This window comes from Musa acuminata, chromosome BXJ3-5, assembly GCF_036884655.1.
Source record: "Musa acuminata AAA Group cultivar baxijiao chromosome BXJ3-5, Cavendish_Baxijiao_AAA, whole genome shotgun sequence".
NCBI classification, from domain to species: Eukaryota; Viridiplantae; Streptophyta; class Magnoliopsida; order Zingiberales; family Musaceae; genus Musa; species Musa acuminata.
This window is the reverse complement of record NC_088353.1, coordinates 41328923-41580080: the sequence shown is the minus strand read 5'-3', so window position 1 is coordinate 41580080 and position 251158 is coordinate 41328923. Positions and strand designations below refer to the sequence as shown.

General features: G+C 37.1%; 36 protein-coding genes, 1 long non-coding RNA gene and 1 other non-coding gene across 52 annotated transcripts; 17 read left to right on the top strand and 21 right to left on the bottom strand.

The window, feature by feature from the left end:
- Window positions 1–5790: 5790 nt before the first annotated feature.
- Window positions 5791–18105, top strand: LOC135637875 (uncharacterized). Its single transcript, XM_065150730.1, has 14 exons — window positions 5791–5974; window positions 6060–6105; window positions 6210–6410; window positions 6506–6642; window positions 6719–6868; window positions 8858–8959; window positions 12246–12410; window positions 12597–12707; window positions 14389–14486; window positions 14937–15060; window positions 15802–15891; window positions 16430–16474; window positions 17339–17659; window positions 17755–18105. The coding sequence occupies exons 1-14, from the start codon at window positions 5918–5920 to the stop codon at window positions 17782–17784; spliced, it is 1677 nt and encodes a 558-aa protein (XP_065006802.1). The 5' UTR covers window positions 5791–5917; the 3' UTR covers window positions 17785–18105.
- A 1245-nt stretch (window positions 18106–19350) lies between these two features.
- TRNAR-UCU (transfer RNA arginine (anticodon UCU)) lies at window positions 19351–19423 on the bottom strand. Its single transcript has one exon. It is a non-coding gene; the product is annotated as a tRNA-Arg (tRNA).
- Window positions 19424–19571: 148 nt separating this feature from the next.
- Window positions 19572–20479, top strand: LOC103985358 (uncharacterized). The gene has a single exon (XM_009403023.3). It carries the CDS (start codon window positions 19761–19763, stop codon window positions 20199–20201), a length of 441 nt encoding a protein of 146 aa, XP_009401298.2. The 5' UTR covers window positions 19572–19760; the 3' UTR covers window positions 20202–20479.
- A 3193-nt stretch (window positions 20480–23672) lies between these two features.
- LOC103985865 (fasciclin-like arabinogalactan protein 14) lies at window positions 23673–24598 on the bottom strand. Its single transcript, XM_009403725.3, has one exon. It carries the CDS (start codon window positions 24486–24488, stop codon window positions 23673–23675), a length of 816 nt encoding a protein of 271 aa, XP_009402000.2. The 5' UTR covers window positions 24489–24598.
- A 902-nt stretch (window positions 24599–25500) lies between these two features.
- LOC108952798 (uncharacterized) lies at window positions 25501–29396 on the top strand. Of its 2 annotated transcripts, XM_065152266.1 has the most exons (4): window positions 25501–25711; window positions 27328–28470; window positions 29045–29101; window positions 29195–29396. In XM_065152266.1, the coding sequence occupies exons 2-3, from the start codon at window positions 27335–27337 to the stop codon at window positions 29076–29078; spliced, it is 1170 nt and encodes a 389-aa protein (XP_065008338.1). In that variant the 5' UTR covers window positions 25501–25711; window positions 27328–27334; the 3' UTR covers window positions 29079–29101; window positions 29195–29396. The 2 variants fall into 2 exon arrangements, with proteins under 2 accessions (XP_065008338.1, XP_065008339.1); XM_065152267.1 differs by lacking the exon at window positions 29045–29101.
- Window positions 29397–29786: 390 nt separating this feature from the next.
- LOC135638818 (probable receptor-like serine/threonine-protein kinase At5g57670) lies at window positions 29787–32509 on the bottom strand. Its single transcript, XM_065152265.1, has 7 exons — window positions 31771–32509; window positions 31420–31674; window positions 31187–31344; window positions 31038–31117; window positions 30827–30962; window positions 30606–30755; window positions 29787–30521 (listed from the first exon to the last, which is right to left on the bottom strand). Exons 1-7 carry the CDS (start codon window positions 32078–32080, stop codon window positions 30363–30365), a joined length of 1248 nt encoding a protein of 415 aa, XP_065008337.1. The 5' UTR covers window positions 32081–32509; the 3' UTR covers window positions 29787–30362.
- Window positions 32510–32728: 219 nt separating this feature from the next.
- Window positions 32729–38130, top strand: LOC135638817 (uncharacterized protein At2g39910-like). 2 transcript variants are annotated; one of them, XM_065152263.1, is made up of 8 exons: window positions 32729–32884; window positions 32966–33419; window positions 33513–33599; window positions 34306–34496; window positions 36212–36407; window positions 37036–37100; window positions 37494–37595; window positions 37716–38130. In XM_065152263.1, the coding sequence occupies exons 1-8, from the start codon at window positions 32823–32825 to the stop codon at window positions 37831–37833; spliced, it is 1275 nt and encodes a 424-aa protein (XP_065008335.1). In that variant the 5' UTR covers window positions 32729–32822; the 3' UTR covers window positions 37834–38130. The 2 variants fall into 2 exon arrangements, with proteins under 2 accessions (XP_065008335.1, XP_065008336.1); XM_065152264.1 differs by having other exon boundaries at window positions 37036–37106; window positions 37494–38130.
- Window positions 38131–38339: 209 nt separating this feature from the next.
- LOC135638819 (WAT1-related protein At4g08290-like) lies at window positions 38340–40105 on the bottom strand. The gene is made up of 6 exons (XM_065152268.1): window positions 39802–40105; window positions 39670–39732; window positions 39268–39598; window positions 38955–39119; window positions 38729–38880; window positions 38340–38661 (listed from the first exon to the last, which is right to left on the bottom strand). Exons 1-6 carry the CDS (start codon window positions 40020–40022, stop codon window positions 38532–38534), a joined length of 1062 nt encoding a protein of 353 aa, XP_065008340.1. The 5' UTR covers window positions 40023–40105; the 3' UTR covers window positions 38340–38531.
- Window positions 40106–42286: 2181 nt separating this feature from the next.
- Window positions 42287–50858, bottom strand: LOC135585174 (glycosyltransferase BC10-like). 4 transcript variants are annotated; one of them, XM_065150594.1, is made up of 11 exons: window positions 50753–50858; window positions 49551–50067; window positions 49260–49358; window positions 47251–47351; window positions 47091–47162; window positions 46855–46945; window positions 45277–45357; window positions 44012–44071; window positions 43793–43915; window positions 43625–43663; window positions 42287–42838 (listed from the first exon to the last, which is right to left on the bottom strand). In XM_065150594.1, exons 2-11 carry the CDS (start codon window positions 49926–49928, stop codon window positions 42710–42712), a joined length of 1173 nt encoding a protein of 390 aa, XP_065006666.1. In that variant the 5' UTR covers window positions 49929–50067; window positions 50753–50858; the 3' UTR covers window positions 42287–42709. The 4 variants fall into 4 exon arrangements, with proteins under 4 accessions (XP_065006666.1, XP_065006667.1, XP_065006668.1 ...); XM_065150595.1 differs by having other exon boundaries at window positions 49551–50009; window positions 50753–50853; XM_065150596.1 differs by having other exon boundaries at window positions 49551–49992; window positions 50753–50849.
- A 3389-nt stretch (window positions 50859–54247) lies between these two features.
- On the top strand, window positions 54248–54755 carry LOC103985869 (auxin-induced protein 15A-like). Its single transcript, XM_018826211.2, has one exon. It carries the CDS (start codon window positions 54250–54252, stop codon window positions 54610–54612), a length of 363 nt encoding a protein of 120 aa, XP_018681756.2. The 5' UTR covers window positions 54248–54249; the 3' UTR covers window positions 54613–54755.
- A 200-nt stretch (window positions 54756–54955) lies between these two features.
- Window positions 54956–55758, bottom strand: LOC103985870 (protein SMALL AUXIN UP-REGULATED RNA 51-like). Its single transcript, XM_009403731.3, has one exon. The coding sequence runs from the start codon at window positions 55477–55479 to the stop codon at window positions 55021–55023; it is 459 nt and encodes a 152-aa protein (XP_009402006.3). The 5' UTR covers window positions 55480–55758; the 3' UTR covers window positions 54956–55020.
- Window positions 55759–59271: 3513 nt separating this feature from the next.
- Window positions 59272–80887, bottom strand: LOC135638974 (protein SEMI-ROLLED LEAF 2-like). 3 transcript variants are annotated; one of them, XM_065152612.1, is made up of 20 exons: window positions 80620–80885; window positions 80028–80170; window positions 78473–78547; window positions 77621–77736; window positions 77188–77302; window positions 76933–77061; window positions 73675–73722; window positions 71023–71225; window positions 70738–70934; window positions 70263–70555; window positions 69988–70137; window positions 69484–69909; window positions 69222–69371; window positions 65969–66041; window positions 64522–64649; window positions 62097–62297; window positions 61861–61995; window positions 61669–61791; window positions 60313–60540; window positions 59272–59858 (listed from the first exon to the last, which is right to left on the bottom strand). In XM_065152612.1, the coding sequence occupies exons 2-20, from the start codon at window positions 80160–80162 to the stop codon at window positions 59697–59699; spliced, it is 3087 nt and encodes a 1028-aa protein (XP_065008684.1). In that variant the 5' UTR covers window positions 80163–80170; window positions 80620–80885; the 3' UTR covers window positions 59272–59696. The 3 variants fall into 3 exon arrangements, 2 of the variants coding, with proteins under 2 accessions (XP_065008684.1, XP_065008685.1); XR_010496822.1 differs by lacking the exon at window positions 59272–59858 and having other exon boundaries at window positions 60401–60540; window positions 61669–61748; window positions 80620–80887; XM_065152613.1 differs by lacking the exons at window positions 77188–77302; window positions 78473–78547; window positions 80028–80170; window positions 80620–80885 and having other exon boundaries at window positions 77621–77734.
- A 4386-nt stretch (window positions 80888–85273) lies between these two features.
- LOC103985363 (proteasome subunit beta type-6) lies at window positions 85274–89823 on the top strand. The gene is made up of 8 exons (XM_009403033.3): window positions 85274–85433; window positions 85539–85615; window positions 86449–86504; window positions 86736–86808; window positions 87285–87396; window positions 88368–88441; window positions 89174–89248; window positions 89496–89823. Exons 1-8 carry the CDS (start codon window positions 85331–85333, stop codon window positions 89625–89627), a joined length of 702 nt encoding a protein of 233 aa, XP_009401308.1. The 5' UTR covers window positions 85274–85330; the 3' UTR covers window positions 89628–89823.
- Window positions 89824–90430: 607 nt separating this feature from the next.
- On the bottom strand, window positions 90431–93126 carry LOC135638987 (E3 ubiquitin-protein ligase Os03g0188200-like). 2 transcript variants are annotated; one of them, XM_065152635.1, is made up of 3 exons: window positions 93004–93112; window positions 92849–92904; window positions 90431–91587 (listed from the first exon to the last, which is right to left on the bottom strand). In XM_065152635.1, the coding sequence occupies exon 3, from the start codon at window positions 91147–91149 to the stop codon at window positions 90586–90588; it is 564 nt and encodes a 187-aa protein (XP_065008707.1). In that variant the 5' UTR covers window positions 91150–91587; window positions 92849–92904; window positions 93004–93112; the 3' UTR covers window positions 90431–90585. The 2 variants fall into 2 exon arrangements, with proteins under 2 accessions (XP_065008707.1, XP_065008706.1); XM_065152634.1 differs by having other exon boundaries at window positions 92849–93126.
- Window positions 93127–95203: 2077 nt separating this feature from the next.
- LOC103985365 (protein FATTY ACID EXPORT 2, chloroplastic) lies at window positions 95204–98820 on the bottom strand. Its single transcript, XM_009403035.3, has 3 exons — window positions 98285–98820; window positions 95643–95777; window positions 95204–95528 (listed from the first exon to the last, which is right to left on the bottom strand). The coding sequence occupies exons 1-3, from the start codon at window positions 98730–98732 to the stop codon at window positions 95386–95388; spliced, it is 726 nt and encodes a 241-aa protein (XP_009401310.2). The 5' UTR covers window positions 98733–98820; the 3' UTR covers window positions 95204–95385.
- A 517-nt stretch (window positions 98821–99337) lies between these two features.
- Window positions 99338–100632, top strand: LOC103985366 (E3 ubiquitin-protein ligase EL5-like). The gene has a single exon (XM_065150907.1). It carries the CDS (start codon window positions 99659–99661, stop codon window positions 100463–100465), a length of 807 nt encoding a protein of 268 aa, XP_065006979.1. The 5' UTR covers window positions 99338–99658; the 3' UTR covers window positions 100466–100632.
- A 1736-nt stretch (window positions 100633–102368) lies between these two features.
- Window positions 102369–104653, bottom strand: LOC135638606 (pectinesterase/pectinesterase inhibitor PPE8B-like). Its single transcript, XM_065151803.1, has 2 exons — window positions 103693–104653; window positions 102369–103193 (listed from the first exon to the last, which is right to left on the bottom strand). Exons 1-2 carry the CDS (start codon window positions 104594–104596, stop codon window positions 102496–102498), a joined length of 1602 nt encoding a protein of 533 aa, XP_065007875.1. The 5' UTR covers window positions 104597–104653; the 3' UTR covers window positions 102369–102495.
- A 1586-nt stretch (window positions 104654–106239) lies between these two features.
- LOC135637595 (ethylene-responsive transcription factor 1-like) lies at window positions 106240–109866 on the top strand. The gene is made up of 3 exons (XM_065150220.1): window positions 106240–106592; window positions 108574–109499; window positions 109592–109866. Exons 1-2 carry the CDS (start codon window positions 106328–106330, stop codon window positions 109458–109460), a joined length of 1152 nt encoding a protein of 383 aa, XP_065006292.1. The 5' UTR covers window positions 106240–106327; the 3' UTR covers window positions 109461–109499; window positions 109592–109866.
- A 142-nt stretch (window positions 109867–110008) lies between these two features.
- On the top strand, window positions 110009–113640 carry LOC103985369 (kinetochore protein SPC24 homolog). The gene is made up of 6 exons (XM_018826418.2): window positions 110009–110599; window positions 110710–110907; window positions 111350–111492; window positions 111596–111696; window positions 113169–113242; window positions 113393–113640. The coding sequence occupies exons 2-6, from the start codon at window positions 110730–110732 to the stop codon at window positions 113488–113490; spliced, it is 594 nt and encodes a 197-aa protein (XP_018681963.2). The 5' UTR covers window positions 110009–110599; window positions 110710–110729; the 3' UTR covers window positions 113491–113640.
- A 14132-nt stretch (window positions 113641–127772) lies between these two features.
- Window positions 127773–134369, top strand: LOC135637693 (probable ethanolamine kinase). The gene is made up of 11 exons (XM_065150410.1): window positions 127773–128004; window positions 129338–129429; window positions 129732–129838; window positions 131485–131590; window positions 132193–132315; window positions 132475–132566; window positions 132789–132873; window positions 133001–133106; window positions 133208–133274; window positions 133757–133849; window positions 133940–134369. The coding sequence occupies exons 1-11, from the start codon at window positions 127823–127825 to the stop codon at window positions 134066–134068; spliced, it is 1182 nt and encodes a 393-aa protein (XP_065006482.1). The 5' UTR covers window positions 127773–127822; the 3' UTR covers window positions 134069–134369.
- A 695-nt stretch (window positions 134370–135064) lies between these two features.
- Window positions 135065–138446, bottom strand: LOC103985371 (uncharacterized). Of its 3 annotated transcripts, none has more exons than XM_018825960.2 (4): window positions 137918–138446; window positions 136663–137791; window positions 135523–135606; window positions 135065–135402 (listed from the first exon to the last, which is right to left on the bottom strand). In XM_018825960.2, the coding sequence occupies exons 1-4, from the start codon at window positions 138305–138307 to the stop codon at window positions 135338–135340; spliced, it is 1668 nt and encodes a 555-aa protein (XP_018681505.2). In that variant the 5' UTR covers window positions 138308–138446; the 3' UTR covers window positions 135065–135337. The 3 variants fall into 3 exon arrangements, with proteins under 3 accessions (XP_018681505.2, XP_009401316.2, XP_009401317.2); XM_009403041.3 differs by having other exon boundaries at window positions 136663–137725; XM_009403042.3 differs by having other exon boundaries at window positions 136663–137722.
- A 382-nt stretch (window positions 138447–138828) lies between these two features.
- On the top strand, window positions 138829–141205 carry LOC103985372 (cation/calcium exchanger 4-like). The gene has a single exon (XM_009403043.3). The coding sequence runs from the start codon at window positions 138844–138846 to the stop codon at window positions 141013–141015; it is 2172 nt and encodes a 723-aa protein (XP_009401318.3). The 5' UTR covers window positions 138829–138843; the 3' UTR covers window positions 141016–141205.
- A 4162-nt stretch (window positions 141206–145367) lies between these two features.
- On the top strand, window positions 145368–147331 carry LOC135638964 (trimethyltridecatetraene synthase-like). The gene is made up of 2 exons (XM_065152600.1): window positions 145368–146352; window positions 146435–147331. Exons 1-2 carry the CDS (start codon window positions 145453–145455, stop codon window positions 147062–147064), a joined length of 1530 nt encoding a protein of 509 aa, XP_065008672.1. The 5' UTR covers window positions 145368–145452; the 3' UTR covers window positions 147065–147331.
- A 5629-nt stretch (window positions 147332–152960) lies between these two features.
- LOC135637939 (uncharacterized) lies at window positions 152961–153713 on the bottom strand. The gene is made up of 3 exons (XM_065150831.1): window positions 153347–153713; window positions 153183–153256; window positions 152961–153087 (listed from the first exon to the last, which is right to left on the bottom strand). Exons 1-3 carry the CDS (start codon window positions 153711–153713, stop codon window positions 152983–152985), a joined length of 546 nt encoding a protein of 181 aa, XP_065006903.1. The 3' UTR covers window positions 152961–152982.
- Window positions 153714–159147: 5434 nt separating this feature from the next.
- Window positions 159148–178100, bottom strand: LOC135638437 (kinesin-like protein KIN-4C). Its single transcript, XM_065151549.1, has 29 exons — window positions 177998–178100; window positions 177105–177503; window positions 176700–176812; window positions 174351–174494; window positions 174094–174246; window positions 173610–173860; window positions 172419–172603; window positions 172226–172350; window positions 171796–171832; window positions 171606–171697; window positions 171411–171524; window positions 171229–171342; window positions 170828–170914; window positions 170587–170746; window positions 169715–169815; window positions 169126–169224; window positions 168945–169058; window positions 168751–168867; window positions 168597–168677; window positions 165340–165411; window positions 165163–165253; window positions 165049–165080; window positions 164828–164913; window positions 163578–163649; window positions 163260–163487; window positions 163007–163148; window positions 162107–162202; window positions 160887–161510; window positions 159148–159940 (listed from the first exon to the last, which is right to left on the bottom strand). The coding sequence occupies exons 1-29, from the start codon at window positions 178098–178100 to the stop codon at window positions 159620–159622; spliced, it is 4353 nt and encodes a 1450-aa protein (XP_065007621.1). The 3' UTR covers window positions 159148–159619.
- LOC103985377 (uncharacterized) lies at window positions 177952–183480 on the bottom strand. The gene is made up of 7 exons (XM_009403050.3): window positions 183353–183480; window positions 183051–183199; window positions 182808–182941; window positions 181687–181873; window positions 180186–180797; window positions 179467–179640; window positions 177952–179261 (listed from the first exon to the last, which is right to left on the bottom strand). The coding sequence occupies exons 1-7, from the start codon at window positions 183399–183401 to the stop codon at window positions 179085–179087; spliced, it is 1482 nt and encodes a 493-aa protein (XP_009401325.2). The 5' UTR covers window positions 183402–183480; the 3' UTR covers window positions 177952–179084.
- Window positions 183481–184022: 542 nt separating this feature from the next.
- On the bottom strand, window positions 184023–193898 carry LOC135637628 (ASC1-like protein 1). Its single transcript, XM_065150287.1, has 6 exons — window positions 193662–193898; window positions 191510–191736; window positions 191250–191405; window positions 186471–186656; window positions 184714–184898; window positions 184023–184469 (listed from the first exon to the last, which is right to left on the bottom strand). The coding sequence occupies exons 1-6, from the start codon at window positions 193797–193799 to the stop codon at window positions 184438–184440; spliced, it is 924 nt and encodes a 307-aa protein (XP_065006359.1). The 5' UTR covers window positions 193800–193898; the 3' UTR covers window positions 184023–184437.
- A 5839-nt stretch (window positions 193899–199737) lies between these two features.
- LOC135638322 (dof zinc finger protein 4-like) lies at window positions 199738–200916 on the top strand. Its single transcript, XM_065151412.1, has one exon. It carries the CDS (start codon window positions 200019–200021, stop codon window positions 200853–200855), a length of 837 nt encoding a protein of 278 aa, XP_065007484.1. The 5' UTR covers window positions 199738–200018; the 3' UTR covers window positions 200856–200916.
- Window positions 200917–201629: 713 nt separating this feature from the next.
- Window positions 201630–205891, bottom strand: LOC135638323 (uncharacterized). The gene is made up of 6 exons (XM_065151413.1): window positions 205484–205891; window positions 205253–205401; window positions 203840–204001; window positions 202738–202853; window positions 202031–202101; window positions 201630–201873 (listed from the first exon to the last, which is right to left on the bottom strand). Exons 1-5 carry the CDS (start codon window positions 205653–205655, stop codon window positions 202083–202085), a joined length of 618 nt encoding a protein of 205 aa, XP_065007485.1. The 5' UTR covers window positions 205656–205891; the 3' UTR covers window positions 201630–201873; window positions 202031–202082.
- A 172-nt stretch (window positions 205892–206063) lies between these two features.
- LOC135638324 (uncharacterized) lies at window positions 206064–209438 on the top strand. The gene is made up of 2 exons (XR_010496584.1): window positions 206064–206200; window positions 208304–209438. It is a non-coding gene; the product is annotated as an uncharacterized LOC135638324 (long non-coding RNA).
- Window positions 206670–209405, bottom strand: LOC103985381 (probable amino acid permease 7). The gene is made up of 7 exons (XM_009403054.3): window positions 209171–209405; window positions 208842–209075; window positions 208684–208777; window positions 208372–208586; window positions 207573–207706; window positions 207232–207459; window positions 206670–207152 (listed from the first exon to the last, which is right to left on the bottom strand). Exons 1-7 carry the CDS (start codon window positions 209388–209390, stop codon window positions 206751–206753), a joined length of 1527 nt encoding a protein of 508 aa, XP_009401329.2. The 5' UTR covers window positions 209391–209405; the 3' UTR covers window positions 206670–206750.
- Window positions 209439–216058: 6620 nt separating the features above from the next.
- On the bottom strand, window positions 216059–221027 carry LOC135637605 (probable WRKY transcription factor 2). Its single transcript, XM_065150243.1, has 6 exons — window positions 220313–221027; window positions 219740–220229; window positions 219430–219615; window positions 217396–218234; window positions 217117–217275; window positions 216059–216939 (listed from the first exon to the last, which is right to left on the bottom strand). The coding sequence occupies exons 2-6, from the start codon at window positions 220181–220183 to the stop codon at window positions 216366–216368; spliced, it is 2202 nt and encodes a 733-aa protein (XP_065006315.1). The 5' UTR covers window positions 220184–220229; window positions 220313–221027; the 3' UTR covers window positions 216059–216365.
- Window positions 221028–221846: 819 nt separating this feature from the next.
- LOC135637606 (pentatricopeptide repeat-containing protein At3g62890-like) lies at window positions 221847–224052 on the top strand. Its single transcript, XM_065150244.1, has one exon. It carries the CDS (start codon window positions 221849–221851, stop codon window positions 224000–224002), a length of 2154 nt encoding a protein of 717 aa, XP_065006316.1. The 5' UTR covers window positions 221847–221848; the 3' UTR covers window positions 224003–224052.
- Window positions 224053–224413: 361 nt separating this feature from the next.
- Window positions 224414–224842, top strand: LOC135637608 (arabinogalactan protein 23-like). Its single transcript, XM_065150249.1, has one exon. It carries the CDS (start codon window positions 224499–224501, stop codon window positions 224679–224681), a length of 183 nt encoding a protein of 60 aa, XP_065006321.1. The 5' UTR covers window positions 224414–224498; the 3' UTR covers window positions 224682–224842.
- Window positions 224843–225040: 198 nt separating this feature from the next.
- On the top strand, window positions 225041–229933 carry LOC135637607 (OVARIAN TUMOR DOMAIN-containing deubiquitinating enzyme 4-like). 4 transcript variants are annotated; one of them, XM_065150248.1, is made up of 10 exons: window positions 225041–225098; window positions 225436–225500; window positions 225636–226062; window positions 227125–227610; window positions 227695–227841; window positions 227969–228090; window positions 228248–228288; window positions 228521–228619; window positions 229050–229255; window positions 229700–229933. In XM_065150248.1, exons 4-9 carry the CDS (start codon window positions 227343–227345, stop codon window positions 229219–229221), a joined length of 849 nt encoding a protein of 282 aa, XP_065006320.1. In that variant the 5' UTR covers window positions 225041–225098; window positions 225436–225500; window positions 225636–226062; window positions 227125–227342; the 3' UTR covers window positions 229222–229255; window positions 229700–229933. The 4 variants fall into 4 exon arrangements, with proteins under 4 accessions (XP_065006320.1, XP_065006319.1, XP_065006317.1 ...); XM_065150247.1 differs by having other exon boundaries at window positions 225636–225916; window positions 227125–227841; XM_065150245.1 differs by having other exon boundaries at window positions 227125–227841.
- Window positions 229934–235757: 5824 nt separating this feature from the next.
- LOC103985388 (plant intracellular Ras-group-related LRR protein 4) lies at window positions 235758–239608 on the bottom strand. 2 transcript variants are annotated; one of them, XM_009403061.3, is made up of 4 exons: window positions 237765–239608; window positions 236460–237373; window positions 236221–236376; window positions 235758–236111 (listed from the first exon to the last, which is right to left on the bottom strand). In XM_009403061.3, exons 1-3 carry the CDS (start codon window positions 238366–238368, stop codon window positions 236239–236241), a joined length of 1656 nt encoding a protein of 551 aa, XP_009401336.2. In that variant the 5' UTR covers window positions 238369–239608; the 3' UTR covers window positions 235758–236111; window positions 236221–236238. The 2 variants fall into 2 exon arrangements, with proteins under 2 accessions (XP_009401336.2, XP_009401337.2); XM_009403062.3 differs by having other exon boundaries at window positions 235758–236090.
- Window positions 239609–240097: 489 nt separating this feature from the next.
- On the bottom strand, window positions 240098–242711 carry LOC135638895 (uncharacterized). The gene is made up of 2 exons (XM_065152437.1): window positions 242303–242711; window positions 240098–240407 (listed from the first exon to the last, which is right to left on the bottom strand). The coding sequence occupies exons 1-2, from the start codon at window positions 242480–242482 to the stop codon at window positions 240234–240236; spliced, it is 354 nt and encodes a 117-aa protein (XP_065008509.1). The 5' UTR covers window positions 242483–242711; the 3' UTR covers window positions 240098–240233.
- Window positions 242712–244200: 1489 nt separating this feature from the next.
- On the bottom strand, window positions 244201–249805 carry LOC135638761 (AT-hook motif nuclear-localized protein 10-like). Its single transcript, XM_065152108.1, has 5 exons — window positions 248605–249805; window positions 247939–247991; window positions 245963–246094; window positions 245269–245430; window positions 244201–244655 (listed from the first exon to the last, which is right to left on the bottom strand). Exons 1-5 carry the CDS (start codon window positions 249095–249097, stop codon window positions 244425–244427), a joined length of 1071 nt encoding a protein of 356 aa, XP_065008180.1. The 5' UTR covers window positions 249098–249805; the 3' UTR covers window positions 244201–244424.
- Window positions 249806–251158: the final 1353 nt, after the last annotated feature.

The following is a 251158-nucleotide window of genomic DNA, read 5'->3' as shown; positions in this document are numbered from 1 at the left end:
CTTGCGGGACCAAAGATTAGCCAATGATAGGCATGGTGAATTATAAATGGCAGGAAAAGTTATGCTTCTGATGTACGATACCCATTTCGCGTCAGCTCTGACTCATGAGATAAAGAGCAAAAAGAGAACGACGCTTCGACACGCTCATTAACCCACCCGTTTTCGTACTCGCCTCGTTAATGGCCTTTCAGCGACGTTCACATTGTGGGTCCCAATTCTGCTTCGTGATAGACCGACGGGTACGGAGATCAATGGTAGACGGTTTAGAAGGTTCCGGCAGCCGCTTCAGATGACCAAGGGGAAAAGGGAAACGCGAATTCCGAGGTGAACGCGTTTCCCAGGTGTAATGATTATCCATAATCTTCGTATGCATTGTACATTGAAAGCATGAAGAAAGGAGATTAGCAAACAAATAGTGAGATTATGACTTTAATCATCGAGATAATTGGGTCAAACATTCGCGGGTTTCTGAGATCCATGAATTGCCGCTTTGATTCACGGCCTCTAATTCGGCCACATCACGGGCGATTGGATCCGCACGAAATCGACCGCTTTCCTCGGGAATCGGATCGAATTATTTTTGGCTCCCTGGCCGGATTCTGGTGGCAGTCGTGCTCCGCGAACGTACATACTCCTGCAGTGGTCCACGGGAGTCCACGTGGCACCAAACGCCCTGCGTCCACAGACCAATAGATGGGCGTGGGTCCCACGGATTCGTGGGCTGTGATTGGTGTAGTTTGGTGGACTGCGCTTTGACTTTGACATGCCATGGTGGATTTGATGCGTCAGATTAGGATTCATGTGTAATCTCCTAACGTGTTTCTGATGTTGAAGCATAGTACAGCGTTCAGTTAATTACTTTCTTATTCTAAATGTATTAATTAGGCACAATTGTATATTTATGTCCATAAAAAATTAGTGAATTTTATATTTTACCTCTTTTAAGTTTATGTTTAACAAAAGTATATCTTATGTAGTATCTATCTAAGCCCATAATAACTTGAAACTTAGAATGATATAATAATATTGTGTATAAAGAAGATGTGTTAGTCAAGTTCCATGCATCAAATATATTTTTTTAATTATAGATCAATAGATCAGTTAAAAAATAAAAAAAAGATATTTTGATAACATCAGAATGCTTACGATATTCTTTTTCTTACACCAGTGTATCTTACGTAAATAAATATTTTATTCATGTCGGATGCTTTCGAATATTTTTATCTAAGACAAATATATCATATGGAAATGAATGATTTGATCATATTGAATATTTATTTTATTTATCAGATTGATTATGAAAATGAATGATTAATTATGGGTGGATATATCGGTTTAAAAAAAGAGGAGATATTTTGATAACATTGGAATGCATAGGATATTTTTTTTCTTACACCACTGTATCTTACGTAAATAAATATTTTATTCACGTTGGATGCTTTGGAATATTTTTTTTCTAAGATAAATATATTACATAAAAATGAATGATTTGATCATATTAGACGTTTATGTTATTTATCTTAGACAGATTGATTGTGTTGGATGCTTCAAATCTAAAATTTATAAATAAACTTTAAAATTGTCTAATAAATCAATTCCTTCTAAGATACAATGAGATTACAATGCAGAGCACTGAAGAGAAAGAACAAAAATAAAAGAAAGACTGAAATAGATAGAAAAGGATGGAAATTGAATGATTTAATGTTTTTTTAGATTTATTGATCCATAAACTAAACTAAACCAATATACTTGTCATCCAAAAGTATCTTTGTTATATTTGATTATTAATTAATATATTTTTTTGTAATTTTATAAGGACATGAATCTAATCTTTAAACTTTCAAATTATTTCATATGGAGAAGAATGTTTAGGCCACACACAAATTCACATTGTACTTATTAGTGTTAAAGTTTATCATCAATCTATGTCATGAAATTGAGTTAATCTGGCCTACTTCCTAAAAATTTTCATATATTGAGAACTCATCCTTCAAAATAATTCTCTTTAGGTAAGTCTGTCACTTGCAAAGTTAGCATTGAGGCCTACAAAGTTAGCATTGAGGATATACTTATGCAATCACTTCGAAACTCAAGTTAATTTGAGATCTTAATCGAGGTTTGAAATAAAATTTTAAATCTAGAATTATACCTAAATAAAGACACCTATATATATATATATATATATATATATATATATATATAAAGTGATAAATATAATATTTATAAAATAAAAAAAATTCTAAAGAATAAATATGTTTCACCATAGTGGCTCACTTAGCCATTAAAACAAGAAACAACTAAGGAAAAGAATATTAACATTCTTAGACCATATGATATGGATTGTTGTGATGAATAAGACCCGATCCTACTATATCTACGTAAGTTATAGTCAACATTAGGATCCATTTTGGACTCATCTAAATGATATTATAATCAAATATTCATAATCTTTTATTAGTCTAATTTATGCCTCAAACATGAGCTTGATTCAGTCTAACATGGTGGGTGAGAAGATGATGCTACGTCAACATATTTTATGGACCTTTGAACTCGTTAGATTCGAGATTGGTGATATTAAAATTGAACATCTTGATAAGTCTCACGCACCTACTTCATCAATGTAATTGATCATATACATATAAGTCTTATTTTATTATATACTTTTGTTGTTTTATTTTAAGATATAATTCAAATTTATTCAATGATCAACTTTTTTTTGTCGGAACTCATCTAAATATTTTAAAAAATTATTGAAGGTAGAAATTATTTAAATTATCAATGAATTAATTCAATCAAAATTATACGATGTCAAAAACCATAATTATAGGTTCCCAATAGCATGATGATCTTTGTTCATAGGTTTAATTATGGCTATAGTTATAAATCACAAGGATATATAAGTAAAAAATAATATGTAAAAATACCTTTTTATTGTAGTGACTTATTTTTTTACGCAATCTAAATTTATTGTTAGCATTCTAAATATACCTTTGGTCAACTAGTTATCCAAAAATATTTTTATTGTTCTTCGACTTAGAAAGAATCTTGATTTATGATTTAATTTAGTATGTATGGTAATAAAAAATTCTTACATAAATTGATTCAATAAACAAAATTTTAATGGTTGAAGCAAATTCTGCATTATTTCTTTAAAGCTTTATACTAAGTGTTAAAGTGAGGGCGAATAACTATACAATGATAAGCTTACTCCTTCATGTCTATGAGGATCATATTAAGGTTAAAAGAATATATTTTTATTTATAATAATAAAATTATATATTGATCATCTTCAAATCCTATATTGATAGGATCCCGATGCATTAGGTTTGCTATTTTCTTTTCAATTAAATGGCAAGTAAAATTTGATTTCTTTTCGATTAGATGATTTATCAATTGATACATCATAATCAATTTACACAAGAATTGCTGGAGTTTTCCAAGCCATGAAAAAAAACCCTAAAGTGAAATGTTTGTCTTTAATTAGTTTCAGTTACATTGTGTATATTGGAGGCCATAATAGGAATATATATATTATAGCATCAACATCACATTGATCCCAAGCATCTTCTTTCAAGTTGTCAAAAGGACATTCCAAAAGATCATTGGTGATAAAGCCTATTTACTCTATATGATTCCTTGCAATTGTCACCCTACTCTCTCTATGCCTTGGATACTTTGTCATTAGGCATAGGCAAAGAAAAAATGGCAAGTGGTCCTCTTGTTGATTTGCTTTCCCTACAAAAACATAAGAGGAAGATGATGTCCTCCTAATCTTATATCTTTTATTCATCATGATTGACATATTGTTTTGGGAACATGTGAGATGAGAATTGGATCCATTTGAATGCATCTAAAGGAGTGATGTGGATGTCCACCAGCTATCCATAATTAGAGAGAGTTGAATTTTATTTTTGTCTTCATTTTATGTCTTTGCTTGAACTTTTATCAGCTATCCATAATTAGATTTTGGATGTGTGTGTGCTCTTTCAAGTTTAAGCTTTTTAGATTGATGATAATATAATTAATAGTTTATCAACTCATCTCAACTTCTCAAATTCACGCCATAGACTTATCGAACATGATAATAGAGAGAGAGAGAGAGAGAGAGAGAGAGAGAGAAATAAGAAGGTGCAACAACATTAAAGAGGAAATGGAAGCTTGCACCAACAATGAGTCATCTCTCTCATCATGTATGTATATGTACTTGTTTTTGTTGTTTCAACCTCTATCACCTTTTTCCTCTTAATTAATAGATTTTTTTTTAATATTTACTTCTGTAATATATTTGGATCTATGAATAAGGTTAAAACTTAGTCAGAAAAATAGACAAAGCAAAAAGTATATATATATATATATATATATATATATATATATATATATATATATATATGGGTGTGTGTTGACATCTTTTCCACGTGTCATCATCCTATGTTGACAGTAATTATATATGAATGTCTTAATTGTAACATATGAAAAAGTGAGACTAATTATTAGTTAGACGCTTTTTAATATTTTATTTTTTAGATTTAAAAGATTTATATTAAAATTGATACGATCGATTTTATCGATAGAAGATATAATATGTGAAAACACATATATGAAATATATAAAAATAATTAATAAAAATATAATTTCAATGATGGTGGCAGATTTACACCGTGGATAGCTCTTGTCATGATGGTTGATGACAACAATGCAGTGATCGACTTTCCCGATGTTTATCCGAACATTAATGACAAAAAGGAAAAAAAGACAATGATAAGACACTTGCCTTCTCTTACTCCTTTAGTATTGACACAGATCCTGCCTCACTTGCCTTCTCTAGCACTCTACCTCACTTGTCTCCTCTCTTCTCATCATCGATGATGCTGATGTCTCATTTATCTCCTCTTTCTCCTCTCATAGTGATGCAAATGTAAAGCAACACATAGGAGAAAAAAAAGATAGAGTGGTGCAACATCGACGCAGATGTATCACTTCTCTTCCTCCGACATCGACATAGATGGATTACTGTTTTATCTCCTCTTTCTTCTCATCGTTGATGTTCAGACGATAAAATCAATCATCGTGTCGTTATTGCTGACCACAACAATCATTTACGATGTCATCATTCAACACAATTATTAATATTATATTTTTATCTATTATTTTTAATATTATTTATACACATATTATATTTTCATCAGTTAAGTTGACAGTGATTTCAAACCTTAATGATTCAGTATCTAATCATTACAACCCAATTAAGTCGAACCTTAATGATTCAGTATCTAATCGAAGTCAAATACATGACAACTCAGCATATACAAAGAACTGCCACTACTCGTCTCACCATTGTTCGAACTCATGTGGGTCCCACTGCTGATCCAATCACTATGTGGGTGCCATGCTGGGTAGCTTAAACAACTAATAATTTGGGGAAGCATCGCTCTACAATATAATAGGATGGATTCAATAAATTGTGGAAAAAATATATATAATAATAATAACAAAGAAAAAAACATATTTGCCTTCTGATTATTTTTTAATTATTATTTTAACACTTCATGCAGCGAAATGCGACACGACATTTTAATTGTGATATGTTTTTTCCAATGAGCATAAATTGATCGTGACAGTTTCGCGTAGCTCACGCGCAGTCTTTACGAACTAAGTTCACGCGCCGAGGCGGAGTGACAACTATTATCTCAACAGTATTCTTGGCGTAATCTGAAGGCGTATGAATTGCTGGTACGGGTACGCAGCCGAAGACAGCCCGTTCAGCCCACAGACTCGCGACCATAGTCGTGGTGATGACCGACCCCGGAACTCCTCCCGCTCTTGCGCTCCTCACGGTTTCCTCTTCTCTCGTCTCCGCCGCAAGCTATCGAGCTACCTCGTCCCGACCTAATTGTTTCCTCGGTCTCCATCGGGGTTAATGGCGGCTAGGCGAAGAGCCCTACTCTCCTTCTTGTCCTCCGGCGACCGAATCATGGTGACGAGCTCATGGACCGTCATTTTCTTCTTGTCCAGTCTTTATTCCGGGCTCATTCTGTCCTTCCTCTCGTCTTGTCTTGCAGGAGTCGGTCCTCTCAATCAGTTCTTGTCGCCCGGGATGGCATGCAGGTTAGTGTTCCGATCTTGTTCCGCCTGTTTTGCCTCCTCGATTGGTCCTGCTGGTCCGGCTGGAAGGGGGTTCCTTGGATTAATCGTAGGGTTTTTGTTGTTAGGGTTTAAGGTCGGAGGATCTGTGCGGAGGTTTGGTAGCTCGATGGCTCTGGATGTGGAAGCCGACCATCATAAATGTTCACTCGACATGATCAAATTCGAGGATGAAATCGAGAAGATCCAGCATGAGTATGAGGCAGCAAAGCGGAGCTTTCTTAACATTCCCGTCGCGCTCAAGGAAATGCCTAAGATGAACCCGGAAGGTATGCATGCCTCTCTGTGTGTCTATCTATCAAGATTTTTGGTTTGGAAAATGAAATCTTTGGGACTTATCTCGCGTTCATTCTTTGGATTGCAGGTATCTACGTGAATAGGAACGTTAGGTTGGATGATATACAAGTCTATGGTTTTGATTATGACTACACATTGGCTCATTACTCGGAACACTTGCAAAGTTTGATCTATGACCTTGCAAAAAAGCATCTTGTTAATGAGGTTAGTTGTCAATGGAGTTTTGTATCTGCGGTAGTTGGGTGAGCTGACCTTAGATTTTATTGGATGTGGGTCTCAGCTTCGGTATCCTGAAAGTTGCTTGCAATTTGAGTACGATCCAACCTTTCCTATCAGGGGCCTGTGCTATGACAGACTCAGAGGATGTCTTCTGAAGCTTGATTTCTTTGGGTCCATTGAGCCAGATGGATGCTTTTTTGGACGCCACAAGGTGACCTCTTTGCCATTTATCTGTATATAAGCCTTATTCTGCAGAGTTTGGGATATTCATTTTGGCTTTATTCATGCCAGATGATCTACACAATCTTGCGGTTATTATACCCCTTGAATGATGCATGAATACTTTCTAAATTGGTTACTTATTTCTGAAGCTTTATGGTATTGCAAACACATGAAGATAAGGTTTAAGAAAATAATTGTTGCCTCCAGGCAAATTGGATATGATTAACTTGGTATAATACACATTAGGTAGCAGCTTGTAATCAGGATGACCTTTTGTTTTATATTCTGTCGAATTATGTTGATCCACTACTTGTATGTCTATGGACCAATAATGTCCAGTTGTTTGCTGAAATACGGACAGATCTCACTGTGATTTTGTTTTAATGAATTTGGCAGTACTGTTAGCCTATGATGACATCTGATTGTCCTGATTTCAAGATTATTTTATGCAATATTTCCAGGAAATTATATAATATTAATGAGAGACATCAGTCTTGCTAGATTCTTAGTAATAAACAATTAAGCATACTCTGATTGGTATAATATGTTCTTTAGTTGACAGATATGGCAATGACAAGCGAGGAAAAGATTACGATTTTACTTTTGTTTGCTATAATGCTAACTTTTCTAAGAGGAAGAAGTGAAGAACCAATTTCAATTATTAGGTTACGGGTGCTTGTTTAGCAGAACTAAAACCTCAGTCTATGGTTTTCCTTCAGACAAGAAATTAAGTAATAAGAAAGAACATGGATCTGGGTTGATTTGTCAAAATGCTGAACCAAGTTATTTTATAGTGTTAAGTGAGCTACTAAGACATTCTTGTATGAAGAGAATGATGTAGGTATTAGCATTTGCATCTAAAATTTTAAGCATTTTCTTTTGGCAAAGATGAAGACAGGGAAAATATTTAATAGAGTGCTATGCTAAACCATTATATCTTTTGATTTGTTAGCATACACCTCTTCTTAGATCAGCCGCTGCTACTCAGAAATTTATGAAAACTATGGACTGAATTAGAGTTTTGATCTTTCTTCTTAATTATACAACATCAAATAGAAAATAATAGCACAAAAATATTGCTAAGCTTGTTAATATAATTTTTGAAATTCAATTAGGATAAGTTAAAGATATGGAGATAACAGCTATAAGAGAAGTGCAGGAAACTTTTGGCCAAAAAGACTGAAAAGTGCATTTGATTTAAATTAGGATTTAGGAGAAACTTAGACTACAGTTTTTAACTTCTGAAGATGTATGCATTTGATCATTTATAAATTCACTAGTGATTTAAGGTGCATCAGAGCTTGATGATAATAATTACATAAATAATCAGACCATGCTGGACAAGGTGGTGGAAGTTTTCCTGTCAGGAAATCAAATTTGTCCTGACTTATAGGTATATACTAGAGAAAGATACAGAGAGATCCATGCATGCAAAATTCAATCACTCAAAAGACTTTAGCTACCTAGATACTTGCATTATCTGTGTTCATTATGTATTATCCTTTTAGGTTAAAGACAACTTGGTGTTCACAATTCACAATGTTCAAAAGGGAAATATATAATGAAAGGGGTGCAAGTGACCCTCTCATATAGGTGATTGTGGAAAACTGAAGAAACAAAAGTAGGGAGAGATACAGGTTGCTAACCAAGAATAAAGGGGACCCTAAATGTCCCACAGTTGCTGTGTTGTTCGGTAAGTGCATGTATGAACATGGTTGTGTTTGTATGTCTAATAATTATATGTATCATATCTGTTGATAAATATGTATATCATAAAAAGAAAAATAGCCTTCATGTTGATACATTGTCACAACTCATAATATGAAGTGTTGTGATGCTATGCTTAATATTTTCCTTTACATGGCAGTAAGCTTTTTCTACTATTTGAAAAATCCAATGTGTTACTTGTTTCACCTTAATTGCAATAAGATTACTTGCCACTTGCAATGTCAGCCTATTTCTTATGGTTGTTCATCAGCTTAGCTTGGAGAAGATAAAGGACATGTATGGCACTCGTCATATTGGTCGAGCTCAAGCACGTGTGCTTGTTGGTCTGATGGATTTTTTCTGTTTTAGTGAGGTAAATTGAGTTTCATGTGGCATTCCTATCTCATATTAGTGCAGACTTCTGTTTGCTGTATGACATGGTCTTACATGCCTGTTAGGTTCTGGTGTTTATTTTCCTCAAATCTTCTTCCCCTTTCTTTCTTCTATCTGAATCTTTTGTCTTTGTAAGCTTTTGTACTCAAGTGAGTTATTACACACAGGAAGAAACACCTCTATATGGTTTCATTCTTCCGTTTCCAGAAAAAAATACAATTAATAAGTGGTGCCAATTGTAACTTATTCATATTATTTTCCAGTTTGGTTTCATTTCTGTTGATTCATACTGAAGTGTGTCAACAAGGTCAATTGCAATAATTTAATGTTGATATACTGTAACTTGGTACTGAGGTGTTAATGATCATACACGTCATGTAGGAGGAAAAAAAAGAACTATTCTTTATAATGTTTTAGTAACATTTAACATGTTATTTGATGTTCATAATAAGGATCATGCTGCCTTGCATTGTGCATCTTTTTCCAAATTATGGTTTCACAAAATTATTGTAAGCTCAACTTATATAAATAATTATGAATTTATATTTCTTTTATGCTAAGGAGACCTATCCTATGGATGTTGTAATTAGAAGATGTGAGACAAGTAGTATTAGTGTTGTGAAGAAGGGTAGGCCTAAAGAGGATGTTACTAGAATAAATAAAAATTATTTAAATGTTCTTTGTTAACTAGGAATATTGCTTTCTATAAAATTCCATGGTAGTAAAAGATCCATGTAGCTAACCCCAAATAGTTGGGAGTTGGGACATTATAGTTTGTTGTTGTTTTTCTTTCCTTCCAATAAGCATCTTTGGACATGCATTTCTGCAGAATCTCCAGTACACATATTACTTGTATTATCTCCTATCTTCAAACTCCTATAGTTCTTTTTGTCATTCCATTGTGTGATGCTGTCCTGAATAATTTAAAGATATATGATATACTTTTTTCTATACTTTCCATTGTGTGATACTGTTTAAAGATATATCAGAATATCAGATATACTTCCGTATATTGTTGGCTTGAGTAATTTGATCCAAAATTGTAGTTTTAGCAGAACACTCCATATCAATCTTATGGTATGTGTCATCAACATTGTTTGGAAATACACCATGATGTCACAAATATTCCGATGGACAAAAGGGAGATAAAAGGGTAAAGGTTGTAAGGAAATAAAAATGTCAAAGAGAATTGATCTCTTTAGCTGTCAGTGGAGAGTGGATGACTGGAAGCTAGAAGACTTGCAGTTGGCTGAAGTGCCAAATTGTGGATCACACCTATGGGTTCCTCTGCAAACTACCCCTCTTTCTTCATGGCATGTGATATTAAGTATCGATTATGTCATCAGACTATGGAAATTTAATATAGCTGGGATGAATCGACCGGTTTAGTGATTGGACTGGTTCATCATAACAAAATTGGTTATAATTCAATATATGTGTACACACACACACATATATATGTATATATGTATATGTATGTGTGTGTGTATGTGTATGTGTATGTGTATGTGTATGTGTATGTGTATGTATATGTATATGTACATGTATATATATATATGTATACACACACACACATATTAAGTATTGATTATGTCATCAGACTATCAAAATTTAATATAGCTGGGATGAATTGGCCAGTTTAGTGATTGGACTGGTTCATCGTAACAAAATTGGTCATAATTTAATCTGAACACTATGTTTTAACTTGAACTTGATGGGAGTTATTCTCAGTAACCCTGAGGGCAGCATAATCAACTTAAGCAACTATTTCTTCTGGTTGTGCATATTAATGAACGTCAACGAATGATTAAGCTAGCTGACCATAGGATCTCATGAAACTCAATTTAACACATGCACTTATGAGAGTATGTTTTTAGTGATTTATTTGGTCATTGTTTTCAGAAAATCAGGATCGGCCAATGTGGGCCAAAATCAGCTCCATTGATCAGAGAATTGGCTGGAAATAAGCCAGAATGCTCTGGCACTCCAAACCTATTCTGGTCAATTTGTCCATGAATTTTGCTTCTGGCATCATCTGTATGTCAGAAAATGAAAAACTATGGAAGCTTGAAGAGGAGGAAGAAATACTAAGTGGGTGGAAATTGGAGGAGGATGGGAAATAGCAGAAGAGGAAGGGTTAGAGTGACGGAGTGGCAGGAGCAAGAGGGAGAGGGGGAAGAGTGGAATAGGAAGCTGATTTCTAACCTTTATTGGATCATCGCTACCTGATGGCTGTCTGATAATACCTCGAGCTGCTAGACTGCATTTGGTGCTGCTCAATAGCATGTTGCACCACCTGATCATGCTGCTCGGCACGCCACCTGACTACCGCTTGACCCACTACGGACACTTTGTTAGGTTCAGGTTAAAATTTAAGAGGGGATCACAAGAATATGTCATAAGTTGACAATTAAGTCAAATTATAAAAGTGATAACACTTAGAGTGACATATTCTGAAGTATGTTTTAGATTTGGATGGATATTTAATAACCTATGTCAAGATTCAGCAACTTAATTTATTCTAAGAAACTGCAAGGACATCCTTTTACGGTTAAGATGTTATGTACATTGTCCTCTAAACATTAACTTATTTTCCCGAGGATAACCTGAGTCATGTCTTCTTTTCTCTGAGTTTAGCATCTATGTGCAAGCCTGCATCTTCTCGGGTTTGACTGTATAAATATGCCATCAACTTTCCATAATTCTGAGGCATGTCCTTACAAGAGATCTCCCTAGTTCAATTTTCAGTTAATAATTAACCAAAGAAAATATAACTATTTCTTCAGTCTTCTGGTTCTGCGTTCACTATCTTCCAATAAGAGCAACAGCTTCTTTTAGCATGCAGAATATTATGATATTATGACCCCTTCATTGATGAAGAGCATATCTGAGATCATGCTTCTCCAAGTCTCCTTTTGGTTCAGTTAGAAAATAAATGAGCACTACATTCTTTGATTCATGCCAAACTACTTATTAGTTTAAATTGTTTGTCTTGATGTCGAATGGTCATTACATGTCTTTGTGCCACTTGTCAGATTCTTTCATTCTGTTTCTTATTTTTTAAGTTGATAATTGTTTTCTTGATGCATAGGTGTCTATCTTGTATGAATTTATCTTTTTTAATGATTGTAGGCATGCCTAGTTTCAGATATCATACAGCATTGTAGACGCCAAGTTTCTGTTTCTATTTTTTGAAGATTAAAATTGTTCTTTTGACATGTAGGTGTCTACCATGTATGATATTTGCTTCTCTTCTACTGTTGCAGGTATGCCTAATTGCAGATATCATACAGCATTTTGTAGATGCCAAGTTAGAATTTGATGCTTCCAATGTCTATGAAGACATAAGCCAAGCAATTCAGCATGTACATAGAAGTGGCTTGCTTCACAAAGGGATTCTTTCTGATCCTACAAAGTACCTACTAAAAAATGTAAGCAGAACAGTCCATCGGTCTTTATAGTTTTTCTAGTTAATATTTGCTTATTTGGCCTTAAATGAGAAGTTTCTGAATATCATGTTATAGCATAAGTACTTAGACTGAACCCAGTATCAAAATTTGCTCGATATGTTTCTGATACAAGTTAACAACATAAAATCACATGCTTGTTTTCTACAGAGTCAAGTGTTAGGCCTTCTAAAGAAGCTGAAAGCAAAGGGAAAGAAACTTTTTCTACTAACCAATTCTCCATACTATTTTGTGGATGGGGGCATGCGTTTCATGCTAGAGGTGATATTTCCAAAATTTAGTTATTTCTATGTCTTGTGTTCAATAGTAAAGAGATATTCATGCTTAACTAGGTGTCAATCACACAATGTATGTTTAAATTGTGATGGATTAACACTTTAACATGTGTATTTCCTTCACTCAGCTTTACTCTTCTTTCTTACTATGCTGTGAATCTCTTTCTACTATGTCCACACATTTTACAGTCTTTAAGAATAAATAACTGATTTCCTTTCATCAAAAGTAGTGATTCATGTTCTGATCTTATGGTAAATAGCATTTAGAAGAAGAGTCTACAATGTTTCTCATAGTTCAGTAGTACATTCATCATTTGATGTTGCTTAAGCTCATGCAAACAGAAATCAATTACTGAAATATTATTTGGACATATGATATAGTACATAATTGGTTACTGTGAGCTAACTTGATTTCTATTTTCAAGTAAGAAATATGTCCCGCAAAATCCACAGCTTGCAATTTTTCTCACGATAGGATTATTGGCTGTTTTTCACCACTAAAACATGTGATGTTGTGTGTGTGTGTGTGTGTGTGTATTTTAATTATGTGGAATATCAGAACAATGTCAGATCCCAATTATTGGTTGTTTTTCACCACTAAAACATGTGATGTTGTGTGTGTGTGTGTGTGGAATATCAGAACAATGTCAGGTCCCAATTAACTGGTGTTGGTTTCATGCATCTTTTCCACATTGAGCTTTGTTTAGGGCAATATTTCTTGTCAAATTAAGAGCCAATATTTCTTGTCAAATTAAGAGCCATTTTTCTTTTTGCTTTTATAATAAAGCTTGTTTTGTACCTCCTCCCACATAAGTAATACAAATTTATCCACTCATCAAACTGGTTCATCTGTATCCCCACTATGGATGTGTTTGTACAACCTTAATCAATCTTTGTTAAATTTTCTTTCATTGGAATTGCCACTATCATTTGAGAATATAAATCATGACACGACACATCTGCAGATACTTGTCTCGGTGACGCCTACATCAAGGTTATCATATTATTTTAGGATCTTCATGATGTTATTGTTAACTCACAATTTTGTTGAGGTAAGGCTGTGTACATCTGTAGTGTAGGATGTATACAACCTTGCTTGCAGTAATGGTATACATGTTTGAACCATGGAGACAACCACATTCATGGACATTTTGTGTGTCAATTCTTATTCATATGCCTTCCTGTGGATAATTGTAAAGGACAAGGGGAAACAGTACCAGAACTAAAAAAACTATTAAAATTTTACAGCTTGATTCATTGTCTTAAATTTTTACTATAAACGTAAATAATTTTGTTATTTTACCAAAACAATATTATCTTTTTTGTAAATAAATATGAAGCATTTTTAAGTTTACATGTTTAATATTTTGAAAAAAATAATCCCTAGTTATTCTGTTTGTTTTAATTTTCTCTCGAAATTTATCTTTTGGCTGATCGTCATCCCTTTGATCCCATCTGCCCAATCTAGGTGATCGCACTTCCTGACATTAGTTCAATATTTATCTTGTGGGATCGTGATCTACGCTCAGTGCATCCTAATATTCCTAGTTCTATTGTTGTTAATTTATTGTTTCACAAATATTTTCATGTATTTAACCAACTTCCCTTATGTTCAGTGGGAAGTTCTGTTTCTTGTTCTTATTTAATTTTGCTACCTTATTTAATAGGACAATAGTGGTGAGAGAAATTCTTGGAGGGAACTTTTTGATGTTGTGATTGCTCAGGCTAATAAGCCACACTTCTACACATCTGAGCATCCGTTCCGGTAAATTCCTATTACGCTTTTATCATTTAATTAAATATAAGCTTTGTGTCATCATTTATGGTTTTTTCTATCATTTATGTTACAAGAAATATTAGTTAAGAAATTGGCTTAATTAATTCTAATTAGTATTGAGGGACCTTAATTAATGTTTCACTTTATAAAGTGAAAATATTCCTGGAGGCTTTTGTTAATGCTTCACTTGATGAAGAAAAAATTTGTTTGCATTTTGAAATTTTTGGGGACTCTATGCATCTTCTTTCAGCTACTTCAGATTGCTGATTGCTTTCTGTCCAACTATGTTATTTGTTGCTTCTGTTGTATGTGCAAGTTGAATATGTTCAATTCTAGCATCATAACCACAAGCAACCATTTTCAAGATTTAGAATAAAAACATAAATTACTACTGTTGTTTTGTGTTCCATTTGTTTCTAATTACTTGTGTTCATATAGATGCTATGATATAGAGAAGGATACTCTGGCTTTTACAGCTGTGGGAAAATTTCTCCCTAGCCAAGTCTATTATCATGGTTGCCTCAAATCATTTCTACAAATTACAAAGTGGAAAGGACCTGAGGTATATAATCTTTTTTTTTTCTTTTATTGAATTTTTCTTAAATAAGTATTTTTTTTCATTGTCCTGATAAAACCAGAATGGAGTCAACATTATTTTGTGTTTGTATTATTGTTCTCTCTGTGATGTGCATACTTGAAATATTTGCATGTTGATATAGTCAATTTGTTTGTTTCAATCTTGTGCTTTTACATATGTCAATGTAAAAATTGTTTGGTCATCATTTGCCTGTGGTTCTGTACATGTCAATGTATACGAGTTCATCACTAGTTTAAATAATTGACCTATGTTCCAGGTGTGTGACAATTGAAGCCAAGTGAAGCATGTTCTGAAACACTATAAGCCAAAAATCTCCATCAGCATTTAGTATTGCACAGATCAGCTGTAAATTTGAATTTGTTATATTGTTTGTTAATGTTCATTGGACATGGAACATGACTAATCAGAAAAAAAGGCATGTAGCACCAGCACTAGGAAGTTTTATAACGTTCTGCCTCATTTTTCATTTTTGGTTTTAAAAACTTTTAGGATTTTACAAATTCAAAATGAATGGCTTGGTAGCTAGAATTTTAAAGTGCACTCCAAAGTCAGTGATGAATCACTTGACAAACTCCTGTTCAAATTATCACAAGGAAACATCTGCCCGGTGTGCCTTAAGCATGGTTCTTTATATCTCGGTGACATTCTTGTTTGTTGATTTTATATGTTTTTTCACCTTATAAGATTCTTATGTTTTATATTTAGGTAATATATTTTGGTGATCACTTGTTTAGTGACTTGAGGGGGCCTTCACAAGCTGGTTGGCGAACTGCTGCAATCATTCATGAACTCGAGGTAGCATTTTGATACACTATTATCTAATAGTTCTGGGAATCATTTAATTCGCTCGGTGCAGAAAAAAGTTAACATTATGTAGATAATTATAATTATGTTGTATTTATTTTACTTATTTGATATTTATGTATTACCTGCATTATTCATGATTGTTATAAAACATCTTTTGTAACATTAATCAAGATATTTAGTCATCGGTAATCAAGGTTTTAAGATATGGGTCCTGTATCAGCTTTGGTGATCTACCAGATTAGTACAGTACCAGTGTAGTAGGTGGTATACCAACCGTTGCATCCGGTACCAACCAAGACAAAATATAATAAACAAATACAGAATGGTACCAGATATGGTCCACACATTGTTGGTTATTGGTTCTGATCAACTAAATGATAAGTGATGATACTGATCATAATTAGAATCTGTGTTGATATCTGTAGACTGGTTTTGATAGTAAACTACAATTTTAGTTTCCAACTTCAGTTCTTGGTGTTTCATATCTAAATTGAGTTGTTTTATGAAGTTGATTTCATCCTTGCAGAGTGAGATAAAGATCCTAAATGATGAGAGCTACCGGTTTCAACAGGTGAAAAGATTCTACTAAATCTCATATTCACTCATCAATTTGTGTGTTTGTTGATAGTTTAATGAACTTAATTTTTAGTGCTTCTTGATGTTGCTCTACACGGCACAACTTTATAGATAATGAACACAATTTAGTACTTTTACCTGCCAACTGGTGAGAGTGATCGATGGCGCCTCAATCACGGAACAGGAGCTTCAATATGCTCGTCACTTTAGATGTTTACTTGAGAATTACAGAATGTTCTCAAGCTTTACCTCAAACAGAGGCGGTCTTTGTTGATAGCACTTTAGATGTTTACAGGAGGATTACAGAATGTTCTCAATTTTTACCTCATCAAACAGAGACAATCTTTGTTGGTAACAATTTGGCTTTTCATACACCTTCTAAGGTGGCCTTGCATGATTATTCTCCAAATTATGCTACAAACTTGATTCTTTTGTAGAATTATATTGTTATGCATCCAAGTGGCTTTCCAAGGTCGGTAATTAGATGCATCAATAATGCTGGAATCACATGCATCAATAATGCATCAATATATATATATATATATATATATATATATATATGAAAAGAAAGACCATCTAAAATAATTTGCTATATTTAAAAAAAAATCAATATTTGTGGGCCTCTTGCTTCGCTTGGGCGAGTGCCTAACGTCTTGGGCGTTTTGGCATATTAGCGTTATTTAACTTCCAGCGTCTTTTGGCTATATTATATGTATCTGAATGAACGATTTTGTTTCTGGATATTTTTGATAACGTAATTTTGTAATAGCAAATCTACTGTAAGTACAATGAGTATTGTCTTCTACTTGAGCCACCAAAACATATACTTTTCATAATCCAACTATGTTATCTCATTCAGGCAAAATTCCACATTATTGAGGAGTTACTCAGCAAACTTTATGCCACAGTGGTTAGCACAGAGAGAGGACCAGCTTACCGCAAACTGGCAGATGAACTTAATGTGGAAAGGCGACATTGTCGATCTACAATGCGGAGTATGTTCAATAGTTTCTTCGGTGCAACATTCCTCACTGACACTGGTCATGAGTCAGCATTTTCCTACCACATCCATCAATATGCAGATGTATATACAAGTAAGCCTGAGAATTTCCTATCGCATTCTCTCGACGAATGGCTTCATGTGCCGTATGATATAAAGATCATGCCGCATCATGTGAAGGTAACGAACAGTGTCACACTTCACTGAGCTTTCCTTTGTAGGTGAAGTTCTTCTCAATTGGTTGTACAACTAATGGTGTTTTTGATGTCTTGCAGGTGCCATCAAGTTTATGCAAAATGCAGTAGCAATTGGTGTCTCATCGTACAAGGAAACCTGTAGTGCGCATCGGAGAGAATCGTCGTACTCAAATCTCCACTGTAACATGTGTTGCTAGCACAGGTGTTGAAAACTCATCTGCTAAAATTGCAGCTGGGAGTAAGTCATTCCTCAGCCAGTAGGGTCTCCTTTCTTTAGAACTTGCAGAGCTTTTTTCCCATGCTACAAGCTAGTTAAGAAATCTGCATGTTCAATAATTGTTACTTTCTGGATGTGAACTATCATCGCATCGGACTCCGACGTTATTTCTAATAAAAACACAAAGCTGTGACTCTCAGCACTTTGATGTAGCAGCGGAGTGGTTATGACATCGCTGAAGGTTGGTGCCAAATAATGATGTGTTCATCATGGTGGAATGAGGCTATTAGAGTCAAACCACTATAGTGGATAGTGGACTGTATGATCATCTGTAACCATTTTCCAGTTGATCATAGCACATTAATTACAAGCTTTAGGAAATGTTTGCTACGGTCCTTTGCTGACATTACTTTTTATCCATGGCTTTCATAATTTTTCGGTTGATTTTGTATCGTGATAAAATTTGCATCATTTAACTGCATGACCGAAGTACAAGTACGGTAGTCATATGTTTTTATGATTTAAGTTAATTTTAAATGATTTCCAAGTCCAACTTAAGTATATATGAGCATATGTGGTTTCAACTTGAACCGGTGGTTCCAAGCCCTGATTCTGGCAGAACCGGTGGTTCCGAGTTTGTCAAATTTGGAACCGGATCATGTGGTTTCAACTTAGATTCATATTTCAATTTTGAATCAAAACAATCTATTTTAATTTTTTAAAATAGTTATTTATTAGTTATGGGAAGAAATGGATTCATCATTTAGAGAGGCATTTGATGGTTTAATTTTTCTTTACGGTCAGTTTAGAATCAAATTGAAACTGTGGGGTTTTTGGAAAAATATTGTTGATGATTTTGTTAGCACGATATGATCCTAAAGATCAAAGCAGGGATAAACTTTTTTGAGTTGGTCGGTTAAATTAATATTGAAATCTTTTTTTTTTTTTCTATCTATGAGTTCTTTATATCTCGTGTGTTTTTATATATGACCTCGAGGAGATAAAATATCTAATATAGATTTCGGAAGAGGTAGTTTGTAATATGGACTCTCAGGAATATTCATATAAGGGAGGTAGTTCATAATCGTTCCAAGCTATCCCTCGGAACTCTTAGGAGTATTTCTATTAACATCTAATCACACTAGCAAATTATTATAACTTAATTTTGGTTTGATTTAAAACTATGAAACCATTGATCAGATTTGATCTCTGTTTTTAACTGGTTTGATTTTAATTCTTAATCGGTCTGAATTGATCTTTGATTTACTAATCGGTGAACTCAACAAAAGAAGAAGCAGAAGCCAAATTATGCACTCATAAATCTATTTATTTTAATAAAAATAAATTTATATTAACAATTAGTAAAACTGTTATTTAAAAATCAATCATAAATAATTTAGGGATTTACTTTAACAATAACTAAAATGTTATTTAAAACAAAATCAACCGTAAACAATCACGCCTGGTGGGACTCGAACCCACAATCGTTTGATTAGAAGTCAAACGCCTTATCCATTAGGCCACAGGCGCCACTTGTTTCGTTGTCGTGCATAAACTTATATATAATATCATAGAGAATATTCGACATGACTTCTAAGTTCAATGACTCGTACCGTGCAACAACAACAACTGATCCAAACCATCATACGGTGTCACAAATGCAGAGGATTGAACTCTCATGTACCTTTGAGAACTTTGTGTGCATGCTGAATACCTCAGTGATGCTTATCGTTTTGTTGCGGTGGAAGCTTCCATCTTACTTCCATAATGGATTCATTGAATGACTTGACATGCAAATTGTTGTTGCCATCCTTCATGCATTCCTTAATGATATGAAGACACCTGGTAGTTGCCACCAACCACAATCATGGCGGCCAAGAAGACGACTCCACTTCTGAGCCGCCTCAGAGGGGCGATTCACAAGGTACGCTTCCTGCTCTCCTTCGACGCCACCAAATGGATCGCTATCTCCTCCTTCAAGAGATCGTCGCCGGTGCCTCTTCGCCCGCTGACCTTCACCGCCCGGCCCAGCTTGCTCGGCTGCACCGACGACTACTACGACGCCCGCTCCTCGTTCGCGCTCTCGAGGACGATGAGCCCGTGCTCTCCTGCGTTGACGACGCCTAGCCCGGTCCCGGAGATCTCGAGATCGACCAGTGATGCGTCTTCCGGGGATGACATCGACCAGAGGGCGGAGCGGTTCATAGAGAACTTCTACCGCCAGCTGCGCATGGAGCGGCAGGTCTCTCTTGAGCTGAGCTACCGCAGAGAGAAGAGCTTGGAGAGGTCGCCTGGAACAGTACAGTAAGCTGTGCTTGATTGATTACTGCATTGAAGCTAAAAAGAGGTTCTTTACGATAGAAATAAGATTTCCCTAGCTATACTAGGAAATCTGGAAAATCCTCTTCAATAAAGCTTCTACGATAATTATTTTTATCTTCTATTATTTTCTTAATTTTCATCCTTTCGATTTGTTCTCCATAATTCTCCCACGAAACTTTTGATGCATTACATTACAATTCAGACACAAAGAATACAACAATCTTAATTTTCTGGTTTTAATTCCAGATGAGATTTTGTGGTTCTTATGGTGTTTCATGAGAATTTGGAGAATATTAGTACATAATTACCAAACTCTTCTTGTTCTTCTGCATGAAACAAACTACAATTATCCATGAAACCCAGTCATCAATAAAACTTAGGTGGTTGTCCAGTGGTTTTCAGCCGACCTTATGGACCAAATTGTTTCCTCCCATAGTACCTACTCAAAAAATGGTTTTCAACAGGTGCTTCTTTTCTTGGATAAGGATCAAGAAGACATCTGAGGTTGTGTTCTTTGGCTAAATGTGAGGTAATCACTGTTGTCTTTCTTGGTTACATGAAATAATTTAGATACACAAATAAGATTGTTTGACAAGCCATTTCAGGAATCAAATACTCAAAAAAAATATTTCATAAAACTCAACTTGGAACAGATTTGCATTGAGATAAGAGAATTAAGCAAGGCAAGTTTCTTGTAGTTTTATCTCTTCTGAAAAGCCAGCATTGACACCTTAAAGTGTATGACAATTCATTGGATTCTGAAGCATGAAATTAGTCAACATGGTGGGTGAGGTTTGCAACCTTAAGCTGGCCTGTGAATGAGATTGGCATCACTGACAGTATGTGGGCTACATGGATGCCTGAGCATGATTACTATCCATACACTACCATGGAGAAGACTTCTCCTCTTGTTTTTTTCTTCTCAGTTGATTATTCTTGCTTTTGACACAGCAATAATGACCATTTCCATGAAAAGGACTTCCCTTTTTGTTGTCTTCTCAGTTGATAATCCTTGTTTTTGACACACCAATGCATGGTTTATCATCTGCTGAAAAAAGTCTAGCAATATTACTAGTTCTTTCCATGAGATGAACTTTGGTTGTCTTTTATGAGGCTTATTTCTTTTACCTGTTTCAAATGGTTTGTCTGAGTATCAGAATCACTACTGCGTTGAAGACTAATCCACAGAATCAATGAACAGAGAGCGAGAGAGAGAGAGTGGTTTGGTTGCCACCATATATAAAAAGTTGATCTTTCTTTTCTTATGGACAGATGTAGATAGATACTAAGGTAGCTTTAGAGAGTGAAGGCATTAAAGTCTTTGAGTTGAAAGTGCACATATCCTGTCAACTATGATTGATGTTAATACTTAAAAAGAGAATCCATCTCTATTGGTGGGTTTTAATGTTTTAATTATATTATCTTTAATAAAATTATAAAAAGATGATTATTATCCTTTCACTTGATTTTTTAGAATTGAACAATTTTTTAATGAGCTAACTATTCATTTTGATTTAATTGGCTCATAAATTATTCTTGATTTTCTTAAATTACTTTTTATTTTCTTCATCTCTATTCCCTCTCCTCCTCCTATTTTATCTTTGTCGCCTCCTCTCTCTCTCTCTCTCTTAGCTTCCTCTTTCTCCACCTTCGTCTTCTCTCTCTTGTTAAAAGATGAGTCGTTTGACTCAACCTGTTAACGAGAATATTCATAGCTAAAGCATATGTTTTAGTTTGATGAAAAAAAATTCTATTTTGATTTTTTAATGAGAAAAAAACCTATTACCTCTTTTTCTATTCTTTTATGTTCTTTGTATTTTAGCCGTCAACACTATTTGTAAGGACATGTTGTAGCTTACCCGAGTCCAATCTCACCCGGTTCACGTCTTAGTCGAGTCTAACCACATCTGGGTTTGGTTCGGCACTCGACCCATGAGTCTTCGACCCATCGATATTTTCGTCATCCAATGAAATATAAGATTTTCTAATCAGACGGTCGAAGATCAAAATAGTCTCCTCTCGTGGATCGCCACCCCATCCGACGATTACATAATGCTATTACTCTTCTATAAATATAGTCTAAATGCCTCTAATTCTCCCTCGGTTCGCTTGAGAGGTAGAGGGCGATGGCGTGAAGCACATCTCGGGGTTGATCTATGAGGAGACTCGTGACGTGCTCAAGATCTTCCTCGAGAACGTCATCTGGGATGCTTTCACCTACGTTGAACACGCTAGTCATAAGACCATCACCGCTATGGACGTCGTTTATGCCCTCTAGAATCAGGGTCGCACCCTCTATAGCTTTGGTGGTTAATCCTAACCTTTTCGCCCAATTGTCATAAACTTAGTTAGAATTGCCTAGGCTGTGATGCACCCTTATGGCAAGGATACGAACTTAGCTTGAGTTGCTTAAGTCGCAAAGCGCTTTTGCGCCAACTTCTTGAACTTAATTGGGATTGCTTAAGTCATGATGCACCCTTGCGATATGCGTCCACAAAGAGTTAACCAATTTGCAACCTCACTCAGGTCCCGAAGGATCTATAAAAGATAAAGTTGATTAGTTAAAAAAACGAGCGGTAGACAACTCCCGATGTCTCGCGGAAAGGAAAGTTTTACAAGCAATTCAGCAAGCACCTTGTGTGCATAAGAGAAAAGAGGGGAAAGGAGGAAAACAAGGATTTTAGAATGTAGAACAAATAGTTGCAAGTCCACAAACAATTGCTCACCGGGTGCCAGGCGCGAAAGCATGTTCCCGTCAAGTTAACGTGTGAACTTGTGAAGATTGTTCAATGCTCGACAATATACCGAAACCCCATCCAACCTTGTGCTACCTGGGGGGTTTTAGGGTGCTAAGATGACTGACATTTTCCGTGTAGTTGTGGCTTATAGAAAATAAGTCGTAGCACGTAAAAACAGAGCAATTTTAGGGCAGTTCGACCCGGCACGGTGAGCGATCGCACTGTAGCGCTGCAACCTATTCGAACATGCATTTTTACAAGTAAAAACACATAAAATCAAGTCAAGACAGACAACCATATCCTTGTATAAGCATGCAAAAGTGATGAACGATTGGTTGATCGAAATTATTGTGGATACACTACGACTGTTCATGACGACTCATCGGAGATGTTAATTGCTCATCTTCTTGTTCTTTGTAAATAGAGTTTATGGTTTATGGTTGTTCCAAGTTGGTACTTCTTACCTCTTGATCATACCTATAATCGGCTAAATTCTCATTAGGGCTTTCGATTTGAAATTGCTCTGCATCTTCATCTTGATATAGTTGGCGCGCTTCTCCATCCAATGGTTGCAAAGATCTTTTCTTCCATTTAATATATTTGTGTGGAGTGCATAAGAACATTTAATTATCAGGCAATGCATTTTATTGATAGCCGAACCCAATTTGGAGAGATTTGAAGCCCACGTTACATTTACGAGGACATCTCCTGTAATGCATTCAAAGAGTAGCCCAGGCAACAGCGCCCATTGCAATCCCAATGGTCGCGCTCACAACTGCTCTAGCAGAGTCGGAGCCCACCGGTGCCTCCGCTGATTCCGCAGGCGACGCTGCGTCTGCGTTCTTGCTGTGTGCCGCCGGCGCCGCTGCGCTTCCCGCCGGAGCCTCGATGGGAGACGCAGGGCTGGACTCTGGAGCCGCAGGGCTCGACTTTGGAGCTGCTGCTGGAGCCGAAGGACTTGTCTTCTTCCCTGGTGCCGTTGCCGGCGCCTGAGCGGGCGCGCTCGCGATGCCGGGTGGCATGATGGCGGTGCTGACTTGGAGCACCGAGACGTTGTATGGCCGCGCCGCGACCACCTTCTGGAGGTTGGAGTTGAGCGGGGCGCCGGGGGCGGCCGAGCCGAACATCATCTGCTCGCCAGGCAGCTCGGTGTAGTTCAAGAACCCCATGTTGTTGGTGGCGAGGCCGGAGGCCTGGAAGAGGGTGGTGAGGAGGGCGGTCTTCTTGGGGACCTTGTCGAGCTTGTAGGGGTCGTAGTAGTCGAGGATGACATGGACGGAGATGACGTTCTTGAGGGTATCGGCGGAGAGAGATGAGAGGGCGGAGATGGCTGAGTTGTCGACGGCGAGGACGGTGATGGTCTGGCGGCGGTTGATCTCGTCGGCCACCTTCGTCTGGGTTAGGTACTTGGTGAAGGTGGAGAACTCGTCGAAGGGTTGGAGGATCCCGACGATGTCGAGGGCGGCAACGGCCGAGGAGGAGATCAAGAGAAGGTATGGGAGGAAGACAAGGAAGCCATGGGCTTTAGGGGCCATTATGGCTAGGGTTTGGTTTTGCCCGAATCCCCACTACAGGAGGTGAGGAAGACGGTGATGTGAATGCACGAAGATGAGGGTGGCGGGACGAAGGATATATAGGAGCAGGAAGGTTTGTCTCCCGCCAAATTTAGAGGTGAACAGTTATCCATGGCTTTGAGCCATTCATTCATATGCGGAGTGGTGCTGAGTTGGAAGCTTGTTTGACTTGGTCTTTTCTTGAGTTTGAAATTGTCATGGGTTATTTTCTATTTTCTTAAAAAATATTATCGATAAGTTTAAATCACTGATCAAGGATGCATATTATATATACATATATATATATATATATACATATATATATATACATACATACCTACATACATATAAATATATATATATATATATATATATATATACATATATATATACATATATACATACATATATACATATATATATATACATATACATATATATATATATATATACATATATATATATATACATATATATATATATATATATACATATACATATATATATATATATACATATACATATATATATAATGCTAACAAAAACATATGATTTGGTATTGATGCACATTTTTTAATAAATATAGTAGAATAATAAAAATAAGGAAAATATGAAATTTAGAATAGCAATTTAATTATATAATTCATCATATGGGTTCAGTAATTATTTTTATGTGAAGATGTTGATTAGTTTAATTAATTTTGTTTTCATCTTTGAAGTTAAAAAATATTAATTTTTTTTCAATTTTAATGTGATATGTATATATAGTTTTATTTTTTAATACATGCAATAATTGATTTGATGGTGTGGAGTTAATACATACTCAATTTGTTGGGATGTTTTACTATCCTAATCATGATAAGACGACTTCCCTCCATGTGTTCTCACGTGCATGACACGTGATTGACACGGGGTCAGCCGTCGCTTTCGTTTCTGGTAAAAGTCAACTCTAATTTGCGTTTTATATACAGAGAATAAAGATACGAATTCTGGTTTTGCTTATCTCCATCAACGCCATTGTGGGCGGCACTTCTTCCGTAGTCGATTTAATCCGGAATACAAGGATAAAAATCGGAGCTTTTTGATCCTTTGTGCGACTCACTCTCTTGCCTTCTCTCTCTCGCTGATTTCTCCCCACGTCATATAGAGATCCGGGGTTAGGGTTTTTCACTTCTCTATTGCTTCTTCGAGCGATCTTTAACAAGGTTGGTCGACGCCTCCTTCCATCGTTGTCGTTCTATCGGCTCTTCCATTATTGTATTGAATATTCTCTGAGTTTAATGGTAATCTTTGTTTTTCTTGATTCGATTTGTCCATTGGAGTGCGCCATTTTCGATTTGGAAGCAACGTTTTGGTCTTGAGACGGGCCAATTAGTGAGTTGTTTATGTTGTTTCTCCGTGATTTAGCAGTAAAAATTTGATCTTCAACTGATCCGATGATTTGACAAATCGACTCTTTGCTTTCCATGTTCCCAGAATTGTCGGATTGTTCACCTAAATTATTTGGATTTTTTTCGTAATTCGTCATGAACATGTCTTTTCGCTGAATTGGCTTGTTGGTGCAACTTCTTTTTGTTACCATTTCCATGGTTGGATGACAGCCAGTGCTTGGTGAGTAGTCGGGTAATCCAAATCTGTGGCGGTGGTGAGCAATGTTGAACTGATACCTCACAAGCACAAGCTTAAATGTGTTTGTATTGCAATAATGCAAACGATATGTACTTTTATAACGAAGAGAATTATGACAAAGCAGTGGACTGATAGTAAAGTGGATGAAATATAGGAGAAAATTAATTTGACCATATTGGACATTCTTTTTATGAACGTGATAGATCTAAGCACCAAACTTTGAGTAATACTCGAAATCCTCTGTTTAGTCTAGATTACAGATCCTGTTGTTTGTGATGTAAACTCCATATATAGGGATGCATGCAATTGTGCATCGGAGCACCACCATGAGCATCCATTAGTATTCGATGTTCTTGATACTATGTTAGTTTGGCATTATATTCCTTGGTTTTTCTAGATAATTATGGATTGGTTGATCCATCATTCAGTCATCTACTTGTCGGTGCACTCCACCGGAGTAGTGCAAGATTTTTATTCTTACTTTTACAGTAGACAAGTTGGTTTGGTAATCACTCATAAACAACAAGAAAGATAACTGCTATTTGCAATTCAGTCACAAATAAGCAAGAAAGTCACAACTACTAACTATAATCGAGAAAAACAAAGTGATGTATTTAGATGTTATTGAGTTCTACAATCTTGTTGTATTTATATGGCACAAAGATATACCAGATTTTGCAAAAATACAATAGTATCAGCATCAGATACCCTTTTGCATGGCAACTTACCCAACTAAAGTATTTTTGGAAGTTTGACCAGATCTGTTTGAAATCGTTTTAGGTGTTAGAGGAAATCACACGGGTCGAATTATCAAGACTGAATGTATGAGGAGTGCAAAACAAGGAGAAAATTACCTTCACTTCTATGAGAAATAGCTTGATGAAAGCTAATGATGATGCTCTTGAGGTGTCTTATAATTGTCGATGAAGTATGTTAATATATGGTTCTATTTTTATCATTCTGGTGCATTGCCATCCTTATCATGTCATAGATTCTTGTACTGTTCACCTTTGCAACAATTATATTGTTATTTTTTCCTTATTCCTCTTTCAACAAAGGTTCTACAGGAGCCAACTTCTTAAAGAAGCTAATTTCTTGGGATTTTCTAATTTGTGCTGTTTGATGATTAGCAAATCTTTTAAGTGAATTTTGATCCAATTTAATAAATAGTGATGATGTTTACGTAGCACAGATCTGAGATGGCCTTATGTACATCTGACAAAAAAGCATTGAAGCGGAGCACCTGTGGATTGGACTTGGTGAACATCAAACTGGATTTTGATTGGGAAGATGTTAAATGCTCGATCTGTTTGGAATTTCCTCACAATGGGGTACTACTTTGGTGCTCTTCGCATGACAAGGGATGTCGGCCTTTCATGTGTGATACTGGTCAAAACCACTCAAATTGTTTGGAGCGGTTCAAAAGTGCATATGGAGTGCCTGCTGTTTTAGAAGTCCCATCTGGTCCAAATGGTGTATCTGTGACGTTCATTCAAGGCACCTCTTCAAGCTCCAGCGGCCTTCCAACCTGTCCATTGTGCAGGGGAGATGTAACTGGTTGGCTTATTATTGATGATGCCCGTTTTTACTTGAACATGAAGAAACGATGTTGTGAAGAGAAACATTGTACATATGTTGGCAACTTTTATAAGCTCCAGAAACATGCTCAACGGAAACACCCCCATTCACGTCCTTCTGAAATTGATCCTGCACAAAAACTAAAGTGGGAAAAGTTCCAGCAGTCATCAGAGATGATAGATGTCTTGAGCATCATAAATTCAGAAGTACCCCATGCCGTGGTATTGGGGGACTATGTCATTGAGTATGAGGACTCAGAAATTGGTGATGAGTATGAAGATTTTCGTAGGAGGAGGGGAAAATGGTGGACCTCTCTTTTATGTTGTAAACTGTTTCTGAGCTTTAGGGGTTTGAGGAATCGGCGGAGATCCAGAAGACGTGTACGAAGCAATCATTGGTCAAACTATGATGGTTTCTATGTAGGTGAAGATTCTTCAAGGTCTGTACATATAAGAGATTACAGATTTCCTGCAACTGATGTTCAATTTGAAAGAACCGCTGTTGGTGGTGCCACAAGATCTGTAGACACAAGAGATTACAGATTTGCTGAAACCAATGATGAACTTGCAAGAACTGCCATTGGTGCTGCCACAGGGTCTGTAGATACAAGAGATTACAGATTTACTGAAACCAATGATGAACTTGCAAGAGCTGCTGCCATAAGACCTGTAGAGTTAAGAGATTACAGATTCGCTGAAACCAACGATGAACTTGTAAGAACTGCTGCCACATCACTGGTGATCCCCAATCAATACAGGTGGGTTTAAATTGTTTCTTGTTTCTTATAACATACTGGCCCTTGGATTATGTTTACACCATGGTGTCATTTGGTTGGAGAACAAGTGAGGGAAGGAACAATCCATGACATCCTGCCAAACAATCATAATTGATAGGATGTGAAGGGGTTATATTTATCTGATCAAATAATGTATCCATTAGATTAGTTAATCCTAACAATATGATAGAATTAGATATTTACTTGAAGGGGGAAATTTTGACCATTATTCTTTATTTCTTATTCTTAAGCCAAACAAGAATGACATAGTGATTACTCCACTCATGGAGTGAGTTCATTTATTATCTTGGTATCTGTTCTTAAAGTAAAATACTACTCTGTATGAACAAGACTTGGAAATCTCTTTGACACATCCTTATGAGAAGGTAGATTTTTTACCATTGCATTTCAAGCAGTTAAGGGAATATATAAACAATAACACTTTTTTTTTTACCTTTCTATCATAAGACCATGTACTTTGAATTATGAGATATCATAGTCAAACTGTGTACTTTGAATTATAAACAATAACACTTTTTTTTTACCTTTCTATCAGAAGACCATGTACTTTGAATTATGAGATATCGTAGTCAGACTGCTCGCCATAAGATTGGTAAGACGATATCTTAGATAGCTGGTACTTGACTTGTCTGATTCATCTTCCCCTTGGTTGCTTCTGATATGCTATCCTTTTTCATGTGGACAGGTATGGAATGTACGATTACCATTTCTATTATTGATGGCCACACGAATGTGCAGCAGTCGGTTGGTCCTCTTGGGACATGCTTTTCATTTTGTTAGGTTTGAATTCTTTCTCGTTGTTATAGGTTTTTCCTGTTGACAGTACTCTGTGAATATATAATCATCAACCAAATCTTCAGGAAACATCAATGTGGGCTTTTCTTGTTTCTATAGCTTATCTTATGAGTCGTTTACTACTACAGGTTTTCTTGTTATAATGCATGATGAGCAGATTTAAATTAGTCAACCCCAAGTGGATCCTTACTGTGCGTCACAAAAGAAGATGAGATCTTCTGATCTCAGCCTTCCATTGGTAGTAAAACTTTGTAGAACTCATCTTAGCGATGATATAGGGATTGCAATTTAAAGCTTCTTTTATGTTCTTAGTCCCACCAATCATTGAGTTTCCAGTTTGGCCACCATGAGAGTTATGATCTTGCAACTTTGACTGAGATCAAGTAGTAGGCACAGATTGGTATGACACTGGAACATAGTTTCTCTTTTGAACAAAGCTGGCCATCAGCATCATCCTTCATAAAATAGACAACTTCTAAATATTCATTACAAAGTTTATCTGATCAGTTGCATTGCAAAAGAGAGGAGTACATGAAGTTTTTCCAAAAACTTGCAAGCCTGTGAGCAATCTGATTAGACTCCTGTAGATAAATAACAAAACTATACAACAGATAATCCATCTTCTGCTTCTCTAACTTGCTGAGTTTTCTTGATGAGTTTGGAGAGCAGTGTTGTGCACAGTATAGTCCAAAAAGGAGATGAATCCAAAAGCCTTTGAGCTGTCTTGAATGTGGTGTTTCTTGTTACTGTGCAATTTGGTAGAATATTCATGGCCTCTTTCTATCAACTTTCAACCACCATTCCTCTGCAACCCAACATGATTTCTAATCTTACCTCAACTAATCATTTAGGTTTCTACCTTGTCTGTGTTGAAGCTGGACAAAGAACCAGAACTGCTGCACTTGCCTTTCCATAGTAGTGATGGTAGAAGACAGTCAGGTGATGCCATTCTGTTCATGTGCTTGCTTCCCAAATATGTAGTTTGGTTTGGAAGGCCTTTACCTACTAGATTAAGTACATAAACATCACACTATCTAAATGCTACTGTATCGTCATGGTTAAGAACTGCCTGTTGAAGGTGTTGAGGGAGTATCACAGTCGCCGTCGTCCTCGTCGTCAAGATCATCAAAGCCCCAAAACTCTTCTTCCACCTCTTCCTCCTCAAGCATCTTCCATCGATCTTGTGAAATCTCACCACCCTCCAATAGCTCCAGTATCTACATTTAGAACAAAACCATGCTATCAGATGTGTTGCTTGTCATATACACTCAAAACAAATAATTCTAACAGCAATCAGTAACCTCAGTCATGGAAGGCCGCAATGATGCTGTTGCTCTGATGCAGAGAGAGGCTGCAAAGCTGAGCCTTTTCAGCTGCTCCATGTCATAATCATCACCTAATCTTGGATCAACCAGCATCTGTAAGCTGCCATCATCTAGAAAAGGTCTAGCCTGCAGTGACACAAGTCAGGCAAAAGATCGAACACCTGATATGATCCATAAGAACATTGGCTGACATTTACCCAGCTGAGCAAGCTCCTGTGAGATCCATCCACCGGTTTCCGACCTGATATGATCTCTAACAGGAAGACACCAAACGCAAACACATCGGTCTTCTCGTCCACGATGCCGTGCATGAAATATTCCGGCGCCAGGCATCTGTGGATATCATGAGCTCCTCCATTACGTGCATCGGAGTGAGTAGCTTGAATCCAAGAGTTGAGAAGTATGTACCCAAATGTGCCTTCGATCGGCGAGATGGCGCGGTGAGTCCACTCTGACGGAAGCCATTTCGCAAGGCCGAAGTCTGAGATCTGAGACGTGAAGATGTTGGCTTGGCATCAGATGTGCTCTTAGAAGCGGCAGGCGGCAGCGGGCCGTACCTGAGGTTGGAAATTTGCAGTAAGGAGGACGTTGGAGGCCTTGATGTCTCTGTGGATGATCCTTCGCGGGCACTCCTTGTGCAGGTAATGAAGCCCATGGGCGGTGCCCACCGCGATGCCGTGCCGCAGCTTCCAAGCCATTGGTGGTGAACTCGCATCTGCAAGCAACACAGGCAAAGGCCGCAGCTGAATCCACCTTCCTCATACCTTCGCAGAGTTCTCGTTGGCTTTACCGTGGAGATTGGAGGAGACGGAGCCGCGCGAAGAGAACTCGAAGACCAAATGGAGGCCGCGGTCGATGCAGCAACCCAGGAGAGCGGAGACGTTGGGATGCCGCACATGGCCGACGGTACCGAGCTCCGTCAAGAAGTCCTTCTCCCTCTGCTCGTCCGTGGAGGCTCCCACCATCGTCTTCACGGCTATCGCCTGCCCGTCTGCCATCACTCCCCTGTACACCACCGCGTACCCTCCCCTGCCCACCAAGTTATCTACCCAACCCAGGATCGACCACAACGAGCAAAAGATGAGATTTTGACGAGCAAATCTCGTTGCAGCGCGGCTTAAATACTAAAGAATCGACAGACCTTTGTGGAAACCGTCGGTCGCTGCGTGGATTTCTTCATAGGAGAAGCATCTCCAGGTTGATTTCACAGGGGCGGCAATCTCTTCTGTGCTCTCTTCTTCTTTGCTCCTCCTTCCGATGGCGACAGACATCAGGCGCTTGAGGCTTCTGCTCTTGCTGTACAACTGCCTCATTCTTCTGCTCTGCAATCCAGCAAGCCGACGAAGAGAAGCCTCAAAGCAAAGGGGAAGTGGAGGAAGATGCAGAAGCATTAATTGGAGGAGTAAAGTAAGAAAAGCTGTGTGCAAAACAGAGGAGATGATGCTTTGCATTCCAAGGGATACAAGGAAGCATTTTTTTTTGGGTACGATGGTTAGATACAACAAGCAAGAGAAGAAGGGGAATTTTGTAGATGGAAGTAGGTCACTTTCTCTGCCACTGTCTTCCCTGTGACATATGTGCTTTGGTTGTGTGGAAGGTGGTCCTTGGAACTCAAATGCTTGTTGTTACTTGGTGCTGATAGTTCTTTCTGCATTTGAGCTTTAGATGGCACTCAAAATGGAAGAACAATTGAGCAATAGGTGGAACAATCAGCAGCAGTAGGTCACTGTCTCTGCCATTTGTCTTCCTTGTAGCATATATGGGCTTTGGTTCTCACATAGATAATAGCTCTTGAGCAGTTGAGCCATGGCTGGAATCTCAAGTAAGAATAATTGAGATATAGATAGAACAAAGCAGCAACAGCAACTGAGACTGGACTTTTTATCTTCCCCAAAAAAAAGAGCAATCATCAATGGGGATTAGGTCAATTCCTTTGCCACTGTCTTGTGACATATGTGTTTTAGTTGTGCAGAAGGTGGTCTTTGGAACTCAAGAATTTGGTGTTACTTGTTGTCCTTTTGGAATTTAGATCTATAATATATATATATAAGGGTGTGTATATATATATATATATATATATGTATATATATATATATACATATGTATATATATATATATATAATTACACATATATATAAGGGTGTATATATATATATATATATGTAAAACTGCACTTACTCTTTCTCCATCGCAATGGCGGCGTCAACCGCCGAAGGGCCCGAGTGTTACTCTTTCTCCCGCTGCCTTCTTCTCCGGTATCGCTCTCTCTTCCCCTCCTTTCTCTCCGCTCACCTCCTTTTCTTATTCTCTCTCTCTGCATCGCTCCAATTGAGCAGGTTATCTGAGTCGATTCGAGAAACCCTGTCGCGAACCCCATATGCCCCTCCGGAAGGTGCCTCCGTCTCCATCAAATCCCTCGTCGAATCCCTTCTCCCGAGCGGAGACCGGGAAGCACAGGAGGGGTTCCGGAAGGAGGTTAGAGATTTCTTCCTCTGCTGCGCAGCCCTGGCCGCGGCTGAGGGGGACGAATCCCCCACTCTCTTCTGGGTCACGAAAGATCTCATCTTTGCGTCGAAATCGGCTTTACGAGAGCTATCTAGAGCTGCTTCCTTCGAGTCGGAGCAGCAGATGGTCATTGGGCTGTTGCCAGACGTGTTGCCGGCTCTGAAAGGGGTGATAAAGGAGAGCTGTGTGGATACAGAGGAGGAGGAGGTCATCGCGGCCTCGGCGAAGGCGCCGGTGGGGTATGCTATCGTGGCGGCTCATCAGTTTAGGTGGCTAGTTTCCCAGGTTTGTCTCCTCGTAGTAGGTTTTCTCTACCTCGTTGTTGCATTGAAGAATGGGGTGCCATTTGTCATGATGACTAGTTTGATGGTTGTCTAGGTTGCTTATCCTGATTTGGGTAAGTTGTTATGGTTGGTCATCCCGTGCGCACTAACGTCTTTGGATCACTGGTCAGCGGAAGTGAAGGTGCGATATCTTCTTCTTCCCATCCTTTAGCTACTTTTACAAACCTTTTTCTTGCATAACTTAAATTTGAGAAGCGTCATAGTTTATGCCCTTCTTCATTTTCTGTTATTGATGTTCTACCTAAAATCAGGAGTTTCCTGGTGTTGTTTCTCATGGTTTTGTGTCACATGATGGGGACTAATGTTCTGTACTATAAATTTGTTTTGGTTACTCCAAAGCATCTCCCCGATACAATACATCCTTCATCCATTTTAGCGTTATGGCTGTAGGTTTATCGTCATCACTCGTGTTGTCTAATTAATGTTTCAGCACATCATATCCATCTCACTACCACCTGTAATGTATTATTGACAGTTGATGGTTCAGTTTGGCTTTTTTCCTCTTTTTTTTATTTTTTCTGAAACATGATCCTGTTTTATTTTTTGAAACATGATCACTGGAAAGGAATGTGATGAAGTTAGTCGTGCTTGCTTGAACCTCTCAAATTGTAGTTGACTTGAAAATCTGTTCATAAAGACCCTATGTTATTTGTGTGCTGTTACAAGTACTCTAGTTATGTTATTTTGTATTTACAGATACCATCCATTGTTTTTCTAGGATTGTAAATCTACTTTAGAAACTCTATATGATTGTAATGTTTTTTTATTGAGAGATTATTCTTTGGCTTTAAAAGGAAGGGAATAACAATCTTTTTATTTAATTCCAGGAGCAGGGTATTGTTAGCTTTATACACATAGTGAAAAATGTGAATTCAGCTGAGTTAGGTTGGTACGAGGAGGCAGTCCTTGATGTATGCTGCCGAAACATTCTTGCAGCAGATGAGCTGTGGGATCGTATTGTTGAGGTGTCTGTGCTTTTATTGACCTCTACGCAGCAAACAAATCCTCGTAGCCCTTGGTATGTATTCTTATTATACTTATGCTTACTTTTTGTTACCTATCAATGTGGAATAAAACTTGTAGCACAATTATAGCTTTCACGAAATTACTTCTATATTTCAGACTTAGCAAATTTTATTAACAATATATGTGAAAAGGAAATATTAGAGGGCCCAAAAAGGCAAAATATGTCAATGTATGTGTCTATATAGCATGTCTTTGAATACAAAGAAGAAATTAATTGTAATAATAACATTCTGTTCATCATCTTCTGCGTACATGATGCTAGAAATGAGGATTTATGATGTCAAATTTGCTATTTCAAGTCATGTTTCCCAGTCGTTGGACTTATAGATTAGTTAGTTGCATCTGTATAACCTTTTTATGGTCAATCTTGACGGTCACGTCCTACTCTATCCTCTTACTAATCTGGATATGCATATGCTAGAGTAATCCCCTCAGGTAAACTGTATGAACTTTGTTTTCTGTGTGCTTATTTGATCCCTGCAACAGCAGATTGAGTGTGTGTGTGGGAAATTGGTCATTCTTATAAAATGCACCAAAAGTTAGAAAACTTGACTGAATGACTCTTCACTCAAGGCAGAGTATGCTAGGTGTCTAGGTGTCTGGCTCTTGGTATGTCTGATGTAAAGGGAAGCAATCCAAACATGATAGGCAAGTTTGTTCTTTACAGAGGCAGATTATAGGGTCTAGGTTTATGAGTTTTGGAAGTTCTGGAGAATGTTGATTCTGCCATCTAGCTTTATTGCCCAAAAGCTTCTTAATTCTTGAGATTTGACAGTAATTCTGTTGAAGGTTGGCAGCAAGAGTTACAACCAAACTTTATTCATGAACACATAATATGAGATGTTTCATGACCCATCATCTCAGCTCGAAAAGTTTAATGTCTAAGCCGCTTTGGATTTTTATGCTGATTGCTAGAAGCAAACTTCCACACAAAGCTGTACATACCAAAATCAAATTTTGTTTAGCAAATTTGTAATTTACAACAAAGGTTTTTTATATTGATTATCGAAATGACAAGTTGAAATTTTGCTAATGCACTTATCAATTTGAACTTCCATATGTTCTGGTAACGAACAAGGTTTATGTCTTTTCCTTTTCCAAGTTAACAAGATTTTATTGCATGATTATATTCTGCATCATCTTATATATTTGTTTGTAGATACCTAAGCTAAACCGAATATGCATATTTCTTTTGGCATTAGTATGTGCCTTCTCGATCTATCAGCATAAATGAGAAGAGGCTCAAAGCTTTACATTGGCAAAAATAAACTCTTGAGGCCATTAATAGTATAGGAACAATTCCTTCATGCCATCTTAAAATCATTGCTACATAGAACACCATCTTATGATGTTGTAAGTCAAGAAAGTTCTATATTTCAACACTGGATTTGGAAAATTGTAACATGAAAATAACAAAGATTTCATATTTTTTTAATATTCATAGCTGATAATGAAGTTTAATGTAACTGTGATTTTGGCCTTTTTATCTGGATGAAGAACATTTATTGTGAAATAAAAAGCAAAAAGAGGGCAACATCTTTGTAAAGAAAAAAAGTGCATTTCAGTACTACTGGTACTTAATCACATTTGTATCTAGTCTTTAACTTTCACAAATATTGACTATTACATTTCATGTGAATATCAAGTTTTTTTCCTAGCCATTCTAGTGAGCAAACACCCACTGATATACCAACTATTTTTGGTTAGGTTTGAAAGAATGCTAAATGAGATGCTAGGCCACTTGGAACGCCAGCCTTTCAAAAAGGAGCGTCGTATTGCATGGCTTGCTCAAATTGAGCCAGTTTTTGATGTTATGGGTCTGTTTATATTGGCACACTTCCGTCGCATTTTTAATCTTTTCTTTCAGTGGATGCATGCTGATGATGAAGAGACCATTCTCCTGGTAAGGAGTAAAGGCAACGCTGTCATTGTTTTTATTACAATTCTGGAACTGTTGTGACAGTTACGTAGCTTTTTTTCCCCCCCCAATGTATTGTCATGGAATTTTCAAGTTGATCTGTTTTCTGCATATTAACTACCTTTTGATCCTTTGACTAATGTAAGCTAGAAAAAAATTAACTATCAAGAAGGATTTGACATAATTCTTATTGTGCCGCTTACGGTTCTATTTACTTTACATTTACATTTCAACCAGGCTAGTATGTAATACTAGGATGATTGGATGGTTTGAAGTGAAAATAGTCCAGATTTCACCTCAAATATCTCTTCAGTAAATTTGCTAGCAATGTAATAATCAAAATAATTTGATGGTGTGCAACTCATATATGATCCTGAAGTGACATTTGGAGGATCAACATGCACATTCTGGTTTTTACTGAACTCAATCTTCATAATCCAGCCACTTTTACTTAGGAAACTAAATCTCAACAGCTTGCAGATCTGGATTGGATTATGCTTCTTGACATTTCTTTGAACATAATATATGAATCTACCATTGGGATAATCATGGAAGATTAATCCATTTGAGTACAAATACTTCTTCAGTTTGAACTATGTCCATATCTTAACAGGTTCTAGAGCGGCTGAAGACTATCATAAAGCTAACATGGATACGGAAGTCACCCTACTTCGAAAGGTAAAGGTGACTGCTCATGTCACTCACTCCTATTTTATTCTTGTATCTGCTTGAACCCTCATATTTGCTGTTAATCATCAATGTATCTTCAGTTTTATCTTGAGCATTGATGAATTTAACATTTTCTTTTATGTCCACTTCTAGGAGTAAAATCTTCAAATTTATTGTCAATTTTCATTTGACTGAATTTCCTGAATGTTTTTAGGTAACATAGTTTGTTGTTTAAAGTCATGATAATTCAAGTTTCGTTTTCGTACAAAAAAACATGATCCCTTCTCAAACCCTGTTTCTAGTGTTGGTAGATTTTGCAGATTAAATTACTTGACTTATTCCTCTTTTTTCTCATAGAATCATTCAAATTAAGTGCTGACTCCTATTATATTCTGTCCTTAGGTTGGTAGATGAACTAACTCTTCTGTACAAGGAAACAGCAGTCCGAAAAAATCGAGAACCTCTTCGCATCCAAATTCTACAGTTGTTGGTGTTGCTTCAGCAGTGAGGAACTACTGCATCATTTATATCTAACTCCATATTTTCTATGGTCCCATAATCTCATTTTACTTCCTGATCCTCTTAGTTTCCCTTTTCCCATCTAATTTTTCTTCTCCTAATTAGATGCAAAGGTTCACAGTTCGAAAAAGCTTGGGAAAAGCACATGAATGATCCAGACTTGACAATGATGATATCCTCCTTTAATAATCTGCTGAACGAGACTCTGCAACAAGTTCCTTGAGCAATGGAGGTCACTCACAAGATCTACACTGACCTTTTTTGAACAGGAGAACACAGTCCTAAGAAGCAGTAAATAGAGTAGAAATCAATGGAAATCCCAATGGTTAGATGACCGACGCCACTGATTTATATTTTTGTTTTCTGGTACATGTCAATGGTCAGTATATTAAACCGGTACTAATCATGCCTTTGTAAACCTAGTTTGTAATCAAGATAATCGGTGGGTTACAAGACTCTAATTTGTTTCTCCATTTGAAGTTAAAATTTAGTGGATATAGATTTTGTACTGGTATCCTCATTATAGTTCTTCCCTTGTTCTTGTAATTACAATTCCAAATGGTTAGCAATAATGCTGACAATTTTTGTAGATCTTTTGATTTTTTCATTTGACAAAGTCAGTATATTTCTTGTAAAGCCACATTTACAGGGTTTGCTTGCTTCATATTTATCAAACCTTTGATTTCTTTCTTAGATTTGAGCATCAAATTTCAAGAGAAAAAGTAATGATCCTAATAACCTTGTAAAATCATTTTTCTTCCTATTTCTTCGGATGAAGTTTGATTATATTATATAATAACAATGGCAATAACAAATCAAAGATAAGGATGATGTCTGATTACATTATTCGACAACAAAAATAATTATAAGTTGTCATAATGCCCGATTCTTCCTTTATATTTGTACCCCACAGGATATCCTTCACAGCAGCGGTTCTTCATTAGACCCTTCGACTTGCTGGTTCTCATCTCCGTCCTCCATCTTTTGATCCGTAGACTTCGCCCACAAAAGAAGATACAGGCCCGCTGCGACCAGCACTGCCGCAAGAATACTGGAGACAGCGGAGGCATTGAGCACGGTGAAGTGAGATCAAACGGGGAGGAGGGATTCGACCGAACCTTCCAAGGTGGGTGGCGCCTCCCAAGACGAGCGCGTGGAGGAGGAACGAGAAGACCACCAGCAGCGGGGAGAATGCCGTCGCGAAGACGGGGCCTTTCCGGTGTATGCACCAGATTCTTCCAAGGTATGACAGCCCCGTAACAAGGATTCCCTGCAAACATGATCCCTTGGCGTATACAAGAAGAAGAAGAAGAAGAAGACCAAATACGCAGGGAGTGTTCTCACCCCATATAGGATGGCGACGAGCTGCAAGCTTCCTTTCCGATGGATCTTCCATGCCGAAGCGTCCCTCTCCATGAAGGCTGCTACTGTAAAGGTCTGAATGGTACCACATACGGCAATCATGGCCGACAAGCTTAGATCCGCAGGATACCTGAAAGCGATGCTTTCCTGCACGTCAATTGCAGAGTTGAAGTCAACGGAGTGGAACAAAGCAAAGCAACAGTGAGTCGTACATTTTTCCTCTGATAACATGAATTAAATATGCAGCAATCGTCATAGGTGTATTTATCGACACAGAATGCGATTGATTTCTTACCACGGAAAGATCGGCAATGGCACTTGCCGCAACACCAAGTCCGACCATCGTCGTCCCCAGCAGCCAGTCCGCGTGGGATGACGACCCGATCGATGCCGACGACTCTGTAGAGTCACGGTCCGATATGACCATCGCAAACGCACCGGCGGCGGAGACGACCACCCCCCAGAGCTTCGCCTGTCCACCGACGCTCCAGAACCGGAACCGCTCTCGCCGGCATAGCACGGCCAGCACGAACACCAGCGATGGGATCGTGTTGAGCGCCACGCTCTGGAATGTCGTCGTGATGTAACGGAGGCTCGACAAGAGCATCAGCCCCCCTACTGGGATTCTACCAACAACAAAACCATCATACAAACGACATAGAATTCACACAGGAAGCGGGAAATGGATTGGCTCAACTGCAGGAAGCCGACGAAGAACGCCGAGCAGAGGATACGGAAGGTGAGTTTGGGTCTTCTGCCGCTGCAAGAAAAGATGAAGGAGATTGGTTACAGGAGGTAGAAGACCACATATCTGCGTGTGTTGGGACACCTTTCGAAGAGGAGGGCGAGGACGGAGAGGAGGAGGGAGCCAAGGAGCTGGTAATAGGCGAAGAAGGTGGTGGCGCTGACTCCGGTGGAAGGGCGGAGGACGGACCGTAGGATGGCCAAGAAACCAGACAAACAGAGGTTAGTCAACGGCATCACGAGGTAGGGAAGCGCCGCCGCACTGGCCAGAGATGCACCCGGCCGGCCGCCGATCTCCGTTGCCATTCGAGCAATCCTCTCCTCCCTCTGGTGGTGGATGTGATGAGAAAAACGAGTGAATATTACTGACGCCTTAAATAATACAGTAAATAAAACGAAAAATTGGAAGAAAGTTGCATCATATCAATTGGTCTTCGAGAAATTGTTAGGTGAATTGGAACATGAAATATATTATTAATGTGATAATATACTAATCAATTCGAATATATTCATTTTGATTCGAAAGTACATATAGCGATTATTTTACGGCAAACATGCATGACTCGTTGATGGATAGGCCGCAAACATGAAGTCTACCACATGCAGGTCTGGTCCACTCCAACGTGAGTTGTCGGTGTCCTTTCAATGAGTGTTGCCTCCTTTAAAGTTGATGGAAAATAGAAAATTTTTGTTTACCTATTTTTGGCTTCTCTAAGTTTGATATTTTTTTAGATAACACCATAAGTTTAAAAATTCTTATAAACCATCTATGGTCGCATAAAAAGATTATTTTATACTCTTAGTAAATTTAAAAAATTATTTTTTTTAAACCCACTATCGTGATCGCCTCCGTCCGACAGCATCACACACATCTATTACGGCAACGCTCGAAACCTATCGTCGTTGCCTATAGCCCTCATACGAGGGAGGGCTACCATCGCCCGTAACCATGGCTACCTCTCTCTACTCATAACCCTTGCATGATGATCAGTTGTTGTCACATGCAACCCTGGCCTCTCCCCTCCATCCCACGGTTGGGCGTCACCCATAATGCTCGAGTAAGGGTTTGTTACTGTTGTTGCACATTTGTTATTAGCTGTAGAGGGGCTACGTAGCCTCCTCTCACTCCTTTCTCGTTAGCATGTCTCCTTGTGCCCTCTCTCATCAATAATTCTAGGCGAAAAGAGGTGGATCGCCCTCACCCATAGCCTCCGTTACTAGCCACGGAGCCTATACCTCTATCATAACTCCAATGAGGGTCACTGTACTTTCGTCATAAGATAGGTCTATCGGAGGGGGACACTCAATGGGGCAGAAGGAAGATGGTGGCTAATAGAGTAGAATAGTTATTTTTTAAAAAAAATATACTTTGCGAGAATTTTTCAAATATGAGGCAGAAATTCTCAAACTTTAATTTTTTTTCTAAAAATCCATATATATATATATATATATATATATATATATATATATACATACATATATATGTATATATATACATATACATATATATATATATATATGTATATATATATATATATATATATGTATATATATATATATGTATATATATATATATGTATATATATATATATATATATGTATATATATATATATATGTATATATATATATATACATATACATATATATATGAGAGAGAGATTAATATTGGCTGTGTATGGCCTTCGAATGTATGAGAGAGAGACGCTGCTATGTAAAGCATTTGAACTCTTTGATGGAAACAGATATAATATTATTATTCATCATATTAACAGACGTAATATTATCTGCATAAGTGATTGAGCATTACTACGTATATTAACCATATCTTTCGGGAGTTTCATGGATATCTTATTTTGATTGAAGAGCCATCTGATCCTTCCGATATCAAATTTAAAGAAGAGAAACATCAAACTAAAACCCATTTGATGTGTTTCTTCTTTTCTATGTCCTGTGCCATCTCCTATGAAACAACAGAATCTAACATGCATACGAGGAACAAGATGAAATAGATGGAGCAAACTGTTTCATATTAGATGGTTCTCTCTTCCGGTATCAAACATCAAGAAGAAGAGCTACAATATATACGGCCTATGACCAGAAGACATGGATTGATCCTTTTGTACATCAAATAAAAGAAGTTTCTTATCCACATCCTGTTTCCTATCATTGATCAAAGAGGAAACAAACAAACAACAAAATCTAGCTTTCTTGCACCCAATCGTACGCATGTGTTGGCTTGGAAGCTTCTAAGTCCACATTAATTTGATGAAATCCAAAGTGTTATTTGTCTCTTGCTTGTGCTGTTCTTGATTGGCTTCCTTGGTGATATCAATTAGATATCAATTGAAATCCACATCCTAGTCACATCTCTGTGGGCACCCAAGGCATCATCTCGATCAGCTTCTGATGGTAATAAAACTGGAGTTGTTTGAGAACACCAGATTTCAGTCACAATTCTGCATGACCAAAATGTTGGAATTCCTGCAAATCTTGCCATCACTCTCTACAATGCATGAAAAGTGCCACACTCTCCAAATGATGTTAAGCACAGCAAATTGTTCATTTGGCCTTGACAAACAAGTCCAGTGCTTAATTTTCCATTCATGAGCAAGCTAGAAGACAACACTACCTTCGGGTGATCTCTTAGCTATTACGTTTGTTCTAAAACTTCAATAAATTCGCACATATTAAATAGACTTACAATTTCAGTTCGAATGGAAGAATTGCCAAGAAATTAATAACATGAAAATAATTTGAAAAACTATTGGCAAGTTGGAAGACCGTGGAGGCATCTTGTCGAGGAGAATGCAGCATTTAAATTAGTTAGCTGCGATCTCCAGTCTCGAACTCCTTGATGATCCAACAATCTTCTGCTTCATAAATCAGATTCCATGGTTCTGAATCCTCGGCTTGCTTTAAACCTGGGACTGAATGGTGAGAATGGCAATCGAAGGCTTCTACTTGGCCGAACAATGACAACTCTGTGAGCCATTTAAATGATCGTGAAGTTGGAGAGCAGATGCATCAAACTATTGAGAGCTTCAGGATAAAATTTTCTGGCAAATAAATAGCATGGCCTCTTCATCCCATTCCACAAACATGGTCTCCGTTGAACAACTTTCTGCAAAATGATACAAACAAAAGAATAATCATTAAATTGTCTTATAATCAGTGAGTTCAAAGAGCAAGTCAATCATAGATTGCAAATATCATATTAAAAATTTTCTAATATCACGTTAGCGTACATCAAATATGAATCTGAAAATCAAGAGCAAATCAGCCAAACCTCTACAAGAGAACTAAGTAAAGATCCTGAGGAATAAGTTCCCACCCCTAGAATTCAATCTTTTTCTCATATGAAAACTTTGTTGATCAAACAACTATGCTCTACTTGCCAGTTTGAATGTAGTTTGATTGCCTTCCCCATAATTCGAAATGTTTTATTTTATTTAGCTCAAGGCAGAAAATCACTAGGGATTATAAAATAAAAATAAGACCTTCATGATTTGTCTCTAAGTGCAGCATACATTTACCTGCCCTAACTCAGGATGTAAATGTATATTTTTTCGTACCCCCAGTGCATCTGATCTAAATTAATGCTCCTTATCACATATATTTTTTCGTCTTTCCTATGTTTTAATCTCTACCTTTCCAAGTTACACCAGATATTGATCCCAATATCCCCACAACTGCTACAGTAACTTGGATGTTGTCCATTAAACATCCAATATTCTCTATTTATAACCAACTGATACAAGCAACTGACTAAATTTAAATACTAAAATATAGAAAATATGAACATAAACATAAACGCCTTATATTTTAAGTGTGCAAGGAAGAACATCATAATATATTTCCATAGACTGGAAGTAAAGAACAACACTGGAAGCTGATTCACTAAGCTTACCTTTGAATCGCTTGTTACATGAATGCTCTCATCAATAGACTGCAGATAATAACATCATAAGAATTGATGACTGAATGATTATACGTGAAATATTAAATCTAATGTAAAAACCTTATAAAATGACAATTAGATTGTTTTCTTAGCAATTTACAAGAAAGATGAACATACGATAATATTCTTCAAAAGATCAAAGGTTACATCCCGAGCCCTATAAGCCTTTGGATGCCATTTTCCTTCAGACCAATCTACATGGGTAACTGACCAATTTGCAATTCCACCAGGATCAACCATCTGAAAATTAATAAAAAAAGTGAGGTCGTTGGGTAAAAAATTCAATCACAGATGATTACATATAGAGTCATGGACAGAAGTGACTGATATGCTGACATGGAAAAGAGTTGGCAGATAATGTTCATCAGAATAGCAATTGCGTCCTTCCATTCGTGGCTGTGACAGTCAAAACACAAGTTAGAACCGAAGCATTTTATATAGTTACAAGTTTAGTCAAGGTTTGTGGTAAAATATACTAGTATAGTGATCCTATAGGCAGCATCTAAAACTTCCATAAATCCATTCTTGACTATCCAAAGGCATGTCTACATGATGTATAAATTACAAACTATGATGCTTGAAGAAGCAGAAGTTATATGTGAGGGTAGTGGCTTCCAGCAAATCTGAAATGCTAGATTATGAACTTAAAAGACCACATGATTTACTGGTAAGTGGCCCCCAAATTCTTTCATTAATAATGCATTAATGGTTCAAATTCCAAGAATTAGATAATCCTCTATGCTGAATAGATTCATCTCCTTTAGAACATTTCTCTGCAGTTTAGGCCTGGAAAATCATTCTACTACTTTTACAATTAACTATAGGAGAATTGGTTATGGTTTTAATTAGAAGGTGGTGTAGAGCAAAGAGATATGTTTCTATAAAATAATGACTTTAAAAGTTGATTAGCTTAATGCTGTGTAAGTCATAGAGACATCATAAGTAGGTTAAAAACCTTATAGAATAATCAATAATGAGACAACCTTGAACTGATTTATTAGGTTCTACAAGAGGTATATATCTTTGGATAGATCTATATTCTATAAGCCATGTTAAACAGATTAATTTTCTTTTCAGGCAGATTATTTTTCTCACTTGTTCTTATAATTTTCAATTCTATGTCAAGTAACTAAACCATAAGGCTCAGATATTGCATTACATGCTATTTTCTCAAAGTTTGTCAGGTTGAAAGAGCCCATAATTTCATGACTTCAAATACTGTTATGACTACTTACTGAAGAAAATCTCTTCAATGAATCTGTTCCTTGTCAAACAAAGAAAGTCTTATAAAGTAACAGTCAGAAGCAACAAATAGTTGTGTTGACCAAGAGAATATCTTGATCAGCTACCCGTTGCTAATGACATTTGGAATATGAACAGCCAGTTGACACATTAATTGTTAGTATGATGTTTATAGAAAATTCACATTATACAATAACAAAGAATCTCATTATTTAGTGACATAATGAGAGATATTCCATGGTCTATCAACTGAATATGACAATTTAGTGATGCAAAATGACATCCATTTCAAAGTTTCTATAGAGCAACTGTTTTGTGGTACATGCAAGCAGTAACTTGTATCCTTTATGATAACTTACCCTGCAGTAAAGCTTGAATTTTGTATAGTAAACACTGTCAGCTAGAATTAGCACAGCGTGCTGCCGCTTGATTGAGAACCACTGTTACATGGACAACACTTAGATAAATAAAATAAAAACAATACTATGTAAATAATTAATCACTTAACAAGAACAGTTGGTTTTCCCCTAGCAAGCAAGTGTTGTAAGTGCATATAGCAATTTCAATAATTTAGTACAGCTCCTTTTGGTAGCTTTAAAACTTAATGCCATGCTCTCTCAAGTTCCAGTAAGAGACAAAACATCTTCATCATGGTCTGATTTTTTGGTTTTGGTTCAGTTTCATACAATGATCACAGAAAATGTTTCTGCTGTCTTGGCAGTCTTGGATAAAGTTTAGGCTATTAGGTTCTCTAATTCAATAAGAAAATGAAAAAAAAATTAAGTACTATAAAAATAAGACAAACAAGGAAAATGTTTCTAACACATTATGACTAATGGGAAATAGTATTAGATGCAAAGTTACATGTTTATGATTAAAAAGAAAATAAAAAAAAACAACACACTGTATCCATTAAACCAGTTTAACCCATGCATTGGAGTCTTGATAATTGAGGCCTCTTTGTTAGATGGTGATGATGGCCTATGTATGTGTGTTTGTGTGTGTGTGTGTGTGTGTGTGTGTATTACATACACAGACACATATATGTGCATATGTATAAGTATAATTACATATAAATATACATTACATATACATATATGTAAATGTTAGAAATCCATTAATGATGAGTACGAATTACTGATGCAATAAGTGTTCTTATAGTATCCAGGTGAGCAATTAGTACAAAAGTTTAATCATAGTCAACTCCAAACTATTGTGAGTAGCCTCTTGCCACCAATCTTACCTTGTTTCTTTGTAATCTTGTAATGACTAGTCCAAGTCAAACTGGTCAGATTTGACATAAATCAGGTCTGATACCAATTCAACCCTAAAGCTTAAACTTTTGGGTTGAATTAGTGCCTAACCTGCTATGTGTTGACCCTGACCAGTTTGACTCGACTCATCATTACAGGTAATGCATATATATACATATATACACAAACATATACACACACACATAGACACATATATGTGCATATGTATATGTATTTATAATATGACAAAAACCAAATTATCCTTGCTAATAATTGAATTCAACTAAAGGGTACGGTGGTCACTGACTCATCCCATCATTACCAATGCAATAAATTCACTGGAAGAAAATTCGTACCCAATGACCTGCCTACCCTTGATTTGGATTGGCATTCCATCCTTAAAGGACCAAAGGCAACTTAGACCTTTTCCTAATAGGTGCATCTTATAAGTTGCTCCATTAGGGGTTGTAAAACTTTACCATACACACATTTACACACACATACTTAGATGTATGTATAAGAGTGAAAATTTTGATGAAGTTATGACTCTTGAAACCCTTGAGTGTTGTTTATAGTTTGACAAATCAATCTCTGTTGCAACCAAGTCATCTTGGCACAATATTGTTGTACTCTGATTGTGTCAATTTCATTATGATGAAGCAAAGTAGCATTAGTATAGCTTACCTGTGCACCTTTCCTGAAATCTTCCTTTTCAATCTCAGGCAACATATGTTCAGAATATCTGCCTGCTCCATGAGGGCCAGGATCTTTAAAACTGAAAATACAGAAAAGCTTCTGCTAACTCTGAGAGTTCAATTGATCAATTTGGCTATATTATAAAAATATAAAAAATAAGAAAGTAAAGAAGATTCATCAAGGTAAACTATGCAGATTTATTATAAATTTTGCAATAGTTTTACCCGTCGATAAAACTGACATTTATACCCAACAAATAGTTGTATATATAATCAAATTTGTGGAGTGGCACGCAACTGCAAAACAATAAACAAACAGTCAAAATTCAGCATAAAAAAATCAACAAATTAAAAAAGAAGAAAGCAGCTTTTTCATAAGAATCACCTGTCCGAGAGTAAAACAAAATGCTGATTATCAATATCTTGGAGTGCATTTGCCAACAACCTCTTTTCTGCATCAACCATAGAAATTTTTCCCCAGGCCACCTGCATGCACATTGGATATGTTAGAAAAGCCTTTTTGTTTTGTAAGCATCGATTCATGATTCCAGAAGTATAACTACAACTCTTTCCAAACTGATATGGAAGGCATTTGTTCATTTGATAAAAAAATATCAGTAATTGCTGTAACTTGCTATTTTCATTCACAATTGAATTTTTGTGTTACAAAACTAACTAAAAATCATACTTGTAAGTTACAATACAAGTTGTAACTTTTCTTGCTGAATGCTTGTACATTTAACTTTTCTGCTAAAATGTATTTTCTTTACTGAAAAAGGGAAATTGCAATATGAGATACAGTGTTTCCCAAGGTTAGATCCATTTAGTTCACTCACTAGTTTAAGGTCATTAACAACAGCAATTAAGATATGACCCCTGTTTTAAATTGAACATCATCAAATGGATGCAAAATATATGCTTTGTCATCCTTGTTTTAAGGGCTGCAAATTTTTTGGCTTTGTCTCCATCAGAGAAAATATTATAAGAATATTTTATATACTATTCCAGTGCAATATACTTGAGGGCAAGCCTTTGATGTCGTGCTAGGCTGCTTCTTTATGACCTAGGTATCAAGGGTTCGAATGATGAAACCTCTGGGTCGTTTTCTTTGCCAATACCATACACTTGGATAAATTTCTTGACTCATTCTTCAACCTAGAGAAAGGATATCTAACTTGTTAAAACCAAAAAGACACAAACTTAGCATTATAAACATTTTCATAGGTTCACACATCTATGAAGAAGTTTTTAGAGATGTAGATAAAATTTTCAAGTCTAAAATACAGTATATTTATCTTTTTTTATGAAAAGATATATTTGTTATCCATAAGATATAAGATTATTGTGTATTTATGCTATAATTATTTAATTTGATTCATCAAGGAGGGAAAGTCTCTCTCTTAGTTGACTTTTTCTACTCATAGTGATGGAGGCAAAAAAAATATGTGCAGATAACCTTGCTTCAGTCAAAAGAGCTAACAACTTCATTCTTAAGTTAAGACGAACAGAAATTGACCTTTTGGGATGACAGACGCATAAGTAAACAACTATTACATCAGAAGCACCCTTAGTATTTTATACGAAAAATTGTGCATGTCTCAAAACCACAAAGTGGGACCACCCTTTTAAATTTCTGCATTTCAATTTGATAAAGTCTTTCTGCACCTTCCATTTTTGTCAGTTTCACCCTTCTCAATTCAGTTGTAAATATATCTCCAAGAGAAAGAAGGAAGAAATGGATATGCAGAAACAAGAACTATCATCAAGTGACGAGCTCCAACATGGATAACTATACAAATAATCATAACAGATGATACCATAACAAACCTTGTGAGATACATGAGTAGGATGAAAGAATTCAAGGTTGCATAAATAATAAACTACAGCTTATCAGAACTTCAAGCAGAATAGTATCACATCTTAGATATTAGTGGGTAAGCAAGTATCCTCCCAGACCACACATAAGAACATTCTCTGACAGTGAATAGCAAGTAATATCAAATATTCAAGTCCAAAAGACAAATCATGCCAACCCTGAAAAACTATATGATAATAATAATCTTAAGCTGGATTGCATCCGAAAAACCAAGCCTATAGTATCTGAGACATGATATGGAGGTTTTGGCTGTAACAGAAGGTCTTACAAAGGCAATTATCTTGTATATTGAAGCTCATGCCAACTTTACTCATCAGCTGCTTATATATCATTTCGAAAAAGCATTTAGCATGAAGCCTTCTTTGGCGATCAGATGTAAAATTATTTTTCTCCCACATAGATTGGGTAGTTACCAACACTTTTAGAAGGATTAACAGATGTTATAGCAACCAATGCACCTTTTCTGTTATAACAAATGCAGAATTGCTATGGATAATGAGAACTGGTAGAAAAATTACCTTTTCACTGCGAATTTCCTTTCCAACAAATAATGAACTAATGTGTAGTGGTTTTTCCCTTGACGCATGAACATAAATAGAAAATTTGTCTCCATGGCCCTACACACATAGGTTAAGGGCATACAAGTCAATAAGTCAGAGAAATCATGCATAATTATCAATTATTGACCCATTATATGAATTTGCTCTCACTAATTTGTATTGAATTTGAAACAAGAAAAACAATAACCAAGACTACAAGCATAGTAGAAAATGATTAAATAATATAAATACCCAAGCTAAGAGTTGTACCAGGAAGAACTTCTCCCAGAGCTTTTCAAAGGGCAGTGAACCTGGTGTCAGGAACATGAACGCAATCTTAGGATTCTTTGACTCAACAGCTGGCATCAATAGAATGTCTCTGATCACAACACGAGCAGCAAGCTCATCATCATTATAAACCCTAGTGTGCACAGGCGGAAGCCACTCTTTGAGGCTACAGACACTGGAAGAGAAGAAGTAGCATGCCGAGTAATGCTGGAGTGGATGGACGTATAGTGCAACCAGTGCCATGCATACCAACAATATCGGAGCAAGGATCCATAAAGGCCTTCTTGAGGGGGCTCTGTGGCGTGAGGCAGGCATGATTTTTGGGTCATTAGTGCCTGGCAACCATGCCTGCGCTATCATGATTATTGAGCTTCATTAATCAGCCAATGACTCTTCAAATGGTAGATGAGCTCCCCCCAGGTTCCTAGAAGCAACAACCAACTGAATAAAAGACAGGGTTCACCAGCACAGATGTCTTAGTTGTTTATGTACTATGAACCTGAAAGAACACAAGAAAATCACACATATCATATTCATTTGCAATGTGAAACGACAAAAAGAAACAAGGAACAATGACTCCAAATCAGCAAAAGAATAAGAATAAGAACAGCAAGATCATTCACAGAATTAACTGAGCAAAGAAGTTATGAAGTAGAAGCTATTCAGATGGACAAGAATGTCAACTTTGCTGGACATAGCTGAAAACCCTCCTCGAATCTTTAATATATTCAACTAGCTTAACCCACTGGAAATGGAAGAGCAAAATGCTCCAAAAAGAGAATCTTTTTTGTCTCAACCAAACCTAGCTCTCCTCCAGTGTTACAGCTTTCCAGGTTCTTCGATTCTCCGTCACAAGTTAGACGACGCCGTACAGCATTCTCTCGTCACTTTCCAATATCAAGATCACAAAGAAAACTGCAAGAACTTTCGTAAGGACAATCAAGGAAACATTACGATCCCCTGCAAGCTTGTTCATAGCCAACCTAAGTTACGGAAACGAATTCCACTAGAACCAAGCACGCAGCCGTGAGGATCGTACAAGATTCCACCTTTTTCCAAAGCCACAAGCACCCAACTCAGGCCATAAAGCAGCACAGCTCGACCTAACAACTCCACCGAAACGAAACCTCTGGAGTTCAAAAGAACTCGAAAAAGCCGACCAGAACTACAGAGTGGTGGCGCACCTCCGATCGACGGGAAGATGGATCTTTGGAGCTCAATGGAGATTCTACGGGGCTCGAGGAGGCGGAAGGGCGAGCGAGCGAGGGGGAGTGGGGTGGGGATGGTCTCAAAAATAGCGTTTCGTTATTATACTGCTTCTTAACGCTGCGGTTTCCCATTTCGTGGCGGGTTCAGTCCCCGTACAAGTATTCCACGACCATCACTCCGATCGCGCCGTTCAAACACTCACAATAAGATGGGGCCCACTAAATCCAACCATCAAGATGTAAGAAATAGACGTCCCTCTGAAGGGATGATTGGATAGGATCCTCATTGTTGCGGCGCACTCTGTTATGGCGTTTCTTTCGTGATGGGTTCGGGATCCCGTACAGATATTTTACCTGGCTAACTTCGATCAGGCCGTTCAAATCATGTAATAAGACGGGACCCATTAATCGAACCATTCACATGCAATCAGAAAACGTACCTCTGTAGGCATGCTTGGAGAAGATCCTTATTCTTGCGGCGCCCCTTTATTCTTGCGTTCTTATTTGAGGAACAATTTAATTCTACCATTCTTTCGTTACCCGATCTTCTACCGGAGTCAGGATTGCGAAGAAACCAGCTTCCGTAGGACCCATCTGTTGGGCCCGCATGATTCATCCTGTAATCATGCGAGTAACAGTATATATTCTACATTTTGGAGTGTCGTTTGTGCTCCAATCAGAGCTTTGTTTGCGCCAACGAGAATTCTTTTACTCAATTAAAGTTGCTTTTTATTTAGATAGGAATCAAAGAGAAAAATAATTTTTAAAAATATAATATTATTTTTAGAAAAATAAAAATTTGAGATACATTATTTCTTATAATTTTTAAGGTTTTTTATGGGATTGGTTCATCTAAGATTACATTAAACCAACAAATTCAAGTAGAATTTTGTTATTGCTTTTTTTTTATGAGTCAAGCCAAAACAAAGCACAATTAAATCATGTTCGACATGATATAATTATAAACAATATCATGTACACTTCATGATCTAAATAAAATGTTACGTGTAGGACTATTCGACACGAAAAGATTTATATTGCTAGATATTAGATACATGAGGGCAAGTAAAGCATTAAGGATCATGATGCCCATTAGAAGCATAAATCGAGATGACATTAAGCCAATTAGTTGTTGATATCAACTATATATTTGGAGATTGTGATGTGAATTGTAGGTTAGATTATGGAGCATGTTAAGAGTGTTACATATGGTAAATGCTCTCATGTAAGCTTGTCCCTTGTATGATTAAATTTATCTAAGGTCTCTTTGGATAAAGTAAGTACTAATGTTTGTAATTTCATATTGTTGACTGTATTTTTTTTATATTTAAAAAAATAACTCATATTTTAGGTATTTTCCAAAAGGTACCCTTCTTTTATTTTTTTTTTCAAATAATAATCCTAATTTTAAAAAATTCAAAATATCCCTCAATTTTTTTGCTAAAAATTTTTATTATATTTTTAATGGCACTTATTAAGTATTTTATTAAGGTACTAAAAATATTATATACACTATTGAAAAGTACCATAAGTGACATCATATTATGCCTCTTTAGTGATTAGTACTTGCAGACCATTATGAAATCATATTTTTATGTTTGTAGTTGGTTTGAATGAAGTTAGGAGTCTATTTAGAACATTTACAATGTTTCTCAGTAGATTTTATAATATCTTTATTGTGATAATCAAAATATTACAATAAACTAAGTTTTTATTTTTATTTGGGTGATATTATTTCTAAACTATTATAAATAACCATTTAAATTATAGTATGATATTAGATGTTTCTCATGTGTTTTGATTTTATTTAGCTCATCTACAACATCTTTAAGTATATTCCATGTTTTTTATAGTGGTAGTCAAAACATTATAATAGTAAAAAATATTGTAACGAAAAAAAATTTAAGGAATCATTTGGGTATTTTTTAAATTAATGATACTATTTTAAAAAAATAAAATTATGGATACCAATTGATAAAAATCCAAAATGTAGGTATTTTCTAAGAAAATCATTTTTTTTTTGCTTTATAAGAAATGATATTTTTCCTCTATCATTGGAGTTAGTTTGCTATTTTACCAATTATGTTTTTTTTTTTTTGAATAAGAACTTATATGATAGCCATTGCTTATTCTTCTTAGAACTAATTAATAACTTGGCATGACTCATTAGATGGTAAGACATTATGTAATAGGTGGGAGAAGTACAATTAGTTAATTGAAACACATTCCAACGATAGATATGTATTATACCAATAATATATCAGTCATCATAGTGATATGTATTAGTATATCGAATGTTTATACATCAACAATTATCAAGCTTAAAAAGATAAAAAAAAATGATAACATGAGACATATACCATCCTATACTAGACATATCGAAACCATATATATCGTCTAATTTATGTTGATCACATATTCAAAATTTATTTGACCATATCTATCGTCGATAATATGATCGGCACATTCGCACTTTATAACGAAGACCTAGTCAATTGATTAATTATTTCTTAAAGTCATATCATGATTAATAATATCAAAATTGATCTAGTATTAAATATGATGAGACGAACTATATCTTAGTTTTGATGACATCAAACCTTAAGTAAGGGAAATTATAATATATTAAGTTTAGTTATATGTGAGACCAATTGAATTGGTTTACCATCTTAGAAAGATTCCATACTAAGTCAAATATTAAATGCTAGAGTTGAAAAGTACATGCTGTAATTGCAATGTTATGCAACTAAAATAATGAGGATTGAGAAGAAGGTGCTGAAGAAAAGCAACAGCACCGCAGTTGTTGAATACAATTCCCAATCAGTTCAAATTAGTCAGTCAGCAACAACACAAAGTCCATTTTGATGCGCAGTAGAATTAAAGCTTTAGAGATGAAGTCTGCATCTGAAAAATCAACTTGTAGGCTTCTCTATGGCTTAGACAAAATTAGAGTCTTGAAGGTATCCTAAGACCAAAGATTTGGTACCATTTATACAACTTGTTTCACCATCCTGCTGATGAAAGTCATCAGAATCAAATCAACTCACTGTCTATCTAATATAATAATACATGTGGTGATATTGAGATAGGAGAAACAAATTCCAAGATCAATTTTATCTACTAATATGCTTGAGAGTTTGTGTTCCATAGTTTTGCATAAATATCAATGTCATTGAGATTAAATTGACAAACTATAAGATCATGATTTTGGTGAATATTAGTCCAAACTTGATATACATCCCTTTGCTTGAGACAAGAACAAAATTTTGACAAAAGAGATGATGGACTTTGGAGTCAGAGTAGTGTGCAGTAATTTGTTGAAATTGACTCTTCTAGAATTCAGGTAACTTAAAAGAACAAATGTTCAGAACAAGGAATAAATTCTGAAGATTAATTAGTAACTAAATGCTTCCCAGCTTCTATATAAATATCATTTGCCACCAGAGCCATTTCAGAAGCATCTGATGGATGACATGAAGGCAAATTCCAAGTTAGCAGTGCCAGTGATGCTGCAACAGGTGCTGAAGAGGTGGAAGAAGCTTGCCATTGCACCCGGAAACAGCAGCAAGAAGTTTCTGCACAAGACACATGGTGTTCCCAAGGGATTCCTCGCCGTGCGCGTCGGGGAGGAGATGAAGAGGTTTGTGATCCCGACGACTTACTTGCACCACCACGCCTTCCGAGTTCTTCTCGGGGAGGCGGAGGAGGAGTTCGGGTTCCAGCAGGAAGGTGCGCTGAGGATGCCCTGCGAGGTTGCCGCGTTCGAGAGGACACTGGAGGTGGTGCAGCAGCAGAAGAAGCAACGCTTCTGCTGGGGTTCCCCCTCTGGATGTTGATCGAGGGTGTCTCCCTCAGAAGATGATGTTGCAGATGAACATTAGTCTTCATAAGATAGAATAAGACTAGCTTTGAGATGTAGTTAATAATCCGGAGAGTGTCGGAGAATTTTTGACAGTTGATTTCTAGTTAACCTTTTTTGCTTGTTGGGTGTCACGAGAGATCGGCATGATCAAGAAGAAACATGACCAAACCACAAGACAACATAGAAATGTAGAAGATCAAATCTATCGACAATACTTGCACAAGCTTTATGATGGATGATAATTCCCACCATAAACTCTTCATACAATGTAGACATTGCATAAACATTTCATGGATCCTACCATCCGTTAAGTCTGTCTAATATGATTGCCTTACGATTAGTCTATGCACGCAAGTCTGTCATAGGTGCTTCCAGCCATGACTCATGCCATCTTCACTAAGCTCTTGAGGGCCTTCTTCTTCTTCTTCGGCTTGGCCGGCGTGGAGTCCGCCAAGGCGTCGAGCAGCTCCTGGAAGTCCTCCTCTTCGCACGGGATCCGAAGACCGCCGGCCTGGTCGAAGCCGAACTCCTCCTCCACCTTCTCCATCAGCTGGCGGAAGGCCGGCAGGCGGAGGTAGCTCGTCGGGATCACGAAGCGCCTCATGCCGTCGCCCACGTACACCGCCATGCATCCCTTGGGCACCGCCGTGTTCGTCGGCTCGTCCACCAACAACGACTGTCTGAAGCTGTCTCTCCCTGCGTTCTTCTTTGTTCTCAGGGGGAACAGCGCTGCGGGGATCTTTGGATTCCGGATGGAGTAACCCATCGCAGTGCAATCAATGGAGTGATCAAAGCCAAAAGCCAAGGAGGAGGAGGAGAAGAAGAGGAGATTGAAGAACATAGGCTCGAAACATGGGTTCAGAATGAGAACATATGAATGAAGAGATCAAAAGTGTTGGGGTGATGGCCGCAAGAGTTTGGAGGGGATGGAGGGAGGATTTGGTGTTGCAGAAATGGTCCGACCCCCTCCCTCCTACTGCTGCGGAGGAGAAGGGACACAGGGCGGCCTTCTTGTTGCCTGGCTGGAGGTGGTTGTCTTCTTTGGCATCAGGCAATTCCTATATTAGGTTCTTGTGGGTATTCTTAGAACATTCGAACCATCATCTGTCTTTGACAGCGAATCATGAATTAGAACAAGATTTATTCTCTAATCGTCTGTGTTGATGGATTAATTTGTGATGCTTAATCTGATTGTTAGTACCTCAATACATAACATCATGTTGTGTGTGATATTTTTACGTCCGTTATCATTGATCGAAGTTTAAGTATAGAACATGCCAAACTAATTTATTAGAGATTATAGGGGCTGGAGGAAATCTCATCTCATAAATTTTATACGTGAGATATTAACATAGTGAAAGAGTTTTAGATAGTGTTTGGGAATACATTTATATTTTTTTTTCTCTTTATTTATAGAATGAGTGAAAGTGCAATTATGGAATGTTTAAGCGTTTGGTAAATAAAATAAATACATGAAATATTTCATCAAAAGTTTAAAACCCTAGCTAAGATTTGCCTCTTCCACCTTATTTTATAATTTTTATTTTTTAGTCTCTTGGTAACAAAGACTAATTATAAATTACCTCGTGTGATTAGCTATCTTTTGTATTTTAGTCTATGTGCTTTTAAAAGTTATATTAGATTTCTATACTTATGAAAGTAAAATATTTAACCAAGGTTTTTAATTGTATACTATATTGTTCGGTATAGGTGATATTAGGTTTTTGGCCCTGGGTGATATGAAGCTATATCGAGTGATACTAATCGATTTTGACCATTTTCGATTTGTACCTGATAATAACTAACCATTACCAAATGATAATGATTTTTCAACTATCAAATTGACCATTAGAGACATATAAAAGGGTTTTAAAACTCTTTCCTCTCTCCTCTTTCGATTTATTTTACTCTCGTACTCTTTTAAATTATCTATCTCAAACTCTTTTTTTTTCATAATCTCTCTCTTATTCTTATATTTTTATTCTCTTAAATTAATAAAATAATTATTTATGGATTAAATCAAATTATGAGATTAATTTGGGAGGATTAAGAGGAAGAACTTTTTAATCAAAAGGTATATATTATATTTCTAGATTTTTATTGATTTATGAGATGACTAAGCCTATTCTATACTATATATGACTTAATGTCTAATATGTTGTTTGATATAATTTTGATGGTAAAATTATATTAATTAGGGAGTAATTAAGGTCTTTAATGTTTTGATTAATGTGTTTAATATTGATTTACTTGAAATTAAACACTTAATAGGTTAAATATTTATATTTCATGTATATTAAATATTGGATCATATGTTTGTGATAGTAAAATATGTTTAATTAAGTTTCAATAAATTTATTTAATATCATGATTAGTTCAATGTCTTTAATATCTATTACGGTGTTTGACATGTTTATAGTGTCGAAAGAGAAATAATTGGTGATGATTTCATCATAATTAAAATTATGTATTTAATATTTCTTTTATATGTTCAACATATTTATGATGGTAAAATAGGTATAATTAGATTTTTATAAAATTATTTAATGATGTGATTAGTGATTTTAATAATTATTTAATCAAAATTTATTCGATGTTAGATCAATTTAATGTCTTTAATACTGATTAGGGTGCTTTGCATGTTTATACCTTATTTGATTTAAATTTGATTGGAACATGACACAAAAAGAATAGTCATATGATAATGCCTAGGCTCATGTCCGAAAGATGAATGTGAACCATCATCATTGACAATGTATTTATTGTGACTATATTGGTAAGAGTGGAGGAATCACTTGGGTGAATATGCATTTGGTTAATGAATATCTTGATGTTGCAAATGCGAGAAGGTTCCGACGGAGGTTTGTAAATCATTTCAAAATAAATTACAATAAGCAAGAGAAAAATATTGTAGGGCTACGTAGGAACCAGTTTATAATGACTATGAGGGTTACGACGATGAAATCAACCTGAATCTCACAGTTGCTAATTATGCATCACTAGAACATTAGTACATATATGATGAAGCAATGAGATATTGATGACTTGACTCATAATGAGATTATGATGGTTGTAGTAAAATCTAGAAGTCGACTAATATAAGGTAGCTAACTACCCCTCCTAAATTAAGTTGAACTAGTAGCATGAGGCACGGTGGCCTTTGTGTTTTATGAGAGGTCTTAGAAGGAGATCTATTGATCCATAAGTGTGTCCTCCGTAAATAGTGAAATAGACAATGATTGACTATACATATAAAAAAAAAAAAGAAGTTGGATGTTGGGAAGATAATTTCAAAATTCTTCAACTTCCATAGGATTCTAGCAAACACAAACTAAGGTCTATATTACCAGAGCATGGTCTCTTCTATTCAAAAGTCTAATATGGAGATCTAACCTGTAACATCGAGGGAGATTTATGACGTATATTTGATGATGAGGTAGTAGAACTGAAGAATTAGATCAAATCCTCGAGAGACAATGAGACGAATATGGGGTGATATTGATATGTGAGTGTTAGACAAGACTAACAAGCAAGGTCCGTCATATCGTACCGTACCAACGTTTCGACCCGGGTTCGGTACCGGTACGGTACGGTGTACCGAGCGGTACACTCAGGTGTATCGAGCGGTACACCTAGGTGTACCGAGACTGTAGCAATGCTACAGTGCTACAGTGCACTGCTATAGTGCGAACCGGTACCGAGCGATCCGCGTACCGCTGACCTGTCGGACCGGTACGTACCGCCCGTACCGGACGGTACGATCCGGTACGACAGACCTTGCACAAGGTCCGTCGTATCGTACCGTACCGACGTTTCGACCCGGGCTCGATACCGGCACGGTACGATGTACCGAGCGGTATACTCCGGTGTACCGAGCACCGTAGCACTGCTACAATGCTACAGTGCACTGCTACGGTGCAAACCGATACCGAGCGATCCGCATACCGTTGACCTATCGGACCGATACGTACCGCCCGTACCGGGCGGTACGATCCGGTACGACAGACCTTGCTTTAAAAATTATTAAGGATATTAATATGTTAATGCACAATTTAAAGAATGAAAAAAAAAAGATAAAATAGATCCATATTAATGAGAGTAATTATTCCACTGTCATGGATAATTAGAGGATTTCATGAGTCTAACATACTCTCATTTATATTCAATAAAAAACATGAATAATCTAGTTATCAAAAGCACAAGGCTCAACCATCAAAAATGGAAGAGAACAACATATAACATTGATTCAGAAAAAAGGATTTAAATCTCAATCACCAAACTGATACAGTATCAGTATACCTGACATTATACCCCAAAAAAATTAAGTACAAAATAATATCGATCGGTACCATGCTTTATGGTCTAATACTGACCTGATATCACACCAATCGATACATGACCGATATTTGAATTAATGGGTTTGGATCACACGCAAAAGAACAATTTTGAAGATCTATCCAATGTCCTTACAATCAATCTAAAAGTAAAAAAATGCACACAAAAAATTACAACGAATAATAATGCATGGATGTAGTGTTTGTGCAGTGATCAAGATGCAAGTTTTCAGCCCTTCCTCAAATGCATTGTTCTTTAGGAAATTGAGCGAACAGCAAGCATCCAGGAGAGAAGTATATGAAGGTGGAGGTAAAAAGTTCCTTGCAATAGAAAAGATCAAGCAAGAGAATTGCTTGTAGTCCAGAAGCCAAAATTTACTAATAAGCTCCACTACAATCCAACATGAAGAATGTTCACAAGTGTCCCATGCAACAAATATGGATTCAACAAATTGAGCTGCCCCCTCAGGCTTCATAACAAACCAAAAGAAAAGAAAAGGGAAAACTTTCTTTTCTTTTCTTTTCTTTGGATTTCCCGACAGAATAAGGTACAAGAAAGAATGAATGGAATTTCACATCTCCGTGACCACCATTACAAGATAGAACTCTACACAACATGAAGCGTGGGAACCATCATCCTGAACGAGGAAGTTTTAAGCTTGAAATCCTTAAGAAAATTTACACTAGCAACATCTATCAAGGGGTCGAGTTTTCTGGCCATCCTCTAGCAGCCTGCGGCCTTCAGGAAGTTGTCATATGGGCTTGAGGCTGGGAGCCTGAGGCACTGAGGCTGATGATGTAACTCAGCATTTAATATCATATTGTTGCCACAAAACTGTCTTTGCAGGTCCGCACACAATTTCTCGTCAAGGAAAGGATTACCACTCTGCACCCACATGCTAATCTTTTAACTTGACAGGCTGAAGTATATGCATTTAATTTCTCAACTAACAAAATAAGAGCTATAAAAACATGTGTGAACAACAAATCCATAGAAAAAGTGAATAGGGTTGAAATTATAGATTAAGCTAAACAAATCTGGAAAATTATCTAAGATATCCATGAACAGGTATTATTTTAGTGAAACAGCAGAATAGTTACTTGTCTCAAAACAAGAGGCACAAGTTTAAAAATCCTAAAGAAATGAAGCAAGTTTCGAAGGTTTTAAAACAAAATTCCAATTTAAATATAGAAACTTTAGAGTTGCAGAAATAGCATCTCATAGCCGACCAGAAAGTGTATGTTGCATGGCATCACCATGCTATAAAATAAAGATGAAGAAGGGCATAATAAGATAAACCATTTAACATCATGATTTTCCCAGAGATCTGCGGTGATACCTTTTCGGATTGGTTAGTATTGGAGAATGATGACTTTTTCTCTTCATATAGTTCTTCTAAGGGACCACCAAATAAGATATCATGATTTTGTTGAGCACTTGTGAAGACAGACATTTTTTGTTGCTTTCCCATTGTAAGAGCCTCACAGTGACCAGCCATCTCTTTGAATGGCACATCAGAGGTGGATGACACAGAAAATCTTCCAACAGGCCATGCTGTCTCCAAGACCTGAAACAGAAATTTTTACATAAGAAAGAAACAACACCATATTACTTGCATTCAGTATTTTTCAATACAAACATTTGCTCCTTCCTCTAGCATTGTTGACAATGCGAGATGGAAAGCGCAAAATATTTTAATTACAGGGTAAGTAAGAGGTATGAAAAGTGAGAACCAATGGGCAATAGCTGCAGTACAAAAGTGGAAAAGAGTGAGATACCACTACAGATCATACCAGAAAATGTCCTACGACATGGTGTTCAGTTAGAAATGCTACTTCAGAAGATTCAATGACAATATCAAATTTACTGGGCTTTTCTCAGCCATCAGAATGATCGTAGTCCGTGGCAGGGAACAAGTTCTGAGAGGCCTTAAGAATCCACCACAACAATTCTATAAAAGTTTGTCTGTGGTGCACAAATAAGCTCATCAAAAGGGTAGACTCAGACTCATGCGCTTAAAATGAATTCTAAACATGATTATAAACCACAACACATTTTTAATGCATATGGCATAAATGCACAAATGAATCACTTATTGCATCCAGAAGACAATATTGTCAATCTGAGTTATTGAGAATTTGAGATACAAATTGATGCATAAAGAATTTAATTTTTTTGCGAACGCCATTTCAATAGTTACCTTTAGAGCTAAAATTTTCTGCAATATTATTGGCAAATGACTTTTGAACATGCTCCATACAGATATGATGAACCACAAGGGCAGTGTCATCTGATTCAACTCAACCATAAAATCTTATGATTAATGTTTTACAGAGGATGAGTCAGAAGCTGATTCATATACCAGATTTAACATGTAAGGTCAAGTTCTATTATGTAAACATGCCTCAGGAGTTCAAGCTTTATAATTCTCAATTTCTCAATAATATTTTCCTCACATAAGTAATATCACATCCTTCCAAGTTTCTTGTGATTTTTCAAGTGGTAAAGTCTCATGATTAAGTATAAAAAAAACCAGTGAGCAACATGTAAAGTGATCAATGTAGTAAAGAAACTGAAAGAGAGGTGACTACTAGTGTTTAAATTTTACATAGATTTTTCCATAGAAAGATTACTCATTTTCAATATTCTTGTGCAGTGTAAAAGAGTATAAAAAGTATATAAATGGAAACCATACTGTTTCTAAAAGCTGATCAACGCTGAGAAGATCGAATGTGCCATTAGCCAATTGTGAATGGTCTGTTACTGTTTCAAATCCTTCAGGAAAGTTATCAAAATCAATCAGATTTCGAGGTGTAACCTGTAAAATAAAATTCAGTTGTTTAAATGAGAAAACTTTTAAAGACCAGTTAAACTACAAAATCATCACCTCTAGGGCGTTCTCCTTTTGAGACTCAAATGGCAAAATCTGTCCAGATGTTTCCACAAACTGAACCCTAAGTGGTCCAATGTCGTCTGGCAAGAAGTCACTCAGCAGTTGTGTTTTTATAGTAGATATTTCTGACTGCAGGAATGTGCAAAAGTAATAAGAAACTGAAAATTGAATAAGAAGTCCTACATATATGAGATTTAACCATGAAACTAAGTTTTTTTTTTAAGGATTACATCTGATAAATCGCTTAAACTATTCATGATCAGAGAAACAATGGATTCTTTGGACTGGCTTTCTGTCAGTTCTACAGCTTGAAGAGATTCTAAGGCATTGTTATCATCCTCTTGTGACCCATAAGCTATTGAGAAATTGTTGGATGCAGTGTTCACAGCTTGAAGTTTACCGTCTTCAACCAACCGGAGAAATGGATCAACCTGGACAAGGACAACCGTTTGTGATGATTAATAGGTTTGTACCAAAAGGTGAACTTATTTTCATGGCAAGTAACACATGAGATGTACACTAGATATATCTCTGAGAAATTAAAAAAAACAAGATAATGTGCTGTCAACTTTACAACTCTAAAAATAATTAGTTCAGAGTTGTAAAACAAGGACCACACAGGCCGGTCAGACCAGAAAAACCAAGAACCAAAGCCTCGATTAGTTCAGTTCACCAATTAAATTTTCTGAACATTGAAAAAACTAGAATATCCCCCGTTATGTATTTATTATCAAATATATTATTGAAGGGTATTTTATTTTTTTTTCATTATAAGGATGAAAGAAAATAATATCTATTCTCTTAAGCCCCTTAACGTGTCTGTCACTCCCCTTTCATCCCCTTTTCATTATATTAAAATTATTTTTATAGCATTACCCATATATTTTATATTTTTAACATAACATATAATTATTCTTATAATTTTATTAAGCCTACAGTTCGATCAATTGACTCATTGATTCAATCAATTATCCAATGGCCCAATGATGTAGGAGCAATTTAATTTATATATTATCATAATAAATTTTATTAGCTTAGAGATATTTTACATATGTCATAAGTTGTCACAAGACATCTCAAGACGAAGAAGAAAAAATAATGCAGAAAAGAGTGAAAGAAATTAAGTTTGTTATTGACTAAAGATCTCAAAGATTCATTTCTATAAAAAATGAATTATCAATCAATAATATTACCAAGAAAAGAAATATTATCCTTCAAATCAAGTCAAGAATATTATCTTCTTCAAATGAAGGAACATATAATATATTTGATTTGATATGATAGTAATTTTTCTTATTTTTGGTCTTTTACATATCTCAATGGCAGCAAAAGATCTATGTAGCCGACAATAAATAATTAAGACTTACAACTTTGTTGTTGTTATTATAATTTTTTTATTCCTATAATTTCCTTTTTATTCTTGTAGTTGATCCAATAAAAAAGGGGCTAGAACATTGTAATACATCAACCATAAATGAATCGATGAATTGAGTTCTTCCCACCATGTGTGTCAGTGGTGTGAGAGCACATTTATATTTCCAATGAAATGATTCCATCATCCACATGCGGACATGAGGAGATGCGAGATCTTCATCCTGAAAGTTCGTTTCTTGAGACAAGAGTGAGTCTTGTAGTTATCCCCAATGATCGCTGTTTCACTCGGACCGATATAAAATGGACGATATGTACCAGTCCGAACGCTAACCGATACGTGGACCAACCTCGGTCTGATTTGCTGCATAAAGGAGAAGTGGAAAACCCTAAATCCCACTTCCGCACCGTCTCCGCTTCTCATGTGATCAATGTTTGTGAGCCTACAACGTCTTACCATCATGACCTTCGCTTGCCGCAATTGATGATGCACACTGCCATACGATCAATGCTGCGATTGATGCTTCTCACGCAAGTGACTACCGATGACCTCCGTTTGCTGTGACCTCACTGCACACGACCACATCTCAGGTTTGTCTCTTCTCCTCTTCCTCTTCTTCTTTCGCCGCTTCCTCTTCTTCCCTCTTTCTTCCTCCTCCACCATCCCTTCCTCTTCTCCTTTTTTCTTCCTCTTTGAAACATCAGTACATATCAATGTATCATGTGTTGGTACACCGGTATAGACCAGTATGTATCGGCCTGACAAATCTCTAAGACAAGTCCAATACCCGAAATGGTCAACCTTGGTTATCCCTTTGTTTTTCTATTGTTTTTCAGTTAAAAATATTTGTAATCAAAGTGGTTCTAATCCTCTCTTTCTGGTTCCTCTATTACCAAAAGAAATTCACTGCTTCTTTACCTACATCACCCAAGACTTGACCAGGTCAATGTCTAGCCAAGTTCTGATAACTATGCATTAACTAAAAATATTTGTTCATACAGGATAAAGCAGAAGGAAGTCAAAGGTTGCAAGTATTCCGATAATCTCACATAACCCATACATGGAAAGATAATGGCATAATAGTAATCAAAGTGTAACAAAACTGAAGATAAATTGCAAAATTCTTTACAAATGACTACAGTTAAGATGCTTGTTTAAAGGGTCTCCAAGCTTTTGCAATTCTTTTGAAATATCTAGAAGCTATTCATGCCAATAAGTATGCTCTTAGTACATATGAGGAAGGTAAGAAAGGTATAATAGAAGTAAGATGCTAATATACATACCGTTCTCTCATTAAGAGATGACTTAACAATTGGAATAAGAGGCCCTATATTGAATGCTTTTGAAGAAAAAATAAACATAGCTGTTGTGAGAGTATATAGGGAACGACGGCGTGATGGTGGAAGAGAACCTTCAAAAGAGTTAGGCAAAAAGTCAACAACTGGGTTTGTTAACATAACACCATTAAGAAAGACTACAGAATGAAAAACTAACATACCTAATCTAAATTATCTACAATTCTAAATTGATCGAGTGACCAAAATACTATATCTGACAGATTCTCTCATGTCTCATACTCCATGCACAAGAAATATATTCCTACTCAAAGGACAACCATTATTTAAAATGAAGTATAGTTGGCATATAAACGTCCTTAACAACTTAACATTACCAAATTTCTATTTCAAGCGAGCAAAGGGCAATTGTTTTCGGATGGTCGTGGATCATAATTACAATCAAACATGCATCTTCTCGATACGGTAGAAAACAATCAAAGGCCAATTAAAAGTGGAGCAATCAAGTCTAAGTTATAAACTGAAGAACAATAATTTAAAAAATAATCTGAGCACCCATCAAAAAGACATCCAGACAGAAAAAGTCTGGAGATTAATTATGTTTCTACCACAGGAATTACTTGGATTGGATGGACATGAAATAACCACTTAATAGTTTAGGTGAAGACTAATCGGCCAATTTAGGTAGGAAGTTCAAAAAAAGCAAATCAAACTAGCTTTGGTTAATGATCTTAGCAGGGAACTTCGTTTCACCCGGACCATTGTGTACCAACTACAAACCAGTATTTAGCAGTCCAGCATGAACTGGTACACTGTCCACCCAATTTCGAATGGTCCAATCTGGTGTAATAAAAAAATATACTTTAAAAGTTTGGAAATAAGGGCTCGCAATTGTGAGCCTTCTCTGTAAACCCCTCTTCATGCCTTGGTTGAGTGTATAACTTATTAACATGTCAAAACATTCTTTTGTTGATCCTTTTTAATTAGACTAGCATAAAAAAGCATGAAGGAATTTCTAGAAATTTGAACAAAAAAGTCAAAATTTGTGATCTCCTTAAAAATTCAAAGGGAAAGCATGACACTTTATGTTACATACATTCCATAGTATATATCAATGCAGGAAAAAGTATGGTACTGCAAACCTAATTTGATTTTAGTTGATGGACATTTCAAATTAAAATTGTACTCCACTTTGTGAGTTAGAAATATTACTAATACTTCATCATTGAAGACAAGAAACAGACTACAGGTTTCAGGCATATGTTAGAGCCTAAAACATAATCTGACAAGACAAATTGTACACACTATTTTAAGAATTAAGAGAACTTGGATTAAACAATGTTTTCTACATGACACTTCATGTGGTCCAAAGATGGATTACATTCAATTCGATTCAATAACTCATTGCACATAACTGCAGAATAAAAAATCTTACCCCCTCCAAGTGAAATGCTTCTTAGAGAGAAGGTAAGCTGAAAACTCTGACAAAGACATTCATGGATTGAGGTCTGTAAAAGTTGAAACAGAAACAAACTGAGGATAGTTACACAAAAAGAATCCATTTACATCACAGTTGAGTTGTTTGAAGCTAAATTGTAAACCTATTTAACCATCAAGAGACAACATCATTTTTTTAGCTGGTATCTAATAAACTCCACAATTCATAAAAGAAAAAGAGAACCTAAAAACTTGGCTGAAACTTCTAGAGAAAAGTGAAAACAAATAGCTTCCTCTGCTTTAAATATATATGTTCATATGGAAGCAAAAGGCCATCAAATGACTATTTGATAGAAATTTTAGTTATATTTATTATTTATTTGTCTAACTTTTTCTGAATCATTTAGTTTTCACAAATGTTTTTGAGATATCACAGTTCTTTATATAGTTCAATAATACAAAACTATGCCATTTACTAATTGAACTTTGTAGAGGTTTCTAAATATTGATGGAAGGCATTCTAACGGTTGAAATGGAGAGCTCAAGAAACAAAAGTTGTGAAAGAATGTACTTGTATAAGTCATTTTCTGCAAGAAGCACAGAAGAAGTTTAATCATATTTGCAAAACTGGGTACTTTGTCAACTCATAACAAACTACAGCAATAATGAATAGTCCATAACTTAGATGTCCAACCCAAAGAAACATTTTTTTGCACTTTGCATGGTGGCTAAATAACAGAGAACAAGATAATACTCTACCATAGAACTGCATCTTACAAGAAAAGGTAGAACAAACATAATTGCTGACAAACAACATGCAGTGTCAAAGCAAGTATGTAAAGAACAGATGAAATGATTAAAATATTTTGATTAATGGCAAGTTTTCCATTTTGATAATACTTGGAGGTCTATTGAAAGGTAAAAAGATTATAACTATGATAATGAGTGAACAGTTCTTTGACACACATTATGAAGGATAATGAATGAAACATGCAGAGGTGCAAGATCTTCATACCAATGAGTTACTTAAGCCAGATTGAATCTAAAGCAAGGTCTGCCATACCGATGTGTACCGCCCGGTACGGGCGGTACGTACCGGTCCGAGAGGCGACCGGTACGCGAACCGCCCTCTACCGGGCGGTACACCAAAAAAAGCCTGTATCGGGCGGTAACGGTCGAAATTTCGACCGTTACCGCCCGGTACCATTCGGTAACGGTCGATTTCGACCGTTACCGCCCGATACCACTCGGTAACAGTCGAAATCGACCGTTACCACACTGTAGCAGTGCTCGAGGAACTACCGATACCCAACGGTCACACTCGTCCGCCCAACGTGCAAAGGCAAAGGGGAAGGCAGTAGCATCAGTTGCATCGTTGGAAAGAATCGAGTCGGGCGACGAGACACCTTCACAATCACATTCTCTTTCTCGTTCGGTCCAGAGACATGACAGCAACACGGACAGCAGTGCCTCAACAGATGATGGCGGTGATATCGGGGAGTTGTTGGTCTCGTCTGCACAACTTGAGGGTGGTGAATGGACTGAGGAGCAATATTTTACACATACCACTCAAGATTCAGATCATGGAACTCGACAAGGTACTGGTCAAGTTTATGCGCGGAAGGGGAAGGAGAAGGGGAAGGGGAAGGCAGTGGATGAATATGAACAAATGCGACAGAGCATACATAATATAGACACAGAAAGAGACTCATCGTATTCACAGCCATCGTATTATGAAGAATCATATGGGCAACAACAGTATGGTGATAGTTGGTCATCCTTCTCTGAGCAACAGCATGATACAGAACAACACCAATATATGCCTCAAGAGCTGCCTCGGACAAATATGATTTATGACGATCAATCTACGATCAGTATCACATTGATGCATCAATGGCATACGGTGTATCAATATACTATGTCATGGGATCAATTTCATGATTGGGTCCAACAAACGTATCATATTGATATGTATCGGATCGAGGACCCCGATCCACCACCCGTGGAGGTCCGTCGTTTGTTTTGGTGGTAGAATTAACAATCAGGTATATCTAGATATATGATTATTTAATTCATTTGAATTTTAGAGTTTATATTGTAACAAAATAGTCTAACAATTCAACCGATTTTTCTATAGATATTTCAATCTATAACGAGCTGAAATACGAACCTCGAACAAGACTACCTCAAAGGCCGAAAAAGATATGTGATGCTATTTTTACCTAATTTACATTGATTTTGCTAAACTTATACTATTACTATATTTATTTGTAACTTGAAAACTCTATCCTAACTTTTTTTTTAATTTTCATGTATTTTCGGAGGGATAAATCGGTGAAATCAGGTGTACCGAGCGGTACACCTCGGTATACCGCTCAGTACGCCGTACCGTACCGTACCGAGCTAGCGTCGAAACGCCGGTACGGTACGGTTCGGCGAACCTTGATCTAAAGTACTTTTTTTTTATTTTCATTCACAATTATTATCTTTCCCTTTGTCTCTCTTCTCTTTCATATATTCTTAAAAAAAAGAATGCTTTCTCTGTTCATCATGAACTTCTGATACATCAGAGAAACATGTTTTTCCAAAAATATAAGGACATAAAAGTTAATAATATTTACTGGTCCCAAATTTTCAATTTATCCACTTAGCCTTTGCAAAATCGTGAGTTGCTTGTACACCCGTGTAAATGTGGAAAGCCTAATAATTGACTCTCTCATCATGCCCCATTATCCAATCACATCAAGTGCCATCGTTAAAACCCTGGTTTAGTAACCAACCCTAACCCCTAAATAATCAAACTGCACGAGTGTGATTAATTGTTTGACCATTATTTCAGAAGCAATTGGGATTGACATTACAAGTAGAAAAGTGGGAAAAAGAGCAAAAGGGAGAGAGAGAAGCATGTGAAGAAAGGGAGGATCACATAAAAGTGCAACCTTTCTCAAATAGTAATGACAAATTACTGCTAGTTCAAGATCTAAAATCATAAAAGAAAAAAAGCCAAGGTGAAAATAAAAAACTACCATAAAAGAAGAAAAAACCAAAGTAGAAATAAAAAACTTCTATAGTACTTCTCAAAGTAGAAAATGTAATTCGTTACTACTATTTTCCCACATCATTGTAAAGGGGATCCTCAAATGCATAGAATCTATCTCAGAACATGAGTTCATATCAAAGAAAAAAAGGAAAACTTATATGGGATCTACCACTAGTTGCAGATAATGTAGCACTTTTATGGTCTTAATTACCTTTGCTCGAGAGAACAACAATGTCAAACTATAAGAATGAGCAATTGCTTCATAGTTATCTGGCATATTTTCAGGGGACAGGGCCTGAGCCCAAATGGATGAAAGCAGAAGCGTTATTTGACGGTTGTTCAATCGTAAAAGAACTGAATCCTATAAGCATGAAGAAAACCAATTTGTTGTCAGTATGCTAACCTTCCAAGAGCTAATTAAAGCAAGATGGAATAGCAGACTAGATAATAATTGATTCAGTTAAGACATCAACCTTGTTTGACTTGTTCATTGTAACATTGTCTGCAGTCACAGGTGGAGTGACTTTTATGCTACGAGCGCGGCTTCGAGATGACTGAAGCTTATAAAGTTGTGCCTCATTACTGCTATTCTCTCGTCCATCATAACTATATGGAACTATGTTAACATTTTGTTGGTATGGTTTCTCTGTCAAAGAGCCCTTTTCCCGTCTGAGTTTCTCAAACAGAGCAGCTGAAGATGAAAACACAGAAACTGTTCTTGAGAGTGTTCTCTGAAGATCAGAGTTCTTGGGTGATTCTGGAGTCACTGAGCAAGGCTGAGGACATACAGAAGATGGAACAAGAACAACAGAGAATATACGGTGAGCACCCACACGTGTTTCATGATCAGGGTGAACCATTGCTAAGAGCAGTTGATGAAATAGAGATTCAGGAAAAGCCTGCAGTGTATGACCATAGAATTTAATTTAAGATGTCAGCTGACTAAATAAGACAAGCAATACAAATGGTTGACAGACCTTATTCTGATATGACAAATTTGGTATTGATGCAATTATCTGAGCTGTACGATACACAGCAGAGATAGTTGACCTAGCCATTGATACATTGGTCGATATATTTTCCAGCATGACAGACATCATATCAAGAACAGGCCCAGCATCTCCAATCTATTCAACAACCGAAAAAAACATATGTATGGTCATATGGACTTTTAGTATAGGAAAATTCACACAAAATCTTGATATAATAGATTCTTATTCATAACATCTGACAACTCATACATGCAACATACCTTTTTAGATAACTGAATGATGCACTCATCTACAGCTGTTTGAAAATTATTGTTCCATTTGACAATGTCGTCACCCAAATTTTCACTACCAAGTGCACAGTGCATGGATTTTCGCAAATGTTTCACCAGGTCAGTTATTGCACCTATAATTGCTACTGATGCCTGAGCTTTTGACTGCTCAGCGAGACTAGCAGTAACTTCAACTATATTTAATTGAATGTCAGGCTGTTTTAGGACAGCCTTGTGCTCAAGATGCTTGACCAATATTGATATTAACAGATGTGTGTTTTGACCTGTAAAGTGAGAATCAAATTAACCCATTTATAGAAGACTGAAAAATATACCTATGGAAGAAAATATATTGACCTTTCTTAGTCTCTACAATGGTGGAAGCCTCATATACTGGACTATCTTTTTTATCTCAAAGAACAATACAAACAAAAACACATAGAAACAAAAAGCAGAAAAATCTTACCAGCCTTTTCCATCAATAACTGCATATCCAATAAGACATACCGAGCAAGACTATTTTCCACAGACCATGAACTATTGTTGTCAAAATATCGAAATAAAGACTCCAAAACACGTCGTACAGTAGTGGCTTCCTTGGCTAGCTTTGCCATGTTATGCACACAAACTCTGGACCATAAGTTGGGGTTTTTTGTTTCATCCCTGTTAAGTGTATTTAGGTATAAGTAATCAGATAAACAGAAAGCATATAAATGATGAAATGAATAGAGATTATGACTCAAACTCTTACGTAGTCAAATTAAGTTCCCCTCTATCATTTACTATGCTTTTCCAGGAAGGAACCCTTGTTATTACAAAGGGAGAAGGAGTTACATGACCCTCAGTCTTAAGGACTTCCTCTACCCACCGGCTCTGTGTGACCTGTTCACTTTGTTGGCCATCCTCTGATTTCTTTTTGGGGACCCCATAGTTCTCCAAGACAGCAGAAACAATCTATAGCAACAAAGGAAAAATTTTCAAATAACAAAATGAGGTTTTGTCATTTTCTAGTACATATTATATATAGCCAATTAGGTGACTTGCAGAAGAACTTGATGACTTGAGTGTTGACTACTTTCAAGTATTTAGTGATTCAAATTTGTCAACGAAATAAACTCAATAGTTAAGTTCAAGTCCGGATCCATGACATTTTCAAACAAAGATTAAAACCTTCAGTTAGGCTTCAGCCATTACTGACAGTTTCTACAAACAAACTTAGTTGAGCTTGTTTTGACACAAAATACATCTTATTCTCAGCAAATGTGAGTTTAAAATCATCTCTGAATCCCATGTTTTGTTCAATTTATTCATTATAATTGCCATATGGATATATATTTAGAACTTTAAAATTCTAGTAGAAGAGCCTCAATTACATTTCTATAACCCTGATGTTTTTTTTCATATTGTACACTACCATCATATTTCTAAATTTTTGATACCTTCATTAGGAAACAGAATAGTCACAAATTCAGAACATAGATATCTAACTAATAATAAAGGAAAAATCTTTTGAAAACTATAGGTCTTTGGAGTTTACTTTTACCTAAGGAAATCAAACTAAGTGATTAAGAGAATGAATATCTTAAGGATCAGTTCAGAACATATCTAGGAACAATCATAACCTTGATGCCCTCTTCGAAGAAATATTAAATCAACAGTAGATTAACTAATTTTTATATTTTCTTAAAATTTATATATGGTTTTCTTAGTTGGATTCTGAGTCGAATTTAAGCAAAACTGTGTCTATTGGTCCTACTTTTGGTATACTTAATTAAGAATTTTTTTAAATCTGTAAGAAACTTAAGATAGTTATTGATATTCCAAATTTTTGGAAATTTTATTATTTGGGAACTCTTGAAGGCTTGTGTAAAGGGTCTATTTTAGGTTCTCCTTTGATATAGAATCTAGAAAAACTGGTCTGAGAGCAACAATAAAACTCAAAAAAAATATCCTTGACTTGTGACTGATGCATGAGATTGTGTCGTGACACTAATAGCCATAAGGTGGCCCCTAGACACTGGAGTCTAGATGGTATATGTATTCCCTTCCCTCAAGTCCTTTCAGTTACTTTCTTTCAAACTACAATCCATTTGTCAGTTTTTTGAATTTTTGGGCAGATTGAGAGAAATTAAGAGCTCCATGCTTCTTACGATAATTTCCCAAGATAGAATGTTTTTCAATTTCCAAATAAATTGAATTGCAATCTGGAGATACTACATCCTTCTCTTTTTTTTGTTTTCCTTCAAAAAAATCCACAACTTTGATAATGTTTTATTTGCACAAATTTACACCTAAACCTTGGCAACCAGACTGAAATTGATCAACCATAGGAGCATGAACCTTCTTATCATCATTTTCTTGTTAATTACAATAACTATGACTGTGAACTGAGCCAAAGTGTAATCTAACTATAGCCTGACAAATGTTGTCTTACAAAATCGAAGCTTCCTAGTGGCCTATTTTCTGCAAGAACCCATAAGATCGATATATTTGAAAAATAAACTGGAAGTGGAGCTTCTGATTTTAGCTAATCTGTCACTATGGTACAGATCAGAAACTTGTGGACTCCTCTTGATAACTACTAATTGAAACTATGCAATTTACACAAATGGTTAAGACATGAAAACATTTCATATGTGGATGCTTTCCCTCAAGAATTGTTCAATTAATACAAGTTTTCTACATGCATGACATTCCTACATTAAAACAAGGCACAACATTAAAAGTAAGTGGCAATAATTTTCAAAAAAGATGCATCATCCAATATCAAAGTGAATTACCTACCATAAGCGAATAGCTAGTGATGACTTCTCATATTCTTGTCTTACACATAGTAGTCCAGACCTGATTTGTGCTTTGCATTATACACTAGTTATAAGTAACATCATGGTAAATCTTAGATATTAATGACTCAAGGTTAAATTTGGAGGAGTTTCCCATAGAGAAGACATGGCAGGTTAAACCATGACATTTTGCTTGTACTGTTTAAGATGGATCTAAGAAGTTATAAAAGCATGTAGTATGTACAAATTTTATGTAATTAATCATTTGACAGGCATGTTCAAGAATCATGCTATTGTATTTACTACAGTTTATGACAGACTAAGGCTTCATTTGTTTACAATGAGTCTATGAACAAATATCTTCCCACTTGAGTAGGCAACTTGAGTATTTCATGGGCTTTGTTTGAGACCACCAATGACTGAAATTTAAGGTCAAATACCTCAGAATGCAGATATTATATACAGCTAAGTGGCACTTGAACATATTTTTTTATAAAAATATCATTAATTTTCATTTAACCTATGGTTAAATAGTTTGCAAGATATGCAAGGTTTAAGTCTATAGGATGTAATGATAAACAGTTTAAACGAAAATAGAAAAATGTATAAAATATGCTTACACTGTCAAACTCTGAAGAGATATGAGAAAATTCGCCCATAAACCAAATCTACATGTGATAACAAAGTGAAGGAACATAAGTACTCAGACATCAAACCTCAAAATTAGTCAACAAAATAAAAAAGAGCTGATAAAAGAAACAGAGATTAATATGTGAACACAAAATGCTCCCCATCTTTCTTTTACCCATTTCATAAACATTCTATCTATATTCATGATGGTGAATTCTAGCATAATGCGCCTGATCTTTTCTACAAGTTAAAACCAAGCTTCCGGTCCTCTTGATCTGACTCAGAACCTGATACCATTTTGGTATCACCTATGTTCTTATCAGGTATGGTCAGACATTCCATGATGATGATCTTTGCCATCATCTTTGAATTTTTCTAGCTACATGACCACTATACATCATCCTCTAACCAATATGGGCTTTCTAGGCCTCCTCTTTTACAGATACATCTCTACATATGTAAGATGCCTCTGTTGCCATGTCTGATATGTTTGCCATCAGCATGTCTCATCCCAATCCATGATTAGCCAAGCTGAATTCACAGAAAACAATAAATCCATCTATTGTTTTTTCCAGTGTGATGTGGTTTCTCCAAACTAATTTCATTCACCTTCACTAGTACCACCTGAACTCATGAACAGATGTTGAAGGTGACGTTTATCCTTGGATGATTAGCCATCTGCCATATCAGCTAGGCTTCCTGTTTGTGAAGTTGGAATTGCTTGTCTAATAGTTCTTAAATCAAGGTCTGTCATAACGAAGCGTACTGCCCATACCGGGCGGACTATACTGTAGCATTGCTACAGTATAAAATTATTCGGTACACCAGGGTATACCGTTCAGTATGCCCTGATGTACCGCCCGGTACACCGGTACCATACCGTACCGAGCCCGGGTCGAAACACCAGTATGGTACGGTATAGCGAACCTTATTGTCAGCATGATATTTGATTTAAATTTTGTGTGCCAATGTCATTCCAGTTGGAGGACCAGCACATGCCAACACAAGTGAGCCAGCAGGGGCAGCCAACCATTCTTGCTGCTATCTTCTCAAGTCTTAATTATCCTTTCACCATCACCACTGCTGTTTGAGAAAGAGCAAAGGGGCATAGGCTACTGCTTCAAACCCTTCGACAGGTTCAAAACCTTAAAAAGATGCAAAAGAAAGAAGGAAACAGAAAACAGTTTTCAGACCATTTCATTTATCAAAATGGTCAGATGCAAAAAAAGAGCTTTATTCCACTTTCCATAAGTTTTGTATCAGAATTCCCTTGTCCATGATACAGTCTAGTAGTAATGTATCAGTATATCATGGGTATGCACTGTATGTATCATGTTTTAATTCATATAATAATATCAACCTTATGTTACAAAGTTATACCTCAACGCACTCCATGATTCTTGTTGAGTACATCTTACTGTATTTCCCTAGAATCAGCATATAATGTGACATTGTTATCAACTATTCACTTTCTTCAATTGCATGCCTTTTCCAAAAAGGATGGATTCCTTTCTCATTCCTTCTTTTAAGGTGCGGAAGAAAATTACATAGTTCACAGCCGACACTTCAAGGTTCAGCTTAAAACTAAATTACTTGATATTTTGATATAAGGTACAATTTGGTAACATGGTAAGTGGATGAGCAATGAGAATGGGAGTCCTTGTATCTTATTGTTGATGTTTGGACTTTGGACAAGGGTAATCCCATTCTCGTTCCAGAATAGTGAAAAATCTGATTACCCCTGAAAACCATCTGATTCCCAATGCCCCTTAGTGATTGATTATGATTCTCAAAGACATTATAATTTTACCCTATTTCTAACATACAATATTATATGCTTAAACTAATATAAAACTGAAATAGTATAATCACAAAAATATTTAATAAAAATATATAGAAGCAATAAAACCTAAGAACTAGAAAAGTATAATATAATAAATATATAAAATAATATAATATCAACCATAGTTATGGATAGGACATTGAACTAGTCAAATCTCAAATCATTGGACCATTATCAACTTGTTGGACCATAGATTTAATCAAAATATATATGTTAGTTTTTTTAAAATAAAACATATGGATAGAATTATAAAAATATTTTTATAATATAGTGAAAAAAGGATGATCCTTATTAAAAAAATCTAAATGTCATACCTTTGATAAGAATTAAAGATTTGAATATATTTCATTCTTTTTATGGCTCAAATGGTTTTATTAGTGAATCGAACTGATTGAGGGTCCAAATACTGATTGTTCTGGTCCCACCATTGGATCTAGTTTAGGTTTTATAACTATTATATTATCAGCTATATATAGAAAATATAAATATAGAACATAAAAAATTAACTAATAAAATATTCAGCAATCTAAGTATAAAAAATATAAATAGTAAATGATAATATATACAAATATAATATAAAGGTAATAAAATAATATAAGTACTTAATAATATAAAAGATAGCATGTCAAATTATAGTAAAGAACAAATAAAAGAGAATAAGAGTACAACATAATAGCGATGTAAACTAATATTAAATAAAAAATAGAAAAGAAAAAATCATAAAAAAATGCCAAAGCAAAATAACATATAATAGACAATATAAATGTATAAATAAAGATTAATGTTACTGGCATGAGGATAATATAAAAAAAATAAAATATTATAAAATAAAATAAAGATTAACATATAATAGAATAATATAAAAGTTTGAATATGTGAAATGATTAATGTTAGTGGTATGAGAAAATGTAGAGAAAGATCTAAAAAGACTTTAATAGAAACTATAAATAAAGATTTTAATATTCTAAGCTTAACTAAATGTATGATTTTTTTCATATCACACGGTAAAAGATCTATGTAGCCGACTCCAGATAGTTGGAACTTACGGTTTTGTTGTTGTTATTGTTGTAATAAAACAATATAAAAGTATAATTGAGCAAGAAAATAAATTTTATAAGTTATTAAGACCAAATTTAATCTCGATTCTGTCCAATTTTTTATAAACCAAATATACAAAAGGATATAAACATTCCAGTTTCAATCTTATAAGTGCATGAACCAAACATACCAAAGATTTAGTCATTCCAATTCTAATTCCCTTCCAATTTGGGCAACAAACCAAATAACACCTTAAGGAAGGTTATTGAAAAATTACATTGCAAAAATTTGATGAAATCAAGAATTCAGCACGTTATCAGTTTAAGGCATATATAAATTACTAAAGCAAAGATAATCAGACATATACCAAAGAAGATAAAGCTTGCAAGCCTGCTGCACGTAAAGAGCCTGCATTTTCATCCTCTCCCACTTCTTGAGCTAGACTGCACAATCGTGGAACCATGCTTTCTAAATTGAACTGGTATGTACCATCCACCTATAAGAGAAGGCAACATCATGACCTCAGTTCTTTTAAAAATAGGTAAATGTAGATTAAAAGAATACATAAACATAACTAAAGAAAATGAAAATGTGATTCCTGTCACCAAAGAAAATAACTTACCTGGCTATTAACAAAGTCAAAAAGTGTATAGCATCCTATAATTTGCATTTCATCATGTCTTGTTTGATCAAAAAGAGTGTGTATGATGCTCAGTAAGCTACTTGCAAACAGTGGCCTACAAAACATCGCCTTTAGCTTGTCAAAATATTTTCCATATGTACTTCAAGCTAATTATTAATGTCATTTAGTTTGTCAAAGTAAGAATTTCACTATTGCAGACACTAAAATGTGTCTAGGCAAACCCATAATTATAAAGCACAGCACTTTTCCGTGTGCGCATCCCTGTGCTGGGTGTTACTAGTTTCCATTGGCTGGCAATGCAACCAATGGGAAATATCACAAGAACTTTTGGAGCTTCCCTTTCTATAGATTGGCTTAAGATAAATAGCAAATAGAAGAGAGGTAGTAAATAGTACTAGTAAGTAAATCTCACATTTGCTCCCTACAAGCAATCAATAATTTACGGTAAATACACATCACAACTTTAACAGAGCCAAAGCGTTCGTTTCTCATCTCCTTGTAACATCTCTGCTCCAAATAAGTTGTTATCTGTCAAGAAAGTCATGAATAAGTAAACAGGGTAACTAGAATAAACATGAATCATATAACAAATTCCACCAAATAACTACAGACAGCAACAGATGGAATAAGGAATTAAAATCACAAGCAGCTCAGATATAACTGTATTGCCTCATTCAGCCAGATCCATTATAGGAGGATCATGCACATGATCATAAAAACTATAAGAAAATAAAACCTCCCGTAAGAATCTGAAAAGTGAAACCAGTCTTAAGTTCCATTAATTGCACTAGTTATTTATTGTTTTATACCATGAAAAATGAGCATGACTGTCTGTGAACACCAACATGAATGACTTTGCATCTCTTAGAACTCTTTGACCGTGAAGTCTTAAGTTCCATTAATTTCAGAGTTTTTTTCATAACTTTATATGCAAATCGGGGTGGTGCACTGGCTGTTAATAGCTCTAATCTGATTTTAGGTTCTCTCTATATGCAGGAAGCAAAACCAAAATAATTTAAAGTTAAAGTTAGAACTTAGAAGATCAAAAGAATTAAATGATTGAGTGTTAAACAAAAGATCAGATGCATAATAGAGAAGAAAAACATAAGCCAGGAGGAAGAAAACACAAAACAGAGAAACTTAAATTCCACTAAATGAGTTTCTCATACCACTAGAAAAATAAAAATTATACTTCCTGATATATTAACACATGTATGAAAAGGATCGAGTAAGAAATTCATACCAAAAAACAAAGAAGATGTACCTTCGGAATGCGAAGTGGATTTCTCGAAGCATATTCACATAACTTGCCAATTTTTCGATCATTTGGTTCTTCATCCTGCAAGCCAGTATATGTTCTTAGGGTTTCTGGATGCATTTGCTTAAATCCTCTCTAGAATAATTTAGCAGAAAAAATAAAGAAAGAAAGGTTTGATGTAATTAAATTTTCATGTATATAATTGCTCAGTCAAAATTGTATCTGAAAATTATTTTTGTAAAGCTTTCAGATATTGCATTATGATACTTTTTTTATATGACACAAGCATAATATCATGGCATATGTAGAATATATACATATAAAGGTGAAAGATCACACAAGAGTAGTCAACTAATGTGAAAAGAAGTCCACTTCTGTCACTACATGAGATATCTGTTAAGCACGTCTGTCAGTCAACTTAACATGCTTTATTGTATCCATCAGATGATTAATTGAAAAGGTATATGACTAGAAACAGGTGTCTTGTGAAGACATAAAGTGATTTTAAGATGTGGATTTTATATGGACTAGGCGGACACCTTGAAACAAGCAGTTTAATTGCCTATTACAGTTATTAAAAGTCAAAGAGGAAGAAGAATGAAAAGAAAGAACATGATATATTAGAATATTTCTGAAACATCATCATGCCCCCATGAACAAAATACAACCTATTTAATTCTAGAAACCAAAGAAAAGAACAGGTAGCAATTTAAATCTGAGAGAGTTTTTATTTATACAAAATGTCACAAAAAACCCCAGTAGCTAATGTATATTCAATATTAATTCTTAAATATATGGAGAAAGCACTGAAGCATCAGACACTCCTAAAAACAAGGTTCCAAACATTGGCCGGTAGGGTGCATATCAACATTTAGCGGTCAGACAAAGACCGGAATTGGACCATGTAGTCCGATACTGAGAGGGCATTTTATTTTATTTTTATTACTACTACTACTACACAGAAAGTATGATGTGGTTAGTCTGTAATATTCAAACTTAGCCAATCCAGATCATAGTAGCTGAGTTGATCGATATCAACTGAGACAGATTTTGATTTATCCTGAGACATCAGGTATCTAGTGTCTGTTGGATGATTTCCAAATCAAGACCTTGCCATTTCAATCAGTGGTTAAAAGAAGAGAATGAGGAAAGAGGAGAGAAACAGAGAACAGGGTGGGGGTCTAGGGAAAATTGGGGAGGAGATATGAGAGAAGAAAGGTTGAAACAATAAGGAGGGAGAGGAGGGCTTGCTTAATTTAAGCTTAATTATAATATGATAATTGCACGTGGTTGCTTTTCCCTTGAAATTTCATTGGACTAATACAGAACTCTTTCTTCTGCTGCATAATGTATTCTAGAAACACTTGAGAAAGTAGAATGTCAATGTTTCATAGGACAGTAAACATCAAAACGGACAAATATGTTGCAGCAGCAGTACCAGCTTTCCAGGATCAAAAACATAACTCAACTATTAAACAAAAAAATATCCAAGTGTGATACTTCCCAGGATCAGATTTCAAAATTCCAAATTAAAAAAAAATGCAAATACTACAAATATAACCTGAGAACGAGGAAAAATGTCAGCTAACAGCTTCTTGTACCGCTTTACTGGTTGCCTAGATCTTTCTCTCAATGAAGGGCAGAGAAAGCACAGCGCCCCGCATGCAGGCACAACCTTCCTTGACATAACCCCCATCTTGTGTCCTATAAGCAAGAGAGCATTCTTTTAAAGATAGATAAATGTAAAGTTCGTTCTTCTGCTAAGCTCATACTTTCTATCCATCTCAAATCATAAGTTCTGATTTTTCAACTCGACGGTATTGTTCAACCACATTACTTACCTACAAGTCAAATCCAGATTTCGACCAACACAACGAAAATGAAGAAAGATCATCATTAAATGACCAATGCATGCATTTCTCGTCGGTAACCAGCAGATCCCAGCGGAGCCAATAAAAAAAAAGGATAACGATAATGCAGCAAGCGATATTGCTATCCGCAAGCAAATATGGAATTTGTTTACTCGATCTAAAAGAACTATCCTATATAAGCAAGAATTTTTTTCCTTTTTTTCTTCGCGGTCTAGAAGGATCATTCTATATAAGCAAAAATTTCATAATTTCCTACGGAGGAGGAGCATATCGGAACTATACCCAGAAAGGTGAGAGAGATCAGGGGTAATCAACAGAGTATTGACCGGGTTGGGAGGGGAAAGACGGAGGGAGACAGCGGAAACCCTGGCAAGGATCTGATCAGTAAGGCGCCGGATCTCCGTTTCCTCTTCCGATTGCTCGAAAGACGAAAAAGACGAATCCTCTCTCGCCTTCCCTCTTTATCTCGGTCTCGTTCTATCGTCGCATTCCTTCTCGTCTCGGTCTCTCCTCTACTCGCGAAGAACGCTTGCACCCAGTAATAATAAAGACAACAATGAGATAAAGCCGGGGACTCCGTCCGCAACCAACGCTCCTGCAGCGGCAACCCAACCTGTCCGGCCGCCTTCCGTGGGCCCGACTTCTCCACACGAATTATTATTATTATTATTATTATTATTATTATTATTATTTATGAGTTTATGTACCGATAGGGATATGAGGATGGAAAATAAAAGAGGAATGAGGAAGTAAGGATGGATGAACATAATATAGCACACTCCCCATCTCTATATAATATAATTTTATTAATAATAATATAGATAAACTTAAAGGATGAGTATATTTGATTATGTTTATATTTGGATATATTTATATTAGAATATTTTTATGATGTATAAATTTTATAAAATATTATTATTATTTATAAATTTTGATATTGTTAATTAGTTTTGATAATAGTTTTATTTTTAGATAATTTATAAAAAAAACCACTAATATTTGATTTTTTTTAAATTATTATCGAGCAATGCTTTTTTTTAATTAAAATTTTAATTATGTATTTGAACAATTTATTTCAAGTCATAAATCATAAGTCGATTCAGTCCAATCAAGATGTTTTGGTCCGGGTTAGGTCGATTTGGGTTGGGTCACTTCGAATCAGATCGGATTGGGTTTCATTAGCAATAGGTCAAGTCAGATTTGCTCGAGCAGAAATCAAAGGTTTTGCAAGACTGATTAATAAGCCTTTGTCAACAAATGAGGCTAATTACCACTACGAGGATGTTGACATCGACTACGATAAGGCTAGGGCTCTACAAGGCACCATTGGGCTTAGGACAATGCATATTGATCATTTATGGGTTCATAAGGTTTCGTCAATAAACAAGGTTGATCATCGTTCTGAGGACATTAGTGACGACGATAAGAGGGGACATTAGCGATGGTGAGGCTAGGGCTTTGTAATGTATCATTGAGATTAGGGATATATATAATGATTAGTGAGGCTCCATAAAACTTCATTGACAAACGAGGTTTATCACCACTATAAGAACGATGATGTTGGTGACGACGAGGCTAGGGCTCTACAATACACCATTATGGGTAGAGTGACACATGCCGATCATTAAGGCTTTGTAATGCTTCATCTACGAACGAAGCTAATAATCGCTACAGGAAAGAGGACATTAGTGACAACGACGAGCGAAAAGTTTCCTATTTCATTCCTCGATCAATTGGGTAGTACATGATAATTTAGAAGAAATCAAGAGATAATCTAGAGTTCAATTGAACCAAATTAGGTAGCTAAGATTCAGTTGAATCCATCTAGTTTGATTCAGAAAACTATTTTAGCTCTAAAAAATCGAGTTAAAGGATAATCGTTATCATTTTATTATTTCAATTAGAGTTTAATCAAAGTTTAGAAAATAATCAAAGTTTAGAAAATGGATGCTCTCGGTAAAAATCAATTATCATAATACTAGAGAGTATTTTCTAGTAAAATGCCCTTTATTTTTTTTTTAATTGAGTAGATTAATAAGAAAAATATGAGAACTTACTCGTCCTAAGTGGAGATTCTCTATCTCCACTCGTGTCTCGTTTAAATAGAAGTGAGATGGAAATAAAGGACGAGGGATGAGACGTGAACGAGGACGAGAGAAGCACTACTTATCTTCTCATTAACATCCCTATTGATAGTCAATTATCTGTCTTTTTTCTTTTTAATGAATTGGTCTGTAGGATGAATATTTGGCTTTGTACAATTTGATAAAAAATATTAAATATAGTACTTTTTGTTGAATCTCGGATTTTGATGATGAAGTCAATTGTCATTTGTTATCTAATCTATGTGTTGAGATAAGTGTGCAAGATTAACTACGATGAGAGTAAGACAAGCAGCAGATGTTGCGCCGGAGTCAAGATCATGATCACGTTGGGAGTTCGAGAGTTCGACGGAAGTTCGGACGGTCGTTGGAGGTTCAGCGAGAACAGATCCGAGAAGTCCAGAAGCTTGCCAAGCGAAGCTCGTCGGAACTCGCCAAGTGGATCGTCGCAAAGTCCAGGAGTATGCCGGATGTCCGCAGAAGGATCACCGAGGGTTTATCGGATGATCGACGGAAGTTCGCCGGAAACTCGCCGGAAGAAGCGATTGACGCATCGGAGCATAGCTGCAGAAGTTGTCTTAGAGTTAATCGTAGTTAGCACGATGATTAAGCTTGAAAATGGGAGGTGATCCCATTAGCTTAATCGTGGGGCAATTGGGCCCCTGAAAAGATTCAAATTGGGCCGAATGGAGCGAACCATTCGGACCCTGATTGCACCAGGCGGTGCAACCGCCTAGGCCAGGAGGTGCAACCGCCAGGGCTGCGAGACTGGGCGGTGCAACCGCCCCAGCCAAGTGGTGCAACCGCCCAGGATATGTCTTCCAGCGAGACTGGGCAGTGCAACCGCCCCAGCCAAGAGGTGCAACCGCCCAGGGCTCAGTCTCCAAGCGAGACTGGGCGGTGCAACCTCCTCTGTCAAGAGGTAGCACCGCCAGAGCTCAAGTTTCGAGCTCTGCCAAGAGGTGCAACCACCGAGCTCAGTCTTCGAGCTCTAGCAGAGAGGTGCATCAGCCTGAGCTCAGTTTCGAGCTCTGCCAGGTGATGCAACCACCGAGCTCAGTCTTCGAGCTCTGGCAGAGAGGTGCATCAGCCTGAGCTCAGTTTCGAGCTCTGCCAGGTGATGCAACCACCGAGCTCAGACTTCGAGCTCTGCCAGGCGGTGCAACCACCGAGCTCAGTCTTCGAGCTCTGCCAGGTGGTGCAACCATCGAGCTCAGTCTTCGAGCTCTGGCAGAGAGGAGCAATCGCCTGAGCTCAGTCTTCGAGCTCTGCCAGGCAGTGCCACCTCTCCAGTCAAGAGGTGCAACCGCCTGATCCCGGAATTCCGGGATTTGATCGTTTTGAGCTCCAAATTTGAACTGGGTTGGGGCCTATAAATACCCCACCCATTCAGCACTGAAAACATACAGATCCACACCGAATTCTTGATCTTTTCAGTGATTCTAAGAGCTCAAATTTGTGTAAAGTCCTAAAAGTTCTCCTCCTTCTGTTCTTCAAGTCTTGAGTTGTAAAGAGAGGAGAGAAAGGATCTGTAAAGGTTGTCTCCTGAGCCTGTCAAAAGGAGAGAAACTGTAAAAGGGCAGTTAGCCTTCGCCCATTGAAGGAAGGCAGCTAGTTGACGTCGGTGACATCGTCGGAGGAGGAAGCCAAAAGTGGAGTAGGTCAAGACTGACCGAACCACTCTAAATCTCTGGTTTGCTTTTACCTTGAGCACTTTATCATTACTGCAAACCTCCTACATTGCTACTGCCCTCTGCGCCTTTACGAACGAGTTTCTAAGCTCTGATCTTTCAGAATCTGCATTCAAACGTAAATCGTGTTTTCGTACGATCTTCACACTGCAGTTTACGCTTACATTCGGATTCCATTTATAACTGCAAATTGCTTTCTACGTAAAACGCTTTTCAAGGTTCAAAACTGCTTTTAGACGCAAAACTACATTTAGACGTAAAATTACGTTTAGACGTAAAACTGCGTTTAGACGCAAAACTGCGTTTAGACGTAAAACTGCGTTTAGACGCAAACTGCGCTTAGACGCAAACTGCGCTTAGACGCAAACTGCACTGTGATTCTGCTTTTATATCGAAATTGTTTTTTATCGGACGAACGCAGCTTTCGTTTTTAAAATCGCTGTAAGATTTCCGCTGCACTAATTCACCCCCCCTCTTAGTGCTCTCGATCCTAACACTTTTATGCTGTGTTAAAGTATTTCTAAGAAAAACATTATAATACAATGCAAAAATAGAAACACATTATTTTTTTACTATATCACATTATTTCCTAGTATTATTGAAAAAAATGTGACTATACTAATTCACTCATTCATAAAAAGAAAAAAAAAGGATAAATGAGAAGTACCGTTAAAAAATTCTAAAAATGGGAAGCTCTTCTATGATAATCACAAAAAGAAAAAAAATTATTATTATCATCATAATTAATCAATATAAATCAGAATAAAATAGTAGAAGTTATTACGAAATCATATTTTATGCATTATGCTTTATAAAGAGCATGATGTTGCTTGTCACTAAAACAAAGTATTATTCCTTAATAGTAAACTTTACCAAATCAAAAATACAATGCATAAGGCTTGCTCGACATTAACTCAAATTTCATATCATATTATCTGTTTAGATAAGATTAATTTAACGCGGAGTCAACCGAAGACTATGTGATTGGGTTCGGGTCGAACCGGTTTTCCATACCCGCATCCGACTAATCGGGCTTGCGGGTCTGCTCGGCATGAGCGGAGCGGGCCTGGGCTTCTCACGCACGTGATCCGCACGTGGTCCTGGACACGCCTCTTTGCTTGCGAAAGGGGTTTCATTCCTCGTATATTACCTTCCCTCCTCGGCTCGATCTCGATCCAAAAGCTTTTCTTCCTAGCCGCGATGGATCTCGACCTTAGCGCGCCCCACTCGTTGGGAACCACCATCATCGGAGTGACCTACGACGGCGGTGTCGTCCTCGGAGCCGATTCGAGGACGAGCACAGGTCCGATCGAACCCCGGAAAAAGCTCGGAGAGATCTTTGTTTTCTAAATCATGTTCGTTTTCCCTTGTGGGGTTTTGGCTGATGAGTTTGGATCTCTCGTTACAGGAATGTATGTCGCTAATCGGGCGTCGGATAAGATCACACAGTTGACGGACAATGTCTACATATGCCGCTCTGGATCGGTTACGATCTCTTTCGATGCTCGTTCGTGTGCTATGTTGATATGTTTCTTAAGAGCATGAGGTGTTGAACATCCTAGTTCATACAAGTGTGTGCTTGAAAAATACAGAAGATATAAGGAATCCTTTCTCCATTTCTGGCTATGTTCTTTCAACTTATAGTTGGTGTGCTCTGGCAATTTGTTTTGACTTGTTTTGTTGAATTAAATGATTCAAATTATCTTTAAACCATTTTAAAACAATCAAAGACTAGATTAGTAGATCACGACCAGGAATGGTCGGACTTAATGTATAAGGGGCTTGCATCAGATGTATCCCCTGCTTTCTGGCTCTCGGAAATGCTATCATTCTATTGTCCCATTTGGTCGGCTTTTCTTCTGCTTCCAAGATAACTTTCTGTTCATCTAAGAGTAGCCAACTATAAGAAATAAACCCCAGTTTAAAATTGAAGATCCATGATTTGTACCCCCGTTTACTTGTTTGTCAAAATATAGACTTGAAACTAAGTATTTATTTAGAAAAAGGAAAGCATAACAGTTTGATTAAAGAAAAACTAAACAGAAAACTTGATTAGAGTCATCCTAGACTGGAACTGAGGAAACCTTAAGGCTACTCTAACCCTAAGCTACATGAGAGTTTCTGTTGTTCTGTTATAACTACAGTAGATGTTTTTGTTACATTCACTACTTTTGATTTGGTGTTTACTGTTTTCCCCTTATTTTAGCGTTGGTAACTATTGATCAATTAGTTTCTCAATTAAATACTTAATTTTGTTTTCATTTCTCAACTTTTATAGTGAGTTAACAAAGCTTCTATAAACTATGGTTTCCTTGCAGGCAGCTGATTCCCAGGTTATCTCTGACTATGTCAGATACTTTCTTCATCAACACACGTGAGTTTTTTTACTCTTTTTCTTCTTTCTCTCTCTGGATTAGAAAATATAAAACTCTATGCTTCCTTAATTGAACTGTGACTTTAATCTGTATTAATTCTGTGCATTTGTTGACGGGTACCATGGAAGTGCCAATAGAATAACTTAAAATCATATAAAATTTAGCTGACTATTTCGGAGTCATCCTTATGCTGCTGACCTTCACTTACTGGTCTCTCATACGTGTTGCAGAATTCAGCTTGGACAGCCTTCAACGGTCAAGGTGGCAGCTAATTTAGTTAGATTGCTGTCATACCAAAACAAGGTATCAACATAACTGTTCTGTGGCAAAACAATTTTCAGAGTTAAGACTACACTGAATATAGAGAAATTGTAGGATTATTGGATGTGAGTAGTCTTTTGTCATAAGCCATGGCATAAATTAATAGATTTATCACTCAAGTCAAATACTTGAGTTCATTTTCTTGTTTGTGACTGTTACTAACTGGAAAACCAACAAAATCAAATCAGATTGTGTCTTTTTCCTTGCGATTTTGAACCACTCCATATGTTTCTCTCAATTTATGATACTGAATTTTGGGATCTAGACTAATTCTTGCTTTAATTCATGTCACATCGAATCATCCAAAAATATTTGAATAGGAAGTTGAACTGATTCTTTTGTAAGAAGTGGCATTTATTTTCTTTTATTGTTATTATTATTATTTTCAACATTTTGCTATTTTTGCATGTTTAGAATTAGTGTATACATATGATCGTTTGTGTCATTGGCATCTCCAGAACATGCTACAAATGGGCATCATTGTTGGTGGATGGGACAAATACGAAGGAGGTCAAATATATTCCGTGCCACTTGGAGGGACAATACTGAAGCAACCTTTTGCTATCGGAGGTGTGTATTGTGCTTCAGCTTAGTGTTCTACATGGTTTGACATGAATGTTTATTCTGTTTATTTACTTGCATAGATCACATATAATAATGCATGCTGCAAACCAGGGCTTGGTTTGGAAAATCCATAAGCATTTGTAGCTTAATAAGCAGAAGTGTGTTTAATTTTTCTTTCAGATATACTGAAATTGGTCCCTTATATATGCTCATTAGGAAATAGAAAAGATTGCTTCTCTTTGTAAAATAATTACCTTTTCAACAATTTCAGCCAAAACTCAGGCACATTTAACTTTCTGCAAGGTAAGGTCAAACTTTCTCCACTATTTTCTATGTTAACTTGACCAATCTATACTGTAGAAAATGTTAAATAATTGTTTCATCTTTCATCTTGTGTAACTTGGCACAAAGAACTAACTGCATGATACTTAGGAATTTTAGAACTTTCAATGAGACAAGGGCACTTTGCAAATTGACCTTCAATATGAGAGCATGTTTTTTCCACGTTTGGCAGTGGTGACCTTGGATTTCATAACCTTCCATCACTAACATCTTTCTCCAGCAATATTAGAAGATAATTATCTGGAAATCTAGTCCTATGTTTACTGAATATATATTTCTATATAAACAGATGTAGTGGTGACTGAGATGTTTGATTTAGGTGTATTGCTGAAGAATTTATGATTAGTACAATGATTGCAGCAAAGCAATGGGATGAGAAATCCATGTTTGGTAGGAATTGGCAATCTATAATTGTCATTTGTGTTGAGAATCTTTGTCTTTTCTCATTTTAGAGAAGTAAATGATATGAACTAACATCAGTATTATGAAATAGAATGTCAAAGCACATTATTTCAAAGTTTTCTTGTGCTTTTTGAGTGGTTTTAGTCTTTAGATATTGCATAATGATGCTTTGTTCTTGTTTGAGATGATTAGCATATTATGACTCGTTGGAAATAACTATCTTCCATCCACAGGATCTGGTTCGAGCTACCTTTATGGTTTCTTTGATCAAGCATGGAAGGAAGGGATGAGCAAAGATGAAGCTGAGGTATGCAATGTGAAGATATTAGCTTTCGACCGATTCTTTTTTGGTCAAACTGTTTTGGATAAGGATGTAATTACTAGAAATTTTAGAAGTTAATGACAAGTCCATAACACACTCTTTAAGTGAAAAATATTACACAATCCTTTTGTTTCTTATCTTTCACTCTACCATATTCTTTGAGACACTTTGCTATTGTTCTCCCATTTCTCTCTTGAGGCGAGTTCTAAAGCAAAATCTCTGTTGTATGCAGTGAGTCAGATCATTCATTTATTCTGTTTTAGAGTGTTTGGCTCTGCTATGAAATGGAACATTGAAAGAGTTAAGATTATTAACTAACTAGCTTAAAGGTCTTAACTCTACCTAAACTAGACCTTGCTCTTCTTTTTGTTTAGAATGAAATGAACTACTAAGTGATGCTGATTTAAGCTTATAGTTTTCTCACTTTTAAGTAATTTACTAGTTATCAGACAAGCAAACGTAATCTGTGATTGCAACTTTTGCTGGCATCCTTGCTCCGGTTGCTGTTTGAACAGGTGTTCATTGTTTTTATTTTTCCCGTTCTTTTTTGAGAATTCTATGCTGATTTTCTTATAATGTAAATCACTAAAGTCTCAATATTTATTCTTTTGCTTGTCAGTTGTACTGTAGTATTATTTTTGGTTGTTGTAACTTGTAACTATCATGAGTAGGAAATTATCTGAGACATTGTGCTTCTATCTCCCTTCAAAAATGCAGAAATTAGTGGTGAAGGCAGTCTCTCTTGCTATTGCACGTGATGGGGCGAGCGGAGGTGTCGTCCGTACTGTTACTGTAAGTATCTTGGCTTAGAACACGGTATAAACGTATAATCTACACAACATGAATCACTGATAATGATTTTGCCATCGTATTGATCAACTGTCCTGCTAGTACCTGACGTATGTAATTGATCATTCCACTTTCCTGGTGGAAAATGTCAATTCCGGAAATGTATTAAGGAAATCAACTGACTAATAGTTTAATATCAGCCTCCACGTAGGTTATATTTCTGATAGTTATTTTTCTGATGGGCTGGCAGATCAATGCTGATGGTGTCACGAAGAACTTCTACTCCGGCGACTCCCTTCCTCTATGGCATGAAGAGCTGGAGCCACACAACTCGCTGCTGGATATCCTCTCGTCCAGCAGTCCCGAGCCTATGAGCACATGATGTCCTGGTCTCTGTGCGACTCTCATTCCCTGCTTTAATGCTGTGTAGATGCCATGGAAGCCATTGTGCCTCTGCAAATTGGTTCTAAAAATTTATATTGGCCTGGAGCTGCCACTGTTTTATTTTATGACCTTAGCAGAGCTTTGAGATACAGCAGTGATCAAACTTTACTAGTATAAGAATGTTGTTTTCTTTGCTTGCCGTGCCTCTTTACGTTCATCTCAAGCCAACACTAATGCATGCATCTGTTTACAGTGTGTTTATGGGATCAAGCAGCTTTGAAGCCCAATATCATCAATTTTCGTTCAAATTTGATCGGGCAAGCTGCTAAATCCGATGCACAATATGTTTATCGTTCATTCTAGACATGAGATGAGCATATTTTACATTAAAGTTGAGCTTCGTCATTAACCCATCATTGGGTCTATCTGCACTCTCATTCAAAAAAAAAAGAGAGTGTAATTTAGATTTTAATGTTTGAAAAATTATCTAAATTTATGAAAATCTTGAAATGACTTGCAAAGACCTAAACCCAATTTAGTTATATTTTCAGGAACATTTGAGTCGTCATGTCTTTTAAAGAAATTTGGCTTAGTATTATCCCAATATCAAAAACCATAGTCAAAGAACACTATGCAATTACTTAAACATAGTTATGTTCCTTATGATGAACACTAATCTCAATATATCAGCTGAACTCATTGGCAGATTTCTTGGTCAGAATCTAAAACATGTATTCAGCACTTGTGTTGGTTTGATGATATTTATTTTGCCATGCCAAAAATCATCTTATAATTAGAACATGTAAGAAGAATACTAAGTTTCATTGGTAATCTTCTAATGAAGAATCTAAATATGTCTATAACATTTGCTCTTTTGGATGCTATACGTATGTAAACAAACCCCCTCGATGAACCAAAAACCGACTGAGCTCCATGTGATGTAACGGAGCATGAAGCTATGTAGGAGATGCGAGGAGGAGGTCGTCCCCGAAGAGATAGAGGAGGCGCTCCACGGCCCAGCTGGGCTCCGATGCCGGCGGGGGAGGAGGAGGAGAAGCGGATGGCCGCGTGGCGAGCAGCGGCGCGCGGCAGAGCGGGCAACTGAGGTGCTCGTCGTGGTCGAGCCACCGGTCCAGGCAGCCATGGTGGAACACGTGCCTGCAGTTCCGCAGCTCCCACACGCTGTCCTGCCTCCCCACCTCGCTCAGGCACACCGCGCACGTCGTTGCTGCTGCTGCTGCGGCGGCGTCGGCGGTGGCCGACTCTTCCTGCTCTCCTACCAGCTCGGCGTAGGTCGAGACGTGGAGGCTCTCCCTCACCGCCCGGGCCGCGGCGCAGTGACGAGCTTTGGCCTCGGCGACGGTGCTGTCTTCCAAAGAGGAGGAAATAGCAGCAGCAGGCCACCATCCGTAGGAGGGAAGGAGCAGCCACTTGACCATGAGAGACAAGAAGAGAGCGGTCTCTTCAACGAATTGAACCAGCACAAGTCTCAAGTCGCAGTACTCTATGGTTCTGCGCATAGCACTGAATGCTGTCGATGGCAGAGAAAGAAGACGAACAAAGAACAAGTGAAGACACTGATGGAGGTGTTATGTGGAGGATGAGGAGGAGAGTTCAAGGGGAAGAAAGCCGAGATAGGATGGCCTTTAATAAGGGGAATTGGATGATGGTGGAAGTTGGTGGGCTGGCCTCAGCTTTTCTGTCTTTTTTTTTTTTTATTTCCTTTCTGGCTTGCTTTTGAAAAGAGGAAAAGGAGAGAGAGAGATAGAGAGAGTGTTATATGGGACATTAAATTTCTCCATGCAAACATGCCAACCAGCAGTATGTGAGTGGGAGATGATGAGGGCAAGATGGTGGTGGCAAAAAGATCTCAGAAAAGTTTCTTTGATGCCATCACTGATTCATAATGAGGCAGCATAATTTTGTGGCAAGCTGTTGTTGATGTACTGCAATCCCACCTGAGGAGCAATGATCTAAAACTTATAAATCATGTTAAGTGATGCTCAAAATGTGAAAATAATATAGTAAAACAATGCAAACTCATATATCAATATAATCATCTTCCACTTGGAATTAATGTGACTTGCAGTACCATGAAATGTTCATGATATGAGGCAGTTTGACCTAATTGAAGCTTGACTTATGTTGAAGATGACAGATACACTTCAAGTTTTGACTAGCAAACTACTGAGTGAACAAAGAAGAAGGAAAAGAGAGAGATTAGTCTGATGGTTGCCATGAGCAGTGTCAGATCTCCACTGTCAAGGATATTATTAGCTTATTAAGTTCATGGAACACACAACATATAGAGGTGTAACATCTGTAGGTTCTCCACCACCCTCTCACTCTCTCTCTCTCTCTCTTTCTCTCTCTCTATTAGCTTATTAAGTTAATGGAACACAACATATAGAGGTGTAACATCTGTAGGTTCTCCACCACCCAGTCTCTCTCTCTCTCTCTCTCTCTCTCTCTGACCACAGAAAGGCTGGAGAGTTGGATGGTGTTCCAAGATGATTCCCTTGGAAGATAAGATAAGCTCCAATTGTGTTATTGGCATCTTATCTTTTACCAAATGCCATGAAAGCAATGGCTCAAAAGTACAGCCAATGTAGAGAAATGTGAAAGCAGGTGCAGCAGAGAACAAAAGAAAGCAGTGATTGCTGCCATCAAATGTTACTGCTCAACTCTGAATGAGATGCCTCAAAGTTTTACATGTGGCTAATGCATCATAATGACATTATTGCTAAGAACAACAAAGCATGAACATAAATCATCAATTATGAACCATCAATTTAGTAAATGATCCAAAGATTATAAAGTAAATGAGTCGAATATATTCATTCCCATAGATTAATTGTTTCTGTGTTAAAGATTGTAAAACACTATTACTAGATTAATTATCCATTAGATGATTAATCATTATCACTTCAACCTTATAATCTACTTTAATGCCATAAAACATTTGTTGAATAACCATTCATCTCAAAAGATTAAGCTAATATAAGGTCAGCTCCGTTCATAAACTCTAAAGAATGGCAACACGAGAAAGCAAAGGAAAAAGATGCTGTATACAGACAGCTGCACTAAAAAGAGAATGTGTCATCTGAGAGAGAGAGAGAGAGAGAGAGAGAGAGAGAGCGAAGGGAGAAGAAGATGCACAAAGCTAAAACAAAAAGAGAATTTGAGTGTGTCCGAGAGAGAGAGAGAGAAGAGAATTGCCTCAGCCACCTGGTTGCTGACGGAGTCCCGATGAACAGACATCACAGCTTTTTTTCCTTGAAGGAATCAACGATGAGATGAGAACATAGAAAGGGATGCAGGAAAGTGATGGTCGGAAAGATGACAGCCCACGAACGGTGAGCAATAACGCTTACATCGATGAGAACCTTACGACCACCGATAGGAACCGTCGAGGCCGGACGACCGAACTGGTCCCTGATTCTACCCTATCCTTCCTTCCTTCCTTCCTTCATTGCTGCTATCGTCCCGTTGATTCCTTCGTGATAGCATCCCACCACCAAAGGGGCCACCTGCTTTGACCGCCTCAGTCCCCATCAACAGCGGTACCATTTGCACGCTAAACTTGGTGATAAGATTCCTAATCGACAGTTCATTTTGATAATTGTGAGTATTAAAATCATTCTTATATTACTGTTATATGAAAACTTTTAATATCAAAATCTGAAATCAAATAATAATAAATTAATATTTATAAAAAATATTTATAAGTGATTCATATTATCCTCGTCAAATAGTATTGCTAACTTTATGTATATAAGTATAAATTATAAGAATATCCAAAACAATATTATCCTATCTCATCATATAATTATAAATTCTTCTTTATGAATATTATTATTTTTATATAATTTAAAATTAATTTTTTAATATAATTTTATAAATTATTAGTTAGATTAATATAATAATATAATGATATAATTTAAAAAATATTTTATAGATGATAAAATTTTTAGTTAACTCATATTTCATAAGTCTATCATCCAACATTATTTTCGCAGCTACTAATTAGATAAAACTTAAGGGTATGAGTTACAAATAATATTCATCAATTTTTTTTATTTAATTTATAATAAAATAATTTAATAATAATCATAATCATAATAATTATTAAACATTAATAAAAAAACTCATATGATAACTATAATAATGATGAAGCATAAATCATATCTTTATGTAAAAAAAATATATTATTTCATAATTTTAAACATATGCATATGAACAATCAAACAAATATCCAAAATTAATAATTATTTTTTATTTATCACATGTAAAATGTAATCAAAATGTCATATAAAAAATATCAAAGAAAATTATGATTTATATTTTTAATTTCGCATGGAACTCTTATATTAGTCAACCATATTTAATTAGGTAAGCCTAAGCTATCCAAATTGACCTAATAGTTAAAATACTATTATGTTAAGTCTAATAAAAATTATTTAATTTAAAATAAATCAAATAAATCAATTTTATAATTGAGGACATCAGTCAAAAAATTTTAATTTCTAAAAGTTTTAATTTTTAATCAAGGTCATCTCCTAATAATTCTAATATAATTAGACTTACTTTCTATTGGTCATATTCATAATCAAAATCTAATCATAACTATAATATATATACCTAATTATATAAGACAACAAAATCTAACATTAATCTCTTACAAACAATATATTACAACTAATATAATATTTTACCGTCATCATTGAGATACATAATAATATTATGTCGAGTATTTAAATTTTTATTTATAGTTCCTAATAAAATTTTCTTATATCTTTCTACCTCTCATCCATCTACTAATTATTTCAGGTTTTGCTAATTATAATATTTATAATTATCTTCAACACATGTGGATGTAGATGATTATAACAATAATAATAATAATTTTGAAGTTATAACCTAACTTAGTTGATAAAAACTTTGATAATTTACCATCAAATCTTAAACTTGGATTTTGTCTTTGTCACTCATCCTTTATATATAAAAATATTAAATAACTTTCTCTTATTATACATTCATAAAAGTCGTGCCTAATTATTTATGAATAAAAATATTTATTTTTATTTTTTTAGCAACTCCGTATATTAACCTCGATATTCTCATCTCAAGGATTGGGACTTCTTATGTAAGTCCCATAAGTAATACATTGAGGATCCATACCAATCAATCTTCACATTGTGAATCCAGCTTTAAGACTCCTGTCATTGAGTTGGATTCAGTGAACAAGCAAGTTTTCAAGATCCATTCACAACCATGGAGATCCTTCCAAGTGCTAAATATTGCACCATTGTATCTTATATGATATCTATCAAAATGAGAATCTCAACTCAGCTAATCTGCTTGCAGTGTCAACAATCACAACTGTCACTGTCACAAGAAGCTTGATCAGGAAAATAACCATTCTGTTACCAATTGAAACCATTTTATGCCATGGCATCTTTGGGCACTTGTCCATCACTCTATTTGTTGTTCATGATCAGCTTGCTGCATCCAGAAACATGCTGTTACTGCTATAGATAAATGCTGTAAGTTATTGGTGACAGGAAAAGAGACTTCAGTAAAGAGTAATCACAGGTTACTAAAGTTTGGGCATCACACAAACTCATCAAGGGGTAAACAGCTTCCATATCTTTATGACAGACAACAACAAATGTAGAAAAAGTGTTCAAGAACAGACAGTTTGTCCTAACAACAGCCACTGGTCGCAAAATCTACTGATGGTAGCCGGTGGGCATTTAAACATGAGAACTGCGTAGGATTCCATGAAAATAACCACCAACCATGATGAATGACACGACAGACACAATGCCTGCGGGAAAGATCTTCCCGGACTTCTTGAAGCGAGAACCCATCACTACCAGGAGAGCTGCAGATAAACCTAGATGCAGAGCAATTTAACAAAACAACATTAAAATACCGTCAGTAGAGAAATCAGGACTGACAGCAATAGAGAAATCAAGCTCCAACACAAATAGCAATGTTTTTGGCCTACCTAGACCGAGAGATGATGCAAAAGCTGGTCTAACTGGAAGTAGTGTATACACAAAATACAGTAGCAAGGCTGCTATCCCTCCAACAGCTAATGACTTCTGGCTCCCACTTTTAACATATCCCATGATGCCACCAACTGTGAGAACATAAGCCGAGACCACAAGTTTAACTGATCATTCGAACTTCTATTTCAGGAATATGTTAGCACAATAAACCTAAATAAATGAGAACAAGTCCATATAGTATAACAACTAATAATACAATTTGACACTAGACTAGTGATGGGTTATCATAACTCGAAGAACATCCATAGATCATAGTGTAAAGCACCTTGTGATAGGCTTTTACAGAACAGAATTGTCAAAGAAATGTCCACTCTGTTGATTCAAAAATCTAATTCGTAATATCTTGACATTCCTAACCACCAAAAATCAATTGTCCAGGAGAGTAACTGCAAAAGATAATTGTCCGTGATATATGTAACTGTTTATATATTTGTGTGAGGACAGTTCATAAAAATGACTTCAGCGATATTGTCCTATTGATGGTCATTTTTTCCAAGCAGTTAGAGGTCAACTATGCCACCAAACCTAGCTTTAAGAGGACAATCATGAAATCCAATATATTTTTCAGATATGATGACAACTGGCACACGCTTGGCTAATATCTGAAATTTGGTGCACTGATAATGATCTTCTACACTTTCTACCAAGGTCTGATCTTCTGACAGAAATTTGTCAGAACTTTCCTTTGTTATCAAACCATCACAGATCTGGGGATTCATTAGTCTTCTATAACAATTCTAATTTCTCAAAATCAACGACTTCAAAACAAGATGTTATACATATACAAGAGAACTTAATCTGCGAAAAAGCTGGATTATTGTAACCTAAACTTGAAGCATTGGGCTATATATGTCTGCTTAATCCTTTTGTTTTTAAGTCCATGATCAGCATACAAAGTACTGGTGAGAGATCAACCATAGTCTATTTTCATTCACATAAATACTGGCACAGCAGTAAAAAACCTCCTTCCACATAAGAAACTAAAAGGTAGATTGTGAGAACAAGGATAAGGTCCCTCAGAACTATAGCACTAGTACTAAGAATATTTCTATTTAAAACATAGAGATCAACATTGCTTTAAACTATTATAGAAAGAGCATCAGTGGATATTTGACAAAGAGTCATATATTTTAGAAGGCTTAGAAGTGCAGTTTCTACTAAGGAACTGCTATTGCATGAAAGGATCACCAGTGCAAGTAATAAATACTAAACCATCAAGGACATTTGATCAGCATTTTGGCATTCTATTTATTTAGTATTTTACTAACAACAGAGTCATTCTCCAAAATTAACACTATATGAGATTCTGGCCAAAACTAAATTCAAACACCAGTATTGATGTAGATGCTAGAGAACTGCCATCAAGTAAATGACTAATCCCTTAAAAAAAAATTAAATTGAAGGCGCTACTATACATGTAAGCATCTATCCTTAAATTATTGAAGCTACAAATCACAATAATGAATTTCATAAGCACTCAATCTACGTAGTATGTATAAATAATTTATTACCCCATGTTACGAGCAATGACTTACAGAAAGAGACAACAAATGACTTTATGAAAGCATATATCATTATAAATTTATTGAAGGTTTATCATTTTAGAAATATCAGCAAGTTACCTCTTTATTTTTTGGTCTCGAAGTTGTGGTTACAACTTTCAATTTATATTAGATGGTAAGCCCATGAGACAATTTCTTTTGGTTAATATACAAACTACAAAACACAGTTCGTCTTACAGGTCCGTATCGTTATATCAACCAGCCATCGGTATGATACGTATCGAGCCGTATCAAGTCATACTAAGCGTACTGACGTAGTATACATGGGGGAATACCGATATATCGCCCATCCGGTCTCCTGTCGGACCGGTATGTACCACCCATACCGAGTAGTACGTCATAGTATAGCGAAGCTTACTACAATACATACATACAATACGAAATAATTATATACATATATACATAAAATAAATCAACAGAGGAAGTTTTCAAAACATAAAGGCATTGCTTATTAGCGAAAGTTTATATCACCAATGACGTCAAGATGTGCGTCATCATTTTAGTGAGACATTAGCTTGCCTTCATCTATAAACAGAATGTCATTACTCTAATTTAATAAGAATATATCCTACTATGATTCTCTAATTCTATCAAAACTTGAGATTGAGGCACAATACAGGTTCTCATCTCATTGAACTTCTAATTAACTTATATGCTACATTCAATAGGATTTTCAATATGAAGCTCACTTAGAAACAGGATATGCTAGAGTTCAATTTGGTAAAAATGTACAGCTACAAACAAAAAAATCTATGAGCACAGAAAAACCTCATTCAAAAATACAAATTTAGGAAAAACAAGATATTTCATTTTCCAATCATAACCTGTACTATTCCAGATCAACTCAACCAAGAGCAAATGTCAGTATTTCTTATTGAATTGCACAAGAATTAGACATCAAATATGTTGAAAGATTACATGAAACGTGTTGTGTGTATCCAATGTTATACCTTAAGAAACATAGACTTACGAAGATGACTGAAGGGAAAGAAAGAATGGTGGGAATGAGGGATCACCTCCGACGAGGGCCGCATAGCCCAGCGTCACCTTCTGCGACATGGACATCCCGCCCTCATGCTCCACCTTCTTCTCCTTATCCGCTCCTCCCTCTTCGCTCTCCCCGGAATCCCCCGCCCCTCCGTTCTTACCATCGTCCCCACCCTCACCACCACCACCTGATCCGCCATCGGACCCCTCGATTCCTCCTCCTGAGCCTCCGTCGTTTTCAATCTCCACCTCGATATCCGGGGACTCGGATTCGTCCGCGAAGAGACGAGTCTCGGGTCGACGAGGGGTCGGACGGGGGAGGGGAGTGACAAGAGCGGCGGATCTGAGCGTGCAAGAAGCGCGCGGCGGATAGTGGGAGGGAAGCTTGGAGGCGAGAGAGGAGGGCCGGCGGAGGAAGAGAGCAGACTGGGAAGCCGGCCAGAGGGCAACAGCGGCGGCGGTGGAGGCGACTGCCATCTCCGGTTTTGCTTTGCACGGCGAACCGGTCGACCTCGGGCCTAAAGGCAGTAATGTTCTCGAGAGACGATGCTTAGCTGTCCAAACCGAGGCAGGAACTACACCTTTTACATCGTCTTCCAGGAAAACATAAGTGGGTCCCACGCTGTAGCCACCAATGCAAGAAAAGGTTTCCCTGTTTGGAGCCTCGTCCGAGCTAAATCGTTTGGAGGATTGGCTGTCCAGCTTCAGACAGATTTGACTAACATGAGCACACATTTTGTGGCAGACAAAGCGGGACGACCTGCGAGTCCGCAAGAGTTCTATAGGAAAGAAAACGTAAACCCTGATTTGCGTCATACAGCTGAGCATCACCGTTGCTCTAGCGATGCATCACCGTACATAAAAAGATCATGGATCAATCTTTGGCTCATCAAAGCAAGTCCAACATCCATCAGATCCTTTGCGTGCTGAAGATATAAAGACATAAAGAGGCTGCAAAACACTGATATATATATATATATATATATATATTTTATTGGTACTTAGATGAGTTAATACCGAGTCAGAGAATCTTATCGTCGTTAAGAAACCCCAAACAATCTATTACGAAAAGGATTGGAGCAAGAAATCTGATGTGAACTACATGAGGATCACGTCTTCGATCCAACCGTGATCGTGGAAACCTCAAGAGTCAAACGCCAACGCGGCGTCCCCGCCCGGGACGACCGCATTCCTCTCTCCACCGAGTCGTCGTCGTTGAATCTACGATCCGTGTCAAGAAAAGGGCGACCCAACTGTTCCAACACCATCTGCACGGAAACAAGCACCTTCGGCTCTTTACTACTGCTACTACGTTCATTCGTCTCCAGTTCTAGCTTTGCTCAAGGAGTCGGAGAGATATCGATCAGCACCGGCGGTGGTTGTCGGAGCCAGCTGATCAGGTGATGGGGGGCGGCCGCGGAGATACGCCCGCCGTGAGTATAAGCAGCAGGGAGATGATAGGGGCTGTCATCTTCCTCTTCGTTGCCATAGTCTTCTTTTTCTTCGTTTACCTCTATGCCAGGCGTCACCTGCGTCGCCCCGATGCGGCCCCCCGCGGCCGCTCCCGGGCGCGCTTCATCTTCGTCGCTGCAGACCTTGGCCTCGGCCCCGACACCGGAGGCGGCCTAGACAGTGCCGCGCTCCGGTCGTTGCCGGTCACCGTATACAGGGCGGCGGACTTCAAGGAGGGCGTCGAGTGCGCCGTCTGCCTCTCCGAGCTGGCCGATGGAGAGGAGGCCCGGATGCTGCCCAGCTGCAGCCATGGGTTCCATCTCGAGTGCATCGACATGTGGCTCCTATCCCACTCCACCTGCCCGCTCTGCCGGACCCCGGTCGGCGTCGAACCTTCCATGAACCCAGATTCCGGCGCTGAATCGACGCAAACTCCACCGCCTGCTACTTCTCCGGTCCTCCCGGCAAACGTCTTGATATGGGGTAGCCAGAATCAGGTGAATGCAGGGAACTCATGCTCACCGGAAGGGCCTTCGAGCTCTTCTGGTGCCCTGGCGATTGAGATACCAAGTAGGCTCGCCGTGGAAGTGACGAAATCGCCGGTTTCAGCTCGGTTCAACTCACGGAGAAGGCTTTGGAGCCAGGGGAAGACGGCAGCTGGTTCTTCTTGTAGCCCAAGAGGAGGCGACATTGAGCAGGGATCGGAATCATCCACAGAGGGGATCGTTCACCCTCCAAAATCTCCGGCCAGCTCGTGAGTACCGTTCATAGAGCTTCAAGTTGAAAGCTTAGAACTGCAGCAAATGTAAGAAGAAATGTCAGATTCATAGATAAATTTTTACTGTTACATATCATCCTCATTACATTAAGGTGATGACGAATTCTTCTCATCTCCAAACAAAGTCAACAGCTAAGTCTCTTTGAATTCTTTTTGTTTTCTTGGGCTAAAATATTAATATATATTTTATGTTTAAGGTATGGGTAATTTATCCAAAAAGAACTCGAGTAATTAACTCTTATTGGATGGGCTCTCATGTTGGGTTTTTACTAATATATATTTTATGTTTAATATATATCTTCACTAATATATTAATATATATTTTATGTTTAATATATCGTCACTCGGTCTCCTCCTCCTTCCTCTTCACCTTTTTCTCCTCTTCTTATTCGTCTTCTTCCACTTCACCTGTCATTCCACCTCCATCTCCTTCTATCTCTATCATTTTCTCCTCCTCCCATTTCCTCTTAGTCTCCTCGACTTCCACTTCTCTCTCTCTCTCTCCATCACCTCCTCCCCCTACTCCTTCGCTCTATCTTTCTCTTTCTCAGCCTCCTCCCCCTTCGTCTCCTCCTCCTCCTCACAGTTTACCTACAAAAATTCATTACACTTAGTTACACTCATGCACATATTATATTAAAAAAAATATTAATTTTGATAAAAAATTATCTTAAAATTATGATAAAACTAAAAATTTTAAGTTATACTAAAAAATATATCGATATATATAACTATTCACTCGAGTTACACTCATTCATAAAATATATTAATTTTTATATAAAATTCTTTTAAATTATCTAAAATAGTTGTTGCACTCAAGTTATACATATCCACATAACATGTTGAGAGACATATTAATTTTTATATTAAATTATCCTAAATTAATTATAAAACTAATCATAGAATCTTATATTTTATATTTTCTATGTTGTCTCAGTTACACTTGAAATTGAACTAAATTAAATTTGATCACCTAATCTATTTTAAAATTAATATTTTTTTTTTGTTTTAAGATGATTTTAAGGTAATTAATTATCAAAAATTTGAGAATTCTACTAGAATATGATTCTAATGATTTTTTTATTTGATGATAAAATAAAAAAATAATAAAAAATAATATATTTTTATAAGTTTTGTGTATAAGTGTAACTTGAATACAACTTAAGTGTTAAAGGATTTTTCTATCTTAAACTATAAGGAAAACGAGATGGAGGAGGATGAGGGGAGGGGGAGATTAGTAGAGAAGTAGATGATAAAAGAGGAGGAAGAGTATGAGTAGGAGAAGAGGGAGGGATGAGAAAACCAAGGGGAAAAAAAAAGGAGAGCTAATGAAAATGAGGAGAAAACTAAGGGGAAGATGAAGCTAACGAAGAGAGAGACGGGATAAGAAGCGAAGAAGGTAATGAAGTTTGAGTGGAACAAGGAAAGAGGCAAAGATAATTCATGAATTAATGGAAGGAGTCTGACTCGACTCAATCCGAGATCAGACTCAAATCGACTTGACCCAAACTAAGACACATCGATCAGATCAAATTGACTTATGAATCAATTGAGCTTAAAATAATTTAATTTAAGAGCATTAATATAATTTTAGGTAAAAAGGGTGTTATTTGATAAAAAAATATTACTATGAATTATTTTGATAAATTATATAAGTTATTGAGAAATTTTTATTTAATTATTAATATGAATTTTTTCATGTAGATGTTAATGACTATAACATACATAAAGGATCTTAATATTTAGAGGGATATAATATTTTATATTAAAAATATATAACCACAAAACAGTATTTTTCATACTTTACAATAAAATATTTATATATAATTTGTATATTTATATGGATATATACTAAATATTAAATTTTCTGATGACATATATACTATTTTCAAACTACTACATATTAGAAAGGAAGAATTAATCATTCAACAGTAACATGCGGATCAAGCAGCACAGATCATAAAGCAAGGAACAACCCAACACGAATCAAAACGATTGCCGCCTTCGTTTCTATACCGTCAATCCAGCTATGTACTTCACTCCGGTCGACGGCAGCCACGAGTTCCCATCTATGAACCGAGCCACCGTGAAGTTAGCAGCCATGGTGGCGTCGCTGAGCGCGTGGTACCCCGGCCACTTCACTCGCCCCCCCAACCCCGACCCTGGCCCGTAGTTCATGTACTCCGCGTAGTACAGCGTGCTCAGGGCAAAGGTGCCGTCCCACTCCAGCCACCCCTCCGGCCGGATGACCGACCCCAGGTACGACTGCATGAAGACGGCCCGGGAGTACGCCTTCCACGGCCGACCGAGGTACGTGGCGGTAGAGTTGGCGGAGCCGTGGAGGTCGGCGTCGGCCGAGACGTTGCAGAACTGCAAGGAGAAGCCGGTGTTCTGGTTGGGATCCTTGCGGCCCTGCGCCGTCACCGAGTTCTTCTGGTCCGGGAGGGCTCGGCGAGGGAAGACCTGGCAGTTCTGGAAGACCGCCGCGGCGTTGCCGAAGATGAAGTCGACGGTGCCGGCGACGCGGCACTCGCGGTAGAATTGCCGGAGGGAGTGGGCGTACAGCGTGTCCTGGTATCCGGAGAAGCCGCAGCGGTAGAAGACGGAGAGGTCGGAATCGGAGCGGAGCGCCACTGCCTGGTGTTTCTGCGGCCCCGCCGTGTTCTCGATCGTTAGTTCCCGAGCTATGAACCCCTTGCCGGCGACAGCTGCACAAAAGAAGAGAACTAGAACTGATAAGCTCGCATTACAGGAGACAAGATAGTGTTTGAGTCGGTGCAGGATTTAGATATAAGTTCGGAAGTTTGATCGAGGGATTCATGCTCGATAAACCAGCACAAGATTTACATCTTCCGAAACAATGCAAATTGCCCGCAGGAACTAAAGAGGTGCAAGTGTGAGTGCAACTCAAAAACAGCGTCGCTTTCCATTTGAGAACAAGCGTGCACATGGATCCCACAGCTTCATTAAAGAACGCTATGGGAGATCGATCGAGATGTTTATGGATCTCTTTAATCACATGGATGCGTGGAGATGAGATTGATTTGATAAGGATCGCAGCATGGCGAGAGGCATGCAACGTTCTACAAGGTCACGTGGTTTTCTCTTTGCCGTATAAGAGAAGGAAGGTTAGGGTATGACTCGAAGACACTGTTGTTAGTGTTGAGGAAGGAAGGATAGGTTTTCTTGGTTTTGGTTTGTACTCACCGAAGGTGGCGCTACGGTAGGTGGTCCAGCCGTCGACGTAGCTACGGCTGCCGGAGATGACGGTCTGGCCCATGCCGTCGCCGACGAGCATCAGGTTCCACTTCTTCTTCTTGATCTCCACGTTCTCCTTGTACACCCCCTTCTTCACGTATATCACGTACCTCCGGGGACTCTCCGCTGGGGCCGCTGCCACGGCTGCCTCCACGGTCGTGTAGTTCCCGCTCCCGTCCTGCGCCACCACCGCGTTCGCCACCGCCGCCGGTTGGGCCTGCAGCAGCTTCCGGTCCCCCGCCGAGACCCACTCCGGGAAGCCCATCAGCCTCCTACGCCCGCCCTTTTCGCCTGCATTTTCGACCGCCGCGGCGGCGATCTCGCGGAGTCCGTCGGCGACGAGGGAGTTGACTTTGTCGAGGCCCTTGGCGATGAGGGACTCGACGAAGCCGCCGGTCCCGCCGAGGCCATCCTTGCAGGTGTCCTGGTTCCCAAGGGCGGCGCTCATCCAGGTGTGGAGGTCGGAGAGGCGGTTTCCGCCGGTGCCCTCGGTGGAGGCATTGTTGGACTGTGAATCGGACAGGGTCCAGGTGAGCTCGTCGGAGGAGAGGTCAAGGAGCTCGATGCAGTCGCTGACGGCGGAGGAGACGCGAAGATCGCAGTCGAGAGAGCCGGAGAAGGTGGACACGAGCGACATGACCTTCTTGATCTCATCGAGGGTGGAATGCAGGGTGGAGAGGAAGGAGGTCGAGGGGACAAAAGAGCTCCCCGCCGGCGAGCCCCGGCGGGGGGTCTTAGACCTCGGGCAATGTGACTGTAAGGAGGCCGCAGTGTTGTTCAAGGAGAGACACACCGGTGCTGAAAGCAGAAGGAAGAAAATGAGAACCCCATTGGCGGATGGGGAAGAAGCCATGCGCTCAGTATTGTTGCAGAGAGGCGGAGAAAGAGAAGATGAGCTCGCAACTCCATACTGAGAACATATGGTGCTATATAGAGTTAACAGAGTTGCGTGCCAGCTCCACAAAGAGAAAAGGAGAGCGATTTCTTAGCGAGTGGAACAAAGCTGTGGATGGCATGAACTGAGACTAAGATTCAGCTGATTTGGATCAATGTGGAAACTCGGAGTCGAACTCAAATCTTATGAAGTGGATGGGATGGGAAGAATGACCAGAGGAATCAACCTTCTTAACCTTCCCTCCCCTTGTTCTAGTGTTACTGCCGACTGCAATTGTAGAACTTGTCAAAGGATTCTCTTCAAGTCTGTACACTACTCTACTGTAAATTTAGAATCATATGTTTGACTTGGTCAAGCCTAGTATTGATTGGTGCAGATCATGTGGCATCCACTGTTTGCCAAGTACCAGTGCCTGATGTGCCACAGGTATTTGTTTTTGCCAAAGGTAGGGAGGTACAGGCACAATCACCAACATCACAAGGTGGAAAGAGGCTTAGATGAAGCTCTTTTGAGGGTGTTTTATGTATTTAAGTCATGGAAAGAAAGCCTCATGGCATGCACAGAACCAGATTCTGGAACATGAAATGGCCAATAACATGGACTGCCCTCTTGTTCTTTTCCTTTTAGATTCAAAAGAAATGTATGTATCATCTTTAATCTATCATATAAATCTAAGAGCCTTTCCTTAACCCAAGCGTAAGAATGGACTACTACCAAAATGTATCTCCTTGAAGCTTTTGAGTTTGACCAACTCATGACTTGCCATCTTGTGTTAGCCAAGAACAACAACAGAGCTCCCTGAGCTGGTTCTCCACTGCCATAGGACAAGTTTCGATGGTGCAATATGGTAGATACTGAGAGCACATGCAGTCCAGCCGTGTGACTTCATTTGTTTGAATAAAGCCTCGGCGAGAAAGATGATGGAAGCAGCAGTGCATCCACCGGAGTCAATAGCAGGCGTGACCAACTACTGTTCTGCTTGAGTTTGGTGATGCATTCAGCTCTAAACCGGGTGCTCTACCTTGAAGAAATGGTTGTTGCTCAGCAAGGACATCTCTTGCCCAAACCTAACCCTCCATGGTTAGTCTTCGTCAAGATTTTGCAGTCAAAAGATAAATCTAGTGCAAGATGCTTGCATCAATACAAGATCCTTATCTCTCTCTATATATACGTTGTTTCCGTGATCATATATGATTTACAAATATGTCTGTCATTGATCGAAGACAATTTCAAACACCCTAACTGGAATCGAAAAGAAAATTTTAGTTATGATGTGAGGCTGAATAAGTAGTCATAGAAACAATTAATGTCATGGCTGCTGAAGAGGTCTTCAAAGTGAAGGTATTGTTCTACCAATTCACCTACCCACCCTCCTCTCACCGAGATTTCATGGCCACGTTTGTTTGGTAGACACAGCAAATTTGACCAGTGTTTATAAGATGCAGAGTATCAAACAGTAACTTAACTATGTTCATTGATAAACTTGATTTAGATATCTATAGAAACCCGTTCTGTGTCTTGTGTGGGTTGATGTGGCCCTTCCTAAGATCAATCACATGGCAGGTAGATTGTGTGGTTGGTTGATGTGTGCGAAAAGTCTTGGTTTGCTTCTCCCTCTTTAAGAGAAGCGTTGGCTTCAGTTGATGGTTGTTTCTCAGAGGGGAGGAAGGAGCCGTGTAAGCTTCGAGAATGTGCGGAGGAGCGATCATCTCCGACTTCATTCCGGCTGCGAGGTCCTGGCGGCTCGTCTCCGAAGACGTTCTGTGGCCGGATCTCAAGAACGGGTCGAAGAAGAAGAAGAAGAAGAAGAAGGACGGCCGACGGCGGGCCGTGGAGGAGGCGGAGGATGACTTGGACGCCTTGTTCCAGGAGTTCAACGAAGAGTACGGGAGGTCCAAGAACGACGAAGAGGTGGAGCTCGTCGACCACAAGCACTGTGCCTTCCCTCCCAAAGGTTTACCCTGTTCGAGAAAGATGGTTTTTTTGTTTCTTTTTGGCCTTGGTGGACAAATCGAATTTTTACTGCATTTGTTTGGAAAAAAAAGAGGTTTCTAATGCATTTTAATGTTAAAAAACTGATTTTTAGTGTATTTATGTTCTTGCAGAGGCAGATAGGATTTAATGTTGTGCCTTGAGAAATTTCATTATCGGAATGCAGTTTATTGAAGGACAAACATTCTCCACTGTTCTTACTTCTCAGTATTGGTTCTTGGATTTAACATTTTTGTTCTGCAACATGAATAATTGGGAAGTTTTACCCTTTTTATTTATGTTCCTGTGATGGTTGTCCGGATCCTGGATAACAACTCTTTTCAAGAGACAAAAAGGAATTCTTTTTATCTAACTCCATTTCATCTTCTTTTGAGCAGGCTGCTGGTTTGAATTTGTATATGTGCAACTTTATCTTATCACTTCTGTTTCATGTTCAGGGTTTACATTTAATTAGTGTAGTATCTTTTTTGCTCCCCTTTGGAGTAGATCTAGAGTTTGTTCTTCTGCCTATCTTATTATACTTCTCATTATTTTTCTATGGATTTTTCATTGACTAAACTATGCAAATGAAACAAGAATAGTAAGATCAGCACCTTTTTCCCCATAGAGAAGTGCTGATCTTACTGTTCTTATTTCATTTTCATAGTTTACTCAGTGAATTTTATCTTTTGTTTTAGTGTCACTAGTCATTCTCATGTTATTGTTTTCTTGATAGTTCCCTTTTCATTAGTGCTTCTTGTGCATCATTTGGATAATCTAATCTTATATCTTTGGCATGATGAGTTGTTCCTTTGTGAGTCCTTTGTGTCTTTCGTTTGACAAAATCACTTCCTTCGATACAATTTTGTTTAGCTCTTTGCCTATTATAGTAGCAACCTTGTTGGGCTTGAAGAGAATAAGATGCTATATCACATTTAATTTATTTATGTGCTAAATTATTCACTTGAGCTCAATCAGTGCCTTGCTAGATATGAATTATGATATCTCAAAACACGCAAGAAAATCATTTCAAAACTCTTATGTGATATACAATATTTAATTATAAAATTGTTGATCAACGATTTCTTCATAAATCATTATTGCTGCATATGATAATCTAAGGAGTCCACCGTTTCTTATTTGACCTGTGTTAGTTAAATATATAAGCAAAGACTTATTTTGAAAACAGATGCATCAATGAGTGAGAAACTAGGCCATCAATGCGGTAAACCCACGATACTGTGCCCGAGTTGGATGCATTTGCATTTGGTTCATAACTCACGCGCCATAGATAAGGGGCAATCTGTTACTTCTCATCTTACAGTAAGTTTATGAGTCATTTGAAATTGCAGATGGTTTTTTACTTGCATTAGCTTAATGTTTTACTGATAAGGGAGTTGTCAGATCCACCAACAGATCTTTATGGCGTCATGGATATACTTCTCCCTAAGGTTTCCTCTTCCAGAGTAGAGCAGATACAAGTAGGATTCTTGTGGTTGACATCATGTATACATCTAGCCAAGACAAGATTCTCAATTTTTCCATGGTAAAATCTTGACCTCTGTAGCAACCGATATGGGCAAAATTAAAACATTGGTCGGTGCAATAAATTGAATCAAGGTTTGCAGTTTCATCACATCATAGGTGAAGTATTTTCATTGAAAAAGAAAATATCTGCTGCGCTTTAATTCTTTGATTAGTTAATCTTTGTGCTTGAAGTCTTGGATCATGATCTCCTTAGAGATTCTGTCAGCCATGAGCAAGACGAGTAAGACTCTTAATTTAGTTCTTCTGATTGACTTTCTTTTATATGCCATTAGACCTATGTGCAATGTGTGTTTTGTTACTTCTACTGGATTTATGGAAGTTTTACCAGGAGAGGGTACCACGGCACTATAGGAGCTTTGTATGGAAAATTGATTTCAGTCTTCAAAATTTTTGTTCATCCTTTTTCCTGTTCTCAGGTGGGCCAATTAGCTCAAGACCTATTGAATCTGATGGACCTGCAGCTAGATCTCCTAAAAGAAAGAGAAAGAACCAGTATAGGGGAATTCGTCAGCGTCCTTGGGGAAAATGGGCAGCTGAAATTAGAGATCCTCGCAAGGGTGTACGCGTCTGGCTTGGGACGTTCAACACTGCTGAAGAGGCTGCAAGAGCCTATGATGTGGAAGCCCGTAGTATCCGTGGAAAGAAAGCTAAGGTGAACTTCCCTGATGAGGCACCCCCAAGTGCTCAAAAGCACCTTATGAAATCAACTGCATGGGAAGCACCGACATGGAACCCAGAAGATAGTCTCAATTTTAATCACAATTTCAATTATGTGAATGATGATAATCATGATTTTTTCATGACTTTGGATTTGTTTGAGGAGAAGGAACCCATCAAACACTCCAAGAATATGAACTCCTTCACTGAGATAGAACCAGCTCCACCTTCTGAGGAACCCAGGACAAGAAATGTGAATACATTCTCTGATCATGGAAGCCCCACTTTTGGTTATTCTGAATATGGTTGGGAACAGGAGGTTAACTATCCAGATATCACAACAATTGTTGATCCAGCGAACCCTGAGGCTGAAAATTTTGTATTGCTCGAAGATGGCGGTCTGACGAAGAAACTGAAGAATAATGCTGGAGAAGCAGTGCCTGCCAAGGAGATTGATGATATCAAACTCTCTAAAGAATTATCTGCTTTTGAGTCATTCATGAAGCTTCTGCAGACACCATATCTGGAGGGCAGCTCCGAGGAGGCAATTGACAGCTTCCTCGATTGTGATGCGACTCAGGGTGAAGATGGTGTGGATCTCTGGAGCTTTGACAACCTGCCACCTATAGCGGAAACCATTTACTGAGGACCAAAGATTATGACAAATGGCCTTCTTCAAATAAATGTAAGCACTCCTGTCTGGAGTTTCAGTTGCTTATATTTGCTGCAATTCTTGTTTGTCTATCAGATGTCTTATTTTTCTTCTCTCTGTTCCAGGTGCCAGTATTGATGGAAGACTTGAACCAATGATGTCCACAATGATTATATTATGAACCTCTGATTTATGCTACTTGCTATACATCTATTTCTAGTTTCTGTTCTCTCTATGTGATGTGTTTATGCTCAGAATTTGGGTCCTTTAAGTTGGTTGTATTAAGTATAGGCTGAAGACTGTTTAAAGACTGCTTTGCCTCTATGTTCTCCTGTTGTTAGTTACTATGCAAGATTCTCTAGACATGTTGGTTCCTCTATTTGATCTTATGCTTTGATTCCTCTTGGTGGCTCTTCTGTGGGGTTGGATTAATACTTTTTGGTTTTAGATGACATGGTCCTGCCTGCTGTAAAGCTGCATGTTTACTGGGTACCTGAGCATTAAAGAAGTATTAACCAAATCAAAGCTAATAGATCTGGTTTGAGCAAAGGACTTGTTCTTTTCTCAAAATCTCCTGATTTCTCTCTGCTCTCTAGAGCTGTTCTTAAGCTTGTACTTTCCTAGTCATTGGAATCATATGATCCTTCAGTTTTATTGAATTAAAACATAGTGAACGACAACTTTTTGTTTTGCTAGAATCAACTTATAATGCATGAATTAGCAAAACTATATTCTCAAAGTATGATGAATAGGTGACATTAATTGGGTTGTATTCTTCCTAGTGGTGGCTGAAATCTGGGAGAGAATGACAGTGGTTATGATTAATGTCCATTAGTTGATGCAAAGTATAGTTTCCAGATTCTAAGCCTACTATCTATGAGGTAAGGAAGAAGAAGAAGAGATCCCAATTCCCAGTGCACGACGTTTAAAGCTGTCCTCAATTATCGGATGCGGATAGAAGTACATATCGGATCCGGCATCCACCCGCATCCGTTAATCCGCCCCGATCTCTTCTTTAAACGCAAACCCCGCCCTTTTTTCTCGCCGTCTTCGGTTTCTCTAGGGCACACGAGGTTCCCCAATCTCCGGGAGGGAGGCGGCAAACGGTGGTCGATTCTTTGGCGTTCGATCAGGTAAAGGTTCCTGTTCTTTATTATCTGAATAATTTAATGCGAAAAATGTGGATTTGGATGATGGCGGAGGCAATAAAGATGCGATTTTTGTGTGTGGAATCTGCGTCCAGGTCTGTGTCGTCGTGTTTGGATGGCGAATTCTGCCAAAAGAGTAGACTTTCAGAATCTTGTTTCGCTAGCCGATGATCTACTTGGGGTTTTGAAGAATAAGAAGGACGGCGATGGGCTGGTGCAATCGTTGGAAGGGGCGATGCTGCTTCAGTCGTCATGTCGGTCTGACGTCGATGAGACTGGGAGGGTATTAGAAGGTCAAACCTTTCTTCACCTCTTCAATCCTTCTTGTTTCCTTGTTCTATCAGATTGCGAAGTGGATGACCAAGCTGTTACTGTGCCTTGTACAGGAACTGGTAGTATGTTTTAGCTAAGTAGATTTGCAAGACCGAGGTCTAAATTTTCACTTTCATATGACCCAATAGAAGACTTCAAGAACCCATTTTATTACCCTGCAATGGTGCTGTGTGTGAAGCCCAAACTGTTCTATTTTAATTTGAAAGAAATGGTTTCGTTATGAACTTTGTATTGGCGAGGAGAAATGAGGAGGGCCTTGTAAGGATCCAAGAGAAATCACTTATCAGCTATTTTATAATTGAACTTGATGGTTAGGGTTCTCAAAAGTTTAAGTTTCTCAGACAATATTCTGGTATCCTTGCAAGGGCCATTCGTTTGATGACATACATTGTTGTATAGCAGACTACGAGAACAAGATAGAAGCATGTAAAGAGAAGATTGCTAAGTCAAAGGAGGAGACAGATTTAGATGCTGAACTTGAACATCTTCAACATGGATTGGATGAGAAATTGCAAGAGGAACATCTGTTACGGCAGGAACTAAGATAAGACCTTTCCTTTCGGTTTTTCTGCATGTTAGAATGTTTTTATCTACTGCACATGCACATTCAAAACTTTTTCTCATTTGCCTTCTCTGTGCTTCAACACAGCTATTAGTGAAGAACTCATTGGTTTTGAACATCAGAGAATTTCCATTGAAGAGCGAATGAAGATGATTAAGAAAAGAGAAAAAGATCTAACAAGGACACAGTAAGTATCCAGATGACCTTTGTATTTTAGCATATCTGTATATTGCTTTTGGATTAAAAAAAAATCGTTTATTGTCTAGCATTGCTGTCAATTATTTATCTGAAGTGGCTTGTTAACATTGAAATTGCAAAATATGCCCCCTTGAACAACTTGTGAAGAAGGAATGTCCATTGGTAGGATCTGCTCATTATTCACACAAATAAAAAGAAGTCATTTTGAAGGTGACTATTAACCATCTTATTAATAGTTTAGCGGTCTCATGCTTGTACAGGTAAGGATTGCTTCTATGATCCTGTAATATTTCAGCTAGCAAGACCATGTATGTCAGGGTTGACCTGCTATAGAGTAAACAATATTGATTTCTCTTCTATATTAAACTTCTTGCACTTATCTATTGGTTGATTAGCAAATGATATTATTATTATTATTACTGTCTTAACTATTGGAGAAGACCAATTGTGTAGTTGAATCCCAAATTATCTTTACCCCATTATACATGTAATCTTTGAGATGTGCTTTTATAAGCTTTTTGTGGGTTGTATACAATCTAATTTGTTATAAGCTACTTCTTTGCATTCAAATTCATAAAGGTGCTTTATGTTGATGAAAATTAATGAGGTCAAAAGCTAGTGTTTCTTCCTGTTTAAACTGTCAGTGGTTCTTTGTGCCTTTTGCACATATATTCAGAAAGGTGACTCACAGAACCTTAGTGATGGACTAATTTCAGGTAGGTAATGATTTCTACTCAAATATGTGGCAAATCAATGTCATTGTATTGAGAGGACTGTGTATATCATGACTCTAGGTCTCAGGTAGTGCTGTGATTTCTTTATCATTGCTTTCTAGGTTCTGTCCCATATCCATTCAACCTTGTCCAAGGATGGTGAGTTCTGTAGGGTTAGATATGGCTAAATGAACTTTTCTTAGATGTATCTCTTTTCAAGATCTAGTCTTCTAGATAGTATAGCAGGAAATTGTATGTAGGACAATGCTACCATGATGATAACTAGTAGAAAGTTTTCAAGTTGACTTTATATTTGATAAGTCAAGATGTTTTATGGAAGTGACAAGGATTCTGGATAAGGAAAGGGCATACTGACAACCTGTTGTACAAACAAACCTACAGTGACTGCAAGATTATGTGAACAGTCAAAATCAGTATCCAGATGCACAGAAGGTAATATATTGAGGTTGCTTGGAAGTATAAAGATCTATTAAAATATGAATGTTGAATTTTCAGCTTAAGGATTTAATAAAAAGAGTAATAGTAGAAGGTGAGAGGAACTGGTGAAGGATCTGATCAAAAACTATTACATGATTCTGAAGATGGTCAATAAACAGGAAAGTTCGTAGAAGTCAAAAAAACCTTTGAAATGATAGCGAGAACAATAATGATGCCTTGTGACTGATATGTTTGGAGGATATTGTAAACTGTATCTAAAAGTCTGATAAATTTGTTTTTCTATCTGCAGAAATTTGCTTTCCTTGTGCGCTTCAGTGACAAATATTATCCCAGATTTTGAAGATACAACCAAGATTTCTGGTGGTATCCTTTAAGTTTCATTTTCTATTGGTTTATCTCACCCTTTTTGTCTGTTGAGATAAAGATCTTATTGAGCTTTTAAGGATGCCACTTTGATGATGGCTGAATTATTTCTCCAAAAATTATGTTCATGTTATCCTTAAAAGCAAACAGTGGTGGTAGATAGAAACAAGAAGAAAGCTGAGAAGTTTGAGTTTGAGATGACAGAAGCTCCACTTGATATTTGCAACAAATTATGGAAGATGGCTTAGCTGTGGCCTATGTTGTTGTTTGTTCTAGCTGTTGTACGTTCATTCTTCAAATAATTCACCATGCTGCTATGATGAATGCAAAACCATGTAAAGAAAATATCAAATTATGATGTTCCTGCAAGTGAACGAGGATTCATTTTGTTCATGAGACTCCTATAATTTCTTTTTAAGCTGGAAATTAATGTATGGTTTTGTGAGGCAAGAATTAGCTAGCTTCAGAAAAGAAAAAACAGATAGGTACTTAACATATCATTTGAATACAGAATCATTAATATCTCACATAAAGGATAAATTTCTTAGAAAAACTCATATTTTTAAGTCCCTAATTTTTAAAATAACAAAAGTATTTTCAATCATTCATTTATCTTTTTTGTTCCCTATTTTTCTTTTTTAAAACTCATTACATTGAAACAACCCATATAATTGAATCAACTCATGTAATTGAATCGGTTTAATTGATTCAGAACTTAGAGAGGTCTAAAATAAATAATAACTAAAAAATTCAATCACAACAATATATGCTTAATATAAATAAAAATGACCTTAAGATTATAAATGTAAATATTATAAAAATAATAAAATTATGATAAAATAATGGCATAATTTTAAACTTTTTAAAGATTGAAATAAATTAAAAAAAATACTCATTTTAAAGTTGTCACGAGAGTTTAACATAATTTTATCTTTTTTGTTCCCTATTTTTCTTTTTTAAAACTCATTACATTGAAACAACCCATATAATTGAATCAACTCATGTAATTGAATCGGTTTAATTGATTCAGAACTTAGAGAGGTCTAAAATAAATAATAACTAAAAAATTCAATCACAACAATATATGCTTAATATAAATAAAAATGACCTTAAGATTATAAATGTAAATATTATAAAAATAATAAAATTATGATAAAATAATGGCATAATTTTAAACTTTTTAAAGATTGAAATAAATTAAAAAAAATACTCATTTTAAAGTTGTCACGAGAGTTTGACATAATTTTATCTTTTTTGTTCCCTATTTTTCTTTTTTAAAACTCATTACATTGAAACAACCCATATAATTGAATCAACTCATGTAATTGAATCGGTTTAATTGATTCAGAACTTAGAGAGGTCTAAAATAAATAATAACTAAAAAATTCAATCACAACAATATATGCTTAATATAAATAAAAATGACCTTAAGATTATAAGTGTAAATATTATAAAAATAATAAAATTATGATAAAATAATGGCATAATTTTAAACTTTTTAAAGATTGAAATAAATTAAAAAAAATACTCATTTTAAAGTTGTCACGAGAGTTTGACATAATTTTATCTTTTTTGTTCCCTATTTTTCTTTTTTAAAACTCATTACATTGAAACAACCCATATAATTGAATCAACTCATGTAATTGAATCGGTTTAATTGATTCAGAACTTAGAGAGGTCTAAAATAAATAATAACTAAAAAATTCAATCACAACAATATATGCTTAATATAAATAAAAATGACCTTAAGATTATAAATGTAAATATTATAAAAATAATAAAATTATGATAAAATAATGGCATAATTTTAAACTTTTTAAAGATTGAAATAAATTAAAAAAAATACTCATTTTAAAGTTGTCACGAGAGTTTGACATAATTTTATCTTTTTTGTTCCCTATTTTTCTTTTTTAAAACTCATTACATTGAAACAACCCATATAATTGAATCAACTCATGTAATTGAATCGGTTTAATTGATTCAGAACTTAGAGAGGTCTAAAATAAATAATAACTAAAAAATTCAATCACAACAATATATGCTTAATATAAATAAAAATGACCTTAAGATTATAAGTGTAAATATTATAAAAATAATAAAATTATGATAAAATAATGGCATAATTTTAAACTTTTTAAAGATTGAAATAAATTAAAAAAAATACTCATTTTAAAGTTGTCACGAGAGTTTGACATAATTTTATCTTTTTTGTTCCCTATTTTTCTTTTTTAAAACTCATTACATTGAAACAACCCATATAATTGAATCAACTCATGTAATTGAATCGGTTTAATTGATTCAGAACTTAGAGAGGTCTAAAATAAATAATAACTAAAAAATTCAATCACAACAATATATGCTTAATATAAATAAAAATGACCTTAAGATTATAAATGTAAATATTATAAAAATAATAAAATTATGATAAAATAATGGCATAATTTTAAACTTTTTAAAGATTGAAATAAATTAAAAAAAATACTCATTTTAAAGTTGTCACGAGAGTTTGACATAATTTTATCTTTTTTGTTCCCTATTTTTCTTTTTTAAAACTCATTACATTGAAACAACCCATATAATTGAATCAACTCATGTAATTGAATCGGTTTAATTGATTCAGAACTTAGAGAGGTCTAAAATAAATAATAACTAAAAAATTCAATCACAACAATATATGCTTAATATAAATAAAAATGACCTTAAGATTATAAATGTAAATATTATAAAAATAATAAAATTATGATAAAATAATGGCATAATTTTAAACTTTTTAAAGATTGAAATAAATTAAAAAAAATACTCATTTTAAAGTTGTCACGAGAGTTTGACATAATTTTATCTTTTTTGTTCCCTATTTTTCTTTTTTAAAACTCATTACATTGAAACAACCCATATAATTGAATCAACTCATGTAATTGAATCGGTTTAATTGATTCAGAACTTAGAGAGGTCTAAAATAAATAATAACTAAAAAATTCAATCACAACAATATATGCTTAATATAAATAAAAATGACCTTAAGATTATAAGTGTAAATATTATAAAAATAATAAAATTATGATAAAATAATGGCATAATTTTAAACTTTTTAAAGATTGAAATAAATTAAAAAAAATACTCATTTTAAAGTTGTCACGAGAGTTTGACATAATTTTATCTTTTTTGTTCCCTATTTTTCTTTTTTAAAACTCATTACATTGAAACAACCCATATAATTGAATCAACTCATGTAATTGAATCGGTTTAATTGATTCAGAACTTAGAGAGGTCTAAAATAAATAATAACTAAAAAATTCAATCACAACAATATATGCTTAATATAAATAAAAATGACCTTAAGATTATAAGTGTAAATATTATAAAAATAATAAAATTATGATAAAATAATGGCATAATTTTAAACTTTTTAAAGATTGAAATAAATTAAAAAAAATACTCATTTTAAAGTTGTCACGAGAGTTTGACATAATTTTATCTTTTTTGTTCCCTATTTTTCTTTTTTAAAACTCATTACATTGAAACAACCCATATAATTGAATCAACTCATGTAATTGAATCGGTTTAATTGATTCAGAACTTAGAGAGGTCTAAAATAAATAATAACTAAAAAATTCAATCACAACAATATATGCTTAATATAAATAAAAATGACCTTAAGATTATAAATGTAAATATTATAAAAATAATAAAATTATGATAAAATAATGGCATAATTTTAAACTTTTTAAAGATTGAAATAAATTAAAAAAAATACTCATTTTAAAGTTGTCACGAGAGTTTGACATAATTTTATCTTTTTTGTTCCCTATTTTTCTTTTTTAAAACTCATTACATTGAAACAACCCATATAATTGAATCAACTCATGTAATTGAATCGGTTTAATTGATTCAGAACTTAGAGAGGTCTAAAATAAATAATAACTAAAAAATTCAATCACAACAATATATGCTTAATATAAATAAAAATGACCTTAAGATTATAAATGTAAATATTATAAAAATAATAAAATTATGATAAAATAATGGCATAATTTTAAACTTTTTAAAGATTGAAATAAATTAAAAAAAATACTCATTTTAAAGTTGTCACGAGAGTTTGACATAATTTTATCTTTTTTGTTCCCTATTTTTCTTTTTTAAAACTCATTACATTGAAACAACCCATATAATTGAATCAACTCATGTAATTGAATCGGTTTAATTGATTCAGAACTTAGAGAGGTCTAAAATAAATAATAACTAAAAAATTCAATCACAACAATATATGCTTAATATAAATAAAAATGACCTTAAGATTATAAATGTAAATATTATAAAAATAATAAAATTATGATAAAATAATGGCATAATTTTAAACTTTTTAAAGATTGAAATAAATTAAAAAAAATACTCATTTTAAAGTTGTCACGAGAGTTTGACATAATTTTATCTTTTTTGTTCCCTATTTTTCTTTTTTAAAACTCATTACATTGAAACAACCCATATAATTGAATCAACTCATGTAATTGAATCGGTTTAATTGATTCAGAACTTAGAGAGGTCTAAAATAAATAATAACTAAAAAATTCAATCACAACAATATATGCTTAATATAAATAAAAATGACCTTAAGATTATAAATGTAAATATTATAAAAATAATAAAATTATGATAAAATAATGGCATAATTTTAAACTTTTTAAAGATTGAAATAAATTAAAAAAAATACTCATTTTAAAGTTGTCACGAGAGTTTGACATAATTTTATCTTTTTTGTTCCCTATTTTTCTTTTTTAAAACTCATTACATTGAAACAACCCATATAATTGAATCAACTCATGTAATTGAATCGGTTTAATTGATTCAGAACTTAGAGAGGTCTAAAATAAATAATAACTAAAAAATTCAATCACAACAATATATGCTTAATATAAATAAAAATGACCTTAAGATTATAAATGTAAATATTATAAAAATAATAAAATTATGATAAAATAATGGCATAATTTTAAACTTTTTAAAGATTGAAATAAATTAAAAAAAATACTCATTTTAAAGTTGTCACGAGAGTTTGACATAATTTTATCTTTTTTGTTCCCTATTTTTCTTTTTTAAAACTCATTACATTGAAACAACCCATATAATTGAATCAACTCATGTAATTGAATCGGTTTAATTGATTCAGAACTTAGAGAGGTCTAAAATAAATAATAACTAAAAAATTCAATCACAACAATATATGCTTAATATAAATAAAAATGACCTTAAGATTATAAATGTAAATATTATAAAAATAATAAAATTATGATAAAATAATGGCATAATTTTAAACTTTTTAAAGATTGAAATAAATTAAAAAAAATACTCATTTTAAAGTTGTCACGAGAGTTTGACATAATTTTATCTTTTTTGTTCCCTATTTTTCTTTTTTAAAACTCATTACATTGAAACAACCCATATAATTGAATCAACTCATGTAATTGAATCGGTTTAATTGATTCAGAACTTAGAGAGGTCTAAAATAAATAATAACTAAAAAATTCAATCACAACAATATATGCTTAATATAAATAAAAATGACCTTAAGATTATAAATGTAAATATTATAAAAATAATAAAATTATGATAAAATAATGGCATAATTTTAAACTTTTTAAAGATTGAAATAAATTAAAAAAAATACTCATTTTAAAGTTGTCACGAGAGTTTGACATAATTTTATCTTTTTTGTTCCCTATTTTTCTTTTTTAAAACTCATTACATTGAAACAACCCATATAATTGAATCAACTCATGTAATTGAATCGGTTTAATTGATTCAGAACTTAGAGAGGTCTAAAATAAATAATAACTAAAAAATTCAATCACAACAATATATGCTTAATATAAATAAAAATGACCTTAAGATTATAAATGTAAATATTATAAAAATAATAAAATTATGATAAAATAATGGCATAATTTTAAACTTTTTAAAGATTGAAATAAATTAAAAAAAATACTCATTTTAAAGTTGTCACGAGAGTTTGACATAATTTTATCTTTTTTGTTCCCTATTTTTCTTTTTTAAAACTCATTACATTGAAACAACCCATATAATTGAATCAACTCATGTAATTGAATCGGTTTAATTGATTCAGAACTTAGAGAGGTCTAAAATAAATAATAACTAAAAAATTCAATCACAACAATATATGCTTAATATAAATAAAAATGACCTTAAGATTATAAATGTAAATATTATAAAAATAATAAAATTATGATAAAATAATGGCATAATTTTAAACTTTTTAAAGATTGAAATAAATTAAAAAAAATACTCATTTTAAAGTTGTCACGAGAGTTTGACATAATTTTATCTTTTTTGTTCCCTATTTTTCTTTTTTAAAACTCATTACATTGAAACAACCCATATAATTGAATCAACTCATGTAATTGAATCGGTTTAATTGATTCAGAACTTAGAGAGGTCTAAAATAAATAATAACTAAAAAATTCAATCACAACAATATATGCTTAATATAAATAAAAATGACCTTAAGATTATAAATGTAAATATTATAAAAATAATAAAATTATGATAAAATAATGGCATAATTTTAAACTTTTTAAAGATTGAAATAAATTAAAAAAAATACTCATTTTAAAGTTGTCACGAGAGTTTGACATAATTTTATCTTTTTTGTTCCCTATTTTTCTTTTTTAAAACTCATTACATTGAAACAACCCATATAATTGAATCAACTCATGTAATTGAATCGGTTTAATTGATTCAGAACTTAGAGAGGTCTAAAATAAATAATAACTAAAAAATTCAATCACAACAATATATGCTTAATATAAATAAAAATGACCTTAAGATTATAAATGTAAATATTATAAAAATAATAAAATTATGATAAAATAATGGCATAATTTTAAACTTTTTAAAGATTGAAATAAATTAAAAAAAATACTCATTTTAAAGTTGTCACGAGAGTTTGACATAATTTTATCTTTTTTGTTCCCTATTTTTCTTTTTTAAAACTCATTACATTGAAACAACCCATATAATTGAATCAACTCATGTAATTGAATCGGTTTAATTGATTCAGAACTTAGAGAGGTCTAAAATAAATAATAACTAAAAAATTCAATCACAACAATATATGCTTAATATAAATAAAAATGACCTTAAGATTATAAATGTAAATATTATAAAAATAATAAAATTATGATAAAATAATGGCATAATTTTAAACTTTTTAAAGATTGAAATAAATTAAAAAAAATACTCATTTTAAAGTTGTCACGAGAGTTTGACATAATTTTATCTTTTTTGTTCCCTATTTTTCTTTTTTAAAACTCATTACATTGAAACAACCCATATAATTGAATCAACTCATGTAATTGAATCGGTTTAATTGATTCAGAACTTAGAGAGGTCTAAAATAAATAATAACTAAAAAATTCAATCACAACAATATATGCTTAATATAAATAAAAATGACCTTAAGATTATAAATGTAAATATTATAAAAATAATAAAATTATGATAAAATAATGGCATAATTTTAAACTTTTTAAAGATTGAAATAAATTAAAAAAAATACTCATTTTAAAGTTGTCACGAGAGTTTGACATAATTTTATCTTTTTTGTTCCCTATTTTTCTTTTTTAAAACTCATTACATTGAAACAACCCATATAATTGAATCAACTCATGTAATTGAATCGGTTTAATTGATTCAGAACTTAGAGAGGTCTAAAATAAATAATAACTAAAAAATTCAATCACAACAATATATGCTTAATATAAATAAAAATGACCTTAAGATTATAAATGTAAATATTATAAAAATAATAAAATTATGATAAAATAATGGCATAATTTTAAACTTTTTAAAGATTGAAATAAATTAAAAAAAATACTCATTTTAAAGTTGTCACGAGAGTTTGACATAATTTTATCTTTTTTGTTCCCTATTTTTCTTTTTTAAAACTCATTACATTGAAACAACCCATATAATTGAATCAACTCATGTAATTGAATCGGTTTAATTGATTCAGAACTTAGAGAGGTCTAAAATAAATAATAACTAAAAAATTCAATCACAACAATATATGCTTAATATAAATAAAAATGACCTTAAGATTATAAATGTAAATATTATAAAAATAATAAAATTATGATAAAATAATGGCATAATTTTAAACTTTTTAAAGATTGAAATAAATTAAAAAAAATACTCATTTTAAAGTTGTCACGAGAGTTTGACATAATTTTATCTTTTTTGTTCCCTATTTTTCTTTTTTAAAACTCATTACATTGAAACAACCCATATAATTGAATCAACTCATGTAATTGAATCGGTTTAATTGATTCAGAACTTAGAGAGGTCTAAAATAAATAATAACTAAAAAATTCAATCACAACAATATATGCTTAATATAAATAAAAATGACCTTAAGATTATAAATGTAAATATTATAAAAATAATAAAATTATGATAAAATAATGGCATAATTTTAAACTTTTTAAAGATTGAAATAAATTAAAAAAAATACTCATTTTAAAGTTGTCACGAGAGTTTGACATAATTTTATCTTTTTTGTTCCCTATTTTTCTTTTTTAAAACTCATTACATTGAAACAACCCATATAATTGAATCAACTCATGTAATTGAATCGGTTTAATTGATTCAGAACTTAGAGAGGTCTAAAATAAATAATAACTAAAAAATTCAATCACAACAATATATGCTTAATATAAATAAAAATGACCTTAAGATTATAAATGTAAATATTATAAAAATAATAAAATTATGATAAAATAATGGCATAATTTTAAACTTTTTAAAGATTGAAATAAATTAAAAAAAATACTCATTTTAAAGTTGTCACGAGAGTTTGACATAATTTTATCTTTTTTGTTCCCTATTTTTCTTTTTTAAAACTCATTACATTGAAACAACCCATATAATTGAATCAACTCATGTAATTGAATCGGTTTAATTGATTCAGAACTTAGAGAGGTCTAAAATAAATAATAACTAAAAAATTCAATCACAACAATATATGCTTAATATAAATAAAAATGACCTTAAGATTATAAATGTAAATATTATAAAAATAATAAAATTATGATAAAATAATGGCATAATTTTAAACTTTTTAAAGATTGAAATAAATTAAAAAAAATACTCATTTTAAAGTTGTCACGAGAGTTTGACATAATTTTATCTTTTTTGTTCCCTATTTTTCTTTTTTAAAACTCATTACATTGAAACAACCCATATAATTGAATCAACTCATGTAATTGAATCGGTTTAATTGATTCAGAACTTAGAGAGGTCTAAAATAAATAATAACTAAAAAATTCAATCACAACAATATATGCTTAATATAAATAAAAATGACCTTAAGATTATAAATGTAAATATTATAAAAATAATAAAATTATGATAAAATAATGGCATAATTTTAAACTTTTTAAAGATTGAAATAAATTAAAAAAAATACTCATTTTAAAGTTGTCACGAGAGTTTGACATAATTTTATCTTTTTTGTTCCCTATTTTTCTTTTTTAAAACTCATTACATTGAAACAACCCATATAATTGAATCAACTCATGTAATTGAATCGGTTTAATTGATTCAGAACTTAGAGAGGTCTAAAATAAATAATAACTAAAAAATTCAATCACAACAATATATGCTTAATATAAATAAAAATGACCTTAAGATTATAAATGTAAATATTATAAAAATAATAAAATTATGATAAAATAATGGCATAATTTTAAACTTTTTAAAGATTGAAATAAATTAAAAAAAATACTCATTTTAAAGTTGTCACGAGAGTTTGACATAATTTTATCTTTTTTGTTCCCTATTTTTCTTTTTTAAAACTCATTACATTGAAACAACCCATATAATTGAATCAACTCATGTAATTGAATCGGTTTAATTGATTCAGAACTTAGAGAGGTCTAAAATAAATAATAACTAAAAAATTCAATCACAACAATATATGCTTAATATAAATAAAAATGACCTTAAGATTATAAATGTAAATATTATAAAAATAATAAAATTATGATAAAATAATGGCATAATTTTAAACTTTTTAAAGATTGAAATAAATTAAAAAAAATACTCATTTTAAAGTTGTCACGAGAGTTTGACATAATTTTATCTTTTTTGTTCCCTATTTTTCTTTTTTAAAACTCATTACATTGAAACAACCCATATAATTGAATCAACTCATGTAATTGAATCGGTTTAATTGATTCAGAACTTAGAGAGGTCTAAAATAAATAATAACTAAAAAATTCAATCACAACAATATATGCTTAATATAAATAAAAATGACCTTAAGATTATAAATGTAAATATTATAAAAATAATAAAATTATGATAAAATAATGGCATAATTTTAAACTTTTTAAAGATTGAAATAAATTAAAAAAAATACTCATTTTAAAGTTGTCACGAGAGTTTGACATAATTTTATCTTTTTTGTTCCCTATTTTTCTTTTTTAAAACTCATTACATTGAAACAACCCATATAATTGAATCAACTCATGTAATTGAATCGGTTTAATTGATTCAGAACTTAGAGAGGTCTAAAATAAATAATAACTAAAAAATTCAATCACAACAATATATGCTTAATATAAATAAAAATGACCTTAAGATTATAAATGTAAATATTATAAAAATAATAAAATTATGATAAAATAATGGCATAATTTTAAACTTTTTAAAGATTGAAATAAATTAAAAAAAATACTCATTTTAAAGTTGTCACGAGAGTTTGACATAATTTTATCTTTTTTGTTCCCTATTTTTCTTTTTTAAAACTCATTACATTGAAACAACCCATATAATTGAATCAACTCATGTAATTGAATCGGTTTAATTGATTCAGAACTTAGAGAGGTCTAAAATAAATAATAACTAAAAAATTCAATCACAACAATATATGCTTAATATAAATAAAAATGACCTTAAGATTATAAATGTAAATATTATAAAAATAATAAAATTATGATAAAATAATGGCATAATTTTAAACTTTTTAAAGATTGAAATAAATTAAAAAAAATACTCATTTTAAAGTTGTCACGAGAGTTTGACATAATTTTATCTTTTTTGTTCCCTATTTTTCTTTTTTAAAACTCATTACATTGAAACAACCCATATAATTGAATCAACTCATGTAATTGAATCGGTTTAATTGATTCAGAACTTAGAGAGGTCTAAAATAAATAATAACTAAAAAATTCAATCACAACAATATATGCTTAATATAAATAAAAATGACCTTAAGATTATAAATGTAAATATTATAAAAATAATAAAATTATGATAAAATAATGGCATAATTTTAAACTTTTTAAAGATTGAAATAAATTAAAAAAAATACTCATTTTAAAGTTGTCACGAGAGTTTGACATAATTTTATCTTTTTTGTTCCCTATTTTTCTTTTTTAAAACTCATTACATTGAAACAACCCATATAATTGAATCAACTCATGTAATTGAATCGGTTTAATTGATTCAGAACTTAGAGAGGTCTAAAATAAATAATAACTAAAAAATTCAATCACAACAATATATGCTTAATATAAATAAAAATGACCTTAAGATTATAAATGTAAATATTATAAAAATAATAAAATTATGATAAAATAATGGCATAATTTTAAACTTTTTAAAGATTGAAATAAATTAAAAAAAATACTCATTTTAAAGTTGTCACGAGAGTTTGACATAATTTTATCTTTTTTGTTCCCTATTTTTCTTTTTTAAAACTCATTACATTGAAACAACCCATATAATTGAATCAACTCATGTAATTGAATCGGTTTAATTGATTCAGAACTTAGAGAGGTCTAAAATAAATAATAACTAAAAAATTCAATCACAACAATATATGCTTAATATAAATAAAAATGACCTTAAGATTATAAATGTAAATATTATAAAAATAATAAAATTATGATAAAATAATGGCATAATTTTAAACTTTTTAAAGATTGAAATAAATTAAAAAAAATACTCATTTTAAAGTTGTCACGAGAGTTTGACATAATTTTATCTTTTTTGTTCCCTATTTTTCTTTTTTAAAACTCATTACATTGAAACAACCCATATAATTGAATCAACTCATGTAATTGAATCGGTTTAATTGATTCAGAACTTAGAGAGGTCTAAAATAAATAATAACTAAAAAATTCAATCATAACAATATATGCTTAATATAAATAAAAATGACCTTAAGATTATAAATGTAAATATTATAAAAATAATAAAATTATGATAAAATAATGGCATAATTTTAAACTTTTTAAAGATTGAAATAAATTAAAAAAAATACTCATTTTAAAGTTGTCACGAGAGTTTGACATAATTTTATCTTTTTTGTTCCCTATTTTTCTTTTTTAAAACTCATTACATTGAAACAACCCATATAATTGAATCAACTCATGTAATTGAATCGGTTTAATTGATTCAGAACTTAGAGAGGTCTAAAATAAATAATAACTAAAAAATTCAATCACAACAATATATGCTTAATATAAATAAAAATGACCTTAAGATTATAAATGTAAATATTATAAAAATAATAAAATTATGATAAAATAATGGCATAATTTTAAACTTTTTAAAGATTGAAATAAATTAAAAAAAATACTCATTTTAAAGTTGTCACGAGAGTTTGATGGCCTATCAACTTCGTTTGGTCTAAACCACTGACCAAATGTCAAGACCTGAGTATGAGTTAATTGGCCAATAACTTCATTTTAATCCTTCAACCGTGGACCAAAATACTTAAGCGAGAGTTAATATAGTACACTCATCAAACCCATAAAAGTCAATCATACACATTGTCCGCTTCCGATGTGGGACTAATGAGATGTATAAAAGTCTTAAAAATAGGATAGATAATTATTTAGTCATTTGTAAGTCAGTTTTTAGGTTTTCCAAATTAAATTTTTTTTTTTAGGAATAAAACCTAAACCGTAAACATTTTCAAATTTTTTTCTTAAAATTTTAAAACATTTTCAAATACTATTCAAATGGTTTTTGACTCAAAGTGGTTGTAAATTTACCTCACATTAGCTAAAATTTAAAAATAATATATTTTCAAGCATCTAAGGAATGAGATAAATAAAGATATCTATTTTAAAGGCTTAAAAATAAAAAATACTACTCATTTGGACCTTTCTAAGTCATTTTTAATATTTTCTAAAAAATTAATTTTTTTTTTGAGAAAAGTAGGATATGAGTTATACTATATTTGAATGGAGTTATACACTTTTGGAATAGGATTCGAAAACAATATAATCCCATTTAAAAAACATCTTAAAATCTTCTCTATTAATATTCAAGTGATTGTATCACAAAGTAATTGTAATATCACCTTAAGTTGGATAGAATTCAAAAATAGTATAATTTCATGTATTTAAGAATCGAAATAAATAATATACCTATCATAACCTTAAAAATAGAAATAAATGATCATCTAAGTCTTTTTAAATTAATCCCAAGATTTTTAAAAATTTAATTAATTTTTCTTTAAAAAAAAATTAGAAGTGAGTTACATTGTTTTTGAATTTTTTAAATAAAAACCAGATAAATAGTAACACTATGTTTAAAAATATTGTATAATTTTTTTTGTTTTCTTAAGACTTAAAAAAAAAAAAAATCATGTTCTAACAATATCCAAGTGATTTTTATCCTAAAGCTGTTGTCAATTCATCTTAAATTCAGTAAATTTTTAAAAATAACACAATTCCATTCTTTAAAGGGTTGAAATAGATAAAAAAAAATATATTTTTAAACACTTAAAAAATTAAAAAATAATCATTTAAGCCTCTATAAGTCATTTCCAATGCTTTTTAAAATTTTAAAAAGTTATACACTTTTTGAATATGATCCAATTTTTTTTATTTTTCAAAAAATTTCTAAAATATTTTCTAATAATATTCAAGTGATTTTGTCCCTAAGTTATTGTATAAATAAAGTAGGAACCTTCTTGGAAATAAATCCAAAGGACGGACGGTGGAGAACAAAGTCAAAAGGTTTATAGAGCATCTGCCCCTTCAATTCCAAAGGACGGACGGTGGAAAACAAAAGTCAAAAGGTCAATAGAGAGTCTGCCCCCTTCAAGCGTTGAGGTGTTTTTGATGTGTCATTTTCGTAAATTTAGTGCATAATTTTCTATTTTGAAAAATATTTATTTATCTATTTATTTTTGTGCACATGCCGTGGAAGGAACCTTCGGATGCATGTGTTGGTCGTTGGGGGATTAACGAGGCCGGGGCCCCCAATCCAACCACGACACCACTCTTGCTGCTCGGTCTCGAACAGGAGATGCTTTAATAGATAACGTGGCAAGTGAAAATTGGTTACATAAGTATAGCGAATGACATCTAGGACTGTAGATAAGGCTACGTAAATCTGTTTTCTGTTTGTTGCTTACAGCCGATCCAAGACAGCCTCCCTTTGAGTCGGTCCTCCGCCTATTAAATACGCAAACGGCTCGAGACATCGAGCATTGTGAGACCGATCGAGAGAGAGAGAGAGAGAGAGAGAGAGAGAGGGAGAAAGGGGATGGGAACTGGGAATGGAAGGTACTGCGACGCGCTTGCTGCAGTGGAAGGAGAGGGGCAACCCCTCAGAGATGGAGCTGAGGTTGAGGACAGGGAGAGGGGAACTGCTGTCCCGCCGATCCCTTCCTCTGACTTAACCGTCGACATCTCCCTCCTGTTCGACCAAATGAAGCCCCGAATCACGTCAGCTCCCCACCCGTTTGTTGATTTGCCGTTCGGTTTTGCACGCGATTTGTTGGGTGTATCTTAGCGTGTTAGCTTTGTTATGGTTTGATTTGCTTGCTATATGTCGTCTGTGGTTTTGTGAATCTGTTGAGTTCATATGAATAGCACGACGAGGCGCAGTAATCTGCCCGTGGGATGGAAACAATCGACCTTCGGCTAGATTGGATGGCAGCTGCGGACGTTGTTGTTTGTCCGCTCCTCAAGCGTTTGTAGTATTGCCCCTTATCATTTGTATGTTGGAATCTTCCTGTTAAGGTGATTAATGTGTATCACGTCCGTTCTACACAAAAGCTCGTCCGTACGAGTCCATGATCGGTTAACGTTGGAGGCTTTAGAATATGAGGAGTGGCCTGTATGCAAGATAGCTTATGTGACTGCCTAAGTCTTTAACTGTTCTAGTTGTCCAATTTCTACTTAATTCCTATGTGGTTATTTGTTCTTTAGCTCATTTGTTGACTCTGAAGCTTAACATTTTTACGCTTGAAGCGAGCTTTTTATATTGATTTAGATTTCATTTCTCACAAATAATAGTGCAAACTGATTCTTTTTTTTTATTTGTATTGTCATGATATTAGCAAATTTCATTTTTTAACTAGCTGAAAAAGAATATGCAAATCTGAATTGGCTAATTGTTTTCTCAAAGAACCTGCCCAATAGAGATTTCCTGATTTAGAATTTTCTTTAAGCCTTCTGATATAACTCCCACAAATTTAATAAAAGGAGCATTACTTCTTTTTCTTGGATGCTACTTTCAGTTAACCTGCACCTTTTGTATTGATAAATGTTCATGGCCTTTGAAGTTCATATACTCGATGGATAACTTAATGGCAACTTATAGAAACTCTCAGATTTAGATTCCAATGAATTCCATTAATTTTTACTATGCTCTGTCCTCTTGTATTGTGCTCTTCTGGTGTCTACATTCCAACATCATGAACCTTTCTACCATAATTATTTATATCACATGTTTCTTCTGATGCAAAAATTTCAAGTTTTATAGATTTTTCCTTAGAACATTGCTTGATTAAAAAAAATTGACTTTACCTTTTCATCATGATGCTTATATATATATGTGTGTGTGTGTATTTGTTGGTTTCTAATATTTAGTCTGTTCTGAAGACTTAAAAAAATTAAAACATGTGCATTCTCTTTGCTATTCTGATATTTTTTGATAGAAGCTTTTTCCTCCATTATAATGGCTTACAATGTTGTTCCATTATTTCAGCCTTGAATAGGCAGGTCTTCTCCTAATATTGATCTTTTGAGTATAATTATCTGTTTTGTTTCTTAGAGATCTATGCAAGGATTTGTTTAAGAAATGGTCATCACTTGATGAATCTTCCTTCTCGATTGAGACAATTTCTGGTGGTATTACAAATCTTTGTAAGTTCTACTGGACAAATTTGTTGCCTTTTCTTGTTATTTTCTCTCTTTCTTTCAGCTGTTCATTGAATGTGTTGTGTGAAATTGATAGGGAGCTAGGGTTGAACAGTCTTCTATCTGTTCAAAACTTGTATAGGCCTTGCATGAAGTCCAACTAACATGCAAGTTCTTCATATCAATCTTCATATGAGCTTTTGTTCTTTATATTGGTCAGACATTCTCAGTTTCTATTAGATGACTTACAAGATCCAATTTTTTGGACTACTCAGCATCTAACAGTTCAATTCTTGCAATTCCTGTAGTGCTGAAGGTCTCTGTAAGAGAGGAGAGTGGTGATGATGCTATTTTGACAGTTCGACTGTATGGCCCAAATACAGATTTAGTGATTGATCGCAAGCGAGAATTGCAGGTGGGGTTCCATATCTTGGGTTTAAAATAATGCCATGAAAGATTATATGTCATAAATATCCTGAAAGGCGCTATATAAGAAGTAAACTTAGGTTCATTTTTCTTGCTATATATAACATCTTTAGACATGTGATGGTTCCTCCTGATGAAGCACAACAATTTGGTGATAGAACTTCTAGTCTTAATAAATACCTGTGTTCTTTTTTTGTGACATTCTGTCATGCACATTGTATCTGGCTGACACCAATGTTAACAAAACCAGAGAAGACCAGTTGGTTGGATTGGTTAATTACTGAACCTGCTTGTTTAATAATTTGGTATAACAACAATAATAAAGCTGTAAGTTCTGACTATTTGAGGTCAGATACATGGATCATTGAAAAGGGCATATCCAGTGTATAAGGTTCCCATCAATGTGGGTATTGGGAGGGTCAATGTATGCAGCCTTGTCTTTAAATATTTAAAGAGATTATCTTCGTGACTCGAATCTTAGTCTCCCAAGGAGCAACCTTACCATTGTACCAAGGCCTGCCCTCTTTATTTAATAATTTTGTCCATGTGAAAAAACTTGCTAATCTGAAAAGTGGTTTAAACATTTTGAAGTGCTGGTGTAAGCCTTTATTATTCTTTCATTTTGCCATACATGTAATTTGACTAGAAAAGTATTGGTCATAATGAGGGCTTATCTTTATCTTCAAGCTACAACTTGAAAAGTTATGAATCTTTTGTATCATATTTAATAATTATCCACTCTAATAATATCTTTGTAAAATGTGTTTGTTATTTTGTTTCTAATAAACTTATAATAGCTATAGTGAATGAATTATTATCTACTATTTGTTATTATTCTATATACCTTATTTATATTTTTTTTCATCTTTTGGAAATATAGATACATTGAGAAATATGAATATAGAAAAATCTTTTATGATAAAATATTTATTACTTTTTAAAATTTACTTTTTAGTTCTTTTATATACCTTTTATAGTTTTATTTTAAATTATTTTATTGATCGATTTTGATTTTGTCAATCTAATTTGATCAATCCTACCAATATCAGCTGTATCATCGCTAATGGAACTCAACCCCGGCATCAATCTTGTGAATTTTGCTAAAATCTGTTTGGTCTTTGAATAGGAATAAAGATGGTATGAACCAAATGTTTTATTTGGTTTGAACCAGTTTACAATGTTGAGACTTTTCAACATCATTTCATACGCAAGTGGCAGCTGCCACTGCCAGTGCATCATACCTTCACCTTCCCTCCCAGGCTTCCCTTTGGTATTGACGACATTCTGACATTTGAACTTAAAACTAGGACTTCTAGAAGAATGCTTTGGATTTTAAAACAGGTTTTAATAATTTGGACTGTTAAGATGGAAATCAAGAGCTGATCAATTGGGGACAAAGTGAACACTTGCAAAAAGTTCTCAAGAACAAGCAGCTAAGTAGTAGCTTAGAAGCTAGATATATTTATGATCACCTCTGCATATAATTTTCACTAAATTCTTTTGGTATAATTCATTCATATCCTTTATTCTTCAAGTTGTCAGCATAAATTTAAGAACTTTCAATGTGTTTCCATCTTAAAAATCTTAATTTGTACTTTGAGCATGCTTACTTACCTCAAGCCACCACATGTTTAGGCTCTACCACATCTCTCAGCTGCAGGATTTGGTGCAGAATTACTTGGAATATTTGGGAATGGCATGGTTCAATCATTCATTAATGCTCGTACGCTTTCACCATCAGGTAAGGTTCTCCTTTGATCACTGATTAAATGGAAAACTCAAAATTATATGTCTATTCAAGATTTCCGAACATAATTTACAATGTTGATAGCTTATTTGGCTTGACAAACAATGCTAAACTACTACTTTCAAGGAACAAATTCCTTAATTATCATATATGTGCATCTTTTTAAACTAAACCTGCCATATACCAAGGTCGACCAAATAGTGCAATATTAAAAAGCAAAGGGGGAAAAGAATAGATAAAAGTTAGTGGGAGTAATCTTTTGCAAGTTGCATGATGGTGGAAGCTGAGATTGTCTACCTTTGATGTATTGTTGCTTTCATGAGCTCTCTTGGTTTTCCCGAGATAGACTAGCAATAATTATTGTATTGTTATACATATCAACAACTTACTATTTAGCTAACTCTGATTAAGTGACACTTGCAGTATGCAACCCACATTGTACCATGTTATATGTCATGCTGGTGTGGCTTGTATAATGTTGTACTGTAGTATGAGTACTTCAATGCTTTCATTTTCATGTACTGCATCTTTATTCCAGTATTTGGAACTTTTGGCATCCTGCATCTGTTGACATGATCTTAATTATTTGCTTTCAGATATGGGCGATTGTAAAATAGCCAAGAAGATAGCTAGACATCTTCATAAGTTCCATCAGGTGGCAATACCAGGTTCTAGAGAACCACAACTATGGAATGATATATTCAAGTTTCTCGATGAAGGTTGCAAACTTTACTCTGGTTCTGCTAACCACTTTTTATGTTAATCAAAACTGAAAATTGATTGTTGGCACTTGGTTATGCTCGCATAATTTTTCATTCTTTTAGAATAATAATGCATACTGCCTTCAGTTCCATCCTGAATAAGAAAAGTTGTTGCAGCCATGACAATAAAGTTTGATGACAGTGGGAAGCAAGCTAGGTATGAATCAATCTCATTCCAAGAAATCCAAGCTGAAATTAATGAGCTCAAGGTACACTTTCTTCCGTTGGTTGACTGTGTCTAGTTTGCTGCCCCTCTTTGCAAATCTTTTTTTTTTCGGTGAATAAAGAGTTAAGTGAAATATACAGAGCTGATTGAGAAGTAAATTTATGATATTGACTTTCTTAACTGACTAATCAACAGAATTTTGGGTTCAAAGGACCTGAATCTTGAAATATAATCCATTTTTTCCCTTGTGGTGGTTTGTTAACAGGATCTGACAGACCTTCTCAATGCCCCAGTTGTTTTTGCCCACAACGATTTGCTTTCTGGGAATCTGATGCTGAATGACAATGAAGGTGCTTTCATCTTTAATTTCTCATTTTCCATCATTTTCAATGGGATTTTGCATCACATATGCCTTCAATTTACCTAGAAGCTTGATACTAATTTACCCTTTTGGTGTCAAATTCCACATTATTCTAGGAAAACTCTACTTCATTGATTTTGAGTATGGATCATACAGCTACAGAGGCTATGACATTGCAAATCACTTTAATGAATATGCAGGCCTTGATTGTGACTACAGCTTGTAGGTTGCCTTTACCTAAGCAATAAATTGATTTCCTTTGCTTCTGAAATGATTTTAGTGTGAAATAATGTTCCTTCTGCTGGATATATACTACAATGCAGATATCCAGAAAAGGATGAACAATATCATTTTTTCAAGAATTATTTAGAACCTGAAAAACCACTTGAGGTACGTAAACTTGATGGTAGATTTTTGCCTTCATCAGCAACATATTTGCTGACACTGCTACGTTTTGTAATTTTGTTTGATTAGTGTAGATATTGATTTCGACAAAGTAAAACATTTCTTATGCTTCATTATTTTGAAAGCTGTGAAATACGTTGAGCATGACTGGAAGCTTTGGAGTCACCTTTGCCCACCTCAACATATCATGATTATGTATCTCCTTATGTTTTTGCTCATCTGACTTGGTGCTGTGTGTTAAAGCCGCTTCACCTGTCTCCAAAGTGTGAACAATGTTCTTTTAAGCAAAAGAACATTACACTGTTGACATACTCCTTACCTTATTCTGTTGACATACACAATACTCTGTATTGTGTTGACATACACAATACTCTGTTTTGCCCAAACCACATAAAACTCTATATTGTGTTCTTTATAGTAGTAAACACGGTGGAACTCACTCATTAAAACACTCCTTGATGCTTTAGGTACCTGACAGAGATCTGGAAGTCATTTTTGTTGAAACAAATACATATCGACTAGCATCACACATTTACTGGGCCTTGTGGGCTCTTATCCAGGTAAACTTGTTTTTCTAATAAACAAAGGTAAGAATCTTGTTTCGGGTTGAGACCCACAAGAGCTAATTTTCTACTATAACTTCTATGCAGGCAAAGGTGTCGCCCATTGATTTTGATTATCTCTGGTACTTCTTTCTTCGTTACAATGAATACAAGAAACAGAAGAAAGCATGCTTCTCTCTTGCACAGAATTACCTCCTGAGATCCAGCAGCCATTGAAGCTTCAGTTGTCCTCTATGGGGATGGACTACTGCATCAGATCAAACGATGGAGGAGAACATGCGGCACATCTACTTCAGGTGTAACCATTATTTTTCCCTTTTCTTTGGATAATTAAATTGGTGTGGCCTCTCGAAAATATTACAGCTACAGATATAGCTAGTCATCTTTTTGCTTGTATTCAGAAGCAAAATGTATCTTGTATGGGGCTTGTAGCATTACAGTTTTTTATGAATACAGATATTGGGTTGTATGAACCCTTGAATGGTAGAATCAAATTGGATGTATGAAGTCTACTTTACACTATTTTCTTTAAGATATTTGGTTGTTTGAGATCCAGGAAGCAGTAGGTGGAAGTCTTGAGGAACAAAATCCTATGTGTTGGTTTGCTTTAACTTTTGTTTGGTATAAAGTTTTGGAGATATATCAACTTAAATGATGGATTTTTAAGCTGTAAAGGGAATTTTTAGCTGTTCAAGAGATATTCAGTTACCTATAATTTGATGTTTAAACCTCAAAATGACTTTTATGGTTGTTGGATTCAGATGTTCGAATCCAACAACCATAAAAAATTGAGTGTCGAGTTTAGCACAATGGTAAGATTGTTTCTTTACGAGCTCAGGAGACATTGAACCTTTTCAAAGCACGGAAGCATTGTGTTGTGTTATTCTTTTTCAAGACATCAAAAATTGCAGCAGACAGAAAACTCAATATTCGATCACCTGCTGTTCTTAGCTCTTTAAAAGGACAACAATTTAGTTGGCAATGTTAGTATGTAGAAATACAATTGCCAGTGTTGAGTAGTTAGTTTTGGTGACAGATGCATATCATATGCTTGCATGGTTCTAGATTGGAGTTCATCCTTAGTTCTCTAATCTTTCATTTCAATTGGGAATCGGACCATTGCTTGCTAACTCATACAAATCCTAACATGCAGGACCAGTCACAACAGAGTCAGCATAGTTTTTGACTCGAGACAATCAAATCAACCAGCAATTGTGTCCAATCTCAAAACATCTTCAGTTGGATAAGTTCTCCTTCACATTCACTATTTTACAACTATCTTTAAACCATGTACATAGTGTTCTCTAATGGTAGAAAAACTATGTTACATTTGGAAAATGAAAGGCTACCAGGAGAGCACATAAATTACAATCTTGAGGAAGAATTGCATGTTCTATATATTTTATATTGGGAACCTAAAACAGAACACCATACATTTCTTACACCTGAAAGGGTGGCATCCTAGTGTGGTGGAGCTCCATGCTGTCACTTGAATCTTGATTGACTTCCCCTGCCATGGAATGAGAAAAAGGAGAAGACAGAACATGTTGCTGCAAAACAAGAGGCAAAAATACAACAATGAGCAATCAATTGTTCATCGGAGGCATGACAAAGTAACTTAGTCCTGTTTCATTCTGAGATTCTTCAGGCCTATAGATATGCGTATTTACCTTTTGGAAAACCTTCCACTTCTTGATCCTCCCTCAACTTCATGTTTGCAGGGGGTGTAGAAATGGAACAGCTTGGGGATTGAACTGCACAAAATACAAGACCTTTAATTAACTTCCATCTCTTGAAGAGTATGTGCAGAACAAATCGGGCGATAAAATTTGAATTAGTCAAAAAGAGGAAGGAAAGAATGAATAATTTAATAATATATTGATCACTTGAGTTTAAAGGCCTCGATGATATGAGCAATATTAACCATCCAATTGACATTTGACATGTGAACATCAACATATCATAAAATAACAAAACCAATTGATTAGATTTGTCAGGTCACCATTAATCATAATATCAAATATGCTCCAAATCAAATATGAATAAGAATATATGTCATGGCGGTTTGCTACGTCCTATCTCGGACCTATTACCCATGTCGGGTGGTAGGATCCCCCTAGAAACACCTGTGACATTATTTTTTCTTTACGGGATGAAACTTCCCTTTTTTTTGGTTATATCCCCTCAAGATTTGTGTTGTTGGATAATCCTTAGAGTGCAACAAGATTCGAAATACAAACCATGCCATGTTGTCTCCATAATTTGGATCGATACGATGATCGACCTCCACATTAACACCTGACTTTTGTAAATTGTGAATAGGAGTCGAGTTTGTTGCCTAGAAGAGTACTTTGATATATCCTATTAGACTAGCAAGTAAATTGTCCTCAAGAACTGGATGCAATTCATAACATATACAGAGGGGAGATGTTGTTGGGCATTTCTGTTCATCATAAATGAATGAACTATAACATGGAAATCATTTGTCCAAGAATGCAGCAAGTTAAGCCAAATCCCAAAACACTATCAGAAGAAACAAAAAACTTAACTAAGCTTCATATCATCTGCATAGTGTCACCTCTTCAGATGCAAGTTGCATACCATCATTCCATCTTTATGTGTTAATCATAAACAAAACTCAAAGGCTTTTTGTTGCTTAATACAGAGTGGTCCAAATAGTTATCTACAACCTTGAGATGATAATAGCAACTAAGTTATAATTAGATGTGATCATTCGGCTTCTGTGAGATTTCTGATTAGCTAGCACATGAAAGAAAAATAATGCAAGAGTTGTTAAGGAGCACGAATACCTTGTTCAGGGAAGATCTTGCCCTCATGTAAGCCAACAACATAAGCAGGAGCCGAGTAACCATTTCTGGGTTTCTTCAGATCATCTGATGGTATCTTTGCAGCTTCATGATGGTTGTCCATGTCATCATCACCTCCAGCAACTGATGCATGTGCTAAAATCTTTACTCCACTTTCTGCACTTTTGCCTTTCTTCCCAAAGGACAACAATTTCTTGAACTGTTTCGCGACATCCTTTAGTGACTTCTCCGAAGTATTGGTTGCAAGGTTTGGTTTCTCAGTAACTCCCCACTTCTTCCTCACTCGAGCAGATTCAAAACTGTATGATGCTACTTCCACGCATGAGTGTGAAGGTCGAAGGTTTGAGCTGAACTTAGAAGCAACAGCCAAGACATTATCTTCTTCCCCTATGCTTCTGAAGGTATCATTATTTTCAGATTTGATGTCACACATTCCTGATGCTTGGTTTGATCTTGTTTCTTCACTATCTGACCCAAGATGAAAAATGGAGGCCCTCTCTTCTATCTTTCTTTGTTCAGGTTCTTGATTGATTTGCTGATTCAGCATAACCTCAGACTCATCTTCTTTGCTCTCAGTCTCAAAATCCTTGGAAGCTCTCAGTTCAGTGATAGAAGTTGCATTATCTGCACCATTAGCCCTCCTGGTGATGGTGTTCTGGCTTTGCTCCTTCAAAAATTTGGACAATGCAAAATTGGGATCCTGCAACTCACTTGTAAAACCAGTGGTACTCTTGCTTTGGGCACATGCCGTAGATTCCGAAGGAATGCTATCATTGCTAAGTCTTGCAGGGGGATTCATGCTTTCTTTTCTAAGGTAAGACAAGTCTGGAAGTGATTGTGCTGAAAGCTTCTCAGCCTTTGTCCTTCTCCTTGAGGAATCAGGGTGGTGTCCCTTTGAATGTTTAGGAATAGGTGCTACCAAGGTCTGATGTCTGATAAAATGAGCTTTTGAGCCAGTGCTTCTCAAAGAACCATCATCGAGTAAAGTTTGACTAAATTGAATCTGTTCACGAAGGTCTTCCTTCTCAAAGGACTTCACTGCCTTCTGACAAACGAGAGATGAATTCTTGAGCAACAGTGATTTTGAATCAGCTAAGGGAAGGGTATAAAACTACATAAGAACATGTCCCCAGAAGCATTAAACCTCAGAATATTGGATTTAGAATGGATCTACTGCAGGACATGCACATATTAAGCATCAAATCCATCTCCAAGTGACAGTCAAAAGATCAAATACCTGGTGTCCCTGTCTGATTGCAGAATCCTGCTTCCTTGCCGTCATCCGAGCCAAGCTCTCTTCAAGTTGGCTCTCAATCACCTTCATCTTCGCTCTTCTCTGAGCCCCCTTCGTCGCCCACTCTTCCCTCAGCTTCGCCTCTCGCTTCTCCGCGTACTTCTCATACAACCTTCCTCTTCGGATCTCCGACCTACTCAGCTTCATGTTGTACTCCAAGTCATCCACCATCTTCAGCAGCAAATCGCCGCGTTTCTTCTCCAACGATCCGACCATCTGCAGCTCGCGGTGAAGCCTTCTGCGAGCGGTGGAAGAATCCGGGGTTGAGTCGAGGAACCGGAAGCTTTCCATGGACGGCCGCACTTCGAGCTGATCGACTCGATCCACCTTCATTTTTATCTCCACAGATGCCGGCCCTCCTTTGCCGCTGTCGATCGATGCCAGCTACCGCCCTGCGATCGATGATGACGACGGCGGACGGAGATATCGGAGGGATCGAGATGGATCGTTGGCGTCAACTACGTGTGTGGATTGTGTTCTGTTGTTCTTGAATCGTGGAAGAAAGGTTGGAGGCGGTCGCGGAGAGTGGGGGGATCCCCTCCAGCAATTCTTGCAACGGTAGTGATCCAGTGACGAAATCATAGCCGTCCGATCGCACGTGTCCCACCTATTACACGCAGAGGATTAGAATCCTATATAGCAGTTGAACGGCCAACGTTGGAGTGGATCCGCGTCAGATATGAAACTCCTGTCGTCCGTTAGGCGGCCGGCCGTTAACTGCTGCGTTCGGCAACCGTTGAGTGGGCCTGGGATGATGCCACGTGGCAGATAAGATTTTGATCAATTCTAATATCAAATTATAGATGGGCCAACGGACGGCCCATTTTAGAGTAAGCCCATAAAGTGCGACTAACTACAGAATCCCGTTTATGACAGTCCCCCACGGTTTTGGTCCCTCCCCACGAGGGAAAACGTTGAAAGCTCCCGGAACAGGGAAGCGTCGTCGTTTTCCCTCGAGCGACGATTCTCAAACCCTAATTTCTCCACAGAATCCCACCACCTACCGCCAGATACCAGTTGGCCCGATTACCAGTTACCCCGCCGAATTCGACCTCTCGATTCGACTCCCTCGGATCGAGAAACCGGGTTCTTCGCCGGGGCTGGTGGAGATGGTGGAGAGATTGAGGCGTCGCGGCGGATTTCATGCGCTGTTGAATTGTTCCTGCTCCTTGATCTTGCTGCTCTTTTTCTGCAACCGAGAAGACGTCTTCCGGGATCCCTTTCTCCGCCAAAGCTCCGATTTTTCCCCCTCGTGGAGGATTCGCGGGTCCAATCTCCAACACCGCCGCCGAATTCGGGAGCTTCACTTTGGGAACGCGTCGGTTGCAGCGAGTGGTGATGCGTCTGATGGTTCTGAGCTCGTTGGAGATCCTTCGGCGGAAGGTTGCTCCGGCTTAGCCCAGCGCGAGGACTTCGGTGCCAAATGCGAGTTCTTGAGGTCGAACGGTCAGTGTGGTTCCGGTGGATTCTTCAATTATCTTGCGTTTTTCTACTGCACTTGTGGAAAACTTCAAGCTTTAGGGTACGCCGTGCTTGCCCTGTGGCTGGTGGGGTTGTTTTATCTGCTTGGTAACACTGCTGCGGACTACTTCTGTTGTAGTCTGGCAAATCTATCGGGTTTGTTGAAGCTTTCGCCTGCTGTTGCTGGGGTTACTCTACTGCCACTTGGGAATGGTGCGCCTGATGTGTTTGCTAGCATAGCAGCATTTATGGGCTCCGACGGAGCCAGCGGAGTTGGCCTCAACAGTGTGTTGGGTGGAGCAACCTTCGTTACTTGCGTTGTTGTTGGCACAGTTTCTTTCTGTGTAGCCAATAAGAATGTTCAGATTGATCGCAAATGCTTCATAAGGGATGTGAGCTTCTTTTTCTTGAGCCTTGTCTCGTTATCAATTATCTTGATGATTGGAAAAGTAAGTGTTTGGGGAGCAGTGATGTTTGTTATGATCTATGTGGTGTATGCCTTTGCCGTGGCAGCAAATGAGCTTCTGAGGAAGCATGCCCACCGGCTGAAGTTAGAGTCTCTGACACCATTGCTCCCAGTCAGAGGGAGCATATTTTCATATGGAAGTGAGGAGGACTTATCCATTTATAGTCATTTTATTGATGACTGTATTATCAGTGATGTGCCACACTTGCACGCTCTGCCACAGTGGATGTGGGCTTCCCATGTCGCAATTTATTCAAATCAAAGATTTGGTTGTAGTTCATTTGAAAAGCCGAGACCTCCATGGGGTTGGAATGATGAAAAGAAGGCTGATAGCAAGTTGTTGGGAAAAATATTGTATATTTTAGAAGTTCCACTATCACTTCCAAGAAGGTTGACTATTCCGGTTGTCGAAGAAGAAAGGTGGTCAAAGGTGTATGCTGTGGCTAGTGCTACCTTATCACCACTTCTTTTGGTGTTTCTATGTGGCAGTCATGATAATGAAGGTTCTGTATTTAGTGCCACTATCTATGTTATAGGTGCCCTTATGGGTTTGGTTCTTGGAGGATTAGCTTTGTTATTCACCAGTCATGACCACCCTCCTCGGAGATACTTGCTTCTATGGGTTTCAGGAGGGTTTGTGATGAGTATTGTCTGGTTTTATGTTGTTGCAAATGAGTTGCTTGCACTTTTAGTAGCCTTGGGTGTAATATTGCAGATCAACCCCTCTATACTCGGCTTGACTGTGTTGGCATGGGGCAACTCCATGGGTGATCTGATGTCAAATGTAGCCTTAGCAATGAAAGGCGACGATGGAGTACAAGTTGCCATGTCAGGATGTTATGCAGGGCCTATGTTCAATACGCTCGCTGGTTTGGGGATCGCTATGTTGCTTGGGGCTTGTTCAGCAAGACCTGAGTCATTTGTGCTTCCTCAGGATAGTTCTTTGGTGTGGACTATGGCTTTTTTAATGTCTGGACTTATATGGGCCCTGTTTGTATTGTCAAGAAATGATATGCGCCCTAGCAAGACATTAGGATTTGGCCTCATCATCATGTATCTTATCTTCATCTCTATTAGGGTGAGCAGTGCAATTGGGATGATGAGCTTGGTATAAGTTGATCATGCACTGAAATTGGAGGAAGCATGTTATTCTGAGCATTATACGAACTGTCTTTTTTCTGCCAATTTATGCTGACAGCACAATATTGTCTGGTAAAGCTATTGTCTACTATAGCTAGTACCTGTGTAAATGATACATATGGAAAGATGCATATAGATATGAAACATGTTTGCTTTCTCACTTACATACCTACAATCATAATATGCTTTTCATGTTATTCAAATGTAGTGTTATGTCGTGACCAGGAACTGAAGAAAGCAATTTATCAAATGAGCCTTGTCAGCTTGTTATGAGGAAGCCCAAATGTTGTTTTTCTGTAGGCACTATGCTCATGGTACCTAAAAGGCTAAAACAACCTCAAATCTAATATGTTTTGCTCAGTTACTTGTGTCTCTTGATAGGTTGTTGCATTTTGTACGTGTTCAATCTGCTATTTCTTCACAAAAGGCAGCTTACATGGCATGATAGTGAACATTTACTGGTTGGGCATCCCTCAATATGTTCTTGGTGAGTAGTATCCAGAGTGTACCTTCTTCATTATCAATGGATCTCTTGTCAATGTGAGCAGGCTTTTGACACCTTTCACAGGTGAAGTTTAAGGCATGAACAATTTGTGTTTTTCAGATAAATAAGTCTAAATAAAATTATAAATGATTCATGCTCATGTTGTGTAGTTGTGTACTTATGATATTTAGAGGCTTGACATGAATATCAATCACACTTGCTGTTTGCACAAGCAATACATGTTGCTATTGTTTAGGTGTCTATTTGAACTTCAAAAAACTACTGTTTTAGTTCTCTGTTTATTTTACCAATTATGTCTGTCCAAGATCTCAAAAAGAAAAGGATGGCTTGGATTGTTTATGAAAACAACCTAGGTTGTGATCCAAAGTCCTGTGATTGTCTAGCAAATGTTACCGTTATATTCTTTTGGGAGTTAATCGATTGACATAGCTTTCTGTGTCTGATGATAAATATGTTTTGATCATGCCCATTTTACAACTGTATCCACTTCTATTTCATACATACACAAGAGGTGTAACCTTCAGATTTATTATATGAGAGGATCTTTCTTGGAGTAGCTCTCCAGCCAATTTCAGTTGGTAATCATTCCTAGCTTTGCTCACCAATTATAAGAGATTATTTCAATTTGAACCATCTAGACACAATGAAGGTAATAATTCAGTATATTTTTTTTATTCATTTGTTCCAAAAGGGAATGTTGTGATATTATATATCTTGACTATAAAAAAGGCCACTTGAATTGGAAGATGGATATAATGACAATTAATAACCTGTTAAAATGGTTTAAGGAGTACTTTGCAATGTTTATGTTGGTTTTCAAGAAAGTGCTTCTTAAATTTAGATGGTTCGCACAATTATCAGCGGATAGGTTTAGATAAGAAATAATTTCTTTTTAATGTTTGCCAAAATAGTGAAAATAATTATGAAGACATGTACTCAACTTAAATAGTTAATCTCAAATTATTTAAGATACATGTAAATAATGTGTGCTTAAAAAGAAACACATGTTGGTTTATTCTTTAGAATTATTATTATTCATTCATTGAATTCACTTGCCATAAATTAAGTAGCTTGAGTTATTATGAGACTTTATATATAATGTATAATATTTTGTTCTTTCTACATTTGCTTTCACAATAACTGGTGGTGGAGGAACTAAATCTGATTCAACTTTTTCTTTTATCTTTTTCTCAATTTCGTGTTTCCATTATTATATTCTTTTCTCGCAATACTTTCAGCCAGTAGAATTTACTGCCCTTCTATAAGAAACTCATCAAATTTGTAATTTCTATGGAACGGTTTGTTGCAAGGTATAAACTTGTCATTGCTTTGGATTGTTTGTGTGACTATAAGTTTGTAATAATCGATTGTCAGATTATTGAGCCTGTGTTGTTTTCTGGAATGTCTCTTTTGTATTGTGGTGAAAATTATATGCATATTGTATATTGGTGACTATACAAAAAATGTGCATAAATGTGCAGAAGACCTAGGAGTTTGTGGAGTAACATAATTTTGCACTTCTTGCCTGGTAGTTACATATTTGCATTTGAGAAATATAAATGAGGGAACAAAGGGAAAATTTTGGAGGGTCGTGTACATATATTCTTGGTGATCGGTCGAGCTAAGATACATGAAATGACCTTCATTTCACCAATTGATGTAGGGACAGGATTTAGCTAGGAAGGTCCTCTGATGGGACCTAATGATGAATGCATGTTTTCCAATTGACACAGAATATTGCATCTATACCCTGTCTATTTACTGATATCTTTATGGCTTACTTCTGATTGCTGCATTTTACACACCACCAAATAGCGGAATGCTCTAATCTGGTAGCATCTCATTTGGATCACTAGTATGATCAAACTAGTGTTCTTTAACATCTTCCTCAATTGAAGTCAGACATGCCAATGTGATTCTCATGCTTGAGGGCATTCTTGCAACAAGCATTCTGCTGTCTAAGAGAATGGTGATCTCTTTCTCTAACTCAGAGAGTTCTCTCAGAAGCAACTCCATTGTGATTTAGAGTGTGCCACAAGGACTGCTGTTGCTCAAGTAGATGTTTCCTATGAGATTCCACCATTTCTATTATTGCCATCCAAATTCTTATTTATCAAGGTCTTTTGTAATCTCTTTTGCTAATCCATTGTGATTTAGAGTGCGACAAGGACTGATGTTGCTCAAGTAGACATTTCCTGTGATGTTCTTCCTTTCCAGTTTATATTATCCAAATGCTTATTTGTCAGGGTTTTTGCAACATTCTTTCATCATTTTAGTCTCTTTTGACCTAACATTTTTTGTTGGATATGATTTTCACGAGTCTTTACCTTTTTTTCTTTGCAGAGCTTTGTTTGTCAATAGTTCACATCGGCTAAACTGGTTTTCTGTTAAAGTTTCTTTGGGCAATAGCATGAAATGGACATGATAATTTGTGACACTACTGGTTCTGAACATTTCTTGTGGTGTACACATTACATACTTTGTCCCAAAGCAGTTGAAGCATATTTATTTGCTATGATTGTTTTGACCAGGAGTTTTAATTCTTTGTTCTCTCTCTCTCAGGGTGGGTGAACCTTAAGCTACAAAACTATACTCAAATAGAATTTGAGTGGAAGAGTCTAAGCACAAGTGATAAACAAAATATGAGTCCTGCTGACTTTTGCATGCATGTTACATGCTGAAAAGGATGCTTGTTTTGTTATCACACTCATTTTCATGATATCTAAAAAGATAAAGTGATTTTTAAACTCTGTTGTGATTCATGCAATTGATGATGACTTAAAAGATCCCTTTCTGAAGCTAATTTTCATCACTAGTCTTTTACCATTTTTTATTTTATATCATGCAATCAAGAATTGTAAGGGTACCATTTTATTTATATCATCCATAAATGTTCCTGTCTTGTCTTCTATTCCTCTCTCTCTCTCTCTACCATCTAACTTTATAAATTAGTGAGTTGATTGAGTAGACCAGCCAACAACTTTCTAATCCTTTCTTTTGCTTAAATACCATATGAATTAATTCATGCAAAAGTACAACTTGCATTGAGTAATCATCCAAAAAAAACACTGAAATTTAGATTCTTTTTTTTTTGTCCCCTCAAAGTTGATTTCCCTTTTCAAAACCCATTTGTTCCCACTTCTAGATTCATACAATTGCAAGGAATCTGAGCACTTGAAATTATCCTCTTCACACTTTCACACTTGGAAAGAAAGTTAGCAGCAAGTGCAAGTGCAACTTTGTCAATATGAAAGTGCAAGAGACCCAAATTATCTTTCTTTCTTTTTTCTTCTTATTGACCTAAAAGGAGTCAACGAAGGTTTGCATGTCTCATGTGGAGTTGGTACTGTTCAACAGAAGACTTTGACGGTCAATAGCTCAGTCAACCGTTCCCTTCGGCTGTGAAGTGAAGGAAGCACTGTGTCTCCACCAGAACATGTTGGTCATGCATACAGACACAGTCTTCTCGCCGGTCAACTCCATTAAAACATGGAGATTGACATGGAAGGAGACTGTAAATGCTTGTAAGATCTCCAGGAGTTCACAGCCAATTTCCACGAAGATCACTGACAACATCTGGTGATCGACTTTTCTTTAATGCTATCTCAGTTATTTCCAATCTCACCAGGGATTGAGTCAATGCATTGAACAGTAGCCTTCGAGTCAATTTCCAGTCGACTGCAACCACAGACAAGGAGGGATAAAATAGTGAAGGAGGCCTTTGAACAACCCAAGAGGAAATAACGAAGAAGAAGCACGCGCACATTGTAATGTAATGACATATATCAAGTAGAATTCCATGGGCTTTCTCCTCTATAAATAACCTTACAACCATCCTCAACTGCAATCACCACCTCCTCCTCCCTTCCTCCCATACTCTGTTCTGCCGTTTGCTGGCATCCGCCAATGGAACTTCCACCATGGGTGATGTGCTCAACCATCATACTAGTGATTGTTTTTCTCAGAGCCCTCGCCGGCCGCCGCCGTAAGCTGAACCTGCCGCCGGGGCCGAGGTCATGGCCCATCATCGGCAATCTCAACCTCATTGGCTCCCTGCCCCATCGCTCCCTCCACGCCCTCTCCCAGAAATATGGCCCCATCATGTACCTCCGCTTCGGCTCCTTCCCCGTCGTCGTCGGCTCCTCCGTGGAGATGGCCAAGTTCTTCCTCAAGACCCACGACGTCTCCTTCGTCTCCCGCCCCAAGACCGCCGCCGGCAAGTACACCACCTACAACTACTCCGACATCACCTGGTCGCCCTACGGCCCCTACTGGCGGCAGGCGCGCAAGATGTGCCTGTTGGAGCTGTTCAGCGCCAAGAGGCTCGAGTCCTATGAGTACATACGAGTGGAGGAGGTACGGGCGCTGCTCCGGGACCTCTTCAAGTCGTCAGGGGGGATCGTCCTCCTCAAAGACCACCTCTCCACCGTCAGCCTCAACGTCATCAGCCGCATGGTGCTGGGGAAGAAGTACCTGGACAGGACCGAGGTTGCGGCGATCGTGTCGCCTGAGGAGTTCAAGGAGATGCTGGACGAGTTGTTCCTGCTCAACGGCGTCATGAACATCGGCGACTCCATACCGTGGCTCGACGGCCTAGACCTGCAGGGCTACATCCGGAGGATGAAGAAGTTAAGCAAAAAGTTTGACCGGTTCCTGGAGCACGTGCTGGACGAGCACAACGAGCGTCGGCAGCGCGAGGGGGAGGGATTCGTCGCCAGAGACATGGTGGACGTGCTCCTGCAGCTCGCGGACGATCCCAATTTGGATGTCAAGCTCGAGAGACATGGCGTCAAGGCCTTCACCCAGGTTAGTTTGTATGTTCGCCTTTGAATCCAATCTACCTCGTAGCTTACACGGTCTTTAATCTGTACTTGGACGTAACCACCAGGACCTGATCGCTGGCGGCACCGAGAGCTCCGCCGTGACCGTGGAATGGTCCATCTCGGAGCTCCTCATGCGCCCCGAGGTGCTCGAGAAGGCGACGGAGGAGCTGGACCGCGTCGTAGGCCGGGGGCGGTGGGTGGAGGAGAGGGACGTGTCCCGCCTGCCGTACGTGGAGGCCATCGTCAAGGAGACCATGCGGCTGCACCCGGTGGCGCCCATGCTCGTCCCCCGCCTCTCGCGCGAGCACACCACCGTCGATGGCTACGACATCCCCGCCGAGACGCGGGTGCTGGTCAGCGTGTGGGCCATCGGGCGCGATCCGTCGTTGTGGGACGCGCCGGAGGAATTCTGGCCGGAGCGGTTCGTCGGCAGCCAGATCGACGTCAAGGGGCACGACTTCGAGCTGCTGCCATTCGGGGCGGGGCGGCGGATGTGCCCCGGCTACAGCCTCGGCCTCAAGGTGATCCAGCTGAGCCTGGCCAACCTGCTGCACGGCTTCGAGTGGCGCCTGCCGGCCGGGATGAAGGCAGAGGAGCTGAGCATGGAGGAGATCTTTGGGCTGTCGACGCCTAGGAAAGTGCCGCTCGAGGTCGTCGTCAAGCCAAAGCTTTCCGCCCATCTCTATGGCGCCTGATGCTGCGCAGAGTCGGTGGGAGATGAATTCCATACCTACTCTGAATCTAAATAAGCATGTCACGTGTTGGTGTGTCAGTATCTTTATGGGGAATGGATCGATCTACAATAAGAACATAGAGATGAGTTGTATGGAAAGATATAGGATGAAATGACTGTGTTGGAGATTTAGGAGAACGAAAATGGTAAAAACTGGATTCAAAGTTATATATATTAATTTGAAATAAGAAATAAATATGTTTACGAAATGAGAGTGATTTGATGAGAATATCTATAATTTGTTTATCTATGATATAATACTTTATTATTATAACTCTCTCTAGCTATGGAATCGTCATGGTCAAATGAAAAGCTCAAATAGTGACCCAACAGGTATAATTTTGATCAAATTCGATCCCGTTGAAGATAAAAGTTACTTTATAGTTAGATTCAATGGCATTCATGGTAAGAGATCATTAATGGATAGGATTTAGTTACATTAGAGATAAAAGGATCCTCATTGTTGGATCCGATAGCATTTATAGTAAGGGATGCTTAATGGCTGGATTTAGTTATACTGGAGAACAAATGATGCTTAATGATCGGATTTAATCCCACTAGAGATAAATAACACTTGATTCGACCGGAGGTAAGGGACTCTTCATGGCTAAATTCAACTTCATCACATATAAATGATGCTTCATAATCATATTCAGCTGGAGGTAAAGGATGCTTCACAATCTAATCCAACTCTATTAGAGATATGATGCTCCATAGTTAGACTCAGCCTTGTCGAATATAAAGGATGCTTTATGATTGGATTCTACTATATTGAAGATAAAAAGATACTTAATAACTGAATTTGGTCATATTAGAGGTAAGAGATGTTTCATGATTAGATTCAATCACATAGGAGGTAAGGGATACTTAATAGTTAGATTTGCTTGTATACAAGGTTTTTATAATCGGATACAATCACATCATAAGGGGAGTAGATTCGGCTATGCCATCTAGATTTTGTAGATTTCTATATGCCACTTATTGTAATTGCCTATGAGCCATTTTGATTGTCACTATGTCCAATTTTATTCAATTTATAATTATTTAAAATTATTACTCAAACATTTAATCTTCAATACCTAATCCGGGGCTTCTACGTGACCCATCAATCAAATAGATAGGAAAACTAAAGATCACGTTGTGGAGACTAAATGATGCTTGACCCTTACAAAAGGGAGCTTTGAGCATCCATTCTTTTCTAAATAAGAAATAAGAAATTACATAGAGTTATATCATAGATAAAGTATTATGGCATAATAGTTAGATCTCTTAATAATATACTTTATTATTATAACTCTATTAAGGCTCAAATAGTGACCCATGAATTATAATAATAAAGTATTATATCATAGATAAAGTATTATGCCATGAAATAGAAAATTACACCTGTTGGGATCGAAATAAGAAATAAATCCTATCCATTAATGATCTCTTACCACCACCTGATAGTCTCTCGGAGACTATGCCATGACGATTCCACCTGTTGGATCACTATTTGAGCTTTTCATTTGGCCTAATACAGCCTAAACTTGGGCCCAATTGGCCTTTAATTAAGTTGACCAAATTTCAACCTAATTATGCCTAAAACCTACTTCGATCTAGACAATTATTATAAAGCTAATCAAATGTTGTCCGGCATGTCATTGGTTTATCGATGCTTCATCTGATTCTTCGGTGCATCGTCCTCTCTTGCGGCCTATTGCCCAATCGGCCAATTGACCTCCACAACTCCGATTTTCTTGACGTAATTTTCGCTCTTCTTGGCCCGATGCTTGAACTCATGGCTCAAAGCCTTCTGCCGATACGTTGACCGATCCTCCGGCTTGACGTCCAATCTTCTAACATGTTCCACTCCGGCCCAATATGATTCCTCATGCTTTAATTATCTTTCCTAATTGAAGCTAGTCATGCGTCACTCAAAATACAGATTAGATCACAAACATATCAATTGATTTCATCATCAATATCTAAGATTCAACACCTTTTTCTTTCTCTAAAGAATGATAGTGACCCTCCTTTTAACATCAAACTATTATCATAAGATTTAGATTTTATAGAACCCCTACAAAACCTCGTCATATTCCAACACTAAGTTTATAATAGACTCAAACTCATATAAAGATTGGTTGCATAATCAAACACCTTATACAACCTGAATTTGCATTAACATATCAAAATAAAAGGATCAAGTTAAAACTCAAATGGAAAGATAAAAATAGGAAAGAGAGACAGAGGGACGAAATAGAAAAGTCAAAAATTGGAAAGAATGGTTGACTCCTATACTTATGAATAACATATTTGATCAATCGGTAAGACTAATTATTTTTTAAGTAAAGGTTATCACATCTTGAGAATTAGATCTCATTCAGGAGGAGGACTCTCTAAGTTGTCTTTCATATATCATGAGCATTACTTACAAAATAGTATTAGGGGCATGCTAGATATCATCACTATGATGCTCAAGTTAAAGATTCTTGATGGTAAGTGCTATTTTGAGTGCTTCGAGCAATGGGAGACACTTTGTCTATGAAGGCTATGTTGAGCACATCGTATACTTATGATGCACCAAGTGCGAGGAGATATGTTAAACATGAAGACTATTGTTTGTGTTGCATGATTTACCTAATTATGGTGCATTGAAAATAAGAAGATGCATTGGTCATAAACCCCTCACTAGATGCATCACATGTTTTACTCGATTAGGGCACATCAAATGTAGAGAGATACATTAGTTGTAAAGGCTGCATTGGGTGTGATGCACTTTTTACTCACTTAGAGTGCATCAAACATGTTGATTAGAGCATTTTAGCATACTCATATGGTTTATTGGATTAGAAAGTATGGGATGTAAGGAGACGCATTGGCCATAAAGGTCATAGTAGGCACACCACATAATTTGCTCAATTATGGTCCATCAAGCACAAGGAGACATGCTAGAGCATTAAAGCTAACATGATTTACCTAAGCGAGAGACATGAGATGCAAAAAGGCACATGAGAGAATTGAAGCTCAACCATGTGGTTTACTTATTTAGAGAGCATGAGACACATTAGTTATAAAAGTCATAATGGGTGACTTGGAGTGTGGGAGGACACATTAGAATGTTAAAACATACCCATATAATTTTCTAACTATGGAGTATGGGATATGGGGAAACACATTAGAGTACTATGATATGTTAGAGCATTAGAGTGTGCCCACATAGTTTACTTAGTTATGAAATACGAGTCAAGGAGACACATTAAAATATTAGAGTATGCCCGTATGCTTAACTTTGTTAGGGATCATAAGATATAAGGAAACATGTCCATTTAGAGAGCACGAGACACATTAGCCATGAAAGTCATAATAGGTGACTTGAGTGTGAGAGGACACATTAGAATATTAGAGTGTACCCATATGATTTTCTAACTAAGGAGTATGAGACATGGGGAAACATATCAGAATACTAGAGCATAGCCACATGGTTTACTCAATTACGAAACATAAGATATAGGGAGATACATTGGCCATGCAGGTGTTGTTAAGCGCATCAAGTGTAGAGGACATGTTAGAGTGTTAGAGCGTGGCCATATGGTTTACTTGGTTATGGAACATAGGTCAAGGAGACACATTAAAATATTAGAGTATGCCCATATGCTTAACTTGGTTAGGGATTATGAGATACAAGAAAATATATTGGCTATAAAGGATGCATTCTATGTATTGAACATGTGAGGACATGTTAAAATATCAGAGTATGCCCACATGGTTTATCTGATTATGAAGCATGGGATGTAAGAAGACACATTGGATGCAAAAGCTCAATCAAGCACATCACGTGATTTGCTCAGCTACGTCATATTAAGTATGGGGAGATGTGCTAGAATATCATAGCATGCCCATATGGTTTACTTGGTTAGAGAGCAAGTGGTACGGAAAGACATCTACGAGAATTGGAGTTTGTCCGTATGGTTTACCTAGTTATGGGGTATGTGACATGGTGAGATGCATTGGTCACAAATCATAATAGGTGACTCAAGCACGAGAGACACATTATAACACTAAAACATACTCACATGATTTATCTAATTAGTGATTGCATAGGACATGAGGCAACATGTTAGAACATTGGAATATGGTTATATGATTTATCCAATTCGAGAGTATAAGGTATACGGAGATGCATTGGCCACAAAGGTAGTGTTAAGTGCATCGAGCATGAAAGGACATATTAGAGCATTATTACAACGTACCCATATATTTACTCGGTTAGGGAGCATGGGACAAAGAGATGCAATAAAGCATTAGAGTATGCTTGTTTTACCTAGTTAAGCATCATGGGATCTGAGGAGATACGTTGATTACAAGTTCATATTTGATACATCAAGTATGTGAGAATACATTAGAGTTTTAGGACATGCTCATATGATTTACCCAATAAAAAAGCATGGGATATAAAGAGATACGTTGCTCGTGAAAGTCACATCAGGCACATCATATAGTTTGCAGGTTAGGGTATGTTGAGTATTAGGAGATGCATTAGAGTATCAAAGCATACTCATATAGTTTATCTAGTTGGGAAGCATGGGATATAGGTAGACTCTCATGCCTAAAATGACTCTTCTTCCTTCTGGTAGAGAAACCCTCTTAACCTTCTTCCTTTAAGCTATAGGCAATCCTTTTTCCTCCTCTGGCAAATCAAAATTTTTCTATCTCTAAGTAGTGGTGGTGATCTTCCTTCTAATATCAAATTGTTACTATTAGAATTAGTCATTGTCCTAAGTGATGAGATCAAGTTGACCTTACCAAGTTTCCAAAGGTTGTCACATCTTAAGAACTGAATTTCCAAGGAGATAGATATCTCCTTTTTCCTCTTTATATCCTTGTCGATCTTAACAATTAATATTACATTGAAAAAACTCTAATTGGCATGATTTTTTTTAAGAATAAATGATGAAGGCGAGATTTGGACCTTACGATAAACTATCATAATTTTTACTAGTTAAACTAGTTGACATCTTAAAAAATATGTTAGTTAAGATTTTGATCCCCCGGTAAGCGAGTTTGATAATTGATATGAATATGTTTAGGAAGATAAACCCTGACACTTTTCTTGCCTAGTGATGGTGATATTAATGAGATAAACAATTTTTTTTGGGATTGTTCCACTTCAATGTGAGAATCTCAAGAATATCAAGCTGTGGCTTCTTTCATATGATCTAAATGATGATCATCTTCGGGCACTGACTCATAGAACTCAGAGGTTCACAAAGAATGCTAGCTCATGAAAGATCAAACACCATGATTCAAGCATGCTCTGCTGCTGCTGCTGTTCTAAAATGAGAAGACAATCCCTGGATACAATGAATCAGTCCAGTTACATCTCAGCAGGCATTGATGGATGGAGAAGAAGGCATGCTGCTCTTTCTATGTTCCCAATCCATTCCAAGGATATCTCAACAACCATATCAGCATTGCATCAACAATGAATCTGGCACTTGCAATCCATTCCATATGAAGAGTCCCAGCAGCATCTTTTGGTGGCAAGGTGAATGAGTCCTGGAACAATGATGGTGGTATATTTCTCTGACATGTTGATCTGGTTGGATTTAGCTTTATTGGTTGTCACTTGATTTGCCAACACACTGCATCTTTCTTGTGTCTCAATCCTTCTTTTTTGTGTGATTACCTGTTCTTTATCCAATCAAATTGATTGGCAAGTACAGAAGGATCATAAAATTGATTAGAGTTTCATGTTTCTGAACTTTGCTGATCAATCTTTACAAGGACACACACACAGTCTCACTCTTGTCTCTCTGACAATGACACCTCAATTCTCCATCTTGCATGAATCCAGAACCACATAAACCTCTTTCTCTTTCTCGTCGTTAGCACAGCTCAGCTCGCAGCTTCTGCGATGCTCTGCAGAGAAGGACGCCACTGTCGGGCCCTCGCTGCCATCTGCGTGCCGCTCCTTTGCCGATCCCTCTCCTGCTTCGCCACCTGCCTCACCACGTGAACACAGAAAGCATTGAGAACAGAGCTGATGCTCCTGCTCTGTCGAATCCGAACTCGGCAAAGAACAGAAGGTAATCTACCTGATCGTTTGTTCTGTGCTGTTGGCACTTGTTAAGCTTCTCCTGCTTCCTCGCCCTCAGAGCCATGGTGACCTCTGTCCGAGAAAGAATCAGTGGACGTTCACTGTCAGGCCAAATCAGAAGGCTAAGCAAGCGAGAAGGGATTACAAGGAGCGGATTGGAACCTTGGGAGGTGACCAGCCGATACACTTGGCCGAGCAAGAGCACGTCCTTGGGCTTAAGCAGCCTCACGCGCGTCAACCGGACGACGCCGCCGCCGCCGTCCCCCCGCTCCTCGGAGACGCAGAGCGTGACGAGGGCCACGTGGTAGCCCGGGTTGCTCTTCATCACGTCCGCGGCGCTCATCGGCCAGTAAAGCTGCTCCTCCCTCCCACCCGGGTGCTGAATCACCACCGCCTCCGGTGCTTGGCAGTTCCCCATCCTTCTCCTCTCTTCACAGGAACGAAAAGAGGAAGTGGGATGATGAGAAGAGGCGAGTCTCAAAACACAGGAATATATAGTGCAGTGGCAAGCAGCACACAGAGGCATCATCTCCTGCAGGTGGCAGCAGCACACACAGGCGCGAGATTCTTCCTGTCATGAGGGGCCACATTACCAAGAAGAACATAAGACGGTGAAACACTGATAGAGAAGTAACCTCGTCGCTTTCTTCTCCTCACCAGCGCATGGAATGGGACTTGGGGTGTTCTTGAGGGGGCAAAAGCTACACCCTCCTGTTGCCTAAAGGGAGATTGCTTCCTGTCCTTGTTCTTGTTCTTTTGGTGTTGCCTCTGGGCACCAGGCAGCAGTCAGTCTCTGCTGGTTGTTGCCCTTATCACTCACTACTGTCTGCAAGAAACATAAGCTCATTACCTTCATTGTTTGTTGACGATCCAAAGGTGCCTATCTCTTCCACAAAGTTTATGTTATTCTAGGGAGCAGGATAGAGATATCCTAAACATACTTCAGATGGATTCTCCTTTTGGGGAACCCTTTAGGCATAATTGTCGTCTTGGGGAGAACAAGGTCAGTTGCCAATGTCATCTTGTTCCTCATATCTTCCAAAGTGGGCAAGAACAGAGTTCAGATCATGTTTGGGCCCACTTGAAAAAGAAGCAGGATTTTTGAATGCCACAAAGCACTGGAATGAATTGAAGGTAATTCTGTATTGAATGATCCTATAGCTGTAACAATCCGATTTGATGAGATAATTGATCTGTTAACTTCATTGAATCTAAATCATTGATCCAAGATGTCAGATCATGTTTGGGCCCACTTGAACAGAGTGTTTCTCCTTAAACACTCTGCTTGTTATGAACAAAGGAAGAGGATGGAGATCTAAGAAAAGCTGGAGTCCTTTGAATCACAAGAGTACAATTGGTGCATTGTGGAGCTCCATCTGTGGCAACCACCACTGAGAGAAATGGAGGAGATGATGTGGTTGAGAGATTATGGTGGGATGCATGCAGAAGTTTCTCCTTGGTATTAAAGACTACATTGTTATTTTGCACATGAATTGTAGCAAGAAGGCTCTTCTTTTTGACTCTGGTAAAAGTCAAACTGTGGATGGCTTCTACCCACAGAGACTTTGAACTCTGTGTTGCATCCAATATGTTCACTAGAGATTTGTTGCAGAGTTTGATAATTGAATGTTTACACTTCAAATTTTGTACATCTTTCCAAACAAAATCTAGTCAACCCACAACAGTTACTGATGACTAGTTTTGATTTAGTAGGAGAGTGAAAAATATAAACAGAGTGTTACTAAAATCACTTGGGGAAGTCAATAATGAACAATCAAAATCACTTGCCAAATGCTGTAAGATTCAGATGAAGCTTGACAGCCACAAGAAAGAAAGAAAGATCATGGAGGAGATTGGATGAAAGAAAACAGAAAAAGAGAAAAAGAAATGATGTATAGCAGACTATAATTCTGAGATTTCTTTATTTACCTCCACTTGAATCCAAAATAACAGATGATTCTGATTGATTAATCCAGAATTAGTAAGACTCCTTATTCAACTTGAAGAGTTGTGGACAGTTTAGATAGGTTTTATTAGTTCTATGATACTGAACAGTAATAGAAGACATTCAAAGTAGGTTTGCATGCCATTATATTGAAACATCTTCATGAAAGAAAAAAGAAAAGGCAAAGATTCTGATGCACAGAAACATATGAAAGACTAATTCAGCAGTTCATACATAGCAGATATGAGTAGTTATCTGTAAAATTTGGCATGAACATTCAAGATCAACTGGTATGCTGAAGAAAGCCTCACCAATAACAGACAGTGAAATTGATCTATTTTAAGAACTTGCAAAAGAAATCCACAATGCAGTAAAAAATAAAACCTGCCAATAACAACTAGTAAGACAATCTTAAGGAGAAGTACCTTCACCTCCAATTCAACATTAATCACAGTTTCAAACAAAACTAAAATATCATCATTGAGAAGCAAAACAACAAACTAGATAAATAGGAAAACATGTTTTGCAAGCCACAAATAAACAAAAATCAGATATCAACAGTAACAAGTGAATGAAACAGCCTATATCAAATGCAAACAATCCATTCTGTTTGATATATGGGATGTTCATTTTTTATGGACATGTTCTAGACATATTGGATGTATGTAATGGATTAGATCACCTTGTAACGTAGCCTGCCAAATTATGGGATCAAGAGCTTAAGAACTGCTAAAACGACCTTTTTCAGTCTAACACGATTTCCAGGGTAAACACTTGGAGAAATTCAAACTGTTTCATTAACTGAAAATGACATATCAAACTCCTTTCTACATTGTTGAAAGAACCTTATGTTACAACATTCACTTACAAGATTTGGAATTGTTATGATGAGTTGATAACCATCCAAATGAATTCATGTTTTACAACAAGCAATCACCACCAGGAATCAAGACAGGAAAGTACAACAAGCAAATCACATAACACACATGAATTTATGTGGTAATGCACCAGCTTCATGGAGCCCCTGCAAAAAGTTCTTTCACCATATTACTGAAATCTGAATACAGTGCTTGATGTAGTTTTTTTGTCCTCCAAACATGTTTTACATATTAAAAACCCAAAATCTGCAATATGGAAATGCCTTGGGCTCATAGAATTATGGTGAACATCTGACTATAAGTTACCTAACATTTGCACATTTTTCCGAAGTAGTAAAAATTCCATGGAAATCATTATTTTAACCAGCTTAAAATTAGATGTTAGAAAATTAGATAGTACTACCAAAAGCCCAAAAGGTAAACATCATGATAGAAAAGCAAACATACAAGTGATTTAATTTTAATGTGCTTGTTTTCTGACATGAAACACAAATTTCAGTCACATATCGTGACTTCCCATAGAGTCGGAGGATCACTAGACTGGATCCATGGTCATGAAACAGAGACTGCAAGCATTCCAAACCAACTAGGATACTTGACAGCATTTCAATGACCCTCCCGAGGAATATGTGAAATTAAATAAATATGATATACTATCATATGCAGATATTTTATACTCGGGTTCCCCACTTCATATGTAAGACCATGAACTTGCCATGACAATTCCTTTAACAATGATATAATCCAGTTCGATTAGAAAATGGGCTATAATGATTAGACTTTGACAAACCTGATCTAGTCGCAATTGCCATTGCAAAACAACAAATTTTGGCGAGAGAACAAATTGGGGCTTGACGATCTTGTAGTGACAATGAGGAACACCAAGAGAAGAATTGAAATAAAAGAAGGCAGCTGATTGTGAAAGTACATTGCAAAACAATAAATTTTGGCAAGGGCGCAAATTGGGGACTTGATGATCTTGTAGTGAGAATGAGGAACACCAAGAGAAGACTAGGAAAAAAAAAGGAAGATGATTGTGAAAGTATAATTTATAGCCTAAGAGGAGCATATGCCACAATTCTTTTCTTTTTCTTTCTTTTTTGTTTTCATGGAAAGAATAATTCCTAAAAATACAGCCAAAATGGTCAAACAGATTTACAATCAGAGCATGATATAGTTCCAAAAATTAATTATGAATATGCTATTTAGTATATTTCCAAAGAATGACTTGATTTTCTTTATAGAAATTAGAAATAACTTTTATGAACCTCATATTCAAGGATCTCAACATGCTTTTGTTTGTGTCCTTGAGTAGTGATTATCAATTATTTACCTTCAAAAATATAAACTATTTATTCCATAAGATGAATGATTTCATTACAATCCAATAGAGAGTTCATCAAGATGAAATTCTGCAATATGCTGCAAACACTGAAGAACACCAAGAAAACTGAAATTTGATATATGTAAGTTTCAGAATTCTTGAATTCCAGTATGCTTCATCAATCTGTGATCTTAATTCTTAACACAGCACTGTATGATCGCGTCCACCTAAAGGCCCTAAACCAATTCAAAATTATGTCAAGCACCCAAAAGACACTAACCTGAATATCATCGAAGAGTAGAGGATTGTCAAGATGAAATATTGAGAGTAAGATGAAAATCCCATACTAGTTCAATATGACAGTGAATAAAACATATAATCACTGATCTAATTTAGGCTTCAAGTTCAATAACTTCTTCTTATAATATAAAGTTAAATATTAATCAAGCATGGAGAGGTTGCGAAATTGAAATTCAGGAAGTACAATACAAAGCCCAAACAAGTTTAACATAATACTACTAACAAAAGCGAAATCACTGATCTACTTTACGCTTAAAGGTCAATAGGTTACTAGCTTGTCTCTACCACATAAAGAAAAGACTTTGACATCGCAATGCAATCGCAGACACTTACTTATGTACCTCAAGCTTCAGAACGGCTGCCGAGAGGGAAGGAGAAGATCTCCCAAAGCCGATGTCCATGGCATACCCTGAGACGGGGAGCTTGAGATCCCGGAGAACGGAGCAATGGAGCAATGGGGCACCCAGGAATAGGGCGGGAACTCCTCCGGAGGCTCCACGCCTTCCTTCCGGACCGCGTCGCATAGCTGGGAGTGGACGTGGAGGAGGGCGCCGGAGGGGGTGGGGGAGAGGAAGAGAATGCTGACGTCGGCGGCGGACGAGGAAGGGAAGGCGCCGACGGAAGAGAGGGCGAGAGGGAGGGGGTCGAGTCGGCCGCCTTCTTCATATTTAATCACATAACATGGCGTACTGCAGTCAAAAGAAACCTTATCAATAATGACAAGATCAACATTGTTCATCCATAGGATTTGAGCTTCACTAATGGAGACCTCAACAATACCTGATCGAAAGATCTCTAATCACGAGTGCACTTTGATCCGGAAATAAAGAGAAGACCGGTGAAGCAGAAGGCAGTTGGTAAGCCTTTTAACTGAGAGGAGCGCAGGCGACAGCTATATGTACACAGCCTCATCTTGGTTTCTTCCCATAGCGATCCTCATCTTTCTCCAAGACTGAAGCGGAAGTGGAGGTGAAATCCTCCCCGGGCAAGTTCTGGGACGCCATCCGTGGCTCCACCGACCTCTTCCCCAACATCTTCCCTGAGCAGTACCAGTCCATCGAAGTCGTCCAAGGCGACGGCAAGAGCGCTGGTTCCATCCGCCTCTTGAAATACGCCCAAGGTGATCTCTCTCTCTCTCTCTCTCTAGATATATTTCACGTAGAATTAATTGTCGTTGCGATTTGGCAGGAGTTCCAGTAGTTACGTTAGCGAAGGAGAAGATTAAGTGGACGGCGCGAACAAGCAGGTCTCCTACGGCGTGATCGACGGCGAGATAGCGAGCTTCTACAAGACCTTCACGGCCGCCATGAAGGTGGAGGCCAGTGGCGGCGGTGGAAGCTTGGTGAAGTGGTGCATGAAGTACGTGAAGGTGAACGAAGAGATCCCTGAACCAGACATCACCAATGAGACCGCCGTGGCCACCTTCTATGGTCGGATGCCTACCAAACAAGGAACTTAAAAGAGTAAGGAATACATGAAATCTCATCCATCCGAACCACACATCAAGACCAGTAAGTACATCAATGGAGTCGTATGTATCATTTGCTAGTTCATGAAACAAACATCCAAATTGAGCATACCACAGTTGAACCATCAAACTTTGGTTTCTTGTATGCAACCCGACATAACAGGGAGAAATCGGATGAATATTAATGAACGTAGTCAATGTTCAACAACAGCACACTTGTTGAACAACAGATTTTTCAGAACCAAAGCATCTAAGAGAAAAAAATGATCAGTACGGTTTTCCATAATACAACTTGGCATATCTCACAGACTGCATATTGTAAGGATTGATCCTCCTGGTTCTTTCATATGAATAATCATTATAATTTGTAGAATGCCGAAACCGTGGGAATTCTCTCATGCTACACTGTCGAGATCCAGCGAGTGGGTGAACGCAGCATTTGGGTCAGAACATTACAGAGATTTTAGGAGCACTGAATAGCCAAGCAGATGCATAGTGTGAGGAGTGACTGAGGCCACAATTATGCCATATGGTTCTCTTTCTCATCAGATGCTTTTCGCATCCGAACTGGTGATCTTGGTGGAATGATGCCTCTGACTTCTTTGTTGCCATTAACAGATTCACCAGCTCTGGCAGAATTCCTGTTCCCCAATGGAGGATGATTGTTCTCCGGGTGTGTAGAATCCATTGCTCGAGGTAGTCTTAGAGGTACATCCTCCCTAGACCTTGGAGCTTCATTGTCTTGTGGGAAGGAAGATTGAAGTGGTTCAGTTAGAACAAGCTGAATTGTAGATTTACGCCATTTCTTCCTCCGGCCTTGTTTGGCTGCATTTGGGTTGATCTGGTTCATAGCATATAAGTTAGTACTTGGCTATCTAAGCAACCAAATCTGCAACAAAAATAGTCATGAATGACAATCTAGGGTTCAGAGGGCATTAAGCATGACCACAAAAATTTGCAAATCACATTGCATCGACTCATAGAATCCAAAAATGGTACAAAAATTAAAAAGTTTTATTTTGTAAATGATATGTGGTGAAAGCAGGATTTGAGCCTAGAACTTTATGATAGACTATCAAAGTATTTACCAGTTAAGCTGGCTAACATCTTCAAAAATTATATCGGATAAGGTTTCGAACTCTCAACCTTTGATAAAAGAATTAGTACAAAATACAGTTTTTAGCACAATAAAATCAAATGAATTTAGACACATTTAGGCCGAGTTCAGCCAAGTAACTAGTACGAGTATTTAGAAAGCCTACAAAAACAAGTTTAAATGGAATATAAAAAAAAGTACTATCCAAGAATTTCTATTATCTGATGAAAGATAAAAAAACAAAAATCTGAAGAGTGACAAATCTTGTTATTCTCTTGTCAAGCAAAGCTCATACAACATTAAAACCAAACAAAATGTGGAATTTTCTTGTAGCAGAGATGGCAGCTACAAGTGTTAATCCTCCACATCTTAGTGTCCTGGTTATCAGACACATTGAAAGCAATTGAACAGAGAAAAATTTCCCACAACCTAACACAGGTATAGATTAATGTCAATAAACATACAGCTAGACATTTAAACTTCCAACATAATTAAATATTTAGATGCATATACTCTTAACAGAAGATAGTAGAGAACAAATGAAAGCTCATTTTTTTAACTAAGAGCAGAAATAAGCCCTTGCACAAAATAGCAAGTAGAGTAATATTAATTATATTCTAGCACTACATGGTTATTGGTTACTAGCCATCAAATTAAAAGAAAAGAAACAAAAAAGGAAATTCAGACGTACCACATTATTGCCAATATCAGACAAGGGCTTTCTTGATTTTACATTTTTCTCTTCGGTTGTATTCTTGCTCAGTGCACTTTGCAGCAGTAGTGTTCCTTCAGACACCAATTTGCTAGTGTCATCATCGACATGATCAAATGAAGAAAGACTACCACCACTTTCTGCTGCTTCCGAGTTGGATATTTCATCCATATCACTATTGATCAACCCACCTTCTCTGTTAGAACACTTTGACGGAACGCATCCACAATAGGTGCTGCACACACTACCGAGAGCTCGACACTCACATCTCTTAGTTTTACAGGATGAAACCCGAGAACAAGAACAACAATGTTCAAACCCAACCTTTTCAACCTTGATCTTTCCCTCTTCATTTGGCTTCTCTGACAAGTTCCCTACAGGAATATTATCTTCCAAAGTAGACTTTCTATTTTGATAGTTTTGAAATTGCTTCTTTCTGATCTTCTTTCGAGATTCTATCCAATCTTCATCAGCGACATCAGATTCAAACTCCTCTGATGCTTCAGCATCTGTCTCGAACACATCTGACATCTCAGTGTCTGATATATCCATATCATCCAGATTATTGACACCATGACCAGAGCACCGGATGCTTTGTGGATTCTATGCCAAATAAGATATTGATTAGGCAAAATTTATGTTCAAGAATGAATACTCGGATCAGATAGTTACGTTAAAGGTGAAAGATAGCTGAAGTAAAAGAATATGCTCTTAGGAATCATGAAATCATGTAAATCATTCTTTTGATGTCTCATGGAAATGGGACATAAGAACAAAATAGTTTTTAAGATGAAACAAAATATCTCTCAATTCCAAGTCAAAAATATTCTTTCTTCTGTTTTTCAAATAAATGTTCTTGTCTTAAGAAGTAGAAATTTCTACTAGACTGAATATGCATAAAAATAATTACAAAAATAATAGTGGAGAAAGACATGAATGTCAAATTCATTATGCAACATAAGTGGTCTTTAACTAATTTGAATTTAATTGACAACAGAATTAATAATTTTTTGAGAACCTCTCAGTACAGTAAATGGAACTTGTTAATACTAATAACAGTTGTGAACAGTAATGCCAGTCAAGTAAATTTAGACAGCTTGATCATTACCAACATTAATAAGCATCATGTCTTTTGAGAAAATTGGGAAAACATAGCAACACCATGTAGCAACTATTGATAGCTGATTTGTAGAAGGTACCTTATGTATAACATCAGAAAGCTTGTCTTCCTTGGAGACACCTATGTCAGTTCCAGAAATTCCAGTAGTTTTCTTCACATTCTTAATAGATAATATCTGTTTAAATGTTAAAATGAAAATGCCATTAGACAAAGAGACAATCCATAAAATACATAAGTCATGTGAATACAAAAAGACCATTTGCAATTAAACAACCCAAATTATAAAATGAAGAAAAAATTATTTGATGATTCAAGGTTACGTGGTCAAGATGTTGAATTAACTATGCCTAGTAAGACATCCCTGGTTTCATGATTAGAAAGTGAAGGCATGAGCAAGGTTATGACCATCGAGCTGCAGGTTCCTTGGAGAAACAATTTGGAGATGTGTAATAGAAAATAAAATAAGCATCCAGAATGCTAGTACCTTTGCCTATAAGAAGAACCCTATAAAAATTTTAACTGAAGGAAGGAAAAAAAAAACAGAATATTTTTTTTGCATATGAGTACACAACAACATTTTTGAATGCTTGCTACAGTTGTAATCAGGCTAAAGCTGATGATATCTTATGGCTAACTAATCTGCGTTTACACCATTTGTTCTTAAGCTATGGGACAAATTTGATTGGTTCCTGTCAATTGTCCCCCTTAGCTTTAAATTAGATTCAATCAAGTTCCACTGTCAAATTTCATTTATAACGACAGAGTGGCCTGGTCATATAGTGAGGAAAAAAAGTTGATTGAATCATAAAATGGCCTGGTCATACAGAAAGTAACTTCTTTGTAACTCTTCTCAAGTTAAACTGGAAATTTTAAAACTAATGGACAAAGGAAAGGAAAAAGAACCTAAATGCAAACAAGAATAATTTAATTCAGAATTATTAGTTCTCAATAGAAAACCAAAATATGAAAACTAATTAACCTGCATATTTTGGTTATGTGCTACCAGCAGTTGTTCTTCCAATTGTCTCTTCAAGATATTAAGTTTGACCACCTTGTCCTTTAGTTCAGCTATTTCAGAATCCTTCTCTCTGCAACTGACCTCCTTATCACGCAATTCACACCTACAAGATCGTAGCAATTCAAATTTTCCTCTAAGAAGAAAAAAAATTATGTTTCGAACTCTTATTATGTTATGCAGATTACAAATCAATGTGCCAGAGAACCTTGCATACCTAGAGGATGATGCCAAGTTAAACAAATAATTCATTAGATTCTTAGCATCGGCAAGTGATCTGACTTGATTCCATCGTCCTTTACCACTAAAAACACGTTCACGCTCCTCAGCTTCTGACAATTGTGAGGCCATTGAAACCAGAGCAGTAGATGAAGTTTTTAACATGTTTTCAAGTGCTACAATCCTTGAATCTCGAGCACTTGGAGACATTGTCTGCGGACTATCACTAATATTAAACAATTAGTCAGGTCAAAATTCATGTATACAAAACAAAGAAATATAAGCACAAAGCAATGAACAACTATAGAGAACAAACCTTATTATTTTCTGCTTAAGCGTTTCAGATTCTTCCTTTAGCTTTGCTACCTCTTTAGCCATGGCAGCTCTTCTGAACATAGGAAAAAGAAATAATAAATGATATAAGTGATCAAAAAGCACATCTTACGAACCCACTTTTCTGTTAGCGATCAAATTTTCTGTATAAATTTTAAAGTATACAGAGCATGTTGCACATGAACAACTCCTATAAATGATTTCTTGCAATTGAGTCGTATTGTGCTGTAGGAGATGACTCTTAAAATTTATGTCAACTGATCCTGAAGTTTTGCAGATCTTTTGTAAAGCTTCTCAGCCTTAACTCTACAGCAGATCCATGTTGATGCAAAAAGGCATTGCAAGGAAAGACCTCTTAAGGAATCTATGGTCCATTGAATGGATGTACTAGTAATTTCAGAAAGATAATATCCCATAGCTTCTTTTCATCCAATATCCCAAATAACCTACCCATCATCGAGAAAAGAATTTTTATGTAATATGCCTATTGGTGTATTCTGAGCATGGGCATCTGCCAACTGTGTACCCAGTCTGTATATTGCAAATGCTACATAGTATGCTAGCAAACCATGCAATGTCATGAGATATGGTCATCAATGCTTTATCGAAATAACTTGCAATGCTCAAATATAAGGACCACAAGCTTGGAATGTTCTCAAGTTCAAAAGTGTGGTAATGTAGCCCCACTCTTCGCTTTCAAGTTTCTTCTATCCAATTAAAAGACAACTGTTTACACAAATGTCAGGCATTCAATTACTAAGTGATAATGATTCTTTCTAGACTACCTGAATTCTATATACTAACCGGACCATTAGATGACACTAGAGTTCGGTGAGGTCTTCTTAAATGATTAGTGAGTCAACAGAGCTGGACAATTCAACTAACTGGAAAGGATATTGATTTCCTGTGAACCACTAAAAGTGTCAGTCTGTTGAACCCAGTTGCAGCACATTTTGGCTGTTTCTGTCAAACAGGCATTTATTCTGCTGGTAGTCAGTATGAGCAAACCCACTTTGTTTAGATCAGTATCTTACATATTTTTGCATCTAATTTATACAGCCCTCTAATGGGGCCCCATAATAGAATCACAAGTCCTGGTTATAGTTTTGAAACTAAAGGCAAGTAAACATTCTAAATAAATGAAGCATTGCAGTTTATCTATTCTATAGCCTAGCAATGATGCAGAGATAGAATGAACAGAAAAAAGATAAACAAGAAGAGATTAGCTCTTACTCTTTCATTTGTCTCTCATACTCCGATCTAACTTCATGTACTCTTAGGGTTACTTCAAGTTCATGCTCTATAGCATGCACCAATACCTTCAATTTAACGGGGGTTCATTAATCAAAAAGTGAATACAAAACCAAATTACTGTGATTAAGAGAGTTCACAGTGTAGTTAAAGAGATAGTCAATTTTCCATTAAAAAAAGAACTGCTAATTCCATTCTAGTACCTGAATGCCAGGGCCATTTGCATTGCCAATAGCTGAGTATAATCATGAACAGAGTTTAGTAAAAAAAAGTGGATTATGTGATTACTAATATCAATTCACATATGGTTAACTTACCAGATGCCTCACGAGTAGACTTCTTCGCTTCTAGTAGCTCCTTCAGTCTTTTGGTGGCCAAAGCAGCTTCTTCAGTCTTCCGCTGCAAGACCTTCAAGCAGAACCAAGTGATATGGTAAATTTAGATTATGTTAGAAGGAACCAAATTAAGGACCTCTTCAAAAGGTGCATTTTTACCATCTTTTGCCTCTGATTCAAAGCCAAGAGCTTGTGCATTTCATATTCATTCCTTCGGCCTTCTTTCTTGAGCTAGTTAAAGAAGGTATTCGATTTAATCAGCAAAACATTGTATGGCAGTGGATTTAGGAACGAATAAATTAACAGCACTCGATTTAGAGTGAGACCACCAAATGAAAAATAAAAAGAATATAAATAACAACAAGAGGTAGCAGTATATTATTACTGTTGTTAATCAACAAGACATAGCAACCAAATGATGCAATGTGAAAGGTAACAAAACTAGCTGATACATACTGTCAAACAAGAAGAGGATACAATATTTTTAGTTTGAGGAAATCCAAAGGCATTTTCTTTATCATCAATGAGAAAAATACAACTAAATCCATGACAACTAATCAGCATTTCCCAATGTAGGAATCACAATACAGATCATGTTTCTTGTCCTATCTAATGGGTTCACCACCAAGTAAGATGGTCTCTAATAAATATTGAAGGTACTAGAACAGCATGTGTATGGTGACTATATGTCTTCACCATTCTCATAGGATAATCGTGTAAAGTCAAATCATCATTAACCACAGCATGAGCAAGAGTGAGAACAAAATTTTGGACAATGTGCTCCAAATTTTCAGACACAAGTTCTGCCACTCATCTATGGTATTCCAATTTGATTTGAGCACTTCCTTCAGTAATCATATGATTCATATCATACATGTCCAAGTTCATCAAAAGGACCAGCAACCATCAGCTTCCTCCAGACATGTAAAATTTACTCCGTAGCTGGAATAATTAGAAACTAGATTCCAAAGTAGTAAAAAAGAGCGGTGAAAAATAGACAGTTGCTCAATTTCCTGAGCAGCAATTAATCAAGCCAATAAGGAACTTAGACATTGTACATATATTGAATTATGAGCATCTTTAATCCATTAATGGCTTAGTAACAGCTATTTGTACCCAAATAATCCAAAGATATCTTGACTCCTCATGTTTTCCATCCAGTCTATAACATCTGACAACAGAAATCAGATGACTAAGAAAAGGTAGATCTGCTCAACAACCACAAATAATTTAAAGAATTTTTTCTTTTTCCGGTTACTGAAGTACTATTCTTCACACCTTTCCATTGGCTTTTTTGCCTGCACTGAGATTGGTAAACTGGCAACTGTCATTATTCTATTCCTCTGTTGTTGCTGATAATTTCTAATGCATCAACTGCTTGTTTCCATCTTTTTATTGATGCTACATTGGATGTAGAAGCTAGATGACCTTAATGACACCTTAAGTAAAACAGCATTAAAATTTCTCATGGCTGAAGGTCTGATTCCAATTCATAAAGCTAGTGATTTACTCACAAGAATCTTGAAGCCAAAAAAGATCCAATCAGCAAAAGCAACCAAATTAACCGTTGGAATTTGATGATCAAGGTTTACAGTATAAAATTGTCAACTATTAGAATCCTTAATTAGCATGTGTGACACTAACCCAATATTTATCATACACCTTTTCTCCAATCTATATAATCCACTATAAAATATGTGATCTGAAGAGCATTTCCATCAAAGAACAAAATTATTTAGGAGTAAGAGCATATGATACACTTTCAAGAGCTGGTCATGCAGCTGCATGTAATCAATTTATGGAACAATAGTGTCAAGCTATTACCAATTAGTATACTACAGAACCAGTGATTTAAAAAGCGTTAGGCGCCAAAAGACGCCAAGGTCCACAAACGCCCGAGGCGCTAGGCGCTCGCCCAGGCGCTCGCCCGAACGAAGCGAGACACTAAATTATAAAAATATATAATATAATTATAAAAATATATAATATAATTATTTAAAATTATCTAAATTATAAAAATATATAATATAATTATAACAATAATTTCAAATAAATAAAAATTAACAACATTAAAATCAAAATAATATATTATTAATCTATTAACAGAAAATTAATCATTTCAAAATTCAAATAAACTTAATATTAAGAGTATACTGAGCCTGATGGAGAAACGAGGAAGCAGCGGTGAGCGGCGGCAGCGGCAGCAGCGGCGAGTGGCAGCGGGAAAGGGAAAGGGAGCGGAAGGCGCGAGCAGCGGGAGGGCTCGCGGGAGGCGTGAGCAGCGGGAGGGCTCGAGGGAGGCGCGAGCAGCGGGAAGGCTCGCGGGAGGGCTCGCAGGAGACGCGAGCAGCGAGAAGGCTCGCGGGAGGCGCGAGCAGTGGGAGGGCTCGCAGGAGGCGCGAGCAGCGAGAGGGCTCGCGGGAGGCGCGAGCAGCGACAGCGGCGAGCAGCGGCAGCGGGAGCAGCGGCAGCGAGCGACGAGATCGCGATCGGGATCGAGAGCGACAGCGGCAGCAGGTTAGTGTTGGGGTTATATCGGTTTAGTTGGTTCGATTAAACCAACTAACAACCGAACCAGGACCGAACCAGACCTAAAATTCTGGTTCGATCGCCTTGGTTTACCCAGGCGCTCGTCCGAAGCGCCCAGCGCCTGGGCTCGGGCGAGCGCCCAGGCGGCGCCTGTTTGAAGCACGCCGCCTAGGACATTAGCGAGGCGCTCGGGCCTCGCCTCGCCTCGCCCGAGCGCCTAGGCGAGCGCCCGAGCGCCTTTTGCAATCACTGTACAGAACCAAGATGTGCAATTGATAAGCAGGAGGATAACTGTTTTCTTTTCATCAACTGAGTAAAATACATAAAATCCTGCACAAGATACACTAGACATCTAAATATTAACCAACTAGGCCTTTTACGAGCATCTCTATATAATTTTTATTTGTAAGTTTGATAAAAAGCAGATAAAAAAAGGAAACAAGTCCAACATAAATCAAGGCATAGGAAAGAAAACTAGTGCTGATGAAGCAGATTGAAACTGATCCAGCTCTTTTATCTAATTGAACTTAACAATAGGGAGGATGTTTACCATAGATGGCAATCTAACAAAAGCAAAGCTAATTGGACATCACATGGGTTTATTCAGAGTTCACAACATGTCATTCTGCTCATGGGTGGGTAAAATTAGGCATTTGAAGAGTTACGTTGTACAACATGAAAACAAAAGTACTGCAGTTCATAACTCAAACAAAAGTCTTGCAACTATATTAAAGCAATTTATTGTAGACCATGTGTTTCTGTTTGCAGGAAGCAAATAAATTACACCAGAATAAGCTTCCTAGCAAACCAATCAAATCCAGCTCAACAAGACTAGAGATAAGATAAACATCATTGAAATTTTTGTGTGATCACAGTACTCAAAATACCTGCAGAACTTCCTTTTCACGTGAAACCTTCCAAGATCTGAATTGTTCAGATTCTTGCTTCATTTTATGTTGCAATTGAACCTATGAATAGATTAAAAGATAGCAATTAATTGACTTGGAATACTTGTGGATGGCATACTGATATGATACAGACCTTCTGAGACTTTATCCTCTGAATTTCTTCCTGTAATCGTTTAGCTGCTTCATCACTTTTTTGTTTTTGCCTCAACAATTGAGCTTGTGCCTCTTGCTTCTTCTTCAACTCAGATACCTTAAAAGGAGCAATTATATTAGTTCACGAGGCACTGACTAATAATTGTGTGTGAAACTAATTTCCCATTAACAAACCTGAGTTTCAAGCATGTTCAACTTTTGAAGATAATCTTCCCTTAGCTTCTGGGCACTCTCATCAGTAGTAGATGACATGTTTGAAAGGTTAAAACGAAGATGTTCAATCTCTTTCTGGAATTGCAAAAAGATAGTTTAGAAAAGAAAAAAAACCTCAGTGGATTAAAAAATAGAATTTTACCGTCAATAATTTCTTTTCCTGCTCGAGCTCCAGTAATTTCTTTTCATAATGCTGCTTCAGAACAGTTGTATCAACCCTTGTAAACTGCTTCATCTCCGCCTTCAATAACAAAAATGAAAGAAGTTTGAGATAAAAAGACTACCCCTAGCAACATTGCAAAGCAAACATTGAACACGATATTGTAAAATGTATTTGAATCAAAGCACCATCATAAAATGCAAATATATTTCATCATCAGTAAACTAGATTTAAAGCATAGAAGATATGAAAGGCCTTCTTGATTATGATGGTAAATTTGATCATTGTCAATTATTTTAAAGTTGGCAACTTGGTATGTAAGTAAAAGATTCTTTTCCTTGGGATGTAATGTGAAAGGTTTTAATTCTATTATTTTCATTCAAAAATATTGGCAATGAGCAAGGAGGTTTATTTCCCAGAAACTTCACTGACATTGTCTTTCTACTGAACAGGAAACTTCATCTTCCAAAGAATTTATGCTGAGCAGCATAATGGAAATATATGACGTAACATCCTGAAGTTCATGAACAAATTAAACAACCATCAACCTCAACAATTACAAGTTAGGTACCTCCTTTTGCTCAAGCCGTTTGTCCAACTCCTGAATCTCCTTGTCAAGTTGATCTTGTAACATAGAGTGTTCCCTCTCCTTTTCTTCTTCTTCTGCTTCAACTGGAGCATTTATAAATGAAATAAGTTTTATTGAATTAATAGATCTGGAACAAATAATATCAGCTAATCAATATTTTATAAGAAAATATCCTTCTATATCTCAATATTTTAATGAAGGCAATTATAACAGTTTTAAACAATTATAGCAGTTTTATAAGAAAATATTCTCCCCTCTCGGACTTCTCTCCCTCTTTCTCTTAGGTCCATGCTGACTAGTATACCAACATACTATGTGTTGGTACACCGATAAATGCCAGACCTATATTGGTTTAGCTAAGGACTGGTACGGGTCTCAGACTGAAACTTGAACTTCAGATTTTTGGTCGTAAAAGTAATTGAGCTGCTGCTTCAACAAATAATTCTAGCATTTTCTCCTCAATACATGGAATAGAAGAATACACAAAAGTAGACCTGATCCTAATGGAACTAAAATTTAAACACACAAGGAAAACAAGGATCTCATTAGTTTAATGTCATCTGAAAGCTAGAAAACATAATTGTTTCACAATCATAAAGATTGTAGCAAGGTTAGATAAATGGGCAAATATTCACTGGCTTCAAATTTTTGTATGATATCATACCAATCATAGATCCTTCCTTTAGGATACCATGATGGCAAAGGACAGGTTTTTATTTGATTAACTAGTTTAGGTGCCATGATACACATGAGAAGTATGTAGGCAATCATTATATAAGTCTTCTTGTTGGAACTTGATGCTACCATGTCTAAGATTAAAAAGAAATGTCCAAGAGTGACACTCAATTACTCACTGGAAACATCAAGAGTCTTCTCATCACAACCTGAAGCCATATCATCTATATCAGCATCAATAGTAAGATTTCTGCAGGGATGAGAAAAGCTTTGAACTCGCAGCAACTCTGCTTCCAACTCTTGAATTTTTGATATGTAACCTTTCACAAGATCCAATTCCTGTAGAAGCACATTTAACAACAAGATAGACTTGAGCAGGAGAGCAAGTGTCAATCACTCAAGGGTACTTGCATTCTGTACCTTATTTTTTTCCATTTTATCGATCTCATCCCAAGATTTTCCACCACGAGCTGATTCAATCTTCAAAGTCAGCTTGTCCTTCTCTACCTGGAAAATTGTGAACCATTCCATAAGATTGAAGAAAATCAACACCTGAACTTATAAACCTAAGAAGGTATTTGGATCATTCTATATTATCGCTCAAGACTATATAATCCTATAGGACGAGTTTAATTTGGATCTTCAGACGGCATAACATTCATATGAACTATGAAGATGCAGCTAGAACAAATTTAAGTCTTTGTTTATAGTATACAATGCATAACAATAACTGCAGCTATAGTTTTCACAAGCTTAAAATTCACGTCCTTTCGAAAAAACAGTATGAGTTATTGTAGTACGTTAATCCAATTTCTATTTACCTGAGCATCAAGAGCACTTTGTCTTAGGAGCTCGCATGTAACCTGCCGCTCCTTTAGCTCCTGGCGGAGCTCTGCATTGCTTGCCTCAAGCAATGATATTTTGTGCTGGAGAAGCTGCAGTAACAATCATTAGTGACTTAACACTATTTCTTGAACTAAGCAGCATCAATTAAATCTTGTACCTGAAGTTCCTCAAGCGGTGCACCTCCACCACGACAAAAAAGCAGTTCGGATTGCAGTTGTTCCAGTTGACTACGCATTCTTTGCATTTCAGCAGCCACCGGATCACGGTTTATCTATAATATCAGAAGTGTAGTCAGATCCATCGAAGAGGCATATTAAACTATCAACTTGTTTATGCATAAGAAATAACATACCATTGCTTTGTTCTGGATATTGCGTGCACGATTGGCATATTTAAGAGTATTAATAGTCTCTTCAGCATTTGAATCAGCAGGACTAATGCAAGCTAAACACAAATATAATCAATATCAGATTAGTCACATAAAAAAGACAAAAAGAAAACTGTTGTTGCAACCAAAAATGTGGCATGTTGGAAATTCTCACCTATCATCACTGTTTTGCTGTTACCACCAAGAGAATCCTGCAAAACAGCCAGCAGCAAAAAACCAAAAGTTGTATTTCACTTAAGGGGTATACATATACATATTTTTACATGGGTCTACATGCACTTAAATATACTAAAAGGAAAATTGGATAAAAAGCCCAATGTGTGAACTCGAATGTTGGAATGCTTGTGACTTCTAAGTTTATTGAAGTCTGTTAAGCAACATATTTTACATTTAATTATAGCAGATGTGATGGAGATGACATATCATAGGCAAACACAAACAAATGGCCTTTAATCTACTCTTCCCTAGTATTCAATTAAAGGAAGGAAAAATCTGAATTTAAAATAAATAAACCTTAGGTGAACACTTATATTGTTCACTTTGTAATCAACAGAAGTACAAAACAAAAAGTTATCATTTCATGCCTGCAAGAGACGAGTCAACTTGCTATCACGGTATGGGACGTGTCCCCCTTCTTTTCGTTTTCTTTCATCCCCAAGTGCACTAATCACGTTTCCAAGAGCTAGCAGACCCCTATTTATATGTATGCCTGTAGAGCATTGTTCATAATTAATCACTAAACGTTATTGTTTAGAAATTAGGAAAATTTTTCATCACCTTCTTTTAGTCGAAGTCCATCAGCTCCAGTTCGTTTTGCACGTTCAGAACCAGCAAGATCCACTAGGTGGAACTTTGCAAACAATATGTCATCACCAGCTGCTTCATTGTTAACCATTCCACCATGTGATTCATGACTGACATTCTTTTGTTCCATGTATATTGTGAAAATGGCATGTGAGCGACTACATAAGAAAAACACATAAAAAGATTGATAAAATAGTGAAAACAAAGTTAATATATACATTCACATGGGTACCAGGAGATGAATTCCAGAAAAATTCATATATGAGGTAACAAACAGATTGTTCTTTATGTACAAATCATTTTTGAGAAGATGCAGGCAACCATGTGATAAATTTCAAAAATAAATAAATATTTTCTTTCTTGCTTAAGTGGAATCATGTCCCCAATTTAACCAATCTTGAACCTTCAGCCATGAAAATTGTCATTTTCTCCCCCTTATAATGTGATCAATAATTGAAATTCTAGTCCCTACAACACCAGGTATCATGACAATAGATTACAATATTGGCTGTACAAAAATAGTGATTTTTTGCTAAACATTTAAACTTCATGTGTCTTGGACTATTGGACATGCAATGTCTCATGCCAAATTGCCAACAGTAGGGAGAAATTCTAAGACAAGTATTATGCAGTAGTTAAACCTCATGATGTTTTAGAGCTAATTAGTTATATCAAGCATCAAATACTCACAACAAGAGAATGATATGATCATTTTAGTGCACGTAGCAACACCAAACATTTACGAAGCATGAAGGAAAACTCATTGACAATTATAAATTTCAGAAGGATCAATGAAGCAGTACTTAAGTATATTCATCAATTCATAATTAAATATTAGAATTCTTGATAGCATTTATATTTGTCATTCTAGAGTTATGGCACACTAGTTTGTGTGGTTTCAAGAGATATCTGACAATCTAATAGAATATTAGATGCAGCAACAAATATTCACTTAAATGTTAAAAGCATGTTTTTCTCTACCATCAATTCATACTCGTATATCTGACATTGGTATGGGGTCTTATACCCTGCCTTGTGTGTACAAAATAACACTCTGTCTTCTTCACGCCAGTAAAACCAAAGACTGCTAATGAAATCATACAAGTTGGAACCAATGCACAAAATGACAATACTTGGTTAGAAGGTTAGCTGATGAAATCCAACCTTGATTGACTATTCATATTCGTACTTCCAGTAGCACGAGAAATGGATCCACGAGTTAAATATGATGCCATCTCCTCCTTTGATCTGACTTCAGCTTCGGTAACACCTGCAAGTGTTATCCCACCAGCTGCTGTCTCTCTGATTTGAATGGGAGCTCTAGACAAGGTTGGCTTGGCTATTGATGCAACCTCAGTTCTCATAGCAGCATGAGATTGTGGGTCTAACAAATCAAAGACTTCCTCCTTAAAAATCTGCCCATGTAAAACCAAGTTCAAGAAACAATTTAGTGACACAAAAAATACTTTATTTTCTAGTTCAAGGGAGAATCTAATGAGGTGCAACAAATCCCAATATCAAAATAAGGAAGATAAAAGGAATAAGCTGCAGTTTGTAATTAGTAGACAAACCCTTGGACTTTAAAGGTTACATAAACTTAGTTATGGAAGAAAACTATTATGGTAAAGAAAAAGATTCTCTGACACACCTCAATAAAAGATACTCTAACTAGAAATTCTGTTCTGTCCTTCAGAGCATCAATTTTTGTAAATATCGTGTCCATTACTTCTGGTATAATCCCCCCACAGTTACCTTCGCCCGTATAGTTAGTTCCCATCGTGTAGGTCTTCCCTGAACCCGTCTGTAAATGAAACAATGGGCTTATATATCAGAAGAGAGAACAAAAGTAAACAATAGTAGTAATGGAAAACGAGTGATGGCAGCATTAAGATAAGAATGAAGTACCTGCCCATATGCAAGGACGGTGGCGTTGTATCCATGAAATAGGGCATCAATCAAAGGAAGAACACATTCCTTGAAAATGGAGTAGGGAGACCCTGAACTCCCATAAACATGATCAAACGTAAATGCATGAGATCCAATTTGAACCTGTAACCCACAGGGAGAATAACCAGCAATTTGTGATGTTATCATAACCAAAAATCTATAAATTATATCTTAAACAGACTAAAATTACTCTCGTCGATAGAATCCCAAAGGAAAATCCAGAATAAGGATTTACATAAGTAGCAGCGGAAACCACCATTTCAAAGGAAAAAGGCTAAAACATTCCAAGAAGAGCAACAGCAACAGCAGACCCATGAGAAGGATGACGAAAAGGAGATCTCCTATAGAGACGATTCAGGGCAAACAGAGAATTATCACGAAACCCCTCAAACGCGAATAAAACTTGCGAACCAACACGTGGTACCTGTTCCATTCGTGCGATGAGAAAGAACAACAAAACAAAAACCGGAGCCCGAGAACGTAAAGCTCAAAGTTCGCCAGATCAAAACCTGGGGCTCCCCGGGAACGACGGTGACGCAGTCGGTACACCCTATGAGGAGCTCCGTCGTGATAAGCGGCCGCACATTGACGGCCACCTTGACGCATTCCTTGTTCGGCGCCTTGGCCTCCTCCGGGCTCTCCATCACCAGCTCTCTCGGCAGCACCACGAGCCCAGAAACCGCAGCAATCCTCGACACTCAAAGGAGAAACGATTGGGAGGATTCGATCATAGATCGGAAGGAGGGGGGAAGGGATCACCACCTTTGGAGGAATATGCGGGAAGAATGGATCGAAACTAGGGTTGGAGTTTCGCCGATTCGCCGCTCTTCTCTTCGCTCGTCTTCGCGATGGGAGAAAGCGAAATGGAATAGCGCCCGCTCGGGGAATTCGAAAAATAGGGTGTCACGTGACCAGAGCCCCCGATCTGAGAGGGTCTCACGTGAGATCCCGACCCCTATTTATTGATGTGTCGAAGCGTTGAATGACAACAATGCCCCTAACATGAACAAGGCCTCTATTTGTCGATCCGATGAAACCGGTAAAGTGACGAGGTTGCCCTTATCCCGAACTAAATGTATCATGTGCTTTTTGTCTTTATCTACGAGATAACGGGCATTGTCCTCCTCGGATTCAAATTCAAACTGCGTGAACTGACAATAACGCCCCTAAAGTAGGCCGATCCGCCGAAATATAGTCTTGCATCAAAATTCGTGCTCGTCAACGAATTAGATGACTCGATGCATGAATTAAAAGAACGGGCACGAATCTTGAGACGAGCGTTGTGATCTGTCCATGGGCCGACCAATAATTGCAACACAATATTGTTATAGGTGTCATGTAATGCAATAATTTGGTCGATGTACGTCTATGGGTGTAAGAAATAATGGAAATTATAATGAAATCATCACGTCCACATATTTATTTTTCGAGCATTAGACCCAAAAATATTATTTTTGAGATCTTTTTCAATAATCTTGATAGATCAATGTAAGATCAAGTCCTTTCATCACTTCCTATTATATATATATATATATATATATATATATATATATATATATAGCAAATTTAGGATCAGTCAAACTATTGATGAGGATAATAACTGCGATAAGACTCGCATGACGTCAATCGTCCCAAATGACGCCTCACAACACCAGGTCAACGCCGACTGAGACACATTAACACCATTTTCAAGCTCGGTCCCTCACACCACGCCAAACGGTAATGTCATACGCTACCAGTCTGCCCCCTGCAAGCGGGCACATCAGGAAACAGTAAGCTTCTCTATAAATACCCTCGCATTCTGAACGGTAGAGAGGAAGAAAAAACAGACACACACAAAAAACTTCTTCATATGAACCCCCCCTTCACACCAACTAACTTGATCGTCGGAGGGGTCAGGTCGAGCACTCTGACCCGCCCTTTGTGCAGGTGCGAAGTCGAAGGTCCCCACCGGACGTGCAGGTGGGAAGCTCTTGCCCAGAGGAAACGACGACCCCGTCATCTAGACCCGAACCGAGCTGCGTCGGCCCCGAGGCCACGGCTCAATGTTGCTTACCACAACAACTATTACCATCATTTTATATGATGTTATCATTGATGTCACTTTTTATCGACTAGATTGATACATAGGAATGTTGTCTATTTATGCTTTTCCCGATAAATACATTATCCCTCTTCAAAGTCATCCTATGCACTGAAATGTCCTTTTAGGATCAATATTAATGCTACGAAATTATTGCATAAGATAGTCTACATGATGGTAGTCTATTAAACTACTCGTAGAATCTAATGTGCATGATTATTTACCTCTCTTGTTATTGGAGTTGAGGAGTTCGAGCGGGGGCACTGTTCAGAAGCCGCAAAAGCTGAGCAATGGTTGGACCCCGAAAACCTTCTTCGCACCTTCGCGACCGTTCGATCTACCGTTCATTCAGAAACAAACGGCTAATTATACATATAAATGAATGCACACAATATGTAGCAACTTACACGATTTTTTGTAGCTAATTCTCGCAATCAATTTGATACAACCAATCAACAGCTAATAATACTAAATATTATATATATATATATATATATATATATCTTTTTACTCGAGAAAAGGACAAATAGATCCCACCACTGACGAATGCTAATAATACTATATATAAATATATATATATATATATATATAATGTCTTTTTACTGGAGAAAAGGACAAGTGGAGCCCACCACTGCGTGCGCCGCCCGATCGGCGGCGACAGAGGCGAAGAGGAGAGGTCCGAGATCTACGGACGATTAGGCCGACGCCGGCGGGGCGGCGAACCGGGCGGAGAAGTCGCGGTAGCCCGCGTAGTCCCCTTCTGGGCTCCCGCCGTGGCCCTCGTCGAAGTTGAGGGCGTAGCTGAGGGGGTCGTACTGGAACTTCGCCGACCCCATCCTCCAGCTTCCGCCGCCGCCACCGCTGTGCCGGTTGCGGTTGAAGCGGCGGATGAAGGTCTTCCACCGCGGACCCGCCACCAGCTCCGACCACTCCCGCACCTTCATCACCGCCCCCACCACCCGTCTCCACCACCGGCGGTCGTCTCCCGCGCCACCTCCGCCGCCGCCAGCGTGGATCCGCTGCCACGACTCAGATGAGGAGGAGGAGGAGGGGCGGGGCGCGGACCAGATGCAGCAGCAGCAGAAGCGTCGGCGGGAGAACATCGCGTCCACGGAGGTCGATTGGTCGTCGGTGGCCTCCAGAGGGATCGCCGTCGACTCCATGGACGATCAGATCAGATCAGATCGACTGGATTTACCAAGTGTCGGTGGAGAGGAACCGATCAACGGGAATTAAGGATGGGATTCGAAGGGCATGAGAGGAAGAGGAAGAAGGAGAGGTAGGTTCTCTTGATGGAGAAGCCCTAACCATTAGCTTCTCTTCTTCGTCATCAGCCACCTCGTGATGAGAGCGACAAAGGTAGGGTGGGTTGAACTTTATTAATAATGTTTCCATATTAACTTTAATGATAATAACAATGAAGTATAATTAGTAATAATTACAATTAATTATTCTGCCATCTCTGTCCAGGAGACCATAACAGCTCATTCTTGGGAATCCGACTGCACCAGATCCACATCACCCCTGGCGGCTTCCAGGGTTGATTCGGTAGGCATAGCAGCAACTGTACTGGCAGAAAGCAGGGAACACGTGTCCAGATACAAGAAGAGACCATAGGGACACATCATCCAGAAAGGTTTCGAGGGTGATTCATCATCCTAGACAGTCCAGTCCAATACATGAGATTGTCATGGAATGACAGCCTTCTTCTTCAAGTTATAAGTACATTGTTTAAGATGCCACAAAAATATATTTCACTTGATGCTGAAGAAAGTAAGAGGCAATTATTGTTGTGTCAAGGTCACAGCAAACCCAGCAACCACATTCCAGCTGCCAGGTTTGCAGCAACAGTTCAGAAACAGATTAGAACATCTGGATAGATGCAGGTATCACTGCACTGCTGCTCTGCAACATTGTTCACAGTTGGGGAAGATACAGCTCCCCAAAATTATGTTCAATGTGGGCCAACTTTTGACACCTTTGGCATTTGTTTCATGACAACTTTGTCCATGACCATGGATAACACTGATGTCTTTCTTTTAAGGTTGCTTTCAAGCAACTGCTATTAGCAAACACAACCAATGGAACTAAAACTATATGGATTGAGTGCTTCTGAGGCAACAGCAGTGTCTGGCTGCCTGTTGCTTGATTCCCACAGGATTCCAACCACTCTCCTGCAAGCAGACCTCTTCAAGGGGAAGGGAAACCAAATATATTCCAACTTATGGAGTAGCAGCAAATTCCTTTCCATGCTTTTGGTTGCACGTCACCAAATATATTGACTGTCTCTCCTCCCTCCCTTTCTCTCAGATTAATATATTCCAACAAATTGATACATCAGAAACTCCAGCTCTAATTGCTCTTCCATACCAATCCGATATTGCTTGTAATTTCTACCAAAGAGGGACAAATATCATGGAAATCACATTTGCTTGTTCTTTAAGAACCACTGATAGAGAAGGCTTTTTTATTACAGATCCATCAATCTGACCTCCCTTCACGTAGGGTTGTTATTATACAACTGTTAGCTGATTTCTTCCCATTAAAATCACGCTTTCCTCCCATTAAAAATGTCTAGAACTACTATAATTGCATCAGGAACCTTCATATCAGCGGAAACGCTGATAAAGTGTTCGGAGATCCCTGCAGTGGATGCAGGTCCATGGAGACACTGGAGGGTCCAAGCAGTAAGAGTGTACCCACTGAGATTGGCAGATGCAGCAGCAAAGAAGAAGATCTTCTGGTTCACGGTTGTGGCATTCAGAACAAGCAGGATCCATGGGCATCTGAATCAACAAGAGAATGGTTGATTAAATATAAGAAATCTTATCAAGGTAAAATGAACTGAAAATTTATCTGCTGATATATCAATTTCAGAATGAAGTGCATCACAGTGTACTGTGTAGGCTTGGAAGAACAGTGCGATGAAAATGATCACTCAATGTTATGGATTGTCATGCAGAAAGAAGAAAAGTGAAAAACAAAGCTTACTGAGGCTCTGGCACTGTCATTTCCATTGTTGGAGACCATAATAATGTCTATGTTCGAAGATTCAGATGGGATGGTTTGAGAATATATCTTCTGATCAGTAGAGGTGTCCATCTTTCTCATGCTTGTAAAACTGGACTTGCATAGAGGGCATGACGAAATCTTGCCTCTTGAAGCCTAAAACACAATAATTATGAGACCGAAAACACACCATCCACATAGAAACCAAAATAAAGACATACTACCAAACAATGCATATTAACCATATATCATGGCGCATTTTATTTCTCATTATAACAAATTTATCAGTTAGTCCTAGAAAAGTATGCACTAGCAGCATTAATTGAAAGAAAGTGATCCATGTTTTGTCTTTATTGGTGCAAACATGGAGGATTGCGAGGAATTATTCATTTTGGATGAGCCCCACACAATTTTGCCCTTCGGATGGGCCCAAAAGATGATGTTGAAGGCAGAGGTGACTTTGTCCTCTATGTTTGTCAAAACTCAAAAAGTATAAAAAAAGTTAGTAAAGAAACTGCTTTAATAAATATTATTTCTTTAGACATCCAAACACATCCAAAAGGACCACAACCAAAAAAAGGTTGATTGCTAGGTGTAGCAAATCAAGGGTTACTTGTGGTTGTAGAAACACGATATATGCAATTATTATGATAAATGTGCAAGAAAATTTTAAATGCTTAGAAAAGTTTACAACTACATACCAAACAGTCAACCCATCCTTGAATGCAGGAGTAGCAGAAGCGATGCCCACAAGGTAAAACAGCCCTTGTCGTGCTAAACTCTGTCCAGCATATAACACACGATAACTCTGCTTGCTTGTAGGCACCTGCTTCATAAAGATTTTCACCTTCTTTATGGCATTCATTATCATTCCTTGCATTTTCTGAAGAACCAAGCATTTTACCTATACATTCAAAGTTCTCATTATCTGAAAATATTCCATTGTCAGATAGAATATTGTCATTCCTAAGCTCTTCTACACCATCCTGTTCAAGCCCTTCTATTCCACTTCCCTCATGATCAGAAAGCATAAAGTCCATAGTTTTTCCTTGAGATGACGATCCAAGCCTCCTTCTCGAAGTATTTTCACAGGTTGAATCAAGATCAATGATTTCAACCTGACTGCTAAATTTCTTTACAGAAGTTCCTTGCTTCTGGCCCAAACTCACATAATTCAAAAGATTACAGTATGCTTTCTTCTTAAGGCGATTACTTCTTCGAGTTGGTTTACAAGTAACATCTTGAGTAGCATCAAACAGGTTTCTCTTCTTGCTAGATGAGCACACTTTTGGGAATGTACTAGACTCCCTACACTGCATGTAATCGGATAAACATGGTTATGTCAAGACAAAATAGAATTGTTGTAATTCATGACAATTGACATAACCAAATTTTGTTTAAATAGAAAGAAGTTGAAACTAACAAGGAAACAAAAAAACTAAGAGAAATAAGTGCACACAACTACAACTTAGTTTAGGGAATGTAAATGCAAACATAAGCTACTAAAAGGATCATAGAGCACTAGCTAAGTCAAGTTTATCCATATTTAGGACATTTCTGATAATGCACCTATTAATGACAAGCTGTAGAAGCATATTCTGAACTTTTGTAAAATTCTTATCAGCCACTAGCAATGGCTCATATTTAAAGATGTTGAGAAATTGTTACAATATTTGATTGGAAGATATTGTAGCAATTGTTGCCCTTTCAGACAACAGTAGGAACAGCTTTATGTATTCATTCCAGAAGCAAGGGGTTGTGTCCATGCCTAATAACTGGGAGCACTGTACACATGTATTTTAGAGTAAACCACTCTCTTATCATTTGTGGCAGGCAGCAAATTGCCAACATAAGGTATAGGTTGTTTGACTACTTATACTGTCCACCAAATTTATTTTGAGTGTGTATACAATGCATCATTTATTTTTTTTAAACAAAAGTTCTGTGTATCCTCTTATTTGATTATGTAGATATCACATAGTCTTATCAGTAAAGGAATTTCTTCGAAATTCTTTGAGTTCTACAGTATCTTTAAAAAAGTGAATTAGAATTCTGGAGTAAAGCAAAATACAAAGAAACTATAAATGTATTTCATGTGATGACAACTCAACAACAGAGGTACACCATCATAAACGCATAGAACACTACTTGGACAAAGATTGAGTTACTAGGACCATGCAAATGCACAAGTTCACAACTTACTTTGTGTAATAATTGTGAGTCAGACCAATCCAGATAACTTGCATCAATTTCTACTATGTTTCTGCAATTCAATGCACTGAAATTATCAGATAACATGCATCGTTCTGTGGATATGATGCTTTTTCCTTTTCCAGAAGTATCCAAAGCGGCAGGCATTTCCCAAGTTATGGGTCCAGTTTCTTGTCCACTGCAAAGAACCAAGTGACAGAAAAATAAGTATACAATTGATGTTAAATGCCTGAGACACATTGTAGATATACGGAGTGAAAAAGAATGTCCAAAGTGAAAACCATTCAAATCCAATTAAATCTACAGATAAGTGAAAAAAGATTAATTATTCATATCATTCTAAAAAATCAATTGAAGAAACAATTCAAAGAGATTTAGAACTTAAAAAAAAGAAACAGGGTACAAAATATTTTTCAGTTATATGATATCAATCCCGATGCTTGCTCCATGTTCAGGCTACCCTACATCACATATAGTGTTGGAATGGCAGAAACATTGGTAATGGATATGTGTCATATATTTTGTCCATGCAGAATATCAGGCACAAGTATAGGCATGTAACGAACATTGGAATTGACAAGAATTGAATGCCATAATCAATGAAGCATATAGCAGATATTATTGTGCCAATCCTCGATCAACACCCAACTAAGGCAATCCTTAGTTGATCGTCTAATACAGAACATGAACCATGTTACACAATTGATAATTTCATAAATTAAAACCTCATTACGTAAAGTTGTATGTTGTTGAACTCCAAAGACAAGAACATATGGAATATTTCTTGTCTCTAAGTCTCATTTAGCACAGGGAGAATGTACAATTTTATATGGAAGCCCGTAAACTATTTGTCACAATTTCTCATCATCCTGACTTAAAAATCAATTTATAATTCACTAGAGATCTATACTATTTCATACTTTGCAAGTCAATTGTCTATACTGGATTATCAAGAACAAAGAATAGTGGGATACTCCACAGAATGCAACTCAAGGTTCTATTAAGTACATCTTACGGATAATATGGCCGGCGATGGCCCTACATAGTGGAAATTAGTACACACCAGATTAATCCACATAACATGGCAAAGCAAAAAGATAAACAAAAGGCACCTCTGTGCGGCATAGGGATCTTCAGGAAGACGCTTCCTTTCCTTTAAGCAATCCTCAAACCAACGGTGACTAATTATATGTGCTCCAGTTCTTCTCGCCATGTCATACTTCTTACCTTCGAACTGCCAACACACCTACATTCATATCGAAGTACTGTCCACATATCATTCTCCAATCAAACAATTTGCAATCACCAGCACGATTAACATAAGAATCCACAAAAAAACAGGTGGAGATACACACCAGATGTGTAGTTGATTTCGTCATAGCTCCGGTGTAACTAGCTCCAGTTTGGGCTATAAGCTTGATGAGCTTAAACCGCTCCGTCCCGTGGTATCCACTGACTGTGGCGACAACCGATTCCATACCTTGAATCGGCCGAATCCCATTACCTGAAAACAAAGAAACCCTTGCAACGATCACAAAAGAAGGGAAAAATCATCAAAAATCGAACGAGATCAGATCGCAGATGAAAAACTGGAAATGTGGCCAAAAGGGTTTCTCATCGGATCTCTCAACAAAGGAATGGAGAACACATCGAGGACCTTGGAATCGACCGGAAAAATCGTCTTCTCGGGGTCCGCCGGATTCCATGGCGCTCTCTTTCGGCCTCGACGACGAGGGAAGGGTTTCAATTTTGGGCGTTCGAAATGTTGGTGCGGGCGCTTCTGCTGCTCCGCGGCATATAATACCGCCCCTTCCCCAAGCGCGGCAATGGAAGTCTTATAACGCGGTTCGAAATAACGTTCCGTCATATGCTCGTAACAGAATCCCACCCGTTACGTTATATTCTCGTAACAGAAAAGGATCCTTGAAGCCCATGAACTGATGCTGGGCCAATATGGGCCGTTGAGTTTGTTGGAGTGAATTGGGCCCAATAGCCTCAGCCGATGATTTGATCTCAACCGTCCAATATATAGATCAGTATCGAAAAAGGAAAAAAAAATATAGATCTTTATCAATCTGTATTTAACTTTTTATTTTTATTTTTATGATATTATATAATACAAGTCAGCATGTACCAATGCATCTATCCATCGTAAAAACTTGTATCGGATCATTTATATTTTTCTTGGATACTCTACACGAGAATCTATAGATTGCGGAGAAACATCAATTTTCCCATGCAACAAAAATAAAAATTGCTTGTTCTTTTTGCAGATCAACATCCAATCTTGAAACACAAGATGACATAAATTTAAGGAGCAACCCAAAAAAACCAAATCAACACACATTTTGAAAATTGTTGACTGTTGAATAAAATACAGAATTCAGAATGCATCAACTCTGCTGGTTGACCAAAATATGAAGGCCTACCAAAATAATAATAATGTCTATGTGCGGGTGACCCCATCTGTTCTTGACATAAAACATACAGATGCCCTCCAGTAGTAAGGAGATATCTCCAATGACAACTACTCACCAAATGGGGGAAGAATCATGCTGGAGATCTGTTTTCATCTTGTGAATCTTACATGTCAATCAACCTAAAAAGAGAGAACAGGATTTTCTCTAAAATTTGTACACCAATTTGAATACTAGTAGCTGGCACCGTAAAAGCAAAAGAGAAATGAAGATCTTCCCATGACTCTGATGTTCATATATCGGCATGGTCAGAAAATATCAGCAGTCAATCTTCGTGTTCCTCTTCACCTTCAGAATCTATAATGAAAAGAAAAATTCAAGAAACATCATACAGCGGCAGTGATGGGGTTGTATAATGCAGTTAAATAAATTTGAGTTCTATTAAAGATGGCAGGTAATCAGTATGCCGAACAACAGAAATTTTGTAATTGCAGTACCAAAATCTTTAAGCCTAACATCTATCTTGGATAGACCACTAGAAGTTTCACATTGCAGTAGAAACATGTTGGCCATCCATATGCAGAAGTTGGACAATACTTACCAGATCGAACATCGTCCCCAACATGGCCTCTAGACTGGATTTGTTTTACAAGCATCCGATAGATCAATACCCACCAATAGATGTGAAGAACAAGCAGCGAGAATAGAAGGGTGTTGAACACATAATAATATATAGGTCCTTCAAATTTGTGCTTTGCCTTGTCCAAAGTCAAGAGGACTTCGTAACTGCCAGATAGAAGGTAAAAGAATCACCAAGTTATATTTTAGTATTCCAACTCAAGTGAACAACCCTACAAAAACAGAACTGATGCATTAAACTTAGTCTTGTGCTTAGTTTCTTTTTGCTCATTATGGTTCCAGAATTCTGCAATCTGCTAGTAAGCATGCAAAAGCAATTTATAAGCTATTGGCTTTAATTTGTTCATAGATTTATAACACAGACTGTAAAACTATTTACCTTATTCAGCAAAATTAACATGATTGAAATATAAAAGTGAATATAGAACTGTGATGCCAAAACATGGCTCTGCCAGAAAATACATGCTTCACCTTCACAAATGTTTGAGAGATGTATTGGAAGTTGGAAAACCATGCGATTTCACTTAGATGATATGACTACTGATCCTACTCTCAAAAGGAAGAGAAAGGGGGATAATAATAACCTAAAGGACCTTCCAAATATATTAATCATCTAAAATTGCATGTTGTCTATTTCTTGTCAACCTGCGTCCCCAAATCTCTGTGGTATGACCAAAGTACAACTTTATGACATGTTCATTTAAAGTTCAATTCCACATGAAAGAACCATTATAAGCAAAATAGCCAATGCTACAATCCATGGATGATATATTTCAATACTGTGGTGTTTGGAAGTCCAACTGGATCAACAGTGAATTTAGATTAAATTTATAAATTACCATTAGTCATACACCAGATATGAAACTTCAGCCTTTTAAAACTTTCTTTCATCACTGTTTTCAAGATCTTCAAAGTGAACACTCAGCTTTTATAAAGAAATTTAGCAGAGGATCCAAAAGAAACCCCCCAAAAAAGTCAAATTTGTTTCAACATGAAGTTCTGGATTCATGACATCTAAAATCTTCCTATTAGAAGATTCTAGAAATGCTTCTAATTTCTTCCAGGATGGAAAAACAAAGAATATACATTTCTATCATCAATGTTTATTGTGATGAAAAAGAGAAATGCTCAACAATATGGCAACTCATGGTCTCTATAGACAAGGTTTTCAAATATCAGCAGACAGCAGCATAGAGGATTTCAGTCTGTTGCTGGAATGGTATGATTGCCATGCCTCTGTGCAGGCCAAAACATGTCAAAAGAATTGGCCTGACACAGTAAAGAGAACCCATGCCTGCAAGCATGGCATGACACTGAGGACAACCTCCTGTGCCAACTGAAACTTCAATCCTATTCATCAATGATACCTTGCAAAACAATGTATAAGCCTGAACAATTTCAGCTACATGTAATTCTCTACTATGTATGGATGGGACACTCAAATCTTTAATATTTCAGTCATGTGCTTAAACTAAAGTTCAGCAAGCTAAGATGTAGCATGAATTAAATGATTACAAGAACCATCATAATCTTAGTTTTCCTCTAACACAGGTCGGACTCCTGATATAAAGCAAGTGAAACAAATACACGATTGACAACTAGGGAAACCAACATAGATGTTCTATAATGTAATTACAAAGTCATAATGCAACAATATTCAGAATAATTGATAATAATAATAAGCCAACCAAAGACTTGAATTCAGCATAAGATACTTACCTCGTACTTCGGAGTATCCAGAATGGGAAGTATGTAAGACGAAGTAAGACCCATGATGCAACAAACAGAAGAAATGAAGCATTAGCAAGCCATTCAGAACCGCTATACTTAGACATCTTCCCTACTTCCAGAAACACATCACTTGCATCATGTATGGCTAAAACAATTGAACCAACACGAGCAAACCTGTTTAAAAAGAAAAACAAAAGATAGAGGAAACATGTAGTTAGATACCTCAGTTGTCAAATGGATTCGCTGTAGGAAAATTATCATCCAAACATGTGCCCCAATGGGTTTTTTTTTTATAATGGAGAATTACTAAAAATCTACACAGAGTTGCCGATTGAATTGCCAATTTCAGAGGTTTAACAGACTTTGTAATTCAAAGTACAAACTCAGGAGTTCCTAGAGATTTTGATGGCATTTTGAACTCTGACTGCTTGAGAGCTTCTTGTAATCTTGCTGTTTTCTTTTCCAAAAAGAATCGTAACTTTTTTTCTAACCCTGATACAACCTCTAGATTTTGTGATAAATTCTAAACTATGACAAGCTTAGCAAGATGGAATTGATTAAGGGCTGTAATCAGTGAGTAGAAAATCTACCTTAGCAACTGCAGATTAACCTCATCAACTAGGGAACAACCCAACAACATTTGCATGGACCTAATAGAAGACTGGAATAAGTAAATGACAAGCTCTGATCTCGGGAGCAAGATCATCTCAATGGCACAAGTAAGCCAATGAACCAACCAAATGCAGCTCCCAATCAATGAATAAATATAAAGAAGAGGTAACATTTTAGGGCTTAATAGTCACACCTAGGAGAAACCATTCTATAGAATAGTAGTTTACTTTATGATGTGATTTGTGGCTTTGATTCATTTATTTATAAAACTCAACCTCATATAAGAGTTGGTACAGAAAATACCATGCCTCCACTAGTTTTGATGCTCTGAAAGAAAGAAAAAAAAAAACTAGCTCATACTGTTGGGCTTTCAAGTTTGGAACAAAAACTGTCATCAGTGGAATTTAAGAATTGAAAATAATAGTCACAGAAAAATCCAGTATAGACACAACATAAATGCAAATTAAACAAAAAAAATGGATTTTTCCAAAATCATCTAGCACTCTCTAAGTGCTGCACCATCTTAATTCTAGGATGCTATCAACTTTCTCCAATTAACAAAACTTGAATCTAATCAGCAAGAGTAATTTTTTTACTAAAATTTTGGGGAAATCTCACCTGATATAGCAAGTTATTAGAGTTCACATGGTAGTACGAATATAGGATCAACCATATCATCAGAACAATTACTATGGTTGAATTAAATGAAACAAATTGTGTTCAGCCTATCATGGCCAAACATTCCTAGCTTTACTCCGCTTTAATTCCATCTATTTTCTAAATTTCTTCTTTAATTGGTATTTCATAACTCGATAGTTATATTGTCGAGCTGATTGATGTACATATAAATGATTGATTGAACTCTTTTATCTTTATTTTCTTAATTTTGTTAGTCTAATAACTTGATAGTGTATCAAGCTATGATTACGACTGGCATTTTTACATTCTTTGCCATAATCCTGTTGGTATAACTTTCATTGGTCTTTGGAATGGGTCCACTATCACTTTCCTTTTACTTCTTACCAATATTTTGTCAATGACTGCATTCAATCACAAGTACTTTGACCATTCAGGCCGCCAGCATTACCTTATGGCTTATATAATGCTTGCTTGCAAGAACTGGTTGTTGATAACTTGATGCAACAATCATGAAGTAATTATAATGCTGGTCAGATTCTTTATCTTCTATATGTAGTGTCTGGTTGCCCGCCAAGGCTAATGTCTGATAATTATAATGCTGCTCAGATTCTTTATCTTCTATATGTAATGTCTGGTTGCCCGCCAACCATACATGAATTAATGCATTAAGAGCTGAGCTCATGCTAGCATGTGCTAGTTTACAAGCCAGATCTCAACATATTTTATGCATGCCAGTGCACACAGGTGCATGTCACACCCCAGCAATTATATCATGCACCAGCATGAATCCGTATGCACTAACAGTCGAACATATATGAAATTCACATTAAAGGGATAAGATGGATGAAGTGAACTAGTGAGCAGGAATTATAATATAAATGCAAATATCCTTTGTATAATATAAATGCATTCATGCACTTTAAAGTTTATATTTTAGTTACATTTGTTATGGTATATATTCTAGTTAGGTGAACTCCTATAATGGCAAACCCATGCACACATGAGGAAGGAGTACAAGTCTATTGAGGAAGCTTGCCACTAGAGGTATGGTACATATCAAGGGACGTCCGTAGCAAGTTTCTTGAAGCACATGATGTCCCAAATTCTTGTTGTGTATGCTACCTCAGAGGTGGATATTGAAGAAGCTTGCCACTAGAGGTATGGTACATATCCAGGGACATCTGCAGCAAGTTTGTTGAAGCATATGATGTCCCAAATACTTGTTGTGTATGCAACCTCAGAGATATCCCAAGCTACTTCAGAGTGGACATGTCAAGTATGAAATGCTATGTCACACAAAGTAAATAATGTTAAGAACATTGCCACACTAAGAACATATGGATATCATCAAGATAACAAGTTCATATTAGTATGGTTCTGCATGCATGAAGGCATGTAAACTATAAGAAAAATGCTTATAGTGAATACATGCATAAGTGAAAACGTGTATGATGCTCAATACTACTAATATCAAATTATAAATGCTTATGTTCTTTTAGCATCTGAGTTTTTAATTCTATGATTATCAATGCTTATTTATAATTATTTAATGATCGACCTAATCATTCCTACTTTGAGTTGCTTACCCTTACTATTTCATATACTCATTGACCACCTGCCCAGAAGTGATGACTGAAGTAGGTCATATTATTCCAGATGAAACAGTTGGTTGAAGTAGGTCATATTATTCCAGTTGGTTGAGGTTGAGACTCCAGTTGACGATAAGGTTGAGGATGCACATTGAGACACTTACTACATGGATTTGATATCATTATGGGTGATGTATTAGATGAAGTAATTTATTCTTCTTGGACTATACTATAGTGATGGACCTCATGCCACACTTATATTGTCATGTGATGATAGATGGCTTTCACTATGTTTTAGATACTGATATTATCTAGATCATAGATTTTAATTACTTTACAAGTACTTGATAATAATGTTTAAGCTTCTACACTGACCATATATATATATATATATATACATATATATACATATATATATACATATATATACATATATATATACATATATATACATATATATACATACATATATATATACATATATATATATATATATGTTTGGTCATCATTAGTGCGACCTCATAGGCTTACGAGAAATTGTCCACTTTAGGCATACCTGCACGATTTTATTCTTTTGGGGCTTACGTGAGCCCCAAAAGACGTCTCTGAGGGTAAGAGTGACACGGCGGACTTATGAGCCCTTGGTTTCCCTGCTCCTCAACCAATGTGGGACTAAATGTCCTTATCAGTGCTCCCTTCCGTAGGGGAGCCAAGGGACTAGGGCCCTCCTTTTAGCGTCAATCTGATAAGTCAACATTTAGTTAGTCCGCCATTGGTATGGCCCTGTAGGCACACGAGGAATTATCCGCTTTGGGCGATGGGTGTATCTGCACGATTTTGCCCTTTCGGAGCTCATGAGCTCCAAAAGGCACCTCTCTTAAGGGAGCCAAGGGCCCAAGGCCCTCCTTCTACGCTCATTACCCAAAGCGGACAATTTCTCGAACGCCTACATGGTCGCACCAATGGCGGACCGACCAAATATTGACTTATCAAATTAGTACTAGAAGGAGGACCCTAGGCCCTTGGCTCCCCTATGGGAGGGAGCACTGATAAAGACATTTAGTCCCACATTGGTTGAGAAATAAGGGAACCAAGGGCTCATAAGCCCGCTAGGTTACTCTTACCCTCAAAGGTGCCTTTTGGAGCTCATGAACTCCAAAAGGGCAAAATCATAGGGGTACGCCCATTGCCCAAAGCAAACAATTCCTCGCGCGCCAACGGGGTTGCACCAATGACAATCAAATGTTGACTTATCAGAATAACGTTAGAAGGAGGGCCCTGAGCCCTTAGCTCCCCTACGGGAGGGAACACTGATAAGGACATTTAGTCCCACATTGGTTGAGAAGGGCTCATAAGTTCGTCGGGTTATCCTTACCCTCAAAGACACCTTTTGGGGCTCACGAGCCTCGAAAAGATAAAACCATGCGAGCACGTCCAAAGCGGACAATTCCTCGCGAGCCTACAGGATCGCACCAATGACAACCAAATGTTGACTTATCATATATGTATGTATGTATGTATGTATGTATGTATGCATATACATACACATATATACACACACACAAATATATATATATATATATATATATATATATATATATATATATATATATCTGCAGCTATCTATCATGCATGTATCATAATAGGGTGTGATCATATGAGTTAGTTCTATAAGATTTGTGATCATGTCCAACTGTGAGTTTTGGTGGAGATTTTGGATCATATCCTTTATCTTGGGTGTGACCAGAGGACTATTGGATAAAACATATTTATTCATCTGAGGCAAATTAAAAGTAAAGCAAAGTTTACAAGAAAGTACATGCTGACCAGCATGAACTGCCAGCTAGTAACAAATTTGTCTATGGTAGATTGGTAGGTTTCTGTTAGCATGATGGTTGGCATAAAACTATCCAGCAGAAAGACTAACCTGAATATGTAAGACAGCGCAATGAGAATCGCAGTTGCTACATGATGAGACATTGACACTCCGAAGTCGGACCGTCTCGTTTCCCAGAATATAAGGGCAAATATAGAATATGTGTAGAAACCAGCAACATACATGTAAACAGCCTTAAGTTTCAACCTGGATGAAAGAAATACTCAATACTGATATTTGTATCCAATTAGGATGCCATTAAAAAGCCGGTTAATAGGAGAAGACTGCATCAAAAAAATATTAAATCTTACTTTATTTTCTGATCAGGCCACACTTGATCTCCTGGTCCTACCCAAAAATACCTAGTACTCGTGAACCATGGTTCATTGTATGTGACAGACAGAGCCAGCAGCTCTCCCGAAAGAAAATAAACACATTTCCATGCTGATTCCTTAAATTTGTTGATCTTTCTTCTCCTTTCATTTTCAGCACCGAAATCTTTAGGCACCGTTTGAGGTATAAGTCGCATAGCCAATTTCTATAGAGATCCAAGAAAGGCATTAGATTTATATATGTATCAGATGCCTTCGTACAAAACATTGCTGATGTAAATTGAACTCAATAATGATAACAGGGGTTGCCTTATATTGATACAGACATACGGATCAGATACAGATGCATGTCAAACAAGCCAAGGATGAATACAGAGGTAAGCAAAAGAACAACAGTTTTGATAATAAATGGTACTCATATTTTCTTGTGATCAGATGTGAAATATCACAAGTTATTCAAAGGCCTCAGAAACAAGAAAAAAAATCATCATGTGCTGTAATAATACAAGTAGATATCTAGAATATAACATAAGTTTGATGAATGCTAACCCATAGATGGTAATCACCTACCAATCCATATAGATTCTCTACTAAGATCATGTTCTTGAATATGATCTACAAGATAGTCATACCACTTAATCCATAATTGAAATGGCAGTGTGAAACATGGTACCACAGAAAGGATATCAAGGAGTGCAGCACGAATTACACTTTAAATTCCATGGTATTTTAGTAACCGTACTCAAAGGAACTATAGTGTTCACCAAACAATGGACACAAATTACTAGGTTGAATTTAGTTCCACAAATTCTGTTCAGTTCTTTTTTGACAAATCGATTTCAGCAAAGTAGACTAATATTTGTTTCAGTAGACCATCTGCCTCTGACATAATCCTGAAGACCCAACCATCATCTAAATATGATCTACATTACTTAATGCCATCAGAACCATGAAATCTCAAGGAATAACATCTTTTATATTCAGTAACAACAAAAGAAGAACATTTACTTGAACCTCCAAAAATTTTACCCAACACTGAGATATAAAGGACTTCTAACAAAACCAAGCAGAAACTTAACTTTTTCATGTTGCATCAGACTTATCTTTTTTCAGTTACCACAGATCCATTGTTGTAGGACAGGACAAAATAACCTGCTCTAGGAACTTTTTTATAAAAATATATATCATTTTTCCCTAAGCAGCAAACTGTTAAACTAGAGTTGATAAAACTTAACTATACTAATTATTCTCTAACATATGACCAAACAAGGATTGATCTTAACCACATCGATGCTTCCATAATAAGGCATTTAACTCAATATAGCACAAAACCTCAAATGGATTGTAGCAGAGTCATGCCAATGCAAGGTTTGGGGAGGGAACTCAAAACTGCTCATAGCTGAAATATATTTATTGCCATTCAAGTCTAGATTGCAACAATCAGGACAGTGGAATCTCTTTGGATGCATTGGTCGATCTGGTTGGACTATTGCTTGTCATAACCCATACTTTCCAGCACAATTTTATCCTAGATACAACAAAACAGCTTTCTGGAGATAAATATTTTGCTCATTCTTCCTTTTATTCATTTATTTAATTATTAGTGTACACAGGCTATGTCTGTAGCAGCTTAGACATTAGCAATGATGCCAACTGATTAAAGGTAAATTTAATAAATTAGCATCCAACTTCACTGGGATCCCAATACCCAAAGTATAACTTCATTCATGATGGATCAAAAACCCACAAAAGAAAGTATTTTGTCATTAATAAGATCAAGAGCACATATAAAGCCCACATTTTGTTTTCTTTTCATTACATGAAACTACCTCAAGAGGCATAGCCAAAAAGGATCCCAGATGTGAGAATCTTGGTCTTACACAAACACATATTGGAACTCTTCTTTCTCACACCACAACATTGCCGAAGATAGGTTTCCTTTCGGCGGAGCAAGAAGATCCACTACTAGGAACCGAGCTATTCGCCCAGACGAAAGCTCTCTAATCAAGCTAATCACAGCAAGATCGGATCTTTGGGATAAATTGCATCCAAAAGTATAAAAACCAAAACTTTTATGCCAACTCAGGACAGCTCAACACAAACAAGAGACACAATCCATCAAATCACGTACCTCGAAGACGAACCTATCCAGGAAGCATCTGATTGTGGGGAAGAACAGCGCGAAGAAGGGCAGCGCCAGGAAGTCCTCGTACGCGGGGTACGACTCCTGCTCCCAACTCATCGATCGGAAGGCTTCTATGACATCCATGTCTCCCCAGATTAGGGAGCCCGCGAGATCCAAAGAGAGGCGATTCCAGAAGCTAATCGCCGGGTCGAATCGAAACAAACAAAAGCAAGCAAACGCTCGAATAATAGTTATAGGGGATGTCAAATTTGGGAGGAGGCGCATTTAAGTGGGCAGCACCTGCGAACGCAAGTGCTTTCGGGTGGCTGCGGTCTCGCAAATCCAACGGTTGAAACATGCGAGGCCGGCAAACCTTCGCATCAACCTGCGACCGCAACAGCCTGGATTCGCTCAATTTAGTGCCGCAGCCTGGATTGATGTAAATGAACGGTGAAGATTGCGTGTGGATAAACTAACTCGAATTCGAACAAAAATATAAAGAAAAATAAGAGAATAACAGGAAAAAAAAAAAAAGAGAGAGAGAGAGAAATGTGGATATCAGCTGAAAATTTTCAGAGCTTGATTGATCCAAAAAAAGACTCAGAGCAGCCTCAAAGTCAAACATGACATGAAAGAAGACTCAATTTGCTAAGGTGGAAAGAGAACACAGAAAAAGCCTACAACTTTGGAAATTATATGAAATATAATTTCTTTCCCTCTCATGGCAGATATCTTCAAAGGATCAACTCTACAGCTTCAGATTCTATAGTTCAAGATCAAGTGAGTGAGTGAGAGAGAGAGAAAGTTTCAGGTGCTAATCTTTAGTTCTCAGCTGAAACTAATCAACAGAAAGTAATGTATATATATGGATTATGAATGCTTAAGAGTTTGGAAGAGAAATCTCAATGTAGAGTGGCATTGAAATCTCCTTTATGAGCTAATCTGACTGGACAATATGGCATTGAGATTTCCATTTGTACCATATACATATTTACAAGGATTAAATGACTGATTTCGTTTCTTTGGTGGATCTGCTGAAACCATAATCTCACTGAAACATCACTTTGATTAAGTGTTGAACCTGTATTCAACTCTTAGTTTGTTTCCTGTGAAGTGATCAGAATGTTCATAGTTCACTGCAACTGATGGTTTCAAGATTTATTAGGGTGAGAATTCCTTGTAAATTGCACTTCTGCTGTTACAGGCAAAATTGTTCAGACTGATTTCTTTTCTCCTGTGAAGTGATCATACTGATTTCTTTTCTTTGGTGGATCTGCTGAAACCATAATCTCACTGAAACATCACTTTGAATGCTTGAAATCTTTTTATCACTGTCACTCCATCTGATAGTTTGAGCCTGCATTCAACTCTTAATTTGTTTCCTGTGAAGTGATCAGAAAGTTCATAGTTCACTGCAAATGATGGTTTCAAGATTTATTAGGGTGAGAATTCCTTATAAATTGCACTTCTGCTGTCACAGGAAAAATTGTTCATTGTGGTTTGCAGGTCATGAGACTCATGATTTATGACCTATTAAATCACCCATTCCACTGAAGCACTTAATTAATTGGGGATCCATGAGTGAAATGTTGACTTTATCTCATGATTGAGGGAACTATAAGTCAATCTCTAAAAATAAGGGCTACTGACATTATAAAAAAAACAAGTCAACAAGAAAATTGCAATCCATTTTAGTCAACTCAGAGGCTGCTAGTAAACTTATTTTTGTGCTGCTGTCACTAATTTTGCACATTGTAATCTCTTATCGGCTTATCACATCTTACACAAGTTCCTGCAAAACCCATCCATGAAGCTACACTGTTCTACATCATTTTACTCCTATTTGAATGCTTGAATAATTTGGAGATCAGACTGGGCTTGAATAATCATCAGCTGAGCCACTCTTGGCCCAGTCCTTAAAATGCATAACCTACTCTAAAACTTCAATATCTACACCAACAGCAGTATAATTATAGTTCAGAATTATATTTAGATCACACTCTGTCTTTATGAAGAATCATTCAGACATAAGTTTGAGGAGGAATGTTTCAGCTGCAATTTCTTGCTCAGGAGATGAACATTGGAGATATTGAGATGTTTCCACAGTTACCAGTGCCAGCAGTATGCTAATCCATTAAAACTTGCAGACTAGAATTATGTTTCTGATTGTGAGGTGTGTTACCAAATGAAAGAAAGCTAGTCATTTCATGTGTGCTTGAAGCTGTTCATTGTTTCATAAGCTTCCAAAATGAGAAGAACTCATCTACTGCCCAGATTGATCAGATCAGGCTCAAGGTGTGGAATTTGGAATAGGACACACATATCTACAGTTAAGAAAAGAAGAGGAGAAATGAAAAAGGAAAACCAAAGGAAAACAGGTCACAATTATTTTGGTTTCAGTCATACTGGAAAAGGATTTTGTATTGGAAAAATTCCATATATATATATATATATATATATATATATATAGAACAGGAAAAGGTACATGATCATTCACAAACATACAATGTGTGAAAAGCCTCCCCAGCTGATAGGATGAACAACAAAAGAGACAGAAACATTGAGCCTAAATTTTACTGATCAAAAGCTTAATTTAGTAAATCATTGAGTTGTTTCCATGGTCCCTCCACTGCTGCTATTTCAACATCAGGTTTTATCCCCAGTAGAAGGTGAAAGGAACAACTCATTGCTGTCATGATTCATGGACTGACAGGGAGACATGAGAACCCCATGGCTGTGAATTGATCCTCAAGGAACAATCACATGCAAAAGCATTGTTTTGGATGATGCATTTGGCTGACATCCTGGATGAGTCTGGACCCTATCACTGGACTTGTGTCATCCTAATGGTGACTGCAATCCCAACTTGAGTCAGTGCTCCCACTGTACCTCTGAAATGAAGGCATGGGATATGACCCAGAGGGCAGTTGCAGCCATTTGTACATGTGTTCTGCTTGCAGAAGAAAGGGATTGTTGTGTATCACTTTCTTGTGTCACTCTCATCAGAGCTGAGTGGTGTGGCTGCACATGATTCACAAATATCAGATCTGAAACATGAGTACATGATTCACAAGCAGATCTGGAAGTGTGTTGCATGGCACATGAACTGTTGATGGAGGAGCTGTTGTTGGTTGTGTTATCAATTAAATAATAATGAACATGAGTAATTAATAAGTCACATTTTGTAGTCATTGATGCGATGGGCTCACGAGAAATTATCCATTTTTAGTGATGGTGCACCCACATGATTTTACCCTTTCGAATTCAGTAAATTTCAAAATATATTTTTGAGGATAAAGATGATCTAACGAACTTATGTACCCACATGAGTTCTCATACTCCTCAATCAATATGAAACTAAATGTCAGGACGCTTCTTCTGACGCTATTATGATAAATCATATTTTATCATCATTGATGTGATGGACGAATAATTCCTAAAGTTTAATACAATACTATATTTTTAAATATGTTAAAGTTTAGTACAATATTATATTTTTAAATATGTTACGATTTAAAAACTATATTACTATAGTTTAGTACTATATTTTTAAATATGTTACTATATTACTATATTTTTAAATATGTTACGATTTAAAAACTATATTACTATATTTTTAAATATGTTACGATTTAAAAATATGTTAAAGTTTAGTACAATACTATATTAAACTAAATGTCAGGACCGTTCTTCTGACGCTATTACGATTTATCAGGTAGAAAACTATTGCTAAAGTTTAGTACAATACTATATTTTTAAATATGTTAAAAGATGTTATATGTTAAAAAGCTAAGCTTATTAGGTTGTAAATCAAACTCAATATTTTAATCTTCAGAAATACAAGACTATTTTTAATTCATCTTTCTCATCTCATACACATCAATATCTCCATTCTGCTCACATAATATCTTGCAAAATGAGATATGAAACATGAGAAAATTATGAGTAGATCTAGGAATGATCCCCCAAAGGAACCATTTCACCCTTCTGCTAAAGAGACAACCTACTCGATCAAATTGGTTTTTGGCTGTCTAATATAAGAAGCTAAGCCTCCTTGATGTCCTCCTATGATTTCTCATGCTCAACATACTACAGCATGAAACATGGAGTGGGAGAGGTGAGGATGTAAGGGTGAAGGAGACATCCACCAAAGTCTGCAGCTCAGCAACAACCGGAGGGAGGACAATGGCATGAGCTACTCTGGGATCACCACCATGACAGGTGGTGGTGGTGGTGGAAATGGAGGACCTCTGTGAAATGGACATGCAGAAGGCACACACTGCCGATTGTGTTCTTCGCCACTGCCTACCCTTTTCAAAGACGGCTCTCTCTTCGACAGCCTTCCTTCCACCTCTCAAGTTCTCCACCGTCCCATGTGCTGCCCCATGCGGCATGACAACTCCCCATACCTCTTCAACAGTGCAACCCGTTGTCCCCCCCCGCCCCCCCCCCCCTCTCTATCTATGTACTTGATCTGATGTATCAATTGACAATGGCTTGTCTCATCAGATTTCTCGGGGTTTACATATTATTATTTATATTTTGATCCTAATAAAATCATAATTTATATACTTAAAAAGTTTATATTAGAATCTTTATAATTTTAAAAATAAAAATAAATAATCTCATTTATCCTTACATCATCAGTTGTGTTGTCGATCAATACGTGGAATGTTGAAACTATTATTTTACCGGTAAAATCGTTGAAACGAAAAGGACGTTAAAATTATCTTTTTGTCTATCACTATCACGTCGATTCAACATGTGGTATTATGTGTTATATTATTCTTTATCATTGCAGCCGATGACATTAAAAAAAAAGATTATTTTTTTATTTTCAGAACTATAAGGATCTAAGTATAGATAGTAACATGTAATTAGTCTCCACTAAAGAAATGAATGTGACAATGACAAACAATTGATGTTTGTGACAAAGATAATAGTGTTGTGATCCCCAACCTAGTTATCAATTAATTCCGGCCTGGATCATTTTTTTTTCTATTTTTTCCTTCCATAATTATTTCATGTGTTGTTGACTTTTGTATTTTGGCCAACTAATTTATTGGAGTTCAGATTTCTAATATAGTCAAATTTTATGGATGCATTCTATAAAATCTCATATTTGAAACTATTTGATTTTAAGGGTCTTAGAAGAATTAGAAATCTTAATATTACTATGTAAGGCTTATGGATTTATGATAAGTGAGGTTGTGGAAGAGATTAATGAACAGAAATTAAAGGTGATGAGTCTATCACTTCTTTCAATCATTTTCTAACACCACCAAAGATAGTCTATAGACATTGAGATTGATAAATATTTTTAGTTGGGTAATCAACAATACAAAAGCTTAAAACTATATAAAAAAATAATATTACTTCTAATTTAGCATTATCACTAACAATTCTGAGTCCCCATCAATAACATGACATCAATCCAAAATAGATAATTGAAAGAAATATTTAAATTCATTATAAAAATTATTGCTTGAATTCAATGGGACTGATTCGGTCATCCCAGACATCAATTTAGTAAGCTTGGTATGATTCATGCACGGAGGAAGGTGAGCGGCCCACTCCGGTGGTGGTGGATGTGGTGGGACATTCACTGTCCTCCTCTGCCTTCAGCCCTGTCTTGCTGTGGGTGGCCGTACGAGAAGGAGCCATCTACCCACTGACGCGCAATCATTCTCCAAGGGGGCCACCACAAAGCCGAGGCAAGCGAGGCACTCAGAGAAGAAGCAGCGGAAGGGGCACAGCAGAGAGAGAGAGAGAGAGAGAGAGAGAGAGAGAGAGAGACATGGCCGACAAAATGAAGAACGACGACGGCGATCGGACGGACCGCATGCGCCCTGCCACCGCCGTACGTCTCTTCCTCTTCTTCCCCTTCCCCCCCCCCCCCCCCCCCCCCCCCCCCCCGACGTCGTCTAGTGGTGGCAAAGCAAGCAAGCAGTAGCAGTAACCCGTGAAAGGAATAATGAGACGAACTCTTGTACTATTTGTTCGGTAGTGTGTAGTGTGTGTACTGTATACTGTGCAGATATAAGTATGCATGCGGTCTTTGGGTCGGACTCATTTGGGTGTCAGTGGGCTTTTCTGAGTCTTAAAATCAATATAATATGTTTTTATATAGGAAAAATATTAATTTATTTCGGTATCGCCGTGGGGGTATGATGGTAAATTCGGATAAAAAAAAAGGAGAGAGAGAGAGAGAGAGAGAGAGAGCCTGTGATGGTATAAGATGAGATCACAGGGAGGAGTGAAGAGCTCCTTCCTCGCTTTCCTCTCCCGGCGGAGATCCCCGGGTGGCATCACCCGCCTGCCCACGGAAGAAGATTCGGGAATCTTCTAGAAGAGCTCCGGGAAATGCAGGACTTCCAGCCGGTGACCGGCGGCATCTTCGGTGGCGGGGTTGAGCACCGCCGCGTCGTGGGCTACCCGGCGGAGGTGGCGCGGCAGCAGCAGCAGCAGCAGGCGGTGAAGTGCCCGCGTTGCAACTCCGCTAACACCAAGTTCTGCTACTACAACAACTACAACCACTCGCAGCCCCGCCACTTCTGCAAGTCGTGCCGCCGTTACTGGACCATGGGCGGCGTTCTCCGCAACGTCCCCATCGGCGGCGGCTGCCGCAAGTCCAAGCGCCCCCCTTCCTCCTCCTCCTCCTCCTCCTCTAAACCCTCGTCCAGGCCGTCCTCCGATGCGACCGATGAAGACCACCACCATCGCCGCCGCCGCCGCCCCTCCTCCGCCTCCCGATGCAGCAGCGACAGCCCCAGCCTCAGGGCCGTCACCACCGCCACTACCTCGACCCTACTCACCTCCCACATGTCCATCTCCGACAATAACCCTCCCTTCGAACCACTACCAGTGGATCCCCCACCGTGCCCGGCGCCAGACGTCTTCCAAGATCCAGCGGCCGTAAGCTTCACGGATGCGGCCTCGATCCTAGCGTTCAACTTCCCGGACCAGTCGCACCCACAAGAGGAGGCAGCAGCAGCGGCGGCGGCGGAGGTGATCAGGCCAGGGCTCATAGATCAGACGGTACCCTTGGATCCCGGACCAGGCGGCGGCGATCTCCCGGCGCTGGATTGGCCAGAACCGGCGGACTCTGCACTCTTCGATCTCACCAGCGCCGTCGATCCTGTGGCGTACTGGAATCAGAGCCACTGGTTGGACGCCGACCCCTCCCTCTACCTCCCGTAGTCGATTAATCCACTCATTAACGTTCCTCTTAATAATATATAAATATAATGGAAGTTTTATTTGGGCTCTCTTATACAAGGAAATGGAAATTATTACTATTTTTCCTTTGGAAATTAATTTTTTTATGAGGCAAATAATAATTTGCATGCTTTTGCTTAACTATGGTAGAAGGGTGGTTGGGAGTTGAGGGAGACAGGTGGTAGGTGACGTCAGCGGATATCTAATTCCGTCTCTTAATCCACCACTTAAACCTAATCACGGGTAAGCCATGGGTTTGGGTTTCGGAAGGACCGCGGTTCGCCACGTCGGCCACCAACTGCGATGGAATTGACGTGGCGGAGACCACGGACACGGACGGTGAGCCACACCACGTCGTGACGCGACGTGGCCTCCATGGTTTTGCTCGTTTATGTGATGGCATGATCGTGACTGAGGTGATGGGAAAGCGTGATCCAACTCCGCTTGCATGTCATGGGATCCACCAAGCATGACTTCCCCAGTCTCTATTATTGTCAACCATCATCCATTTGGCAACCAAAGAGTGGATTCGGATCTTTTATAGGTTCTGTCAATATCTACGACCTATAATGATATCGAGACAAAATAGATAATCATGACAAGCATAACATATAAAAGCCAGAATTAAAATTAATTTTATCTTGTTCCAAAATTAATTTTAATGGGAATGTTTTTTTTTATTTACTTCCAGTATAACAGTTTATGTAATTTAAATGCATGCAGTTACACTCCATAGCAAGATCTTGAACCCTGAGGTTAAAGAAAGAGAGCTTTGATAATGCCATAACATTCTGTCAATTTCGGAACCTAATTACTTGTTTGTCGCTATCATAAGGATGGATCGCTATGTCCACATAAAATTTAATATCCTTACTTGCTACATGAACGAGAGGAACAAACTTCTTACACGAGCTTATAGGCCGATGAAATAGTTCGAAGTTGAAGCTGCTTGAGGATTTAGTCCTTGATCTCATACTCACACAAGTTCAGCTCTGAAAATCTGCACAAAGGATAATTTCGTTCACTTGATTTGAAGAGAACTTTCTGATTTCAATCACTTCAAGTTATACAACCTGGAATTCCAAATGGAAAAGAAAGAACACAAGACTGACGTTTTTATGATTTAGAAAGGGTAAATTGCTTCTGCTGCCACTTACCTGTTTATGTTCTACATAAAATTGGAAGGAACTCCATATCCAAGCTTCCACTTTAGGTTGTTGCGCAGCACCTTCATGTTCATGTACAAGAAAGAGATAGTTTAGAGAGATATCACTATCATGAAAAAGATTAACCTATTTCAGAGTCTCACTCTTTCCTCTCGACAGTTGTTCATGTTGTGTATGTGAGGTGCTCATGCCAATCAGTGCTGATTCTTCAGTAAGAAGTGAGCAGTTAACTCCTACTAACTCAAGAAACATGGGAGATTCCCTCCAGTTGACAGGATTGATTATGATCATCTACATGAATTTTTGTGGAAATCTTAATGTAGATAAAATAATTGCATGAAAAGGAAACTGTGGTCATGTTGTTTGTGATATAACAACTTATCATATGTAGATCATGCTCGTAAAAGAGTAGGGCAGTAAAGAAGAGGTGGAAATATATAAGAATGAATTTCTCTTTTATGAAATGATATTTTATCTGCTAAATTCCATGCAGTAAGCCTGGAACGTCAGCATATTTCCTGCAAATTACCACTGTAGGGTTGTTCTGAACTATTTCGTAGTTATTAAAAATGATCATATTGACTAACCTTAATCTGGATCCTAAAGCTACAGTTTTAGCAAATAAATTGAAAATAGTGCAGGATGCAGTCAAGCGTTTAAGGTATTGGGACAAAGTAATGAAGATACTAAAGTCAGACCTTTTGTATCTTTTCCCAGATCCGCATGGGCAGAGAGCATTCCTACTTATTTGCCCACTCTTCGCCAAATTAGACCTCCCGAGATCCAACGGTGTTGATCTCATTAGCTTTTGAACCTATAAAAACAATGGATTAAGATTTTACAGATCATGCCACTTCATTTGAAACAATAAAAATATATACTAAGGAAAGTCCCTAGAATGATCATTCCATGTATGCTGATCTAAAAATTTCAATAAAAAGTTCTTTAAAACACATTTCCTATCAGATCTTCAATGACTATAGCTTAGCACATTTAGCTCATATTTTCACCGAAGTCATAAAACCAAAAAACCTCCATAGTAGTCACACATAAAATAAGTATAATAATAGCAATTAACATAAAAATAGAGAAATGCTACTAGCCTTTATCTTGTTTGGACATATCTAGATAACTGGAGATCGAAGTTTTCATTCCGAACCAACGATTGAGCATGGTGGGTAAACAGATTTTGCATATGCTGTTATGGCAATGTGAGTTAAATTCATGTAGTAAAAGTGGAAACAAGACTTGATATCAAGATAGAATCACAAGTGACACCGAATTGAAATCACAAGGCCAATGTTATCTGTGACAATACTTAATGCAGGCGATGAAGTTTACAGTATCTTTTGTCTTTTCCTTTTCTTGATAAAAGTAGCAGGTGCTTGCACTGTGCAAACATGGGGGACCCTGAGTTGGTCTAAAGAGTGCTAGCCTACAAGGTCAACTCAACACAAGGCACAGAACATCAAAAGCATATGATCGTGCATCTAAGTTATTTCCCGCACAATTGTGACTCACATATGTCTCATGACGAAATAAAATTCACAAAATAACACAAAATCTCACCAAAATATTGGCTATTGCTTTAAAAAGAAAGACATTAGGGGCATGAACTTCACTTCGCAAAATATGACAGCAACTATCTTTGATTATCATATCATGATGCACCTTAGGCTCATAGTGGACAACATATACATGCAAAGTAAGTCTTTGCTTCTTTGTATGCAAAATCATTCTGATAGCTGTCGGTTAACGGAACTCTTCTTATAAAATTCCAATCAGTACAAAGGTATGTACCTCACCAAAGGTCTTTGGCATGGGTTTCCCTTCTTCTTTTAACTTATCCAACTTCTTTTGTGCTTCTATGGCCCATTGGAACTTTGCTAATATATGTTCAACATCAGCTATTGTACAGTTACAGTGCTTTGCTGCATCCTGTTTGTGGCTGTTTTGGAGGTTCTACAGGAGAAAACAAACATCATATGAAAAGTAAGGCCATGCAAAATTTTTAGGCATCAGATCAAGCTGCATATGCCAAACTGATAAATTGAACTCAAATTTCCACAAAAAAGGGCACTGCTTGTCATCATATTATTGACTTTGAAGTAATTGGACGGCAACAAGAATTTATAAGTACATATTAGGTATAACGAATGTGCATGAAAATATCGAAACAAAATTCTCAACGTGGAAAAGCAAGAAGCAAAGGATAAGGATACACATGAACTAAAACTCAGATGATCACCCATATTTTATCATAAATTAAGGTGCTAGCTAGTTTATTCTGTAACTATCACCTACAAAGCATGCCATGTTAGTGATGAATCATCAAGGTAGATGCATTTGTAATATGTTGTGGCCATACATGTGGAAACGGCCAACTGTGCCACAAAAACCTTGTAATAATGTGATTCACTCCACAAGGTTTCCCTTTATATAGGAAACCATTTTGTTATAGGTTTCAAACTCACTATCTTAGCCTGTAATCAAATTTTTTAAATGTTTTGGTCAAGCTTTGAACTCATAGTCCTGTCACAATGGGGTAGATGTCAGTGCATCCTGAAATTGCTTAAAATGCCAGGTTAGGTTGCTCTTTGTAGAATCCTAACCATGCCAACCTCATGTATGTTATAAAGCAGCCTACTCCAGAACTTGAACAAAAGTAATTCACCAAAGAATTATAATGACAATAATTTGGCCAGCATCATCCAATCACTAATCGATAGCACAAAACTTCAGCACACCAGAGCTCTTCAAGGTAGATAAAAATATGACATTTCGAACATTAAAAAAAGTTGTAATAATTATTTCCTAAGAACACAAAAACCAAAAACCTTCATGCACCACATTTTGGTATAGTACTGAAACTATTCATCTCTGAAATGTTTCTATCAGATTGGAAGATAATCAATTTGACAAACATATTACACTAAGAAAAAAATCTAGACTGTTGTGCATAAAATTGTTCAACCTCACTCACCACAAAACACTACATTAAACTTTGAGCTAATGCCTTCAAGTATGACCACTATCTATCTTACTGGAACCTGCAGAGCTTTTCTTACTTCAAAATCCACAAGTCCTCAACTTCCGTGACTCAAAATCATCATAGAACAAGGAAAGGAATATCCACAGAATTATTCTTCATTCGGAAACTGGTGCACGAAAAAAGGAAAACGAAAGACACCACCATAAGCGACCAAATCAAACCTCTCCGAAAGGGTCGATGGCCGCAAGGTACTGCAGGATGGCAGAGTGCTTCTTAAAACCGTCAGAAACGGTGGCCGCGCTACAGCGACCCACGTCGAACTTCTTGAACGAGCGCAGTCTCCTCGCCTTGTCCAATTTATCAGCGAAATCTACAGAAATAAAATCAACCAACACAATCTAACACGGGAAAGAAGAGGGATCAGGAACAAAAACGTTGCCTTTGTTCCTAACCGGTGAGGGAGAAAGGCTTGGAGTCGGAGGAGGGTTTCCCGGTGAAGACGCCCTTGATCTTGTCGAACCACCCGACGCTCTGGAGGCGGGCGGCGGAGGTCGCTATGGATCGGGCGGCGAGGCGAGCGGCAAAGCAACGGAGAAAGGCTTCAGATTGTCTCGCCGTCGTCATTTCGGATTTGGAAAACCGAAGCGGGGATAGGGCGAGTTCATACACAGTGGGTTTAGTAGCGTTTCGTAGCTTAGTTGGGGCCCACTCGTCTTCCAATTATCAAAGAGGTAATTCAGTGGGTAGAGATTGAAAATATTGCTCTCTATGTAATTTCTTGCGTCAAATGCCAATTTTGCCCCCCTCTACTCCGTTAACACTATCCTCCCCGTCCAAGCGCAAGATGGACCAACGCCCGGCCTCCTCCAAACCCTAGCTGTCGCCTCCAGTGATAGCTTTACCCACCGGGATCCGCAGCAACTCCTTCCATTATGAGCCGCAGACTCTCTCCAAGATCCCCAACCCCAGCCCTGTCCCAGGTGCCGTCTCCTAACCCCACGCTGCCGCCTCTCCCTGTTTTCCGAGTCCTAACCCTAGTAGGATGAGAGGAAGAAAACCGAGGTATGCGTCTCCATATCTATTAGGATGTGCGTGCAGGGAGATTGGTTAGAACATGAAACAGTTGTTGAAGAAAACAAGTTCTTAGTAAGACCAATCGTCTACCACAGGTATGCATTCAAATTTTGTCTTCTTTGAACACTTTAGTTACACATTAGATGGCATTGCAGTAGTCTTTGCTACTTGGAAGAGAATTGCTTGAGAACAATTAGATTAAAGAAGTTGATCTTAGATTCCAAAAAGGTTTTTTTTAGTTTTAGTTACTATTAGGAGTGTGTAAAGTATAAGGATTTTACCAACATCGTTGTGTTCTAATGAAATAAGACCATCCTATTGCAATCATCTCTTCTCTCCCTCCGTCTACCCCATAAGAGCCATCCTATTGCACTTATTGCAGCAATGAATCTCAAGTTATCTGAGAAAAAAATCCATTTTGAAGTACACCTCACTGTTCATGTTTGCATCAGACTAAAAAAAAGTTATGTGTCATTCCATGAACTTAATCTGAGAAAACCTAGTTTGAAAGTTATCCATCTCTTCTTAGGTAGGAGAAGTGCAAAGAAAGAAAAAGAGAGTCAGTTGATGAGAAAAATATAGATTTCACTTGCAAGGCATCATTTATATCATCAATCCTATCTTTCACTTGGAGGGACAATGAACTCATCCCAGCTTCTCACTCACAAGCCCTTCAACTGATCCAATCAAAGCAAGCAAGCTCACGAGCAAGCATCCAGCACTGAAGACCCTTAGAACCATCCATTTCTTTGTCCAACGTCCTATCTTCTTCTGTGCAAAGTACATCTCCACGGGGAAGTAGATGGCCAGGGGCCAGAAGTTGAGGGATCCCAACACTCCCAGGACCTGGTTGAAGTAGGGAAAGACCATGGCAAGCCCTGTGGTAGTTGCGACATAAGCTGTTCTAAAGCACAGCCTGAATAGATTCAATCTGTATGGTGGTAAGAATGGCAACTGGATCATGTAGAACTCGTTGACAAATCTGCTGTTAGGAAACTTCCCTGCAACCCATCTGTCTGCAAAGGAAAACACTGGCTGGCTGTAGACCTAACAAATCAAATCCAGAAACTTCACTGTCAGATGTTATCATTATTGCAAGCATAGAGAGGCAAGTAGAAGGATTCACCTGATAGCCTCCCACTAGATGGAGGACAATACAAGCGTTGGCGAAATCGATAAGCCAGTATGGTTCGTAGAAGCCGAACCCCGTCAAGAGGTTTCCCGGCGTGCCATCTCCGAAGGCAGCATAGCCGAAGCACCCGCAGCAGAGGTAGAAGAAGGTGGTGATGAAGATGGAGATCATTGAAGCTTTCTTCATCGTCTGGTTCTCTGGTGGTGGTGACCTCAGTGTGTCCTTTGAACATGATGAATTGGCTTCAGTTCTCTCAAGTTCAAAAGTGTTTGATACAATGGCACAATGACTCAGCAAACAAGAACCGCATGATCAAGTTAGAGATGTGTTGTCACCTCTATTTCTAAGAGAATCAAGGAGTATGGGTAGGCAAATGCTATGTCTCCCAGTGCTTCAGAAACTCGCCAGACTTTCTGTGCCCTGGATCTCATGTGGATGCCTCCAACTCCCCCCTTTATTGTTCCATTTCCTGTAGACCACATCATACAGAAATCACAGTTATCAGTAGACAAGGATTAGCAAGCATGTGGATGAATCACTATGCACTGAATCTTTTGCTTGTGAGATGTGATAAAAACTATGTTTTGTTTTTTCTGCTAATTAGGACTGGTGAAATGCATAGTGGCCTGTAATTACTCAGATATATGACATGAACAATGGAGCTCTTTTTTCTCAATGCATGACATCAGAGTTCATTCATGTTATGAATAGAAATGAATCTTGGTTCCTTTCCCTAGTGTTTGATAACAAATTAGATAGTCTTTGTTTGGTTTTAGTGACTTTTTTTCTGCCTGAAAAATATTAGTATAATGATGGTGTATCTGATTGACTTACCTGAAGTTTGGGTTTGTAACCTCATCCTAAAATTTTTACATTATATTAATTTGTTAGCGATATATCTTCTAGATTACATTTTGAAACATCATTCTAGAAATATCGTCTTTGAGTCAAAATCCGTCTTGTCCATCTGTTTTTGGCACACAAAAAAAGTAAATAAATAAATAAATATCTGATTTTATTTTGGCTATGTCTAATCACAATGCAAATGTTTGATTCTATGATCTAGAATTTGTTCTCAGAGCAAAACAGATCACTCATGAAATGATCAGCTAGTGAGATGGAAGCACACGATACCAATCACTTTTGCAACGCCAAGAGCAAATCCAATGGAGGAGTAGGCAAAGGACATGATAGCTGCAAGAACAGAGAGCCATGCCATGTCATGGAAATCTGGAATCTGGGAGACCACTATCTGAACAACCCCAAACATCAGCATGTAGAAGCTATCTCCATACGAGCACGGAGCTCTGCGTCCCTCTCTATGGTAACAGTCTGACCTCTGAATCGCCCTGCGCGCACACACACACACACACATCAAAGCATAACAGATTGAGACTACCGCCATACTGCAAGTTCATCATACTGTATCAGTGTCTGTGGATGCACCTCATGCTGATCGAAGTAGTGATAGTGTACGCTATCCCAGTTCCATACATGCTAAAGTACTGCAGGAACCCACAAATCCATGTCTGCTTCTCACCTGCACCACGAGCAAATCGTCGAACACTGGGTTCCATGGAAGGAGTTTGGCTATGGGAGACTACCTAGGGTGACTCTGACAGCATCCATGTAAGAGTAGTTTCTGGTTCCTGTGACAGGGTGGGGCGACCTGTAGCAGTCCGAGAGGAGGAAGGCGGAGACGAAGGTGACGATGGCGAAGCAGAGCATGGACACAGGGCCGGCGATCCAACCCAGCTGGGCAGTGCTCCACGCGAGGGAGAGCACGCCGGAGCCGATGACGGCCGTTATGATGTGCGCGACGCAGGTCCATATCGTCCCTGATCCAGTCGTCTCGCCATAGTCGGATCGAGGTCAGAAAACAAGGATTTCGATTACGGAAGCAGGTAAAAAGGAAATGGAAGGTTAAGATTACCGGTTCTTCTCTGGTGGCCGTCGTCGTCGCAGGAAGCAGCAGCAGCTATTTCGAGGGACTCTTCGACTGCCATTGCTAAGCGCAGTTGAGGCTGTGACAGCTCTGGCGGCGCAGACGCGAGGCCGAGGGAGATTGGCTTGCCAAAGATGGTTACAAGAGTGTAGTGTGCAAGCTTTAATGACTTAATTATATCGTTCATTGATGTTGAAATACCAACCATTGTTTTACACCATTTCATATATATATTATTTATGATGTGGACCAGATATGATCTTTGGAAGTTTCTACGCATTAATTGGCATGTCTTATGCACATATGCTGGCATGAATTTTAATATTTATGGTCTTGTAAAGATGTTTTGGATATTGGATTTATGGTGACAATTGGATAGGTGCAAATCTAATGTGTTGCCCTAACAATATAGGTCCGGATGATGGAGGATCTTCCTGGGATGACCCTTGAGACTACTGAAGTAGCCGATTGCGGTGGTCCGATCGGGACGGGATCACTGTTTCCTCCGGGAGGGGGCTCCTCGCTTAGGCATTTAGTGTGAGGCCTCCGTCTTCGCACATGCACATAGGTCAGGTCGGGAGAGCTCGGCCCGACCCCTCCGACGATCAAGTTAGTGAATAGTCGCATGGGGTTTTATGTTGTCCTCCCTCCTCCCATTTCCTCGAAGCGCGAGGGTTTTTATAGTGAGGGTTATCGTTGCCTAATGTGCCTACCCGTAAGGAGTAGGATCATACTTCTGGTAGCGTTTGACATTGACGTTGGCGTGGCATGAGGGATCGAGCCTATGCAGGATGTTAATGTGCCTCGGTCGGCGTTCTGGTCCGTGTTGATCAGGTGCTGTCAGGTCAACAGAGGCGCGAGGCGTCATCTGGGGCAGTTGACGCCACCCGAGTCTTATCGTCATTATTACCCTCATCAACATCCACCTGTGCCAAGAATCTAATTTAAGATTTGACTGAGTGTTTGAAGGCACGTGTAGTGGTCTTTGGCCGTTGATCCGACAAGTTATCACCGTTACGTAGACATGATGTACAAATGCATATAAAATCAACAATTGTTTCCAACAATAATATTAGTTTAGATGATTTTTAAAAAAAATTCTATTTTTATGTTATTTCCATAAAGTAATTTCATATTCAAAATTTTCTAATAGCATCTCTTTTTTTTACCTATAAAATACCTAAAATATCCCAATTTTCTATTTTTGTATCATTGAAAATACTATAATCAAACCGATTTACTCCATAGACCGATTTAATGATATTTTAAGTATCAGGTAAAAAAATATTTTTCTTAATCCAATAATCCGTCTCAAGAGAGAGAGAGAGAGAGAGAGAGAGAGAGAGAGAGAGAGTTATAATATGCAACCTTCAATGATTGATCGATGCAATAAGATTTTTGTGCTTTTGTTCTCATCCAACAGTTGTTGCTCATTCAGTCCTTCTTTCTACAAGCATCAATCTTTAGCAGATTCCACTCATCTTTTACTTTTTTTCCTTTTCCTTCAAACTTTCCTCTTGAAGATTCGGTTTATCTCTAAAAAGTTTCAGAAGAGAGAATTAACAGGCAGAAGTTTTCCCATTCATCAGTGTCATGACTTGTGTTCTTCTCAACTTTATTTTCTCCTATGACTTCTTTGCTCTTCTTTTGAACTCAACCACACACATTAAAGGATGTTGGTCCCAACCTATGATCATCTTTCTTCCTCTAAAGGCTGTGAAGATCAAACTTTGCTTTTGATGTATCAAAAGACTATGAAGCTTAGTAAAATGGATAGCTTCTGTATCTAAAACATGAAGGTAGCACTAGTGGTTCAACTAATCACACTATCCTTTCTACTCTCCAAATCCCACAACAAGACAGCATTCGGTAAGTAAGAATAGCAAAAGCTGGACAGCAGTCAAACCCTACCATCTCCTTCCCTGCACACAGCTTCTTCTCGAGTTCTTCTCAATAGCGACAGAAAGATGAACGTTGACAGTGTGGGGCTTGGCTGCTGCCTTTTGGTCTGATGTGTAGGTTGTGGCATTTAGCGCATGGCTCTGTCTTGGCCAAGAAGAATCCAGTGGAAGGGTCCATGTTCTCTTTCCTATCCAGGGAGTGGCTCACTGGCTGTCACTGGGGACTGCATGTGGCTATGAGGCCATGGCAAGTGCAGTTGCTGAATCTGTAGGCCGTGCAGCTCTCTCAGTTCCCAGGATCTCCTTTTCTTTGTTTTCTGAAGAGACCTGCAGCACCCAGGATTGACTGACTGACTCATAGATTTGCTTTCTGCACATAATTATCCCATGAGCTTTTGCACAACTTGGCCGTGCAGATTCTTTCGCTAATCCGAACTCGTCTTGGTGATGGTGAGAGCCGCCATCGAGTTTGATCACCACATTGCTGGACGACAATGATTCCTCCAGCAATTATTCTTCCACTTTTTTGATACCCCAGCGATAGCAACTCCCTCTTCCTTGTTGCTCTGTCACAGCATCAACAATTCCTCCCTCTTTACCCAACGACACTTTGCCTGTGCTATCTTCTGCTCATCTTCACCTGTTGCTACTGTCGTTGCAGCAATGACAGTGTTGTTGTAACTACACCGTCTCCTCGCCGGTGCCTCCTCCCAACCGGTGCATCCTGCTCATAACATAGTCGACGCTTTCGATGAATGATCCATTGTCGATCTGCTTCGTTGCTTGGGCTTGCACCGGAGACGAAGACACGTAATTCCTCTACGTGATCTCGCCTTTGTGATATGATTTACCTTGCAAATTTGACATGCTATGCAATTATACTGATCCTCCACCTTTGGTTAGCTCTACTCGACGGATAGATAAGCAAACCGCTAGTGACCCTCCTCTATGATAAGTTGATAAGATTTCCTCATTGAGGAAATCTCTAAGCAGTTGAGAAAAATCTTCTATGCTGAATGTGTATAACCTCCCTACTAAGTGTGTATAAATAGCAACTGCTCCTCGGCCATACCTCTCCTCCTCGTTCCCACATCTCACTCGAGCGAGAAGTGCTGCTGTCACCATCCTTACCGCCATAGCCATCACTGCCTTTTTGCGAGCCAGTGACAATAGGAACGATTACAGTTTTTACAGCTTCCATCTACAGCCGCTTTCCTTTGCCGCAGTAATAATTTTTCTACAACTGTAACTGCTGCAGATTTTTTTTTTCTTTCTTTTCACCTAATCGTTGTAGATTTCTTGCTCATCGTTGTAGCTTCCTCGCCCATCGCTGCAGCCTCCTCTGCAGTTCATTGTAAAGTCTTATCACCATCAATGCTGCAGTACTTATTCCCTTCAAATTACCCAAAAGTGGCAACTACGCATCTTGGCGAGCACAATTTTCTAATCTTCTATTTGGCTCTGATACATGATAAAAATTAAACGAATAATATAGAAAGATAGAAATTGTAGAAGAAACTATGAAACGTATAAGATGTAATTGTTTAGTTCATTTTGATGTAATCGGTCCAAGATTGACATCCTTGATGGAAGCTCAATCTTGTGGGGGCATGATAAGCAAATAAGATTGCCTCAAGGCAGTTGAGGAAATCTCTAAGCAATTGAGAAAAATGTTGAGTGTGTATAAATAGCTATCAAGAGCTCACTATCAAAATGAACTAGACAATTAAATCTTATACATTTCATAGTTTCTTCCCAATAACTTGATCAACGTCCTCATGACTCATTGAACTCACCGGTACTTTGGATCTATGGTCGGTCTCTCGACGATAGTTTATAGCCTCCAACATTCTCTTGACCATGCTATCAATACTCACGATCGAGATTATACTTGGGAACGAAGAGGTCCTTTCCAAATTTGATCTCCACCATTCTTAGCTCTCATCTCCTCCATCAGATGAGATCAAACTCTTTCGCCTTCCCAGATTAGGTCTCATCTTCTCAATCTACAGGACCAACAATCACGACTCACTTCAACCAAAATTTCAAAGGAAAAGGCAATCTAAACAATAAGAAATTTAACAAAAGATCAAACAGGAACTCTTAAACACATGAGTAATCAACAGAGCCACCATCCATCATACTATTATCAATTTTTTAATTATGATGGTAACTCCAACTTCAACCCCAACAAATGTATAATTACCAAAAGTTCTAGCATCCTAATGAAATCAACAATAAATGAAGAACCATTTGCCAACTTTATAACAAAGTGAAACATATAATAAAAGTATGCCAATCTAGATTGAAGTCTGCTACGATACAAAATTGGCCTCAAACAATTAGTTCGATTACTCAAGGCAATTGAATTATTGATTCTGGAGCTTCATATCATATCACTTTCAGCTTGTAGAATTTATCTATTTATTATGGTAACGAAGAAGACATCATCAATGGTAATGATATACCTATCACTCGTATTGGTTCCATGATACTTAATTTATATACGATCATTTTTAAATTTGATGATATTTTATATGTACTTTAAATTAAAAAAAAATTATTTTTATGTCTTAATTTTATAAATAAAATAATATTTTTATTAAGTTCTTTCGTAACTTGTTTTTTTAAAGGATTTAAGTATGTGAGTATGACAACTCATTTCAAAAATAATATCTTCAAACTATACCAAATTCTTGATCTCTATATTATCATAAGCTATTCTTTCATCTGTACAACCCACAAGTATCACCCAAGCTAAAAAAACATCTTATTGACGTAAAATCATGTGTGAGGAATATATGTTTTACTCTACAATATTATATAAACCCTTTATATCATTAAATCTTATAGAAAATATCATTTAGTATAAGTGGATTTTTTGAATTTAGAGGAACCCGGATGAATCTATTGCTAAATATAAAACATATTTAGTAACTAAAGAGTTTTACGAAAGATTGAGCATTAACTTTACAAAAACCTTCAATTATATCTTAATACTTGTAATAATTTGACTTATCGTGAGTTTGACTATCACTCAAAGCTAACATAACTAGATGTTAACAATACTTTTTTATATTGGATTTTGACTGAACTTTGACTAATGATGATATCTTTAGGTAACAACCTCCTATTTTTGTTTATTCTCAATATTCTAAACATATATATAAACTTTGAAAAGATATATATAGCAAACCAAGCTCCAAGAGCATGATATAATAAACTTGGCTCATATCTAATGTCAATCAATTTTGTTAATTCTAAATTTGATAACTCCTTGTTGATACGATAATAAAGGAATATATCATATATTTACTAGTCTATGTGGATAACATTATTATCATAGACAACAACTCTATTAAGATCAACCACCTCCTTAAACAACTGACAGATTGATTCTCTACTAAAGTTTTAGGGTCATTGATATATTTTCTGGATATAGAGAATGTATTTACATCCACTAGTCTTTTTCTCTCTCTAAAAAAATATATTTAAGATTTTCCATTGAAGATGAACATTAAAATGATAACTAAGTTGTCACCCATTTTCTTACGGTGAGTCACTTAAGATAGATGATGGCAATCCTTTATTGGATTCTACATTGTATCAATAAATACTTGGATAGTATTTATGACTCATTGGTTCAAACATCTCAGTTAATAAACTCTTATAATTCATGCATCAACCCTTCATAACTCATTGGACTACTAAAACATATCCTATGATACCTTAAAAAACCCTCAATCATGGTTGTCTTCTTTGAAAATAATCATTCTCTTATCTTTATGCTTGTACGGATGTTGATTGAGCAAGAAACGCTAATGTTAAAACATCCGCATCAATATATATTATATTCCTCAATACAAACCCTATTAGTTGGAGCTCCAAGAAACAAAAAATAATTGTACATTCTTCACGGAAGTTGAGTATCACATTATTATCATTATTATTGTAGAACTCAATTGAATCACTAATTTGAACTCAGTGTCACCTTTTGCCCTACCAACAATCTATTATAACAATATCTATGTTTTATTTTTGTATTTGATTCTCATATCAAATATATTACTATCGACTTCTACTTCATTAGAGACCAAGTTATTAAACATCAATTATATGTATCTCACGTCTATACTTTTGACCAATTAGCAGACTCTCACAAAGCCACTTATGATTATTAGGGCATGATTAAGCATCGATCGTAAATCAATCATCAAAATTTGATAGATTGTGATATCAATTCACGTACCTTTTGTATCTCCATCATATCAATATCCCATGATTTAAGGGCAATCATCTTGATTCATGGGCATGATCGAAGGACAATCAAATCCTCCTCAACCTAGTATATATAGATTCATGAATTAAGGAATATAAAAAGTCATTCTAACAGTAATCCTTTAGTTCCCAAACTTAGTTTCTCATGTAGTGGAGGAAGATGAGATCAAGCTTCTAATGGAGTGTGAGAGGAGAACATTAGTTAAGATAAGAGAAGAAGCAGCAGCAAAATACTGGAAGTAACAGTGAAATAAGCGATGACAATGTGTGTCAGACAGGCTAATTTGTCCATGTTGCGAGCTTGGAGTAATGATCATATAAGTTTGTTGTTTGTGGAGAAGAATGTGAGTCATGCTCAAGATGGTGAAAACTTACATCACAACGAAAAATGGGCTTTAAATGCATTTTTTGAGTTATGGAAGAAATATTTTCCTTATTTTTTTTATCACATTAAGTTTTTGGAGAGGGGGGGCATTAATGTCATTTAGAATTTCAATTATGATCAAAAGATAGTTAACTGATGAAGATTAATCAAAATGATGTTTTTGGATTTTATAAGGACATATATGCTCCATTAAGATTTTAAAAGGACCAGTATAAGAAGCAATTATTTCAGAGAGATTATATATATATTCCTCTTCACTACTGCAAATCTCTGAGAGTGCATTTCAGTTTGCACTGGCACTAAGCAGATAAATTGAAATAGACAGCATGAAGTAGTTTAAAATTGATATGGACTCTTTTTAGATACAACATATGCCTTACAATTATGTAATTAAATGAATTGTATAAGAACTACACACACCAAACCACTTTGACAAATCCAATTCATCAGTCACATTCTTTGGCACAATACACAAACTTGTCACATAAGACATTTTGATATTTCTGCTGAGGATGAAAGCAGAAGCTGTTCGGATTCTCAACTGCAAAGAAAAAAGATTAAAAGCAAAATTTTCTTCTCAGGTATGCAGAACATCTTTTTTTTCAGTCTGTAGTAATATTTACAGCTGAGGTCTTAGCGGTACGCCATTCATCATCATCTGATGGTACATTGGACCTGCATTCGGCATGGGTAGCCTCGACTCCGACTCTGGCATCGGTTCCTCCTTGGGCTCTCCTTTAGGAATCATCAATCCTTCAACAGGCATGTGGTGGCCCAGATATGAGTGAACCGAAGGAAGAACTGACACGTTCATTGGAGCTAGAGGACCCGGCAAAGCCATAGCAAGGTTCGTAAAACCTGGTTGGCTCATCGCAAAAGAGAAGCTGGTTGCTGGTCTTAGCTGCTGTGTTCCAGGGAGGCCAAATGTGCTAAAAGGTGCATGGCCTTCAAGCCTTACTAAACCGCCTTGGGCAGATTCCACTCTTGGGAGTAGACCATGAGGTTCATGAGGTGCCGCTGTATTGGATATGGTACCAGAGGGAATGGAGCCTGGGTGATTGCTATTTCTTGCAGCAGGGACATCATGGTTGTGTTTACCCTCATATGTTGTGATCACTGACTTCAGATCATGTGCTGCCCTTTCCACATGTTTCCGAACATTACATCCTGGATGTGTGCACTTATAATAGCTTCTGCAAAAACAAGAAAAAAAAAAAACTTCATTCAGAGGAAATTTGTTAATTTTCATTGAATAGGTCTGCATAGCAAATAAGATCTTGTGAAGATAAAGTTTAAAGTTCTTGCAGTTTCCACTATCAAATTTGTGTAACCATTCAATAAAAACATGCACATATAATGCAAAATCACACCTCGGATTTGGATTTCCTTTAACCACTTTCTGTCCATATTTGCGCCAACGATACCCATCATCAAGAATGTCAACCTCACTGGTTGTCTGAACCACAACCCTTGGTTCACGAACTGCTCTAGAAGCTGCACTCATCTCAATAGCAGTGGTGTCTAGCTTCCTGAAATAGAACCAAATTGATGTATCCTAACAAAGGGATGTTGCAAATTGTAGCTCACATGAAAAATTGACCCAATCAAGTTAGCAGCAAGAAGTAAATTAGAAAATAAACTAAACTTACATTCTTTTGGATTCGGTCTCATCTCCCTCACCATCACAGCCAAGTGATACACTGCCATGAGTGGCCCTATCATCCTCATCTTCTTCATTGGACATTGTGGATGAAACATCTATAGCATCAGAGGATAAACGAGCTATATCTGGAGTCTGTTTTGTAGTAGCAGAAGGGTCACAACATTCAGCAGCTACATGGGTGGATGTTGTAGTCTCCAGGCCATCACCCTGCCAATCTTGCTCCTCGTTCCCCATATTTCTAGTTGTCCACATGGTCTTGCTATCAGAATTCATTTGTGATCCAGTTTGAGCAGAACCATCAATCTCTGGGTCATTAAATGGGTGGGACAACAATACACCAGATCGGCGATTTGGAGGAGGCATGGGATGATTGTGGGTACCCTTATAGATAATCTCTGTGATGTGACCTTCAAGAGAGCGTTCCACCTTTTTCTTTACCTGGCAGTTTGGGTGAGTGCATTTGTAATAACTTCTTGGGTATTCACTACCCTTTACTTGTTTTTGTCCGTATTTCCTCCAATTGTAACCATCCTTTGCTGGAGCACCAACAGCCACAGATGAAGGCTCTCCTTTAAGGTCTCTGTCTCCATCCTGTTCATCATCAAGGGGCAGAGCATGGTCGCTTCCCATGAAAGAATCAGGCATACTATGTTTGAACATAATAGAATCAGTAGCATCTTTACTGTCAGCCTGAAGGTTGAATTCGTGTTGATTTTGGGAATTCATAGGGCCAGCTTCCAAAGTTCCAGTTTCTTTAGGTTTCCCCAATTGAACAGGTACAGTTATACTTGATAATGTTTGTGGTTGACTTAAGCCTGGAGCAACCTATGTTGACATAATTACCAGTCAAGATCTATGGATAAGTGGGGAAAAAAATCTCTGTATACTCTAGTTAGCATTAATATCATGCAAAGGTTTGTACAGATATGATAGTCCTGTGAATAAAAAGTGGGTCATCTCCAAAGTAGAACATTTTTCAAACAATTGCAAGCACTAACACTGAATCAACTTGAATAATTTTATTAGGTAATATGTTCATATGTATCAAGATCGACATTTCATATGGTAACCTGCCATACAAGTCTCAAGCAAGACTATGATTGACATTATAGAACAGAACAGAAGGGAAAAAAATGCATGAAATTCCAAAGACAACAAATAGCAACACGATGAATGACACTTTCTGTACTTGAAGCATACCATCAGAATCTGAGTAGATATGTGTGCAATTTTTGCCATGCAAGGAGCAATGAATTTACATCCTAAAACAATCTTTTTGAAGAGGATGTCAATAGGCATTTGTGTCCAGCTGAAGTTAAAAATTTATGTTTAACCAGAGATTACAATGCAAAGCCTTTAAGATGTAACAGTTTAGACAACCACATGAATGGACATTTCTTGGCATAATTAAATTTAAGCATGTAATCACGGTGTCTGAAGATGGCCTTCTGTAGAAATACTTCTCTTACTTGCCTATTCAGAAATTTAACAAAGATTTGAAGTACCCCATTCCAGATATGTTGTCCTAATTTCTCCAAAAATGTCGCTCTTCATAATCTTTTCATGCAATTCCCTAGTTGCCTACCAGCATAGGTATGGTCATTGTAGTATGTCATGTATCTCCAATAACTTCTGGAAGTCATAAACTTGTGGACCACCACACTAGACTCTCAAATATATGATCTCTGATGTCAAAGTTTAACAAAATGAAATTAGCCATTAAAAAGCAAACAAAAGGCTACCGCTTATCGTCGATTGCGAATCCTTACCCTTATCCACACAAAAAGACAAGACAAGTGAAGCTTTCAATACTGGAATCAATCTTGATCATTGGTATTCAAGGTCCTTGAGCCAACATGGACAGGTAGGCTACATAATGACTACATGTATTACATTAGTTATGTTCTGTCCTATTTTTTGTAAATGGTCAGTAATTGTGATCTTTCATTGCTATGTTTTCAATTTCAAATGCAGTTTCATGAGATTGCTGAAAAAAAAAATGCAGCTAAAGTGGACCTACCATCCTCTCAGAACTTGAATAAAATGAGGAGTGTAATTCCAGGAGGGGCTTGAAAGCGAATGCTTCAGGAGCATCTTCGAGTAGGTCATTACTTTTAATACGAGATGATGAGACTGACATCAAAGCTGGGCCTGCAATATTGTTCTGTGCAAAATGAAGCTTGCCAGTGGTGGGAGATGGTTGAGCCTAAAGAAAATTATTAGGAAAAAGAAAAGTCAGGCATTACGATATGCGGATATCCAGCATGGTCTGATTTAGAATTCATCCCTTGCTTATTAATGCCTACTGTTACATCAAGTAGAATTCATACCATAGAGTTAGAAAGAAAAACCGGCGACTCTAACAATGATGTAGGGCTCAGACCAGGTGGAATGGTCAGATATGGAGATCGGACATCTGAGGAAGATGAAGCCATCTTTTCTTGCCCAATCCGAGCAGTATTGAGCTTGGGCACGTTAAAACCACTAGCAGATATCCTCTCAGCGAGACCGCCATGCGAGTTCGATTTGTGAGCTCCAGACCAATTTGATTCTGATAGGAAATCATTCGATGCCTCACCCTCTTCCTCTTTTGTAACCTTATCCATCTTTTCCGTCTCCAGTGCAGGCCCGTCATTTTCCTTCCCTGCCAAGAAGCCTGACGAGGATCTTGAACCAAACTCCTCGCTTAAGAAGGTTGACATTAAGGTCCTTGGACTGGGATTTGAAAGGGTCCAGTCCTCGATCATGGCGTCCTTGTCGTTCATCCCAGCCATGATTGATCCAATTATTCTACTGATTCAGATGCAAGTCCTGTCAGATCTGCAAAGACAACAAGGTCCAATCGAAGTTAAAACCCAATGACAGCAGATAATTTCAATGCCCAGGCATAGATCAATGCGCACCTTTTGATTCCACCTCAGATAAAAATCCGATTTTGAAGATTCCTCAGGAATCCCAGAAAGCAAAAACGACGGAGATCAAATAAAAGTTCAATTTTTTTCCAAAAAATACAACTAATCTGCGAAAAATTCACAGAAGATGTTTCAAAGCAAAGATCAATTAGACACAACGGAACCCTAAGGGACCAAAGCCACACAAGATGAAGCTGAAAGCAGCAAAAAAGCTCCAATCTTTTGATAGAAATGGAGCAGATTCCCACTAGAGGAAGACCAAACCCAAATCACCACAAGAGATATCAGAAAAGAGGGAGGCAACAATCACACTTTGATAAGAGAAACAGTAACCCAGACAGGAAACGTGAAGGTAAAAGGGAAAGCTGGAAATGGAGGCGCAAATGGGATGACCCCAACCACATCAGAGCCAGGCAGGAACAGGAGCTTCGGAACCAATCAACAATGGGTTTCTCCTCTGAGCTCTGTCAGTCTGATAAAGCCACAGTAGCAAAAGAAGAGAAGGAGACAAAGATCTGACTCGTATTCCTCTTTCTTCTACTCTTCTAGTGGGAACCCCAATAATTCCCGCAGTAATTGCTTCTCCCTACTACTACTACTACTACAGAGAGAGACGGGGACAGATGAGACTAAGGAAGAATCCCGCTTGGAAGAGACACAGAACGGCAAGCTTGTTCTTATCTTCCCCTCCCCTTCCCTTCTCTTTCCTCTCCTCTTTTCTCCATTGCTTTGTGTCTTTATCATCTCATATACCTCTTACAGCATCGTTTATGAGAATATAAATTTTACAGGGATATATGTGCAAATAATCGTTGTAACTTTACAGATATGTATGCCACTTTAAATATATTTTAACTCATATCCCTAATAGTGCATAAATGAGTTACTTCCAATGTCAAATTGGGACCTATCTGAAATCATTTAAATATTAATATAAATATGAATAGTCAATATCCATTGGTCGGAGTGCATTGGATTGGCTACCATCTGAAATTAAAGGGCCAAATTGCTATTGTTTACCTTTAAAAGGATATATGTGAAAAAACTTCTTCCTTATTAGTTAACTAATGGGCGTCGGCAACGGAGCTGTGCATCTGAGTGATGACACGTGGAGGATTTCGATCCGTCCGTCGAAGACGGGAACTACTGTCAGGCCCAGACAGGGTCCATTCAAGGCAGAAGCTGGACCCTGTACCCATACAGCAAATCCCATCGGTAACTTGCATCCATCCATAAGGATCATAATAGACGTGACTAATTTTTTCTTTATTGGAATATCTAAAATTGCTGTCCCTTTTTATTTGAGTTGGTCCATCGATCTAATTGTGATGTCTCAATCTTGCTGTGGTGGAGACATGATCACACAGGCACCAGGAATCTTATACAGTATACATTCGTGTATTAACTCGTCAATTCTACGACAGTATGCTTGTGTATGTCCCTTTATCACAATTTTCCGAATCTTAAAGCATTATAATATATGTATTCGTTGTGAAGGGGTTCGCGCGCAACAGTCGTCGGGAGACGATGCGCGCAAGCCCGCCCGTTTCCCGCCGTCTCGAGACCCTCCTACGCTCCCCGCTCGCCTTCCGCCATCTCCGCCCCTTTCTCGCCCGCCTCGTCATCGCCGGAGACGTCCGCCACCCAGCCACCCTACGCCGCCTCTCTGACCTCATCGCGCTCTTCCCTGACCACCGCTCGTCCCCTCTCCTCTCCCGCGCCCTCTCCCGCCTGTACTTCCATCTCGCCCCCTCCTGCACCACCTTCCTCTACAACCTCATCATCCGTGCCTTCTCCCGCAGCCGCCGCCACCCCTGCGAGTCACTCTTCGCCTTTGTCTCCCTCCTCCGCTCCGCGTCCCCCCCGGATCACTTCACTTTCCCCTCCCTCGTCAAGGCAGCCTGCAGTCTTCGCTCCCCCACCGGTGGCATCCAAATCCACCCCCAGGTGTTGAGACGAGGGTTCGAGTCTTACATATATGTGCTGAACACGCTGTTGTCCATGTACTCGGCTTTCGGGGACATGGTTTCGGCTCGGAAGCTCTTCGACTTGAGCTCCGAGCTGTTGGATGTCGTCTCTTGGAACACAGTCGTTGATGGATATGTCAAAGTTGGCGCATTGGAGGTTGCGAGGCGGCTTTTCGAGGAGATGCCTGTGAGAAACGAGGTGTCGTGGAGCGCAATCATCAATGGTTATGCTGGGAAAGGCGAGTTGGATGTTGCACGATCATTGTTTGACAGAATGCCGGTGCAGAGGAATGCTGTAACTTGGAATTCGATGGTGTCGGGGTTTGCAAGGCACGGGTTGTTGCCGGTGGCTAGGAAATTCTTCGATGAGATGCCCATGAGGAACATTGTGTCATGGAATTCGATGGTTTCTGGGTATGCACTGAATGGGGAGATGGATGCTGCAAGGAAGTTGTTCGATCAGATGCCCGAAAGGGATGTAGTTTCTTGGAGTTGCATGATTTCAGGGTATGCACAGAGCAACCAGTTTCTAGCGGCATTGCAGCTCTTTAAAGAGATGCAGAAGGTCCGCATGATAAAACCCAATGAGGTAACAATGGTCAGTGTGCTCTCAGCTTGTGCACATCTTGCAGCTCTGGAACAAGGAAAGTGGGTACACGCATACATAGACAAGAACCATATGACACTGGATGATGACCAGAATCTAGGAGCCGCTCTGATCGATATGTACGCTAAGTGTGGAAGCATTGACATAGCTCTAAAGTTGTTCCAATCTTTGGACCGTAAGAATGTCTCTAGCTGGAATGCTTTGATAACAGGATTAGCAATTAATGGGGCAGCTAGTGAGTCTCTTGAAGCATTTGAACAGATGCAGAAATGTGGTCTGAAACCCGACGATATAACATTTGTTGGCGTACTGATGGCATGTGTTCATCGAGGACTGGTCCATGAGGGGCAACAATATTTTGAGAGCATGACAAAGGTTCATGGGATTCAGCCTCAAATGAAGCATTACGGATGCATGGTTGATCTACTAGGCCGAGCAGGATCGTTGGAAGAGGCAGAAGGAATAGTAAGAAGTATGCCGATGAAACCGGATATCATGGTATTGGGAGCTCTGCTTGGTGCTTGTAGGATTCATAAAGATGTAGCAGTCACGGATAGAGTAAAGAAAGATGTTCTTCGGTTGAAGGCCCAGCAATCTGGTTGCCATGTTTTACTTTCTAATATATTTGCTGCTGCAGGTAGATGGGCTGATGCCTCCGAAGTGAGGAGTTCACTGAAGCAGACTGGCATCAGGAAGGATCCAGGTTCTAGCTCTGTGGAACTGGATGGGATTGTGTATGAGTTTGTCGCAGGGAGTTGTTCTCTTCCTGAGGCCAGTGCCATGTATGCCTGGCTGGACAAGATGGGGAGTGATCTAAGACACCAAGGGTATTCACCAGTGACCCAAGATGTCTTACTAGATCTAAGCGAAGAAGATAAAGAGACCTGGTTGTCGAGGCACAGTGAGAAGCTAGCTTTAGCATTCGCTTTGTTAAGGTCTGCACCTCATTCCACTATAAGAATCGTGAAGAACCTAAGGATCTGTGGGGACTGCCATTCCTTTGTAAAGCATGTATCCAAGTTCTCTTCACAAGAAGTTATCATCAGAGACCGGATTCGTTTCCATCATTTCAAGGATGGCACTTGCTCTTGCAATGATTATTGGTGATTATTGATGAGAACAACAAAGCTTCTCATCAGTCTTCAGTTGTTATTTCATTCAGAATTGGTCGATATTTATGGGTATTCTGCTGCATGATGATGTCTTCTCATGTTCTTCGCATCTTCAACAATGAAGGTTTTGTGATTTGCATCACTCTATTTGTCACTCCAGCCAATTTCTTGATTTTAAGATCAAAAAGCTTGTGAGGTAATTGTTATTGTTGATATCCACTTTGAGTGGCTCACCTCACGATTTATATTCTAAAATTAGGTTACTGGTCAACGAACTCCCCCGCTGACCATGCACTTGCAAGCACGTAAGCCTTCTCTTTCGCAAGACTGAAACATGGCCACCACCCATTCCGAAGGCCACGAACCCTCGAAGCATGCTATAAAACCCCCTCCACCCACTCCTTCCTTCCTCAGGCCTGCAAAGGAGAGACACAAGCCCCACCCGCAACACCGTCTTCCTCATCTCCCCCGCAGCTCAGCCGGTGTCAGCAATGGAGATGGGGAAGTTCGCCTGCGCCGTCCTCGTCGCCGCCGCCTCGGCCACCGCTGCTTTGGCGGCCGATGCACCCGCCCCCGGCCCCGGCCCCGCCAGTGCTTCCTTCGCCGTCACTCCCGCTGTCGGCGCCGTGATCGGGGCCTCCCTCCTCTCCTTCTTCGCCTTCTACTTGCAGTAGCCTCATAGGAAGAAGCGAAGGGGAAGCCTCATCGTTCCTATTGCTGTATCTCTTTGTTTCTTCTACTCCCATTTCCTTCCTTGAAAGCTGAGCAGTGGATTGTTCGCGTGAATGTGATCGGCGATCGAGTTTAATGCAATAAAAGAAATGTTAGCTGAGCCTTTTTTTCGTCTTACAAGTAATCATAACTACAAATTTATGTGCTCATCAATGCTAGAAGCCACGTGAGATCACGTGAGGGTAGTGTCGTAATTGAGATGAACGGAGGTGGCGTTTCTGTCATTCCGGATCTCGTCTTTCATTTGAACAGGGAGGAGAGCGAGAGAAGGAAGAGGTGACGGAGGAGGGGGAGGGGGGGGGGGGGGGGGTGGAGACGAGGGAGTTCACCATCGAGATCCACGAGCGGCTTTACTGACGGTATATTTACTTTCTTTTGTGCGATTTATTGTCCTGAGGTTTCGTTATTCCGCAATATGTGATGGGTGTTCTGATCCGATTCGTGTTTGCTTCTTCTTCGTTTCGAGATATCTTACAATGCGTGGTTTGATATTTTGTCGGCGATTCGAGTAATAGAACCAATTTGGATCGTTTCCCTCATGTTTCTGGGGATTATTTATTGCTTCCGTTGAATTGATTGCGATATTAATATGACGCTCCAATTTAGCCCTATATCGAATTTGTAAGATCTAAACAGTATTTTGGATCAGTGATTGAAGGTCATGAAGTTAATGAGTCATTTGAATGATGCTTTTAGGATGGATCATTGACACCGAACATAGCGAAGGAGATTCTCTTTGCTTCCTTGCGTAGGTACCAAAGGTTTGGTTTTTGTTCTTGTGTGTTTGTTCGACTTCAAGAAGAACAACAAAAAATGAGTAGTTTCTCCGACTGCGATTGTTCTAGACCTTTGATCTGTCGTGCCAAACCTGCTTGTGTTATCATCATGTGATGTAGAATGTGGCTTCTGGGCGTCGCCCCCTGTTTTGGAGCAGCACTTCCAGAATGCAGAAGAATCAGCTTTTCCGATTTGAGATGAGGCAAGCGTTGCTGTCGCCGTAGTTTTCATGGGTTCTTTGGAGAGGGGCAGATTTGGCAGAGCGATGAGAACCTGTGCGGGACCCACCGCACCTGGTGGCGGCTCCACCCTCGATGATCCCTATCGCCACGCGAGGAAGCCCTCTCTCGAGAGGGCACGTCCATCGCTTCCTTCCCTGCTCCGCAAGAGGCGGCTTCAGGTACGGGAGCATCCCTCGCCTCTGCACTCATCCTTCCCGTCTTGGGCTATCTCTTCTTTTTCTTCTGCTCATATAACATCGACTCTTCCCATCTCCTCTCTTTCCAACAAATATTATCCTCGCCTTCCGGACCGAGATCTACCGTGGTAAGTCGGGTTTTCTTCTTCCTTTTTTCTGTTATAGAACCTTCTCTGATATTTTTAGGAAATAAATGCCGCAACTTCTCTGTTTCTTTGCTGGATTTTTTAGTTCGTGACATGATATTCCCACCTTTTTGTTTGATATCAATATGATGACAAAAACAAAAAAAAATCACATTTCTGGCATGTCCATCTTTATGGATTGTTCGGACAAAAGTTGATTTTGATTGATTCTGAGTACTAGATTCAAAAAGAAGGGAAAAAGAAAAAATCCTAGTCACAATTCTTGTTGGTTGATTTCAGCGAAGGATAAAATATAGTTCTTTATCATGCATTAATGTCGGCAAAAGCAGAAAATTACCTGGAAAAAAAAAAGAAGGAACTTTCAAGTGGGATTGCAAATGGGCTTTCCTGTTCCCACAGATTGATTAATGGAAGTCTTTGAGTAAGACAATTTCAGGGCTGTCGGTGATTGTCATTTCCTTTACAGTTCTTAATGCCAAAGATTTGTATGCTATAATTCAGATACAAGATTCTTTATGGTGGGGTTACATGAAAATGATCAATTTCTTGTTCTGCACATAGATATGTCGCCCTTCCTGTGCTGGCTAGGATACTAGTATCGCTGCTACTTCCAGTAGTTTGTATGCAGGATGTTAGTCTTCTTAGAGTGCCAAAATCATGATTTTGCCTCACAAAATTATGAAGCTTTAGCTTAATATGGTTTTGCCAACAACATATGATTTGGCTGTGACTTTTTACTGACCCTCAGTAATTACCATATTTGCTTTTACTCATTTTTTGCAAAGGTTGCAAATAGAGCTGAAGATATTGTATCCTTTGAGATATGTTCCACTTTCCCTCTGGATATGTTCCATTATTTGCTAGTCGTTGGAGAATGGTGCTTGATTTCTCATATGCAAACACCTAGAAGATCATTTTATTACAATGTCTTGCAGATAAATCTAGGCATATGTTTGTGCTGCTTTGTATCCTACGTAGAGTAGAAGTAGGGGGCAGCTGTAATCTTTGCTTGAGAAAGTAACAATTTTTGTTTGATGTGATTAGGTAGATGCAGCTGTGCATGGACAAGGCCACAAATATTGAATTATTTTAATGGCGCCTATGTCCAGATAAAGCAGTTTTGAACCATGATATATATGTAGAGACATTTGTGTGTTTCTCATTAGCACACACAAACCAAAACAACAGCTTTATAATTTTAGCGTTTCACATTTCATATACTCTGGAAATCATCAATCTTGCACGGAGGTGTTGGGAAATAGATGTTTAGCTATACGTCTCCTCTGTGGTTGACCCGATCCAATTCCAGCAGTCTATGCTCTCGTTCCAGCCTGTTCCGACAAAGACATACAGTTGTGTCATTATCCAAGTCTTTTCGTTCTTCCTCTACTAATCTTCGAAGACCTAGATGTAGATTTCCTTCTTTTACTCTTTCCAAACATAAAGGAAGTATTCTTCAGCGAAACATGGACACCTCAATGAGATTGTCTGGGGGCAAATTTCATCTTGCATCAACGACAAGGTGTCGAAGTATGAGTTTGAGCCTTTCTTTGCCATCACATGAGAAGTTCTCGGGAGTCTCTTGGAATACTAGAAACTTACCATTGGTAGCAGGTGGCGCTTCGCTTGGGCTTTATTTGTGCTTTACGACTTCAGGACCAGTATATGCTGAAGCTTCCAGGGGAAGAACTAGCAAGAATGATGGAAACAGCACTGGATATTCTCATGGAAAAAAAATTTATACTGATTATTCCATTACTGGTGAGACAAGACTTTTTTGTTTTTTAAGGCAGTTCATAAAATATCTGCACTAGTAAAGTTCCTGAGTATAATTATATCAGACATGGTCACTCAGATAATTACCTAAACAAATTTGTCATTCTTGTAGGCATCCCAGGAGATGGAAGATGCTTATTCCGTTCAGTGATGCATGGGGCATGTCTCAGGTCTGGCAAGCTACCGCCAGATGAGAAACTTCAGAGAGAATTAGCAGATGAATTGAGGGCCAGGGTAAGTTCACCGGGCGTATACCTTACAGTTGTATATTTGTCATTATTCTGGAAGTACATTGCTAACATTCTACTTTTGTTGATGCTGTTTCTTACTCACACAAGCAGTTCCAACTAATATATTCTTAACTTCTCGTTTCATTCGATGAACTGGCCAGGTTGCTGATGAATTTGTTAAGAGGCGAGCAGAGACTGAATGGTGAGCCGATGCTTCTAAATAAGAATCATAAATCATTCAGTTTGGGTGGTAGCTTGCACTCTTGATAATTTGACTTGGAGAGCAATCTTGACTTTTGGGAATTCCAAAAAATTCTCTCAAATGTATCTATCTCAGTGCGAATTGACACAATTATAAGTGGTAGTAAGATATTTAGTAAGAGAAAAATTTTGGCAGTCAAGCATGAGTTATTTTTAAGCTAATCATGTTGCAGGTTTGTTGAGGGTGACTTTGATACTTATGTATCTACAATTAGGAAGCCACATGTCTGGGGAGGTGAGCCTGAATTATTCATGGCGTCACATGTTCTTGAGTAAGTACTTGTGTTATCTACCTCTCTGAATTCCATGGAATTTCACATAACAATTTCCAAAAAGTTTCCATATCAATATTGTATATGCCTTATCCTCTCTTATTAAAATTTTGCTATCCTCCTTTTTTTTCTCTTTTTTTTCCTTTATGCTATTTGCTCTGCTTCCTTTGTGTATATGATTGAACTAAGATTACAAATGGCATACACCCTTTTCTTCCATGCATTCATGATCTGAAATTAGATTGGCTGTCAGGTAACTTCTACACAAAGTTATCATTATAATTTCCTTTCATGACTCAGAGGCATCTTGAAAACAACAAATTGTGGTGTTGGTCTTGTCTTATTGATGGATGTGCTATTGATCAATCTGGAGATTTTAGATGTATTTCAGCAATCTACAACTCTCTATAAGACACTCTTTATTTTGTAGAATGCCAATCACAGTTTATATGCTGGATGAGGATGCTGGTGGTTTAATAGCAATAGCAGAGTATGGCCAAGAATATGGGAAGGACGATCCAATTTGTGTTCTTTATCATGGCTTTGGTCATTACGAAGCCCTACAAATTCCTGGACGAAAAGGTTCAAGATCTAGATTGTAGCTTTTTGGACATGGTGCTTTTTATGCTGTTGTTGGTAAGTAATATGCTTTTTAAGTTTCATTTATAAATCTTCTTACAATGACCAGGCAATATGATGTCTTGCTAGGCGTGCTTGGTTTATGTTATAGTTAAAGCTGTTCAGAAACATTGACTTTAACCTATTATGGATATGATTGATATATTTATCACTAAACATTCAACTAGTCTTTCTGAGTGTCTTTATACAAAGTACATTCTTTTATTAGTTAAGCCACTTTATATGAAATATCTTGACTGCCTTTGCCTAGATAACACCTGAAATTGTTCGCCTTAGCTGGAAAACGTTACTTATGCCTCACTTGTCAGCATTCATGGTAGCAAGACGAATGACATGCAAAAACCTTTTAAAGCTGTTTCCACTGGATTGATAAAAATAGGCTTCTTTTTCTTTCTCTATTTAGCGATAAAAATCTGAAGAAGTTATTGTTCTATTTTACAGATTGTGGCACCCGTTCAATGGGCAGATGGACTTGCTGCCTGGGGAAATTTGAGCCCAAATGTTCCAGCATTATGTTGGGACACCAGCTCAACACTTCATGCTGAAAGGTAGATCAACGCACGAGGAAGAACTTGCCTAACTGATGATCTACATTTGTGATATGCTGTTTACAGATATGAAACCCAGGATTTGCTCTTCAAATTTTCATTCAATGGGAACTGTGAGATTGTCAAATTACGTGTTCGTCTTTTCTTTTCGTTTTCTAAGTAATCTTACACTCTCTAGTGCATGCACTAATAATGGTGCCCACTCTAGATATCACTTACTTGAATCAAGTTATCACAGCTCGTATTAATTCACGTTACAAAGATATAAATGCCTGCTTTACCAGCTATGAATGCATTTTATTCTTAATACTAACCTGAATTTTTTTTATGATTTCAAAGAAATTCATTTGGTTATTTTGATGCCTATGAAATATAGTTGCTATATCATCTCTGGTTAGATAACTTGCTGTGTGATCGCAAACTCATCCAATTTATCTATCCTGATTCATTTTGCCATCTAAATTTTTCTCTTCTTGTTTCACTTGTTGTCAATGTCAAACAGTTGAGAACCTTTTCATGCATCCCCAGGCTTTCCTCATTCCTTTTCACTCGTTCCTAGTAATTCATCTTCTGTATATAATCCAATCCATTCGTCGGAGTCGCATTTTGTTTCGGTTGAGCAAGCAAAATGTAGTTCAATTTTTTTTCCTCACTCTCAGATATATTCTTCCAATTGGGTATAGAGTTTCCTCAATTCAAGCAGTGTATGATTTCCAAGAAGATTTGTCACACAACAATCAACTTAAGTTGATCAAGTAGTTGTTCTTGAGCAATTTCTTCACTCTGATGTAATGAGAAAATGAAGGGTTGTTCTTGAGAATTCTCTATCTTTTGAGGAACTTGGTAAACCAAATGGCAGATCTCTTTGGGTGTCTCCTCAATCCATCTCTGTAGTCCATCTTTGGGAAGCATTCTATCCTTCAGTGCATCCTCAAGTGACACCCTCTCGTCGTCGAACTCATCGACCCCTACATAACCGCTGGAAGGGCAAGCACTCGTTACGTGACACCAATGGAAGACGAAGCTTGAAGAGTCCATCCAGCTTAGCATTCTCAGTGATGTATATGACTGGATTGTTGTGCTTGGTCTTTGCATAGAGCTGGAGTTCTCTCTCAGTCCTGTAGCAAGTGATGCTAAAAGAATCACAGGACAGGAATCCTCTGTGTTATCGTGCAGTTTATTGCGGAAAGATCTGTAGCCAAAAACACCTGTTCGAACGGCATGGAAGTTTGGTTTGGCGTCGTCGAAAGGGTAGAGAGTGGTGGAGTAATTGATCCCAGTGAAATCGAATGATGCTTTCGACATCTCCGACTGGTTCTTTGTGAACTCCGGCAAACGATTCTTGACGATGGTTCTCATGCTTGATGGAAAGTCTCCTCGAGTCAATGGATCCATTAACCTGTGCAGGCCAATGTGTAGTGCTGTTGACAGCTTCCCATCCAAACATGAAATCAAGAGACCTTGCAGCAGCGTCATGGAAGTTTGATCCATTGTATGGAGATGACTGCCGGTCTATAGTTGTTTGAGAAACATAGATTGCGTGATGTGTCAGAAAGAAGACACAACCAGCTTAAATCATTATGTGAGTTTTTCTAATTGAATAATATATATTATAGAACTGATAAAATTCGGATGAAGATTATTAATCGATCGAAAGAAAGTTCATATTATAATAAAATTTTTAATTGAATAATATATATTATAGTACTAATTAAATTAGGATGAAGATTATTAGTCGATAGAAAGGAAGTTCATGTTACGGTAGAATTCCTCCGAAGATGTTTTGATGGGAGAAACTCTGCTAATAATTTATTTTAAACCCACTGCTCTCACTTATATATAAACAATATCTTTTAGTGATTAAACCAAAGTACTTATACGGTGTGTGACATGACGGATGTGGATACATGACAATCTTTGAGAGATTACGATTTCTCTCTTATCCTTCTTATCCCTAATCCATATGACAATCTTTGAGAGATTACGATTTCACTCCTATCCTTCTTATCCCTAATCCATTAATTAAGTGGTCATGTGAAAAGATAAAAGGAGAACAGAAGGAGAGTCTAATTCTCTGTCTCAGTTCTCTTACAAATCTACGTACACGTCATAAATTCGATATATTATTATTTAATTTTAATTAAAAAAATTTATATTATATAATATATTACAGATTTTATACGTATCAAAGATGTCATCTGCATAAAGAAGATAAAAGATTACAGTGACAACATTACACACGGATAAAATAGTTGAGATGATCATCCTTTATGTAGGTTTTATAGGAGACCGGTTTTGACTGTCCTGTTTTCACGAGTATTCTTGGATGGGTTGAATTCTTACTTTACTACTACTGTTAATTCAAACTGTAGCTAAGAAATGTCAATTATATGCCCGCGGATATTTCTAGTTAGTGGGGTACAGGAAGAGCACCCCCCGTCGCCATCCCATTTATATTATATTGTATAAAAATATTTATTTATAATAATATAAATAAATAAATAAATAAAATACATATTTGAGAATTGAACTTGATACATATAACTTTAATATTCCAACGTTAATCATTAAATCAATCTTGAATTTTATTTTTTTTAATATATTTAAAATAAACAAAATAAAATGTTTCATCATAGATTTATTTGTATTTATTTGATTATGATTATATTTTAACATTATTATGAATTGTAAAATGTATAAATATTATTGTTATTGTTTATAAATTTTAGTTTATTAATTAATTTTGATAATATTTTTTTTTATTTTTTTTAAAAAATAAAATTAATTAATTAGAATAATATGAAGAATTCATCGATTCTTCACTCCCGATGAGGATTGTCCATCCCCGCTCGTGTCTCATCTAAATGGAGAATGAGATGAGGATGACGAATGAGAGATGAATGGCATATTCATTGGATCGTTGACCATGAGTCAACGTTATTACATGATAATGACTTGATTGACGTGTAAAACTATCCGGTAAAGTAATACATGTCATCAAGTTATCCACGTACTCTGGATTAGTATAATTTACCGGTGACTCTTATACTTTAGGTTAATTATAAATTACCCTCTATATTTAGTTATCTTTAATATTTCGATCACTATATTTTAAAAAATTATATTAACATCTTATAATTACATAAGTGGAATATCTTAGTTCATTTATCTTAATGTCATTGATTTTATCAATAAAAATATAAAAATTAATAATAAAAATATAATTTTAATGTTCCAATTGGTGTTGACAAATGATGATGTCGCTGGAGATCACAGATGATTATTATGGATGAGAAGATTGACGACAAGAGATGAGAGTCGCTTTGTATCTGTGTCGATGTAGTTGCCAAGCGACTCTTTCGTCGTTCTACATCTACGTCGGCATCGACTTTATTTGTCAAGCAATGAAAGGATCATCGATGCAAATGTTAAGTTGCGCTCGACGACTACATTAGTGTAGACGTAGATGCAAAGCGACCCTCACATCTCGTTATTACTCTTCTTATCCACAATAGTCATTCGTAGCCTCCAACATTGTCATTGTCCATCACCACCGACGTCATCTGCCACCGGATCAGATGGTGTCTATGGTAATAATTATCATTGCTAATACTTGGTTAATCCTGATCCAAATCGGATTATCTATGTACCTTAAGAAATTATCATTCCTAACCAACCAAGAGCATTCAAGATGCCACCAAAAAACATGATTGTAATATTTGCACTAAGAAACATACAAGCGCATGGCCGATATGAAACTTATACTATATTACATAGTAAGCTTTTCGTGCTCGGATTAAAAGATGCAAGAAAATAAAGAGTAGGATGAGTTTGAAGATACAAGCAACAACACTTGGACGAAAGCATACAAGTGAATCAGGGAAAACCACAACTATGCAAATCCAAGACTAAATATATAAGGTGATTGCGTACACAAAATCGTCGCAAAAGAGTCCGAAAGGATCGATAGAAAATAATCTTGGCTCGGAAAACAGGAGGAACCATTAATATCAGGCACCTAAGAAGAGTAATAATGGAATGAGGAAGAAAAAGAGAGCAAGAAATCTCACCTCAATTGGTGACCATGTCCTCGTTAAACCTGTGACCGATATAAGAACATAATAAGTGTGATCTTAACCATCCATCAACCATGACACATTTCGGTGTTCTTTTAATGCCATAAAATTTTATGAAGAGACTGCTTAAATGATCAGACAAGAGAGACTGCTTAAATGATCAGACAAGAGAGTCTGACTTGAACCCTAATTCTTCAATAAGTTGACACAAAGAATGATTGAGACAAATCACTGAGTCGAGAAACATTGTCTGATCTAAGTGAAATGTGGGGAGAAAGTTGCAAACAGATGCTTGGCACCTAAAGAAGTAGAAAGAGCAAGCAAGGTTTGGACTTGGTTGATGTCCACTGTGATGAAGAAAATAGTTTATGCTTGAAATAGCAGATTAATTGTGCTCAAATAAGAATCACAAATACATACGCACAAATGCGTCTAGATGTTATATCCAGAAGAAAAGAAAGAATAAAAACAAAAAATATCATTAATATCATTCACTGTGAACCACAAATACATATGCACAAATCCGAGAAGCCTATATCAATTCATGATGAACGCCAACTAAATCTGGATTCTGGACATTACAGAATCTTTGTGGACAAACATTTTCCAATCATTAAGTTGACGGCAAAAAGAGTAACAATCATGTTTAGCATCTCAACACAACATCAGTCATAATCAGAAGGAAACTAAATCCAAAAACAACCTTTTATGACTCTAGTTTCTACAAAAATCAACAGAATTGGCACTGAATGGAAATGGTAAAAGAATCTAGAATGACTTTGCTAGTGCTACAGCTGGATAGATTTTACTTAGTTCAGTCAACTATCATGGTCAAAACTAATAACTATTATATCTTATCTTTCATCCTTGGAAACTTCACATAATAGACCACTAAATGTAGTAGTTAACGGTCAATATTAATACTGAAAAGTCTGCAAGGTTTAAACCAATGAAAGAGTCGGAATGATTGGATGGTATTAGTTTCACAAAAGTTTAAGAATTTACAAGCTAGTGTTCAAGTAGAGAAGTTGCCATGACAAACTGAAGCAGCTTTGGCTTTTATTTTGAATCATAATGACAGGAAAGCATGCAGTTGTATCTCCATGACAAACTAAGGTGCATTTCTCTATCTGGCTAATATCCAAACTAAACTGATAAGAGCAGAAAATAGTTGACTATAAAAAGCTTGATTAATAGGTTTATACATGCAAACAATATAGCCACATGATGCACACACATATAAATAAATCACACAAATGTGTACCTACAATGATGCTCATTTTGATCATTCAACTGACATGGAATGATGGATTTACCTTGCTTAGCAGTCCACTAGCGACATATCTGCAGCATACATTGGACTAGCACTCTGATATAAGATTCAATATGTTATATATTATTTAACTTGCATGCTTGTCACCAGTAACTTAATTATTGAACTTACAACTCGATGCCTGATCCAAATGGGAGTTACAGAAAGTATTAGGGTGCCTCAACTTTATGTATGTCCCACAATCATTCAAACCTTGGTTATCAAAAATGAATTCTTCTTATTTTTCTCAAGCATCCATATGGTCATACTCCTCCAGATTTGTCTACTAGCTCATACATGTATTGCCCAGTCACAGAATACATGTTAAGCTATCCCAAGAATTCTGTAAAGGCTAAGTAGGATAAGTTACAAACACACAATCATCAAGCAATATTCTCGACTTTCTGCTCTCTTAGTAGAGAAGTCTTGTTCAATAATAGCTAGGTTTAAGACTTATTTTTCTTTTATGACTAACCAAGTTTGGCACCTGCTTCTTTATGACACTCCTCACATGTTTTCCCAGTGGTCGATGCACAGAACCAAAAAAGAAGAAACACATACTGTAAATGGAAACAATTTAGTGATATTGAAAGAACTGACTAGTCAGTTGAGTTCAAAAAAAGATAAATCTTGACTACAATCTGAAGAGATAATTACAAGAAGATATAAAGAATTTGTTCAGTATTTTTTTCTCTATGTCCTGCAAGAAGTATTAGTCATGCCTTTTACAGATACAAAGAGATGAGAAATACAAGTAAAACAACAGACCTAGATAGCAGAGGATCATCAGGATACACCAACTTCCAGAAATCATAGTAAAACCACATCCTGGAGACCTTTGTTACATGAGTCTGGATGGATAAGACTGTTTGCAGCTGTGCATCGTAATTATGTGTCTACATTGGATAAAATGCTACCTGAGAATCATTTGTTGGATTCATAATCTACAATAAAAGCTAAAGATGACTAATGACAAAATATAAGGTAACTGATTATCCATCCATTAGAACATGCAATTTCAGTTACCTGAAATCTATAATCAGTTTACACGTCAGAGCCATCATGCTTTCTTTTGTTAGGCCTTGAAAAAAAGCAGAACTGAGCCCAGCTCATCTTAGACTTTAAAGGTAGTACCTTAATATCCCTTTTTGCAATATATTCAGCCATGTACTGCACAACAGCCTTCAAAAAACCAGAATAAATTGTTAATAGCAGTGAAGTGAAAATTATTGGAGAATCATTGAAAATGACAGAAAAATACTTACTTGTGCACCCATTTCAGTTATATGTCTTGGAGGCATTTCCAAGGGGTTCTCTTCTGCACGAAGCACACGAAGCTGTGACAACATCCCAAAAGAGTCAGGAAGGACCCTAATCTGGTTGTTGCTGATGTCTAATTCCTCAAGCAACTCAAGATTGCCAATCGAGCGTGGGAGAGATTGTAAATCGGCAAAATTATTTCCTATGTTTAGCTTGATCAGAGAAGTTGCAAGGCACAAGCTCTCAGGAATTGACTCAAGCTCATTAAAACTAACATCAAGCTCCTTCAACTTTGATAAAGATGCCATTGTAGTTGGAAGTCCTTTGATATTGTTGTAGCGAACAGAGAGAACCTCCAAAGATTCTAGTCTTCCAACGGCTTCTGGAAGGCCTTTCAAACGATTATAATCTGCTCGAAGCTCAGCAAGCACAACACAATTACCAATACTGTGTGGCAGCTCCTCAATATCATTTGTTTCGACATTCAGTTTCTTCAACCGTACAAGACTCCCAATTGCATCTGGCAGTGAGGAAATCTGGTTTGAGCTCAAGTCAAGTTCCTCAAGATGAACTAATTTACAAAATGTAGATGGCAATGATGTTAATTGATTCCCCCTCAGATCTAGAAACAGCAGACGGTGGAGATCTCCAATAGAATCAGGAAGCTGAGCAATCCTATTTGAATGAAGGTCCAATTTTGTTAATGAAGAAAGAGCACCCATTGTAGTAGGCAAGACAACAATTCGGTTTTCTGAAAGATCAAGAGTAATAAGAGAAGAGAGCTTCCCAACTGAATCAGGTAACCAATCTATTTGATCCATCAGCTTATTCTGAAGGTTGAGGTCACGAGTGCCTTTCTTTGCAGAGACCTCAATCAAGCTAGCTAGTTTAATGAGGCTCAGTTTTCCACTTTCTTCTCCTGCACAATACATCAAGAATAAGTAACAAACACAACTAACAGTAAATTCTTCAACCCATAGACATATACATGACTACTTCTGTTCTGTTATTAAGCTTTTGCTAGAGCTGACATAAACCGTTTTAACAATTTTTTACCAAGGTTTTGTTAGAAGAGAGATATACACGATTAATTGTATATCTCTCTTCTAAATGATTGAAATCTGTTCGAGTCATTGAATGCCATTACAACAACATCAACAAGCCATACCTAAATACTGCTCTGTGAACATTCTTATACTCGAATCTACATTCCTCCATTCCAAATTTTCTAAAGAAAAGTATTAAACATTTCAATATTGCACTAATCTTTGTAACAAGAGCAGAAAAGCATACAAACCATAATAACTTACCAGAAGTAACTTCTTGCCTAGTTGTTGAGTTCGGGACCAATCCTCTGGACAGGTGGGTGTTACTACTGATTCCATCTACATGCGACCTTGGCTTTTTCAGGAAACTGTCATCTTTAGAAACCCAATCAGTGCTTCTACCAACCTCTTTCTCTGAGCAGAACGCAGATGAAACACTAGTTGAATAACTTGTCGGAGTCTTAGAATTGACCTTGCCATCTGTAACTGAAGGTGTAGGGACCGACAGAGATGATGCATTCGAGCTCGAAGGGAGACAGCCGGATGCTCTCTGGATCAACTCACCAAACAACACATGGATGTTCTCTAGATCAAGCAACTTAAGAGCCTCCCTCTTCTGTTCTTTGCTCTGATAGTACACTAAGTTCTTCTGCATTTCTTGCAGCACAAAGAAGAGCTCTTCGGGGACCTCGGACGCCTTATTCTGGTTCAGAATAGCATCGATGCGGCCCTGCTCCTCCTTGTCCACATTGTGAACCAACGCCATCGCAGCTTCAACCTCATCTATCCCTGGCCTTGCCGGAAGAGATCGGTGGAGTCTCATGATCTCTTCGACAACACTGTCGACGGAATGCAACGAAGGACCCATTTCTCGGGAAACCTTTAGAAAACCAGATTAGGAGGAACCTTTGGAGAGCTTAGATAGGAGAAAAGGATATCACCCACGGGTTCACAAGCAGAAATCCACATCAGAAAAGAGATCTGTAACCAAACCTCACGAGATTCTTCACATTTCTGGAACATTTCTCGGACAAGAAGGGAGAAAAAGGAAGCCAACGGATCATCTTCTCCACCTAAACTCAATAAAGTTGCCAATTTGAGCACAACGGCCCGGTAACGAAGAAAATCCACGAAATCTCTGATAGCTCAACACTTGCAACCGTATCTTGGAAGCCACCCTCAAAGACTCATCTTGCGCCTCAAATCATGAAGCAAGCAAGATCCCATCTCGTGCATCAAACGATCTACAAACTCACCCATCTTTCGATGGAATACCATCAATCAAGAAGACCCCCGCACGGTACTCTGCCTTTAAGAGGACAGAAACATATCAATCACGAACACGCAAAGAAAGAGAGAGGGACGGCAGCGTTTATCGAACCAAGAGACAAGAAGAAAAATTTGCGATCTTTATTACAAATCTCTCTCTCTCTCTCTCTCTCTCTCTCTCTCTCTTTCTCTCTCTCTGTCCCTCTCCCTCTACAGGATTTTGCTTCAGATGAGGGGCGGTTTCCTTGCGCACAGCACTGCTATAAAAAAGATTTAAGAAGAGAAAACAGCACTTACTGGGCCATAAGGAAAGCAGTACAAATCTCTCTCTCTCTCTCTCTCTGTTGCTAAGAAAGTGACAGAGAGAGAAGCCATTAAAGATGGGCAACATGGGAGGGAAGGCAAGCAGCGTGGGGTGGTCCCTCCACTGTCATGGATCCACCAACATGCCTTGTGGTCTATTATAACTTCTTTTCTCTGTGATCTTATCCCCTTCCCTTACTCCTTTTGCTTTGCTTGCATCTGTAGAAGCCAACAAAGTTCTAAAACACCTTCATTCATCATGTGTAGGTAAGTACAAGGATTGCTGCAAGTGTTATCAGTTGTTCATCACACTAAACATTCATCAAATGTCTTATTGTTCATGTCTGATACAACAAAAAGAAGTATATCCAAGTGTAATCCAATGAAAGGAGGGAGACAGAGCTCAAATGATACCAACTGTGGATTCAACAACACAGAATGTGAATGGCTCTGTGACATCTACAATATTGCTTCTTGCACAGAACACACTGAAGCCAGCATAATTGTCTTTGGATACACACAAGTTAGTCCCCCCAAAATATTTCAACCTGTCATTTCCTGTACTTTCCTTTTGAGAGGCCTTCTTCTCTGTGCACTATGTATTTGCCTTCTCACCTTCCAAGGATAGCCCCATGATGAGTACCAAAACATCCACATAATACTAGCAACTGGTCACACTCACTCAACAAGATTAGGTTTCCACTATATCACATGAACTACTGATTTGACAGAGTGGCAAGAATGAGGCCATGGTTACATACATGCTCCCTGTGACCATGGCAAGAATAGGGCAAATGAGATACATCATAGTAAGTGCAGATTTCTAACTAGATCTTATAACTAGGTCATATCATCTGCAATGGCAAGTATGGGAATGAAAGCTGATTAACAGACATCTACCAAAATAATCTTATTTCCCCAAATTTAGGTCTTCATCCTTAGTAAGCAGCAAAACTTGTTCCATCAGCACATACACAACCTTCCAGGAGAGAACCTTTGTGACCACAAAAGTGTAGAACAAATAGTGAGACAACTGCTTTTATTTTCCACCTTTAAACTGAATATCCAAAAGATTTAGATACTATAATTGCATTTACCAACAACAAAATCAACCCTAGAAGTATCCTTTTTTTCAACTTTAGTTTCTGTCTCATGATCATGTCATTTTTTTGCCTTTGAAAACCGAAGGCACCGATACTTCTCCCCACTGACAGTGATCTCAAGAGCACCATCTTGGTTGTCTTGATTTGATGCTGTGCCCATGAGCACGCTCTTCTCTTTTTCTAGATTTTCTCTTTCCAGCTTTAGCCTTGCCTCTTGACGTGCAATCTCTGCCTGCAAAAAGCAAGTGTAGTATGAATTCATGGTCCTTTTTATGGCAAAATGAGATTGCAAAAATGGTATATTGGGATGGATTCACTGTGGAAGGGAAAGTTTTCAAAGGATAAAAACTGCCACAGAAACACTTGTAACCACATACTTACCATGCAACTTTCCTATTCTCACAATTCAATGGAAGGACTTCACCAAACAAAATCATCCATGCCACAGCTTGTTGAAAAAAACCAGAAGCTATATCTCCTCGAACAACAAATTTCAATCATTTATAGTTTTCTCTAACCAGAAAAGTTAAAACACATGCTTCAACACCTGGGAGGTTAAACCAGCTGAGACACCAGTCCAAATAACTTTAGCAGATGCACAGTGAATCCTAATGTGGCTTATGCAACTTGAACTGGTAATGTTCTAATACTATGTTTGTCACTCCCTGGCCTTGATTGATGAAGGTCTTACCCCCAAAAAAGGAGCACTCAGGATAGCACACTATATTTTTTTTTAATAAAAAAATAAACAGAGATATATTGATTAGCTAAAAAAAGTTAACTGTTCCAGACTGAACTTGATCAAACTCCGGACCCTAGGAGGAAGCAAAGCGCTGGGATCAAGGATAGTGCACTACATTGGACAGAAATTAATATACAATTTGAAGCAGTAGCACACACTTGAGATAGACGATTTCAGAATATCACCTAAAAAAGTTGTCCAAATCCGTAAGGCCTTTCATGGAGTCTCAGCGCAGCACTAACATGCAAAATTAGATATATGATAAAGAAGCTTTCTTCATGAAGAACTGAATCACATGATGCTAAATTGTTAATTAGCAACCCAACCTATTTCATAGATTTGATATCAACTGTCAGCGCTCCAGCCCCATCTATACCAGGGTAATAATCATGTGATGAATGTAAATCCTAAAGGTATTTATAAATGAATATTACATAAACATGTTAGTAACACAATTTTGTTTAAAGATATAAATTAATCACAATTTCATCATTTGATATGGTTCTATGGACCTCGAGTTTGCCTTATCTTTTACTTTCTCAAATTATAAGTCAGTTGATGCTTGAAATAATAATTAATACTACTGTTCATATAGTTCAATTTATACCCAAACAAAAAAAAAATGAAGAGACTTGGACGTAGATAACAAACGAGAAGCAATGTGGCATCCTGTTACGCAATAACAATATCCAATCTCCAACCATTTGATATGACAATAATACAAGAAAGCTATGTCGTTGTTAAAAACTTTTAAAGCATGGTGTCATAAGGACCCTTTCACAAGCATATCATTAAATTGTTGTTCTTTGGTCATAATGTTAATACATCTATCTGTTAGACTTTTAATGGACTAGTGCAACAATTAAGATGATATAATCCACCATAAGCACAAGCAAACAAATGCTTATGCACAACAAAGTTATGAGTCTTTGTGATTTAAAACACAAAACCAAGCCAACTATTGGCCTAGATCATACCACAGAAAGAATGTCATAACTCAAGATTCTACTCATCATATTGGTAGGGTAAACAAATATGTACATAACTAAAAAGCTGATCTACACATTACAAAGAGTCATGCTTAATCTACTTGGAATTGCTTTCGCATTCCACCAAGCATTCATTACTCTATCATCTAATCAAAATTCTAAAACAAAACCAACGTCCAAATCTTAAGTGTCACATTAGCAGCACTTTGGATTTCGAATATTAAGAAAATTCACTTTCTACCGAGCAGTTACCATGGTTAGCTGTCCCAATTAATACTTAGCAAGCATGACATAACAACATGCAAATGACAAATCCAATACCAAATTCCTATTCCTCTACCGTATAAAGAAGGGAAAAAAGAAGCAACTTTTCATTCAGGAAACCATTTATCTCACTTCTCGTCGGGAGAGCTCGGCTTTCCAAGCGGCCTCCCTCTCGGCGACCTCGCGCTCCCGCTCCTCGATGTAGCTCTGCATCTCTCTCTCCTTCATGATCCGGTCCTGGATGTCGGCATCCAACGCCTCCTTCAGCTCCTTCACGAACTTATCGACCACCGCCTTTATCCGCAGCGACATCCCCACTTCCCCCTTCTTCTCGATGACCGACCGATATCACAGCGAAACGGGAAGAGACACACACCGGATTTCCGAACGCCACCACACTCCTCCTCGACGTACCGCTTATAATTCAGCGGAATCGTACATTTTCCGGCAGTGATCGACGGGAAGCACCACTTCTTCCGACTAGGGTTCCGAATTGGGAGAGGCGTAGAGCCGGATCGCGCAGAAGCTTATGGGAGAATTAAGGGATTGGATCCTATTAATATGGGGCGATAGATAGAATATTAAGAAAAGTAAGAACCTAAAATATATCTTTATATATATATATATATATATCCATCATGTTGGTAGGTGTAAAGTATTATCTACCAATTTATATTTATATTCTATTAGCATTGTACTTTTTATATTTAAAAAATTTATATTGAGATATATATAATTTTAAAAGTAAAATAAATAATCATATTTATCTTAACATCGTCAACTACGTTAACGAAAAATATAACATGTGATACATCGATAAGAAAATAATAAACAAAAAGATAATTTTAATATCTTTTTTCTTTTTTTTTAACATGTGAAATATTAAAATTATCCTTTTGCTAATAAAGTCACCGGAAATGAAAAGAAATATTGAAATTATCTTTTTTTTTTGCTCATCACCTTCGTGTCGATCCAACATGTAGTGTCATGTATTATGTTTTTTATTAATATAGCTAATGACATTAGAAAAAATGGGATTATTATGATAGAGGTAATATGTAATTAGCTCGTAAAATTGTATTGGGATAAATGAAATATTTATATGTGTGTCCAAAATTAATTTATTATTATATATTTTTTCCTTTAAATTTAAGATATATATATATTCTTGAAAAACTAAAAAGCTTGAAAATTAAGATTGACATTAATATTCCTAAGAAACTATATTAAGTTGATATGGATTGTAACTCGAGGAAGAGGTATATATGTGAAATATCCTGACAGAGACACAACAGAGGATTATAATGGCACCAAATGGTAGGATGATAGAAAGCTACTAATAAATGGTATTGGTTTAATATTATGTAATAGGTTTTATGTCTTTTGAGTGTCCCATAAGCACATTAAGAGTTCCATCTTGGAGAAGCCCTCCAAACCCATCTCAAGCAATCACCAGAGAATAGAATACCAAACTTGCATCATGGTCTAATTCCTCTTCTTCTTTTATCTCCTTTCTCTTTCTCTTTCCAATTCATTTGTACTGTTCCTGCACCCTCTCTCTCTCTCTCTCTCTCTCCTTGCACTCTTCTTCTGTCACCTTCTACTACCCAAGCAAGCACTTTCCTACTGATGTTGCTGTCTGAGAATAAGTGTATTAGTATAGCTCTTCAGTCTCTTTCCATTTTCACTGTCATAGAATTTCACAGAATATATATAAATAGCTGACAACAAGTTCATAAAACAAAGACTTTTGACAGCAGTGTCATACATAGAGAGAATTATAATAGTTATGAACTTAAACTAATTGGCAATTTTGAAGTTTGGAATAAGCTACAGAAGTCAGGTAGTTCTGCATAGGAGCACAAAGCATTGTAGTACCAAACCACTCTTTGTTTAGAAGCTCAGAGTAACAAGATGGAAACTGCCGATGCCCACATCACTGAAAGAATCAAGAAAGATCCTACCACGACACAAATTCAAACTGAAATGGAATTAAAGAAGATCTTAGGATTGGGCCAGACAAGCACATAGATTGGAACATGACAACATTTCATACATGACAATATTCTGAAACAACTTCAGTATAATACATCAAAGGTCGAAAAAGCTACATGAAAGCAAGAGTTTGTCTCCAACACATTGCACCAGGACAGAACTAATAGAATCAGGGAAAATTTCAGCAATCTGTCCCCCCTTTTCACTTGAACTAAGCTTATTAAGGGTTTAAAACACTAGAAGTACAAGTAGAAATGAGTTATTTCCACAGTATGTTAGCGAGACCATGCTGATTGCTGTTGTTGCATGCGCCGCTGCTCTGGTTGAATGGGCTCCCGGGGCCACCTGACGATTCACTCAAGGAGCCCCGTGAAGGTGGGCTGCTGGCTCCTGTCATCCCGCCTGGGGCAGCCTTTGCAGATGCCAGGTCTATAGGATTAATTTGTTTCGATTCTTTCTTAACAACAGGTATGAAGCTCCCCACAACTACCTGCAAAGAACAATTCTAACATATTATGATCACTCAGTGTAAATATTAAGATACAGTTGGAAAACCGATTTACATGACAAGTGATATGTCAAACCCTTCTAAATTTTACCCATATAAGTTTTAATCATAGAGACTGCACCATCACATCACTCAAATGAGCCACCATTTACGTATTCAAGCAGCCTAGAGTAACCTTTCAAGTGGATCGTGAAGGAAACATCTGAATGAAGATTTGAGATGGTGCCAGAAGTTAAATGGCTTCACCAATTGCTTGAAGGATGACTAGCAGGTGGACACTATCATAATAAGAAGTTTGGGGCCTCAGAAAAGTAGATTCACATTGTACATTTATGCAATGCCAGGTTGATCCTACATAACCATGCAGGTAAAGGTTTTTTATACAGTTAATTTGACACATTTGCATAGAGCTCTAATAAGTTGGAAGCACCAAACTCGTATTGATTGTCTATGATCCAGTACTAAAACTTGATGTCGGTAAAAGTTTGAAGGAAAAAGTAAGCATAAATCATATTTATGTAACTAACTGTGAATATTCAGAATCTCAATTCCTAATTGGCTTCCTGACGTTTTAAACAAATTTAGAGCAACAGACCTGAACTGGGGATGCTGCCATCAAAAGTCCTGCGACTCCTCCACCCAAAACTCGCCCATCAGGGCCAGCAAGTGAAACACTCAAGCCACCTGTTCGACTACGCTGTCCGCCACTCTCTGACAGCAGAAATGATCCAGACAGTGACAAAATTTCAAACCGTCCCTGCGTATAAATATACACAAGAACATTTATAAGTGACTAATAAATTTTACAAACCGGGAATAAAAGGCCAACCAAAGGAACAACGAAGATAGCACAGTTTCCAGTTTTTATACAGTTCCTGTCAGAAGACTGACTTACATATCAACAACAAGATGTGGACATCTTTCTTACTATATTCTAAGTACATCTCACAAAAGGCATGCACTTAAGCCTAATAAGAACTCAAATATTTTTATAAAAGGTTACCGAATAACTTCCAATTGTCAGTTGGTAAAGGCTGTTCCTAAAATCCAACACTTCAAAATCATCAATTAAATCAGGCATATTTTTCTAAAGCTGTCAAACATCGATTGGAATATCTTCTAATGTTAATTACTTGCATTGAAACAATTCAATTATGATGCATACTTTTGCAAAGATAATTCAAGGAACAAATGAACAGGATGAAGTGACGGAAAGCAAAGTGCCATACACAGCAGATGGTGGAGGTTATTGAAAGACTAGAATTTGTTAGTTTGGTTAAGGTTCATACCTCATAAGTTACAGTACCACCAGAAGTTGCTGGCTGACGAAGAGTTACATTAGATATAGCACCATTTGCTGAAAGAATGCAAATAGCACGTGATCCATGCTGAGAAAGTGACATAATTTTTGAGGATACATCCTGAAACCAGAGAGGGAATAATTAATAGCAGATGAATGTTTTGAATGGTTGATTTATTCAACAATAAAACCAAGCATGGTTTTGAATACTGGTCTTGACACATTATCAGAGCATACAGTACCAGTACATTTGATGATATACTGGCCTGTACCATCCAATATCATTACTAAAAAAATAACTAAATACTGACTTGTTATCTCATGCATCAGTATTCAACTTGTTATCTCACATGATACCACATTCTATTTCTTGAACTTATATAGTGTCAGATTAAGCAGATGACAGGTCCACAAGATCTTTTGCAACCATATGATGATAATAATAGTAGTAGTGGTAGTAGTAGTAGTAGTAATAATAATAATAATAATAATAATAACAGGTCACAGTTTACGGATGAATATGCACATGAAATGGAAACCCAAGTGTCCATTCCAGAAAGGAGAGAGAAACAAAATTCAAGGCACACACAGGAAAAGAATAATTGCAATAAATATGTAAAAATTTTTGTTTCAACATTATGAGGCATGTCATGTTCAAATAGGTGTTAGTGAGAGCCCAGGTAAAGTTTCAGCAAACATGACAGACTAGTTTTACATCTACTCCCCTCGCCAATAACTTTTATTGATCTAAAGCATTTATCCAAATTGCTTATTCTCCCAACCCAGTTATATTCATAAGTAGTTTTCCTCATTTGATAAACAAAAAGGTTAAGTAAGAGTCCTTTGTATCCTACATCGCCACATAATAAACGTTCCCAATAATACAAGAGATTAGGTTGGGGAAATTGCATCAGAGTACATGAATAACTCCAAATGAAATTTGGTTCTTTTGTGGAATTAGTTTCAAGGTTTCTGAATCAGTAGATTGTATCACTAAAAAGTTTATAAAAAAAGGTATAACAAGATTGTCTTATTCTTGCTTTTTATTGACAGTTTTTCATCATCCAATTCAGCAATCCTATTTTTTTCTTTATCAATTATTATTTTGTCACTTTATTTAAAATTCAGTAATTTACTTCAAAATTACATTTTTATCTGTTGACCACTCGCACCTCTTTCTTTGCTGCATATTAAGATGATCTAGCTTAGCTTTTCCAGGTGGGAATATATTTTACTTTCCAGGGTTGACCCTGCTGGAACCCTGTGTGGCTCATTTTAGTGACTGTTTAGAGAGAATGGACTACGAAAATTAAGCTCAAGTTGATATACTTTATGCTTACTTTAAACATGTCTTTTTTCATCTTTCATTAGTGTCAGATTTCATTTTTTGCAAAAAATCTTTCTTATATTCTATGTTTAATTTAGTTGGCTCCCTAGAAAAATTTTTGTTTTGCCAGACCACATCACACCCCAGAATTAGAAATAAGCAGTACAGAAACATGAACTACAGAAATTGCATGCCTCTCTTAAGTATGGTTCATAAGTAATAAGCAAGTGAAACATGATAACAAATCAAATGCTTTGATATATTACAATACGAAATATTTCTTTCAAAAGAAAGACCTCAATAATTAACCGAAGTTACTAAAAGGTACAATGTGTTATCAACATCCAGATGTAGCTGTTAAAAATATGAAGACTAGTAAAAGATGACTGCAAATTATGTTCTCATCATAATTCAAAAAAAAATTTATGACAAAAATCTGAATAAAGGGGTTTGCAGAATAAATGGAAGTGAAAAGACAAAGAATTGTACATTGTGATATCATAAAGCAACTCGGAGATGAGTAAGGTTATAGACACCTTATTAATTCATGATAACTTTGAAAAGTAAATTAGTTAGATATAACCTATTATCCTCCATATATGAAATTGTCTCATTATTCAAAGGAAGAAAATGGATACCTCTCCTGCCATTACTGTAATAATATGAGGTGTAAATCCAGTTCCTGCTGATCCTGCAAATCATTTAGGACAATTACAAAGAAGAGGAAAGAAAATATAAAATTGGTATCAGAAAAAGGAAAACAAGCAGACATTCATAAGAATTTGGAAAGCACCAGATACTATTATGTTTCGAGTGTTCACAGGAACTACATAACTTCTCTAACATTAATAATTCAAGTAAAAAAATCATTGTGACGTTTTCTGAGAGGAAATCAAATTATTAATCATTGGAAAAAAGAAAAAAACACAACTTTTAGATCAATTGATGGACCACAGACAATATATGCATTTATCATACAACTTATGACATATATTAAACTTTAGAAGGCTACACATAACAAATAATGCATATAGCATCAATCAATCATATCTAAGTCTATCAGGTTTCAGTAAAAACATATTTCAACAACAATCCACCCGACCAAAAACTAAAATCCTGAGCAGAAATAATTCACACTACACAATGCAAGCATCAGCTTCTCCTTATGATACCAGGCAATTAAGAACATAGAATGAGAGCTCAACTCCACCAAAATATTAAAGGCTGATGTATTTACGCATGCATATGGATCCACTGCTTCATGACAAATGCAAGCAGTAATAAAGAGGTAACATTGCAAATACCAAGAACACCCATCTGCAGCTTCTTGCTAGAACCAGGTGGACGGCCCTTTGGTTTCTTTTTGGCATCAGCCGAGCCTGAGGGTGCCAAATGACCGGTCCCAGCAGTAGGAGAAGATGATGACACTGAAGCAGCAGTAGCTAAGGAGGTCAGGGCAAGGCCATCAGGTCCGTACTTCCTCGGCCGCCCTCTCTTCTTTTTCACCGGCTCTCCCACGTTGATGTTCAGGCTATGGGGTGGTACCGCAGCAGAGGCAGTGCTACCATCTCCAGTTGCGATAGTCCCTCCACCTCCTCCCAGGTAAGTAGGTGGAGGCTGGGGAGCCGGAGATGAACTGGATATCGGCTTGTAGATCGCCGTGCCATCTGCCGTGTAAGCTAATCGCATGCTCTGCATCTCCAGCGGCTGTGGCTGCAGTGGACTTGTCTGCAAACTGACGTTAAAGGAGGAGGAATCTCTACTAGCCATAAAGCCCTGCTCCGACCTCACCTCCATGCAACTAAGAACCGAACTCCAAGCACCATTACCTACCAAGACAATCCGAACTCTATTGCAACACTAGTAACATCCAAGAATTCCAGCAGCTAGCGTTTCCCACCACCAAGGACTCGAAATTTAGCTACGTTACAGGGAGACTAACAAGATCGGGCAAGAAATCAGCAGAAAGATGGGATTTTTACTGTGAAAACCTACTCAAACATGCACTGAAGCACTGCAGCTGATCAATAATTCCTAAACCCACGAACCCTGGGCTACAAAATCCGATCTTTTTATCTCGGAACCACAACAGCAACCACCCGAACAACAAATCCAGCAGTAACAATTTACAGCACCAAAGCTCCAAAATGACAGCAGAAACCAGACTAAGAGAAGAAAAAAAAAAAAGGAATTATATAACCCTAACGGTAATAAAACCAGATCGACGAAGACAAAAAAGATCAAGATCCGCCCAAGTAAACCGGAGAAATTCTACGTCCCCATCGCCTGATCACCCTCAAAATCCCTCCTTTCCTCCGAGATATTGCGGAAAAACACGATTTTGGCGTAAAAACGGAGAAAAAGCCGAAATTGACAGTAAAAAGGCGAGAAAGGAGCGATTTGGGTGGAGAAAAATGATCCTAATTCCCGTTGTCAGAGCGCTCGAAAAGGTTCTCACTGAGCCTTGCGGAGAACAAAATGGAGGAAATTAATCCCCTTTTAATAATTTCTCACAAGTCTTTTCTCGCTTTGGGATTGGAGGGTTTTCTAAATATAAAACATTAATTATAAAATAACAAGAAGGGTAAGTAAAGCCGCCGAAATTTCTTTCTTGCAAAATAATTAATCAATTGACCTAATCATAAGGCTCCATTGATATTAATCAATTAACCTACATAATTTATTTATTTATTTATTTTTACTCTGTCCTCTCTGTCTCTATTCATACATTAGAATTTTTTAATGTATTATTACACAAGTAATTAATCTCATGTTCGAATATACGTATAATAATATTATATATATATATATATATATATAATAAATATTTTTTTATTTTAAAAAATAACTATGTCCTCTCTCTTCATATATTATACACATAATATTTTCTTTTTGTAAGGAGATGAAAGGGTTCAAATTGACAATCTACCATTTTTTTTCATTAAAATTAGTTTAAAAAGAGCTTGATATGGTTTGATGAGAAGGGATGTTATATAACTAGGCTAATTATATATTATCCCTACGATTAATTATATTTAGTATTCGGGTTTCTATACTTTAAAATGTTACGTTGAAACATCTATATATATTTACTATAACGTTGTTAGCTTTATCATCGAAAATTATAAAGATAAAAGGTAAAAAGGTAATTTTAATGTTTCAGTTGGTGGTGACGAATGATATCGATAATGGCAAATGATAACACCATTGGCGTCGACGTCGACATAGTTGCCAAGCGATCATTTCATCGATCTACATCTGTGCTAATGCTTTATCGTCATAGAATCGAAGTATACTGCCCAAGCCATCACGAAAATTCATCGTCTATCGAAGTAGAACCCGAAGATGCACGCCCGCCCACCAATGCTAGCATCGTGCCCCTTCTTGTTGCTTGTCTCCTCAACCACCACCACCACCACTCGTTCGTACCCGAAGCCTAAGAGAATGCCATGATTGCCCTCCTCAATGTCTCCATCTCCACCCGCGAGGTGCTCATGTGCACCCCAAGCATCCTCGTTACTCTCACCATCACCCACCACCGTCTCTCCCCCATCGCCGCCCAATACATCGTCGTAACCCTTTACATCCTTCTCTTTGTCTAAGCATACCGCTCTATCGTTCAGTCAAAAAAGCCTCTCATCACCACCCTCATGGACCTCCTTGACATCCCTGATACGCCAACTAATTTCATCAAGGACGTGCTCAAGGCCCTCTTCTCCCTATCCCTCTACCCACTCAACTACATCGCCCTTGTTGAGTTGGGCATCGTGCTGCTCCTCTTCACGTTGGTGGTGAAGGACGGGTGGAGAGGGTTGTGGGGGACATGACGAGAATATGGAGGCATTATGGAGGGTGGAC

Excerpts from the sequence above, each read along its gene's own strand:
- LOC135637875 (XM_065150730.1), top strand. The coding sequence starts at position 5,918 with ATGGCGGCTAGGCGAAGAGCCCTACTCTCCTTCTTGTCCTCCGGCGAC. Across the intron at positions 6,643-6,718 it reads AAAAGCATCTTGTTAATGAG|CTTCGGTATCCTGAAAGTTG; the intron begins GTTAGTTGTCAA and ends TGTGGGTCTCAG. Across the intron at positions 16,475-17,338 it reads AGAGCTACCGGTTTCAACAG|GCAAAATTCCACATTATTGA; the intron begins GTGAAAAGATTC and ends TATCTCATTCAG.
- LOC135637608 (XM_065150249.1), top strand. The coding sequence starts at position 224,499 with ATGGAGATGGGGAAGTTCGCCTGCGCCGTCCTCGTCGCCGCCGCCTCG.
- LOC103985365 (XM_009403035.3), bottom strand. The coding sequence starts at position 98,732 with ATGGCAGTCGCCTCCACCGCCGCCGCTGTTGCCCTCTGGCCGGCTTCC. Across the intron at positions 95,778-98,284 it reads CTATGCGGCCCTCGTCGGAG|TTGGTGGCATCATGGGATAT; the intron begins GTGATCCCTCAT and ends ATGTTCTCACAG. Across the intron at positions 95,529-95,642 it reads TGCATCATCTCTCGGTCTAG|GTTTATCTGCAGCTCTCCTG; the intron begins GTAGGCCAAAAA and ends CTCTGCATCTAG.
- LOC135638437 (XM_065151549.1), bottom strand. The coding sequence starts at position 178,100 with ATGTGTCCCTATGGTCTCTTCTTGTATCTGGACACGTGTTCCCTGCTT. Across the intron at positions 169,059-169,125 it reads AGGAAAAGAAATTATTGACG|AAAGAGATTGAACATCTTCG; the intron begins GTAAAATTCTAT and ends TTGCAATTCCAG. Across the intron at positions 159,941-160,886 it reads CTGATATTGGCAATAATGTG|ATCAACCCAAATGCAGCCAA; the intron begins GTACGTCTGAAT and ends GCTATGAACCAG.
- LOC103985381 (XM_009403054.3), bottom strand. The coding sequence starts at position 209,390 with ATGGTTGGTATTTCAACATCAATGAACGATATAATTAAGTCATTAAAG. Across the intron at positions 207,460-207,572 it reads TGATTCTCTTAGAAATAGAG|GACACACTGAGGTCACCACC; the intron begins GTGACAACACAT and ends TCATGTTCAAAG. Across the intron at positions 207,153-207,231 it reads ATCTAGTGGGAGGCTATCAG|GTCTACAGCCAGCCAGTGTT; the intron begins GTGAATCCTTCT and ends TTGATTTGTTAG.
- LOC135637595 (XM_065150220.1), top strand. The coding sequence starts at position 106,328 with ATGTGCGGAGGAGCGATCATCTCCGACTTCATTCCGGCTGCGAGGTCC. Across the intron at positions 106,593-108,573 it reads CTGTGCCTTCCCTCCCAAAG|GTGGGCCAATTAGCTCAAGA; the intron begins GTTTACCCTGTT and ends TCCTGTTCTCAG.
- LOC135638761 (XM_065152108.1), bottom strand. The coding sequence starts at position 249,097 with ATGGAGGTGAGGTCGGAGCAGGGCTTTATGGCTAGTAGAGATTCCTCC. Across the intron at positions 247,992-248,604 it reads GCTGCAGATGGGTGTTCTTG|GATCAGCAGGAACTGGATTT; the intron begins GTATTTGCAATG and ends AATGATTTGCAG. Across the intron at positions 246,095-247,938 it reads TTACAGTAATGGCAGGAGAG|GATGTATCCTCAAAAATTAT; the intron begins GTATCCATTTTC and ends CTCTGGTTTCAG.
- LOC135638974 (XM_065152612.1), bottom strand. The coding sequence starts at position 80,162 with ATGGGGGTTATGTCAAGGAAGGTTGTGCCTGCATGCGGGGCGCTGTGC. Across the intron at positions 77,303-77,620 it reads ATTGCTTGTAGGGAGCAAAT|GCCACTGTTTGCAAGTAGCT; the intron begins GTGAGATTTACT and ends GATGTTTTGTAG. Across the intron at positions 71,226-73,674 it reads TCTCTTCAGAGTTTGACAGT|ATTGTTTCTGCTGTCTTGGA; the intron begins GTAAGCATATTT and ends TTGTTGCTATAG.
- LOC135637606 (XM_065150244.1), top strand. The coding sequence starts at position 221,849 with ATGCGCGCAAGCCCGCCCGTTTCCCGCCGTCTCGAGACCCTCCTACGC.
- LOC103985870 (XM_009403731.3), bottom strand. The coding sequence starts at position 55,479 with ATGTTCTTCAATCTCCTCTTCTTCTCCTCCTCCTCCTTGGCTTTTGGC.
- LOC103985372 (XM_009403043.3), top strand. The coding sequence starts at position 138,844 with ATGACAGTCCCCCACGGTTTTGGTCCCTCCCCACGAGGGAAAACGTTG.
- LOC135637939 (XM_065150831.1), bottom strand. The coding sequence starts at position 153,713 with ATGATGCCTCTGTGTGCTGCTTGCCACTGCACTATATATTCCTGTGTT. Across the intron at positions 153,257-153,346 it reads TCGGCTGGTCACCTCCCAAG|AGGTCACCATGGCTCTGAGG; the intron begins GTTCCAATCCGC and ends TTTCTCGGACAG. Across the intron at positions 153,088-153,182 it reads AGCACAGAACAAACGATCAG|GTGGCGAAGCAGGAGAGGGA; the intron begins GTAGATTACCTT and ends GTGGTGAGGCAG.
- LOC103985865 (XM_009403725.3), bottom strand. The coding sequence starts at position 24,488 with ATGGCCCCTAAAGCCCATGGCTTCCTTGTCTTCCTCCCATACCTTCTC.
- LOC135638323 (XM_065151413.1), bottom strand. The coding sequence starts at position 205,655 with ATGACGACGGCGAGACAATCTGAAGCCTTTCTCCGTTGCTTTGCCGCT. Across the intron at positions 205,402-205,483 it reads CAAGCCTTTCTCCCTCACCG|ATTTCGCTGATAAATTGGAC; the intron begins GTTAGGAACAAA and ends TTATTTCTGTAG. Across the intron at positions 202,854-203,839 it reads TGCCAAAGACCTTTGGTGAG|GTTCAAAAGCTAATGAGATC; the intron begins GTACATACCTTT and ends TTGTTTTTATAG.
- LOC135638964 (XM_065152600.1), top strand. The coding sequence starts at position 145,453 with ATGGAACTTCCACCATGGGTGATGTGCTCAACCATCATACTAGTGATT. Across the intron at positions 146,353-146,434 it reads GCGTCAAGGCCTTCACCCAG|GACCTGATCGCTGGCGGCAC; the intron begins GTTAGTTTGTAT and ends CGTAACCACCAG.
- LOC135637607 (XM_065150247.1), top strand. The coding sequence starts at position 227,343 with ATGTTTAGCTATACGTCTCCTCTGTGGTTGACCCGATCCAATTCCAGC. Across the intron at positions 227,842-227,968 it reads TACTGATTATTCCATTACTG|GCATCCCAGGAGATGGAAGA; the intron begins GTGAGACAAGAC and ends TCATTCTTGTAG. Across the intron at positions 228,620-229,049 it reads ATGGCGTCACATGTTCTTGA|AATGCCAATCACAGTTTATA; the intron begins GTAAGTACTTGT and ends TTTATTTTGTAG.
- LOC103985358 (XM_009403023.3), top strand. The coding sequence starts at position 19,761 with ATGGCGGCCAAGAAGACGACTCCACTTCTGAGCCGCCTCAGAGGGGCG.
- LOC103985371 (XM_018825960.2), bottom strand. The coding sequence starts at position 138,307 with ATGAAGGTGGATCGAGTCGATCAGCTCGAAGTGCGGCCGTCCATGGAA. Across the intron at positions 137,792-137,917 it reads CAATCAGACAGGGACACCAG|TTTTATACCCTTCCCTTAGC; the intron begins GTATTTGATCTT and ends GTTCTTATGTAG. Across the intron at positions 135,607-136,662 it reads CAAGATCTTCCCTGAACAAG|TTCAATCCCCAAGCTGTTCC; the intron begins GTATTCGTGCTC and ends TATTTTGTGCAG.
- LOC135638818 (XM_065152265.1), bottom strand. The coding sequence starts at position 32,080 with ATGCAAAGCATCATCTCCTCTGTTTTGCACACAGCTTTTCTTACTTTA. Across the intron at positions 31,118-31,186 it reads CTGCAAATTTCCAACCTCAG|ATCTCAGACTTCGGCCTTGC; the intron begins GTACGGCCCGCT and ends TTCACGTCTCAG. Across the intron at positions 30,522-30,605 it reads TGCGGCCTTCCATGACTGAG|ATACTGGAGCTATTGGAGGG; the intron begins GTTACTGATTGC and ends TTCTAAATGTAG.
- LOC103985366 (XM_065150907.1), top strand. The coding sequence starts at position 99,659 with ATGGGGGGCGGCCGCGGAGATACGCCCGCCGTGAGTATAAGCAGCAGG.
- LOC135585174 (XM_065150594.1), bottom strand. The coding sequence starts at position 49,928 with ATGATAGCGCAGGCATGGTTGCCAGGCACTAATGACCCAAAAATCATG. Across the intron at positions 49,359-49,550 it reads TCTGGGAGAAGTTCTTCCTG|GGCCATGGAGACAAATTTTC; the intron begins GTACAACTCTTA and ends CTATGTGTGTAG. Across the intron at positions 43,916-44,011 it reads ATCTGCCAACTCTTTTCCAT|ATGGTTGATCCTGGTGGAAT; the intron begins GTCAGCATATCA and ends ATTAATTTTCAG.
- LOC108952798 (XM_065152267.1), top strand. The coding sequence starts at position 27,335 with ATGGCCTTATGTACATCTGACAAAAAAGCATTGAAGCGGAGCACCTGT. Across the intron at positions 28,471-29,194 it reads GTGATCCCCAATCAATACAG|GTATGGAATGTACGATTACC; the intron begins GTGGGTTTAAAT and ends TCATGTGGACAG.
- LOC103985369 (XM_018826418.2), top strand. The coding sequence starts at position 110,730 with ATGGCGAATTCTGCCAAAAGAGTAGACTTTCAGAATCTTGTTTCGCTA. Across the intron at positions 110,908-111,349 it reads GACTGGGAGGGTATTAGAAG|ACTACGAGAACAAGATAGAA; the intron begins GTCAAACCTTTC and ends GTTGTATAGCAG. Across the intron at positions 111,493-111,595 it reads TGTTACGGCAGGAACTAAGA|GCTATTAGTGAAGAACTCAT; the intron begins TAAGACCTTTCC and ends TGCTTCAACACA.
- LOC135638606 (XM_065151803.1), bottom strand. The coding sequence starts at position 104,596 with ATGGCTTCTTCCCCATCCGCCAATGGGGTTCTCATTTTCTTCCTTCTG. Across the intron at positions 103,194-103,692 it reads CTACCGTAGCGCCACCTTCG|CTGTCGCCGGCAAGGGGTTC; the intron begins GTGAGTACAAAC and ends TCTTTTGTGCAG.
- LOC135637605 (XM_065150243.1), bottom strand. The coding sequence starts at position 220,183 with ATGGCTGGGATGAACGACAAGGACGCCATGATCGAGGACTGGACCCTT. Across the intron at positions 218,235-219,429 it reads ATTCAAGTTCTGAGAGGATG|GTTGCTCCAGGCTTAAGTCA; the intron begins GTAGGTCCACTT and ends ATGTCAACATAG. Across the intron at positions 217,276-217,395 it reads GAGACCGAATCCAAAAGAAT|GAAGCTAGACACCACTGCTA; the intron begins GTAAGTTTAGTT and ends GTTCTATTTCAG.
- LOC135637693 (XM_065150410.1), top strand. The coding sequence starts at position 127,823 with ATGGGAACTGGGAATGGAAGGTACTGCGACGCGCTTGCTGCAGTGGAA. Across the intron at positions 133,275-133,756 it reads AACCTGAAAAACCACTTGAG|GTACCTGACAGAGATCTGGA; the intron begins GTACGTAAACTT and ends TTGATGCTTTAG. Across the intron at positions 133,850-133,939 it reads CCTTGTGGGCTCTTATCCAG|GCAAAGGTGTCGCCCATTGA; the intron begins GTAAACTTGTTT and ends ACTTCTATGCAG.
- LOC135638819 (XM_065152268.1), bottom strand. The coding sequence starts at position 40,022 with ATGGCAACGGAGATCGGCGGCCGGCCGGGTGCATCTCTGGCCAGTGCG. Across the intron at positions 39,733-39,801 it reads CTCGCCCTCCTCTTCGAAAG|CGGCAGAAGACCCAAACTCA; the intron begins GTGTCCCAACAC and ends CTTTTCTTGCAG. Across the intron at positions 38,662-38,728 it reads GGCGCCACCCACCTTGGAAG|TATTCTTGCGGCAGTGCTGG; the intron begins GTTCGGTCGAAT and ends CGCTGTCTCCAG.
- LOC103985388 (XM_009403061.3), bottom strand. The coding sequence starts at position 238,368 with ATGGGTCCTTCGTTGCATTCCGTCGACAGTGTTGTCGAAGAGATCATG. Across the intron at positions 237,374-237,764 it reads TAGGCAAGAAGTTACTTCTG|GAGAAGAAAGTGGAAAACTG; the intron begins GTAAGTTATTAT and ends TGTATTGTGCAG. Across the intron at positions 236,377-236,459 it reads TAACTGAAATGGGTGCACAA|GCTGTTGTGCAGTACATGGC; the intron begins GTAAGTATTTTT and ends GGTTTTTTGAAG.
- LOC135638987 (XM_065152634.1), bottom strand. The coding sequence starts at position 91,149 with ATGCGCAGAACCATAGAGTACTGCGACTTGAGACTTGTGCTGGTTCAA.
- LOC103985869 (XM_018826211.2), top strand. The coding sequence starts at position 54,250 with ATGAAGGCAAATTCCAAGTTAGCAGTGCCAGTGATGCTGCAACAGGTG.
- LOC135637628 (XM_065150287.1), bottom strand. The coding sequence starts at position 193,799 with ATGGATGTCATAGAAGCCTTCCGATCGATGAGTTGGGAGCAGGAGTCG. Across the intron at positions 191,406-191,509 it reads TGGCCTGATCAGAAAATAAA|GTTGAAACTTAAGGCTGTTT; the intron begins GTAAGATTTAAT and ends TCTTTCATCCAG. Across the intron at positions 184,470-184,713 it reads TGGGGACGATGTTCGATCTG|ATTCTGAAGGTGAAGAGGAA; the intron begins GTAAGTATTGTC and ends TTTTCATTATAG.
- LOC103985377 (XM_009403050.3), bottom strand. The coding sequence starts at position 183,401 with ATGGAATCCGGCGGACCCCGAGAAGACGATTTTTCCGGTCGATTCCAA. Across the intron at positions 179,641-180,185 it reads AAGGATGGGTTGACTGTTTG|GCTTCAAGAGGCAAGATTTC; the intron begins GTATGTAGTTGT and ends ATTGTGTTTTAG. Across the intron at positions 179,262-179,466 it reads ATGACAGTGCCAGAGCCTCA|ATGCCCATGGATCCTGCTTG; the intron begins GTAAGCTTTGTT and ends TTGTTGATTCAG.
- LOC135638322 (XM_065151412.1), top strand. The coding sequence starts at position 200,019 with ATGCAGGACTTCCAGCCGGTGACCGGCGGCATCTTCGGTGGCGGGGTT.
- LOC135638817 (XM_065152263.1), top strand. The coding sequence starts at position 32,823 with ATGGCGGCGTCAACCGCCGAAGGGCCCGAGTGTTACTCTTTCTCCCGC. Across the intron at positions 33,600-34,305 it reads ACTGGTCAGCGGAAGTGAAG|GAGCAGGGTATTGTTAGCTT; the intron begins GTGCGATATCTT and ends ATTTAATTCCAG. Across the intron at positions 37,596-37,715 it reads TTGTTGGTGTTGCTTCAGCA|ATGCAAAGGTTCACAGTTCG; the intron begins GTGAGGAACTAC and ends TCTCCTAATTAG.
- LOC103985363 (XM_009403033.3), top strand. The coding sequence starts at position 85,331 with ATGGATCTCGACCTTAGCGCGCCCCACTCGTTGGGAACCACCATCATC. Across the intron at positions 85,616-86,448 it reads ACATATGCCGCTCTGGATCG|GCAGCTGATTCCCAGGTTAT; the intron begins GTTACGATCTCT and ends GTTTCCTTGCAG. Across the intron at positions 86,809-87,284 it reads TGCTGTCATACCAAAACAAG|AACATGCTACAAATGGGCAT; the intron begins GTATCAACATAA and ends TGGCATCTCCAG.
- LOC135638895 (XM_065152437.1), bottom strand. The coding sequence starts at position 242,482 with ATGTCGCTGCGGATAAAGGCGGTGGTCGATAAGTTCGTGAAGGAGCTG. Across the intron at positions 240,408-242,302 it reads CCGAGCTCTCCCGACGAGAA|GCAGAGATTGCACGTCAAGA; the intron begins GTGAGATAAATG and ends TGCTTTTTGCAG.